Below are 288,358 nucleotides of genomic sequence, written 5' to 3'. Positions count from 1 at the left end.
ATTCCACTTCTCTCTTGTATTACAGGTAAAAGGAGCAGTGTAAAACTGTTCAGTTGTCAGCTTGGCTTAATACATCTTCTTCAACCTTTAAGCCAACTCACTGAAGCTCATATCACTATGAACTTAATTTCTGCCACACCGCTTAATACACACACCCACACTACCTCTCTCAACACTTTGTTTTAAATGACATCCTCTAAAGGGTACGTTTTAAACGGCAGATATTGTCTTCATTATGCCCTTTTCCATATTGCAGTGATATCTGTTCTCGTGAGTGACTGTTTAAAGCAGTTTTGATTAATACCTGATTCACCACTGCATGCATCTAATCATAATTGAAGAATTTTATAATTTATGGAAAAACTAAGCATAGAATAAAGGTAAAATGTCAAAGATGACAATATGCAGCTTTTGTCTAGAGTTATTGTTCCGTAGCTAGACAGGGGCTTTAGGGGAAAGTAGTGTTTATTTGCATTCTAATAGTGAGAGAATCCTTTTTTGAAACCTGTCATTATTTCATTGCAAAGTAAAGCATATCTGAATAGACCCTCTTCAGCATTTCTCAGACGTTTCAGTTTCCTGTTAAATTACCATATCCATTTAATTTTCTCAACTGAAACTCCAGTAGGACAGCAACATACAGCATGGGGTTGTTCAGCAAAGAAGATAATAGCACTATGGCGAGACAGTTCCATTGCAATGATCAGAGAAGTATTGGCAGGCAAGAGAGACTCTTATTTCCCTAAATGGTCAGACCCCAGTGAGCTATGATCAGGCTGACTACAGCACATTGCTCCTCTCAGGAAAGGGAGGGGAGGGAGAGGAAGATGGGGAGTGTTGATTACATCTGCATCCTTCTGACTTGCATATCTGAACTAAAATGAATTGATTCTGTTAAATATTTTATTTTTCAAAAAGGCTGACTAAAGAATATTCAAGTGCAAAAGTATGCAAACTGTGTAGGCAAGGTATTATGTATATAGCACCAGCACCAGAGAGTTCATAATGATATTCCTTCCTGTGTGAAAGAAACCAGAATACTGAAATTTAGTATCAGTCCTGGAAACACCACATCATTAAGAGTCAAAGGATGCTCACTCCGGATGGTTTTTAGTGTACTTTCTCTTCTGTCTAAAAAACTAATAGATAGATCCTTTGTGGCTTTTTTTCTCAGGAAACATGTTAATGATAACTGAATAATCAAATTGTGCTTCTTCATGAGAGGAGGGAGGAATTCCACTCTATTCCTGTGATTCCTCAGGTGTAATGGCAACAAATACATGTAGGGCAATAGGACCCTCTAGTTACTGATCTACTCCATGTCACATGTCAAATACAGTTTTTCCTCATGCCAATAGGTAAGGTGATCTTACAATAAGAGGCTACTTCTCAGTAGGATGGGTCCTAGGAATTATTTAACATCTATTACTTCTTTCCAGTGCAAATCTTTCAGCCTTGCTGAGTGCAATTCTGAGGAAGATTCAGAGGACAATTCAGAGATGTGATTTGATATCTGTCCCTCGCACATAGAGCAGCAAGTTCAGTACTCATCAGGTTTTCACTCACAGGGTGTTACTAACATAAATGGACAACCCAGTGATGTGTGCCAGAACAAAATATTCTGAGGATGTCAGAATTAAATATCCCACTGGAGTATAGCTATCTGAAGTCATTTGTGACCTCCAGCTAGCACAATTTTCTTATTCATGAAAACACAAGAAAAAAGACTAGAATTAGAAAAAAACTGCACGAATACCATTGATCAGAAAATATAGGGAGAAAAAGATGATGTTTTAGATTTAAAACCCCTTTCAGTCCCAAAGGTTCCAAAATCCATTATAAATCATGTGACTACCTCACCACTGCAAAGCCATTCTCTGATTCTTAATAGTTGTGATTTATTTCACAATAATTCAGGCAGCTTTGGATCTTGAACTCAGACCCTACTCTGTTACACACTGTGAAAAAGAGGTCATCAGTCCAAATATAAGAGGTAAAAATTAATGTAGATGGGCAGGCATATCACAGGAAACCAAGAGACAGTATTGGCCAAGATGTTAGGGGGTGATCTGAGTGTAACGTCCTAAATTGCCATACTTTTGAAGGTATCTTTAGGCATTTTTGACAGTATTTTAGGGTTCGGGGTCAATCTGAAAAAGGTCATGGGTGGAAACCGCAGAGATCTATATATATATATATATATAGGCTTACAGAAATTAGGAGCTGATAACTGGGAATATTAGTTTGTGCTCAGTAGAACTCAGTACTGGATTTCAGTATCCAGACTGTGCCATTCATCACCAGAATCTCATTATATTGCCTCCTTTTTAATTGGAGCTTTCTAATCAGAAGCCATGATGAACTTATTAAGACTTATCATTTTTTTCATAAGAAGTGTGAAGTAGGTAGAATAGCAGATCTAGTGAATATGATTAGACACTGTCAGCCTTTCCTTTTTTTTTTTTTTTTAAATTGGAGAGATATTTTGCTGAGGCATATGGACACCAGATCTAAAGTCAATCTATCCTTCCAGTAAAAGGAAAATAAAGAAACTATAAGCTCACTAGAAACTAGTTCTACTGACTCTGTGTAGCAGACAGTATTAGACTTTCTCTTGCTACATTCATGGAAAGTAATTGCATTTTCATATACATGCACAATCCTTTTCACCACATTTAAGTTCCATTTATTCTGCCTACATACCATACCTTTCTGAAAAATAGCACACTCACAGAGCACTTTATCAAGCGAGGATGTAGGCCCTTCTGTAGCCGAACAGACCTGCCTATACAGCATTATAGAATTCAGCCAATGTTATCTCATTCCACTGCTTCAGCTCATTCATCCATTTTATCCTCTACCTAAAATTATCATCAGAGGGGAAAAAACAGAGTTTACACATGGTAGTTTTTCAAAGAAGAGAGTGCAGGATTGAAGAGTACTGTTCATCATGACCTTCTAGGCACTTTAACTGATGTAAGCACTAATGGAATCAGGAGTCTAAATAACAGCTTTTGAATTGGCCTAGAAAGTCTTAATGGACAATCTCTCTCCTGCAATAAATAACACAGAGGAAAAAATGTTCGCAAGTATCAGAGGAAGTACACATACAGCAAAGAGAGGAAACATTCACTCATGTCAAGAAATAGAAAGATTGATTATACGTTTGGCTTTATATACATAATATCAGCTCAGAAATATAAAAAAAAAAAATTATACACTTAAATACACAAGAGCACACGCGTATTGAAAGTACATGAGTGTATACAAATACTTTCACGTCTGAAATCCTTTCTTATCCAATTCAAAAAATTATCACACAGGCCCTTGATACGAGAATCTGACTCATCACTAAACTCACCCAACTAAAGTTCACCTTTTTCTCAACTTCCTTATTTCTTCTTTCAGTTTCCGGAGACTTCTTCCCCACACTAAGCCAGCACAACCATGCAGGGTGTGGTCAGAGTGCGATATGTTATGATAAGAAGAGAGTGCAATAGGAACCATGCAGAGATAAGTGGTGTGAGTGAATGGGAATAAAGACACTCTTGCAATTCAGTTCGTGTCTAATTAAGTCTGAAGGACTGTGAGGAGAACTAGACCGTGCCAGTTTCTAGAAGCTTGTTGATACTTGTATCACGAGCACTCAGCACGTAAGTAGTTGCTAGATTTTTAACTCGAATGTATTCAAGCATATGTACTGCAGCAGCAGGGCCTTTTTCCTTAGGCTTTGTTCCTGCACTTCTGCATTACACTGAAGTTCTACATACGTCTATGCTTTGCTGATGTGCATCAAAAAACTGATATCATGACTGAACAATTTTGTTAAAGGAAAATACTGGCTTAATGATAGTTCTCCATTACACATTTTCACTATGTAGATGGACTATTATTTTAAAGGGTATAGGTTCCCATTGTTTTCTGTGTAAGAAACAAATTTTAGCGCACCTGAGATTCTATGAGATTTGACAAAATTAATTACAATATAGTTTTATATTCTCAAGTTTTAAGAGCAGGTATAGAAAGTTGTTGTCCAAGTCTCCTTGTACCTGTAATACCAGACACATTTTGAGGGTAGACCGTTTATACTAGTACTAGGTTTTGAGAAACCAAGTACATTTAGATATTTTCTTTATGAAAGTAATATAGTAAATATCAAGGAAGGATACACACAGGAAGTGGACAGTGCTAATGAATTCATTCCTTTCATATAAATGAACAATATCAGGGCTCAGGTCGTGTAACAATACATTACCATGTATTACACACTCTTCACTTGCACACTCCTAGTTTATGGCAAACGCAATGTAATTCAGCTCAGCCTTCTTTCTATTGCAGACTCCTGCACTGACTGTGTTTTAAGACATGTACAGACACACAGTCCTACTAAGTTCATTAGGCTAGTTTGTTCTTTTACTGCAAAAGTAAGAAACCCTGACACCAGGAAGTACTATCTTTGGAGTAGCCAAGGAAGAAATCCTGGCTATGAAAGACACCTATTTTCCTCTACCACCCACTGGCGATTTTACTACAAATAACGTCCTTAGAAAGAAGTATGCTCCTTTGTGGCTTCACTAATGTAGATTTTACGGAAGTATATTTATAATTACTCTACTGCATATATAAAATTACTTACAGAATGTTACACAGGTCAATGAAAGGAGGTAACATGACTCGTTAACAAGAATAGAGATCAGTCATGACAGTCCCCTGCAATACTGAAGGTTAGAGATAAACTTCAGTTTGAAAAAAGCAAATCTGTAATAAAATCACTGACTGGAATTACACAGAATCACAGAATGTTCGGGGTTGGAAGGGACCTCTGTGGGTCATCTCACTCTCGGTATTAACCATTTTCAAAAAAGTGATCAGAGAATAAAGAAACAGAAAAGAGGGGGAAGAGAAAAGAGAGAAACTGGAAGGGGATCGGTTGAATCATGTTGTACAGAGAATGAGATCCTCCTCTGAAAAAGAAAAAAAGTATCAATGGAAATTGCTGGTGATTTTATTTGGTACTAAAATAGAAAATTCAAATCATTTCAGATTCTATTGCCATGCAGCCTTAAAGAGGCTTAAGGCTCCTAAACACCAGTTCTTCAGATGGAGTTTCAAAGGATTTTGAAATGTCAGTAGAAATTTTCTAGGACTGAAAAAACAACTCTCAAAAAATCCCAGATCAGCACTTGTAGATTCAAAAATTTATTTTGTTTTTAAAATACCATAGACACTAAGACAGAGACAGAATAGCCTAACAGCATTCTTCATTTATTTTGAAGCATCCTAGAGAGGGGTCAAGCAAAGAAAGCCTTCTCAGCACTTTAAGGATGAAGTTCTAAATGTCATTCACTAGGGGAACTGGCTCAAATTTCCCCCTACCTCATCCTCCTATTCAAGATTATTTAATGTGATCAGACTGAGATTGTTCAGGGCAGAAGACAAAAGAATTTCTTGCATGACATCTAGTCCAAAAGAAAGTCTCACTCACAGTAAAATTAAAATAATTAAATATGCCCACATATGCATTGCCTTTATGATCAGTCTTTATCCCATAGTATTGCCACCCTTTCATACTAAGCAAAAAGGATGCAAGCAGGATGCAAAAAAATCCATCTCTGCAACTGTTCAGCTACTTTCTACAGCCAGTCATGGAAGAGCTGTCATGGAAGCTAAGTAAGAACCATACAAATACTCTGTTTCCCATGAACCCATCACAAGAGAGCACACCTCTTGGTGGGACCCTATAGGGCATCTCATATGGATTTCTGCTACCAACATGATTTTTGAGGTACTATCCCCAAGTGAGAGTAATTGCCTTATATAATCTCTTCAACCAAAACTCTGTTTTGACAGAAGATAAGGTCTTGTTTATATTGAGTTCTCCTTTCAAGGCCTGTTCCAGAACCTCATTAAACTTTTAGTTAGACATCTTCTTATTTTCAGCCTAAAAGTTAAACTCCTTTGAACCTGGGGCAAATCTGGTGTGTTAGTTCAGTACTGGAAGGAAGAACTGTTGAGCTCCATTGATGTTTTGACAGAAAATATCTATATCCCATTTAAGTCTCTCTTGCTACGTTAAGAAATGCAGGAGGGAAAAATGTTCTCTCATTCTCTCTTCACATGATATCTGTTGTCTGTTCTCTTGTCACCCTAGCTGTCCTTCTTTCCTGTCCCAAACCCAGGCAGAATTTCTCTTCTGTGAGAAATGATCAGAATTAAGCATGATATCCCCAAATCCCCACTACTGTACAACAGGTTTAACACTTCTGTACCTCTCAGGGCGAAATACTTTGCAATACACACTCTAGGATGACATTTGAAGGAATGCTTTTGCAGAAGACTGGAGAAGTCAGTAAAGCAAAATGTAGGCCTTTGTCTCTGAAAGTTAATAGATTCAGGATGGTTTCTTGTCTTCTATGTAGAATATCTAGTTATAGACAGTTTGATCACTGATATTTTAGGAAAGAACAACTACGAAAAATCATTATTGAGTCCAATTACAGGGTTGAAGCGCTAACATCTAGTGTCAGTATTCTTGATCTTTGTGGAATTAAGAACTAAGAACTGATTTTTGAATGAATTAATAAATAAAGAGCAGGTGCTCAAACGGATGGATATATTATGTAGATGAAAAATCACATTACAGCTGAAAAGAGTTTTCAATACAGCATATTTATTAATCCAATACTAAGTATGCTTTGATGACTGCATTGACTTATCATAGTGTAATTTCACAAGCTACCAATCACCTAGTTATAGTTTGAATTCAAACTCCCTTTCTAAATTAAGTTAAAAATTAAGCAATGTATCATCATAGTCTTGCCAAGCACAGATGAAAACAATTTGTGACAGCTGAAACAGCAGGGTCATTAAAAAATCTAAAGCTGTTGTAAAGTTAAAGAACATGGAGTAATTAACTGAATTTCTACCTCATGAGCTAATATTTCCTTCTTCATTGTCCCATACTTGCATCCATGCCATGTATTCATCACAAGCTTAGTCTGTCTTCGAGAAACATAAGCACTGATGTCACTAGAAAGAATCTCCACACCTTAGTCATATTCCATTGCTACCAAGGATGTACATTTGATATGCAAGAAAATTCCCAGCAGCATCTATTTTTACCCTGTTCCACAACTCCAGAAATATCTTTTCATTCTTTTTGGGAGTTTTTTTGACACTTCATATGCTATATTATGATGGGAAAGAACATATGTAGTCATCTTTGAGTATTAATGCAAAGTAATAGTCTAATTAACATTAATTTGTAAAGAATTTTTACTGTGGTTACATTTTGCAGTTTAGGCTACACAAACTGAAATCACGGGGAAAAAAATTGTATCTACAGTTTAGTTACTTTGGAGAATAAGAACTGATGGGCCACGTGCAGTTTATAATCTCTGTGCTTTAGCATAGACCTGTCGTTGGTTTTAAACTTTTATCCCTTGAAAGAGAAATCCTTTCATTAAAAAGAAATAATTTTTGTAGAACTAAAGATAATTGTGTTCTGTTCTTCACTTGCTATATGTTTTCTCTTTTGAGAATTTTTTCCTAGATTTCTACACCATTATCAAAATAAGATGAATTATTAGAGGCATTACCTGAATTATTAGAGAGATTAAGAAGAAGTTCAACTACTTTTTAAGTTTCGGAACATTCCTTGAATTTGAATAACAAAGATGAATTTTTGATTTTTTTTTGTACTACTATGTGTCTAAAAAGGCTAAAACTAAAATAAGATAGTAATGTGCATGTAAGATTTAAGAGTATGTCAACAGACACACTGTTTAACCTGATACGCTTTTCCAAACCCTTTTCTAAGCATAATAAATTGCAAGTTAATTTTAATATCATTCCAGAGTCCCGAGCTTTTAGCCAAATATTAAGTTTGAGGTAATATTCTACATGCCTGCAATTGTAATTTTGTATAAACAGATGTTAGCAGGTTTTTTTGAGAAAAGGAAATTAGTTACAGATGGTTGGAGAGTTAAAAGTAGCTATATAATATTAAAATGCTAATATGAGAAAAACATAGCATCAAAAATAATGAACTTCAAGAATGACTGAAGAGACTACAGGACATATTTTCTGATACTAATATCCTTTTTTTCTGTTCCACAAGTGAAATTTGCATCACCAGCCTATTCATCCCACCATCACATAAACCCAGCTCAAAAATGAGGGGAAACTGTTTTTAACCTTTCTGTTGAAAAATACATATCTAACATAATTTCCTGGAAGATTCTTTATCAAAATGTTCCAAAATGAGATGAACACACCACTCGGCATTCTTTCATAGCAGGTTCAAATAAATCTTTGTAACATGGAAGTAATACACGTTCCCTCTATTCATTGAAGTTACCTGCCTCCTCAGAAACTAGTGGTATTGTTGATAGCTTAATACTATTGCTACCAACATTAAGAAACACACTACCAGCCTGTGACCAGTTTAACAATTTATTTCAAGATTCTGTGTCAGAGAAACATGCTGTCATGGTTTAACCCAGCAACCAGCAACTAAGCACTAGACAGCTGCTTGGTCACCCTTCCCCTTTCCCCTCAGTGGGATGGGGAGGGGAAACGGACAAAAGGGGAAACTTGTGGGTTAAGATAACAAAGGAAATACTAATACTAATAATTTTAATAATAGAAATTATAATAATGAATATGCAATCTATGTACAATACAGTTTTGTCACCGCCCAATGACCAATTCACAGCCAGTCCCTGAGCAGTGACTGCAGAACTCGGAACTCACAGATTTTATGAATTTAGCAAAATTCCCAAAAAAGACCAAACTCCCAGAAAAGTTCAAACAGGAGAGGAGGGGAGGGGAGGGGAGGGGAGGATTCCTCCCAGCCAACCTCTCTTTATAAACTGAGCATGATATCTATGGTATGGCATATTTCCATTTGCCATCTTGCCCTGGCTGTTTCGCTATGCTCCCTCCCAGCTCCCTCACACCTGCTCATTAGCTGAATATGGGAGACTGGAGAACGTCCTTGGTTTTTTAGCAACAACTGAAACCATCAGTGTCATCAACATTCTTGTCGTACTAAATCCAAAACACAGCAGCTACTGGGAGGAAAATTAACTCTATCCTAGCCAAAACCAGGACACATGCCCAAAGAAAAGCGGTTTAACATGTTAGTTAAAAAATAAGAAACAAAAACTGGATGAATATTCAATGCAATTTGTAAGGCACCTCATCAAAACAATAAAATTCACACTAAAAGTAAAACTTGATATTTCGTAATCATGAAAGTCTACTTGAGAGTCATTACCGATTCCCCTGTACAGAAAGAAAAAGCCAACATTTTTGTTCGTCATCCTTGTTCTTCACAAAAAAAAAACAACAGGAGGATCAGAGCACAGGGGAAGAAATGACAGGAGTAATTAAACTTTTCACATACCCAAGTGATTAGCAAGAGGCAAAAGCCACTGTACCTACATATTACACCTCTTGCTAAGACTTGCATCTCTGTAGGTTGCTACTGGTGGCTCTAACTCCTTTGAGTCTAAGAACATCAATTTTACAGCTGGTCAACCATTCGTATGTAAAAGTTAGTTATCCTGAAAATAAGTAAAAATCCTACATTATGCTTCCATTAGGTTTCTGCTACTCAAATAACCTTTTTTATTCTTTTCTTTTCTTTTGTTTTTCCCCCCAGAAAGATGCATTAGGTCTCCCACACAAGTCCTCATCTTTCCCTAGAGAACCTCATATGAAACACTGGTGTTACAAACACTTTCTCTCAACGTTACCACCATAAAGTTCTCAGTGTCTGGGTTCCAGAGAGAGAGAAAATTAAAGTTACAGCCCCAAGTACATGATCACAATGATAATACCGATTGTTAAATAAAAGAAAGGTTGTGTTTCCAAACACAGTGCTCCGTCAGGCAAACTCACCTGTATTTTTCCAATTTCTGATTACAAGCAATGCACTCTGAAAAGAGCTTGTATGATGGCTGCACTGGCATGATAGGTTCCAGGCTCAGCTTCACTCCTGACTCTTCTACCTCATCCCTCTCCTCCAAGCAATGCAGGGGGTGGGGAATTGTGGTCATGGTCAGTTCATAATGCTTTGCCTCTGCTATACCTTCCTTATCAAGCTCTTCCCCTGCTCCAGCATGAGGTCTCTCCCACGGGATACAGTCCTTCACAAACTTCTCCAACAGGAGTCCTTTCCATGGGGTGCAGTTCTTCAGGAACAGACTGCTCCAGCATCCACCCACCACAGACCACAGTTCCTTCCAGAAAACCTGCTCTTGCATGGCATGGGTCTTCCGCGGGCTGCAGGTGTATATCTGCTCCACCATGGTCCTCCACGGGCTGCAGGGGGACAGACTTCTTCACCATAATCTGCTCCACAGGCTGCAGGGGAATCTCTGCTTTGGTGCCCGGAGCACCTCCTCCCTGTCCTTTTTCTCTGAGCTTGGGGTGTCTGCAGGGCTGATTCTCTCACTCCTCTCACAGCCGCTGTGCAGTGTTTTTTACCCTTTTCTTTCTTAAATATGTTATCTTAGAGGTGCCACCAGCATCGTTGATGGGCTCCACCTTGGCCAGCTCTGTTTTGGAGCCAACTGTAACTGGCTCTGTCCAACATGGGGGCAGCTCCTGGTGTCTTCTCACAGAAGCCACCCCTGCAGCCCCCCCCGCTACAAAAACCTTGCCACGCAAACCCAATACACTCAAATTAATAGTGATGAAATTTGAAAATTGCATAAAACTTATGGTGATTTGTCTCCCTACAACTCCAAAAGAGAGAAGCTGTATTTGGGATTAGTAGCACATCACAGATGGACTTCTGTATAATACTTACAATAAAACATAAAAATAATCATAATGCATTATCTCTTTACACTCATTATTATATATGCCTCGCTGACCAGTGAAGTGTTCTGTTAATTTCCCATCTCTATAGAGTGAGACTGCCTTAACAGTGTTTTCTTTACAAAGTTACAGAAACTTCAACTTATGCTACCCTTTCAGAATAGTGTTGGAGTCTTGCTATAGGCTGAGTCATCCTCATCTTCTTAGAAGAACCTACTAAAGTTGTGTTTCAAGTACTGCACATTAAAGTGATGAATGTACCACCAAGTACTAACCAATATTTGTTCAATACCAAGAAAGCTTCCATTGTCCTAACTAGTGCCTTCGTGGCGTATAAAGGGAAGTGTCTTTATCTCCTTATAATTTATGTAAATATCTTTCTTTCATTTGCACTGCATTCACTTCATTTAAAACTCCTAAAAGACATGATAATTTTTTCTGTGTTCTTCCAGAAATAATTCTTTCCAGATTTTAGTTTTTGAGAAAAGTAAAAATAAAAATAAAATTAGTTCATATGGAACTAGACTTTTTTGCATTTGATTATTACAGTTGTCATTCATAGAGTCATATATGTGAAAAACTTCCATATTTGGAAGACTTTGCAGCCCTGAAAAGCAATCTTTTCAGCATCCTAGCAAAAACACCCCAGAAACTACCCTATCTGCCCCCAAACAACTCATAACCTAAGATACTGCCAACATCAACACAAAAGATACAAGAGGACTGCAGAAGAAAATAGGGGACAGTAAGGTACTAACAAGGGAAATAAATGATGTAGGGTGGATTTTAACAAGGACAGGGTCTCAATTAGGGAGGCATTTGGAGAGAGAGAGAAAAAAACCTTCTTGTAATAAGATAATTAGCGGCAGTGGTTTACATCAGCACAAAACTAGGACAGGCAGTTGGCAATTAAAAATACTGCTTCCTTGGTGGTGTCAATCAGACAGCACAGAGCAGCAAACATTTCTAAGCACAACAAAGTGCCAGATATCAGCTGGAACCACAGCCCTTTCCTCTCTTGTCACTATAGTTTTGAAGCCCTGTAGTACTCCTTTTTCTCTTAAGTGCTTTGAAAGTGAAATAGATTATTCAAAAATCAAATACCTGATACTCTGTAAAAAGGAAACAAAAGCAAGAATAGGCAGGGGGGAGGTAAAGAGAAGCTGTCAGATTTTCAGTTTGGATATGCATCATATGTGGTGCACAGGAAGCTCTTTCAGATAAACAGCTATACGTATGATCACAAAGGGGTTAAGTCAGAAACTACGAAGTTGAAAACAGATTAGTTAGATTATGCATAAAAGGCTCACTCTTTCATCACAGAAAAACTTAGGCAGCTCCTGCATGTCTGTCCTATTAAGACTTACATACCAACATATTTGCCAAGGAAATGAAAAGATAATTTATGACCAGCTAAGCATACTCTGTCTGCCCTCTGGCTCCCTTCTGAAAAGGCTTTAGAGTCTTCGAAGCTACAGCAAAACATCCTCTTGTCTAACCTGTCAGCAGCAGCAGACATATTCATGATGGACTAATTTCTCTGACACTGGGACTACCTTGGGTCACAGTGCATCTATTTTGGATGAGAGCTCTGGGGACTCCGAGGTGCGTGGTGACTGAAATACAGTACTTTGTCAGGTCTTTTCAGAAGTCAGTGCCCCCGAGCCTCTTGTGGTGCATCCTACACCAGCCCTACATGGGTTATTACCAGCATTGTTCTTAGCTGTTAAAAGACAATGCAGAAGAAGCATTTAAAATTTCTTACTCTTGAGGCATACCCTTTTTCCCTTTCCTCACTGTGCTGAGCTTTCGCTACGGAAAAACTAAAGTGTCCTTTCTCACTACTACTTGTTCATTCCCCCCACCTGCAGCCACACACCCCTGCAGCCCATGAATCTTATCTGAGCAGAAAGGCCTTGAGCAGGGGCCATGTAGAACTACGTGGCTGAACCGAGTCTACCAGCAAGCAACCTCATCCAGATGTCACCGATTACAGCTCTTGGACCTAAGGAATATCTGAGATAAACACTGTCAATATTAATCTCATACTCCTAGCCAGGCATCTGCACAGACTGCGCATTAGAGGTTGGCACTACATATTTTGGGGACTTTTCAGATGCTGGGATGTGCCAGCTATTGGGGTTGAACACGAACAAAAATGAAATAGAAATCATGCCCACATGTACAGTAATGGGCTAGCATGGAAAAGAAATCATCAATGGTACAGCTTGTGTTTGTAAGTGGGTGAATGGGACTGTTCAAGGTGGAAGGGAGGACCAAGGAGTAGAAGCATGAGGGGATTTCTTGAACATCGTGTTATTTCTGTCCAGCAGAGATTTTGCATGCTCAGTTGTATGGTGGTGTTGTATAGGGATCCTGAGACAGAAAACATACTAAAAAAGGACATCTAAAACTCCTGCTCCTAGAAGCTTTAAGCTTAAAAGAAATTTCCTGTTAGTGAAAGCCAGTGTCACACATTACCTGGAAGGCAGATGCTCTCCCAGAAATTCAGCCTGTTTTGGATAGCAGCAGTTGGGCTCCCTGAAAGTAAACCATCCAGTTGCTAATAATTTCTGAAATTTAGGCCACTGCCTTTAATTTACTCTTCTGGGAGCAGTCAAAGATTATAGAAGCAGCAAAAAGGATAACAAAAAAACCTAATTTTAATCTCAAAATAGTGTGAGGGGTTTATCTTAATACAATTTCCTTTTTCAGTTGCTATTCACAAGAGGATCTGCTGTAGTGTTTAGCATATTTGATACCAACGGCACAGATAATTCCAGGAGCTGAGTCAAATGACGTAGTGAACTGCCACCACAGCACTTTGCTGGAATGAAGAAAGCGTCTGCAACTCACATATCTGATGGGCTTTACTTATGGCAACAGTAAGACTTTACTATGCATTAATGTTTCAAATACTCAGTCTATTAAGCTTTTGAAAGATAACAGCACACAGAAAAACAGTTATTCTGCTAGGGCAAGACAAGTTTCGAGACTTATAAAACCTCACACACTCTTTTCCTCCCTGTCTCCCACCTTTCTCTTGGACTAGGCCAAGGTTATGCCAGGGAAAAAAAAAGTCTAAAATTCAATTACAGTTATTATTTGTAGCAGGAAGGATGCAGCAGCACTCATCTGCAAACATGAACATCATTTTAAGCAAATGTGATGTTACATTTCTGTTAAAATTTCCTCCCACTGTAATGACCAAGTTTTCCACCGTAAGAACGAAGAGTCAGGTTCTTTCTTACAATTACAGTCAATACAGAAACAGAATGGCGAAAACTTCTGTTGCTGTGGGAATAGAGGTGCCTGGAAATTTTAAAAGGGAAAAACTTTTCTAAAAATATTGGGTTCAACAAGGCCAAAATATTTTTTTCTAAATGTCTTGGTGACAAGTAATTTTCATTGCACTGAAGACAAGGTTTCAAGGCAACGTTGTCTGCTTTTACCATAGTATGCTACAAAGCTAAGTAATGTGGAAGTGGTGGCTTTCTGACCCTGAGGTCTGCCATAAAGACAGTAACAATCTAGAAATAGCTTCAAAACTTTAGCTTAGTGAAGACATACTCTGTCCCATATGTCCCAAGCCACAAGGCTCTAATACCTCCTACCTGCTCCAGCTTTGTCAAAAAATCAAAAATTTTCAAAATATGCAGACAGCCTTGGAAGCCCCTCAGATCACAGAGCTTCCCTGGAAAAATGACTTTATGTTGGCCTTGACACCGAAAAAAAACCAGCTGTTTGCCTGCTGTGGGGGCAGAGAGCTTCAAAGGTTTGAAGGAGGTTGAAAATTTTTTTATTTGCTCTAATTCAAAGTGAATACAAAACAAACAGAACGAAAGCAAATCCCTTTGAAAAGTAAATATTACTTGCTGGCCAGATCTGTAGGGAAAGAGACATACAATGTAGTGTAGCAGGTAGTGGACATGGAGAAATTTGCAGAGAAACTTCTAGCCTCCTCCCTCTCTCACCCTCTGATTTCCATTGCCTACAGCAGAAAATGGTAATGTGCCCAACTCAATTTATTTCTCTGCACAACGTGCTACAGACCAGTCCTGGTCACATGGCAACGAATGCTACTGCAGTCCCAAATAAGTAAAACTTGAAAATGGAAAACCACTCACATTTTCCATTCTGTCGTGACACCTACCATGAATACACTGCCCTATTACCCAATCGAGGGTCACCCTCAAAACCATGCTCAGCTCTGAAATTTATTATTCATACCCCTTCTGGATTGACTTCCTCCGGTCTGAACATATTCAGTGGTGCAGAGTCTAGTTGGAGGCCTGTAGCTAGTGGGGTTTCCCAGGGGTGAGTACTCAGCCCAGTCTTGTTCAACTTCTTCATCAATGACCTGGACAAAGGGACGGAGTGTACCCTCAGCAAGCTTACTGAGAACACAAAACTGGAAGGAGTGGCTGGTACACTGGAAGGCCATTGAGTGAGACCTGGACAGGCTGGAGAGTTGGGCAGAGAGGAACCTGATGAAGTTCAACAAGCGCAAGTGCAGGGTCCTGCACCTGGGGAGAAAAAACCCCATGCACCAGTACAGGCTTGGGGTGGACCTGGTGGAGAGCAGCTCTGCGGAGAGGGACCTGGGTGTCCTGGTGGATGACAAGCTAACCATGAGCCAGCCGTGTGCCCTGGTTCCCAAGAAGGCCAATGGCATCCTGGGGGGCAATAAGAAGAGTGCAGGTTGAGGGAGGTTCTCCTCACCCGCTACTCTGCCCTAGTGAGGCCTCATCTGGAGTACTGTGTCCTGTGCTCAGCCCCCTAGTTCCAGAAAGATGAGGAGCTACTGGAAAGAGTCCAGCAGAGGGCTATGAAGATGATGAGGGGACTGGAGCGTCTCTCCTATGAGGAAAGGCTGAGAGAGCTGGGCTTGTTCAGCCTGAAGAAGAGAAGGCTGCGAGGGGACCTTATAAATGCCTACAAATATCTTCAGGGTGGGTGTCAGGAGGACGGGGCCAGACTCTTTTCAATGGTGCCCAGTGACAGGACAAGGGTCAATGGGCACAAACAGAAGCATGGGAAGTTCCGTCTGAACATGAGGAAGAACTTCTTTGCTCTGAGGGTGACAGAGCACTGGAACAGGCTGCCCAGAGGGGTTGTGGAGTTTCCTTCTCTGGAGATATTCAAGACCCGCCTGGACAAGGTCCTGTGCAGTCTGCTGTAGGAGACTCTGCTTCGGCAGGGGGGTTGGACTAGATGACCCACAGAGGTCCCTTCCAATCCCTACCATTCTGTGACATTGACTCCATGTAGTAGAAGATCACAGAGAGCTACTCTGTATTGAAAACGATGCACCCAGTTCTTTGCAGTGTAAGCTAGCACCAGGAAGACTTGCCTTTTCCACCACTTGGGTCTTTAGAGAAACACATAAAGAGTAGGATTCAGTTGCCTAAACACAGGTGTCTGGTGGCATTTCAGATGGCCTAACAGGCACTGGCAGGCCTCCAGCTGCCACTCCAGAGGGCACGAGTCTCCTGTGGATGCCTTAGTTACCATGGGGCCATGTCTAATGGCACTAAGACATCTATATTTAGGCAACTGGAACACATCTAAATGCTGAGATAACTCCAAATTAAGAGATATAAATGTTAATGTCTACATATAAAATGAATGTCTAAACTCCCATTATAATCAATACAGTCAGTGGAACAATTCAGCTCATCAGAAAATTCATATCTAGCATTTAATGGCCTAAATATCTCCCTAGGCTCCACTTGTTGCATTGACTGGGTATCTGCTTGCCATAACAGAAGTTTGGACGTCACTAACCTGTATACCCAGAAATTTAAGCATCTTAATTTCTAATTTTAATCCACAGAAGTGATTAACACCTTCCCCCTATGCAGAACCAACTCATCTCTTTCTCTAATTCTGACAGTTGGAAGCACCATTTCACATAGGCTCTCCTACTACTTTCATAGTTAGGGACCCACATCATCTGTACTAAAGATTAATCAGAACCTGGTATGTTTCTCAAACCAGTTAAGAACATGCTGATTGGACACCCTCAGTTTATTAAAATAGAGAAAGCTACAGGAAATGAAAAACAACCAGGATAAGCTATTAAAGAGTCTATATAAAACAGAAATAAGTGGGTTGAAGTTCAGGCAACATCTCAGAAACCACAGGACTGTTTGGAGAATTAACTCCGGAGCCACAGGTCAAGAAATCTGCACATTTCAAAGTGAGCTCATGCATAAGGATTTGGTGTTCACAGAAAGATATGTCTACGTCGTGGTGACAAAGAGCCATGGTGAAGGACACACTAGTTCTGTGTTACAGGGGGAGTATGTTGCCGATTAAAGGTGAGCAGTTTCAAATATTCCCCTGCTCGACTGAGTTACACAAAGCCTCATTCTGAGAAAGCAGAGAAATACTATTTTTAGCACTTTTCATGTATAGATGATCTGTTAGTCTATTTTTTTTTTTAAAAGCACAAAATCTAAAACGAATTTCTTCCAAATGCACATGTGCTTCAACACAGAGGGAAGTACTCTGAGACCACAGCTCAGAATGAAGGCCTGTGCCTTGAGCAGGCCAACAAATACCAAGTAGAGAGCCAGGCACTGTTCAAGGTGAGCAAAAAATCGAAATCTGAGCCAAAGAGGGTGGGAGAGAGCAGAAAGAGACAGAGGGAGAGACAGAAACAGAAATAATATATTTGAAAGCACTTTACCTGCTTCTGCAGCAGATTCTAAAGTACCTGGCACAGCTATTCCGAGCTCCTGGAAACACTGAAATAAATCCTCACACAAGAAGCACCTGAGAATAATAAATCCACATTTTAATGGGACATATGAGTGACTTTGCTAATGAAAACTAGTGCTAAATTTGATATAAAAAAAAGACCTTCTGGTATGCACCACTTGACATGAAAAATCCATCTTCAGAAGTCTGAATATGAATCCCCGAAAGAGTGCAAAATAAACAAGAAAAGCCCTCATACAACATGTCTAAAAATAACTCTTCAGACAGTCTTTGGACAGGGTAACATCACACTTGGGCATGCTTTATGATTAGATAGAAGAAAAGTTGCCCACAAGAATAATCTACAGCTGGTTTATCTTTTCTTCTGCAGTCCCTTTAACACGAGGCGATAACATATGCAATTGGAAAGGTAATACAGTATTTTTTTCTTGGGTAGGAGATTGTGCCATAGTGCAGAAAGAATTCCATGCCTAAAATCCCCCTCTGAAAGAAGGGTACTTTTTCCTTATCTTTGTGACTTCTAATGGACAGCATTTTTACCACTCTGGAGAGATTATCTTCAATTTTGTCCATGATATATAGAATATGATATATAGAATAAACAGATAAAGAGTAGAAATTGTACCACTCACAGCTTAAATTCTTGTATTGCAATGTTATTTCAGTGCTGTTTATGTCAACAAACGTACTACGATTTCTTCAAGCTAATAGGGATAAAACGAGTGTTTCCACTTAAGTGAGCTGACTACGCATGTTCATGCCTATCATGATGGCAAGCTGCTGTCCAGTTTGTGCTCTGTTTTCATAAGCAGCCACATGTGGAACTCATTATAGTGATCTGCCCCAGTCTAAACTTGCTGGCTTTAGGGCTTGCTGTTTACTCTTTGTGTCTTAGAGCTGTTGATTTGTTGATTAGAGATGTTGATTAGCTCTGCATCACAGAGCTAACTAATGTTAACCTACACTTAGCAGAATTTTGCCGATATTTTAAGCGCTGCTGCAGTTTATGTGGGTACAGAATCAGTATTTCCCCATCTGGGGGCCATGAAAACTGCCCAGAAACTGGTTTACAAACTACTTTAAATAGTGACATTGGAAAATATAACAGGTAAATATGCTACAAATGTAGGATTGTTAAAAGGAAATAGTAACGGTTGACTTACCCACTGGCTAGCAAATAACCTCAGTCCCTCACTAAACTCTCCTTCCAAAAGAGTAAGTGATCCTGGAAGAACAGTGCTTGCCCACGACACTGGATCTTTCTGGAGTGCTTACAGCATGTGAGACATCAGCTGCAGACTATGCCAGAAAAACTTTGAAGTGACAAGAAACCTGGAAGGTGGCTACAAACATATTACTCACTAATGCTCATTTTCAGGCTGCTCTTCAGATTGAACCAGCTCTAGGACAAGCAGGTTTCACTCGGTTTAGATCCTCAGCCTGAAAGCCCCATCGCACCTCGTGGTAGATGCAGGCAGATGGGCCAGCGCTCTCCTCCGCATCCTGCACAGCAGCTGCTGGGGCCCTGCTCATAGCAGATGTGATTGCAGCACACTGGATGCACCTAGGATTTCATTTCAGAAGACAAGCAGGAAGAGCCCATCACAGATCTTAAGACTGATGCTGTCAGCACATGATTTGCTGTTTTGCCTCAAGGCCAAATTGAGGATGCTCTAAACAGGAGTGTAAATGCAGACAATCAATCCAAAGAGACCTGACCAAGTGTGAAAGTGATTTGCTGGTAAGGTAGACCGAATACAGTCTTATGGTATACAGTTTTCCCAAGGGTTACTGTAGCAGAGAAAAGTAGCATGGCTGGAATAAAAACGGCTTTTTAAAGAAGTCACAGGAGACTCCTGGGGTTAAATAACCATATTGCTAACTAGATACATGGCTTAGCTACTGCTGCTCTGGTAGAGATTAGATTATTCCTGAAACATAGAAGGTTCTACTACGAAAGAAAGCTGAGACATTTTCTCCCCCTTTCTTACTTATTAGATCCTCCTGTTTCAGCCATTAATGGCACACCAAAGGTGACCTGTGCCTTCTCTGGAGAATTAACTGAGTTCATAAAGATTGCCTGCATGCTCTAAGAAACAAACCACATAAATTTTTTAGTTCTTACATGTCTTTGAGATTCTGGCATCTGAAGCTAGAGATCACTATATCATTGCCCTTATCCAACAACCCTCATCAGCTCTTCTCAATGCAGTCTGTTACCAGCCCCACTCCTTGTCTGTTCTTCCCCCCAAAAAAACACAATGCAGAGGCTCCAGCCTATACATCAAGATAATAGTTTCTCAGACTGTGCAAAGTAATATGCTCTTCAGTCCTGCTCCTGCCAGCATATTAGATATCCAGGCTGAAAATCAGTTACACTTGGCCAATGCAGACTAGTGGCACCAGGAGAGTAAAACCCAAATTTTCCAGTGCTGAGCCCAGTAGTGACCATTCACCCTCCTGGTTTTGTCTGCTCTCGCCCAGGGCAAAGGAACTGCATGAAAATATCTGAACTCTAGATCAGTACTCTCACACAGATTGATTTTAACAGAGCTCAGACAACTGAAAGGAATCAATTGCAGTTATTTGAACCATACCTATGCTGGGCTGAAAAGATGGTAAAAGCAAAAGCATGAGAAGGTGGAATAGTTAGAGACCTACTGATGGGGCAGGAGGGACACTAGCACATTTCTTTAGCCATTTCCCATTTTACTAGCAGACTTACAAGGGACTGGGTCAAGGAGTGATATTTTCAATATTATTGCAGCTTGTTCTTTGTGGTGGGTTGACCCCAGCCAGCAGCTAAGCACCCATACAGCTGCTCACTCACTCCCTGCCCCCAGCAGGACAGGGAGAGAATAGGAAGAGCTAGAGCAATAAAACTCATGAGTCAAGATAAAGACAATTTAATAAGTGAAAAAAAAGAGAAAATATAAAGAAGTGATGCACATCACTCAAGCAGAACAATGCCCAGCTAGTCTCAGAGCAACAGCTACCTTAGAAGACAAAACCCACACTTCCTTCTCCTGCTAGGCATTTTATTGCTAAGCATGACATCTTATGCTAGGGAATATCCTTTTACCCAGTTTGGGTGAGATATGCCAGCTGTGTCGTCCCCCCCCTGTTTCTTGCCCACTCCCAGCTACTCACTGAGGGGAGCAAAGGGGCAGAGACAAAAAAAAATAAAAAACCTTAATGCTGTGCAATTACTGTTCAGTAGTAACCAAAACACAGGTGCGTTATACAGACTGTTTTAATCACAAAGCCAAAACATTATCATACAGGCTGCTGTGAAGAAAATGGACTGCACCCCAGCCAGACCCAGTACACGATCTGTGGGGATTAGAGACAAAGGAGAGAAATGCCTGTACCACCTCCCCCGTCTGGAAGGGGGATTCCCACACTGCAATAGGACTCAATTGCTCTTCACTCTCATTTATTTCACAGTTCATCAGCTACACTGTACTTTTAGACTACCTTACACCAGGGTGGCATTAGCACCCCCTTTCCAATGTTTCAGCCCAATGGAGGACAGCTAGTCTTTATTTACTCCACTATCTTCAGTTATGAAAGCACACGTTACTTCTGCTCCCATATTCTCTTGCCATTTGTCCATCTCACTTTATAGTATCTGTGGTTGGTTGGGAGAGTTCTAGAAATATAAATTAAACTACTTTACACCTCTTAACATCATCACCCCATTCACAAATGAACATGAAGTGGCTAAAAGTCACTCTAAACAATCCTGCTGGAGTGCAAGGAACAGTAAGAGAAATATTTTTCTCCCTATTTTTTGGATAATAGTTTTAGTATTCTTAGATGATTTATATTATTTCCTTGCAATTTGAAATGACCAAACATAAAATTTGACAAGACAATTGCATCCCAGGTTTTCATTTGAACCTATGTGCAGAGAGGGGTAAATTATAGTTTTCATCTTCAGATAATTCCAAAACTTTTCAAAAATTGAGGTATTGCTCTAGTTCCCTATTGAAAGTAATAAATGTGAGGTTAGATACTGTGGTAGACAATACCGTGAGGCAAACCCTACTTAGAAATACAATACTGGGTATGTTTAACTGTCTGGACTCTCTTACTGTATCCCACCTGTAGGATTCTATGAACTACACTGGACCCCAGATGAATTTGCAGTCGGTGAATCTCCGCAGGTTTACAGCAGCTGAGGACGTGGACCATTACTTGGAGGATGTTTTCTATTGCTGAATACCAGAGTAAGAAGTGTTCAACAGCAGAAATTGATGTGAAATCACCTCACCTCATACTATTTATTGTACTGCTTTATCACCTGAAATAGGAACTGAACTACCACACTGTGCGATCCTTTATGGAAAAGCTTTGTGACAGATGCTCCTAAGCATGCTGCCAAACCTTAGGAAAGCAATTTCAATGAGTTGAGTTGTGAATATTTTAAAACTGCTGACAAACACTTTTAAGCTGAAATGCTTATTAGCATATCTGAGTCTGTTCAAAAGGCGCATCTTGTGAGCTGATTGAAAAGGAAGCTTTAACTGAACATTAAGGCATGTAGTTTCAGTGGTACTTGATGGTTCCTCAAAATGACCTAATTTCTTTTAATTGACTATCAGATTGTGTTTTCAGTCCTACTTAAGCATTTACAAAAATCTGCTATTAATTCTTAGCTACTATTCCAAACAGAAGTGTAATTGACATTTCTCTAATACACAGATAATCCCTACTTTTCATATTCTATTAAATGCTTCTAAATCTTGCAAAAGCTGTTGTTGTGGCTGCTTTTGGAAAACAGACAATGCTTCTGTTAAGCCATCTAAATAGAAACATACATTCTGAAAATTAAAGTTTCCATAACAAGACTCCCTAATCTCTGCAACATTGCAGGTGAAATAAAGGACATGACTTTAAAATGATACAACATCCTCTTACTATAGAACGGTGATTTTCAATTTATGTTCAGAAACACCTGCAGGACAGTTACCCTTACATATGTCTTAGGTGCTAATGGGCCTAGCTTCACTTTAAAAACCTAATGAGTCATCAAACTTAGACAGCAGATATTGATCTCTGAATTGCACCGTTCAACTTCCCACGGTCCACATAAAACTGCTTACCAGAGGAAATATACTAACATGAGTAGAGATGCCCACGAACAACCAGCAGCAGAGACAATGCCCTCTTAACGTCTGATTTCATTGATCTTCTATATCTTTTTTTCCTCATAGATGAAGCTCTGTAAGGCATTTTGACAACAATCTTTATTGCCAGCATCAGTGTGACATTTGATTAAACCAGTCTTTCTGGGCTTATCTACAAAGTTACTGGATTTTTCTGTGTTAATAACTTAACCCCTTTTTTTTCTGATGTGATTCCATTTGTAGATGCAACTAACATTTTCTGTTCTCGAGATTATTTTTAACTCAAGGCCTTCCCACAGCTGGTGAATGCTTACACTTCCTCATAAGCTGAAGCTACTTATGACACTGCATTTGAGAGCTAATTGTATACTGTGTTTTTAAATCCCATTATTTCACTGTGAGTCTAGGAATATTGTAAAATATGAGGTTTTCTAGAGATGTAGCAGGATATCCACACAATCTACTGTAGTTGCTAGGCTCCATGTCTATTCTAAAACAAAATAGTCTTTTTCCAAAGAGAACACCTCCTGTTTTGAATAGTACTGTGAAAGAGCTGCTTTTTTTATGTCCAAAGACTATAAAAATGCCTAAGGTAGACAAACCAGCCTAGACAGCATATGTAGTGACCTGCATCCCTCTGCAACAACAACAACAAAAGGTACCCAACTCAGGAACCTCAGCTGTTAAGTGTCTGCTAAAAATGGACATCATCACAAATCTCAGCATGGGCTGGATGAATTCAGAAAAGCATTGTTTCAAAGCATTTTTCAGTAGCTTCCGTTATCTCTGCTTCTCACAACTAGGACAGAAAACTACTTGCATCTGTCCTTTCTCCTCTGGGTTCGCTGTGTGCAGCAGCCTTCTCCGGAACAGGGTCTTCTCATTTCTCATATCCTGGCTCAACAGAGAATTTAGGCTAGCTGTTTTTAAACTTACCTGGCACATATAATTAGTGCATTGTAATTTCCTTGAGAAAGAGGTCCACAAGAGGAAAGTATCACAAAAGAGAGGATAAACCTGTGAAGGAAACATCCCAGAGCAGTGGTTTATTAGTACAAGTCTCGGTGTCATGAACTGACACCACCAAAACACTCTAGAGTGCGCTGTCAGGGTGAGGGAATCAAAGACTACACTCCACAGTACAAAGGTGAACTACTCTCTAAGTATCCTTCTTGGTAAGAGAAAACTGACAACTGCAAAATAAGCATATCTACAAATAAAGGGCAGGAACAAGAATACAAGAAAATGGGGAGGGAGCCAAATTACTAAATCCATGAGACAGTTAGTAATTGAATTCCCTATCCTACCAGCAGTGTTGGAGGAAATGCGTAGAAATGTGCATGCTGAGTAATTTGAGACCAGCCTTCAAAAATGCATACATGAACCAGACAGTTATTGCCTAGCAAACTTCACCTCAGGTCTACAAAATGAAGGAGGTAACCCAAAAAATGCTTGTATTCTAGACAATAACTGAAGGAAGAAATACCCTGGCTTTATGAAAAGTTTATTATGCTGGATGAAGTTAATATGTTGTGGGATACAAGCACGTGGAGGCAATTCTCAGTTTTATAAAAGATTTGCTAGTATTCTTGGACTATCTGCTAATGTTCAGTCAGTCTGGCCTGGAAAGAAACAGGTTCTCACAGGAAAATCGGATGAATAAAATATAAGCAGAAGAGTAATAACAGAATAATAACACCAATGGAATGAACTTGGAGGCGTTTTGTAAAGTCTGCAAGTGTTTGATTAGTACTCTTTTAACATACAATTGACCATCAGCATTGAAGACGGAAAAATTGTGAGAGATTCATCTTCATTAACAATATGGAAGAGGTTAAACAGCACAATAATTAAATTAGCATATGGTAATAAATTGGGAAGTGTAGTAAATTACCTTTCTACAACAAAGGCAAAGAAATACAGTATAGAATTTCCTTAGGTTCAGCTGAATAGGTAAAAGATGAAGCAACAAGATGAAGTTGTTTTTCAAAACATGAGAAAAGAAACTAGAACACCAATATTATTTCAGGATAGTAAATTGTGAATTACAGAACAGCATGTTGCACAGAAAGGACAATATGACTTTGAGCAACACGTACAGAAGTATCTTGACTTACAGCAAAGAAAAAATAATTTGTTTCTAAAAAGCGAGCAGAATTTAGACTAATATATTCAATTCTAAGAAGCATAACATGATAGACATTGGAAAACTGAGGGGACCAAAAGCATTAAAGCAATGTGAGCGTGTGGAGAGAATAATTTTACAGGAAAGACTTAGAGCATGAAATATCCATAGATTGATTAAGAGAAAATGTCTGAAATAAGTTGAATGGGTAGAGAAATGATACTAAGGTCAAATTAGGCAGAATAGGATGCTGGGTTGTAAATTTTTAAAAGAAATTAGATCTTTCAGGTTGTGTTTTGGTGGAAACCCTTTCTGAAGTTTAGAGAACAAATTATTGGAGACCATCTTACCTTTGCCAAGAAAAACATGTTGATTGCTTGTTACCTCATATCTAAATCTATCTGCACTGAGCAATTTCCCCATATCCTTCAATGACAAACCAAGGAAAGGCAGTCAGGCAGAAAACCTTCAGGGAAAGAAGTGGAAGAAACTGAATGTCTAGCAAAGTCATTAGATTTGCAAGTAAGTAGTAACTCCCATTGAGCTCAGTGGACTTCAGATTACATGCTCTGAAAAATACATTTAGGTAGCCTATCTGGCTCTTTAGCCCCTTATCTGTATCTCAGAAATTATTAGCATAAAGAGTTGCACTGGTCTTACCTAAAAATAAAATTTCACCTCCTCCGTCACTTTTTCCCATCACTACTTCACATCTAAGTGCAGAGATTGGTGCTACACATTGCCTTGCCAAGAAGGTCACTAACTCATTGTTACTCATCCTGCTGATCCAAGATTAGTCTGTCAGAAAAAAAAAAATTTATTTTTTACCAAATTATCCATAAGCTAGTCTATGGACAAAATTCTAGAAACTTCCTATTCTTTCCATTTTTCATAAAATCTTGCAAGTTTCAAAATTTTTTTTTTTGTTACCTCATTTCCGCTTCTCATGCATCTCAGAAATGCATTGTACATTGGATAATAAAAATATTGCATACCTCTTGTAACAAGCAAAAATTTCTGGTAAGCAGACACTGCTTCGGTACACTAAAACTATAAAATATGCATTTTATTATGAGTTCCCAGAGAATTATTAATATTGTGCAATCATTGCATAGCTATTTCAAGTGAAATAAGGAAATATTCAGAGAAAATACCTGCACAGAAATACCAAACTGAAACTATTTTTTTGAAAGTTAAACACATTTCAATCCTTCCTTTCTCCTCTACCCCTAATCACATCCACTAAAGAGATAGCTAAACTTCACAGGTTTTATTTTACAGGCACAGATGCCTGTAACAACAAGCTCACCATCAGCTGCAGAGACTCAGCTGACTCATTAAGCCCTGTTAATTCAATCACTTTCAATCATGGTTCACTACTTCAAACGTAGACAAGGGCTCCAAAGCTAGAACAACATTTTTCATATCTGTACCATAAGGCAGAAAAGAGCATACTTTGATAAGGTATATCACATAGTGTTCTTATGGTAATGTAAACTCTCTAAGTTTGACAAGTCTTTTAGTTCCCTGATTTAAGCCAAAGCATGTGAGGGGGTTTTCCTATGGAGAATCAACTGAAGTTTGTGTTCCTTTTTTTTTCCATTCTGCACTTTCTCTGCTTTTGTTTTCTTCCTCCCCCTTATTTAGAATAGCCTTTTTCATTCAGAATGAAAATCTGAAAATGTTAGTGGCTAACTTCAACGCTCCATGATACTTACTGGATTTAAAGCACAATCGAGTCTTACAGGTGAGTAAAAGACTAAACCCCCCATGTAATTCAGTAAGCTAAAGAAACATACCTTATATGCAGAACCAAGATTTTATTGTTAGTCAGTCTGATTAAAGTACTGGGAATCTAATCAAAGATCTGTCCTCTTACAATAATACAGCTCAGATTTTTACAGCTCATTCCCAGGAATGATACAGTCAAAATCATGTAAGTAAACTTTCTGGTATCTCCTCCTTCTGGTGTTATGTTCAACCTTTCTTAAGTCCTTCATGGTGTTAAGGGTGATAGTACTAGTCTGTCTTGGGAAGGTGAAAGGTTTTCCAGTGAGCTGTCAGCACCTCAGGTTCTTCACCAGGAGTATGAAACTGATGGAAGATTGGGACGGTGGGGAGGGGTTTTTGTCACTTTTGGGTTTGCTTGGTGTTATTTTTATGTTTGCTAAGACAGACCATTTGCTCTAATTCCATGTTATATCTGAGTTTCATTTTATATGGTCTGTAGAGACTTTTTTGCTCTCTTTTTTACCCTTAGAACTAGTTTTACCCAGCTCCCAAGGTTACATTCCTTCAGTGGCCTGTAATTGCGTGTGATTTGTGTTTATAGCCCAGGGACCTCTGTTAATCAGTCTATGTATGCTTGCACTTCTAAAGCTTTTGTTATCATCCTGCTCTTGTACTTCTGTAGGCCTATGCTACAATCCCATTTCTCTCCAGTAGCCTTCAGGCTGTGTCTTCCTGATAACACACAAAATTTTATTAGCATAACTTAGTCACACATACATCTATGTTCTAGGGGCATTGAACAGTTTAACTCCACAAAAATAATGATCCATTAGACCTATATACCGACACACACAGACGCAATGTTCTGGTATCCATGTCCCACCAATATCTACTAAGTATAGCAACGTCACAGATTTGTTATCAAAATAGCTTTACGGCTGACTCAACCGTGCTGAAAATCAAGTAAAATAAACATGTCTATTTCTGACACTAACAATTTACACCATGGCTTAGAGGATTAAATTACACTTGAATTAATGTAATAATTTTTAATATGATGAAGAAACAGGGATCACAGATTTTGTTTCTCGTCAAAAGATAGATGTGTTTGGTAGATGAATACAGCATTCTCTCCATTCAAGAGCAAATGAAGTTGGAGGACCCAGAAGAACTGCCCTGCCCACTTGCTGTTGGCAATAATGGTACGCCACACCATAGCTATGCCAAACAGCAGTAGATGTCTGTACTGCTTTATATTGCTTCATTGCCATATTTGAGAAGCGTAGCCCACCCTGCTAGCCTGACTAAGGCACACTGGCTTCTGTTGCCATCGAGACGCTACAGGCTGATGTGTTAGACAGACCGCTGCTGTCTGCTTTTACCTGCCAAAACCTTGTAACATACAATGGCAACTAGGTTGACTGGAATGATTTTATCTCCAGTTTGTGTCTCCATATCCTGCCCATGATTCATCAAACACCAAGGAGTTACCACTAACCCAGGGCAATATGCATTTTGGGAAGCAGCCCCATATTTACACAGGCCCTCTAACATTTCACATCTGCATTCAACTGCATATACCACTCCACGATGGAGTTAACTTGCTACGAAACCCTAGTAGACCAGAGGCACAACAGGGTTTATTGACTTCATATATAATGACTTTTGTACAGCTGACAAGCCATGATACTCTCATAAAAGTCTTCCCCTCAAAAAACAGGATGGAATTTCATACGATGTCAGATTTAACAACACCAGGGTAAGAATTCCTCCTCCTCTCTAGAACAAGGATCTCTTGCTATATAACCAAAGACTTTATATTTGAGAAGAAAAGTTTCTGACCTTCATGCTTGCTAAGAAAACAGCAAACACATGGATGAACTGCCCCATTTTTTCCAGGACTGAAATCTGAAGATGACAATTTAAAATGTCAGCATTGTTAGCTACTCCACTGCACAAAGTTCTATAGATTCAAGGATATTAAAGCCAACAGGCATTAATGGGCTAATGTAATCTGACCTGCATAATATATGTCACTGAATTCTACCCATCCTTTCCTGTATCAAATCAATAACCCCCAGGCAAGCTAGTGCCTGTACCTTTAGAAAGATGTTGAATCTTGATCTGAAAATTTTGCCTGATGAACAAGCCATCATATTCCAGAATAAGATATTCTTGCTTTAATTAGAAAGAAGCCCACTTGTATTTCCGTGAGTTTACTTGCCTTTATCATCTAATTAGTAGCTTGTTTTCTGCAACATTTAAATGACTTCCTCTGTAAAGACTTTTTCACCACCCAGAAAGCTACTGGATGTGTTTGCACCATGCAGCAGAGCGCAGTGCAAACATTCCAAAGTTATCAGATGTTCAGCAAACCCACATAGTTCAGTTTCTCAGTAGGACTTAAAAAATTCAGATCTAGAGCCATCTGAACACAGCATAAGGCCAGAAGCATTTGCCTGCCTTATGTGTATTTCAAGAGCCTTTGGATCTGCCAAGTCACCCCACAGCTACAGACTTCCAGTAAAAAAAGCCATTGCTCTCAGTTATTGCATCAGTTTCCTCTGTTCTTCATGAATTTGCTGCAATAGTGGGAGTTTAAAAAAAAAAAAAAAAAAAAAAAGAGGGCTTGTATCCATAAATCTGGCAACATTGTAATCTCAGCATTCCGCTTTGTTCCCTTCATGAAAGGCTGCAGTTAAGAACATCATCACAGTCTGCCCCTGCTCCAAATCCAAGGTTTCTTTCAGCAGAGCCAGGGGTCTCCACTCCTCGTTGTCCTTGTCCTAACCCACTCCTTGAGCAGTTCAGAGACCTTGCTATCTGGAGTCAGTTCCCCAGGTCTAGCTCTCGTCCTGTAGTTTCTTGCATTCCCCGGAATCAAGTTTCCACAGTTGAGCCTGTTTCTAATTAGGGAATTACAGAGTAGGAGGTTTCAGAGCAGCAGCTAGATATGCCAGAATGCTTAGTTCTCTAATGCATTAATTCATTATTCTACTTCCTGGCTTCAGATTAAAACAAATGAAAATCAAAGCAACCTCTCTCTCTACAGTCTCAGTCCAACACACACACATACTGTTATTAGACGTTCCCACAACAGCAGCACTATTCCTGGCAACAAGAACTTGTGCTTCCCCCCCCCCCCCCCCATCTTTATTATCAATGGTCAGTTCTGCAAACTGATGCTGCTTTTGCTTCCATTGTTTTAAAATCTTATGTGGGACTTTCTGTCCAGAAATGTGTCTTTTCCTAAGGATCGTCTCTCTAATGATACTGTCTTGTTCTATTTGCAGCTGCTCTTCTCATAACTCTCTCCTCCCTGCTGTGAGTCTCACTTGACTGACTGTCACTACATTTAATATACATGCACACTAATCAAAGAAAAGGTCTCCTAAACTAAACTGACTCCCTCGTATAAGAATGATTTGATGTAATTGCAGGCAGCATTCAACCCATGCACAAACATATTAGCTTTCTCTTCCTTTTCCAAAATCATCCTTCTAGAGATATTAGTCCTACTTTAAGTTGCTGCTAACTACAAAAGGGATATACTCCCCATCTTCTAGTCCCATTCTTGCCATAAACGAAGACTATAAAGACGACAACAATTTGATTCCAAACAGCGATGTTATGTTGGAATTTACCTACAAAGCTAAACTAAACGATATTATGCCAAGACCAAAAGCCTGCCATTCATAGTTTAGCTGTAATGAAATTTGAATGGTCAGTTACCATAAAAGGGTAGTGCTATGGATTAAGCTCAAGCCAGCGGAAAGGAAAATTACCTCAGACTACAGCAGATTTAATAAATGCCATATTCACTAAGGTCTAGGTTCGCTTCTTTCAGCAAATCTTTTTCTATGGTTTCCAAATTACAGTGGACCATGTGACAGGACACAGTGAAGCCAAAGCTTTGAGATGAGTTTCCCACATGTTATTCCTAAACTAAGCACACTTAGGTCCCCCAACAAATCTGAATTTTAAAACGTCCATTCTACTTGAACACAAACTAGAAAAATTTAACATTTTAAATAGAAAAGCTCCCATCTGCTGAGTAAGAAAATAATAACTAAATCCCTCTAGTCCTGTGTACTTCATAGATCAGCTTTGTTCTCAGCCCAGCAACTTGCAAAGGCTTTCTACAACACAGTTTCCTCTGGTCTGTGGGGAAAAAAGTCCTACTCTCCATCACAGCTTTGGCTGTGCTTTGGTCTATCTCACTTCTCAATAACCTCCCAGTCTGGCTCCCACTGGAGCATCCTCCAGAGTGTGCCTTTCTCTCTGCCAGCTCCCTCCGCTTGCCTCCATATCCAGCTGCTCAGAAAAGGGCTCTCATCTTCTGCCCTGAGAGGAGTCCACCTGACAAAGAAGAAAGGCAGCCTTCCTTTCTTCTCCTAAATTGCAGGCTTTTAAAGAAATATATTCAACAATTAGATACAGCACATGGTGAATGAACAAGTTTAAACACAGGCTGTGACAAACCAGGTAGACATTATCCTCTGGCAAAAGACATGGAGGACACATCTGTTCTCAGTACTGGAACATTATATTTGAAGATGTTATAGCGATATACAGGATGAATCAAGATTAATTCAGAACTGCCAACTTGCTCAGGCCTCAATAATATAAGGCCACAAAAATTTCCAATCTAGGTCAGTCCTGCTTCCAATTGTAGTCTGTTAATAGATGCTTCGGGAAAGATGGTAATAGGAAGAATAGGAATAGTGTGATCCAAGGATAGCCACACAGATTCCAGCAATGAGCGCTTAGGGATTTCATGAGTTGGACTGGCCATCACATTTATAGCTACCAAGTGAACTGCCTTCCAAGAGCTTGTTTAATCTGTCTTTGAATCCCTTTTTACTCCTGGCCTCCACAGCTTCCTGTGACAACAAATGCAATAATTTTGTTACGAATTATGTGAAAGAAAAGTCTGTCTTCACTGGGCCAAACAGTTTGCTCCTTATTTCTTGTATGATGAAGTTATCAGCCCCTATTCACCTTCTCTAAATCATTCATGGTTTTATAATCCTCCACAACATACCTTGTTGTCCTATATTTTCTCCTTATTTAGAAGCTTTTTTGTGGATCTCGTTAAGGGATGTTAGGAGCAGACGCTATCTCCAGCAGCTCTGGTCCGGGACTCCTCCTGCCTGACTACTGGCTCCCAGACTGGTATGACTGAACACCCAGGGTTTCTGCCTGGGTTTGCAGGTTCAAGCAGTAGTGAAGGTGAGCAGACACCCCAGACACACCCACAAGCACACACACCATGCCAACACACTTGTGAAGGCGCACATATAACACTCTCTGGAGTTACACACTCACAGAGGTTTGCAGATCCCCTGAATACCAGCATGGACCCTCTGCCTGCCTAAACATACCTGCCCGGACCCAGGCACCCATACTTGCCAGCTGCTCCAGCCTGAGGTTTGCTAGCAGATGACACATGCACAGACAGAGTACATCTGATCTGGGGAAGATGCAGACACTGGTTCCCCCAGCAGCCGGCACCAGGCTCACGGGATGTGACCATGGTCCCTCTCCAGCCATCAACGCCCGAGTCCCTCACTTGCCTCACTCATGCAGGATTTCCCCAGTAGCTGTGTCTTTGGAACATCCATCCTTCCCACCCCACTGGCGAGAGGCAGAGACCCCCGCGATCTGCTGCAGCAGCTGATGCTGAGACCCCAGTCACTCCAGTAGCTGACATGACAGACTGTGGGGCACCCCCACCCCCTGTCTGACTCCAGCTGCTGGCACCAAATCTGCTCACGCGGGTCCCCCAGTAACTGGCACCTAGTCCTTGCAGGACACAGGGGATAGAGCGTGAGATTACACAGAGTGATAGTTAAGAAAGGATTTAATAAGAAGTCAGGACAGACTACGTACCAACTAGCCATGTTTTACAGGTGATTGGCCAATTCACATCCCTTTTTGTCTATTCCCCCTTTGTTACTCCCCAATCCCCTTGCCCTGCTTGTTCCTCTATGAGTTTATACAGTCACACCGACACCACCACCTCCCTCAACACCCGGGATGTTCAGGTTGGCATCCTTAGGGGATGCAAGGTGCCAGTTTGCCCGTAGGTTCTGTACCAACTATCAACTAATGTGTCTGAGGAGGTTTGTTCTTCTCTTTTCCTCCTTTATTTCATCTGTCAGGTTTGTGTCTCTGTATCTTCTTTCTATGGCTCCCTCCATTTCTTATTATCCCCTTTTGTACTGAAAAGGTCCTTGACCAGGTACCCTCAAGGGAGTAGATACTCTCTCCTTCCACATACCTACATTTCTTATCCTATTCTTCCCCAAATTGGAATTTCTTCTAGGGCTAGTATGCCAAGTTTGAACTCCCCATAAAGTGTTATAAAGTACTAGCATGCAAGTGTTTTCTACTTGATTCTTACTCTATAATTCCTGAAACTCCATTTGATTTTTAATTGTCATGAAGCTCATTCCTCATGTCTTTGTAGAACTTTATGCCTCAATTCTCAGTTATTTCCATTTATGACTATGCTATTTTATATGGTTGTGTATCATAAAGTTGCACCATTATTGTTTAAAATATTATTTTATGTATTATACAGTATTTTTCTTTTTTAAATTATAATTGCAAAATATAGAAACAATAACTGTATTTTTATATCATAGCTAAAAGCTAAACTACTCCAAAGAGTAGTTTTAAATAAGTTTGCTTTACAAAAATGAAGAATTTTTTGGTAACATTTTCACAGAAACTATTTATTATGTGACCCAGGTCATAAAAAAGGAAAATTAAACCATTTATGTTGCATTTTAAATGGCATTGTTTGGGGGGTCCATATCTGACTGCCTAAATTAGGCAACATAATTACATTTCTAATGAAACTCTTTTTATCAATCACTGTATGTTCTAATTTGACTGCTTGTGGGTAGAAGTCTTGGCTAACCTTTTTGTGACTTGAGCACAGCCACCTGTTCTTGATGAATGAGACACTAAAGAATTTCAGTCACATGTTCTTTTAACATATCTAAAATTTTGGGAGACTGGCAGAGACTGTGCTGCAGTACTAAGATTTACTTACTTTTCCACATTTTCAACAGCATCATATCAAGGTAACTATTTAAACAGCATCATGGCAAGCAACTAGACTAAGAAAAATCAGTAACTAATGGTGATTTTTCTCATGCATGACAGAATTAGGGAACAAAGGCATCATGAGATAAATTCGGGGCAGTCAGAACCTTATGTTTGTGTGCTTATTTCTACATTACTATCAATGCTATCAGTTATTATTACTGCTATCATCCTTCCCAAAGCAGGATGACATTTGGTCAAGGACTTTACAAAGATCAAGAGAGGTCCTCCTGAAAAGATCTTCTAATTCATGCAAAACACATTCAGAGAGTGGAATGTGTGGGAAACTGTATAAGCAGGGGCGATAATGTGTTGATTTGCAAACATCACAAATGTTTTCTGCATTGGTTTCTTAAGTGTGTTAGGGGTATATCAAGTCTCACATTTTCTGTGACAAATACAGTTGTTCCCAGTTATGTTGTCCTACCACACACAAATATTCCACATTTGGTAGTAAGGCATCACAACATTTTACTCAGCATCTGTATCTTGTACAGCAGTACAGAAGCTATGATGCTGTGCTGCATTTAGGAAATCTTTCCTAGCAGGGCTACTAATCGTAGAAAACCCCTGCTAAAATACACATTGCCCATCAGCAGCTTTTTTTGCCTGAGAAATGACCAGCATAGGTTGGTGCCTGTGCAGTCTGACAAGTAGGATTTCCCACAATGGAGTTCAGAGATCTAGATGACCAAAAAAAGCAGAGAAAAGGAGAGGGAAACGTCCATGGGGGGAAAAAAAAAAAGAGAGAGGGAAACATCCCTGCTTTTTCTTAAGCTGAAGCAGGAAGAAACAAAGACCAGCAGAAAAGGCCGTCCAAGGCAATTCTAGCTTAATGCAATCTGGAAAACAAAGGCTAGGACTTCACGAGTCTCATCATCTGTAATGAGTATAAACATAGTCACATTTTTTTGGAAGCAGTATAAAATACTATCTATTTTTAAAAACTGAGATTTGCAAGCGTCAATTATTTGGCCAGTTTGCACAGAACATTTTTTTATGGGCCTGCTTTAGCTTGAAAATTGTAGTGAAAATGGTAAATTATTCTAAAGGCAAAATTACTAGAAGGCACAACAAACTTACATGCATAATAACAAAGTACTTTCTAATTAAAGTTATCATATTTTCATTAAAATTTATGTGAAGATTATAATTCAGTGTTAGGTAACATATAATTACCAAGCCATTATGAATGCAACTGAAAAATCAGCAATCTGGAAAAAACGGTATTAAGATTGACTTTAAACATTGTTTCCCTCTAGAAGAATGTCTTTTTTGTAGTCTGCTTCCTTGATATCAATAATTACACAGGTGCATGCCTATAAAATTGTAATTTCTTTTTCTTTTTAGTAAACACAAAGAAAAGAGCAAGAAGGCAAAAAAAGTCTAGTAATGTACCATAAGAGAAAATTGCTTGCTGCTAATAAGTAGTGTTTTCCATTTCAAACAGAACTCTAGTTTATCTCTATTCTGTTAACATTACTAGTTACAGAATTTTATTCTTGTAATTTAGTCAACCTACTCTATTTGTACTATTAGAACAGTGCAGAAGAATGACAATATGATATCTTTCCATTACATTTTTGAAAATAGCAATGGGTAATATGGACTGTTCACTTACATAGACTGACAAAGCTGAAGCTTCATTCAAACCAGAATGTTCTTTTGCATGTCAATGCAGCAAAAAGCATCAATGTCTCTGATGTGGATTAAAGTAGCAAAAACCTACTACTTGATTTTGTAATTAAGTTATAAAACAAAATGTTGACACGCACAGAGGAATATACTCAAACAAATAACAGACATATACCAACCAATCATTCCATTACTGTCCTTTAATAGTTTATTATGTCAGTCACTGGAAACCAACAGACTGCTACAGGCAGGCAGCAGAGGGAGTTCAGGTTTACTGCCACTTCTCGAAAGTGGATGCAGTACTTGGAGTTTCACAAGGGAGGCAACAGATGAAAACACAGTTTCTAAAATAGTTCTATTCTTTAAAAGTGTTACAGCAAACAGACTTTCAGGATATACACCTATAATCTTGCAGAATCTTAGTCCCTGTGGAGAAAGATCTCCTACATGGCTGTAATGCTGAAGCTGTAATGCCACATATGCTACTCCTCCCAGGGAGCACGTCATGGACATGTGGACAAGTTGCCATAGCAGAAGTCCTCCTGTCCTGGCCCACCCCATCTTCCCTGTGTAAGTCCCCTTCCTTTGGTGGTGACTGTTCCACTGCCCCAACTCAAGGTCTTCCAGGCTGGACCCCAGCTCTTGATAAACAGTCACTTCTTTCACTGTGCTACTTTGGAAAAAGAGGTTCTCAGTCTCTGATATGTTTCTGTCTTTGATGTTAGCTCACTACAAAATGTGTTTAGTAATTATAAAAAACATGGTACAAACAGTAAGGTCAGATCAAATTTGGCCCCACCATGTTAAACATGCTATATTTCACCAAAGGTGGATCCATTGCACACAGAGGCTTTCCCCCATCCACTCTGAGTTTCATGACTTTTCTGGCAAGACTGTTGTGTAGCAACTTCGAAAGCCCTCTACTGATTTGACACTATTGTAGCTTTTTGACTAGCTGTGTGGCTTTGTTTGCACCAGAGGATAGAAAAGTTCTTTTCAGTTCAACATCACCCCATTCATTATCTCCTTGGGTAAGCCTGCTTTCAGTTTTGACCAGCTCACAGTAGGCACTTCAGGTCACACTCCAAGTCACACTTCAGATAGGCCATTTAAGTTTGTCTGAAGCTAAGTTGGTCCTTATCTCTGTATCATTGTGGTTACATGCTCAGTGAAAGAAACTGGGAGAGCAAATTATAATTCCTCCAGCGTTTCAGAACAGTGCAAGGTTTCCTTTCTTGTCTCCATACCCACACAAGTTGTTACGCCATCCTCTTGTAGTAAGCAGCAGCATTTGACTTTTACCTGACACCTGCATAAACTAAATTCCCCTTCTCAATTTTTCTTCTTCAGTTTTATAAAATTGATGGAGAAGGGGGAGGGAAACAGAATTTCTTTCAAATTCAAAAGAAGGAATATGGGCCATCCGGTCTATTTGGGCAATTTTGCCCTGTTGCTCCTACATCCAATCTGAGGAGCCACAGAGTAAGGCTCCTCCTAAACTACAGTACTCCAAAAGCAGGAAAAAGAAACAAAATTTCTCTAGAAAAAAAGGACTACTTCTGCAAAATGAATCCCAGAGAAGAAACCAGGAGAAACTACTTTACCTGAACTGTGGTGAAAAAGACTTATCCATTTGGGTAGAAAAGCTGGTGACATTAATGAAACACAAAAGAAAGGAGTTACTACATGCAAAGTTTATCAATCAACATAATAAGGTGGCTTCTTTCCCCAGCTGTTATTCAGCAACTACCAGTTTTCAGAAACATGGGTCTCAATTCTGCAAGTGATGAAGCTCTTTCCCAGAGTTCTAAGGTAGGAAGAAAGCTTCCTTCCTACCTTGCCACTAGAATCGGGCCTCTGCACTGGGAAGTGACAAGACATGAGCGTTGCTGAATGACAAAACACAAAGTACTCAGTCATTCAGCACAGGGAGGAAGACAACAGATTGGTTCATGTGCCCTTCCAAAAGCTTAGGTACTGGCACTACTGTGCCAAGGCCGGCGGAGGTGTATTTTTCAGAAAATACACGGACAGTTACTGACTCACATTGACTTTGTCAATATCAGCTCAAGTGCTGCATTTATCATCTCCCACCAGCTTTGTTCACCATCAGGCATTTGCAAAGCACACAACTTAACACAGACTGCAACAGACAAATCTCAGCGGAAAACATCCAACGAACTTCTGTTTTATGAGCTAATAATACTCCAGCAAAACCCAATCCGAGCACAAGAGGGAACATCATCGGCTCCCAGTCTTAAAATTGTGAGGCCATGTAAAATAAGGAAAGGAAAAGGACTTTTTTTCCCCTTTTCCTTTTTTGTAAAATATGCCTCTATAGGTTTGAAATAGAAGAGGAGAGTTCTGTGAAGCAACATACCTTCCTCAACTATATTTAATCTGGTCAATTTGACCAAAACCACAAAGATTATTCTTTATTGCCTCACTCTTAACAACAAATTTTGCTAATCCCCTTTCTGTGGGGAACGTCTTGCTATTTCAAAACACAGCTTACTGCTGTTTCTTGTTCTTTCCTATAGTATCTGTCTTGATGATTTTGAAACCATGTAGCAAAGGTACTTGCATTTCTCTTTTTTTATGGGTTTGTCAGTTCTTCAAAGAATATATGGTGCTTCTTCTACAGAAAAGTCTGAGGAGGCAACTTTCAAGAAAAGTAGTTTTAAAAGACTAAATAAACTCTGTTGCGTTAAATATCTTTAAATCCAGCATCTTTACAGTTCTTTACAAAGACATATATCTCCTGGGATGGTTCCTTTGCTTCTGGAGATGGTATAATGGTCAGCATGGTTGCAGTGTAAAACATATCTCTCTTCCAAAAATTTGTCGATGTTTTTTTCTATCCACTTATCAGAAGTACCTTCTCCAGAGATATTTAATTCAAAATAATGGAAGACAGCAAGTGATTTACTTGGTTTGGATGGCTCAGAGTGGTCATTACCATCACATTTATATGTTCTGGTGTTTCATCTGCTTATAAGGGAGATAGTGTTGGACTAATTGCATACAAAGAAGCAATATCTTCCTTCCCTATTTACTGTTTTTCCACCACAAATAGAGCAGTCTGGGTTTGCTTCTTATTCTATGGGCCTCATTTCACTAAACAGTCCACATCTAGATTTTGTCATAACTTCTCCCGTATAGTCTGGATGCAGATATTAAGAGAGAATCTTCTGTACTCTATTAAAGTAGAATTCACACATAGGAAAGAGTATGAAGTGTAGGATGTAAGGATGAACCTTATGCTATGATCTAACATATGGTCTAATAGCTGGAGGTACCACTCACAGGGGAGGAAACAAAGAAAAATGAATTGTTAATAAATCACTAAATAATAAGATATCCTCTGTTTGTTTTATCATCATACACGTATATGGAGATAGAGAGATCATAATTATATGCTCTACTAATAAAACTGGGACAGCTCAGAGCTCATCTCTGCACCTATGTCTACAGATTGGACACATCCACACCCTGTCCCTGGGAAATGCCTCTTTCATTTCCTCAATTCAGACTTGAGACTTCAAAATCCACTCCTTGCACACAACTAATTCTTGTGTACCCTGGCCAGCATAACATGAGCCAGCACCTTCTCTCACCCTTGTCCAGTGAGGAGCATGCCAAGCCAACAGTCCTAGTGCAAGCACAGTCATTCCTTGTATTACCCTTAAAGAACAGGATCCAAGCACCATCTGGGGGATGCTCACGCTCAGAAAAGAGATATCGCATCCACACATACAAAGGAGCGAGACTAAGTGAGCAGGAGTGGCACACAGCAACATCTGCCCACTCTGTTAAGTGCTCTCAAGTACTGGATCAAGAGCAAGCACCTTCCTGGGCCAAAACTGTCTTCTCTACAACACAGTGGTCCAGCTCACTTTTTCCTCATTACGCAGCCCTTGTTGATCCCAGTGAAGTTTTTAAATATATCAATCTCTGCAGAACAGAAGGAGTTAAATCTCAGGCTTACCACTCAGCTATTACCCACGGTGCAATAAAACTAAGGCCAAACTGACCAAGAGACACCATCCTGTTTCAGACCAGAAAAAGCCAAATGCTTTGATTTCGCAGTGTCAGTGTGTTGTGTAAGAATGCACTGCTTTGACTGTAAGCCAGTAAATCAACTAGTTAACATGACTTTAAACTGTTTCTCTATTTGTTTTTAACTTGCCATTTCCAAGATCTAGTATGCTACCAACAAACAAAGAATTTCATTCTATATCCAGAAGAAAAAATATAAAAAAATAAACACTTTATTAGTGAAGTAGGCATGTATCAACTATATAAATACTTAAATAAATACAGCACCATAGAGCATCAGGAACTGAGACCCCATGAGTACTCAAACTGACACCATTTAGAGAGATCAGAGAGCAAATTCCTGGAGCTTTCTGAAGACAAGATCTTTAAGATTTATTTCTCAGGTTGGATTATCCAAATTTTGGAGGACTCCTAATTATTACACTGTAGAAGATTAGATCTATTGAGCCAGTTAAATTTTAATTAGAGAAACTAAATTGAGAAATCTGGATTCTTAGTATAATTGTAATCAGCCATGCTTAAGAAAGATACATTCAAACTAGAATCGTTGCAGAGCATGGTCACTAGGATAACGAGGGAAGAGGAGAATTGTTTAGCCTAACCTAAGAGACGCTATAATGATATGCATTAGCAGAACAGAGAGATAACAAACGAGTATAAAGTGACTGCGACTAAATTTAGGGTGGAAAGAAAAAAAAAATGCCTATCACAAGTAGAGTGCTATAGCAGAAAACTGTAGAGTTAATTAAACCTATCACACAGTAGACTGTAATAGCAGGAACTTTTGAACAAATTTGCCTGCATCCAGAGACAATCCCTCTTCTTATTTTTCCTAAAGGTGATATCCACCTGGCACTCAAAAGGAAATCCTAAGCTTGCAAATTCTCACCAGCTAGATTACGTGGATGAAGGGCTTTTAGGTCTTACTTCTTCAGAATTTTTCTGTGTTCACTGGACTAGGAAATATATTCAAAATAATTGTGAGGTGATGTTGTATCTTTCCTGGATTGTCTTTGGAAGGTTTTGTTTAGGTAGGTGAGTTCATACAGTCCTGAGATTGAGATAAATTCCTTGGACAAAAGAAATAGTCATGGGGAGTCATGTAAAAATCAGAGGAGGAAATAATTTATTTAAGCCTAATTTAGTTTCTGCTTCAAAACTCTTCTGTCTAAGCTTGCTTTATGGCTCCTCTGCTACTTAAATATGTGGTGTGTTACTACAAATATGACACTATTTCAAAAAACATTCATTTATGGCTGACTGCTTTAGTGGCTTAGTTAAAGTCAAGTGGATTATTTTTGCAATATGTTCCCTGCTATTAAGCCTTCTGTCCCAGTCTGACAAGAACAAAGAGTGTCCCAGAACAGTGCACTCTAAACAGTAGTTTGGGGAAGCCACTAATGCTGCTGTGCTTGGTTTTATTAGCCATCTTCACTAGCTAACAAGTTTGGCAAGCAACTTATTTTTTGTTCTTGGCTGTAATTCAGTGACAAGTGTTTCCAATCTAGAGCATTAATTTTTGACCTGTTAAACCAGAAGGATTCCCCTGGTAGTAAAGGGGAAATTGAGCCTGACATCTGTGAAGTTTTGTTTAGTTCTGTCCTAAATTTTGTCCAGACAGAAGGTAGGAAGGTCAAGAGAAATCCAGAAAGCAGAGAAGCGCATTCTTTCCTCAGTTAAAATCTGTATGGTGAGTTTAACAGGCAGCAGTAAACCTTGCTCTGTCCTCTCATTTTAATCAAGGGCTGTCAATGATCCTAGTTTCAGAGGTAGTCTGGGGTGTAACTGGCTGCTTCTGAAGAGTGAACGTACCACCAGTGGCCTTCAGCTCAAGGCTTCAGGACATTACAGATAAAGACTGTTAACACTGAGGTTTGCTAGACATTTTCTAATCACCCTGGTGGATAGAATCATAGAATGCTTTGGGTTGGAAGGGACCTTTAGAGGCCATCTAGCCCAACCTCCCTGCAGTGAGCACGGACATCTTCAACTAGACCAGGTTGCTCAGAGCCCCATCCAACCTGGCTTTGAATGTTTGCAGGGATGGGGCCTCCACTGCTCCTCTGGGCAACCTTTTCCAGTGCTTCATCACCCTCATGATAAAAAATTTCTTCCTTATATCCAGTCTAAATCCACCCTCCCTTCGTTTAAAGCCATTACCCCTTGTCCTATCACAACAGGCACTGCTAAAAAGATTTTCCCCATTTTTCCTATAGGCCCCCTTCAGGTACTGAAAGGCTTCTATAAGGTCTCCCCGTAGCTTTCTCTTCTCCAGGCTGAAAAAATCCATTTCTCTCAGCCTTTCCTCATAGCAGAGGTGTTCTAGCCCTCTGATCATCTTTGTTACCCTCCTCTGGACCCGCTCCAACACCTCCATGTCCTTCCTGTGCTGAGGGCTCCACAGCTGGGTGCAGGACTCCAGGTGAAGTCTCACCAGAGCAGAGTAAAGTAGCAGAATCATAGAATCATAGAATCATAGAATGGTAAGGGTTGGAAGGGACCTTAAAGATCATCTCATTCCAACCCCCCTGCCATGAGCAGGGACACCTTCCACTAGACCAGGTTGCTCAGAGCTCCATCCAACCTGGCCTTGAACACTGCCAGGGAGGGGGCAGCCACAGCTTCTCTGGGCAACATGTTCCCGTGTTTCACCACCCTCATGGTGAAGAATTTCTTCCTAATATCTAATCTAAATCTGCCTTCTTTTGGTTTAGACCTGTTCCCTTTGTCCTATCACTACACACCCTTATGAAAAGTCCCTCTCCATCCTTCCTGTGGGCCCCCTTCAGGTACTGCAAGGCTGCTATAAGGTCACCCCAGAGCCTTCTCTTCTCCAGGCTGAACAGCCTCAACTCTCTTAGCCTGTCCTTGTAGGAGAGGTACTCCTGCCCTCTGATCATCTTTGTGGCCCTCCTCTGGACCCGCTCCAACACCTCCATGTCCTTCTTATGTTGGGGGCCCCAGACCTGGACGTAGGACTCCAGGTGGGGTCTCAGGAGAGCAGAGTAAAGAGGCAGAATCACCTCCCTCGACCTGCTGGCCACGCTTCTTTTGATGCAGCCCAGGGTATGATTGGCCTTCTGGGCTGTGAGCACACACTGATGGCTCATGTCAAGCTTTTCACAATTACCCCCAAGTCCTTCTCATCAGGGCTTCTCTCAATCACTTCATCCTCCAGCCTGTATTGATAGTGGGGGTTGCCCCAACCCAGTTGCAGGACCTTGTATTTGGCCTTGTTGAACCTCATGAGGTTCATGCAGGCCCACTTCTCAAGCTTGTCCACGTCCCTCTGGATGGTATCCTGTCCTTCTGATGTGGCAACTGCACCACTCAGCTTGGTGTCATCAGCAAACTCACTGAGGGTGCACTCGATGTCACTAAGTCATTGATGAAAATGTTGAACATCACTGGGCCCAGTACAGATCCCTGAGGAACACCACTTGTCACTGGCATCCATTTGGACATCAAGTTGTTGACCACTACCTTCTGGATGTGACCTTCCAACCAATTCCTTACTCACCAAACAGTCCACCCATCAAATCCATATCTCTCCAATTTAGAAAGAAGGATATTGTGAGGGACTGTGTTGAAAACTTTACAGACATCCATATAGATAACATCCATAGCTCTCCCCTTGTCCACTGATGTAGTCACACCATCATAGATACCACGGAGCTTGCTCAGATATCACAGCCCCTTGTGCGGATTGCCCTGTAAGAGTTACATCAGTTTAACTTCTCCCATAACAACTTCTCTGCTTCTATCATCTTCTTTGGGAAGTTGGTAGCAGAAATTTTGAAATCACACAATAAATTGTTAGAAATGAAAGCAAAACTGACACAGTCTCCTGTTGGGCTAATAGTGCCAAAGAATTGATCCATCACCTAGACAGTGATGAAACATCAGAAACCAGCCTCCAAGAGAGACTTCTGTTAGCCAGATGCCCTTCCCAAGATTTAAGGACTGTTATCTAGTCTCTTTCCAGCTGTGTAATGTTTTCCTGTTTTAGAGTCTCCCTCTCAGTTTGCTGCCACTCACTGTTACAGTGAGTTAGTGCTTCTTATTAACTCTGTGTTGATTGATAGCAGCTTTGTATAACCCATCATAGGAGACAATTTATTTTTATAAGAATTATGGAAGAAATATATGAAGTAGTAAACAGCAGAGTAGCCATCTTACTCCTGGATGATTTTCATGGCCAAAGGCAAGATGAGAAGTGATAACAAACTCCTCAGTAAACGAGGATTCAGAGTTTCTCATCCTCTCTTTAGCAGATATTTTAGAAATGCATTTTGCTGCTGCCAAAAACTACAGCACATGCTAAAATTTCCAGCTCTATTGCTGCAGAAAGTAAAGAATATAGAAAATATCCTTAAAAATTGCCCGTGACATGACACGGTATTTTCCTCTCACCCTGAGTCAGCATGTGTAGGTCCACTGCAAGCAGTCAGACTTTTGGGGAGGGTTTCCATATCCACACATATGGCTGCTAATAACATCCTAACCTCTGACTTCTTAATTATTACCTTCTACTTATATCCTTCACCAACTCAGTGTTAAGGCCCTTCTAACACATTGTAAGACATTACTAGATCTTGTAATACCAATTGTATTTCAGGATTGCTTTTCATATAAATGCCCTGTTGTTAAGTGTATGTAATATCATTGATTCTACTCCAATGTACCAAACGCAGTAGTTAAAAATGGCTAATAACTCACTCATGTAACGTTACAGGTACTTTTGGTACCTTTCTCTCCTCTGATAATAGACATATCAGCTCATTAAGCACTAGTGTAAGAACACTAGCTGAGCCCTTCCTTTTAACAAACTACCAGTGTGAAACTAAAGGCTAAGCCCCTCTCTGTTAATGATTCAGTAGTACTGCCTTCATAATCAGGGGAGGCTGGGAAGAGATGGAAGCAGAGCACGCAGTGTTTCAACCAGCATTTATAGCTACAGAGGTGGTGCTTTTTCATGTCTGATTTCAAGCATTTTTTAAAATGTCCTGTTGTGGCCTTTTCTGGTTGCTTCTTTTATTAAAAATGTTGATGTTTGTTATCAGAAAGGTTGTTGTACTTGTGTATGTGCCACATTGAACATCGTTACTCCATACAATCATTTAGAATCTATATAGTACTACAAATATAACAGCAAACTAGTATAACTGGTAAACATGTATATACTAATTAACATAACATACATGTACAACTATATATCTTATAAGCCAGAGTCTAATTTGGAAGCATTAGAGGTCAGGGAGGCATTTGTTTCTACAGAGAATCTGACAGCATTTCTTGTGGTTGTCTTAATTAATAAAATTGGTCACTTTTTGCTCACAGTCCAACTGCATACTAACTGTAAATCATTTCACAGCTCTAATGGGTTTCCTCTCATGAAGATTTTAAGGGACAAAAAGGCTTTATATCCCCCCAGAATTGAGGCTGCAGCATCTGGAAGGTCCTCTGCATTTACCGTAGGAAACTTAGCCCTCCAGCTATTGACATAGAAGTCCTTCCTTTCTGGATTTATCAGTGATCAGATGCAGAACTAAACACAGAATGAAACACTTGTCCCTTAGGTATACCCTGGTAGAACTCTCCAACAAAAACATGGATCAGGTCACGGGGCCCCTCCTCTTTATGCAAAAGCACACAAGAAAACAGTCACCACAGAGACGGTTGTTTTACACAGTCCTCCCTAGGCACAGAGGCCTCTCCATGAGCCTGCGCCCTCCCCTGTTCCACTTGCTCATGGTTTCTCTTTTCCTTTTCCTTCCCTTAAATCTGATTTTCTTAGTGGCATGTTGGGGTAGAACTGCTTGATCCTACCACAGCTCATTAACCCTGTGTTTACCAGTAGCGCATCTGCATAACTATTCACATGGCACCATTGAAAGATATAAGAAACATTTCAGCCGAAATATATGCTGTAGGAATATAACAGTGCCCACCTGACTCCTGGCTGATTTTCATGGCCAAAGGCAAGATGAGAAGTAATAACTAATTCTACTGTAGATGAGGATTTAAGGTTTCTCATCTTTTCTTTGCTGAATATTTAGATAAAGTGCATTTTATAGCTGCCAAAAAAAATTATAGCACATACTGCAATTTGCAGTTCCATTACCCAAGATAAATTAATACAGTATGACAAAGTGATTCAACAGACTTGCTCTGTTATTATTACCTGTTTCAGAACTCCCAAATAAAATCAGTCAGCTGCAATGTATGTTGGGTCTCCCAGAGCTCCATTAGTTCTCTTGTTACCTTAAACATGAATAACTGCTGGGAAAGCGAAGGTTACATTAATGCCTCTAAATATCACACCAAATAATCCAGTTGTCTGAAACAAAGGTAACAAACTTATTTTAGGACCTTCCCCATACTACCAATTTGATAATATTAGTACTTAATAAGACGCATATCCTCAAGGGCTATTAAATTACTTTACAAATGACAGTCAAGGAAATAGCATTATTTGCATTTTAAACTGAGGAAACTGAGGAATAGAAATGCTATTAGACAAAACATAAATGGTGAATCACATATAAGACATAAAAGAACAGAAATGGTGACACATATTCGTTTAACAGCACTTAACTGGGTCAAGCTAGGAGTACAGTCACACCACATTCACTTTGTCGAGATAGAGAGTAGCCCAATAAATGCAATTTTGCGATTATTGAAAAAGGACCACAGGCTTTTTGTTGCCCTTGCAGTTCTGGGTCTGAGGACTTGCAAGGGCTTCTCTTGCATGGCTTAGCCATGATATCAGTTGTCTAGGAGTGAGTTAATTATTGTCAAAATTTGCTTTAGCTTAGCTTTAGTTCATCATAACAGGTAATTATTCTACGTGGATTGAACAATCTAGGACTCTCAAACAAAACTTGGAAGGATGATCTGAGGTCCCAGACTGTAAATACCAATGACAAGGGTCAACAACCAGTCACTGTACAAGTGCAGCCTCATAAGTAATGTGACACTAGTTGTAAAGAAAAAAGAAAACAGAAAAACTGAATAACATGGAAACAATTAAAATAAGCAACATATAAGAGGTTTGTATGAAGAAAACATCTAAAAATAAATCCAAGCAGACACAAAACTGAGGAAGCGACTCATATGAACAGCACACTCTATCTGACAAAGACTTCAGGACTCTGCTGACTTGTTATAGACTCCCATTCTCCATTCTTCTTCAGCAGTACTGAAGTGTCAACCTTGGACCCACAGGGACATCAAAAAGGTGAGCACAACACCAATGAACAAGGGGGAGATACTAGGAAGGCCTAGAATAAAAATGTTAAGAATATTGACTGAAGATTCTCTGTGTTAGTTTGGACTATTAGACTGTCAAAACATTAACTGGGATAGCAATAAATTCTTGGCTCCATATATATGATGTTAATGCTTTTTGCTCTTAACTAAATTTTTCAGCATAGTGAGACAGAGAGTCTGGTCAGATCTTAAGGCACGTGGACTGCCACACGCTACACGACCCTCTTCACCCTGCAATTCCATTCCCAGAGTGAAGCATTCTAGGTTCTCCAGAAGCTCATACACTCCCTGCCCACAATAATACCCCTATTTACAGATTCAGTTATGAATTCTTACTCAACATTTAGAGGAAATTACACTGCTTTCAACACATAATAATTATGGTACATTTGAATGCAAAACTCATTTTCTAATATGAATTATCAATAAATAATAATATCCATTTTCAGAAGGAGGATCTGAACTCCTGGTCAGTTTCAAAGATAATAATCTGCAAATTGCCAATAGCACTTTTGCAGAAAAGGGATTTCACCTTTCGTGATAATGTCTCTACTGCTTTCAGTCTTAAAATACATGGTATTGTTGCATTCTGCTCACTCTCCAATGGCTGCATTTCAATAAGAGGTGAAATAATATTCTTCCTAATACTCATGCTAGAAAACTTACCATGTAAATAGAATGTCATTTTTCTTATTACTGCCTTTCCAGACCATTCTTCATAATGCAAAGTTAGCATTTTTCAGCTGACTAACATATTGCAGAATAACCTCTTTCTCTCTTGTGTTTGGTATCACAAAATACCAACCATGGCAGATTAATCCTGTTCAGTAGTATGATGTCCCAGGAGGAACACTACAAAAAAAAACCTCCCCAGCTTTTTCAAAACCACAGTTCCTGCAACAGGAGCTTTCATTTCTTTAGAATTCATGATTTCTCAGTAAGCATGAGTAAGAGTAGGAAATTATTGAAAATGAACCTAAACCAAACCCATTATTTGGTAAATAAAGTCCTGGGCAAGGGAAAAATGGGGAAAATTATTTTGGGGACTGCAACCAGTGCAAAACCATATTATACTGAAGTTAAATTATTCCAAAAAGGAAATACAGTAAGACTACTCAGAGCTCTCTGAGTATTTTAGAATCAAAACAAGACTGTCCAAAAAGTATAAACAGGGAAAAATTGCTTAGAAACAGGAAAAATCAGGAGTGGATAAGCATAAATATGTAAAATCCAGCAATGGATAATAAGCTAGCAAAGAATGTTTTTTTTTTAAAAAAAAAAAAAAAAGATAACATATAAAAATATTAGAGGGCATTGCAAAGCAAAGTAAAATGTCTTCAGCTTTATAGAGAAGGTGACCTATTAACAGATGACACAATGAAGGCAGAAATGTCCCAAGGTTTTTCACTTCCTTTTTCACAAAAAGGTTAATAGTGATCAGATGCCTCACAAGATTGCTGTTAACAACAAAGGCATGTGAACGTAGGCCAGACTAGAATAAGAACACACCAGAGAATATTTAGGTATTCAGGAAAGTTACATATATTCAAGTCACAAGGCTTGAGAAAATTTATCATAAAGCAAAGCAGTCTTTGAATGGTTAGTGATTATCTTCTAGACTTCACAGGGAATAGATGAAATCTGAAAGGGATGGAGAAGGGTAAATATTGATCTTACCTTTAAGAAAAGGAAAAATAAACACCTTGAGAATTAAAGATCAGTAAACATAACTTTGTTATGCAGAATGATACTGAAGCTAATGATTAAATAATCAATTTACAAACTACTAAAAACAATGAAGTAACATTAAGCATCCACTGTCCATTTCTTAAGACAAAATCTTTGCAATGAGTAACCTGTTTGCCTTTTCTGGCTCACTCTTCCTCAGTAAACACACAAGAGGCACAAGCCAAGCTGTGTACGGAACTGGGGAATATCTTTGGCACAGTCACTCTCAGGAGAAAAAGCAGGAGGAAATGGTCTGACATGACATCGCCACAGCCACTGAAAGAGCTAATGAAAATGATCAGTGTCTGGCATTTTGGTTCTGCCTGAGCACAGATACATAGCAGGTAAAAGAGCCATTTTTAAGGCAATTATCACTAGCCTGCACCACAATGGAAGATCGTATTAGGTGGGGATGACATAAGGCTGCACTACATATAATTCTAGTCAGTGTTTTCATGAGTAATATGAGTAGTGAAAAAGCTCCTTACATTTGTAGATAATTGAGATGGGAGGGGCTGCAAGCACTTTGGAGAATAGATTTAGAATTCCAAATAATCTTGATAAATTTGTGAAATTGGCTGAGATCAATATGGCTAAATTCAGTAACACCACCTGTGAAGTACTACAGGAAAGTCAAATGCAGATGTATAACATGGGAAAGAAGTGACTAGGTAGCTACACTGCAAAAAAGGACCTGGGGCATATAAGGACTGAAAATGGAATACAAGTCAACAGTGTGCTGCTGTTACAAAGAAGGTAAATATTTTTAGATGTATTAATAAGAGTATGGCATATAAGAAACAGAAGGAAACCATCCTTCTGTACCAGGCACTAGTGGCATCCACTGGAGTCCAGTTTTCAGCAGCACACTTTCAGATAGATGCAAATAAGCCAAAGAAAATGCAGAAGACAGCAATAACAATGAAGTGGCTTAGAAAACACAAAGTGTAAAAAGAGGTTGAGAGCAGAGTATTTTTAGGATGGAAAATTCAAAAGGGAAGGCAAGATCCAATTCATCATTGCCACTCCATGGTCTGTCACAATCTTCATGGCTCAACTGACTCCTCCTGAGTATGTCTTTATTTCTTGTCAGTTGCAGGGAAAAAAAATAGAATGTAGACTAAATTCTTCCATATTACCAGCAAACCAATAGCTGGATGAACTAAAACTGAAACAGCCTATTTATTTTGACAAGCCTATTGTCCCTTCTTTAGATTTCCCCACCTAAATCCTGATTTCTTTCAGCTTTTCTCAACAATCCTGTGCCTGTAGTATGTAAATTAATCTGCCTTTTGAAAAGCACAACTACACATCACCGACTAGATTTATTTCAGTGTGCGATTTATTAATTGGGTCAGTTATGAGCATAAATTGATGTGTCATTTTTAGGACCAGATACGTGATAATATGCATAATCCTCAAAATATGTAAGATAAGGAGACAAATGTAGCTTGTTATGAGGGAGCCATTCTATATCAGCTCCAAAATCATATCAGTTGAAATGACACTTCTCAGCTAATTTCTGCTTCTTTGATGCTACCTTGCTCCCATAGCACTGTAAACAAATTATGCATTTTCACAGAAGAAACTTAGCTCATTTGTGACACTTGAGCACAGTAGAGTTCCTTACAAGATTTGAGGTACATGGTGATAATTCTTACTTCTTATCAACTGGCTCAATAAGTGAAGAATTTCAGCTGGAAGATCATATTCCCTTGTTTACACGGGAAGACGAAGCTGGAGGAATGATATCACATTATATCATCCTGTACGTCATGACCTAGATGTAGCATTGAATCTTTATTTGAGTAGGGAGAATGTCAAAAGGAATCTTCATTTCTTCTTCAGATAAGAATCAAATAAATGTTGGAAAGTTTGCAGACGAAACCCTATTAGACAAGGACAACCTACAAAAATGACTGTTCAGTCAGATAATGGTGTTTGTCTTCAGAGACTTCAGGGTAAGCTTATATTTCCTCTTCAGTTTTGGTTGGCCGTTGCTGGAGAGAGCATCTCCAGATTTCACAGCATATTTCCCTTGCAGATAGGACTTCTTTCTGCCTTCCTGACATCTGACTAGGATAGAGTGGTGACCCATTAAAATACATGAATAAGAATTGGAAAATTACTTAGAAATTTTAGTAGTGAATTTTGTTTTTCTAGTATTTTTTGTTTCCTCTTTGGGCTGTAATCTGACACGACAGCACAAGGTCTTAATTATTTGCTAAGGAATCACAGATAGATGGACAGATAAATAGAAAGAGAAAAGCATTAAGGTAATTGCTTGGGGCGGGGGGGGAGGAGTGGTGGTAAAGAAGGTAGAGATTATAAATGCTCCTAAATTAGATCATTTATTTTCTTATATCAGAGATTCTGAGATTCGTAGTTACCAGTGCAGAAAGCTCCACATTTTATGAGAATTGCAAAATATCATCACAATGAAGGAGTGAGAAAGCTCTTGAAACAACACAGTGTTACCCGCTCCCAACCTTAAAGACCAGAATAAAAGGAATAATGTTAGGAGAAGTCAGGCCGGATCCGGCAGCCTGAGGGAGGTAAGGTTGCTGCAGCTTCACAACCTGGGTCCAGCTACTAACTAGGCTGAGCATGGACTCCGAGTAGGCACCCACAAAGCATATGTATGTACCGTATATATACGAATATTTGCAGCTGGCCATGCAGATAACGTGCACAGCAATCCCGCAAACGCAGGTAGCACCAGCAGCCTCATCCTGTTGCCCTCTCTGGCTGAGAAGAATGGAAGACCACTAGTGAGAAGCTCTCTCTCTCTATATATATATGTATATGTGTATTATATACACTCATATACACATATACATACACATATATATATATATAGAGAGAGAGAGATAAACACAAGTGCAGTGTGGACCCCTCCAACTTGTGGTCTCAGACACCTATTCTGACCAGTAATTGGCCCCTGGATTCCCTGGTTTCCCCAGCTGCTGGCAGCTGGGTACAGATGAAACCCAGAGGCCACAGTCCAACTCCATCTGCTGGAACATACACTCTCACACAGACAGACAGACACTCACACACACACACAATCTGGCCAGGACTCCTATGGTCCCCAGCAGCCAACCCTACTGTGATCTCACCCTCTGTGCTTGTTTTTGGGTGTGCAGACCAGCTTTTGCCACATAACATAGCAAGGAGAAGGCAGTCAGTGACCAGCAATCACGTTCAGAGATGGGAAGGAGGTAGTTGATTAGGTAGGAGAGAAGCCCGCTCAGGATTATAAAAGAAGGAAGGGAAATCTGCAGAAAATTGAGACAAATTCTGAGCTGATGGGAGAGAGTTCTTCAACAAAAGCAAAAGAAAACAGATGAGGATATCTGGACTTGGTTTGGTTTCGAAAAAAGAGAAAACATGTATCCCACTGAGAACAGTTATGGACTAAGTACATGCTTGTTCACTACTGCTGTATCAAAAACTTGTCAAAACTGCAAGTACAACAATGTGCAATACCGTGGACACATTATCTTTTTAATAAAAGGTTGTCAAAACACACAGTGGGCAGAAGCTCAAAATAGTGTTTGGGAATGTTACATACTCATCCCAGTTACTTACCCAAATATTTGATTGGGCTTGGCAAAACAACATAAAGAAAAATAAAATTTTCAACCATGACTTAAAAAGAACCTGCGGGACTGATATTTACACAACACAGGAGGTGCCCTACAGTTCACAATAAAGAAAGCGGGCCAGATGTTTGCCAGTTTATGCATGCCTCATGCCATGGCCCTTCACAGCATTTTGTATGTAACAGAAGAGAAGCCTGCACAAGATGAAGGCAAACAAAAGGAAAGAGTAATAGAAATGGACATTTTGAGTAATAGATTAGGGAAAAGATGTCAAGTCCATTTTGTCAGAAGCTTTCTCTATACTAATCTTTCCTGCATAAAGATACAATAAAACCCCTTTTTTCTAAATAGACAGTGAATTTTCTAAATACCAGTGAAACATTTATTTTAAAAGTTGTGCGGTCTCTGTCCTTGGAGACTTTTAAGACTAGTCTGGATGAAGCCCTGAGTAACCTGGCCTGATCTGAGATGACCCTGCTTTGTGTCAGAGGTTACACTAAAGGTCTCCTGAAGTTTCTCCCGGTCTGAATTTTCCTGTGATTCTGTGATCTTAAAAACCTTTGTACAGCAGAAAGTTTATTTGCATACCTGAAAGCAGCCAAGGCGATGGGCAGGTTCTGAAGTTTGTAAACATGTCATACCTATGGATATCTCTTTCCGCAGACTATCAGTTAAAACTGTGGATAGATGCCTGGCAAAGAAGTTTGGAGTGGTTTTACCTCAAGAACTTTTGAGTTCAAACCAAAGAGTCCACTGAACCTTAACCTAAATGATGTTAGAATGTCATTTTGTGACATCTGTCAGTATATATGTTATCCATCTATGACACCAGAAGAGGGCGAGTTTCAGGGAGGAGCCATCCGCTCAGAGGAGCTGCCAGCCTCTTTAGCCTGCAGGGATGAGGCAACAGATCTTGGACCTGTACTAATAGCTCCTCTCTTGACAACGGTCTATGAGCAGACTCTTGAAGTACTTGCTTTTCTAGGTTGCCATAACAGTGTTGCTGCAAAGTTCATGTTTGCATTATTTTTTTCACTTCATTCTGACCTTCTGGGATGGGCTTTTCTGTCAGCTAAACCCACTTTCCACTGTTCAAGCAGCATGAAGGGTATCACTGGTAACTGGCGAGAATTATGCGTATGCCAAGGAACTTTCCATTCGCAGAAAGATGGTGAAGGCAGAATTGCCACCTCCCATGGCATCCTATTTAGTGTAATGGATAGCAAGGAAAAGCTTGTAGTAATGGTGCTGAAACAGTGTATAAAGTTAGCTGATAAATGTAAACTGGAGATGCTGCTTGGGAACTATTTAACCAGCAATAGGAAGCAAAAATGAAAAGCTGTAAACACCTTACTGCACCTGGGTAAAGCTCAGATGTAGCTAGAGCTCTGCTCCTGCTGTCCCTGTTTAATTTGTTTAGCTGATACCACACTGCTTGTGACTGTTTCATATTTTTATTCCTAGTCCCTTCACCTCTACCTTAAAATTTTCTGTAAATGTGGAAGAGAATGTAAAACACACACAATAATGCCACAACTGGGAGCAACTGGAACAATTACCAACAAAACAATGTCCCTTCCATAAACACAGCATTATGATTATTGAGAAGAACAACTAAAAACTTCTTACGTACAAGATTCTGATTTTCATTCAGACGATAAATTAATGCCCTTTAAAAGCAGCCATTCATAACACTGGGGAAAATTCTCACTATGCTGAACATGCAGCAGCTGGTGGGATGCTCAAATGTCATGCTGTTTCTGTGAGGTCATGAAACTATTGAAGAGTAAAAATGTTGAAAGTAAGATAGAGTTAAGGAGGGTTTTGTGGAGTGGGAGATTTACACTTCCTAAAGTTGTCCTGAGAACAAGGTTGTTCTTTCCATTTAAATGATGTCCATGACAACTTTAAGAGCCACGAAACTGTTGACAAAGCATTTTTTGCTGGTGGAGATGCATGAACCAAGAAAGGACAAATATACTACCTTACTTGGAAAGTCATATAAAACTTGTGTGCAGATTCTCTCTTGTCTTACTAGTTGCCATCTCAGTAAAATAGTTGTAATGGTAGAGAATTTTCTTACAATGTTATGGAATGTGTTTATGTTTGTATGTCAATGAGTGATTCTGATTTCCCTTCTTCCATGCACGTATATTAGATATTACTACATATTATCTATTACTGAAGTTTTTTTTGCAAAGACAAATACAGAATAGGGAGTTAAAAATATTAGAAGATGCACTTATGGAACTTTAAATACAGCTACATGTTGATCATGAGTTTATTTTCTGCACTGGTTTCTGGACTTTGTGTATTAACTTCCAATCAGAATCTGTTGTATGTGTTTCAAATCCTGTCAAATTAAACAATTTCACACCATTCTGGAGGCTAATCTTTATCTAGCCTAAAATTTATACTTAATACAAGTGGATTAAATAATGGCACATATCTTGTTTGTTGTTCAGATGTGATGACTGTTAATATCTTTAGCTAGTATTTTCCATTAATATATATTAGATTACATCAGTTCACTTCATCTTGTGGACTGAGGAGATTAAACATTGCGGACACAAATGAACCCTCTTTGGGCCTCATTTCTTATGCTTTCATAAAGGGTAAATTGTAGTGGTGATGTAATCATGAAAAAAAAAACACAAACATTTGTTTGCCGAGCATTTTAAGCAAAATCTGCCTTAATGTTTTTGGTTATACAGCTGATTATTAACAGTCCTGGAATCTAAAAAGCTCTGCCAATCCACTAAAGAGCCAAGTGACTTTTAGTGCTAGAAAAATAGTGTCCACAGATCACACTCTGTGCTTCTGTCCTACAATAAAGCATCTTCTTCAAAGTGAAGACTGAAGACTGCATGATCATTCTATCCTTACGCTTTGTGATGATAAAGCTGCCAATAAAAGATGTTAATGACGATGACTTATAAATAAAAACTCATCCAATATAAATGAGTGAAAGAGTGAACAGATTTGCAATATCCACTGGGGGAAAAAAAATCCCCATGAAATGGAAACCACTTTCTGATTCAGAGGCAAACTGCAAGGAATTGGTCTAATTTGTAATGGTTATTAGCTCCATAGTAGGCTTTTCTCTGGCCCAGGAAAGGCTTACTGGAACTACACCCAACACACAGTGAGCAAAATACTTCTAGCCCATCCTCATAAATTTGTCTAAAAAGCACACAGCACTGAGCACCCGCATTCAAATATCTGTACCGACTCTCACCTCTCGCACAAGAATGCCTTGAGGGCCATCCCATGTTTACTAACAATGTATGGAACTGTACAAAGAACAGCTACGTGATACACAGTGGGGAAGGACTTTTGTTGGCTAAGCACACACATCAGTTCTGTGTCTCTGCTGTGAAGTCAAAAGCTGGATCCATTGGAAGAGGTTTCTGTAAGTACACTCCAACATTAATCATACAGAATCACCTTTGAGAGGGGCTGCACCAGCTCTCAGGCACCAAAGAAGCATCTGCATCATGAAGGATAGCAATTTTTCTTTTGAGTGGGCTTCACATACTGCAGTGTACTTCATGGCACTACCACAGCACCTAGAAAGCACCCTAGAAGCAATACAGTCCCAGGGTGAATGCAGGCAAGAAAACTCTGGCACCCTTACAAACGCTGACATCTATGGTGCACATGTTGATTTAGATCAGTCATTGATTGCAAATGCACGTATTTTAAAGAAATACCTTAAAATATACTGTATTGATATGTTATGAGGTTTCTAAAGGATTGTGTGTTTAACTTATTTTCATTTCTATGGTGAGGGGACTGCTAATCTGCACTTAGTATATTGCATCTGATAAATTTTATGGGTTTGACTGTATAAGGGTGGATTTCTTTGTCAAAGAAAGTATCAGTTTAAATGCAAGCCTCTACGATTTCTACTTCAGGGACATAGAGTGCTATTTAATTGGCTTGTGTAGATTGCTTGCTGATTTTTTGATACTTTGATAAAATCCTTTGGCATTGCTGTGGTTTCCTATTTCCTCACAATTAAGCAGAAAACAAGTCCTTAATACAAATGCAGAACTTTATTAATCTTATAAATATACGCAATAAAAAAATTTCGGAGCAGTGCAGTCCAACCTGTTCACTGCTAACAAGGTATGAGTGCTGTTTTAAAGTATCAAAAAATGCTTAATCTAAATAGAAAAAAAAGGAAAAAAAGTTAATTGAAACAGAAGCACAGCTTGTAAATAACATTTTAAAACTTCCTACAGGCACACTGAATGGCAGTGATCTCTATTTTCTTCCCTACACCTACTTTTTCTGTTATGCACTGTGAGGAGCCATACCAGAACTGAACAAGTGGAGAGTGTTTGCCCTGTAACTCCTACAGCTACTCAACGTGTGTGTGCCCTAAACTATGTGAGTGTAGCTAGTAAATCCCATGTTTGGGTACTTGCTTGTTCGCTACCTGATAGATTACCAGTATCATACGGCACCTACCCTGATGCTCTCTGCTCATATTTTGAAACTTTGTGAGGAACCTGGAGCTGGGGAAAATCCAATCCATCTGCAATAGCTGACATTTCACAATACTGAACAGATAGAAAGACCATAGCAAAACCTCAGCCTGAGGTGGAAATTAACTGCAGTTTTTCGCTCCTTTCAGCTGCAGCGAGCTATAAAGGTGCATTTGGGCCATTCAGATTAGGCCATTTTGGAGCCAGATGGTTGAAGCTGAGAGGCCTGATTTTGCACTGCCATGGTGAAGGACTGCCACTCCACCCCGAGGTCAGATGGGCCAGTCGCATGCCTGTTCGATAGCTCGTGAAAACCCAGTGGACCTGCAGATGTGGGCACACCTGGGAACTGGGAGACTGGGGGGTTTGCGTGCACCCCACTGGCAAATTTCAGTCCTGATCAGCCAACAGAGGAGGACGGGATTGGGTGATCTGTGTTGCATGCAGCTACGTGTCTGCTTAAGTAAGTGCTGATAAAGGCACCAGTCTCTTGCCTGTGTTGATCTGTGTTGTATTGTGCGTATATCTGTATTTTCAAAGTACGTGCCCAGCCTTGTTACAGCCTACGCCTGGAATCAGGACCATCAGTGGCCACGTCTGGCAGACTGGGCGGAGAAACCCTCTGTATCTTAAAAGTCCTCAGGATTCAGCTTCCCCTAACATTATTAGAAGCTCAGCTTCAAAACACAAGTTCTTCTGGAGGCCAGTTTTTCATGCATACACCAATGTGCCATTGTGATAAAGAGAAACCTGGCACTGCTGGGAATACTGTCGCATGAACATGAGTCACCATAAAAGAAGTTCCCAATCCACAGGCAAGCTCTCTTGTACTGGCTAGTCTGTGTGTGGCCAGAAATGTTCCTCACTGATGGTGAGGCTGGTCATCTGTCCCTGTAGTAGCTGGCTCATAGTAAGGAACATGGATGTGAACAGAAGTCCTTCCAGTTCTGCTGGTAATAGCAGGACTCCTTCCCTTCCTCACAGAAGAAAAAGCAGTACAGTCTAGTTTTGATAAAACTGCAAAGCATACATAGTCAAGGCAAGGTTTATTGCAAAGAAAATATGCTTCCTCTACTAAAAAAAAAAAAAAAAACAACCAAAACAAAAAAACCCCAAACCCAAACAAAATCAGAGGAGAGCAGGAGAGCACAGCACAGAGACAGATCTCATGGTAGATGTCAAAAAAGCAGGGTTGCATATTACCATACTATTGACGGGATTACAGCATCACACAGCACTGCTACTCCGCCATCATGTGGTCCGGACCACAGACCCCGTTACACCTACTCCCACTCAGATCTCTGAAAAGCAAATCAGCTCATGCTGCTGGACAGATTACTGCTCCTGCTCACACTAGCTCATTGCGAGCTGGCTCCAGCATCCCTGCAGTCTGCTGTGTGGATGCCCCAAGGTGCACACAGATCAGCACACTCTGCAATATTAAACTCCTCAGCTCACACTCTTCAGCATTCACACAGCATTTTTTGTTGTAACTGTAAATGAAGCATGTTGAAATTCTAAGCCTACAAGCACCAATATTTCAGCCAAACTCATTTATGCACTTAGTGGTTGATCCACAGCCCACTAGAGACAATGGGAAGACTGCCATTAACTTCACATCAGGCTCATAAAAAATGAGGCAGATAACTCCCATTAATGTTAATGAGAGTCATGTATATAAATCACCTAGCCGCTGACAGAAAAAGAAACCTTTTTCTGTTCTGCTTTTTACCCAGCTTCCACAGTCTGTGATGTTCATCCTCCTCCAATAGCATTGTGAAGACAAAAGGTTTTTCAACAGCTACATCTTTCTAATGATTTTGCTTTCTGTCATCACAAGTCAAGTTTCATGTAGGCAGAATACATTTAATCATACAGTCATGAAACAACTACGTTTTAACATGGTAATGAACAGACTTAAAATTACAGCAAAATTATTTCTTAGAAGGCAAATTACTCTTATTTCTTAATTATCATTGAGAAAGGACCCTAACAACTTGTTTTTCTTTTCTAGTCATTAAAAAAAAAGAAAAATTATTTTCCTAAATTTGCATTTTAACTAAGCTAACTATTTCCATTTTCATACCCCTCTGCCGCCCAGAAGATGTTTTTTTTAATTCCTTCTCTGATTGCTTCATGTTGCCCTTACATCATAAAAAATCCCTTGTCCTACAAGTAAGACATACACAGACACACACATGCAGAATTTATACAGTGATGTACAACAGGTCCTATTCACTTTAGCTTACCTTTCCTCTCTACGCAGTGGGTATGTCCTGAGTAGGCAAGAATTAGTGTATCACTAATTCTGGTCTAATATAGAAACCCCTGGTGCACTTTTGTATAGCTTAAAACTTAACACTCCTTATTTCTACACATACGAAAAAGAGCTTTCAGATGTTTAGCATTTTCTAACTCTTTCTATTTGCATAAATATCTACGTAAAACTTTTAAAACAAATAGAAAAAAACTTTGTCTTTTTTTTTAAACAGAAGGTAAAAATATAATATGGCACTAATATTTAAATTGAGAGGAATTTTAATTCAATAATGGTCAAGACACAGTGCAGGAAAAATAAGCTACTGTTAACGACTTGACACCAGCAGAAGATATTAGGATTCTAGAAAGCATTATAAATGAATTTTTAGTTTCCAAGGCCAGAGTGCAGCTGCTTTGCTCCACCAGCTTTAGTCTTTCTTTGGCTGCTTATCCTTAACTCCTTAATGTGGCACATTAATTATAGCCACTCATATGTTCCATTCTTTCAGGTCCCTGTGTCTAGAAATGTTGCCACTCAAATAGCAAAGTGCAAGGTTTCCATCATTGTAATAGTTAAATAATGGCAAGGCTATGCAATTGAAACAGCATGAAAGGTCACCTTGACAATACTCTGACTGGTAAAAAGTAGCTTAAGGCATCACAGTTCTTTATTGTGAATGAGTTGACTGAGTTTATGACTATTCAGGATATTTTAATAATTTTTAAGTTTGACACAAAGTAAGAAATGCCATTTTGGAATTGTTGCAGATGATCATATACATCAAATTTAAAGACAACATTTACAAAGCGTGTTTTTGACTATACTGACCAACAACAAAGTGAGGACAGGCAGGAGTTTGAACCAATGATAAAGTCCTTGGAACCGCTGGCACAGGTGGTCAGTATGAAATGTAAACCTGAGCAGAAGTCACCAGCAAGTTCCCAGAAAGCTCTGTTTTCAGGATTTAAGGAACACAGGCATGGAGTAAAGGCCTTGCATTGGGGCTTCAAGAGGAAAAGTTTTATGCCAGATGTCTTTCATAAATTTCCTTATAAATGACAGGACTGACAATAGGACTGAATTTCACAAATTTCTCTGTTAGAAGTGGGACCAGGCCCATATAATTCCCACAATTGCACAGCAATATATCTGGTGAAACTGTAAAGGAGACCCAAACTTATTGTCATCTGTATTTTGTTCTTAGCCAAGCTCGTGAAGTTCCATATACTCTTTCATCTAGGTGTTCAAATTAACTGCAGCTTAATTTTCTAAATTATTTAGCTCGAATGCTTAAGACCAGATTTAACCGGAGAATAACTTCACTAAAGACAGTGGAGCTAACCCAGGCACAAACTGCCTTGTATTTCCTGTTGTGTTTCCTTTCAGAACTGCTAATTGCAGAAATTGATCGTTTAAGGTCCTTATGTTACATGCTTTAGCAAAATGTGAGGTAAGATCCAACATATAGGGACCTGGGCAATAAATACATCATTACAGAATCACAGAATGTTCAGGGTTGGAAGGGACCTCTGTGGGTCATCTAGACAAACCACCCTGCCGAAGCAGGGTCACCTACAGCAGGCTGCACAGGACCTCGTCCAGGCGGGTCTTGAATATCTCCAGAGAAGGAGACTCCACAACCTCCCTGGGCAGCCTGTTCCACTGCTCTGTCACCCTCAAAGTAAAGTGCTTCCTCATGTTCAAACGGAACTTCTCATGCTTCAGTTTGTGCCCGTTGCCCCTTGTCCTGACGCTGGGCACCACTGAAAAGAGTCTGTCCCCATCCTCCTGACACCCACCCTTGAGATATTTAGAAGCATTTCTTAGGTCCCCTCGCAGCCTTCTCTTCTTGAGGCTGAAGAAGTCCAGCTCCCTCAGCCTTTCCTCACAGGACAGATGCTCCATTCCCCTCATCATCCTCGTAGCCCTCTGCTGAACTCTCTCCAGTAGTTCCTCATCTTTCTTGAACTGGGGAGCCCCACACTAGCTGAAGTCTAGTCAGCACTTTAGCTCCCAGTCTTCTGGTACATCTGTATTTCCTTCCAAAGACATAAAAGTGGGGAAAATACTTGCTACTTTCTTTATCCATAAGGAGCATTAGGTAAAGCCCTGAATTTTGAGATGTCCTGGATACTTCATTGCATGTATCAATACTTAATGATCCATCTATCAAGTAGCTATTAATCTCTTATATTAACATTACTACTGCACAAATTTCTGTATAATCAAATTTGAATCAAAGCAAAGGGCTCGATATCCTGAATGAGAGAACACAATCTTACACATAGGAGCTATAACTTCCTTCACTGAGCAAGGTCTAGCTGTTTGCCTAAGAGTAATTAAATCAGTACATCTTCAAGGCTCTTTTATGACTTTGTCATCTAGTTTCTAATGCTGGTACTGAATGGAAAAACCACATATTGCTAATGAAAGACTTACAACCCAAAGAGCATTTTCCTGCAGTGACTAAAAAGTCACTAACCGATCACGTTATTTTAAAAGGTGCCACCAGTAGCTGACAGAGAGGCTAATACATTTATAGAACAAATGAATCAATTGTAATAGGATGAACAAATAAGAAGCTGCAAAATACATCTTTTAAGTGCATTGTTCAGACTGGTGCACAATAATAAATTTTAAACTTTCACCTAGTAATAAACATTTACCCTGTACCTGTCAGAAAAAAACAGAACGTCAGGGTTGTCAGTATAAGACAAAAACATGTATGGTAATGCACGTTTTGCTTCCTGCTGAGGCTTATCAGAGCAGCTATTCTGCTCCGAAAGGTGCAGGGCAAGTGATGCAGCTTGTCAGCAGCATACTGTGCAGCTCTGACTTAGAAGAACAGTACAGTAACACAGTCCAGTTTCAGCAGTAATGGAGGAGGCTCAGATCTGAATTTCTGGAGGCCCGATACGATACCAAATCTTGGCTTCACATACGGATATCTGCCAGCAAATACACACATAACTCTACCGCAAATACTACCTAAGCAGATATTTTGTGTGTCCTTTCACAAAGGCAATGACCTAGATGGAAACATCCTGTGGACATATTGGACATTTTTAAGGCCTATAGAGTCACACTGTAAGACATGTCCACACTGTTTCTCTGTGTCCTTCTAATATTTGTTTAGGTGTGACACTTGATTCAGCTCCATGCAATAAGTGATACCCTGTCAGAATTTCTTCTTTAGGAGCTGGGCAACAATGATGTCTGCAGAAGGGTTTCTCTAGGTGACAGGCCATATTTCACCAGCCACCACAGTGAAGTCAGGGTGTTCCCAGACATCAGTCTAACCACCTCCCACCTGTCCACTAGGTAACTTCTGCTAGTGCCCACCTCCACCAACTGGGATTCTTTATAGTACCCCAAATGCTGCCTGTTGAATCCAGCTTCATCAGCAGTACTGAGTAAAAAATTAGAGAAAAAATTTATCATAAAATAGGACAGTCATAAGTGTAATTAAAAAAGCATCAGAAATGTCAGCATATATTTTTAATTCATGTATGATTAGCCTATTTTTGCTTTATTTAACTATAGGAAAGGATAAAGAATTAATGTTTGATACTCAGTAGTCATTAATAGAGCTCTGCACTGGAGATGATCCCCATCCACCAGTCAGCTGAGCTGGATGAAAGAAAATTTATCGCCTTTTTTTTGTGGAACACAAACAAGGCATTCATAAAAGTCATTATGTTGACACCGAAATCACAAACACACAATCAAAGGCATGATCTTGCCAACAGATTCGTATGGGACGAACTTTGACTTCTGGTGATTCCTATTAGTGAAAAGATCTTACTCAGCCATGGTTTAAGTAAATATTTGGAAAAATAATGTAGGAAATACTGAGCTGACCTCAAATTAGTCACAAAATTCCCACTATTATCCCTGAAGCCAGGCTTTAACCCATCATCTGTAAGTGCCTTTGAATGCACTGAGATAACAGCTCCATAAATGTCAATTTCCTTATGAAGGGGAAAGAAAGAGTTTGAACTTTCTCCACTACGTTTTTCTCTGCACGGAGGTCTTTTATAATATAAATTTAAATACACAATCTGTTTTACAATGTTTTCCATCATCTCTCTTCTCCATATGTTCTCCCGCTAGGAATCTAATGAGTTCTACATATGAGGGATGACAAGGGAATATGCCTGAGAAATAATTCCAGCAATTACGGCATATGGAGGCATTGTTTCTGAGTCACTTTTGCCACGAACATTAGGCAGAGCATCTGGGACCAAATTCTGTCTACCTGCTCATGGACATTAGCAAAACCATCATCTTCCATTTGTAAATTCTGCTGAGGTAATCTGCCATACAGAGAGGACCATTTCATCAGCTTTATGACCAGAGAGCGTACTGAAACACAGACCATTTATAGTTAGGAAAAAATGCTTATATCCAGACAGAATAGTTTAAGCCGGAAACCATTTTAAGAGAAAAAGATAGAGACATATCATCTCCCTCCTTCTCTTCTCTCCAAGAACTATGAAGAGCCTGTGTTCAGTTCCAAGCCAGTATTTATTAAAAGACTTTTCTCACCACTACTGAAGTTTCATAAGGACTGACTAGATCCCAGGAAAAGAGACAAAGACCAAAGAAAAGTAAAAAGAACAGGAAAGAGACCCAAATTCGAACTGTAATAGGAAGATTATATTCTCTACACCCAAATATTGGCAAGGCATCCAGAATTAATCATAGAGAAACAGACTGAAAAACCTCCTTTATATGGAGACACAGTGACTAAAACAACTAGCGTACATTTTGCGAGTTCTGGATATCAGATCTAAATACTAAGACATAAGGCTGGAGAATTCAAGATCAGTTTTTGTCATGTTTGTTTTCACAGAATCACAGAATGTTCAGGGTTGGAAGAGACCTCTGGAGATCATCTAGTCCAACCCCCCTGCCAAAGCAGGGTCACCCAAAGCAGGCTGCACAAGACCTCTTCCAGGCAGGTTTTCAATATCTCCAGAGAACAAGACTCCACAACCTCCCTGGGCAGCCTGTTCCACTGCTCTGTCACCCTCAAAGTAAAGTTCTTCCTCATGTTCAAACGGAACTTCCCATGCTTCTGTTGGTGCCCGTTGCCTCTTGCCCTGTCACTGGGCACCACTGAAAAGAGTCTGGCCCCATCCTCTTGACACCCACCCTTACGATATTTAGAAGCATTTATAAGATCCCCTCTCAGCCTTCTCTTCTTCAGGCTGAACAAGTCCAGCTCCCTCAGCCTTTCCTCACAGGACAGATGCTCCAGTCCCCTCATCATCTTCATAGCCCTCCATTGGACTGTCTCCAGTAGTTCCTCATCTTTCTGGAACTGGGGGGCCGAGAACAGGACACAGTACTCCAGATGGGGCCTCACTAGGGCAGAGTAGAGGGGAAGGAGAACCCCCTCGACCTGCTCACGTGTTATGACAGTAAGGAGAAAAGAGATCAAGAGATTCAACCACTATGCTGATATGGGGTAAACTTGGAACTCCACCTATTTATCATATTCAGGAAAAATGACTCAGCAATGCAAGTAACATAAGTGTTTTTATATGTTGTTTTCCCGTATGTTGTTATATGTTGTTGTTTTATATGTTTTATATGTTGTTTTTATTTGTTTTATATGTTGTTTTTGTTGTTAAGTTTTTTTATATGTTGCAGTGAAAGCAAAGCTATAAATCCCAAACTACAGGGTCTTTAGGTTACCTCAGTGTTATAGGGGGAAAAGTATGGCCCTACTGTTACAGGGGATCTAAACAGAATTATACACTTACAAATATAAACATAACTTAGGTAATATAGAAGTTTTACACTTAGGGTTACATATGGGCTACAAGATCTCTATTACACAAACTGTTTCTTGAACTTTGTTGGGCAATTAACTGTTTTTCAGAACTGAAAATCAGATATATTTCAAGTCTTTCAGTCATGGCTAATATTGGTGTCATCAGTGATATTTAATCAAGAAAATCTATTATCAAGGAATAACTGGATTTCACTTCCTATTGCCACACAGAACCACCTGTGTAGCAGCAAGGAAGGACCGAACATAGAGGGAAGGTTCTTTAACCATTAACCTAAATAGGGACAGGCATGTGAACTTTAATGAACTTGCCCATCCAGAATTTTCCAAGCAAAATGCTGAACACTCTTAAGAGCAGCTGACGGCCTTATCCAAACCCCACTGAGATCATGAAGGCACCTTGCCATTTCTGCAGTCTGGCTTTGGAGCAAATTCCAGAGACAGACGAGACAGACCTTTCCACCACTCTAGCGAAAAGGCCTGAGGGCCACCTCAGGTGCTGCCACCATCACAGCCCCAGCTTCGGGATGCCGCGATGTACCCCGGTGCTCCCATGCAGGATCCACAGCCCCAGAACCTACATCTCTGGTGATGCAACTATACTACAAGGGTTTTGACTAGCCTAGCATCCCACTAACAGCAGTCTGAGAAAAAACAGTCATTCCCTTATACAATATTTTCCAGCTGTCACGTCAGCGGTCCTCCTGCCAGATGGCTTTAGTTAGTTTTGGATTATGAGATGTTGGCATCACTTGTCATCACCTGTCAAAACGAAGTTGTGGGAAATTCAGACTTCTCATATACTACCTCTTGTATTCAACACATAAGCCACACAGACGAATACAGAAGATGCAAAACAACAGCCATGGAAGACATTTTTGCTAAAATATTTTCAATGACTGACTGAAAAGTGGTATCAGTTACATAACATCTTACAGAAAAAAGATCAAAGATGTAATTTGGAAATCTTTTCTCATTCTGTAACAGAATAAACAGAGAAGTTTCTTGGGATACAAACTGTGTTAGAAACACTAACAAAGTGATCAGGTAACTCTTATTATTCAACTTAAAAGCAACGAAACCACAAATAATAAGTTAATGTCACCAGATTGTTCAGGTGTGACATGTTTAATACAGAGCTATCTAACTACTGGCAAAAAGAAACTAGAGATTAAGGCAACACTTCTCTTACAAACCAGAACTGTGCTTCCCTTCCTTGCCAATAACTTGGTTAACAACAGATGTGTAAAATTCAAGGCATGAAGGAGGAGGTAGTAAATCAACAGAAAAGGATGCCAATCACATCTTTCTCTTTTGTTGTTGTAGACATCCATGCACTACCTGGAAACTATAAAAGCCAGCTGGACAATCATAATGAGCAAAAAAACCCCTGCTCACATTTTTATGAAATCTAACAAAATAACATGCTTTATAGCAGATTTTAGTTTCAAAACAAATTTATCTGATGCTCTCTGTCTCCAGTTTTAAAGCGTATAGATTCTACAAAAAAACAGAGCTGCTTTGGCTTGGCAAAGTACTGAAACCCTACACCAGTAACATTCTTGAGCAGAGTCGGAGGAGTCAAGATTTAAAAGATACAGGATAGATAGGAAGTTTTAAAGGATATAGGGTATTAGGTGGATTTAAATGTAGTAGCAGTGGTATCTCCAGCAGTGCTGTTTCAAAGGTTAGCATTTACTTACAACCAATAAGCCAGACACAACCAAGATATAGTCTTGAATGTTTTTAAGCTCTATTTTAGATTTATTAGATCTGATTTGGAAATTTTTTTCATTAAGACTCATATCAGAATTTCCTTCTTCTTTTGTTAAGCTGATCAGAAACATTTAATTTTGAAAGTTTTGAGCAAAGCGGTGAGTTTTCTTTTCCTGGTGATGTCCTGCCATATGTAACTGCAGAATAGGAACCCATATTCTCCTGCAGCTCAGAGTTCTTGATGATTACTGAATTCAAAAGGTAACACGGGTTTTCCTCTGATCATAACGCTGATCATATTTGTAATCGGATGAAGCTAGGTACATCAAATAATCTGGGAATAAGTATGTAAGGAACAAAGGAGTAACTGAAGCAGGATTCACCTTCCCATGCCTACAGCATGAATGCCCATAGCTGATCTACTCATCTGTAATCCATTTTCAAAGGCAGCACTAGAAGAGGCACTATGGACAGCTAAACTATGGTTCCCAGCTTTCTTCAAGATGCACAAGCAGAGCTCAGTGTTGCATTTGCTTTGCATTCCTTTCAACAGTTCTACAAACTAACCTGAAACATTACCTTTTCAGGAATGTCTACAATATTCTGATGATAGTGAAAAGGTTTTAAAAAGAATTTTTCAGGATTCCCATTTTGTGAAGAAGAAACCCCCATTTTTATTCAATTTGACCTGCAAACAACAGTACACCCACCAGAATTTCCCATCCCAACGTTAGAACAGTTGTGCTAGACATCAGTTTCCTTTGCAAAAGGACATTTCAAAGTGGTAGGAGATATTCCCAGCTCTACTAGAGAAATACAAAATTAATACAACCCTTGAGAGCCTTATTCACTGAAAAAAAATATTTTTTTCCATGGGTAAACAGAATAGGTCTCCAAAGCGCACATCCATACAGGGAACTCTATTTGATATTACAGTTTTATTCACTTGCTATGAATATTCACAACATTAATTTACTGCAGATAATCTATTCAGTATATCTGAAAATCCATTTATTTTCACTTATTGATATGCATGTATTACACTTGTATATAATACATTATTTTCAGTGTTGGCTTAAGAACAAAGAAACAAAGAAAACAAACATTGAGAAGCATGATGTAGATTTTTGACCAAAGAGAGGCCATATTCAGATTTTACAAAACAGCACATTTACACTTTGCACTGTTCCAGAAAATCTCTTTAAGATGCTGCCTTCTGTCCTGCCCCTGTTAGCACAAATCCATACAGTATTAATCCATCCTAAAATACAGAGATATCTAGTTGCTGCTACAAACAGTTTATCCTAATTAAATTTAAATCAGAAAATAATATCTCTCCCTGCCAACATTTTTTATTATTTCTCAGCAGAATGATAGAATATACTTCTCCATTTTATTCCCAACAGTCATTTATTTTGTTTAAGCTCTCCTGTGCAATAATACAGTAGAGATAATGAAATGGTTTTGGAACAGCAGGGGCTACTCCAGGCACTCCAGGGTGTTCATCCATCATGGAACTTAATACATAACTACCTACCCATGTCAATGGCTTGTAATTATAAAATCATTTCCCTCTTTTTCTGCGAGTCTGGTAACCACACAGGACTTTTAAATAAGCTTGCCCCTATATATTTTTTACTATCATTAAGTGTGTGCGGTGTTTCCATTTCAATGCACCAAAGCATACAGTCAGAACTCTCCCACCCTCTCCAGTCAGCATGCTTATGCAGTGTCACTAAAAGGAATCGCCAAATTTCTGTTTAATCAATATTACAGATGATACAATATACATTAAATGGAGTATAAAATTATACATTCTGTAATAACTTAGAAAAAAGCTCATAGATGCTTAAGGCCTTTAAATATTGAGGATTTTTTCATGTAACAGCACATCACAAAGTTCGAAAATTGTTGCTGAAACAAAATATAAAAAAGTAAATGTGATTTTGGCAAGGATGAGATCTGAACTGGATGACTGTAAGCAAGCAAAATACCCACAAACTGTAAATCTGGGAGGGCACTAGGACTTTTTTCCTTTATAGCAAACAGACTGAGCAGACATCTACATAAGCATCCAACAGTACTTAGGTTCAAGCAAGAGATTTTATTTTTCAATAAAAACGCAAAAATTCTGAATGATTACCATCCAATTTCATAAATGCAAAACTCATTTATATCCCTGCCTACCTTTATAAAAAGGGATGAAATACTGTCATTGACTGCTTACCATGAATTTCAATGAATGAGAGGTTGGGAAAGTAAAGTACATATCAGGAACACCCATCTCCTTCAAACTAAATGGAAATGTATATCTTAAAGGTATAAAATGCCTTATAATGGAAGTGGTAATTGAGTTTTGACCACCTCTTTTTTAACTGCCAAAGAGCTGCAGTAGTTGATTAGCCTTAGGGAAACTTGTCAACCTGACTATACATTCTAATATGACTGATGTATTCAGATAACTATTACTTGTCAACAATAATTATTAACAATGGATATATATTTCCATTCCTATAACAAAAGCAACTTCAAGATGTTGAAATACGTACCTTTGAGAGCTCCAAGATTAGAATACAAATAAAAATATCTAAAACTGTGCCATGCCAGAGGACAATTTCTGCAACAGAAATTTAATTAAAGCAGTGTGCAGTCCCACCAGCAATCTGAGTGGCGGACCAGGGATCATTTTAGAGAGAAGGAATCAATACATTTTGGAGGTTGAATTCATCAAGATGAAAAGCCACCAGTCTGGAATGGAGAATCCAAAGGATTGCTGATTTTCTGCACCTTTCAAATATCAGCTCTTGTGATTACAGCTGCAAATTCCTCAGCAAGTGCAATTTTACAAGTGTACACAGTTCAATCAGTTGAAATCTTTGTGACACAAGTTCCACATAACTTTCCAGTAGTTTTGATCTCAAGGCTGTTGCTGATTACAAGCCAGGTTCTCATTGAAACAATTGATTCTGAAGGATACACCCCAGTAGTAAAAAAAATCACTTCAGGGATTGCCTGGAGGAATGAAATTCCTATTGTATTTAATGTTATCAGCCTTGAGACTGACTTGATTTGTCTTTGGCTATCGGGTTACCTGTAAAGAAAAAAAAAATCAGAAAATCAAAACTCTACATAGAGAATCTACTTCCAAAGTACTGGAAAAAGACTCAAATGCAAGATCTCTGTGCAGCAAAGCTCTTTCAATGGTTTTTAAGTGAATGATTCCCAATGGTATTAGATGGGATTGCTTCCCAACTTAAACTGTGTGTTTAAGTGCTTTGTTGGAATTGGACTTGACAAAGAGAAACTGAAATGCAACCATGCTTAAAAATCTAATAAAAAAATCTGAAGGTCACAAATTACCAACCCACAAAAGCACTGATTTCAAGGACAATTTCTGTATTCTGTTCATCATTTTCAATCTTAGAACTTCTGTATGGTAACAGCCATGCTTTTAAAAAGTTAGCCATTAAGTAGAACAGTGACTGATACTGGAAATGTACTCTTTCATTCTTTGCATGCTACTTTAAAACACAATCATAGAACCTTAGAATCATTTAGGTTGGAAAAGGTAATGTCCTGTTAAGGGCTAAATGCATCTTAGCAAGCAATAATCACTTAGTAGAGAAATAGGCCAGAACTCATGCATACATAAACAAGAGAGAGATATATCCTGTTATTCACAAGGTATAAAACAACTACCAAGGAGTTCACTTAGAGTGGTTTCACCCAGCCTAACATGAAACAAGAGTGGAACAGAAGGACCACAGAGATAGAGTAGGAGACAAAGCATTTCACAGTAATTGGACTTTCCCTGTGCCTGATTTGGATTTAAAACATTAAAAGAAAAAAAAATGTGTCATATCAAAGAAACATGACTTCGAGGAATATTTCTGCTGTGTCAGTGGATACAATTAATGATCATGCAACATTTTAACATCAAATTGTGTCAGGGGACAACATCCCAACTCTTGAGGAACAACCCATTGGAATGGCCACAATAACACTTTATGACATCAAGGGGCATATGCTTTTCATTCTGAGAACAAAGAGAAGGGTCATGCTCCTTAATGATAAAACATTCTTTTGCCCTCAGCAAAACTGTTTGCATACAGGTCTCACTGGCTCTGCAGAGCACAAACATAGAGCAGAATATTAAAAGGACTGTTCAAGGAGTTCATTACTTCAGTTTGCCTTCTGCACAAAGTTGTTTCTAGGAACTGCACTGCTTATTTAGGCAATAATAAAACTGTGCTTTGTGATTTTATGATACATGGATTTATTTATTACACTGCTCTTGTTTTGTTTTGGTTTTGCTGTTGGAAACAGCCTCCTGTGGCCCCTTCTGTAGTGGAAGATTGCCTGAAAAAATAACGAAGAATTAATTTAAAAGTCAGGCAACATATTTCTAGGCCCTGCACCAAAGTTCAAAAGGCTGACACAGCACCTTACTATTATTTATTTTTTGCTTTATTGTAACAAGCTGGAATTCTACTCACGGACCCAGATGCCACTGAGCTACATAATGTTAAATACACATCTTCTGATCCTATTTGCAGGTGGATTTTTATTAGCTTCAATTGATATATATATATAGAGAGAGGTATATAGATATAGATAGAAGGATAGATATAAACTGTGGTACATCAACTGATGCAAAGCACTCTTAAGACAGATCAAAGGTTGTGAGACTCCCAAAGAGTCCATGTAAATGCAGGGTCAAAGCTTCTTACTTTTCCAAACAACAGAGTAAACCAAAACCAAAGCAGAACCAGAAAACAGTTTCCTCAGAGGCACAACTGGACAGGCACAGTCATTGGAACTCAGCTGAATTCTCTGTTTTGCCTACATACCCACAAAGTAGACCTTCACTATAAGAAACAGAGGGTGCCAGATGAGTTTTGAGAGACCAAGTTGACCATGACCCAGGAAATGTGCCCTTGCCGCAAAGAAAGCTAATGATTTCCTGGGCTGCATTAGACAAAGTATTGTCAGCAGGTCGAGGGAGCTGATTCTTCACCTCTGCTCAATACTGGTGAGGCCAAACCTGCAGTAGTTTCCACTTGTGGGCTCCCCAGTACAAGACAGACATAGAGCTACAGGAGAGAGTCCAGTAAGAGGCCACTAAGGCAAATAAGGGATCGGAGCATCTTCATATGAGGAAAAGCTGAGAGAGCTGGAACTGTTCAGCCTGCAGAAGAGGAGGCTCGGCAGAGATCTCATCAATATGTACAAACACATGAAAGGAGGGTGCAAAGAAGATGCAACCAGGCTCTTTTCAAGTGGTGCCCAGTGACAGGACAAGAGGCAAACTTTTTACAAGTTTTTACAAGTTGTTCTTTACAATTACATGACTGGAGTCTTTAACTGCTTTCCCTTGCCAGAAGTTTTATTATTCTGCCTGCCCTCTTTTTTCCTTTTTTTTTTCTTTTTTTCTGTTAACTTCCAGGTCACACAACGCTACTCTGAGTAACACACGTAGTGGTCCACATTTGCCTCTACTCAAGAAGGTAATACTTGTTATGTGCAAGCACAGAGCAGACATTAACATTGATGGAAGTTACATATCCATAGACATTAGGGAGAGAACAGAACTCTCAGATGCTAAAGGTAGTTTCATAAAGAAGCAACGAAATTTTAGCTAATATGTATTAGCTGATGGTATTCCCGGAAATGCTTAATTTTTTATATAGTAAAATCTATTTGGTTTGAGTGGCTGGGAAGCAAGGTATTGTGCCAAAAGTCTTTACAGCAAAAGGGAGACTGACAGCAGTATGTGTGTGATCTTTAAAATCCTAAGAGAACAGTAGCACACTGAATGGAAGCAAACAAAGTCTAATCAATTTTTCAGTTAATAATTAATATGTATGGAAAATTACCTTTGCTGCTGTTTAACAATACAAATGAAAAAAAAGGACATAAAACCTTTAGCATCCTAGGTGTTGATTTGAATTAATTTGCTCATTCTTGGAACATAATTACTCCCTTTCTGCTAATATATTTTTTCATGGTTGTTATATCATAAATGCAATGCATTAGACTCTCTTCACTTTCTTGTACTGAATGTGCAATTAAAGTATAATTACTCTGCAGTTACAGACTTTTTAATCTAAATTCGTGAGTGGCTGCTGTAAATTTGCTGTAATTGTACGTGAACTCATTTGTTTTGTTTTAAAACAACAATATATAATTATATGCAACCAAAGTTTTCCACATTTCTTTTGCTCACTAAATGTTCAAAATAGATTCAGTCTTTGGGCAGAACATTTGCCAGGGCAACCCAGAATGGACCAGAGATGAACAGATCTCAAAGGCAGCATGTTAGAACAGCTACCAGCTCAACAGATTTTCTGGACAGCGTCCATTCCAGTGCTGCTGACAATGGGTGAAAAATATCCTCACTTATGAAATCCCCACAGCTGATGAATACAGCAGATACTACCGTCTATTCCATAAGAATAGATTCCCAATAAAAAACCCAACCTGATACTTTTACTCAAGACTTCCTTCTGCCTTAGAAGAGGAAGGGAGGAAAATCAAGCCTATAGGATGTAAAGAATGGTTGAGTGAATAATTCCTGAATAGTAAAGCACTTATCCTTACTTTCGTGCACCTAAGCATCAAAGTTACAGGACCACAATTAGGTATAGTACAACTCTTCTTTTTCTTCAGAGGAAAAAATGTATCACTAATTATTTGCTAAATACAGAATAGTTTATACGTACAAATGAAGCACACAATTGATTTTTATTTAATAATGTTAGAAGAAAATAGATAACAATATACAGTACATTGACATAAGTGTGTGCTGGAACATTTCATAACACAACTTTGTACATTACTATTTTATTGACTGGCAGCTCTTTTATTTTTTTTCTGTTTATCGCAAACCATACACAAAATCCATATTTAAAACAGACTCATGAGTTTGTAAAGTCAAGCACTTGACAGTCAGCAGGTTGTCTTTCTACGGGTGCCCTTGCAACTCCAATTCTATTTCTTTTCCATCCTGCACCGTAAACAACAGAATTTAGTGGAGGAGGAGTGTTGGAGGGAAGCCTGTTATAATGTTATCATGACTGTGTATCAATGCAAACACAGAAATCGGCAAATTTTTAAGTCAGTGTTTCTTCCCTCCACAGATCATTCAGCAGTATGATGGACCCTCTGTTCCAGGTTTTCGCCAAAGAATATAAATAAACACAAGAAACAAAAAGAACTTCACACTGGGTTTTTTTCACTTTAATTGGAACTGTTCCATCAACTGCATAAGATTGTGTGTGTTGTCATAGCCTGAGTGTTGTCTGAGCATACTCAAGAATCATCAAGCTGTCTTTTTTCTTTTTTTTTTCTGAGATATGTAAGACAGAGAAAGGAAACAAACTTTTTTTTTTTTTAAAAAAAGCAATTAATAGTTCACCCTGGGCTAAGTGGAATTTCAAGAGACAAAGAAAAGCCTTCTCGGCACCCCTAGTATTCTTCTGTAAAATATTAAAGGCCTGTGGGAAACAAAAATGGCGTAGGAATTTCTAGAAAAAATAAAAAAGGTCTCACAAATATACTTAACGACCAACATGAGATAAGTCCATTACAGGGAACGCCACAAGAATCCCTTAATAAATGCGTGAAGAAGGAGGTCTAAGAAATGACTTGAAGAAATGCATAGCTATGGATTGTCCTCCAAGACACGGAGATAAGACAGAGATCTTGTACCAAGACAGCCCTTATTTGTATGCAGTATTATTACTATCCATTTTGTGTCCTTATTTTTACATCTTTTCTTACACTGTGCATAAACAAACTACAAAAAAAATTGATAAAACATGGTCAACAAAGTGATTCTTTAGTAAACCTTTCCCAATAAGGAATGGGTTTGAAAAGCGCTATATCAGTCATATATTTCCATGACATAAGCAACTTCGTTTTGCTAGTGAAAACCTAATACAAATATTACAAAGCAGAAACAGAAGGGCCCATACAACCAGAAACAAACATCTGCCAATGCATTTTTTCCACTTACGCCCTCTGAGAATGAGGTCGAGGTTGGAAATGAATCTTTTGAACAGATGGAAACGCACTATTTCCTGGAACTTCAAAATTCATAGTGTTTTTGCCATGCACTATCATTCATATGTGGCTTATGAAAGAAAATGACAGTTTGCATTGCCACTTCTGCATGTTTATTTACTGAAACAGTTCAGCTTGCAAGCTTGAAAGGTGCTTTTGATCTAATACTACTACCTTGTACCAGCAATACTCAAAAGTGCTTTGAAAATGTTAACAAAGGACAAGCTCACAATTTCCTCACACCTTGAGAATCCTGTAATTTATTTTCTAAAGAAGTGAGGAACCTGGACAAAAAGAGCTGTTAATTATCTTTTTGTAATAGGGGTCCCATATGCATATGCACCTAACAGTAGATAGATGCAGATTTGGGTGTTTATGTTAAATAACTAAGTTTCTGTGGGCACAAGGAACCATTTCAAATGTCAAGGTGATTCAACTGTATTTCAAGGGTATGGTTGCTAAAGTAACTGCAGCTGAGAACTGTGAGTTAGGAAACAGGCCCCTGCTTCCATATCACAGACCGCTATTTGACTTGGGCTAATGAGAAAAGGCAAAATTTGAGTGATTCGTAAGCAGTTTAAAAAATAGATATTTAATGATAACTATATGGATTCATTCACCTTCAGAGAAGGTTACATATTGATAGCCATTTTTTCAAGTCTTCAAATGTTTCATTCCTGCTCATAAAACTTTGGCCCTACCTAACTTTTGATATCAAGTCTCAAGAGCTTTAAATTTTTCCCTTATTTTAGACACTGCAGTATGAAAAGCATTAGTCTAAACATGTTCCCAAGCCTGTAATGGAGCAATTTAGCATTCTAGATCCTCGGGTCAGTCCTTCGGCAAACATCCCTAGTTCATTTTATTAATTAAATAGAACATTTCCCAGCACACTTAAACGGCTCAAAAGTTTCCCATGTCTTTGATAACCACCAGACTCTAAAGCTTTTAATTCTTTTGCACTTTTATTGCGCTGCGACTAATCAGAATTGCATTTGTGATAATTCTTGTGCTTAGGATCTTCCATTAGAAAGAAACGAACATGTTGGAAACTCATCTCACACAATGCCATTTGAAATATAACTCTGTATTTCTCATTTTCCAACTGCTCTTAATGATTTCAGCAGGAGATTTTTGGTGTTCAAGTGAAGACCTACACAATCAGGTTAAAAATTGTAATTAAAACTAAAAGGCTTTGAAAACCTTTCACATGTAAATTGAGCTTTCCACTTGTTCCAAATAATCTTAAAGTTAGGACTACAAAAATAGCTAAAGGAAAAATACTTTAGAGCATGGCATATATTCCTGAAAATGGCAGTGTTCTTAATCTTAAACATGATTTGAAGATTAAACAGACAACATCTAGCATATCTTAGGAATATAGTGGAAATACCCCTTTCCCAACTTTTTCTGAATTTTTGGAATTTTAAGTAATCCACTTAAGCTTTCAACTGCAAAGCGACACCTAACCAAATGTATCAAGACATACTTCCCTTTTAAGTGCTGTTCTCTTCTCCAGAGCACCTGTTGCTTTCCTATGCTAGCGAGTAGCTTAAGTTCACCAATTGGGTCTACCTTTGAAAGGAGAGTGAGTGAAGAAAGACGTTTTAAGGCTCCCAGAAACATCTGACTGACACACTGAGGCTGCTCAGGAGCGGAACGCAGAGTGTCTCGAACCACGTCCTGAAGCTCTGCCCAAATAAGCAACGATTTCTGGGCATCAACAGCAAACTAAGCAACTACAATGAGGAGTAAGGTACAACAATTCCTGTTAAAACTGTGTAAACCTGTATTTGTACACACCTGCTGCTCTGTGAGTAATAAACCAGGGCTGGAACACATTTTCTGGAGTGGTTTGACTCTTTATTCCTCAACGAACATTCTGGCCCTTCCTTAGAATCCGACCAAGACTAGGATTCATCACAACTAGTGCTCCAACGTGGAGCCAGAATATTTTGTGTGTGTGGAAAAATCAAAAATTGTCATCAGGCACAGCAGAAACCTCCTTTCTCTACTTCTCCATTCGGACTTGAAGAGTTTTACACGTTTGCCTAAGAAACAAACACATGTCAAGTACTACACTGTTATGGAATTCGTTACAAAAAACCAAAACTAGGATAGATGGAATTTTCTTTAACTTACAAGGAAAAGTACAAAATGACAGGAAAAAACATATTTCAGAATCAGAGCAACTTCTCTTAGCAAAAGAGCATGGTCTCAAAAACACCCCCAAGCAATAACAGTAACCCTAAAGGAAAAGGTTTTAACATACTCAAATTCAAGCTCATCAACTTATCACCAAAAAGCAATAGAAACTGATAGATAACACTCATTTCTGCAAGTATATCAGCAATCTTTAACTATGATAAAACAGTAATTGAAAAATTCTTTGAAAATAAGTCCAATGACAGACCTGTGGTACAGAAAACAGCCATGAATTGACAATATGATTCCTTCTAAATGAAAGATTTTAGTGTGTTCTTCCCATTCATGTTTATAAAAAACCAAACAACACCCCTCCCCCCCGCAAAAAAAAAACACCACCAAAAAACCAAACCCCAGAAGTTTCAAGTTTGAAAAACGTGAGCATTCTGATGAGAACTCTACTTACAGTCATTGATATGGTTAGTAGGTTACAGGAAACACTATAAAATAACAGGTGACACATTTCAAAAGACAATACAGAGAGCTAGTTCCTTATCTAGATATTTAAGGTATTTTTTGGACTTGCTGATAATGATTTCTTCCAAAAAGGATTGCACAGCACGTCAAAAGATCATCTAAATCTCTACAAATAATATTAACAAAAAGATTATTATTTCCCCAGGTTTTTTTAGTCTTTTTAACTTCAATTTCATGCTGCATATCATTAGAAACATACAAGATTAAACTCATAACTCCAAAAATTTTTTGCTTGAATATAATCTCTACACATTTAAATACTATGAAACAAATTAATATGGCTCTGTATTCATATTTCCTTGATTCTGACAGTTTACAAAATAAACTTAATTGATACAACTTACTGGGACAATTATCATAGTGTGTATCTGATACAAACATATGAGTTACATCAAGGCTAAATCTAATTCCTTAGTCTTTTGAATGTAATTCATAATTCGTACCTTCCAAAAGGTTATGTCACTGCAATGCACACACCTATACTTTCTCAATGTTTCTGTAACTCAGCAGAGAAATTAAGTTTTTGGTAGAATTGTTTTAACTTCACAAAATTTTTCATTTACAGACAAAGAAGTCTTAAAAGAAGACTTAAATATAAACCTTATTTTACTTTCTGTAACAGATAATTACTGTAGCGATTCAGACAAGGATATATCCTCTTGAGGTTTTTGTGGTAATCACACCTCCATAGTGGGACTGCAGCATGCCGGCATAAAAGACTGCAAGACAATTAATTAAATAAACGTAATTTTCTTCTCTTTTACTGAAGCATAATAAAAAGTCATGCTACCCTTCCAACTGCGACAAAGTAAATGGAGAAGGAGGGATGGGAACAGAGTCCCTCTGTCTTTGGCTTTATCTGACCTCACATACCTAAAGAAGAGCCTACTGTTGTTCTTAACTGGAAAGGAAAACCTGCAACAAGCAGTTGCCTGTGTTTGATATTCTAAAAATGAAAAAAACCAAACCAAAACGAGAAAGCCCCAGCCTTGTTTTAAAGCTAGTTTGAGGTTTTAAATTGGTTATGTATAACGGATTTTCATCTTCTAATACATTTTTCCAGAAGTGGGGTAAGATTGAATTTCAAATTAGCCCCACTAAAAAATCAGGTAGTCTAAATTAATCACATTTGATATCTTTTTCTTCTTCAGATGTTTATGATGTGTTATTTTTTCTGTGATTTTGAATGTACAGTAACACACCATTTGGAGGAGATCAAAACAAACGTAAATTATTTCCTTACCTGTAATTTTATCTTCTCTATGAGGGTACCTGCTGCTCTGCTAGTGCAGTACTGATGTGTTTTCTGCCTTTGTCCCAAGCTTCAGAGATTCCTCTGGTGATTTTTCCCCACTTTCTTACCAGCTTCCACTGCTGGCATTTTGAGGTAGTGCACTCACATTTGGCTCCAGGAATACTGCCACTGCTGAGGGAATACAAGACAACTGAAAAACAAGTTAGAAAACAGCAGAGCAATATCCAGGCAGGAAAAAGAAATGTTTAAAAGCAATGAATCACTCGTCAACTTGAAACCCTTCGATCATTTTCCTCTCTTTCCATCCATTTAGAATCTCCACATGAAGACTTGTCCATGCTTTGAGAAATTTTAGCCAAAGTAGTGGGTGCTGACAGCATAGTGGGTACCCATTCAGAGAACATAAAATTATTTTAAGGGAATCTAATTTTAACTTTCTCCAATATGAGTACCCACCACGCCATCACTCTAAGACGGATAAGAAACAGAAGGCGGCAGATTTGGAGGATTTCAGACAAATCCGTGTCACCCTGTCTCAAGTCTTCGTAGAACCATGGAAAAGGAAGACTCAAGGGCTTTTCACCTAAAAGCTGTCATAGATGAACAATTAGAAGGATTTCTCATTGCCCAAGAAAAAATACATAAAGTCTCGCTCACTAAGAAGTAGTCAAGATTATGGTTGCTGATTCCCAAGTAATGGTTGTAGTCATCTTGGTCAGAGAAAAAGAAGGGTAAAGAGCAACTAGTACTGTCAATTTAATACGTCAATAAATTGAATGCAAAACAGAAAACATATCCACCATCCATCTTTGAAGTTGCATGTAGATGATAAAATGTCATTGTCATTCTCTTGCATTTTTTACATGTAATGGTCACAAGTTCCTGTGGCATTCTTGGAAGAAGATAGCACAACACACTGGTATTAATCCCTGAAAACGATGGCTTTGATGCTTTTCCCTGGTATTTGCCCTGAACTCTTGATAAAGTGATGCACGTTACTAGTATCATTCCTGAACTGATTAGAAACGTCTTCTTGCTTGAATGTCATGGAGATTTCCAGGTAAAAGTTACGACTGAGGATCTGTACTGGGGATCATCTTGATACTGTTTTTGAACTCCACGGTAGACAGAAATGATGTATGCTGTCAAAGCAAACAACGAACTCTAGAAATTTAACTAAGAACCTGCTTTGGTATTCAATTTAACTTGTCATTCTTAAAGAACCTGGCCAGTTGTCTTCATACCTGCATCGTCTCATTATCTTCTGACTAGTATGTGACCCAAGACAAGATAAGCATGAATGAATCAAAGTAGCTAATGACAATTAGACACTGGTATTCTAAATTCTCAAGTAATGAAGGAAAGACCAAAAGGCTCTGCAGAAGTTTTTGCCTTCAAACTCCAGGAATGTAAGTACCAATGATGTGCAATGGTCAAGAGAGAGAAAACGGACTCTGGTAACTTCTTGAATGAATTTAAGAATTCAAAAAGAATTTATTTTTGCAAGTAATCAGCTTCAAATTTGCCAAGCTGCATTCTACGAGAAAGTCTCCTGTTCCTTTTTTGTATTTTGAAAATGTTGAACAATAATTATTAACAACTGGAATTAGAATGATGCCTTGAGGATGATAAATCTCCTATGATCTTGTTTTCCAAGGTCACTCTGAAAAGAAGACAAGGAGGCAGGACAGAGGGATCTAAGAAGTCTAGAAGAATAACTACTCTGATTTTCAAGTGCATTTGCCTAATTGATAACAGCACAAGCGGAGATAAAATCCTTTTGTCTCCTTTTGGCAGGGACATGTTCCTGAGCCGCAAAGCTTGAATTCAAAATGTGGCAGTAAGCTGTTGTTCTTCTGGTTGGCATCAGTAAGATTTTCTGTCATTCTTGAATCTGAAGAGGCAAAGCTGTTTTGGACCTCTTAAAATATGCAGCTCCATTTAAATTCTCAAATCTTCTGTTACTACTGAGTTTGTAGATGCATGTTGGTTAGACACTATTGTTTCTTTGAGATCATATCCATCTTCATAAACTGGAGAGAGACTTGTGCTCTCTTCTGGTTTTAGAGGTCTTGCCAACGGAATTCTACAGGTCACATCATACAAATAAGTTATAGTGAACTGGATATTTATATAAATTCGCTTCACCCTGAATTTCTACTTCAGACCTCTATGACATTTCTCACTGCAGATATGGAAGGGGATGAACAATAGTCAGGACTAGAAGCTCTCAGAAGGAATCATCTGTGTATGCTAATAACGCAGTGGCAGAAAGCTCAAGGTCCATTTTATGGAACACATAAGTCCTTTGCAGTCTTTTGTTCATACACCGCAGTAGTGTCTTTCCTAAGATGAATCTGGTGTTCACCAAGGTGGAAGAAGGACTAAACTACAACCTATGAAAAAAACGAACAATTGTTAAATTCTTATTGAAATTAATTTTATGTTGGTCCTCTTAATTTAGTCCTAGACATCAATCTTCCACTTATTCTTGCCTGAAATACATTTTCTTCTTCATTTCGAACAGTTCTTTGATAGGACAGGACTATCTTCATTATTCTTATGGAGAGATAAGTAAGATATACAACCATGCTCACTTTGCTCTGTAAGGGAATAATATCTGAGTAATCTGATTTCAGTTGGTTTGAGAGTTGGTCACTCCTCCAACAGTGACTGTGCATAATGCTCTGTATGACTGACTTTCTCCGCTTGATATTGATTATTCTCCGTTTCCTTCCTTCCCTGTTAGAAGCCAAAAAAGCAGAGCGATGACAAGGCGGTATGTTTGAGGTTTTCTACAAACAGTCTTAATGAGCAAGGAGATACCTCAAGAAAACTATGGGATTTTGGAGAATAAAAAGTAATACCTTTTGGACAGTGGGGGGCCACTTTTCCACTCCCTCATATCAGTTCTGCAACTAAGCAGTGATGCACAGTTTGTGAAGTCTGTGCCAAATACCCATGGAAAGAGGTGAGAGTTCTGCCTGCAGCTATTTAGGTAGTAGGTAATGCGAGGTTTCAGAACACTCCAGTCCCTCTGAGCTGAAATGTATCATTTCTGACTTGCAGAAATGATCCAAAGAAGCCCTTACAGACTGCAAAGGAGGGTGAGACAGGGAAGAAGCACTAGCTTTAGAGCATGCCAGCATGACTCACACGATACTGGCATTTGAATATCATCTTCCTATATAGCAACTTGTGAGGCAGTAGAAACTGACAAAGATTTTCCAGAAAAACTGTAAAGGACTGCTAGATATTCAAAGAGCCCTTCCTGCAAAGCTGTGAAAGTGCAAAGAGACTGGCGGAATGGAGCTGCAAAGGAGAGTGGAAATGTCTTTGATACCGGTGTCAGGACTCTTCCAATTCGTGGAGAAGCAGAGAAAACCAGTTATTTACATACAGCCTTCAGAAATCACTTTCCATCACAGAGGCAGAAAATTATCCTTCAGACGTGAGGTCAATATCTCAAACATGCCAGCAAAGGACAAATTGGGGGGAAAAAAGAAAAGAAAGAAAAATAAATCACAAGTTGAATCTTTTGGGACAAAGGCAGAAAACCTCTTGGCTGGACTGATGTAGTGGAGGATTCCCATGTGGAAGAAAGCAATGCTTGCAAAAAATCACTGATTAGTTAATTAATGACATGCAACTGAAATCCGTTTGCATTTTTCTTAAAATATTGCAGAAATATTTTCCTTTTATTTCAGAATAATTCTGTCAATTTTCAGGTTCTGCAGAAGCTGAAACGATGCTTTACAATGGATGCTAGCTGCAGTCTTACCTTAGGAAAAACTATTCCCTCGTAAAAATGTATAAACAACAGCATATATTACTAACAGTCTGCGAGTGTGATGAAGGGATTGTAAAAGATTTCATTCCTCTTGATTTGTGCAGTGTGTCTACTCACAAAAAAAATTAGAGTAACCCTTAGACTACCCCTAGATTTGTATCACTTCACACCACAATGCTTCTTCTTTTAATCCTTTTCACCATAATTTGTGTTACGTGGGTATTTTTAAGTATATTTGCCTTTGGAGAAAGGACTCTGACTTGTCTAGATTTCTGCAACCTACAAATGGACATCATCAAGCTGTAGGTCTAAACTCATGTCAAATGTAGACTTGCAAAAGGAACACTTTCATAGGGTAGAACTAGGCACACCAACTCCATGTCCAAGAAGTCAATTTGGTATACAGCAGCTATTTTTAAGAAAATCAGTGAGTTGTATAGCCCTCGATTCCTTGTAACATGTGTTGGCTGCAATGCTAACTATTTTCATCAAGATCTCCAAGTGTCCCAAAAGATTAGTGTTTAGGTGCCCTACAAAAAATACAGAGCTTCAGGATTAAAGAATTGTGATGCTAGGTCAAAACAATAATTACTGACTAATACAAGAAGCTAACTGGACCCCAGAAAATGTCGTCCTACTTCCAGTACCAGCTCATTTGCCCCCTGAAACTTGTATGTATTTTTAGGAAAAGATGTACATACCACTTATTGCTATTTTAATGACAGATTAGATACAGTGGGTCTCTGCGTTAGCAATGAGAAACATGCTGAGATCGCTGCAAATTTCTCCTAATGACAGATTAGCCAAAGGCATGGAAAGAGATACCATAGCAACAAAGTGGCTGTCAACAGTGCAATCGCTTTCTTCCATGGGCCCTGTTTTGCTACAGTCTGTGCACTTACTTATATTGTAATCACATCCTTTTTTAAGAAACACAAGGTATTGCTAGTCACTGTATAGATGTGTATTACTCCTACAAATCTTCATCTGAAATTAAGGCAGAAGGTAAGGTGTCTATAGACAGAGGCTCTGAAGTGAGGCAGGGGAATAGACTAGTTTTACAGTGATGTTGTTTCTTAATTTATTCATACAGCCCCTTAAATAATATTAGGAAAAGCACTTCTGTCATTATTTACTACTGACACAAGGCAGATCATTGATTTATCCTGTAAGTATTTCACAATTCACAGTGGTCAAAGCAAAAGGCAAATTGTTTTATGTGACGGAAGTTAGCAGCAGTTTTACACTGAAAACATGTCAGGGAGAAATGCATTGCCGTATTAGCACTGACTGACCACAACTGCCATACATCCGGCTTGTCGGAAACATCCTAGAGTAACCTATACACAATATTTCTATGATGAATTTCTGCTTTTTCTAATTACATGTCATTACTAATGCTGTTTTTGAAACGCCTGGAGGAGGAAGAGGAATAAAGACGTGAGGGAAGAGGATACCACAATGGCAGTATTTCTGTTCAACTTCGGCAGAAGAAACAGTAATACTCGTTCCATTTTTTCCCCTCTGCTGCTGCTTAAAGAGCCTATGCATCTGTTGCTCACGTGGAAAAGCACCGATCAACAACTAACATAGCAGCATGCAGCTACAAGAACTGCATTCAGTTACAAGAAAAATGCCTTTTTCTTCTCATACCTAGTGACACATTTTAGCTCTTTTGTATTTTGTTGTCTTACTCAAGCAATGGGTATGACAGCACGGGTAGTAGTTGAGTCACCATTAATGTTGCCTCCTGATACCAGGAATCTCAGTAGCCCACTGCAAAGCATTACTATGCAAAGACAGCTAACTGAGGCCCTTTCAATCCTTGTGCTGAAAGTGTTATGAACAGCATATTTTATAAATTGAAACATAAATAAAATTACTGCCTCTCCTTTCAGCAGCTGTAATTAATTTAGAAACAATCCAGCATCTGCAAGTGAGAAAGTTTAGATAGTGTAAAAATGTAAACAGTATTTATAGATAGCAACAGAACTGTATTGATTCAGAGTAGTGGAATGCACACACTGAACACCATTTGGCTTCACGTGCAGCCAGTCGGTGTGTTTGGATGGTACATTTTCTCCTCTTCCAAGAATGTTATTCAGTTTTTAGTTTCTTTTAAACTCTGGATGCCATAATGTAAAATTAGATTAAATGGAATATTATAAATATCTGGCTTCAGGCTCTCTCCAATATTGTTTTGGAATGTAGATAAACACTCTTAGTATGGATTTCTTTCCATCCTGGCAATATTTCTGTTTTTTTCACATTAGCCGTCTATCTCTGGTATTGATTCGGAAAGCAGATTTGGATTAGGAATGTAGATAAATATACTCAATATGGATTTATTTTTGGCCCTCCAATATTTCTCTTTTATTTCTCTCTGCCCTTGTAATATTTATTTTATTTTTTTGCAGTACTCTATTTCTAATACTGGTTTGGCATATAGTTACATAGTAATATATAAGATATTGATTTCTTTCTGTTCTGCAGTGTGCTTTTCCACACCTATTAAAAATAATAGCCATTTTTCAGAGTGACAATTGCAGTTCCTTCTGCCCCTCATAAAAGTGTGGGTGCTCAGCTATTCCAGCAGTTGGATACTCATTTCGAAAAGATGGCCCTTTACGACCTGTCTGAAAATATTACTTTCACTTGTTCATAGCAAAATGTTTTTCACTTTCACCTTCCAGAGATTTTCAGAGGTTAATAATCAATACCTGCTACGCATTACATCTGATTTTTTCGGTTATTTTATATTATTAGTATTAGTAGTAGTAGTAGTAGTAGTATTATATCAACAAGTCAGTTCTAAAAGGACGTGCACTGGTTGCCAGTTTTTGCTGAATAATAGATACTGGATATGTTGCTCATCACAGTATCATTCACTGATTTAGCTCATAGCTGTGTATCTTCAGAACATGAATGTTTTTGAAACTTCGCTTATACTGCGTTTGATACTGGTCAAAGTCCAAAGCTTCCCAAACTGAGAAAGAATCAACTTTTTTTAATCATCTTCCTAGTGAAGACCATATCAAAGAGAGTAAAGTCTCCAAGCATCTTCCTATTCAATATTAAGTATCTAAATGTCAGGTGCTAAGCTAGTCGTCATAGTTTTCCTTTAGAGTTACTGGGGAGACATAAGCACCCCCAGAAGATAATTCATCTGACTTATCTCAGGACAAAATTAATTGTCCTCTGGAATTGAACAATTCTCTCCAGTACTAAAAAGACAGCCTAGAGCTTAGGCTAGTCATCTCACTCTGGAGAGTCCTAGCCCAAGCAAAGTCCAGTAAATTCCACTCCACATATTTTAACCAGAACTTAGTACTTAGCATTAAACTATGCCTCATTCCACAAGCCGTTCTACCAAATCAAACTAAAAGCTTAAGGACAAGGCACTACTTCACTACTGCGCAATGGTCCAACGCTGTGCAAGGGGAGGTTTAGACAGGACATTGGGAAGGATTTCTTTACCAAGAGGGTGGTCAAACACTGAAACAGGCTTCCTACAGAGGTGGTCGATGCCCCAAGCCGGACAGTGTTTAAGAGGTATTTGGACAATGCGCTTATTAACATGCTTTAACTTGATCAGCCCTGAATTGGTCAGGCAATTGGTCTAGATGATTTTTATAGGTCAGTTCCAATTGAAATAGCCTATTCTATTTCACATGAAAAATATTAACGCATATTTCTCTACATCTTTGTAAAATATCAGCCCAGGGACACTTCCCCACTCCCGGGTTCAAGTGGACACTTTTTCAGATTCTGCAGGAAAGACACACGGGTGTACGGGCTGCCCAGGAGCCACGACATGCTCTAAGCTAGTCCCAGGGTGGGTGCGTGGGGAATCTGGACCCCAGGAGGCATTTCAGCATGCTCTTTCACACAGGTTGCATGCAGCTTCTGGTGCTCTTATGTAAAGTCAGCCTCTATTGCAAAGGTAACAGACAATGTACTGTTCTTAAAAATGCAAGTAAAGCCTGGCATCTGGATCTGCCCTTGAAAAACCGCTATCCAGAGACTTCTGGTGTGGAATACACCCCATAACTGAGAGAAATATGAAATTCTTTCTCCTCAGCTCTTACCTGACTGCAAAATGTTGTTTTTGCATCTTTCTAATGGGCTCCTTTGTTTAACACAAACTCATAACATTTCTTAAATGTCATTGTCAATTTTATACATAGTACTGCTATATTTTGTAGTTTTCAATTGATTGGAAAATTCCTCTGTTTTAAACAGAAGTTTTCCTTATTTTGCAAAAAGCAAAGGAAACACAACCAAGAGAGCTTTTTGAATTAAAACAATCATATCAGAAAAAGGCTGTAAGAAGAAAAAGTATTTCAAAAGTAAAAATAAAATTTCAATTTTCCCTTTTTTTTGACACTTTTTTCATCATTTAAAGAGAGCAACGTGACAAAATTTTTTTTGTTTATTTATCAAAACATTGAGGCTAGCAATACAGAAACAAATTCAATTGCTTCCTCTCACCACAGTTTCTCAGCCTGGAGGAGAATGCCACAATGTGCCTGGTAAATCTCAGCTATGCTCATAATTATTTCATAATTCTCCTAATGTGTTCCTGAAACTCCTCTTTTGTTGTGTTATAATGCTCAGAAATGCAAACACGCATTTCTTTATACGAAGTAAAAAAAAATTACTGTTTTAGCTAAATTGTCATTGCTTTTTCTCCCCTTCCCCTCCTGCAGGCTACATAGACCCATAATAGTGAATTCCAAAGCAGCACAAGTTAACTCAGTACTCAGTTGATTTACACACACTTTCCCCCTTGTATTCATTCCTTTTTCATGGTTAACTCCTAATGTCAGCCCTCTCCCACTAATATGCAGACAAATTAGGAAAAATAGTTTAATCTTTCCATAATGCCTGGTTTTGCATTCTGAAGGTAAATAATCTCCACCCGACTTTTTTCAACATTTGAATTCTGAGCACCATAACATTCATGCTATTTCTGATTCATTATTCATGTATTACCTTATTAGATACCCATATCTGAACAAAATGCAAAACCTCAACTAGACCACATTTTTAAAAATCAATTTGTTTTCTCCCATTATTCACTTAGTCTTTTTGCTTAGTGACTAATATCAGTATTAAGTGGTTGGCATCATCACTTTTTACAATAGTGTGATTAAATATGCTAACAGAGGTGGATGAGCAAAATACCTCCTTCCTCCACTGGTTTTATCTGTAACATAATTCTTAACTATTAACAGCTTGAGATGTCGAAACGTAGGTGCTGCTTTTGAACTTGGTATCCTGTAGAGGAGAAGATAGTGCTTCAGCGGTTAATTGGGTTACTTTTTCTGCACATGAAGGAGGTAAACAGAAGATGTTTGGAGGTGAATATAGAATTTCTTAGGCCTTTCAGGAAAGCCTTCACAAGGCTTTTCTGCAATACACTTAAATAGCCCAAGCTGTTCAGTCCCCTTTGTTTCTTTATGCTTTTACATTATACATGATAATCACATATGGGTTATTTCATTTGACAATCAGAAACTTATTATTCATTACTTCTTTATACCGAGTCTCTCTACAGTTCTTTTTATTTTTTCTCAAAAAAATGGGTTTTGAAACCACAGATCGCTTCAAAATGTTTCCTTTTATTTATATAGAGTTTGGGGAGCAGGAAGATGAGCTAAAAAGTGTTGTAGTCACTACATATTAGGGAAAAGTACTTGCTTTTTGATAATAAGCTACTCTCTTAACACAAAGAATCACTCACATTTCCAATAGCAATTTATATTCTCCTGGGCATCAGAATGATGTCTATTAAAGTCTCAGCCCCCTGCATCTGGAAAGAGAGAGATCTTCATTCTCCTGCCACCTGTTTTCAATGACTTAGACCAACTTTCAGTCAGAAATTCGAATTCAAGCTTGCTATTGTCTCAAAACAGCTTTGCGGCTGTGTGGGAAATGAAGGAAGAAGAGGGCAACATACAGTACCTGGACAAACAAGAAGGCAGAACAAACAGAGGGGGATTTAAGGGGATTAGTATTTTCCTTTTAGTGGTGCTAGGTCTGCAAGCAGCTTATGGCAGCCATTGTACTGAATCAGCGCGTATGATGGCAAATGGAGAAAAGGACTGACTTTTTCATAGCATCTCTTCTGGAGAGGAATGAAATGAGTCCTGAGGATTGCCACCATCTATGAAGGACAAGAGAAGTCCAACTCCTGCAAAGAGCCAGACCTATAATCTGCAGTAAAGGTATAAGCCCTTAAGGACAAGAGCCTTGGGCTTCTGTAGATTCCTAACAGTAGACAGAACTTCATAACTTCGACCAATGCAGAAAATCTATCTTCTGACAAAATGTTAGGAAGAAATCTCCTCAAGGCAATTCTAATTGATATCTCCCCCTTTTGTGACCTTTTTTCCTACAGAAATGTAACCCAGAGCCACATTTTTACTTACTGCTTGTTAAACATAATAAATATAAACTGGCATGCATTCTTTAACAGTAATAGTGCCATGTACTAGTAGCTAGCACAAATTTCAAAACACACACACACACACAATTCTTTTTCTATTTCTATTACTATTACTAAATTCTACCTAGTTCTTTTTGGTTATACTATACATGCACACACATTTTACATGCATACAATCAGTTTTGCATTGGCACGTATAAAGCTAAGCGTGGGCAGGATTCAGGCCAGGTTAGCTTCAGAAGTAACACATTTGAAAGACGATTCAGGAGTGCAACTATATATCAATTAGGCAGTATCCTTCCATCAGAGAATATAAAAATGTTTTAAAGACTTATACATACAAAAACTGAGACATGTAGAGCTCTCTGTGGAACAGGAGGAATAGAATTCAGTCAGTGCACACAACAGTTCACTACAACCAAGGTGTACCAGAAAATTAGTGCCTATGCCAGGAAGATTTCAGTCAAATTACATGGACACTCGAACACCTGCATAGAGTAAACACCACACTGGCAAATTATGGCCTGACACTACAAACAAGTACTAAATACTTACGAGCAAAACCAGTCATCAGCATGTGTGGGGTGTAGGGGTGAAGTTGTTTGCACTTACACACGTGTGTGTGTCTTTAGAGTGCCCTTTAATCTGGTTTATTTTGATGAAGAACTGTGTTGACCCTATAGAGTACAGAGATGCAGTGCTGACATTTTAGGAAGTTTGAGTGCTTAACGCTTATCTGAAGAACCTGTTATTCTCCTGATTCTCTTAGCCACTAAAAAGCAGAGATGACAGCACATTTACTTTGTTTTCAGGCATTGTGTATGATGAACGTTAGATGTATTTCTGCTAATGTAATTTTGAACCAATAATATAAAAAGTGTCAAATGGAGAAAAGGAACTCACTGAAACTGTCAAAATTTAGTAGTAAATCACAGTCATACAAGCGGGAAAGAACCAGAAGATGTGTTATGTACAATAACGCATCAAATGCTTACCATACTCAGCAGTTTCCATGTAGAAACATGCTACCTTCATGTCATTGATAAAAAAGCACTTGTTTGCTATCCTGTGAACAAAGATCTTAGCAAGGTGTATAGACTTTGTGCAACTTGTTTCAGAGAGAAATATGTATCAGATTATAATACATTCGATCACTACTGGTAGTTAAAAAAGGGTCAACTCTAATATATCCACTGCTTACCTGAGAAGGTCTGACACACTGCTTACCATTTTCAAGCCATTGCAAAGTATGCCGTGAAAAGTGTGCAGGACCAGGAAGTCCAATCCCAGCATGACTCTCTTTCCACATTTCTTCAGTCTTCTCAACTCATGTCTTCTGTGTGGACCAAATTTCCTGTGCACTTTTATTTTTTTACTTGTTGGTAACACCTCAGGTTGGTATCATACCTACCCTAGTTGTTTTCACCTTATTCCCAGAGGAACAGCTCCATCCCTTACGATCTGGAAGAACTTTACATTCTTCCCCTTCAAGACATGGTTGCATGTGGCACCACCATTTCTGCTCCACTATTGAGGCTACAAGAGAGGAAAACAAACAGATTTGCATGCTGTTGAAATGAACGCTTAAAAATGTCATGATGTTGCACCATTTCTTTTATTGTCCAGGAAAATGTAAGAAATACACTGACTAACAGCTAGTCTGTGATTTTCAGCCAGCTCAGAACCTTCATAAGAAATTAGGTCTCAATTTGCACAGGGTGCTACGTGCTTCAAAGTCAATCTCTTTACTGTGGGGTTATTTTTCTAATTTACTGCAGTTCAGGAACTAATTTCACAGTGTTTCTTTCCAACCCTCATTTTTTCTTGCTCGGTCAGATTTCAAAGTTTTAAGTAGAACCTCTTCTTTTAAGTTAGTATATTTTCCCTGATCTACTTATACAGTCTAGCATGGCCTGATTAAATTTATTCCTCAGTGATGACATATTTACAGCTTCTCTGACAGCCAGCAATATCAACACTAAAGAAATCATGTAAAGGGTGAATCCATCCTGCTCCTCTATCAGAGAAAGAGATGTGAAAAATCAGCTAGTATTTTCCCCCAAAAAAATAAAACATACAAGCCTATGTCAGATTTGTTAAGTAAAACATTAATATTGCACTGTGAATAGGAAAAATAGTGTTGGTCTAAAAAGACTAAAAACCAGCCAGAACTGTGTTCTGTTTGCTTGTTCGTTCCTGTGTGATGAAAATAAATACATAAATAAAATGTAAGACTTCAGCATATCAAAATTATATGCTCATGTAGATTTTGCATAAACACTTTTAATTAAGTGAATTTCATACAACTCTGAGGGCACTCTGTTAGATCAGATTTAACTTCTCAAGTGGCCTCTTTCACTGGCATTTAATAATTTTGCTTAGCATTTCCACAGGGTAATAGCAAATAATTCATTTTTCCCATCTTCCTCCCATTCACCTTGGGCATGCCCTTCAAAACACAGCAGCTTTCCTACTCTTATTTTAAACAGTTAACTATAAAGGGGTGGTTCTCATTGATGACATTAAGCCAGCAAAACCCTCTAGGAACATGCAACGAAAGGAAGCAATAGAGGTAGTCGCACCATCAACACAAGAAGGAGCTGCCCGGGTGGTACCTGCTACCTGCCCAGGGAAGCAGGAGCACTTCACCGTCTGTGATCTTTCTTCTATCTTGTTCTTATTGCAACACCTGTGGAGTGCCACCACTTCACAGGTCCCAGTTTTAACATGGTGAGCTGTGAAAATAAGAACATGAGCAATTTGATAACATCACGAGGTAGCATCATACTGTGAGGTGTTTTTTTTTCAATTTGAAGTACATTAAACTTGGCTCTGTAAGGATATCTGCCACGCATGAAACTAGAATTACAATGGTACTAACACTAAAATGTGAAGTGGATTTTTTTTCTGAATGTAGTGTAATTACCTCAGGCAGAAAATAATGGCTAAAGAAGAACAATTGGAGAAGGTTGCATATCAGACTGTTCCAGTGAAGCGGGAAGCAGAAACATTATAAAACTAACCTAGAAACTATATTAATTTCTGGACTCCCATAAACAGCTGTGTATCTGTACCAAGATATTTTTTTTCTTTTCCCTAAGGGAGAAACATTGAAATGGAAGTGTATCAATGTTAAAATAGCCATACATCCATATGTTTTCAGAATCTATGTCTCCAGATCTTCTGCCCATGGCAGATGCAGTTCTTTATATGACATCCCAAAACCTTCCTATAGATGGGCAGCCCTCAAACAAAAACCAGAAATAAAATCTACTAAGGAATTACATTTTATATCTTTCTGCCTGACACTGCAAAGAAATTCTGGGAACACAGGGAATTAAAGCTTTTAAAAGACGAGGAGCAACAGGCAACAGAACAATCTTCATTATCCCATATCCAGTACCCATCACCCCCACCCTAGCTGCTCAAAGTGATCACCAGACTCATGCTACCGAAGTCCTATGAGAGGACCGTTTTGGTAAGAGAACTACAAAACTACACTTTCTGGTTCAGCAGTCAGCTACCAAATGATCTGGAGTTCAGAAAAAATCATTTATACAGAACTTTCAGTGGTTACTGATACAAGTCCAGATATTTCTGAGCACAATTTATTTCCATCAGAAGGAAGAGAGAAAGAACTTTCAACCTTTAGCTCGTATTAACCTACAACCTTGTACCGGGAGGAATATGAATTATGCAAAGCAGTATGTGTTTTAATGGTACCCCTAAGTCCCTCTGTTCCTTCTGCTGTTTCACTTTCTGTATGCTTTAAGCAAATCCCGTGTACTACACACTTCGGCTGACTTTTATATACCTCATGGCAAGCAATAAACAAGAGCTTCCACGAAGAGAAGGCCCTACTAACAGGCTTTCAGGAGCCCAACATTGATCACTGGGTCCACTCAGTAGTTATCGCACAGTATCAGCTCCCAAAAGGCTGAGGAAAGAAAACAAACTTGATGTAGGCTATGGACCCCAAGAATGTGCCTAGAGGCAAAAGCCACAGACAGCAATTAGACATCAACAAAACATAAACTACTAGACATTTCTTTCAGGCAGTTATGCATTTTTCAGTAGAACAAAGTCCACTGAACAGTCTGTGATCTTCGTCATCACCCAGTGCATCATACTATGTCAGGTTAGATTATACTCTATCACAACATGCTGTATTACAGCTGAAATGATATAACACAATGTGACGAATTAACCCATGATCCATTGTATTGCGATATGCTGAAGTGTTACATATAAACCAGAAATCTCGGAGGAAACAAAAAAAATAATATTTTTCTGCATAAAAATACTTTTTTGGTTTTTTTAATATTTATTATTCTTAATTCAATAGAGGATGATGAAAAAATTCATACTCTTAGCCCGAACTTTGCAGTCTCTGATATTTTCATACCTTTGATGATGAGCAAACATTTTTACAGCTACCAGCACAGCCTGCTGTAAAAAATACTTTTAATTATTTTCCAAACAATTTCACTGGTATATATGCCAATAAAGCAATTTAAATAAATACATTCATTTGTCTCAATAAAACTGTTATAAGGGATTTTCATTTTTTAATACTGTGAAAAAATTATTCTAGGATGTATTTCAAATGTCTAACATATAGTAGAACAAACAGATGCTGCTTTTGTAAGCCCACATTGATTTTTATTTTGAAAGGCAATTACACACCTTATAGGCACACACGCTAACACAAATCCACTTATTTGTGTTTTATAAAAGGCACAAAAATACCCTAGACATTGAGTCTACAAAATAAAGTAATTTTAGTGGTAGGATGTGAATTTCACCCCACTTGATTTTTCACTAAATTAGTTTTCAGTTCTTATTTGTGTTCTGATGTGTATCACTGATCCTGAAATTTTGTCTCCTCACTCTCTTATTAAATAGTTTGACTCAGCTCTATCAGGTGTAGAGAAATGCCGTAATACACCCGCTAAGAGAAAATAAAGTACTATGTGCACCAATAGCCATCTGAATGGAAGCCAGTTCAAAGAGCGGTTGTAAAATGCTGTGAGGGAAATGTTCATACTGAAACAAATCTTTTTAAAGACTTGGTTTGTAGTAATTAGGGAGAGAAAATCAGGCATTTTAAGACTTTCATGGAAAAAGAGTGTCATGAAGTGAAACGGTCACTTACATGCAGGTACAATACAGAAAAGCATTTCAAAGGCTGAAAAATGGGAGAGAACAAAAAATCATCACATACTATTGACAGTATTTGGGGAATCCCTAATAAAGCTGCTTTGAAATTTCCTAGGTATAACACCAAAACAACCTAAAAATTATACAAAGGTATTTCAAATGTTGAAAATCTAGCCCAACCATCCTCTGGTTTCTATTTACCATCTAGAGCAAGCAATGAATATTCCTTGAGAGGAAATGTAAGGATTTTAGCTCCTTTTATCAAATAATTAAGTTCTAGTGCAGTAAGTACAGTATCTGTCACATTCACGTGAAATGAAAGCCCCTATACAGTAGATCAAGGATTTCCCACAACATAATACAAATTAACCTCATTAAGCCACTGAACCATTCCACAAAAGGAGGAAAGTACTTCAGGAGATTCACGTTTTGGTTTCGTTTCTTCTTCTCCTAGCACAGACTTCAAAGTGTGCTGCTTGCTTTGCAGAAAACATTTGAGGAACTGAATGTCATTTCTGGAATCCCAGAGAAATTCATTATTCAAAACCACTGCAAGCACTCGGTCCTGCATTCTCTGCTAATGCAAGTAATCCTTCCTGAAATCAACATGAAGAAGGACTGAAGAAAGAGGCTCAGTAATATCAACGTGTACAGACTGTGAAGTTTTCCGGATGATTATGCATAACATATGTATATGTATATGTATATGTATATATTATGTTCCAGAAGATGTAACATTGTATTAGGAGAGCCTAACTTGGGAAACAGACATAACCATCTCTCACACATTAATGGTATATCCTGTAATTAACCTGCCACTTTTACAGCATTTTTCATGTAGTGAAATCATCAATAGCCATCTCATAAATCAGTATGATATTGGTACACCAAAAAACTTAAGTGTTCACAACCATGCTCCTGGAAAAAATAAAGCTAAGCAGTTATTATTCCTCACTTTACATAAAACAGAATGCTCTTAAAGATTATGTTTCAATGTACACAGCAAAGACCTTTCAATATATATAAATTCTACCTGTTCTTTTTCCTTCATGGTAACTTTACATTTCTTTCCTTCAGGTGAATGAGATTTCAGTCACATTTGCACAGTGCATCTGTGCATAAGTTATGGCCCTTAGTCCTAAGTCTTCTGAATTCCATTCTTTGTTATGATTGCCATTTCCTCACCTCACCACTGAAATATTCCTGTTCGATTCTGACACCGACCTGCTCGGCCATTTGAATCTTTTCTTTCCTGAAAGTTGCGCAGGTCATGCACTAACACATACACTGGCCATTAACAAAGAGGAAGAAATCGTGTTGCCACAGACCAGATGAAATAAAGTCACAGGTTGTTTCTGCCCTCAGGTTCCCCATCATTTCAGCAGCCATGTACAAACAGTGAAAAAAAACACCAAAAAGGCTCTATTACATGCTCTCTGCAAAGACACTGGCACAACTGGGTGACACAGCTAAACCCATCTAACGACTAACAGCTACTGGAAGAAAAAGAAGATCCCTTGTCTCTCTTCCCTCACTCCTTCATCCCTTGCTTGCATAAAAATTGTCATTTGATGGTGACGATGGTACACCAGGGATTTAGACTGGCAGAGAAACATCCTCTTTTCTTGTTTAGTTCTCTATCAGTTGAGCTCCCACAATTGGGTGCAGAGACTAGTGAGGAGCAGTTTTAGCCACAGGGAAGCAGCAGGAGCAGGCAGCCACGGATACACAACTACTCCCTTCTGTTCCTGTATCGGCTTACAAGCACTGCAGCTCCATGCTCTTACACAACATAAAGGTATCTTGTTTTATTTCATTTCAGTTAATCCCTCTGAGGTCAGAGATACCATGTAAAGTGTGCAAAGCTTTGTTTGCTTGTGTCTGTGTGGTTTTTAAAGCTTTTCACAAAAACAAAGCTTCAGCTGAAACAAGAAGCAACAGATCAGCAATAAGGAATGAAAATTACTCTTAGCCATGACTTTCAATCCATATTACATCTAATATTATACAAAGTTTGGCATTTTTATCATCTTGGGTACAATCAAGAAGATGTCCGATACGAAATACTAGAGTGACTCAGTCTTTCAAAGTAGGTACATAAGCAGTCTTTATTCACGTAAACCATATCCACGTGAGTAACTGCGTTGAGGACTATCACGAAACTACTTTTTTTTTAATAACCACCTGCAAGGAAAAACAAACAATATTTCAGCAGATTATCAACCTGTTTCATCCGTTTCCCTGAGTGATTTGTCACTATTCTATACCACAGTATTCAAATAAGTGAGGAGGGATTATTGATATCAGAAAAATAAATAAAATTAGTGGTTATAATGCGTCGTTTTCCAGATTAGGCTCTAATTCACTGTCCTGCTCTTAAGTGACCAGGAAAAAAGTGGATTTTCTCATCCACTCAGTCTATTTGCTTTGTTCATACTGACTGACATGGAAAACAAATGTGGGTTATCTTTCTGCTACACTTCAGCAATTTCAATATGTCATATCAGTCTCCGTGTGTCACTGTAGACAGGACAGATACAAATAAACTTGCAAAATCTTTCACACAAAAACGCACATGCACACACAGTATTCTTGCATTTTTTCCATAGTTTAATATATGTTAGTAGCTGCCACATGTAAGTAATCAAAATCTTATGCAACCACAGCTAAGCCAGGATTTACATCTAAGCTTTCTCTGTTTAAACATCAGACAAAGCTATATGAAAAGAAATACACTGTCCAGTTCCTTCATTCAGTGTTTTTCAATATTTTCTGTTACATCCACCTAACAGCTGGTAGGGAAAAACTTGAATTTAGTTTATTCATACTATGTCAGCAATGGTGGTGGTATCGCTGGAGTTGTGTGATCTAAGAATATAAGCAATGCAAATCTTTTTGTTAAAGTCTTTGATTTGACCTGTCATTAGTGTAATTGGGAAAAAAGCAGACAAGATTTTGGGAACACAAGCTTCAGCTTACTTGTGTGAACACAAAACAAGCACATTTTCATTTCAGCTCCATGGGCCAGCAGAAGAACTGGCAGCACAGACATCAGGAAAAGCAGAGGCTTCTCCCATACCACTCATAATCACGTTACCTCTGGCATGCAGCAAGCCACTGACTCCCAGAGAAGCACTGCTAGACACACATTGACTGGAGCCTTACTAAGTACAAACTTTAAAGAATGGATTCAAAACCCTTTGAAATCAATGGGTTTGGTCTGATCAGTGGTTTTGGATCAGAATTTCAATGATAGAGTTAAAATTCTTTGTTTTCAATAAAGGTGACATCTGGATTTGCAACTGAGGTATTTATTCTGATGATTGCATACGTAGCATCAATTACAGTGATTGAGCAAATGATAACATACAGTCTAGATATGTGACTGAAAATTATGATGAATCAAGATTATTAAATCATATTTTAAACTGTCATTAGATTTGAACAGTTCATTTACTAAAAGCACAGTACCCAAGCAGTGTAACTGGTTTTGAAATCTAGTCAAATTTGGTTACGCACTGAACCTAAAAGTAGGCATCCTCAGAATGGGGCAAAAAAGGATTCTTTCCACATTTTTTAATTTTTTTTTTTACTTCATTTTTTATTGCTCTGGCAAACTTACAGGATTTTTAAAATTGTAAAAATTCTCAAAAAGAAAGAAAATATTCAATTTTATTTAGGAAAAAACCTACTTGGCATTTTTCTTTTTTCTTTTCCTGTTTGTCCAGTGAACTGAAAAATCAATTACAGACACAGCAGTAATTCCTGTGTCCTCAGTGGTGACAATGAGGCATGCCACTGTTGTGGTGCACCTCACAAAAGGCACTCACGCTGCTTTACTTTCCAGATGACACACGGGGTTGCACTATAGAATCAGCGGGAAAAATTATAATTTTGTGCTGTGTTCTTCTACGCTACCATTGCATTTCACATGGCTACTTAAAAATTTGTTTAGCTATCTATTCCATTGATGCTACACACATTTAAAACCTTCACGTAGTTCAAACATAGTGTACAACTAAAAACAAATACCGAATTTTGCTTTTAAAGAGAGAACTTTCTGATAGTGAGAAGATGGTAAGTTTCTTGATCATTTCTTTTCCCAATAGCTAGCACTGAGGATGTGCTAAATAACTCTCACATTAGCATGGCCTTTGGCTGAATACTAAGACCCTGGGAGTCCAGAGGAGCCCCAGGATGCGAATGAGCACCAACAGAGCACCCTGACCTGGTGCTCCCAGTGCCATCCACAGGGAGCGATCAGCCCCTGGGCCTCGTGGGACACCCACCGAGAAGAGCCAATCCAAGAAAGTGCCTCCTCGAAAAGCCTTGCAGACTAAAGCGAGTTATTGCACACAGGGGTCTAGGACCTGTAAGCAGATGAAGGCGGAACAGAATTTTGGGATTGTGTAAAATTTGCCATCAGACATTTTTTGGAAACAAGAGAAACTCATCATGGGATGTTGAGTGGAAGGACCAGGGCCAGGGAATGAGAGGGGGTCAGGGTGGACCGGGGAGGAACAAGCATGAGTCAACAAAGCGGACAGGATAAGAGGGGCCAGTGAAGTATAAACAGCAACTGATCAATATGCTTGCCCGGCTGAGCCTTGTGCTCAAAATATTGCAAATGATCCTACATTCTCATTAAACCCCATTTCTATCTTTTTTTGAGTGTCAACGCTCTTCTCTGAGTGGGTATGTGTGAATGCTATGGAAATTTAAGCTAGACTAGTTTGTGATAGATTGAGAGATCTGATTACTTGCAACTGGCATGGGATCACAAACCTCATGGGCTCGTGAATCCATGTGAAAGCAACTGGCAATACAGAGTCACCTCAGGCAGCTACCAGTCAGGCTGAGTGTTTAAGATCATCTACTGGAATGATCCATTTTGTGCATTTGTATATATATGTATCTCCCTCCACTAGCAGACTTCAGTCTTAATCAGCCAGGGAAGAGGAAAGGGAAGAGGACTGGGCCACCCGCTGTGTGATTGCTGTGTGCATTAACGTGGGTGCCAGGCAAAGCATTTTGTTTCATCTGCATTGATCTGTGCAGCCGGCTCTGTGCACACTGTGTGTGTGACGTTGTGTGTGTTTATGTCCATCCATACATGTCTAAGGAGCATACACACTCAGCCTCACCATTGGCAGAACCTGAGGACAAGGAGCCGCAGCAGCTTCACATCTATTCAGCTTCTGTATTCACCAACCCCTACCAGATGCGAGCATTAGAAACCTTTTTGAAAGAAAAAATGAGCAAGGAAGACAGAGACAGCATTTGGCAAAATCACATTTAACCTTCAACCTTTGCTTCTAAGAAATGTACACAGACTGTCAAGATAATTCTCTCATATTAGGCAGGTTACCTGCTCGATCAGCAGATCAATAGCTGTCGACAGGCAAAATACTGTAGTGAGTCAAGCAGAAGAGTTGCCCTGTTTGATCAAAACAGTCCATCCCACGTCAGAGGCCATGCAGATCTCTTTATTGCTTGATTTGGGTAATGTGATGTAGACAACTCCTTCCCACGCATATATCTACTAAACTCCTACAACCACACCCTATTTACAGGGCTTTGAGACCTTATTCACTGCATTCACATTTCCATGCCTTGCACCTCAGCTATAGCTATTAAAAGTCACTTGGTCACCTTGCCTGCTGAAGAAGTCCAGACAGAGAGAGCACACACTATGCTCTGCTGACACCACTAGACAGTCAGTTTAACTTAAAAGTACAGCAGAGTTTTTCATTTCTCTTTTGTTCTGATGTCTCTTGCATCTTGGGACGTGTTCTCAGGTGAATTGTTAAAAAACTGCGCTGATTGCTCGGACTGATTATTTTTGCAGTGCCACCTGTAGGCAACACATACACAAAAGATCCTGCTAACTGCAGTCCCTCCCAGGCTTCTTGGATTCAATGTGTTTTCTCTCCTGAGAGAACCATTTTAAAATCACAAGAGCAATTCTTGATAAGTGTTTATTCTGCAGATGTTAGCCCAGCTCCTCTCATCGGGCTGCCCCTACCATACAATTAACCAGGTCAGTCCACTTGGGTGAAGGACGGTAAGCAGAGTTCATATGACAACACTACACAGACAGCATCTCTGGTAGCCTTTGAAAACTGAGCTAATGAATGGTTTGCCACAGTCACAATGCCAAGCATACTTTTCTGCACAGTGCCAAAGAAAGATCTCAACCCATCAGCTTGTCTGCCAGCCACCAGTTACAGCCATCTGTGTGGGAAGCCTTTTTCCCTTTTGGAAAAAAATCAAGGAAAACTACAACATAAGCATTCCGCAAGAAAAGCCCACTAATGACCCTGCGAGATCAAGCCTCAGATATTCCCACAGCAAAACCTACACACTGAAATGAACTAAGGATTGAGCTATCTCCATTGAGACAGGAAAAGACTTACTGGAATAACACAGGAAGCTGGCACGGTCCCAGCTGGTCACACAATCTTTACAAGCATAAAACCACTGACGAGGCACTTCATGTAGGATAACTTGGACCTGGAGAGCTCACAGCCATCTGACTTTATCCTCCTGGCCTTACTGAGGCTAATTTTATTCAATAAGTCCTTTGGCAGCAGTGAGCCAGTGTTACTCAAATAAGCTTATCCCCTCTCTCATAAAAGTCAGAGCCTTTATTACAGAATCATAAAATAACAGAATCAAAGAATCATTAAGGTTGGAAAAGACCTCCAAGATCATCAAGTCCAACCATCAACCCAACACCACCATGCCTGCTAACCCATGTCCTGAAGTGCCACATCTACATGTTTTTTGAACACCTCCAGGGATGGGGACTCCACCACTTCCCTGGGCAGCCTGTTCCAATGCTTCACAGCTCTTTCAGTAAAGAAATTTTTCCTAACGTCCAATCTAAACCTCCCCTGACGCAGCCTGAGGCCATTGCCTCTCATCTTATCGCGAGTTACCTGGGAGAAGAGACCAACACCTGCCTCACTACAACTTCCTTTCAGGTAGTTGTAGAGAGCGATAAGGTCTCCCCTCAGCATCCTCTTCTCCAGACTAAACAATTCCAGTTCCTTCAGCCACTCCTCATCAGACTTGTTCTCTAGACACTTCACCAGCCTCATTGCTCTTCTTTGGACACACTCCAGCACCTCAATGTCCTTCTTGTAGTGAAGGGCCCAAAACTAAACACAGTATTCGAGGTGCATGGCAATAGCTATAAATGACGCCTTCACACCAAACTTTTAGCCAAAGACACAAGCACTCAAAAGACAACTAATTTTCAGGTAGCCTGCAGGATAATTTCCTCTTCTTCATATGACCCCCTCTCAGCGTAGAGTGTTGTCCTCCCTAGGTCCTGCTTTCAATTTTGAAATCAGATGATCACTAGGATCACAAAACCATGGAGTGTTCACAGACAAGATCACCAGCAGCTATCATTTAGGATCTTGCAGCTGTTTATATGTTCACCCGCTGGAAGAGGTGGAGAAGAAGAGGCCCTGCCCTCACAACAAGCTCACCTCTCTGGCTGCAGCCAGCCAGGTCTCCCACTGCCTCCCACCGCAGGCGCCCAGGGTGTAACCACTGCTCCGTGTCCACCCGTTTGCTAGTCAGCTGAGCAGACGAGAGGACGCTGGCAGCAGTGAAGGCTGCGTGTTTCCCTACAAGACAAAAATGGAGCCATTTTGCTTTTTGCTGGTGAGACGCTTCCCGCGTTTCTTCTGTAGCAGCTGTGGGCTGACACCATCCACGAGACGAGCCTGTGTAGAGCTGGCAGAGAAACACCCAGGGCGAGGCGCGGTTTATAAATACTACAAGAAGTCAAAAGCCCCAGTATCTCTGAGGTTGTTATCAAACATGTTAAGCAAACGATATATTAAAGTGTGCAGACATTTTGTAAATTAACAGGCTGAGGTTTGAGATTACTAATTATATGATTTCACAGAGAAAAAAGACCAATGCAGCTCTGAGGCACTCAAAAGAACATTTGGCACAAAGACTTTTTAATCTCTCCTACTCTCTCTGTGGGCCTTCTGCCAAATATCTCGACTCAGCAAGAAGCAGTAGCACATGTCTCAGAGCAGCCTTAAGCATCTGACAGAATACAGAAAAAAAACACATTTTTTCCTCAGTCTCAAGGCTTCAGAAGCCTGTAGTTTACACAGTTTATGGGGAATATGTTTCCCCTGTTTCCTTCAGTGACTCTCATTATTAATTTTTTTTTCTTTCCAGCTGATCCAAATGGTCTCAGGGTACATTGTACCAGGTGACAAATTAACATGTTCTCAGGGACGCATCAGTGAAAAAAGAAACATAGGGTTTTTTCTACCCCCACATATTTGAATGACCCTCTGGCACACAACCCTCACCTGAAGTAATGTCTTAAGAAAAATGCTGTGTATGGGAGTCTTTACAAAATAGGATTAGTGTAACAAGGTGAAGAGGTAAATTCAATAGTCCTTTTGAACAGTCTGCTTTCAGGCTTCTCACGCTTATTAGAAAATAGTTCAAGCAGCTTAGTGGACTTTAGGTGCCTCTGTGTGCCTTCCTCTTCCCAAAGAAGCATGCAGCTAGGTCCCTGTGGTCTATTTCCATCTCAACACACATCTAGCTCCTTCTGCGTGATCCTGCTTCTGCAGTTAAGGCATTTATTCATTTATTAAGGTGCAGAAACCTATTTAGGTAACAGATCTCAGTAACAAGAAGGTCGATTCATATTTAAGCACCTGAATGTCATCATGAATTACATTATCCAAATATTTATGTTTTATTCCACTTTTGTTTTGGTTTGGCCTGGATAAATGCCAGGTGCCGACCAAAACCCCTCTATCACTCCCCCTCCTCAACTGGACAGGGGAGAGGAAATATGATGAAAGGCTTGAGCGTCGAGACAAGGACAGGGAGAGATCACTCACCAATTACTGTCATGGACAAAACAGACTGAACTTGGGGAGAAAAGGAAAGTTTAATCTATCACCAATCAAATCAGAGCAGGAATATAAGAAATAAAACCAGATCTTAAAACACCTTCCCCCCACCCCTCCTTTCTTCACGGGCTCAGCTTCACTCCCATTTCTCTACCTCCTTCCCCCCGCAAGCAGCACAGGGGGACGGGGAATGGGGGTTATGGTCAGTTCATCACATGTTGTCTCTGCCACTCCTTCGTCCTCAGGGGGAGGACTCCTCACACTCTACCCCTGCTCCAGCATGAGGTCCCTCTCACGGGAGACACAGGAGACAGTTCTCCACAGACTTCTCCAACATGAGCCCTTCCCATGGGCTACAGCTCTTCATGAACCGCCCCAGCATGGGTCCTTCCCACAGGGTGCAATCCTTTAGGAACAGGCTGCTCCAGCGTGGGTCCCCCATGGGGTCACAAGCCCTGCCAGCAAACCTGCTCTGGTGTGGGCTCCTCTCTCCACGGGTCCGCAGGTCCTGGCAGGAACCTGCTCCAACATGGGCTCCCCACAGGGTCACAGCTTCTTTCAGGCATCCACCTTCTCCAGCGTGGGGTCTCTTCCACAGGCTACAGGTGGACATCTGCTCCACCATGGACCTCCATGGGCTGCAGGGGACAGCCTGCCTCACCATGGTCTTCAGCACGAGCTGCAAGGGAAGACTCTCTGATCCGGAGTCTCAAGAACCTCCTACCCCCTCCTTCTTCACTAAATTTGGTGTCTGCAGAGTTGTTTCTTTCACATCATCTCACTCCTCTCTCTACACTGCTGTTTCACTGCAGTTTTTTTCTTCCCCTTCTTAACTAGGTCCGTCTTAGAGCTGGCTGACACTGGCTTTATCAGACATGCGGGAAGCTTCTCTCAGCTTCTCACAGAAGCCACCCTTATACCCCCCCCACTACCAAAACCTTGCCATGCAAACCCGTAAGATCTTTTTAAAAAATTATGCTTAGGGCCCTTTTGCACCCCATGCTAAGATTCTTCAAGGTCAGATAAACAACAACCCCCCAAATTTATTGGGAAATTCTTTAATAAATGCCACCAAAAAAAGAAGAGGAAAGAGAAAGCAATGACTTTCAAAGTAAGCAGCACAAAGATTTTTTCCTAAGGATGAATAAGAACATCACTTATTTAATAACTGTACTGAAGAACTATTAAGCTGATCAAATGTAGCATACACACTATAACAGAAGCACTCTGGGACTTCAGTGATGACCTGATAGAAACCACTCAGTGAGGTCAAGACGCACTTCCAAAAATTCTGCCAATGTCAAGATTCCCATTGGGTAGAATTTTTCCAAACATAATATTCATAATACTGAGTCACTCTCTATCTCTCTTCTATACAGAAAGGCAGCTACGTACACTTGTGCACCCATTCATCTAGAAAGGTTTTTTAAATAAAAATACACCATAAGATTCTGAAAATAGTTTTTTACATTCATATGTGTGTGTACATTTATCACATAAATATGTTCTGAAATTCAACATAGCTTATCTATAAAAAGCATTTAATTTTTGAAATTCCGCACTTTGAAAACTCTCCAGGATTTCTGGTTGGTTAGTTGGTTGGATGGCTAGTTGTTTTTTACAGATAAGAGTTTTAGTTGGTGTGTCAATGTTTTTCTTTTAGGGTTTGTTTTGGCTTTGTTTTGCTTTGCCTTATCTATTTTCATGACTGGATAGAATGGTATCTCTGTACTAATTTAAAGCTTCTTTAATTCTGTAACATATTTCTATAATACATAACAAGCCCTTTTGCAGCACTGTAATGCATTTTTACTTAATCCATCAGTTAAGCCAAATTATCAAATATACCTTGAAATATTCCTCCCACAAACTGCAGGCACATGCATGCATACTCGCCCTTCTGAAAACTAGTGTTTTTTCTTCCTTCTCCTTTTCCACCCCTGCCTTCTAGGTCTTCCCTACAGTGCTTCAGACTCCCCCACATGAGTTAAGAGAAACTCCATAGGATGGCCCAGCACACAGTTCACCTTCTGAACGAAAGATCTTAATTTTAAGTTTCAGCTTGCTTCTGTAGAGCCCCAGGCAAGCTCTTTGAAGTGCAGAGTCACGGGAGGAACTTAACTCAGGCCTTTAGAAAAAAACTGCTAACAAGGCACATGTCTAGTCCTGTGAAATCCCCTCTTTTAGAGTGATCTCCCCTGCTACAACCTTCCCTCTACATTATTGATTCCACACAAATAGCAAGTCTCTAAGCCATGGGCATGATGAATCAATAAGTATCTAGACAGAGTCTATGAATTGAAACTGGATGGCCTGGGAAGAGGCTGGCTATTCTTCAAGACAGAGGAAAAGAAAGAACATTTGAACAAGCAAAATAAAAGAGCAGAAATTGCCACGAGAGCCATTCAGAACTGTGCAATCAAGAATATTTTTACTAGGGATTCCCAGAAGATAGTACTTTCAGATATCTCTTCTTGCTGAGAAGTTATCTTTCAAGACGCTCCTAGCAGACTCCCTGGCACTTGTTTCTGAAGGAACTCTGGTTAATAGAAGCTATAGACAGGAAACATATACACCACTCTCATTGCTATCCAAAGTCAGAAGCTGCAAAAATGTCACAGTTCCTAGAACTCCAGAAGCCTGCTTTGTGAAAACTGTCAGGTAATGAAAGCATATGAAGTACTTCACATCTTCAACAGAAACCTATTAGAAAACAAGATACCGGGAAAAAAATCGTAATTTTTCCAGGACTTTCAGAGAATGAGGAACCGGCTTCATGCTTGGCATTTTACCCTGCATGTCTACGGAAGCTCATTAGCACATCCAGTGATGCAAGAGGCCATGCCAGGCCAGCTCACCATCTCTTTTCGTTACTGTCCATCCACGAAATAAGCCAGACACCTTGTGTATCTAGACCACTGCTGAGACGCAAGTGCAGAGCGCAGCACATCTCGCTGGGCAGATCTTGGGCATGAGCTTCACAGGACCGTAAAAGGCACACCTGGAGCAGGACGTAATTATCAGTAAACTAATTTTACATTACCCCAGACCAGTCAAGCCTCCTGCATTGAATATGAGACTCACAGACCAGCCAAGCAACCATGCCTCCTACCATGGAGCAGGAGGAAGGCTACGATGCTGTGCTGCTGCTGCTGAAAGGGGCCACTGTTCAAGGCAGGCTTTCCACCCCTCACCAGGTTCAGCTCCCACAGCTCCTCCTCAGCCATGTTACCCAATACCCAGATCCATCCTCCTCTCCCTCCTCCCACCAAGAGAACTAGCAGTGCTCCCTCAGCTCTCGGGAATTAGGCACCCGCCAAGGTGTTGTGTCCATGCCAGAGACTGCTCGTGCCAAAGGGAGACTCTGAAGTGACATCCACAGTTCTCACATCTTTGTCACCACTGTGAAAGTGTAAGGGGAGAAAAGGAGTGGGGTGTGCCCTTAGGGAGCAACAAAAATTAAAAAAAAAAATTAATGGTCAAATTTTAATTCACATGTTGCTAATAGGAACTTGCAAGGAAGCACTTAATGTATAGCAAATGACCATCTGCACATAAAATACTAGCTGTATAGATTTTTATGGCTGCGTATTCTTTGATCTTTTTGTTACTTTAACATAGGATTTTCCTCAAAGAGGTCAACATTAGAACATCAAAACTTCAGTGCTCAGATTGGTTTGAAGAGTGAATTTTAGTTAAATAACTGAAAGATCAGTTGATTGAGAAGCAGCTGTTATCTGTGGGCTAGTTTGCGTACATTCTTTCAAACTTCCCAAGCATGAAGCTGAACTCCATGGACAATTCAGAATAGTACAGTGTATTTGTCTTCCAGTGCCTAACAACTTGTCAAAAATGATGATGAGTGGCCATTTATAAATACAGAATCATAGAATCATAGAAAGTTTTGGGTTGGAAGGGACCCCTAGAGGTCATCTAGTCCAACCCCCCCGCAGCGAGCAGAGACACCACTAACTAGATCAGGTTGCTCAGAGGCCTGCCCAATCTGGTCTTGAATGTTTCCAGGGATGGGGCCTCCACTACCTCTCTGGGCAACCCGTTCCAGTGTTTCACAACCCTCTTTGTAAAGAATTTCTTCCTTATATCTAGCCTAAACCTACCCTGTTTTAGTTTAAAACCATTACCCCTCGTCCTGTCACTGTTGTCTCTACTAAAAAGACTGTCCCCATCTTTCATATAGGCTCCCTTTAAGTACTGAAAGGCTGCAATCAGGTCTCCCCTCAGCCTTCTCTTCTCCAGGCTGAACAAGCCCAACTCTCTCAGCCTGTCCTCATAGAGGAGGTGCTCCAGCCCTCGGATCATTTTTGTAGCCCTCCTTTGGACCCGCTCCAACAGTTCCATGTCCTTCTTGTGCTGAGGGCTCCAGAGCTGAATGCAGTACTCCAGGTGAGGTGGAGTACTGCACCAGAGCAGAGTAGAGGGGCAGAATCACCTCTCTCAACCTGCTGGCCATGCATCTCTTGATGCAGCCCAGGACATGGTTGGCCCTCTGGGCTGCCAGCACACATTGCCGGCTCATGTCCAGCCTTTCGTCTATCAGTACCCCCAAGTCCCTCTCAGCAGAGCTGCTCTCAATCCTTTCATCCCCCAGCCTGTATTGATACTGGGGATTACCCCGACCCAGGTGTAGGACCTTGCACTTGGCCTTGTTGAACCTCATGAGGTTCACACAGACCCACCTCTCCAGCTTGTCCAGGTCCCTCTGGATGGCATCCCGTCCTTCTGGTGTCTCAACCGTACCACTCAGCTTGGTGTCATCTGCAAACTCGCTGAGGGTACGCTCGATGTCGCTGTCCATGTCATTGATAAATATATTGAACAGCACCGGTCCCAGTACGGACCTCTGAGGGACTCCACTCGTCACTGGTCTCCATCCGGACTTTGAGCCGTTGACGACTACCCTTTGGCTGCAACCATACAACCAATTCCTTATCCACCGAATGCTCCACCCATCAAATCCATGGCTCTCCAATTCAGAGAGAAGGATGTTGTGGGGGACCGTGTCAAAGGCTTTACAAAAATCCAGATAGATGACATCCATTGGTTTTCCCTTGTCCACCCTTGTTGTTACACCATCATAGAAAGCCACTAGGTTGGTCAGGCAGGACTTGCCCTTGGTGAAGCCATGCTGGCTGTCTCGAATCACCTCCCTGGCCTCCATGTGCCTTAGCATATCTTCTAGGAGGATCTGTTCCATGATCTTCCCAGGCACAGAGGTGAGGCTGACAGGTCGGTAGTTCCCAGGGTCTTCCTTTCTACCCTTTTTGGAAAGGGGCACAATGTTTCCCTTTTTCCAGTCACTGGGAACTTCCCCTGACTGCCATGACTTTTCAAATATCATGGAGAGTGGCTTGGCAACTACGTCAGCCAGTTCCCTCAGGACTCTGGGATGCATCTCATCAGGTCCTATGGACTTCTGTACATTAAGGTTCTGCAGGAGGTCCCAAACCTGGTCTTCACTTACAGCTGGAGGGATTTTACCCTCCTGGTCTCCTTCATGCCATTCATCGACTTGGGAGGGGTGAGGAGAGAGGTTGCCAGTGAAGACTGAGGCAAAAAAGTTGTTGAGTACCTCAGCTTTCTCCTCATCTGCTGTTGCCAGTTCGCCGGTCTCGCTCATGAGCAGGGGTACGCTTTCTTTGACCATTTTTTTCCGGCTGACATACCTGTAGAAGCCCTTCTTGTTATTTTTCACATCCCTTGCCAAGTTCAGCTCCAGCTGTGCCGTGGCCTTCCCCATCCCTACACAACCGGGCAGCTTCCCTATACTCTTCCCAGGAAGCCAGTCCCTGCTTCTACTGCCTGTGCAGTTCCCTCTGCTTCCTTAGTTTGACCAGCATCTCTTGCCTCAGCCATGCCGGTCTCTTCCCTTCTCTGCCCGACTTCTTACACTTGGGGATCGAGAGCTCTTGCGCTCTCTGGAATACATCCTTAAAGACCTGCCAGCTCTATTCTGTTCCCCTGTCCCTGAGGACCGTTTCCCAGGGAGTCCTTCTGACTATCTCCTTGAAGAGCTGGACATTTGCCCTCCTAAAATTTAGGGTCCTGGCTATGCTCTTCGTTATTCCCATTTCCCTCAGCAGCATTAGTTCCACCAGCGCGTAGTCACTGCAGCCCAGGCTACCTCCGATCTTGACATCCCCAATGAGCTCACTCGCATTGGTGACCACCAGGTCTAGTATCGCATCCCCTCGGGTAGGGGTGCTTATTACCTGGCTTAAGAAGTTGTCCTCAGTGCATTCTAGGAACCTGCTGGATTGCCTACACCTTGCCGTGTTGCTTTTCCAGCAGATGTCGGGGTGGTTGAAGTCCCCCAGTAGGATGAGAGCCTGTGAGTGCGAAGCCTCCTGGAGTTGGAGGAAGAACGCTTCGTCTATCTGCTCCTCTTGATCTGGCGGCCTGTAGTAGACACCAGCCACTAGGTTCCCTTTGTTGCCTCTCTCTCTGATTCTTACCCTTAAGCTTTCGACCTGCTCGTGGTTATTCTTCAGGGACAGCTCTTCACTCTGCAGTGTTTTCTTGAGGTAAAGGGCAACGCCCCCACCCCTGCTTCCTCGCCTGTCCCTTCTGAACAGCCTGTAGCCATCAAGAGCTACATTCCAGTCATGGGATTCATCCCACCAAGTTTCCGTGATGGCAATCAGGTCGTAGCTTTCCATAGCCTCTTTTCAAGGTTATATGAAATTGTTATGGGGAAATAACCAACTACCCACTATTCCCTAGGAGTATCTACACTGACTCACAACAAATGTTTTTACTGCTTTAGCTCTAAAACGCACCCCAGAAAAAATAGATGAGCATTAAATAACAGTACAGGTCCGCAGAACTGATATGTTGTGAAGGGAGACAAGCATAATCTTCTTTAGCATGTGGGAGACTGTCACAAAACAAGAATTGCCTTCCCCTTCGATTCATCACCTTAAAAGCTGAACAGCAAGGGGATACACTGTAGGATTTGACAAAACGCCATTCATTAAATACTTTGTCTGATAGCATATACAAATCTAGGGGGAGTTTTATCTTCACAGGGCTCACAAGTCTTGAGAATAATCCTAGCACATATCCTCCAGGTGCAGCTGTATTTACCAGAGCATTGTAAAACAAAATAAAAAGATGGGGAGATCAGAAACTGAAGATGCAGCAGAGTGAGCCAGCCTTTCCTGACTTCAGTGGTACCGCCTTGCTTTAACACCTAATTCATAACGTGAAAGCATCGTATTGCCTAGGAGTTATATTACAACTGGGCACCCATAATTTCTCAGGAACAAGACCCGCAATATAAAAGTAAACACGGACAATGAGAATTTCCTTTTATTTCACACACAGCTACTCTGATATTTGTGGTTAGTGACTGCTCCTTGCTCGGATTTTTACTTTAGCAAATATGCTGCATAATACGAATGCTATCTGATTATTTCTGATCCTGTCTCACCTCTTCAAGGGAGTGGCATGTTCATCCACATTTCCTTTCCCGTACAGTCATTTCTAGAGTCTAGCGACACACATATTACATTAATATGTTGTCAGCTGAATGAACAGAAACCAAATTTCAGCAGTGCATGCATAGTTCAGAGCCCTAAAAGCAATGTACAGCAGTGTCTGAACCTGCAAACTGGAGAAACGTGCTGGAGTTTTGTCCCTGTTTATTTTTTTCAAGTATTATACATAAGCACACATACATACATATACAATCAAGGACATATAAGAAGTTGTCTCTAAGTCGAAGGACCCAAAACTTGAATCTTGAATCTTTATTCACTTTTTGAATCTTTCTACCACCATTTATTATATTATTATAACAATAAAGTGGAGTTTCCACTGTTCTCTACAAAAGCAAAGACACATGTCACCATGTGTCGGATACCTACAACACCGGCATCCAATCTAAGCTGGCCATCCCTCTATAAACAATGCAGAGCTAGAAAAAGAAGCACGCCCAGGAGGTAACAGCTGAATTTTAAGTATGCAAGATGAGATCCTTCCCTAAGGGAAAGAACTACATCAGCAGAGACATGACTTGGTCCCTGGTTAGTCATTTCTTTTGGGAGATTGCCCTCATGAGAATCTGACATTACCACAATACTGAAACAGGCCTAACAGAAGGTCAATGCTCTACGACCATGTCTGCTCGAGGATCGATAATATATCTGTATAACTAAAGCAACCTAAAATACATCCAGTGATTTATCCTCCACTGTAAAGCTGACCTCTAAGATCTCAGACATTTGCCAGGACTCAGCAGAGGAGTGACTTTCAGGTTCAAATATAACACTAAAGTCAAAGGAAGAAGGAAAAGGACGTTTGAGGAACATACTCCCCTAGCTATTATTTCAGGAGCTTTTAAAATGTTACTAGTTATGGTAGCAGCATTTCTAGACGGATTTTCAAAGCTCTCCTTAAACAGCAAACTTTCTCCTTCAAAGAAAAGAAAATGAAACTGACTCAGACTTCCTGGATTTAAAATACATCACTGATTTATTTCCTCATTGTAGACCATTCACTTTAATAAAGGGACACAAAAAATAGTCTGAAGCTTATAAACCCCACTCAACAGCTGTAAAATAACATTCCCACATTTTTCTGCAGGTTGTCTGTAAGAAAGAAATCTCATGTGTCCCATCTATCTCCTCCTTCATTATTAATTTTTGTTATGCATGAATACAGGAGATTTTTCCATAAAATAAATAAATAACAAAATAAATGCCAAACATAAAAACTTCACTAAAAACTACTGAAATTGCTACCTCCCAGTGATCACTGTTATGAAAAATTGAGTGATATTTTGTCATTTAACACTCCCTTCCTACAATGACTCTATTATGATAAGCCATAATTAGGCATTTTCTCATATTTTTAGTGCGGGTCATAATGTTGCTTAAGTGTAGACTGTTGTATTCCTAGTACCCAGCAGAAGAGCAAATTAGTTTATAATCACTCCTACAAATATGATCAGACAACAGGAGAGCTCTTCTGGCAGCAAAGATCAGTTTGATAAGTGGAGCTTTTTACATTATTTTCCTTACACCACTGTTTGGTGTGACAGCTTTGAATGTGAGTTCTTCACAGGATTTATTGTATATACAGGTTAAAATGCTTATTAGAGTAAGTTATATTTGAAAACAGAAGGAAGAACTAGACTTGGGAAAGGTATTGTCTTCCACAAATTCATTATTTTTATAAATATTTTCAGTACTTACTGTCAATAGTACCCAACAAACTAGCAATGTTTTTTTCAAAAAGATGAAAAAAGAATAAGGGTAAAATATTGCCTGCAATGAAATAAACCACATCAACTGCAAAAAATAAGCGTATGATTTCCATGTGCCGTTCAGACTGCTCTAATTTAGTTTTGCTCTGACTTTCAGCAAAGAATTCCACTTTTAAACGCTATAGCATGAACATAAAATGTTGATAATCTATTAATGGAGGTCTTAGTCCAAAATAATTAAAATATTTTTGTATTTTGCTATTTCCAAAAATAGCTGATTGATTCTGAACTTTTTTTCAGTACTTCTATAACTAAAGAACAGCTGTTCAACAATATGGCGTTTTTACAGGCCGTAATACACAGTGGTCCTTCTGGTATTTTTTTTTTTTTTTTTTAAATGACATCAGTTTAAAAATTATTTCTTTTTCTCTAACATTTAAGTTTTACTTCTGATTTGTGAAGTACAATATACCTAACACCTCTGTGGTAGCTAAGCTCTTTTCTTCCGTCATTTTCCTCTACACAAGCTGTTTTTCAGAGTAAACCCAGGAAAATGTAATGACAGTAACATTGTGACAGAGGGAGGGGAAATATGTACTGTCCTTAAATTGCTTAGCAGAAAGCACATCTAATGATACAGGGCAAAAACTGAAAAGTACAGCAAGGTATGAGGTAAGACCAGGGAGCACTGTCCTTGCACTGGCATAATCAGGATCCTCCTTACTCCCCGCTTTTTAGCTGTTTACATCCCATCCCACCATCTTCTCTAACATTAGGCAAGGGACCTGACTGCACTTCATTCCTGCAGTCGCCACAGAGCAGTTTCCAGGACTGGTGTGACAGCAAAGAGTAAAGAAGCCTTTGTGTTCCTCTAAACTATACTATGAATCGGAGTGGCATAAGTAGGATGAAAGATTAATTCTTTTCTCAGATGTTTCCAGAGCATAACCTCTGCCAGAGCCCTCTTCTTCTGCAACCCAGCCTTCTAGTATACTTTGTATTGGCATGATGAGGGACAAAATACACCAAAATATGGATTATTTACTTATCGTAAAAGAGATTTTCTGGATTCTCCCATGTTCTGAAAAGGTAAACATAGGCATGGAAACAGTATTTTTATTCTCCTAAGGTGTTTTTGAACCAAAACTAGAAGGAGAAGAGAGATTTACACAGCCTTTATATGCACAGTGTGCAGCAGTGTAACAAGATGGCACAATATTACTCCTTCTCCTTCCTTATTTAAACTTATATCTTCTCTCAGATACAGTTTTATTTGCTCTTAATATCTCTGGCAGATGTTCTGGGGTGAATGATGCAATTAAGAATCCAAAATTCCCACTTCTTCCAGATGCTTATTTTCTCAATATTCACTCACTGGAAATATATTTATTTTCCACTCTGCGGTGTCTAGCAGTTAGCACACCTTCTGGGTTCCATTTCACAAAATGTGTCAGTTAATCTGACACATGCCAATGTATCTTAGATGAATGTTTAGCACCAGTAATCTTTTTTTTTCTATCGGTAGTAAATTTACATAACGTAACAAAACTGAGCAAAAATTTAAATAAGTATTTTACTTAAAAAATCTTTTCATTTTGTTGTTCACAGGTACAATACTTTCTACTATCAGTCATCTTTAAAATTTAACTTTGGTTTTCCTTAGTTTTCCAGCTCACTGAAGGAATCTAACGATGATTTTAGTCTTTTCTATGATTCATTCTTTTCACTGAGACTGAATTACAGGCTTAACTGCTTCATCCTTGCTCCCCATTCATCAGACACATATATAGTCTTGGGTTCAAATTCTGGATCCAGAACAATTCTGACATTCCCAGCAACTCAGCCAGTTTCCTATGAGCCCTAGATCTCTTTCCACACACGGACCTAGAGCACAGACTCAGCTGAAGCAATTCTAATAACTTGCACCTAAAAATATAATGGCACAATGCACCCAAGATTTGTGTTGGTCTTAACAGAACATTCTTCTCGGGCATATCCTTTCCGCAGCTCTGCATTCACCCAGAATAACCCAGAATAACCCACGCATTCAGTTTTATACTTCAGTCATTCAAGGACACTCGATATTGAAGCCAGAAGTATTTTGCAAAAAGAGTTCTAAGTATACTGCATTTACTTGAGAACAATTTCAGTACAAGAGTTATAAAAATCTATGGGGAAAAAAAAGAACAAGACAGACTTGGCAGCTCCTGCCTCAGCCTCCTCATCACTACAGACAGAATTCTTGCTCAGCCTGGTAAAAAAGAGCTGCACAAAGCAGACTGCTCTTTTATGATTTTGTTGCTTTCTGTCATCTAAACCCCTAAGCCAGCCTCCATTCTCGAGCAAGTATGCCATGGCTTTGCTCCCTCTGTGTAGAGAAGTGCGTTTTTCTTGGTCACAGTTAAATGGTACTTCCACACTTTAATGGGAAGGTCAAAATTTCAGTATTATCCCTCTGCAAATTTCAAAAATTCTTCCTCGCTTTCTGTGTATTTTAGCTCAACAAGGAGAAATGGAGCAACTGCCAAATTCAGGTTTTACAACTAAACCTTTTTTAACACAACAGAATGACATTTGCAGAATGATATGCAGATATAAATGAATCTGTCACAGATCAAATTTCACTGGCTTCTCAACTGCAACATAAGACTCCATTTGAACAGTAGAAATAAAATAAGACCTTTACAATTTTATTTGGAAATTATGACCCTGATGCAGGGGAAGAATTATTTCGCAGATAAAAGAACAATATCCAAACTGAATTCTCATGCTAAGAGAATTTCCAAAAGTTCCAGAAGGTTTCCAATAGTCTGCAAACTCCTTATTATATGAATTCGGGGAAGTATTCACGCCGACACTGGAAGCCTGAGTTCCCACTTTATGAAAGCAATGAGCTCTGAAGAATGTTTCAGAGCACCTAAGAGAGATGCCTAAAACTGGATGTTGTGGCAAATTCCCTGAGTTTTCAGTCAGGTTTGAAAAGCACCTAGTATTATGTGAAGTTCCCATAAATAAATGATAAGCATTTTAAAAAACACTGAAATGGTCCACCTAAGCTATTGCATCAGTGATGACCTTGGATTTTTCTCTTTCATCCAAGTCTCTCATATCTCTGCGTGCACATGCATGCACATACGCATGCATACAGACACAGGCTTTCCTGCTTTGGAGCTGTTGGTTTGTGCAGCTTGGGCTCAAATCAATTCCCTTATCTTCCAAAACAATGAGACCCTTTCACAAATTTACATCAAGCCTTTACGGTTGGATTTCATGATCTGCAAGGTCTGTTCCAACTTAAATGATCCTATGATTCTAAATCTCTATCACAGTGGAAGACTGCCCCAGTGAGCCTTAAAATGGTAAATCCCCCTAAATCCCCCAAAGAACAGAATTAAAAATTTTTGTTCAGAAAGAAACTTTATAAATTGCAACCCAAAACACATAAAGGATTTTTCTCCTGCTATTTCCCAGAATAGCTGACTGTTTCTGAACATTTCCTTGGCACTTGTGTGACTAAAGAACAGCTGTTCTAAAATATGACATTGTACAAGCAATCACTTAACACTGCTATAGAGTAAATTCAGTGAAGGGTGTCAAGAGAGAAGGGCATAGTCTTTAGAAATGATCAGCAGAAAATTAATGCAGTTGAAAGTTACATTAACATATCCCCTGAATGCTATAGAAATGATCTCCGCATGCGATGTGATTTTCCAGGCACAAACATCTCAACCTGAATATGTGAAATCCCTGGAGTCAGATAAGGGGGGTGTGCAGTGGATACCAGCATACACATGGGGCAGTCACCTCATGCGGCATGTATGGTATGTATGTTGGATGTATGGAATATATACTGGAAAGCCTGAGAGGCAGTGCAGAAAACCCTAAGACCAGCACTGGAATATATGGCCTCCATACCTGAAACCAGATCTAGACTTTGAAGATAGAATTGGCCCTAATCTTGCCATTACAGTAATCTTACATATCTGGATACTGTTAAGGATCAGACTCTAATTATAATGTGATATTGATCCATTATATTTGACCTATAAAATGACACGATCTTAAAATGTTGAATTTGGAGGAAACATAATGTAAGGGAAACTGTAAACTATTCAGGTTTTATTTTCAATTCTATTCTTGTTTGATAGTCCCAGACATTAATAAAATTTTATGAGCGTTTCTCTTGAGGAAAAAGAGGTTAAAAAAACAAAGTTGTCAGACCAGTGGAGAAAAATTTGCTTGGTTTCTCCACCAAAGAAAGCTAGCTTCAGGGTCTTGGACATAAACTTTGTACTAGTCATGACCTTCCAATATACCTCAAGATAATCCTACTATCTGAGCTTCAAAGCCATCAGGAGACCCGGACACAGCTCTTCTACAATGCATGTCAAATTCCAAGGCTGGAAACTTCAACCAGAAGGCACATTCAGAGCTTTTCTGCACAAAAGGATTCACACATTTGGAGTAACTCAGTAGAGTCTTGTTATCAGTGTTAAGTATTTATATAAATAGACAGAGAATGGCATTTCCTCAAAAGGTTTTATTTGTGTAAACTCACTCTGATATTTACCATTAAAATTTTGTAATAATTTTCTCCTATACTACCTGTCTGTACTGGAAGGATTCTCTTTAAAGACAGTGTAGCCAATATAGTGAATGAGTACAAATGTTTCCAGAAGGACAGAAGGGTCTGGGGAGTGGGCACAGGCAGCTGCAGCAACTCCACTGGCTCACTGTGGCATAGCATCCTGCTTCATGGTGTATGATAGGAGTCTCCAGGTCACTAAACGGTCCTTCTTTTCCTCCCTGATGACAGCTGCATCCAACACCTGTTGCTTTCCTTTTCTACTCTAAGGAAAATTTTATTTAAGACATTATCTATGACATGATATACATTTAGGCAAACGAAAAATTCAGAATATTAAGGCAGTAAGTAATAATATAGTAAGCCCAGAAAATAATATTTTAAATTTGGAAATGCTAACAAAAATATACTACCATATGCTATATTAATTGAACACTTAACAAGTTAATGAAACAAGGAAAATTTTGATCAACAGACCCAAAAGTGCGGTACTATTTAACTGAGACTAATTGAACAGGGTCTAGGGGGGCTAACAATTTCTTTCATACTATTTTTATGGGTTTAGTCAAAACTGTGGCATGTAAATGTAAGCACTGTGTTTTCCTAGGTATAAGGATAAAGGAATCTAGCTGACTGCATTACTTAGGATACATAACAAATCAACAGGACTAATTTGAAACCAAAAATATAAAAGTGGAAAAGTAGATCTGATTAGAGTATTAGAGAAATGTCAACATTTACTCATGACAGGAAAAAGTAACAGCAGGGTAAGCATACTATCAGTGTTTTTTCAGTCCTAACATCTTACAATATTTTCCTAACAAAAAAGCAAAGGAAAGCTTAATCTTCCAAAACACAAACTAGCTAAAAAAATAGTTGATTGGTGGGCCAGCTAGCCAAGGGAAGATAACATTACTAATAAATGAAAAGGCAAAAAAATTCAAACATTTCTAACTGTAAAATCAACTATGTAACTTTTACAATAACATAAACTTTTATGCAATCATCTCCTTTCCACTACAACACAAAATCTGAATGTATTTAAGGAAAAGATCCTGAGTACTCACTCATGGAAAGGTAATAAAAAATTAACATTGGGATTACAAGATCAGGCCAAAAACAAAGAACTGCTATGCACTTCCCTTTTACTTGTCTTAGAAACTAACACCAGGAAACCATACTTGCCAAATGTAAACATAAATATTTTTAAGTGACCAGTACAAAGGAAAATGCATGATATCTCACTGTGACTCTGCAACATCTCTCTCCACGGCTGCGTCAAGGACAGCCAAGTTTCATCGTCAAGCTGGTGGTGGGAATGGGGCCAAAAATGCAGGCAGCCATTTGCTGCGATGAGGCTGGCAGCACAGAGAGGAAATAGGCATAACTCTGCTGTTGCCATGATTTCTGCACCCATGTCCCATTGAACCATCAGAACTATTGGCATCTTGGCAATCAGAGAAAATTATTTTCCTTTATACCCGGGCAGAAGGCCAAGGAATGTTATCTACTGAATTCTAACAGATACTGTATTAACATTTTAGATTGCAGTGGCAGATACTGATATGAAAGTGTTTGACTGACTGTTCTATTTTATCTTCAAGCAAATGGCAATTTTGGGATCAGGTTCTGATCCTGATATAACTGAAACTTTCAATTAATGCCCAAACTAGATAAGAATATCTAATATCTCTCTTCCCCATGTCTGCTAAAATGACTACCGTCTTCCTTTGTTTCTATATTTAAACATTAATTACACTCTGAATTAAGTTAGAGAAAGCTGCACACAAAGCATTCTCATTTAAGAGAATGTATCTCTGGGACAAACTTCCACCAGAGATAAGATTATCCACGTTTGAGACATTTCACAAATATGACAAAAGAGTTTGATGATGCAGGACTGACAAATTGATAATAGATGAGTGGATGCCTCCATCTAATATTCTGACAGACCCCACTGACCTTTTCCAGCCTCACCTGGTAGCCCCTAAGGCATCCCACACACCTCCCTCTGCCTGCCTGCAACTTCCCCCATCTAAATATTAGGGAGTTTTCTCCTACCTAATTCCAGTCAAGAACCTGGGAATATGCAGAACAGCTCTCACATGCTTTGAGAGGCCCACACATCCAGAAGGTGCATGTTGAACACATACAATTTACCCACAGGGTCAGATCCCTCACCAAATGTTATGGTACAGGCACTTCAAAAAAGTGCAAACTGAGGGAAAGATGATACTGCTGCTGCTTTTTATCCTTTATATTATAGCCTACATTATGGAACCAGGAGGAGTGCATTCGGTGCCCTCTTCAGCTCAAAGAGGTTCAAACCACCTATTTTATGTCCCCAAAGAATCCCTTCAGTCCCTCCAGCGGGACTTCTTTAGGCAGGAAGGAGAACAAGAGGGAGCATGTGGCTATCCAGTAGTTACTTAGCTGGAAGGAGGGATGACTGATCTACTTTCTGTCCTCTGCACCAAGGGTATTTATTGCTTTTAAAATTGAATACAAACACCCTCTATTTCTGCATTATGAATGCTGTCTTTGACACAGGGTAAAATCCTCAACAGAAAGAACAAAGGTACATTCATACTAAAATACCTTAGCTTCATGATGAAGGCACTTCTATGAAAAGGCAAAGGTGTGAATATTTCAGAGACGTCCCATGTATCAGTTAGGGCTATTCTTATCCAGACGCTGTGACTCTAAATGCTAGGAATGTAGATCTCAAACACCAAAATGAGAAGCAACCCCCTAATTTGCCTGAATAAAGTAAAATAGACAACATTATTCAGCTGCAAAGTGTTGCAGGTATTCACCCAAGCTTCTGAACATTGTTGTCAGTAACCCGCACAGTCTTAATGCAACAAGAAGTCACCAGAGTAAAGGACAGATACAGTCCTTCACCAGCCCTTCTGAATGATTGTAACCTCCAGGGTGATTCCCAGTAGTAAAATTGGTTACTCGTATTCTGCAATGTTCCAGTTGTTATAACGTTCAAGAACTTTTGATATGATTTTTCATACATCAATCAGAGGCCTATGGTGGACCTTTTCTTGCTGAGTACCCTGAAACTTCAGCAGGACTAATAATTCAAAGTCATTATTATAAACTAGACACAAATATATTTTAAAACAGAGAAAACTCAGTGGTGTGGGTAAAACTGAACAGAAATAAAAAAGCTTATAACAAATCTGCCCTTGGTAGGACGGATTCTTCTTTCCAAGTCTGCCCTCAGACCAGAACCCCTCAACGCAGTCACATCTAGCTCCTTAAGCCCCTTTCTTTCACCACCTCAAAAGGCTAGCTGTTTGTCTCTTCATCAGCCTTCTCAGCTGTCCCCGAGTGTTTGTTCCCGCTGTAGGCTGCCTGCAAGCTAGCCTCTCCTTTTTTACCTGACTACCCATGTCCTCTGGAGGCTTTCTCCCAGCCCACTCAGACAGTTTCGTTTGGTCTATAGAAAGCAGTCAGCACAAGAAAAACAATGTCCTCTGCTCTGTTGCTTCAAATTTAAACATACAGCAAACAGCCAATCAAGACGAGCAAACTAACTATCAGTGCTCAGAAGCATCTCCACTTAGGCATCGTCTTTAGTAAACTTCAAGGTACATTTACCCAAGTTGCAATATACAATACTTCTTACAATGAAGTTTTGTTCTGGGAGTCCAGGGAGTGCAAGCCAGTACTGGACTTTATATACTGACAGCTGAACAGGGAGTCACATGTACAGCAACAGTGTTACCCACAGGTACCTAGATGAGTATCAGCCAGTGGGTAACTGTAACGAGAAAGTTTGGCTAGGAGAAAATCTATTGCAAGATCAGAGGATCAACAGTATCTTTAAGGCACACTTCACAATGCTAAGAGTTTGGAAAGCATTGCACAAGATTCACCAGCATGTCTCAAGTCCCTCGCGCTGCCCTAGTGATACAAAAGAATGACAAATATGACATAAATCACCTATTAAGGCATCTAAACAGCTGCCCTAACCCACCAGTGAATTTCACCCCTTGCGCACGAAACAGGCACGAGGGCACTGAGGCAACGCATGTGGGCCATTACCATAGCTTTTAACAAAGTGCTGTGTTATCTCTCCCCAGAACAAATCAATTCCACAGCCCAGGGGTCAGGCAGAGCCAGGAGCCTGTCACACGCTGATTCAGTGCAGCGTTAGCATTACTGCACTTGCTAAGAGAGCCCTGATGAATGCTAGAAGACAAAAGAATGAACTTGCACCACCCCATCTGTCTGCAAGGGCTGTCACTCCTTCCACTCGCTTTCCACAACGAGGTGTACTACTGCCCATACTGGGCTACGGTATCACATTTGATTGAGTTTGTTCATTACCACAACATTTTGCCCTCTAATAAAACTTTACATTGTGGGAGACAAACACATGTGGGACTTGTGTTACACTGTATGGAGCCCTCTTGAAGGTTTGCCACATTTTGGTTCATTGTCCTGATAGAAAACATGACACATCTAGACATAAGACTTAAAAGCTCTTGCAAAAGCAAACATAAATGATGAGTTATCCAAAGAAAATAAGATACCTGGGGACAATTATTACAATTCAGCGGCATTTCTAACTCAGTTCCACAAAAACTTAAAATATTCAACCAGTTCCTTAGGCTTTCCAGGACTGTCCTGCACATTTTATTTGTACTCTTTTCACAAAACAAGAGGAAAGAGCTGGTGACCAAGGAAGAGGATGACCACTAATGAAAGCCCACCCTTGTCAAAAAATGCATCGGCTCAACCTGAAATTGTGCTACCCCTACCACTGGGTTTCTTGCTTCTCACAGTCACACCCACTCCCAAACTCCAGACCCAAACGTGGCACAGGCTCTATCCCGCACCACACCACCGGTTCCAGCAGGGCTTCTGCCCTGGCAAGGTAGCTGACAAAGGCAGACTCCTCCAGGAAGGGAGATCTAACCAGCAGTTTTAGAGCCTCCATGGCCCCTTCGTTCAGGTGGGCTTCAGAATAGCTACTCCTCTGCAAGGAGAAACCAAGATTCATTTCCCCTTGTGAATAGCAAGACATTCCCTCAGGCTTCTAATTTAGTGCAAATTCACAGACAAGTAGGACCAGCAATTCTGCATCACAAACAATAAAGAGTTTAGTTTGTTTTAGCTATATGACAGGCATCAGATGAGTAAGTTCAATTTCTGAGGGAAATTCTTAAAATTAAAATAAATTATCATTCCTTTTCATCTAGTAAGTCCAAAAATACTCCATTACTTTATTTACCTACCTGGAGCATTTTCTGGATCAATAACAAATTCCTTCTGGCTAGTAAACATTCTTCATTAATCATATATTTAAATACCTTTTTATTTTGTCCAGAGATTTCAAATTTAATATAAAGTTTATTGTTTTGAAATTTTAGGAATATTAAACTACGCTCAGATTCAAAAGCTCTCTTAATTTATTTAGATTACCTTGCTGCATTATAAATGTAAAAAAAGACTTAGTAATCACAAAAAGCTCAAAGAAATCTGAATTTTGAGAGAGTTTTTAGTTCTAGAGTAGAAACCATGTCTCGCAGTAGCTTCTTGTCTACAGACGAGTGCTTGTAAGGGGCTATTGGTGTATTTCCGTCTCAAAAGGACCCACACTTGGAACCTTAAACACAGGCTGTGGTACACGAGTCACCAAATCAATTCATGTTCCCTGTGACAGAAATAGCAAACAGGCAGTAATGCTGAACTGATGCCTGCCTGCCATATCTGCCAGTGAACACTATATGTTTGCACAGCTTTATTTGTTTTCCAAGGGCTAGCAATGAGTACGAGGATCAGGATCAGTCTTATAATAAAATACCTTATGGATTTCTTGAGGTAAAAATCTTTCAGCCACCCTCAAGATATATCAGTTTTTAGACTCATAACCTTGACAACATCCTTTTGGAGACTGATAGTCCACTCTTTACTTGTCTTCTCATAAACAGCTACTGCAGCACAAAGGGATCTGGTACTGCAGGCTGATTCATAGGTGCACGTGCTTGGGTAAAGCACACATGACCTTAGTATCAGGGTCCCCAGCGAAATGAAAAAGCAGAGTTCCTGTTTCTTTGTTGCTTTGCAGAAGACAGGGTAAACTGAATGTAAGTATGTTCACACCCAGGAACTATGCAGGAGAACTCATAATCCTCTGTGTGGTAAGAAAAGTGAACTTTGTGTTTTGTTGTAAACACTGTGAGTGCTTATCTCTTTTAGCTCTTGGACTTTCTGTCCAGACTGGTGAAATTTTAACAACCAGCCAAGATAAAGGGAGCAGAAGTCTCTTCAAACCAGTCTTCTCAAGAGAAAGATGGATGGACTTGGCACCCACACAGCTGACAACAAAAAGCTGTAATCTGAAATCCCAGGTTGTAGTCCTGGTGGCTGCTCAGCTGGACCTGAGAGCCTGGTTCTCCAAGCCCTGCCTTGACTTCTGTTCTCTTGATGCTGAATTGGGATTTCTCATTTGTGCCATATCCCTGAAATAAGTGCAATAAGCCTAGAGACGGCCTGTCGGAGTCATCTGTTTATATCCCTGCTGAAGTCTGTCGAGCAGAATGCTCATTAAACAATTTTTCAGACATTGATGATCTTTCCTTCTTTTTCTTTTTCTTTGCTTTTACAATAGCCTTCAGAAAAAGAGATGGGTTTAGAAGTTGGTGCAGCTGATGCATAATATGACTAAGTCAATAGGAAAGTAAAGATTTTTTAAAATGTAGATTATCGACCTTTGAAATTGTAGGGGCTCCTTCAAAGTTATTAGAGTTTGTCATGTCAATATGTTAGTAAGCGCTTCTATAAATGAAGATTAATGATGCTAGGGACAATTATCACTGAAGAAACTGGAACATTTCTCAGTATTTGGAAACTCTGTGCAAAGGTCAAGGTTTCCATGAATGCACCTTAGGTCTATTTCTGATATTACAGCAGGGAGAAGATTTTCTGTAGCACAATGGGAAGGTAGAGTCCCAGTTTCTATGGAAATCAATGGTAGTTGAGCTGCATAACTCTGATTTGTGCTTTTTAAAATAATCCCCCATATACAGTAAGTGCAGCAGATTTGCAAATCTACTAAATCCACAAGCCAAAATCCTTCTGAGTATTTTTTCTTTCCAAAAGAATCTGAACATGTACAATCGCTGCTCTGCTTGCATTAAACACTCAAGTCATGCTTCTTACTATTATTGTTCCCTGCAAGACTTCTTCACATATTTTGCTAAAGGCATGAAAAGTTGCAACTTCAAGACAAAGAACTAAAGCTTTTTGTTAACTTGCAGGAATGTATAGAATTCCCTACAGCTAATAACCTGGTTTTGCAGGGGAGCTCGTGCATTTTTTTTACTGTATCTCAAAACATCAAATTCAGTATTTCACAAGATATTTCTGCTCTAAGGCTGGGGCCCCAACACCAAGTAACTGTCCAGATAATTAATGGTATAGCTGTGCTGGAGATTCCCCTGCATGAATATAATCTGGAAAGCTAAAATTGGTGGGTGATCATTTGATTTTTAACTATGAAGCACTAATTCCGCAAATAGTCCTTAGGATTATAATTTGTTTCCGTGAAATACTTGGTGACAGGTTTTACTCATTAGTTTTTCAGAAAGAGTAGCAAGCATACTTTGGCAAAGTTTGAATTGGATTGAGGCAAACACAGCTTTACCAGCCATTGTGGATGGAATCAAAATGGTCTGGAGATGGCCTTTTTGATTTTTAAAGAAAGATAATTAAAGACAAAGGAATTCTGAAACTAGGCTATGATATCTTGGCTGTTTTCCAATAGACAACTAAACTGGCAAGTCACCGAAAAAATCCATATTCTGGTTTAGAGGGGAAACAAAGACTGAACAAAGGCTGTCAGGATGGTGCCTGTCTGGCATGACACCCATCTTTGGTGGCCTGCAGGATCACATCAGAACCTGTTTTGTCTGCACCCAAACTGCAACTCACAAAAGACTTTTCAGAAAGTGCCTCTGCATCCGAAAGTCCTTAATCAGTGAGGAATTTTGAAGAAAGATATCTTCACACAGCAGAAGAATATCTAGCAGCTGGATATATAAAATACCTGATCATGAAATCCTGTCATCAGAGGCAACATTATAAAATGCACATGAACATAGAGAGATGAACCGACTGGTGTTGTAGCAAACCTTCCCCAGTATTTAACCCCTTAGGTCCTGGTAATGTTCATGTCCCACCCTTACTTTACTCAAGTTGTTAGAGTTTATTCTGATCTTGAATAAGCAGATAAACAGCCAACAGACACTATACGACCATGAGAAGTGGACTTCAAAATCATATTATACTGCAGATCACATTTCAAGTTATAGTGGCCTATAAGAAGATATTAGAACATGAATCCAGAGAGCTTGTTGCTTGCATTCAGGCTTCACAGAAGCACACACACAAAAAAAGAGACCTTTTTACAAGCTTCAATAAACTATCACAGCTTCTGCTGGTGTGTATACATTTTAAGGGCTGGAATGACCAAGAGGAAACAAATCTCACATTGCCACAATCTATTAAAGTTCCTAATCTGGTGTTAGGAATGAAGCATAGAAGACAGACAACACTGCAAAGCAACGGTCTTTTTTTGGTGATGAAACAATCACATTCAGCACACATTATCCATGAAGTTAGCCTTGACAGATAACTGCACACAGTAGCAGCACATGTTACTGAAAATTGTTTCTTTCTAAGGTTCATTCCAGGAACTGATTTGTAGCACATATATCTGCTATCTGATATACCTATTTTTATGAGACAAGTAGTATTCATTATTTGTTTTTTTTTACTTTACCATCTTTACCATCTTTTCAACTGTATGATCATTACAAAATGACCTAAAATCAGAGAATGCTGAACACTGGACTGAAATACTTAGATTCTCAAGAAATTAATACAAGTCTATCCATTGAAAACTCTCCTTTGGTACTGATTAGTGGACCAATACCAGGAGACACAAATACGCATAAGGAAAAAAGGTCCCATAGACTAGATAATTCTGAATTTGTTGACAGAGGCCACAGATACAACAGTATAATAGAACAGAACAGAATTTCTTACCTTTATGATGATTTGCCCCAGATGCTAATTTCCCCCACAGCGTTACAACAAATATTATTATTAGCAGTTTTCCTTTTGTTGCTTTCCGTAAGTATCTCTTATTCATCCTGAAAACAAAAATTCACAAAAATAAGTATTTATGTTAAGACTCTTAAAAAACACTTTTTTTAATTAATTTAAGAAGAATTCAAGATGTTTTTACAAGTGTCTGGGTGACAACCCTTAAGTCTTCAATCCTGCTTAGCTGTAAATGAGGTGTATCATACAGAAAATCAGTATAACCTTCCTCCCTGGTCTGCCAGCATTTCTCCACCGTGGTCAGTTCCAGGAAAATTCAACACCTCCACTCATCATATTTCTCTCAAGGTGCAAGCAGTGGCATAACCACAGCAGACTCCAAAGCTGGCAAGAAGAATGAATCCATACAGCTATGCAGCAGGTTCTGATGTACAGAGCAGTTGCACTTGTGCGTTTGGGGCCAGCCATGGTCAGTGTGGTTCTCTCTGATCGTGCAGTGGAGTTTTTAGCTTTGGGGATCGCAACTTGTTTTGGTTTGTGCCCACGAGTCATAAGGCAGTAACAGATTTGAACAGACCTCCAGCACACGTACCAACCCTCCCACAGAGAAATCCTGTTAGGAAAAAGTGAGTGGTTTGGAAACATGGACTCGAGCAGGGCGGACTCACTAGTCTCTCTCCTGTCTATCATGGGGTAATGAAAAGATTTGATTTACTGCACCAAGGGAAATTGCACACAGCACCCTCATCTTGCTCAATGATGTTTTCTCTGTGACAGCAAGCCACCGTGGTGGCTCAAGCACAAGGTAACACATGACTTATTTCTCAGTAACCTCCTCCAAAGACAAAATACCCCTCCACCTGCCAAAAAGACAAGTTCAGGAATACAGGCTCTAGTGCTTAAGGATTACAGTTGTGCAGACAATGGCAAGAGGTATAATAAATGAAACCTTCTCTCACTTTTCATTCTATGTAGAAAAACCCTAGGGAGCTGGCTAAGAATCAGCTCTGCACTATGGTCGTGTTTCTGCTGACAGGTCAGTAGGATGATGATGCTTATTTCAAATCACTTATACTAGAAAAGCTACAAATTTGATCACTTGAACAAAATTATTGCTGTTTTCTAATGCTTGGAACTAGGGTGCCTTTCTGAGCAGAAAAAAATGCATTGCTTCAGTACGGTTGCACATTTGTCTCATTTGTCTCCTCTCATGTTCATAAGAAGGCCAAAGGAATTTAAGAGCAGCTCGTTTGCTCTGTTCATGTACAACACCATCTTGTGCAACCACAACTCTGTGAAAGGCAGACTGCTCTCATACAGAATGAACCAGTAGCCTGTTCAAAGTCCCAAATCTCTTTCCATTCCTTCGAAGTAATTCCTTTCCTCTGAGCAAATTGCTTTCTAACAGAACACCACACGCTGATAAGGCACACAACCCACAACTCCACTCATGATTTCCAGACTTGTAACCAGACCACTTCCCCCAAAACTGCCGATCTTACTCTCCTGGAGACTGATGAGATCTTGTTTAGCATTGGTAAGTTTCCACACCAGGCTGTGTGTAATAAAACACTACAACTCAAATTAAGAACCCACTAAGGAGTCTACCAAACCCTTTAAAACCTGAATTCAGAGCAAATTGAACTCAGCATCCTTTGACAGAAGTCACACATCTACATCTACAGTGTGTTTCCCAGAAGTTCAGACATCAAATTTATCAGAGAAAAAGAGAGAGGAATAAGCAGGTGCTGTATCTAGGATGGTGGATGTGCCCCTGAAAGCCTGACTGATTAATAATCACAGCGGAGGTCACGGTGTGCTATGAACCCCACCACGCTCTGCCTTCTTGCACAGATTCCAGTACCTTTGGAGTGTAAACTGCATATTCATCATCAGCTTTATGTTTATGAAACACTCAAAGCTAAAGGGAAATATATTATTTGTCACTGTAAATAAGAACAAAAAAATGAAACTGGAATGCACATTCAGCATATGCTCTTTCACAGCTATCTCTGTGAACAGAATATGAATTAACTCTTTCACTCCCAGATTCTCTTACTGCACCTGTTATGATGCTGGTGCCAAGTCATCCCTCATTAAAATCAAATCTTTCTTACTCACCTACCCAACACTGCTCAAAACCCAGTGGGACCTGCACCATTAAGCAAAGTTGAATCTAATACAGTTGTTTCGTGTACTCTGCTGATGCCAGATTCACTAGCTGTGCTACAAGGCTGGCAACAAATGCACAGCAGAAAATGCAAATACATAAGGAAAAACAGTAGCGGCAGGGGGTAAGAGAGAAAACCAACCTATCTGCCTGCAGCCCCTCAGGGTAGATGGCAAAGTGAAGACACAAACCTCTACCCACAGCCCCGCACACCAAAGAGGAGTAAGCCAGCACTGAATATAAAAGAGACTGTTCTGTAAAGTGAAGGAAAGGTTTCAGCTTTGACACAGAAAATCTGGGCTCAATGCCATTGCCAGGTTTGCAGTCATTAAAAAAACAATACACCATTTCTGTACCACAAGCCTATTACACTATTCTGCATTACTTATTTGTGGTATTCATTTTCAGAAGGACAAAAATCATAGCTTTGTCTTACAGCAGTCTTATAACTGGCACAATTAACAGAAAAGTCAGTGCAAGCAGCAGGTCTAGCTTGGGACTAATAGTTCAGAGGCCATCAGCATAAGTACCAAAAAAAATCTCAGCAGTTAGAGCATCCATAAGTTACAGCATCTCAAATAAAAAAATAGAAGATGATGTTATGTTTCAAACTAATTATGCAGTATAACACCAGACTTGCAGTTGTGTGCGTTGGCCACTCACAATGGCCATTCCAAGGACAGACGGGTGGCTGCAGCAGCACAACCAAGGTACAAAGCACTCTGCTCCCAGCAGTGCTGGTGCACACACAGAAGCCACACTGTAGCAGTACAGCCCTACAAATAAAAAATGAAGGGTTTGCAGTCCAAGAAACTCAGGAGGTTGGGATGGATGCATCTCATCAGCAAGGCAGGCAAACAGCTAGGTAAGAAGGACAGGCCATGAGATATGCTCAGTATCTGAATGCACGCATTATCACCTGGGCTCAGAAACTGTGATGCTGGGTATTTTTTATGGATTTGCAAAGCAGCTCACGATATAACACTGAGAAGACACTGGAAGTAGATAGCATTTGACCTCAGCTCTGAAACATAACTATTAGCCTCTTGCAACTCTGATGCATGTCAAGTAAGTGCATCGAGGAAATAAAATTCAGTCCATTACCGTACTGTTATTACACTAACACAACAGGTTGTGTTAAATAGAACAAATGAGCTCTGAAATGAGGTCTACTTTTACTAGAGGTGATGCAGAGCTCCACAGACAAACTATAGCTATTAACCTGGATGGTTTTCTCTGTGAGGCATTTTCCTCTTCTCTTTACCTTTCTTTCTGCAGAACCTCTCCCTTGCTGTTATCCTTACTGCCTTCAGTAATGCCACGTAAGCCAAAGGTGGTCAAAACTGAGAACAGCCATGCTACAGGAGATGCCTAAATTTGAAAATCAATTTTACATAAAAAAACAAACTTTATATGTAACAAATATTTCCTTCAGTTTCTAACCCCAACATATTGGAATAAACCCAGTGAATTCTCAGCACTTTCACTCAAAAGACGACATGAAAGGCTGCCATGTTTGAGTTCATTTTTCATTGTGCTTAGAGGCAAGGAAAAAGAAAGTCAGTTCCTTTTGTAGTTCCAGGGACACATTCAAAACAAAACAGGGGTGTTATCCACGTAATTCAAACAGGCAGTGGCTGAGTGTAAGATGACTCTGCTGTGACCAGCTCTTCGCTGATACTGTAACACAAGGAATAAATTCATAGGAATTGTTGTTACTTTTGCTCCATAAGATTCCTTTCCCCTGAAGTGTGCTCCATGAGACCATCACAGGTCTGGTAAGATGGACTCAAGAATAGACTGTTTTGCTCATTAGTGACAAACACAGGTTAAAAAATGCAGGATTTTTTTCTCAGGGTGAAACCACATCTGATGCTGCAGAAAAGCTTCACAGACTGCTGTCTCAGTACAAATCCTTCTCTCTGGCCCCCGTGGCTCATCATAGGCAAATGTGAACACACTAATAGGTTGCACAGGCTCTCCTCACCGCTGCTCCACCTCCCTGTCAGCCCCTTCCAAACAGCAGATGTGGCCCATCTATTCTGCTATGCTGAAACTGCCATCTGCAGATGTGCATTTTCAATTTCACTGCAGCAATCTAGCACCCGTAAGCTTTTGAGTTTCTGCTTTCTTCCTTCTTTGCTTCCGGGCTTGAGAGCAGCCACCTTTCCAACAGCTCAAAAACAGAGCAGAATCACATGGGAATTACCTAACATTGTATGGCCAGTGCTAAATTGCCTTGCTTTCCTATTTTAAGTAAAGTGTAACCTCATGTAATCTTTATTGTTGAGGAGAAAAATATGTAAGGAAATAATAGCTTTCACTCTTCCCTTAAGAGCTCATACACAAATAAAATTCTCATCTGTTTCCTAGGAGGAACAGCAATTTTTTCTGTTGCTCCTTTTCTTTATGAACTTCAGCTTCTGTGAAGCTGTTCAAAATTCATTCGTTCCTGCTTTACATATGGAGAAACTTTCAGCGTCAGTGAGACCCATTTGTCTTCTGCAAATGCATACACCCTGTGAATGCAATGGTTCATAAAGCGAAGGGCAAGCCTATTTCTCTACTGAATCCTGACAATACGTTTGAGACAAAAACCTGATCAAAAATTAGTCCCCCATTCTCTTACTTTTCTTTTTACAACAAATATTTGCTACTTCAGAGAAACCCTGACTGAGTAGTAGAAATCACTTCTGACCCAAAGTATCTTGTACAGAAATAATGCACCCATTTAAATTATGTTCTGTACTGCATTGAATCTTACATTATTTATCAGTTGTGTTAGTTTCTACATCCCACACAATGCAGTTATTTGCAGCTTTATTTAGCCTTTCCTGTGTAAGCTAACGCAGATTTAAAAATGCCCCTCTGGTGGATAAGGTCACTTTGTAAAAGTAACACTTATGTGACCCCTGTGTGTTTGCACATATATAAATTCCCTCTATGACATTCCTGTCATGTTTGCTCAGTGAACAAGTAATTTGCCACTCTCATTATTTCAGGTACCAGGTAGCTTGTGAAAATCAATCTTCTTTCTGCTTCATACATCACAGCCTGTAAGAGACACAAACCACATTCCGATTCTGAAACGAAGCTGGGGGAAAAACACAGACCTGCTCTCATAAGCTTCTTTCTTTGATCTGGGTGGGTAAGGAAAGAAAGAGAATAGGCATTTAGCCTAGCAAAGCATGCAGCTCTTACACAGGAGTCACAGGGGAAATCTCTGTATGCAAAGCAAAAGGGGCGGGTTTTTTTCAAAAAGTTGTTGTTTACCTGTATGGATCTTTTAAGAGCAGAACAGATAGCCCTAGAGAGCTTAGCCTTGCTATTGAGAAATATTTAGAAATTGTTAAAGCACTGTTGGCAGATGAATACATAAGGTTGTCACTGTTACTTTCAGCTGAAGCGTACCAGTGGAAGCAGACTGAAGAATTTTAGGCTTAATAAGGAGGGCTTTTGAAAGGCTACTGTGCCATGACTTAAGACACTGACGCAGACACTCTTCCCAAAAGTACTTATGCATATAATTGATGCCCATGCCCATACTTGTCTTTTATTTAAGTTAGTGTGACTTAGGCACATACTTAAATTTAAGCATATACTTTCCCAAAGAGACATGTATGTACACAACATGAGTTCTTGCAAAACGATAAGTGAGTGAGCTTTTAGAAGAAGAGACAGCTTTAAAAAAATATCTCAAATATCTGAAAAATAAAAAGTTATGGAAGATATGAAAATATGCAAGAAACCAAAAAACATCTTTCTTTACATACTGCAATTAGTTTCCCAGTAGTGGGAAGTTGGCGACAGATGCACATGCAGGTAATTACATTTGCCTGCAGTATCTCACAGCACTTGGATGTGAAATTTACATATATACTATTGTTTTCAAAATCTGATAAGCATGGGTGCTTCAATTGCCAGAGGTATGAATGCTTTCGCCACCTAGCTGCATGCCACCTCACAGGCAGAACCCCTGAGAGATTATGGGGAAAACATTTTTCTTGCTAAAGGGTATGCATGGTTGTGACGATATTGCCCTGAAAACTCAGATGATACTGATGAATGGCTTCCCTCTAAACTGCTATCAATGTTAATCTCCCCTGCTTCCAGATTAGCACCAGTTCTTTTCAGACACAATTGATTGTAATTTTCACTTTCATTAATTTTCAGATGCAACACCTAACTGAAAGCAATAAAGAAAGCAAAGAAAGAGTAAACAAGAAATGCACTGTTCTCCTAGCCAACTTCAACTCAAACAACCCAGATGTATTTAACTGCGTATATACTAAATTTCTTTCTTGGTCATTTCATCAGGACCAGCAAAAGAGTGTTCACCTGATGAACATTGATGCTGACACATTACTAAGTACACAGAAAGAAAATGTAACAAACTCTTGTGGGGTTAGATTCTGTACTTCTATATACTCATGAAAATATACAACTAATAGTAATAATCAAACATCAGACCTGCACATCCCATTCATTGTTTTTAAGTGCTAACATAAAACGTTACAGAATATTTAAAAGTCCAAGATATCCTAACATCTTTAATCTGCCCAGTGTTGTCCTACAGCCTTGTGAAATAAGCTCTCACAGTTAAGCGTTCAGTATTAGGAGGTATTTAGGCTCCAATTCACATAATTTTTTCTGATATTATTATGCCACTTTAAACTATTTCTCTCCAAGTTTCTGTGCTTAAGGGAGCTTTAAATTGTAGGGGGTACTATCTATTCACTTAATCATCATGGCATTAGTATTTGCTTATATCTTACATGTGATCCTCTTGCAGACGGTTATTTAAATTTTCTTTATTCATACCTCACTAACCAATCAAAAGTTTAACTGGAAAAAAAAAGGATAACGGTTCAATGGGCTTTGAACAAAATGTCTCACTGAGACCTGAATCACTAGGTATACTGTGATTTCATAAAGGCCACTGCAGTGGCAGAGATAAGCCTCCAAATCTATCAAGGCAGAGAAAGCATCAAATATTAGAGGAGAATGGCAACAGAAGTGCTCATATTTAAAAGCAAGGACGAAAATGATCTGGGCAAGCATAAGCCTATTAGTCTGACCTCTTCAGTCTGCAAGAGTTTACAACAGGCTTTGAAGAAAAAGATAAATTAAAGACAGAGAAGCAAATAGAACATCGGATAAAATGCAGAAGTATTACCAAGGGTAGATTGTGCCAGACTAACTTGGCAGCTTTTTTGATAACTGATTTTCCAGACAAAGAAATGAAGTTGATATAATTTGTCTGGATTTAGATAAAGCATTTACTATAGTGTCACTCCGGAACTTACACATTAAGCCAGAGACTCTGTGGGTTACTACAAGAATCGAAAGGTGGATCCAGGTGCGATAACAGCAAGCAGTACTGAAAGGGAGTATCAGGGATTAACAGTATTTCTGCTACAAGTTGGGAATTCACCATTTGAAACAACACATGTAAAAAACAACTACTTTATTTTAGTTGATCAGAGTTCATCAGTATCAATGTGACATGAGGTGGCTGTGAAAAAGGCGAATCCTATAAATTGCTAAATGAGATATTTCTAATAAAGACACAGAAGGATGAGCATGCATTGTCTTAACCTGTCACCCAGAATAATCTACACAATTCTGGCCAAACATCTTACGGAAGAAAAACTGAACCCACAAAACATATGGGCACAGTCTTCTATGATGGTCACAGGAACAAAGACCCTACCACAGTAGGAGTTTGAAAGAGCTTGGCCTGTGGAGCAAAGCAAAAGCTGAAGGGAAACAGAGATTGAGGAAAGGAAATAAAGGCAGTGAGGGCAAGAAACAAATCCATAAGAAATCAGTTAGATGATATCTTGCCAGCAGGTAGGATCAAGACACTCAGCTTCGTGATTCAGGAAGTCTCTTCCAGTCTTGTCTCTACATCAGTATCAGGATCCCTTTTTGTACTTTAGCACAGGAAGTCAAATGCTAGTTTATTCCATGAAGAAAACTATGAGCAAGTTCTTTCCAAGTCCATTAGGGTAGTGGTTTTTTCCAAGTCATTTTACTCTCCTCAAAAAAAACCCCACAAAAGTCACAGCATTTCTCTCTGTGATATCCTATGTGAAAAAAACTGTGAGGGTCCTCACTAATGACCTGAAGCCATGTTGGGTTCCATACAAAAATTGCCCATGCTGATGAATATCTGATTAATATTCCTCCTTATTTTTCAACACCTTCAAGGCATAATTGCCATCTCTGTGTCAAAGATTCTATGATTGTATAAGATTTAAGATGATTATTGGTGGACCATTCAGTACTAAAATTGCTTTTTGACTAACTTCAGTGTTGAAGTCATATTGTTGAACATGGGTGACCATTCCATGATTAACACTCTCACTTTCTTCAGAACTCCCTCTTTTTTCTATCACTCTAGCTTCAAATCAAAAATCTTCCTATTGCCATCATGTTTTTAATATTGATATCATGGAAACATAAAACTAGCAAGCATCACAATTGTCAAGATACGAAGGAGTCTATTTTTCCTCAAGAGTCCAAATGCAGGAAACAAAAACTATGTACCTTCAAAAATTCATCGAGCATTTTAAGATAGAAACCGAAGAAACAATAGCATTAGAAGCATTTTAAGAGTGTGACTAGATGAATTTAAAACTTTCTTTTATTATTAAATCTATTTAAAGTGACTACCATCTTAAACACAATGTCTTTCAAGCAATACTGGAGGACTAACTCTGGGATTCTTACATGGATGTAAGAATATAGATGAAGTGCTACGGTTATATTATATGATCTTGCCAGACTTGAAATTAGTATGTTCACAGGAACCATTCAGATTTTACTGCATGACTTCCCTACTGAAGGTTAAATTTTGTTTTTCTAAAGAAGTCTTCCGGAAAATAACACTGTGACAGACCTCTGCAGATGAACAGGGAAGCAAGACTCAGACCATGTTCCTGCCTGCTACTTTCATGACAATTATATGTGTCAATAGACTTAGTAGTACTTCTGACAAATAACAGGTAGGTCTGAGCCCGATCTATGTTTTATACCTGACTCCTACACATTTTGGGCCACCCTTGAAGGCAAGGGTTCAAGTGTAAATAAAAAATGACAGGTTGCTCAAATCACAGCAAAATATGAAGCTTGCTTGTGCAATGACCAAAATAGCTCTAAGAGCTCACGTAACACACTAGAAAGACAGGAGAGTTGCCAGCTGGGAGTAAACCTAGTTGAAACACAGTTGGAACACATTCCCGCGCTCTTTTGATGTCAAATCCTAACACATGCTCATTCAGCATGACCACCATAGGCACCACTTCCAGGGAAAAGAGGTAGACAAAAGTTAAACCAGGCTCTTCCAAAATACGGATCTGGTACACAACCCAAATCTCTGTTCCTGAGCTAGTGCATAAGAAAAGACCTCTTTCACTCTGAGAGATGATAAAGAAAGGAAGCCAGGCTGCATAACCAACCTTCAGCTACCAGCTGGAAATAGAATACGAAGTCCAGTGGCTAAACCAGATACAGTGACTTGTACTCAGCGAAGGTATACCCACATAAGCACACAAGGAAAATCTGAATTCTTAATCACTCACAGAAAAGTAAAGCAGCTTTTCTGTCTGTGCACAGGGTTTTATCAAATACTGGAGTTTTTTGGCCCTTGCATGCTATCTGATCGGTCACACAGACTATAACCACTAATGCTATCATGAGAATCATGCTATATGCCACACAATTTTGAAGTCTCCTCTCAGTCTCTATTTCCTCATCAGTGTTCTGAAACAGTAAGAATTTATTAATAACCAGCTTATACTGAAAAAAAGGTCAGAGTATTCCTTTGACGGCTTGCTAGGAGTGGATTCAAGTCAGGTCAGGGTTTGCTTAATGATGGCTGAAGTATTTAAATGGCACCCAGTCTTCCTTGAAAAATCCAATCAATTTCCAAGCCCCTTTTCAAACACCCTCTTTTGAAAGGTACCAGCAGCTACACAAGAGCCATAACGACCATACAGTCACAAGTTTCATCCAGTTGAGAGTACTTCCAGAAACAATACACTCACTTTGGCATGTATTATGCCAGCCTTGCAATCGCATTTTCATACAGCCAGGCGCTCATTAAAAAGGCAGTCATAATCTGGACTTCCTAAAAGTCTATACCCAGCTTCCTGCTGCATGATATGTGGCTTGGGATTTGCAGGTGGAGTACAACAGGAGGGTGGATGACACAACAAATCAATAGTGTTCTGTTCCTCCGGTGCCCTGGATCAGAGACTCTCACAAGGTGCATTTATGTTAGCATTTCAGTTTGGAGCTGGACTTTACTTTCCAAACAAATTTTTCAGTTGTTTCCATTTACTATGATCTGGATCACGTATGGAATGATTCTGGAGGACATGAAATTAATCTCTTTTAGATGAAAATTAAGCAGAAGATGAGCCTGAGAGTGCACCTAATGCACTCCAACAGTTTAGGGGTGTTCAGTTCAGGGGACAAAAGCTAGTGGCAAACAATCTCCTTCTCCACTAAATGAATATAATATGGACATCGTGCCCTCAGCAACAACAGTTGGGGTCTACAAAATCACTTGTGTATGGATAAACTATTTGCTAATGTAGATGCAGCCCTATAATCTCATGAGGAAGGAGATAATTATCATCATTATTTTATACTTGGGTAAGATGCCCTTTTGGTTGTGATTAATCTGAAAAGCATTTTCTGATCCTCAGCAAACCTCAATAGCATGTTGAAAGGGACCTGTCACTCAGGAGGCCCTCAAACAACTTCTGATCTGCATTTTAGGGCCATTATTCCTACCGTGACACCACAGCAAAGGGAAGGACAGCTTGCGTGCCAAAATCAGGGAACAGCTACCTGCAGTGCATCCCCCTAATTTAGAGCATGGAGTACAGAATAAATTACCTCAAATTACTCAGTGAATTGTTCCTTTTTGTGAAACAGAAAATCCCTTGTCTTTTAATGCAGAAAATTAAAGACAAGAGCTTTGCTGTCTTTTTTCACACTGAGTACTACCTAACGTACAAGCAATTCTACTGTTAAAGGAAAGTACAACTCATTGTAAAATTGTCAGACTGGATACTTTACTGGCTCCACACCTGCCATTCTCAGCCACTGCATTACTGACAGTTTTTCCCCCGAGTCTGGTAGCCAAGCTAACAATAACCACACTTTCAACATGCATAGGTTGACCCTTTTTTGTGAACAACAGAAAATGACAGGCCAAAAGGGAAAGCCTAAGAAATTACTGACTGGAGGTGGGACAGGCCCTGGCCAGCAAGGACCTGCCTTGCCCACCCTATGAGGACCCCCCCATCCCCTGGCCCACAGGGAAGCCACTGGCTTCATGTTGCCCTGGCAGACAGACCTTCAAATAAGGACCGAAGCCAAGTATATTTCAGTTGACTTTATCCAAAAAAATAAAGCTCATATTCATAATTCGATTAAAATTCTTTTATTCTAGCCTAGCAATGTAAAGTGTCCTTAAATCAGAAGTTTATGAGCGTAAATTAAATCTGACTCAAGAGGTTTTTTGTTCCCTAATACAGATTTGGCTGAGAAAATCCTCAGATGTTACCATACTTACAACAAGATTAACTGTTTCTAACAAACATTGCATTTGCATTCTTATGCATGCTCAATGAAACAAAAAAAATATTTACTTTCTTTTGTCTTTCATTATTAAAGGGGATTATGTCATTATACCGTCATAACAACTGCATTAGCAGCATCAGTATTAGAGACAAGGATGTTCAGGATTCCATGTATTTTGTTGCAAAAGAAGGGGTTGCAGCCAGTGTTTGTAGTATGTATGATTAAAGAGAGCTTTTTTTTCTTTTCTTCCTTTTATAATAATTAGTTGGAACTGTCTAGGAACTAAGCCAAGTAATGCCTATTCTGCTGTCAGTAACAGTCTAAGTTTGGTAATATACAAAAGCCCTACAGTCCTCTACAATTCTTTTACTGCTCTCTCAGAAAGGCTTTCCATGAGCCTCCTATACTAAGAGAGCATTATTCTCTAAATGTGCAAGACTTGAAAAGAGTCTTTAGATAAGAATAAGAATTAGTGAGTACAACATAGGAAGAGCAATGAAAGACAGCAGAAAATTACCCAAACTTCTGAAGATAGATGGTGAGAGAGAAAAGTTTAGAACATTGGTTTTGTGAAATCATGATTTAATTTTAATAAGGGAGCATTATAATTTACTAGAGCACAAGTATAATATTGTATATACATTTCTTAGAAAAAACTAATATAATAACATTTCCATACCATTTCAGCCACAATTATAGACATTGCACTGCCACCACCACCAAAGGAAATTATTGTGTGTTTGCCAGACTTGCAGGAAAGTATGCGTATGATACTGAGATCAGCAGTTCATTATACTTTGTTGTAATTTTGGATAATCACTGCAGCTTTCATAACTTGAAGAGAAACAAAGTGCAGTCTAAGCCATCATGTGTATTTCCTTCTGCCTCAGTTAATTCTATTTTACTTTAACAGCTCTCTGCTTTGCATTTTCCACAATCCTTGCCAGTAAAAGGCAAAAACTCTTCCGATGCCATTGATGCAATACAGGATGATTGCTCGTTTTACATTTCTCCTTGCATAATTTGCAACTGTCATTGCTAATAGCGAGCCTCCATTTCAGTACCCTACTGCACAGTGAAGCAAGCACAGCTGCCCCAGTGTTTTCTTGAGTCCTTTGATATTTGATATTTCTCTGAAAGCTCCCAGAGCCCAATAATTAAATAAAAACTGCAATTTTAATTATCCTTTGTAGTTGCAAAGAAAATGTGGTTTCTAAAGGCAGTAAAACAAAAGGATTCATTTTCATGTATTAAAGCCTGGAGAACTTGAGAAAGATGAATCTAAATTTCTGGACAATCAGATCTGGCAAGTATTGCCAAATTTTGGGTTGGAAGTAACCAGTGGAGATTACGTATTTATCTCATGCTTCTTTTTTTAAATTATCTACAGATGCTATATGGAAATTTATTCTGAATAGCTATATTAATTTTGATTAATTCACTTACATCATTGTTGTTCATGTCTAATTAATACAAATGCCAAATGGAAATATAAAGGATTTGCATAAAACAAGTCACAGATTTTGCAAAGCAGAATTTTCTCCTCTTTTCCCTATGTAAGTTTTGAAATTTCACAGAGAAAAATGAAACTGAGATTTCAAGATCAAGATGCCTTAGCCCACAAGTGAATTAAAAAATGCTGCCTAAACTATGTAAATCACTTACCGCAGAAATATGTATCTTTAACAAAAAGCCATTAAGATAAATGCAATAATAAAGATAAAAGAAAATAAAAATGTATTAAGTAAGACTGCTTCTCTTATTTTCTTCTGGTTTTTAATAGATGACAGAAGGTCCCCCTTCCTTTTTTGCTGGTATCACAGCAGTGCATACTTTGTTTTCACCATCAAACCCAAATGCTGCTAACACTCAGTCTCCTGTGAATGGCAGGAACAGGGATGAATTCTCATTGACCTATTTGTGGGAAAAAAGAAGAGCCATGAATTTGTACAGTTATTGTCTTTAGGTATTTTCAGTTGTAGCTGGGTTGCTCTTGTATATCCGGTCTAATATATTGTGCTCGATGATGGCAATTCAACCTTCTTCAGCAGAACAAGGAGGACCAAAATCTAGTTGGAAAAAAGTAAGTGTCTAAAGGACACTTCTTCACACATTGAGACCAGTGCCATTTTCCAATCCTATGTTTTCATTGTACATCACCTAAGATAAAATAGAGCTGATAAGTTGTATGCCATGACCTGAAAGTTTATCGGTCATATCAAACTCTTCATCATCTCATTAACTGCAAGATGAGCAAAGCATATACATGACAAACAATGGAATATAGTGGGAAAGCAACTCACCCAAAATGTATTGCTCCAATAAATATAAACCACTATATATTTGCAGTGTACTGGCAGACAGATTAAGCCTGTCAAATATCAGTTCTTTGTTCGGCTATAATGAAAACCTTTTACATGAGGCAAAAAGATAAATGGGACATTTCTCGTGACTGCTGTAATTCAGAAATACTCTTCTGCAGGCATCATGGGAAGGAGCCTCCACATCAAAAAAAAGTTGTTCTCTGAGTCTCAGTATATTTATTTTTTTCTGTTTTGACCCATTCTTCTAAATATGATCATTGCCAAATACTATTTAAAAATGAAAGTGCTATGTAAATGCTATGTTTTACTATTGTTGTCTTCTAGCTCGTGTGATGCCAATAGGTAGACACACATTAATGATTTGAAAAGCAGGGGATGAAAATAAAGATGAGTCCACATTAAGACTTGAGATCAGAGAACCACAGTGCTTTAGCAAAGTTTAAATCCCCAAGAGAATTTTACTCCAAATTAACTTAAAAAAATCCTAATTCTTATTTTCAGCTTGTGAAATGCATTAAAAGAGGGATGGAATTTATTTCTTTACAGCAGGAGGAAAATTCCATAGCTTACTTGCTGATAAAATACAGTTTCATTGCTTAAAAGTTATGCAGAAATTTGCCTTGAGCTCACCTAGACATCTGTGAGGAGTAAAAAAATAAATCAAACTACATAGACAAAATGAAGGACAGGGCAACAGAGCTTTTAATTAAATAATACTGCATAAGTCATTCATCCAGAATATGGAAAATCCACTCTCAGGTCCTTGCAGGTAGCTGATAGAATATGAACCTTCATCCTCCAGAAAAATATCCCAATGACTATGCAGGAGTGTATGGTATTCTCAGGTTCTTTAGCTAATGCTGTCCCTAAATACCTTTATTATTCATTGCAACATCAAAAATATGTATTTCACCTCCTACGTGAATGCCCTACCCACCAGACTGCAGTCACTCTGAATAATTATCTTTGATACAAAACAGAAAAAGCATCAAGGGATAATCTTTGGAGCCAGCCGTTCACACCTTCACTGCATGGTCCAATTTCTGAAGGCAAAAAGAGAGATCTAAACACAGGTTACCTATGACTTCAAGGAATTTTGTACAAAAGCAGCTGTTTCTTCTCATTTTTGACGACTAAGACTAAGCGAACATTATGCTATCTTATACTGTCTGTAAAAGAAGATGTTTTCTTTTGGTCAAATATTTTGTTCAATGCACACACAAAATGCATCAAAACCCCAAAAAAAGTGTTTCAGCAACAGCAAAACAGAAAAATGCTGGCATTTAGGATTTATCAACTGAAAATTTGATGAAAATTAAATGATATCTTGAGACCTTCAGCTTCCATAGAACCTCGCCTTTTCTGCCCTTTCCCCTGTACACATCTACATCGCCCTGGGTGCGTAGCAGTCACTGCCTCCACCAGCACATTATCCTTTGGACTCTGGCACTTGGAGAGAGAATGTTCCCACAAGGCATAAGGATTGTTCAGTCCGATGGATGCAGTGTCATGCAGACAGGGAGAAAAAGTGCAAATCAAAGGGCAGAACGCAAGCAGAGAGAACAGTCTCAATGGGGCACTACAGCTGGTGAGGCAAGTAGATAGACCACCAACAACCTGTGACTGTTTCAGTATTTCCACATTTTATTTTATTCCTATTGCAGCTAAATTCCTGATTCTGAAAATTATCTAAATACAAAAAAAATTAAGCTCTTATAACCCCAAAAGTAGTATTTTTCAATGTAGGTGAAATTAATCTTTACGGCCATTTATGAAAACCACATTGTTCGACATCTACACAGACGAAGTGATTATAAAACACTGTCATAGGAGCTGAGCCTTAGTTTCAGTTAGCTTGGAGTCATATGTGAGTGTCCTGACATACTGCAGAATATGGCTTCTACATATTGGAAGAAGTGAGTTTTAGAAATAAAACATGGTTTTATTTCATGTTCACCTTTTGGTCATGACCTGTTCTTGAATTACAGCAGTTTTGTAAGTTCTCTGGTTGAAGGTGTTCCCATTTGAGAACATGCTTAAATATTCATCAGGACAGAAAAGACCTGCATTCCACTGAAAGCTGAATGATTTGAGTGAGGCAGTCATCACACTAAAGACTCATTTGTTGATTCAAAGTCTATTTAATATATATGTAGTGTGCTACCTCCATGAGGACATACTGTAGGAGACTTATCTGAGAAGACCCTCTGCTGCGCTGGTTACCACACTAGCCTCAGGTAAAAGACTCGGCTCAAATCTGCCTTGTGCGAGATACAAGTGAAGATTATATGCTGCAGTCATTAGCATAATGACATAATAGTGCAAAAGTGAACTCAAGTCCCTTCAAGTAGAAGAGAAAAGTGGTCCTGCATAACTGGAGAAAAGCCCTACTCCACATGGTCCAACCAGGGAGCTTTATGATGAACCTGTCTTGCAGGATTCATCTGTCCTACTTTCATCCATACTACTTCCTTTCCTCTGTGTACAGATAACCATAGCTATGGCCATTGTATCTGAGCACACGTGAAGGAAGAAGGTGCGACATACCCATGCCATGCAAACCCTAGAGTGTGCTGAAAGAAGCCACTGCATGAATGTAATCTCTTGGAAGGATACCCAAAGACTAGGGTGTAGCTGCTAACTTTTGACCAATCTACCCCAAACAGTGGACAATGTACATGTGAATCTAGTTCCTGTAAAATGCCATAGGCAGTTTCCCCTGTTTTTGCGGAATTCTAGAGTACCTGTAGAATTACGAATTAGCTGGCCACAGCTAAAGTAAATTTTGGAGACACAGTTTCAAAATCAGTGCACAGTATACTTCAAGTACTAAGAAAAGGTGTTACAGCTACACAGTAAAAAAATAAAAGTGTGAAAAATATCCCTTATCTATATGTTCAATAATGCATGCCAAGAAATCAAAGTATCAGAATGATTAGACATTATTCAAATTGACATTTCCAGAAGTACTATTTTTCTATCAATAGAAGAATCAGTATAAAGCAACTGCCTACCTCACAGTTCATCAGAAAAAGAATCACTTAGCTATATTTCATCAAAAAAGACACCCTGCCAAAATGCCATTATAATCCAAGAATCAAGGAAACAATTCATCTCTCTATTTATGAGCCTATGACGTAGCCGGTATGCTGCACAATGCTGATTTAAAATATGCTCAATGTCTCTTCAAACTCTGATTCCTGAAAAATATTCAGTGTGATTACAAAAAGTATTTAAGTTTATAACAGCCATTATATTAAAAAAGTGAGAGATATAACTTTAAAACTCACCATACTTCTTATCCTTCTACCATGTTTTTTTCAGTAGCATGAGAAGAAAGATCTGTGCTTATTTTCTTTCTAAATAAAGGCTTTCCAGAACTGATCAAAAGTGAGCCAATTGTTTATACTTACTGAAAAGAAATCAGTCATGCATATCAACCTACCAGGTTAAATGTACCCACTACTTCAGTACAATGCAGAATGGCTCAGAATTTATGAACATCATAACCAGGAAAGAGTAGCACTCTGATGCTGCTTCCACCATAATAACTACCAGGGTGAACAGGGTGTGGAGCAAATGAGACTCTTCTTCATGAACTTAAAGAGTCCTCATTATCCAGATACTCTGTTCATACCAGTTGACATCTTCTAATGTAAACCAGTGCTGACCATGTCATGCAGGATTCTGGTATCCCTCATGTAAAAGTTTTAACTACATACATAGCATTCATCTGGCAGGTAAAATTTGAGACAAAACACTGGATTTTCATAGTCTGAAGAAAAGAATATACAATCCTATGATCCCTTATTTCTCCAGGATAATACATAAGTACTGTCAAAATGCTTTAAATAAATCTGAACTTTTCAACTTTTCTGCAAATACCTTGACCTGATTTTACTTTTAAACTTTGTTCTGTACATCCATTGAGCAAGGAGACAGTATTTACAACAAATCTTTGAATGTGTCGTAATAGTTGATGAATATGTTTATCATTTCTCAGAAAGTCCATCTAGATATTTTGTAGATAGTAGTTTGGGTTTGGAAAACTGAATCACTGGTTTTGATTGTGCCATTGAGTGTCAGAGTAGTATTAACATAAACTGAAAACACACCCAGTGACTGCACGCCTGTCACCTTCCTATGAAAATTGCAGAAATTTTCAACACTTCACGAGATGACAGAAAAACTACTGTCCAGAAGGCTGCATAGACTCTACACGGCAGACACACACTGAAGGTTTGAAATAAGCACCCAGACATTACTTGCAAGTTCATTCCCCTGGAAGCAGCTATTTTATTAAAGACTATTGAAGATCTAGTTGAGTTTCATGGCTGTGACCTCCTTTGCATGGTATATCAAACAACACGGAAGCAGTCACTTTTAAAATATCTAAATTTCAGTATGCCTTCACTAAAGTAGACTGATGTCATGCTTGTAAATATGCAATTAGATGTATTTATAAGACATTTGGCTCAGCTAAACTGAAGAGCTAACCACAGAGTGATCCCCAAAACACTAAAGAAATCATCTCTTAAGTAAAGAAATAAGATCGGTTGCTGATTGTGGACAACAAAATCATTTCTGAATCCAATAAGAAAATCTAAATTCTAAATTCTAATTCTCTAAAACACAAGAGATATTATCAGGGGACTTTTTCAGTTCAGTAGCTGACACATTTGACTATGATGTGGAACAACATTTTGACTGTAAAGATTGCTACTCTCTCCCAGCCAAGTCAAGGTCAGGGATTTGATCTCAGTGTCACATCAGAATTTGTTAAGTCAGAGGGAAGGTGGAACTGTAACAGCAACCCATCCGGCACTCCAGAGACTGTAGTAGTGTATTTCAAGGGCTGATATCCAGAAGAGAAGCTGAGTTTAACAACAGATTTCTCCACCTCCTTCCACATGGGACATAAGACTATGAGGGTCACACCACTAAAAAACTTTAGCAGCTGAGAATTGGCAAGAACACCTTCAGGAAAACTGGTTCAGGACACGTAAGGACATGTCACCAAGTTGAGGTATGTACCAGTAACCTTTGACATATTAATCACAGCAATTAAACATTATCCAGGAAAGAAAAGTTTGAAAAGGGCATTTGGAAAGTCTGCAAGCACACTGCCAGAAGGGTAGCTGGAGCCTCAGCCATTCCACGCCCTAGTCTGCTCTTAGTAGAATGCCAACATAGTTGTGGCCACGTAAGCTGGGATTCACCTGTTCTAGCCACAGAACTTTAAAGATTAGGTATCTATATGCCTACATTTCTCTTATAGATGATGGAGGGGAAAAGATAGATTCAGGAGCTAGTTCTCAGCAGCTTAACACGGGTATCTAAGCCCTACTGAATCATCCCTGCAATTGCGAGTTTCTCTCTACTCATTACAAAGGGAGTTAGAGAAACTAGCATGGACAGACACATCTGTCTTTTACAAGTCTAAGGCTAGATGGGATAAAGCCCACTCACAGAGCCCTTTACTTAACCAACAAGAATATAGTAAACATCTGCAATCTCCTCCTTCCAGATGGTTATGATAACTACCTCCTCCAGGTAAGACCAGCAGCAATGAACTGCGCACCTATGCCAGCTACTGAGTTGTATTTGTTTGAGAGCATTATGTTCACTGTGTTCTTCCTCAGCCACACACAGAGCTCTCCACTGAAACTATTCTTGATGCAATACCCCAATGCACTGACTCTGGAAACTGAACACCCCACTGAGATTCAGAGGCAAGTCTATTCCTCAACACCTTTTTCCAGAATATCTGAAGTCCTGATATATCCTTAAAAGGTATTCTATGTCTGTTAGCTTTCTTTAATTACTGTAAGGAGAAGAAATGACATTTCGCTCAGTGAAAGCTGTGATTTCATTACTCCAAGAGCACTAAGTCTACTGTGCCTACTGTGTAGATCAGAGAGCTGCAGAAATTTCTGCAGTGCTGTCCTCTCTTTAGAGCCAGAAAAACAGAGTCTAAAAAAAAGAGCTCATAATATAATACAGCCTTACACATTTTACAGCCTTTCAAGGGCTTCAAATCAGAAATTTGCTTTTCCAATCAGACCTTAACTCCTGTTGCTTTAAAATTTCTCACTAAAAATCTATTTGAATAAGGGTGTTTTATGAGTATCAAGAGTTTTGTTTCTACCTGGTAACCAGATGGCAGCTCGTTGTCTGAGGTTTTGGTGTTATTTAACTGGATCTTAGTTTTTGTTCTTAATAGGTATGGCAAACATTTTATTCTGCTGCTACTGTATTTTAGCATGTTTAATTGCCAAGTTCATAAGAAACCGACCCACTGCTTTTCCCAAGCAGATGGTGGTAGCTGTTTTTAAAACTGTACCGAGACTTCTTTTCCAAAATGCTTGCACAGCTTTATGAAGTCTAATTGCTGTTCAGTATTCACACAGAAGATCAACTTACAAGCATGCATGCAGTTAGGGGCCAAACACACAAAGCATTGAGCACTCTAGCCTAGAACTCTGCACTGGAACAACTTTTGCATCTGAAACTCAGCACATGTTCCAGTACCTACAGAACTGGGACTACAGCTTCAGTTCCTGAAAGACATGAGGTCTTAATATTAACTGTGGTGTCTATTTTGAACTTTATTATACACGCTTTCATTATGCATATCTTCTCTTATTAGTTTTAAATACAGGCAGTTTACAGCAATACAAGTTGGAAAGGTATACAATAAAAACTCTTTTTTAAATGAATTCTGCTTTAGCTGCCAAACTAAATCTATGGGTGCTGCAAAATGAAGAGTGACCTAAAACAACAGTGTAAAAAATAAAGAATTTACATGAACTTATATTTTGTAGCTTGGCAAACGAGAAATACGAAAAAGCACAGTAGGTGACATAAGCCAGAAATATATGTCCAAATATCTCCTAAGCACTCTCTGAACTCAAACACTGTGCCTTGCAATGATTAATAACTGTAAAGTAGTATTCCAGAATAACTTGTGTGCAAATATAAAAATTTTAAAAAAGCAGTAAAACCACCTCATGCCAACCCATATACAGCACAATAATACAGCTAGGGACATGAACTGGAGCAGCCTGTCTGCCCTGACCTGATCTCAGAGCTCTTTCCCCCAGCAAAGCAAGCTCCTGCCACCTGCCGAGGCATGGGCAGCCCTCAGCCAGGCCACATCAGCAGCTACGGCCCACGAGGTGCTCTCTGCTGGAAAAGAATTGCTAGAAGTGAAATGCACTGCCAGCAGCCTCCTAAACCTCCCCTTTCCTCAAAGGACCTGGCCCATTTATTTTATAAGAGACAGTACTAAATACAATTGTTTCACATAAATATAACCCTATCCACACAGAAGCCTTATATAAATGTCCAGTGGTTGTTAACAAATCACTCTTACTTTCAGTGAGTTTGCAATACTTTTGAGACTGTCAATCCACAGCTTTTGCACTGCGCTTAGCGCAGTACTAACTCCAACAGCTGCTGCCCAGAGAAAAAAACAAGAGCTACAATAAATGGTGTCCCAGTAACATGAAATCCTACCAACAACTGAACGATCAAATTAACAGGTCACTGATATTAATTGGGATGTTTGAATATTGCAAAATGCTATTCATTTGTACAGTAAAAGTCTGTTTCCTTACATAGTTACACAAAGACTAAGACAGAATAAATATAATGGATTAATGAATAATATGAGAGAATGAATAGTATGTATTATGCTATGGGAAGATAATGATGTGCCATTAAATAGATCGGCTATTATGCTTCCTAAATTTCAATAATGTAGTTAAGAAAGAGCAAATAGGACAAAAAGAAGGAGTGAAAGAAATGTAACATTGTTATTTAAAATCTGTGCCTAAGGACCTTGTGTGTGTGACTCCTTCACAATTTAATCTGATTAACAGAAAGCAATAATTTTCTGCTCAGTGTTACTTGTGAAAAAAACAAGTTTTCATGTTATATAAGATTTTGTATAAAATGCTTTTCAGCCTCAAGATAGCTAACAAGTTAGTTATTAGAGAGCCGACACAAAGTAGGTCTTATCACACAGTTCACATCTAGACTGTATTGCAAAAAAATTGTATCCAGTCATCGCTAGTTTTGACTGACTGGAACTAAACATGGTGGGAATAAAATGCACATTGTTTTCCAAACGCAAGAAGAAAGAATGTTCTCATTAAAATGATTTGCTGATACGACCTAAAACAATTTATTTAATCTTCACCTTTTTTATGTAAATATCCTTCAACTGAGAATTTTAAAAGTAGAATTTAAAATAGATTTTGTAAAGTATAATGAGATGCTCTGTCAGATGGGAAGACAAATTAAAAGTGCAATTCACACTGTTATAGCAGCACAGCCACCATGGAGCTACTAATCTTTTGCACAATGCTCACAGTAGAATGTACTTCAGTCTCAGTAGGGCACGTGATTACAGACTTGCAGGGAGACTGGGATTTAAATTATTCATCAATGCGGATTTCCTTTTGCAGAAAAATTAGTGTGCCACATAAATAGCAAAACTGTTAATTCTTGGCCTTTTGCAAATTAACTGTCTGGTAATAGCATCAGTTATTACCGGTTAGTTTCCCCAGCAGTTACAATAGCAATATTCTGTCAAACAGAAAGCTGTATACAAAAATAATGCTAAAGACAGAACATCCGCACAGCCAATTAAATGTTCAGAATGCATTAGGCCCTGTAAATGTAAACAGCCGTGCATAAGCCTGTCAGGAGATCTGAAAAATGCCAGATTATGGCCACAGCCTATATGTCAAGAGAACAATGCCATCTTAGCTACGGCATGTCTTTACATACGAAGATCCAGAGGGAATAGGATATCAAAATAATTTGCCTGAAAAAGATTTGCAGTCTTCAAAACTGTCAGGTATGGATTTCAAGTGAAGTGATATGTGCTTTCATCTGCTACAAGCCCATTATTTACAAAGTCAAACTCCATTGTCATCTAAACGGTATCATTAAACTTTCACACAAATGGCACCTGCCCCAGCTGGGCAGTAGAGGATGGCAGTGTTTGTGACATGCTTGGCTCTGTCAGCCTTTCAGCACAGCAATACCAGAGGTTAGTTTCTTCTACATTTGGGGGAACTGTCACAGAATTTCTGACCTATAGGATGGATTTTAATAGCCAGTTCCTAGCAGCTTCACTGAAGCTATTAATTGGGCACAAAGTTAAGCAGATGCCTAAAATTTGGCCATTACTAAAAAACAGGCAGAGCAAATCAGTGAAAAGACTGCACTGGTTGTTTCCTAAGTGTCCAGAATTGTTCTTTTGACTTGTGACTGGCTCAAAAAATTGTAACCTATAAAAAAATACAAAAAATAAAAGGCTTCATAAAAAAATAATTTTGACAGTTAAATCAAAAAAGCAAATATCCTTGATTTTTAATACGTAATTGAATTCACTGCTTGTGCTTTAGGAACGAAGCATTCAAAAGTAACAACTAGTATCAAAGAGGAAATAATCAACCTCAGCGAAATCTAGGTGAAATACCCACATTAAAATTAGAGGGAAAAAGAATCAAAGACACTACCTTAATAATTAAGTGCAAAGAAATACATGCAGGTCGATACTGGGACAAAATACACCATCATCAGTTCAAAACATGAAATCTTTAGCATTTCCTGAATGGAGAACAAAAACATGTCTTCTGCCTAGACTCAGCTGTCCTCTAGTTACACGGAAATCGAAGCTGTCCATGGTGTGACACACATGGAAATTAGTCTGTTACGTCAGACTTCAGTTCAAACCTCAGTTGACAGTTTTGAGAATTGATGTGACAATACTTTGGGCAAACAGAGCAAACTGCATTCTCATTCTCAGTATTGTTCTTTCAATACCACCATAACACTGCAATGGAGCTGTAATACTCCTATGTCTGATCGATAAATCTGAACATTTCAGTTAGTCTCGATCATTCTCTCCTGGAAGGCCAAAAACACTACATCCAAAAAGTTTAGGGAACATAACCCATTCTCTCCAGAAATGCGGTTAGGTCTAGTCACCCTCCTCTCCTGCCCTCTGAAGGACGCACAGAGCACAGATAGACCAGTCAGGACCCTTCTCCATTTCTCACAGCTATCAATGGAGGCAGTCTGGCACAAAGCACTTTATTTTTATCTGCCACAACAATGATGATAATGCAAACGCTTACAGCTCAAGGAGATCTGTCTACATGAGCTGAAAATATAATTTGGGACACAAACTGGACACTTCTAGAGAGAGGACTCTGTCTCTCACACATTGCTTTTCTTAAATGTTGACGGGTTTTGTATTTTGCAAAGATATTCAGCAAGTCACTAGACATGCTAAAGAAAGATGTGTTTTACACCATAAGAATAAGGTTGATCTTATTCACTAAACTAGTAAACATCACTGATTCTACCTTGACAAAATCCATGAGGAGTGAGTTTCTATCACCAGCAAGTTCTACAGACTGAGACACTCCTTCCAGGAATACAGACCTGAACCTAATCCAAGAAGAAAAATGCACTGCAATATTCTTCCCAGTTTTTAGGCCAGACAACATTACAATTTAAAAATACAAAAGGTTTCATTATGTAGAAGGGCTTCACTTGCTACTACAAATAATTTTGTTTTTTTCAAGAATGGTATTCAATTAATTCACTTTCCCTCTTACTTGGAGACAGAAGCAATGCAAAACAGTACCCACGTGGAAATCAGTCCTGCTTCCTAGATATTTTATCATAATTCATGACACTGACAGATGCAGATGCAGTTTTTACTTCACTTAGGTTTCAGGTGTGAAGTTAAGCATCTTCTTTCACCATTGTTTATGAATTGGAAATTTTGATCCTGAAATTATTATTAGGAAAAACCAATTGTAAATAAGATCCATGGAAAATCTCTTTCACACAATCTACCTTATAAAAGTCCTATTCAGATTAACCTAACTACCTGCACATGGATACAGCAGGCATATTTGACTTCTAATGGACAAAAGCCCACATCGTGGTGGTGATCTGAAGCATCCTGAAGCATTCCTCCGGCACGTTCCCCTCTTTCCAGCCTCTTACCCCTTCTTTGCTTGAAACGTGTAATTTAGATACCCTTCCACGAGAGCTCCAGAATGCCAAAACTTTGGACACAGGTAAAAATAAAAGAATTAAATACTTCTATTTAAATACAGTTGGTTCTAAATGTAATGTTCCCCTTTTAAACGTCACGTATTTCCAAATACATATCTTGGTGATGATTCCTGTAATTTAAAAGTAACATAGCGAAAATCTTGCTCTGTTGAAGCAGCACTCAAAAAAAGATAATTACCTTGCCTACAGTCTCACTTGTCTCTCTGGAACTCGCAATCCCTCTGCTCAGGATAGACCTGCACATTGCATGTAACAGAGCAGCCAGCCTAAATATAGCTCCATGCCACCTCAGCTGGACTGCTTCTATTACTCAAGTTAGTTCATTTAGGAGGAGATTAAGTATCTCTACATTGCACAAAGGAGACCGAAGGCCAAGTCCCTTGCTAACTTTAAAGAGAGTCCAAGCACAGAGGAAATTCCTCGCAGATAAAATACAGCTGTCAGAGTATAAACTTCCAGTTTTTCTATTCCCTTCCTTTCCTCAAAGGGAGGAGAGGGCTGAGCCTGGATAATTACATTGTCCTTTCAGCATAATTACCCAGCTTTGTCACTGCTTCACACATAATTAAGCATTAATATTGCCCTATAAGTAAACAATACGTGCATGATATCTCTGCAATGTGCAAGAAAGCACTGCCTTCTATACACTGTTAGCTGGAGTAAAATTGTAAAATGCATGCTGAATCTGAACCTGTACTACGTTGTCAGATATTTTTGGTTAAAATTAATTTGTTTGCTCCTCAGTACAATGAGCCATTAAAAAAAATAATTTGTACAATGTTAAAAGGATTCATTATTGAAGGGATTCATACGCAATGAACAATGTGTTTAACAACCTGAATCATCACAGAAAACAAGACACTGGACTCCAGACTGCTGTTTGGAAACATCATTACATGTGTGTTAGTACTGTAAAACTGCCTGTGGTGGCTTAACCCTGGCCAGCAGCTCAGCTCCACGCAGCCACTCACTCACTCACCCCATGGTGGGATGGCGCAGACAACTGGAAGACCAAAAGTGAGAAAAGTCGTGGGTTGACATAAAGACAGTTTAATAGGTAAAGCAAAAGCCGTGCATGCAAGCAAAGCAAAATAAGGAATTGATTCACTATTTTCCATTGGCAGGCAGATGTTTAGCCATCTCCTGGAAAGCAGGGGTCTATCACGTGTAAAGGCTACTTGGGAAGACAAATGCCGTAACTCCGAATGTCCCCCCTTGCTCCTTCTTTCCCCTAGCTTTTATTGCTGAGCACAACGTCATATGGTATGACGGTAATGTCCCTTCGGTCAGCTGCAGTCAGCTGTTCCAGCTGTGTCACCTCCCAGCTTCTTGTGCACCCCCAGCCTGCTCGCTAGTGGGGCAGCATGAGAAGCCCAAAAGCCTTGACACTGTGTAAGCAAGTTGTTATTATTATTATCGTCATTATCATTATTCAGCAATAACTAAAACATCCCTGTGTTACCAACACTGTTTTCATCACAAACCCAAAACACAGCAACTTACAAGCTAATATAAAGAAAATTAACACTACCCCACCTAAAAACAATGCACTTCCAAAGAAGAGATGCACTGTATTAGATGTTCTTTGCATAAGTGCTGATGACTGCGTGGGGAAGGGTGCACAAAGCTATTGAGAATGAGGTCCTCCACATTCATTTGTGAACTTTGAGACAAGTCAGCTTTAGAACTGCTCAGTCTGGCCACTGTCCTGTATTGAAAAATCACCAACAGAGGACAGAGTTCACACAGAATGTTTCCCTCATACAGCAGCCAGCAGTGTGGGCACTCACTGAGTCTGATGTTGTACCAAGACCATTAAAAAAAATAACTACAAATGCCCTATTTTTCATAATTTAGTTTCATCACTTTCAGAAACCATGTCTGTGTTTGTCTTTCAAAAGTGAGTTTTAGAATTTACTTATCAGCTGTAGGAAAAAGCACTTCCACTTCTTTGCCTTAAACTACTAAATTAAGTTGGTGCCTCTTAGTCATAGCATAACAAGAAAGAATGATCATTTATGATTTCGTACATATTTTCACTTTTCATCACAGCTGTCTGTTTTCAAAGGAACGAGCCCTAATTTACATTGTCTTTTCTAATAGGGCAGCTGCTCCATGCCTCTGGTCGATATTCGGTTTATTCCCTGTACCCTTTCTAGTTCTACTACACTTTTCTGTGATAGAATGAACGAATCTTGTATGTATTCAAATGAGCTTGTGCAACATGTAATTGTAGTAGTTTAATGACGTTCCGGTGTTTGTTCTCAAAACCTTACCTCTAAATTTTCAACATCTACTTCTCCACTTCAGTGTTCAGCTTTGAGGTGACACTCTGTATGAAATATCTGCTGTGATTCTAATATTGCTAAATGGCAATAATAATGGTAATTTTGAGGTCATTATTCTGTATGTGTAGTTAAGACCATTTCCTCCACATGCATCACTTGGTATTTATTGACACTGAATTACATTTGTCATTTTTTTACCCAGTAACTCAGTTTTGTACCATCAGAATCTCATCACAGACTGTTTTAAATACTAGGCATTACTTTGTTTTGTCTGCACACTTTGTCACTAAAATACTCATCTCATTTTCTGAATACTTTATGAGTTTGTGAAATTCAAATTTATGAATATGCTGACAGCACAGGCTCAGCACAGACTTCTCCAGGACTTTATTTGTAACTGCGCTCCACTATAAGAAAAAAAAACTGATTTCTAACTAGCAGTCTTTTAATGAGGTGAAAATACCGGTCTTAGTTGAAAGAAGTTGTCATAATTTCTTTCACAGTTCTAACTACATTACATCATCTAAATCATCTTTATCCCATGTTCACTGACACATTCAAAGAACTCTTAGATTTTTGACTCATGACATCCCTCTAAGTTTCCAAGCCACTTTGGTGCTTATTGCATACATTTATCTATGGGTCCACTAATTCTACTCTTTATATAAAGTCTATCAAATTCCTTAATGCAAATGTAAGATTTCCTGGTATGTAATTCACAGGATCATTCTGAGACCCCATTTTAAACACTGTCATCACATTTTCTACCTTCTACTCATTCAAAATTGTAGGTTGCATGTTACTATTAGAAGCTCTGCGACTTTATATTAAGGTTCCTTCAAACATTTGGATGAAAGTCACTAGATCATTGTGATTTGTTACTATTCGTTTTACTGACTTGCTCCAAAATGTCTTCTATTGACACTTTAATTTGAGGCAGTTCCTCAGATTAATCATCCATAAACAATGACTCTGGAGTAGGTATCTTCCTGACCTTCTCTGCAGTGAACATAAATGCATACAATTAATTCAGATTTTCTGCACAATAGCCTTATTACACTCAGTGACTTTGATTATCTACCTACCTAGCTATCTCCAAGATTCTCTGGCAGACTTCCCAGTTATGGGGAGGGGCAGGGGTTATTTGTAGGTTTCCATTAGCAAGTTGTGCCTCAAAATATTTTTGGCTTGTTTCATTGCAATTTTACATTTAAACTGCCAAATTTATATTTATTTCTTCTTCCCTCTTTTTGACATGACATGCATGTCTATGAGTTCTAACAGTTTCTCTCTGGCTGCTATTTAACACGTGTTCAGTATTTTGAAAGTATTTTCCTATTAGTACTTAAGTTTATAGTTTATTTAAATGTGATTACCTGCAAGCCTTTTTGTCGCTGTTATTGCTCCCTTCAATTAGCTTCTTCACACCATCTTTAGCACAATCCATCTTTTTAATATTAAAAGGTGCAACAGAACTTTTTAGATCTTTTTATACAACATAATTGAAGGCAACTGAAATCTCTAAACTTTATTGTGTTTTCTGCTTTCACCAATTCTCTAGTCCCTGATTATTCATCTGGGAATGCTCATTTACTATCTCTTTCAGTACAAGAACCACAGGCGTTCAAGTAGAAACTTGACAACAGGCAATGGGAAGGACCCTTTTCATCCAGTATTTCTTCAGACTATGGAATTCACCATCAGCATTTAGGCTGGGTGTTCAGTAACGCAGTATAACATACCTTTCTGTATTTAGCATGCCATGTCAGCCTCTAGCAAACCTGTGATTTATTTTAACAAAGATAACTTATATGACTTAATGCTCCCCCCCATCGACATCCTGACTTAGTGTGTCATTTCTGTTTACTTTGTACTCCAGCAACTCATGTCTCTCCGATTATCGACTCTCCATTTTTCTTCAGAGATGCGTTTTATAGCAATCTGCTCCTTCAAAAAAAAGCCATTTTCCTGTCTCCATTTGGGGTTGAGGCTTGAAATGTAGAGATGGAACTGAACCTTGAAGACATACACAGGGAGGTATATGGAATATCACTGTATTTCTGATTACTGAAGATAAGTGCAAGATTATTAAATAGTTATTCCAAAAGCTAGGAACAAGCATTAACTGGGAAAAGGTGTTTATTTGCAAGATATTGACTATATCAGATTAATTCCATGTGTGGATCTGCTTATTCTAAAAGAAGAAGTTACTACAAAATAGCTTATTTCCAAAAGAGTGTGTGTGTATATATGTATAGGATATTAATCAGAAAGACTGCACGGCAAACAACTTTTCAGAAATACCTCTCATTAGCCAAATTCTTAATTTTCTTAGGTCATAAATATTCAGTGACAGCTGGGTTTAGTTTTTTCTAAGAATTTACACAAATTAAACAGTGTTACTCATTTCATGTAACTAAACACTAAATTTACTGACACTAAAATAGCCTTTGTATAGATAGCTGTGCGCTTGCAAAAAATCAAGGCTGTGTATCTCCTTTGTCCTCTTCCTAATTCAAGTCATGCAATAGTAATTTACGCTGAATCTCCTAACTGAATGGAAAACTCAAATGCAAATCTCAGTTACAACAAGCTGGTCAAAGTACAACTCATCATAAACAATAGTGAAGTGGTACGCAAATAAAATGGAGGTGTAGGTTTATACTATGAACACCACATTTCAAACTGCCTTCCAGAGGTTGAGTAAAATATAAAATTACAAATGCATTTCATTGGCTTTGACTCCCTAGTACGTGTTATTATCATGTCATAGTTGGAAAAGTCTCCCTTTCAAGAGTACAACAGATAATACTGATTATACAGATTATACTGTCAAGGTCAAGATAACTACCGTGCACTTATATAGACAGATATACAGAAAGAAAGACAAGTAACTTTTTTTGCAGTTCAGAAATACTGATGCACTCCTAGGTGACAACTGAACATGGAATCACAAGAAAACTTGTTCCTCTTCATAGTAACAAAACACAACAAAAGGAGAAGAGGCATATATGTCAGATCAAACATTCATATAACTCAATACCCTGTCTCTGGCAATGGTGAATACTGGTACCTAAGGAACAGTATAAAATAAAGCACATAATGGTAATTGCATGATAAACTCTTCCTACCTATAGAAATCTTCAGCATAGGGCTGGTCAAATATCCGTTTTTCAGGTTGAAGTACACCAGCATAGAAAGTCACTCTTCATGTATTTAAAGAAGCCATAACACACCTTTCATCAGTCACATCTTCTTTCTCTTTATATTTTCAAATTCTTCTATATGTTTTTCAGGACTAGAACCCTAGAAGTGTACAAATTATTTAGCATGAAGACAGATCAGAGATCTGTACAATGCCATAATGATGTTGCCTGCTTTGTTCTCCATTCCTTTCCTAGCAATTCTTTTCATTTTATGTGCTACCTTTGTGCACTGTTGAATCACTGGCTATTTCTAAGCTCCGAGTTGACTTTTTCATAGAACAATCTATTATAATTCGAAGATTTCTTCCTTGAGTGGAAATAACTCATTCAGAGCCCATCATTATGTACCTAAAGTTAGCTTTTTCTCCCAATGTGCATCACTATACATCTATCAACACTGAATTTCATCTGGCACTTTATCTCACAGTCCCTCTGTATTGTGGAATCTTTTGCAACTCTTCTCAGTTAATTTCCATTTTCACTTCACTGAACAGATTAGTAACAGCATAATTTGTCACCTCTCTATTCACCTCTTTTTCCAGATCATTTATGAACATCTTGAACAGACAGGCTTAGCACAGATTCTTCTGGACTCCACCAATGATACTTCCCTACTGAAAAAAATTATAAAGTCATTTACTAGTGAGATGACAGATCATAGCTGAGGAGACTTTTTAAACTTTGTCAAAGACAAAAGCATGGAATGGTCAAATCCCAGGACATCTAGAACTACTAGATCAAGACCAAAGAATGCAGAACAGCTTACAAGCTTTAGCTTTAGCTAAATTCTAAAAACAGCAATGCTCATCTATGTAGCAGGAAGCATATCAGGGTTTTTTTCCCAGGATATCACTGTGAGCTACAGTTTACTGGAGAAAATGCAAAGTCAGCAGGGATGGCAAGGATTCCAATATCAACAGGAATTCAAATAGCCAAAGGGTATCACTAAAAAAGCAAGGCACCTTCATTACATGAGAATCCAAGAAGATGCTGGAAATGTAGAAGGATGGTATCTGCATACAGCACAGCAGCTCAAGGAAAGAGTCACAGCCAGCAATTATTCCCCTCTGGACTCATACCATTATAACCCTGGCTCTTCATGCATGGTGGATGCTTCTGCATTGTGAGTTAGTAGTCTCTCCAACTTCTAACATTCCTGTTATCTGCTAAAAATGGCAGTCATGCTGTAGAGGCAACCTGTCATGAACTATTGGTTCAGTAGTTACTTAGCTATTTGCTAATCTTGGAAAACATATCACTGGTAAGTCTCACTTTTCCCTGTCCCACAATGTCATTCCTACTTCTTGTGATGTGGGGAATTGACAATTAGTTCAATTTTGCTATAGCTTCAGTTTAATTTTGTTATATAATTTTGCATCTATGTTAAAGTAAGAGTTAAACACTGTTATTCAGTTTAGTTATGTTCTTTGTAATCTTGCTAACAAGGACTGTTGTGGCTCAAATGTAGCTAACAAGGACTGCCTGTGAGACAGATGAAGAGAAACAAGGACTGATAACCAGAACTTTGTTGTCTGTAAGAAGCAGCTCTCTAGCTGAAACTGGTTCTGTGGTTTGGGACTCAGCCAGCACAGACAACTCAGGAATTTTTGAGCCAAAGGTGAAAGCACACAGCGAGGAAGACTACGAGCCTTCATCCAGAAGACCCCCACAGATGACCACCAGATGACACTGCGCAAGTGCTAAGGGGGAGTGGAGTATGATAATGAATTCCTAGAAATAATTACAATAGTCCAGCCTACTTAGATAAGCTTTGTAATAAATAGGTGCATGCTTCGTGACTCGGTGTGCAAGTTAGGAGGAGCGATCCCCCTTGCACCCGGCGCTGCAATAAACATACCTGCTTTATAACTCTCTGAGTTGTGAAGTTTGATTCTGCACATCACTTGCATTACATATTCATAATTCCGCCTTATCAAGCTGCCACTAGTCAGTTTCCAAACTAACTCTCCATAATGAGAACATCACTCCGTCTTCAACACCCATCCAAAAGACCTTTTACTACCTATCTTAACATCTCATTTCTCAAAACGTCTTTCTCATTCAAAATGAGGTGGAGTAAACCTTAGTAACAACTAAATTGTTTCTGAAATGCAGGAAATGTACCCTTAGTAATTTGCTAAAAAGATCAGAAGCACAGTTCAATGTTGGCTCTTATAACTTAAATGTTTGCTAGTCCTATACCTTCAGGCTGTTTTATGCTAATATTTTAATTCAGTACAATTCATATATTTCTAAGACTATGCTGGCACATCATGAACATGAACCCCATGACACTAAAGGATTTCTATCAAGAGGTTTAGCTGAACTTTCTATGACCATTATTTTTCCAGAGTTTTTAAGACTTAGTATTTCCATTTTTTACTAGCCAGATGATTTGTACATCTTGTGCTTTCATATTTACCCTTTCAAGATTGCCAAACAGATACCAAGCATGGATGATCTGTGAATGTAATACTTCTTTGTGCTCTTGCTTTTGAGATAAGCAGCTGAAGAAGGCTGGAAACTGTAGTGCTACATTTTATAAACAAGATATAAATACAATTTGTAAAACTGGATGCAGAGATTTCTCTATTTCAGTCACTGAAGCATCACAAAGGAAAGATGAATTGGCAATACAACTTTATGTCTCTGCTTGGTCACGGCCTTTAAAGACCTAATCAATACACAAATTGAGCTCAGTCAGCTTGCTCTCTTGCACTCTTCATAACAAGGCAAACATCTAACTTCAGCAGTTGCTGCAACACAGTTCCTTCACAGCAAATTCAGGACTTTCAGGGACAGAAATTATTCCATAGTGCTTGAATCACTAAAAGGCAAACTAACCTTGTCACTCAGTCCAGAACAGACAGTCACTCCAGTTAAGCAGGGAAGTCGAAAGAACTGTTCTGGTTAACGACATCAGTGTCTGAGCTTCCCTTTGCTTCCCTAGAGATGTGCCTTCTTGGCTTTCAGACCACAGGGATTAGCTACACGTTATCCAAAGTATAAAACACCAGCAGATGTTCAAATGCAATTATCCACCTCTTCCCCTCAAACCACCAGTGATCTTAACTGCTCAGTTTTCTCAATATAAAAATGAACCATGCACCTCAGGGTTCTTTAGTTCAAGGGGGGGGGGGAACAACAGTAACTAACACAAACAAGGTTCAGAAGGGCATAGACAGTGGAAACTGAGGGTGTATACTAAAAAATAGGGAGGGTGGGGGAATATGTTTAGTGACATGGAAGTAAACAGGGAGCAAACTTGTTTCCTTTCTTTTCCTCTTGTTTTCCCCAGAAACTACAGCAAAGTAAGCTAGAAATCCAAAGCCATGGCACCTGAACTCATGGGATCAGTCTAGTTTTAGAAGAAAGAGAAAAACAGAAAAGGAATGAAAAGAGCTGAACTCCTCAAATTCCAGAGAAACAAGGCTAGACTATGCTGAAGCACGGAGAGGTGAGGGTGAGGGGGACAGGGTCTCAAGGATGTGGAAGCAAAAGGAGGTAATGCAACAACGGAAATACAAACAGTGTTGTCATGAATTGAAGGAAACTGTACGATTACAGTTGAATCTACTTTGTGCCAGCACGGCTTTCAGGTCCTGCAGTGCTGAATGCAGGCAACTTTCCAAAATATAATCAGTAACCTCTGCAGACCCCTCCACGCAACACTCCTCAGCATCAGCAGCCATCCAACCTCAGTGCACTTTGGACCTTCAGTTTCTCCAGGGGCAGTCAAGCCCAGAGCGTATTGCAGCTCCCTGCTGTGAGCTGAAAGCCTTCAGCCCTGGAAGCCCTATTCTGTCTCTGAGTGTCTGATTGCTAATTTAGAACTTTTTTAGTAGTCATTTGTTGTTTAAGTCATAGACCTGTTGTCATAGTTTTTTCTTCCTATTCTAATTCAGTACACTTGCATAGGTTCCTACTGGAATAAAAGTATTTTCATTTGTACTTTTGGTTTAAATTTTATTTTAAAGAGTAATAATCTAACACAACTTCTGTAAAATCTGTTAAAAGTGCCATAAAAAAATCCACAAGAAGGAAAATACAATCCCATATTAAAGACTTTTCATTTTAAAATCATTTAAAGGTACATGAAATGTCCCTGGATTTTTTTCATCAAATATTCATGAGTAAAGCAAGAGAAATTATACAAAACATTCTAAAAATAGACAAAGTTTTAAGTAGGGAGATGAGCTCCTATCCCAAACTGTGCAACATCTCATTATCATATTTGGTCCTTTTTCAAGTCCTGTCAAGGGTAAAGAGAATAGTATGAATACAGCCATTAAGTGTCAGCTGTGCCAACTCTCATTCTATCATTGTGCTCTTACTTAAATATTTCAGTAACAACTGAACAATTTATGATATAGTCCATGAAGCACTCATGAACTCATCCCTGAAATTTTCAGTAAGCTGAACTATAAAGGAAAGAAATTTTACTTAATTTTTTTAAACCATCTTATTTCTTCAAAACAGGAAAACAAAATATCTCTGATGAGATATCCCTAGAGATTGTAATCTTGCATCAATATCTCACGGGTCACTTGTAAATCTTGGAAAGTCCCCAGATATTATTTCTCAAATTGCAGTAAGGCATTCTCTGCATTGCCACATATTTTGCAGCACACATCAGACAGCCATAATTCCAGGAATTATTTTTCAGCAAACCCTATCTTTGTGAAGAGATAGCACCATTTCCCTTACAGTCTCTCAAATGCACCATTGCTCAGGACCCTGGTAACAGTTAAACAACTCTCTTTCTCAGTCACCACCATGTAACAAAAGAGGCCAACTGAGTCTGCAGGACAGCAGCCATAATAACTTTAATGCCCACCAAGCAAAGAACTGAATTCCTTAAAAAAAAAAAAGAAGAAAAAAAAATCAGACCATTCAGTCTCCTACTGTGATCAGCTGGACCTTGCAGCTCAATGGAAAATTATTTCTTTCTGTTAACAAACTCAGATGTCTGGGGCAGAAGCAAAGAGAAATATGGATTTTCATCAGCAGCTACTGTAATTCTGGAATCCCATATTCCCAAATCTACAAATGCCTGAGTCAGTGCCTGAGTACTGGGTTCTCTATCAGTATATATACAGCCATTCCAGGAGCTTAAACAGTCTATCTGCCCATACTTTAACTGCTACCTACAGGCTAATGCGAATGGTAGCAATTCTGGACAGTGTTACCACATGCTAGTAAACAGTCTAAGAGCTCTCGTAGTGGTATATGGCTTCCACAAATATCAAATAAATAGCCTTTGTTACTCCCAAGTTTGGAAGCCACTGCTAGTCATTCCAGATCTGCACCATTATTGTCACCCACCAGTCCACGCTTGCCTCCAGGCCTGTATTTTGCCTTGAATAAAACTCATCTAAGACACAGATTTTCAGATACAGTTGTTCTGTGTGCTCCTCTTCCACATGCTGTCCCTGCTCTCCATCACTCTATTGCTGCTTCAGCTGCTACAAGCAGCTGCCAAAACTACCGGAAAAGCTGTTTGATAGTGGTAGTAAACATTGTGCTTAAGCCCTCTGCAGATAAACAACAAATATATCACACAGACAGCTCCATAGATGCAATAAACATTTGTCCATGCTGACCAGATACAAGGTGAAAGTAATATTTGCCAGCAAAAATGTACACTTGGAATAGCAGGAAGTCAATGAAAACTGTGTCATTTGGCCCCACATTGCTGAGTTCCTATTGATTCTTGCAGATTTCCAGTTTTGCCAAACCTCTACCACAGCAGCACATCCACCAGGAGGGTAAAGAAACTGAGATAACTTGATCTGTTATCTTGCTTTCAGTATACAAATTTATGTAATTATGGAAATTTTATAACCAATTACGAATAATCTATAGAATGAAAATTGCTCACCTAAAAGCCTTGTACAACACACAATGAATGCATTTAGGGAAATAAATTATTCTAAGTCATAAGTTATTTGCCAAATAAATTATTCACTGTGAATTGTTCACCCCCTAGTAATCAAGGGCTAATCTGCTGTTCCTCCAAAGACTGAGCCAGTGGAAGAATGCAAATTAATCTGGAAATTGTAATAACCATTGATTCATCTCTCTGGCATATATAACAATGCAAATTGATACTGTTTCCTATTTCTTTATAAAGGCTATATTAATTCATTTGTTGAAGATCAAATCTAAAAAGTGGAAATACTCAAAATAAAAACCAGAAAAAAGAAAAAGTTCTTCTCTTGCAACAAACAGTAATATTCTGCCTAAGCAGAATTCATTCTAAACATTATGTGCCCTTAAACTTCTGCTGTGATATTATAATCTTCTTTGCTCTCTCAGTTATTCACTCAGATCACCTACATAGCTTAAATTCTCTAGGTATTATATTCAACAAGTATTCTTTCTCAAGGTTTTTACTGAAGGAATTTGGTATCCATTTGTCTTAATTTTGCTTTCACTTGGAGAGATAATTTTGGAGGCTGCTGCAAGACAAGCAAAAAACAGTGTCTTAAGGTAGTTATCTTGTGCCTCTCCAAGGAGAAAGACCCCTGAGGCAATACAGTACTTGTTAAAATAATGCTGAATGCTTCTCATTAAATCATACCAGAAATACAGTCCCATAAATGATTTAAGTATGCATGATTAGGTAGTAACCTTGCACTGAAGCAGGAGTTTGGATTAGTAGACTTCTTTTGGTTCTTGTTTTCTATTATTCTGTACTTAACTGTGTAGGCCTAGAGAGTTCTACCTTAGCTGTAGTGCCTGCATTTCTCATCTCTCTTCCCTGCTAGTGTCCCCACCTTCTTTATGTTCCTTACTTTTTCTATATTGCAATATGTTTGTCTCCTGGCATGTCCTCTAGTGTCCCCCACTGCGAGATTTCTAACTTTCTACATTTCTCTTTGTCCCTTTCTGTCTCCCAAACTTCACTGATTCATCGTAAGTTCCTACACTGCTTTCCCCTCTACTGGGAGAGTACTTGTAATTCCCTAGGAGGGCCAGCCTCTGCTCAGACCTCTTCCCATGGCATGCCAGGACATCACCTGGCAAATCCCCTGGAGGCGGTGGGCACAGACATGCTGTTTGTGGAGCATTTCACAGACTCCTGATTTGTGTACCTTCACTGGCAAAAGGGAGACCCTGGCACACATGTACCACAAGAGCTCCAGGTCATTGTCCCTCTTCCAGCTCCTACAGATCCACTTGCTGATACTCTGGATGCATGGATATCCTCAGTTCTTCCTCTTCTGTTCTCTTTGAGACCCCACAAATTCATTCCACCTCACTGCCCACCTTCTCCTCCATCAACAGCAACAGGAGGAAGAAAATAATGGCACGGATCCTTCACCGGCTCACCTCTGAGCAAATCACCACCAGATGTCTTCTGGAAGCAGTGGGCTCTCTCAAACATGTTCTGTTCCATGCCATCTTACTGAGCCCACTCAATCCATTTTGGAGCCCTTGACCCTCAAACCATTTTTTTTTCCATTACAGAATCACAGAATGGTAGGAGTTGGAAGGGACCTCTGTGGATCATCCAGTCCAAACACCCTGCCGAAGCAGGGTCACCTAGAGCAGGTTGCACAGGACCTCATCCAGAGGTTTTGAATATCTCCAGAGAAAGAGACTCCACAACCCCTCTGGGCAGCCTGTTGCAGTGCTCCGTCACCATCAGAGTGAAGAAGTTCTTCCTCATGTTCAGCTGGAACTTCCTGTGGTTGAGTTTGTGCCCATTGCTCCTTGTCCTGTCACTGGGCACCACTGAAAAGAGCTTGGTCCCATTCTCTTGACACTCATCCTTAAGATATTTATAGGCATTTATAAGGTTATTAGTTGTTTCCCATGATCAGTTGCCTATTCTCCTTACATTTGCTCAAGAGATATCTAGACACACTGTACAGGGAAGCATCAAGCAGTTTGTGAAGGCCATCACCTCTCCTGACCACATATGGCTCAAGCTTCACTCATATTAATGCACCCAGTGGATTCCCCAGTGTAGCTCCGTACTATCTCTTTTCATGTACTGTAACAGATCTCAGTGGGAAGCTACTTTCCTACCACACAAAAATACTCATGATTCCAACAGCTTTCTTTTCCCATACAAAGGAAAATAAAGCAAAAATTTCAAACCTTTTGCAACTTGAAAAAGCCAACAGAAGACATACTTTGGCAAGCCAAAATATTTCATTTTTAAAATTCTCATTCCATTGCTGATATTACTATATAACAACTACACATTTCAAAATAATTATTTCTATTAAAAAAGACTGAAGTCTTCATTTCAAAAATGGCAAAATGGATGTTTCCACAATTTTGAAACTTTTTCAAAACAATTTTAAACAAGGAAACTAATCAAAAAAGATATTTCCTACTAGCAGTTTAAGTTCTGTCCCATCTATGTTTTCCAACTAAGAATATTTTCACAGAATCACAGAATCATAGAATGATTTCAGTTGGAAGAGACCTTAAAGATCATCTAGTTCCAACCCACCTGCCACGGGCAGGGACACCGTCCACTAGACTTGGTTGCTCAAAGCTCCATCCAATCTGGCCTTGAACACTTCCAGGAAGGGGGCAGCCACAGCTTCTCTGGGCAACCTGTTCCTGTGCCTCACCACCCTCACACTGAAGAATTTCTTTCTTATATCTAATCTAAATCTACCCTCTTTCAGTTTAAAACCTTTACCCCTTGCCCTATCACTACGTGCCCATGTAAAAAGTACCTCTCCAGCTTTCTTGTAGGCCCCCTTCAGGTACTGGAAGGCTGCTACAAGGTCTCCCTGGAGCCTTCTCTTCTCCAGGCTGAATAGCCCCAACTCTCTCAGCCTTTCCTCACAGCAGAGGTGTCCAGCCCTTGGATCATTTTTGTGGCCCTCCTCTGGACCCAGTCCAACAGGTCCATGTCCTTCCTGTGCTGAGGGCTCCAGAGCTGGACACAGGACTCCAGGTGGGGTCTCACCAGAGCAGAGCAGAGGAGCAGAATCACCTCCTGCTGGCCACACTTCTCTTCATGCAGCCCACGATACTCTGCCCAGCCTGTATTTGTGCTTGGGATTTCCCTGACCCATGTGCAGGACCTTCTACTTTGCCTTGCTGAACTTCATGAGGTTTGCGCTGGCCCTCTTCTCAAGCCTCTCAAGGTCCTTCTGGATGGCATCCCTTCCCTCCAGCATTGTCAACCGCATCACAGAGCTTGGTGTCGTCGGCAAACTTGCTAAGGGTGCACTCAATCCCACTGTCCATGTCGCCAACACAGATGATAAACAGCGACCCCTGAGGAACGCCACTCAACACTGGTCTCCACTTTGGCATCGAGCCATTGACCGCAACTCTTTCAGTGCAACCATCCAGTCAACTCCTTATCCACAGAGTGGTCCATTTGTCAAATCCATGTCTCCCCAATTCAGAAACAAAATTTTCATCAAAAATTATTCTGATCTACTCTATCTTGTACATTATTGCTGATGTTTTGATATGTAAGTCTTCTTATGTGAATTTTTCCCATTTGCTTGTTCTAAAAATTTTATATTAATTCAAGTGAAGTATTTATTTTACTGATTAAAAGGTGAATACTTCTTTTTTCATCACATGCACAATCCATAGGCTAGAGTACAGTCATAACTGAGTTTCATATGCAGGATCATTGCCTTTCAGATAATTAATTCTTATTTTGATGTGTATAACAAGCAACTATTGGTATTTCTTGCTATGCATTAGAACAAAATTTGAATCTTATATTAGTCTTCTAATTGCATAATTTCTCCAACACAAGGTGACATTCAAAGAGTTCAACATTTTCAAACCTTACCTCTAACACTAAAGGCAGTGACCTCTATACTTCACAGAATACTGAGAAACAGTAAAAGATTCATTCTTTGTTACACTTCACATCCTATGTTTGCTGAAAGCTTAGCAGGTAGCACTAGTGCTTTGGAGAACTGAGCCACAAATCAATGCTTGGAACTATAACAAATGTTTTCCTGAAAATCAGATCCTACAAAGGGCTCAACTCTAAATACAGACAATTCAGGAAGTTAGCACCATCCAATATCAGCTGTTTAGACTGTAAACTCTTGCTAATAAAGTCTGGAAAAAATATATGAAGTGTGTGCATGAGTGTGTGTATGTGAATACATGGCAACAGAAGAATAATAAGTAACAGCAGAAAATCATTCTGATTAAGCAGGTGGCAATTCCAACAGTCTCTTTCATTGTTGAAATTTAATTTTTATAAAACCAGAATTTTTGTTGAGATAAGAGTCTCTCATTTCTGGTTTATATAATGAATCGTAGTTTTTATCAAAATCAAGAAACAGACTGGTTTGTCTTTAATTGACAGGAGAGATTAAAAATTCACCTACATACCTATCTACAGCATTTTGCTCCCTTTCATATGCATAAAATTAATTTCATTTAAAGAAAAAATGTTGTGTGCAGTGCCACTTGCATTTAACATGATGTGTATTGATAAAACCTATTTCAAATGAAGTTGATTTCAAAAACAGTATGAAAGCAAGCTGAAGGAAACACTACTATGGTTCATAGCTGGGTATCTCTGACTGTTCATTAGTTAATATGGTCAACTGATCACTGAAAAATTGCATCAGTGTCTACACTAGGTTCAATGAAGCCTGAGATGCAAGCGTACAATTGTAACTTTTCTTGTTTTTTCCCTCTGCTCTGTATGTAGATTGTCAAAGTTAGAGAAAGTTATTTACAAGCTAGGCTTTTGGAACATGAGGAAATAAACTCTGTATCCTCTAGTGCAAATCCATGGGATGGCATAACCTTTTTCCTAGAATTGCTGAAAAACATTCCTAGATTAAAATCCCCCAAAATAAATCTAACCTATTACTTTGTTTTCTGAATTTCAGGACAGCATTCTACAATCGATGAGCTCTTCTTTTACCAAAACCAAAATGCTCTGAGCAGAGAGATTTTATGTAACAAAAAATAAGGCCATCTCCGTTCCTAGACTCTTGTTTTTTCATCCTGGCCTTTAGCGATAGCAGCTGAGGTTTCACAAGGATACAGGTGCCAAAGCCTTGTGCTCACATTTCCCTGCAAAAAGAGCTGCAGTTCTTCACATAGTCCGTAACACCTGTGACACAGCTGCAAGGCGCTCTCCCACTCCCAACGCTTGCTCCACGTGCCTTGCTGATTTCTTTCAGCAGCAAAAACCAGTGCCCACTGCGCTATATTGTTTTGCTTCTTTTATGACAGTGATAAGTGAGGCCTTGCAGCGGGAGGACCATTCATTCTGCACTATTAGAGACAGCTCTTATTTGGTGCCTCATGTTCCATGATCCATGAGCATTAAAGGAACGGCTAAGAAGTATTTGATCAGGTAAAAGGTGTATTTTTGAGCCACAGGCATGCAAAAGAACATACTGGAGAACAAAAATGTTTCATATAATGAATAGAACACAGCACAGTCAGGTAATAAAACAACAGAACAAAAGCATAGCCTGACTTAGAAGCAAATTCTTGCACAGAAAAACCACCACCCTTTGTGGTTTTTCATAAGCACAGTGAATCCCAGGCATGAGAACAGCCGGCCTCTCCTGGAAACGCCACCTGACCTGAAGGTTGCAACGCTAATGCAGGATACAAGTAAGAAAAATCATGTCATGTTTTGTATTAGTCCATTAGTGCCTGATTTCCTCTGGATTGTCAATTATCCTCTGAGAAACAGACTTTCACAGAACCAGCTGCAGGGTTAATCCCTTGTGAATCCATCGATCTGACAGACCAGCAGAACAGACCAAGTCACAGGCAATGGCAATACTGTGTCAAACCATATCAGGTGGCCTAGGGAAAAAAAAAGGGATGCACAGGCACAGTTTCTCTCTTCATCTTCCTTCATCCACTTCCTTTCCAGACAGCAAAGGAAAGGTTATTTTAATTAGGCAAGGCTGTAAGGGACATCAGGAGGCAGGAGGTCTCTAGTGCAGGCCCCTGCTCAAAGCAGCTTCATCTTGGAGCTCAGACCAGGTTGCCCAGGAGACTTTATCCAGTCAGCCCTCGAAAAAACCCAAGGACAGAGAGCACAGCTGCCCTGGGCAGCCTCGTGGTGAAAAAAAACATTTTCCTTATATCCAGTCTGTACCTCTCCTCTTTCAGCTTATGCCCATTATCTCTCAGACTCCCAAAAAGCCTGGCTCCATCTTCTCATTAACCTCCAGGTACCAGTAAGCTGTTTCAAGTTCCCTCCAAAGCCACCTTTACACCAGGCAGTGAATAAGCTCTGGTCCCTCAGGCTCTCCTAGCATGGTAAATGCTCAAGCCTTGACCATTGTGGGGACCCTCTGCTGAGGGTCCACTTTGTGTCTTTCTTTGAAGGGCCCAAAACCGGACACAGTGAGACAAGGTCTAACGAGTGCTGAGTAAGGGAGGATGGTCCATTCCCTCAATCTACTGCTTGTGACTTTGTGCAGCCCAGGAGGTTGCTGGCCATCCTTGCTGCCAGGGCACATGGCTGACCCATGCTCAGCTGCCCACCAGGGCCCCAGAGAGCTGCTCCCCATCCAGCTCTCCCCAGCCAGGGCTGCTGCAGGGGTGCTTCCTTCCCTGGGGCAGCACTGGGCATTTCTCCTCACTGAAGTAACATGGATCTAAACATTTGCTGAAATGGATAACTGAGACCACCACCACCAGCTCCAACTGCCATCCCTGCACCTGCTGGCCCAGGCAAACCAAAGATGGGCACAGACAGCAACTCAAAGGCTTGCTTAAGCCTATCAAACAAAGTGGCAATGACGGTCTCAATAAGCGGAGTCCAATGAGTAGCTCAGGGAGAAAGCAATCATCTTGTTAGCCCTTAATCTGACAAAAGCAGCACAGAGCCCGTCCTGAGAGCAGAACGTGATTAACAGTTACTCTAAGGTACCTCTGTGTAATCAGGAAATGCTCTGACAACAACCCCAGGAGGAGATTAAGGTCTTTTCTCTGCCTGCAAACTAGGTAAGTCCTCCTTCAGTTAGCTTGGTAAGGGAAATACCTATTTTGCAAGCAGGCAAGGGCTGGTCCTGTTCATGCTCTACGCAGGGTCTCCAGCCAGAAGCTGTGAACTGAGTTTTCCTAGTGAGAAATCTTCCTTAACCAGCCCTATGGAGAAATTGGACTTGTTGGTTCAGACATAGTGTTATACCCTTGTCCTGGGTTTGGCCAGGACAGGGTTAATTTTCACCAGACTCCAGGAAGGGGCACAGCCGGGGGGTGGGGGCTGACCTCACCTGGCCAAACAGAGCCCGGTATTCCATACCATGTGACGTCACGCTGGGTTCCGGTGGGGGGGAGCGGCGCGGCGGGAAGGCACTCGCGGCTTGGGCGGGCGCAGCGCCGGTCCGGTTTCGGGAGAGCGGCTGTTGTACGGTTCGTGGTTGTGTTTTCTCCTTATTTGTATCGTTGTTGTTCCTGTTTTCCCTCTGTTTGCTGTTCTGTTAAACTGCCCTTATCCCGACCCACCAGTTTCTGCCTCTTTCTTTCCATTTCTCCTCCGCACGCCGGCGGGGGGAGGGGCGGCCGCGTGGCGCTTTTGTTGCCGGCGGCAGCCGAAACCAAAACATTAAATTGGCGCCCAGACGTGGAGCGGGGATAACGGCAGGGCTGAGCAGCGGGTGTTAAAACTGCTTTCATAGATTTTGTTAAAATTTATCATACGCATTTACTGTGTTAGTTAAAGTCGCCGGTAAAAATGTTTCTGTCTGTGATCAGATGGCTGTGGTTTTTGAATCCGTACTTGCACTATGTTTTCCCTGTGGTGCTGTTCATTACCTCGGGGAAAAGGATCAGGGTAATGATTTTGCTATACTGTATGATGTCGACTTATGACGTGATAACGTCAATGTTCATGAAATTAGTCTTGTATTTGCATGCGGCACTGCGGTCATTTCCGTACCTCGGGTCCTATGTCTTAGAATTTGTGAATAATCAAACCCAGTCTGTGGGGAAAACCGAAGGGGATACCTTCCCCCACTCTTTCGCCCCCCCTCTTTCCCTCAGGCTGGTCCTAACTGCTTTTGAGAATTTCGAGTACCCGTGGGATGCTCAGGCCAGCACTCTCCTTTTGTTTTGCCTCCTGAATGGGTTTCAGCTTTTGTTTGGGTTAAGCAAGTCGTTAAGAACATCGTGCAGAGACCTGCCCCGGGGCCGGATAGCTGTGAGTGGCTGGGTGTGTGGGACAGCATGGGCAAGTACCTAGGGCAGTGGGCACCTGCGGCGTTTTTTAAACTCACCCCTGAACAAATACAGAATCCAGACAGTCTAGTAAAATATCTGCAAAGAGTGTGCTGCCACCCGGGGAACTCCAGAGAGACACAAATCACTGCAACGTGCTGGGGTCTGGCCCACGCCTACCGAGCCCTGTTCAACACTGTTCAGTGCCTTAAAGGGGAAAGGGGGGGAAATGAAGCGGCAGGCGCTGCAACTGGCGCTGCCTCCCCAGCCGGCCCTGCAGCCCCTCCAGCCCAGCAGGCAGTCCCAGCCCCCGAGACTGGCACCACGGCTGCTGCAGCCACAGCTGCAGGGTCTGCCTCGGTTTCCCCAGCGGGCACAGCAGCTGCTCCAGCCCCAGCTCCAGCCACAGGCACAGTGACTGAGCCCAATGACCAACCTATGCCAGTAGCAGTCGCCCCCGTAAAACTAAAGAAAGACGCAAAGAGAGCAGATCGCTCCGGGAGGGATGATGATGAGCCAGGGTCATCACAGGAGATAGAGACAGAGATCATCACCCGGTCCCTGTCCCTGGGCGAGCTGCGAGACATGCGGAAAGATTTCAGCCGCCACCCAGGAGAGCACATTGCCACCTGGCTGCTGCGGTGCTGGGATAATGGGGCCAGCAGCTTGGAATTAGAGGGCAAGGAAGCCAAGCAGCTGGGATCCCTGGCCAGGGATGGGGGCATTGACAAGGCCATTGGGAAAAAGGAACAAGTCCTCAGCCTCTGGAGGAGACTTCTGTCAGGCGTGAGGGAGAGGTACCCCTTCAGTGACGATTTTGTATGCTATCCTGGCAAGTGGACCAATATGGAAAGGGGTATTCAGTACTTGAGGGAATTAGCTGTGCGGGAGCTGGTTTACTGTGACACAGACGATGAGCAGGTACCCACAGACCCAGATGAACTCCAGTGCTCACAATCCATGTGGAGGAAGTTTGTGCGGAGCACACCCTCCTCGCATGCCAACTCACTGGCAGTTGTAAACTGGAAAGGTAAAGACGCACCAACAGTGGATGAGGTGGCTGTCAGACTCCGCCAATATGAGGAAAGTCTCTCTTCCTCCCTTGTCTCAGCTGTGGAGAAACTGGCCCGGGAGGTCCGACAAATGAAAGAGAGTAGGTCCTACTCCCCACCTGTACGGGCCAGTGTCTCAGCTATTAGGGGCAAGCGTTTCCCTGCTCAGGAGAGGGAATACAGAGGCTACACACCACGGGGCACCCTGTGGTTTTACCTGCGTGACCACGGAGAGGACATGAGGAAGTGGGATGGAAAACCCACCTCAAGTCTAGAGGCACGAGTCCGTGAGTTGCGAGGTAAAACAATCACCAAAGGGGACTCTGTTAGGAAAAATGCCGCTCCAGTTTCCAAAAGCCAGCTCTCCAGACCAGGTAGACAGTTTGACCTTGATTCCGATCCTCTGGAGGGGACCTCCAAGTCATTCTTACAGCAGGTGAGCAGCAAATTCTCTGATGAGGATTAGAGGGCCCTGCCTCCAGCCAGGTGGAGGAAAGGGACAACCGTGTCTATTGGACGGTGTGGATTCGGTGGCCTGGCACGTCAGATCCACAAGAGTATAAAGCTCTAGTGGACACTGGTGCACAGTGTACTTTAATGCCATCAGAGTTCAAAGGGTCAGAGTCCATTTGCATTTCGGGAGTGACAGGGGGGTCCCAAGAGCTGAGTCTACTGGAGGCTGAAGTGAGCCTCACTGGGCAGGACTGGCAGAAGCACCCCATTGTAACTGGCCCCGAGGCTCCGTGCATCCTTGGGATAGACTATCTTAGGAGAGGCTATTTCAAGGACCCAAAGGGGTATCGGTGAGCTTTTGGCATAGCTGCTGTGGAGACGGAAGAAATTAAACAGCTGTCCATTTTGCCTGGTCTCTCGGAGGATCCTTCCGTTGTGGGGTTGCTGAGGGTTGAAGAACAACAGGTGCCAATCGCGACCACAACGGTGCACCGGCGACAGTATCGTACCAACCGAGACTCCCTTCTCCCCATTCATCAGCTGATCCGCCAGCTGGAGAGTCAAGGAGTGATCAGCAAAACTCGCTCACCCTTTAACAGTCCCATATGGCCAGTAAGAAAATCTACTGGAGAGTGGAGACTGACAATAGACTACCGTGGCCTGAATGAAGTCACACCACCGCTAAGTGCTGCCGTGCCAGACATGCTAGAACTTCAGTATCAGCTGGAGTCAAAGGCAGCCAAGTGGTACGCTACAATTGACATCGCTAATGCATTCTTCTCCATCCCTTTGGCAGCAGAGTGCAGGCCACAGTTTGCTTTCACGGAGAGGGGCATCCAGTACACCTGGAATTGACTGCCCCAGGGGTGGAAACACAGTCCCACCATTTGCCATGGACTAATCCAGACTGCACTGGAAAAGGGTGAAGCCCCAGAACATCTGCAGTACATCGATGACATCATTATATGGGGCGACACAGCGGAGGAAGTTTTTGAAAAAGGGGAGAAAATAGTTCAGATCCTTCTGAAAGCCGGTTTCGCCATTAAGCGAAGTAAAGTCAAGGGACCTGCGCAAGAGATCCAGTTTTTGGGAATAAAATGGCAGGATGGGCGCCGCCAAATCCCAATGGATGTCATCAACAAAATAGCAGCTATGTCTCCACCAACCAGCAAAAAGGAAGCACAGACCTTCCTGGGTGTTGTGGGTTTTTGGAGGATGCACATCCCAAATTACAGCCAGATTGTAAGTCCTCTGTACCACGTGACCCGGAAGAAGAATGATTTTGAATGGGGCCCTGAGCAACGACAGGCATTTGAACAGATTAAACGGGAGATAGTTCATGCCGTAGCCCTTGGTCCAGTCCGGTCAGGGCAAGATGTTAAAAACGTGCTCTACACCGCAGCCGGGGAGAATGGCCCAACCTGGAGTCTCTGGCAGAAAGCACCAGGGGAGACTCGAGGTCGACCCCTGGGGTTCTGGAGCCGGGGATACAAAGGATCCGAGGCCCGCTATACTCCCACTGAAAAAGAGATTCTGGCAGCATATGAAGGCGTTCGAGCTGCTTCAGAAGTGGTCGGCACTGAAGCACAGCTCCTCCTAGCTCCACGATTGCCGGTCCTGGGTTGGATGTTCAAAGAGAGGGTCCCCTCTACGCATCATGCCACCGATGCTACGTGGAGTAAGTGGGTCGCTCTGATCACCCAGCGTGCCCGAATGGGAAACCCCAGTCGCCCAGGAATTCTGGAGGTAATCATGGACTGGCCAGAAGGCAAAGATTCTGGAGCATCACCAGAGGAGGAGGTGACACGTGCTGAAGAGGCCCCACTGTATAACCAGCTGCCAGAAGATAAGAAACAGTATGCCCTGTTCACGGATGGGTCCTGTCGCATTGTGGGGAAGCAGCGGAGGTGGAAGGCTGCTGTATGGAGCCCTACACGACAAGTCGCAGAAACTGCCGAGGGAGAAGGTGAGTCCAGCCAGTTTGCAGAGGTGAAAGCCATCCAGCTGGCTTTAGACATTGCCAGTCGAGAGAAGTGGCCAGTGCTCTATCTTTACACTGACTCTTGGATGGTGGCCAATGCCTTGTGGGGGTGGCTGCAGCAATGGAAGAAGAACAACTGGCAGCGCAGAGGCAAACCTATCTGGGCTGCCCCATTGTGGCAAGATATTGCTGCCCGGCTAGAGCAGTTGGCTGTAAAAGTCCGTCACGTGGACGCCCACGTCCCTAAGAGTCGGGCCACTGAAGAACATCAAAACAACCACCAGGTAGATCAGGCTGCTAAGATTGAAGTGGCTCAGGTGGATCTGGACTGGCAACATAAGGGTGAACTCTTTATAGCTCGGTGGGCCCATGACACCTCGGGCCACCAAGGAAGAGACGCGACATACAGATGGGCTCGTGACCGAGGGGTGGACTTGACCATGGACACTATCGCACAGGTTATCCATGAATGTGAGACATGCGCTGCAATCAAGCAAGCCAAGCGGGTAAAGCCTCAGTGGTATGGAGGACGATGGCTAAAATATAAATACGGGGAGGCTTGGCAGATTGACTACATCACACTGCCACAGACCCGCCAAGGCAAGCGCTATGTGCTCACAATGGTGGAGGCCACCACCGGATGGCTGGAAACCTACCCTGTGCCCCATGCCACTGCCCGGAATACCATCCTGGGCCTGGAAAAACAAGTCCTGTGGCGACATGGCACTCCCGAAAGAATCGAGTCAGACAACGGGACTCACTTTCGCAACAGCCTCATAGACACCTGGGCCAAAGAACACGGTATTGAGTGGGTGTATCACATCCCCTACCATGCACCAGCCTCTGGAAAGATCGAACGTTACAATGGGCTGCTAAAAACCACTTTGAGGGCAATGGGGGGTGGGACTTTCAAAAATTGGGATACCCATTTAGCAAAGGCCACCTGGTTGGTCAACACCAGAGGGTCCACCAACAGGGCTGGTCCTGCCCAGTCAAAACCTCAGCGCCCAGTAGAAGGGGATAAAGTCCCTGTAGTGCACATGCGGAACATGTTAGGGAAGACAGTTTGGGTTAGTCCTGCCTCGGGCAAAGGCAAGCCCGTCCGGGGGATTGTTTTTGCTCAAGGACCTGGGTGTACCTGGTGGGTAATGCGGAAGGATGGGGAAGTCCGATGTGTACCTCATGGGGATTTAATTTTGGGCGAGAATAGTCCATAAATAAATTGTATAAAGTTAGTTGTTAAATAACCCTGTCACTGTCTGTTATCACTGTTATAATTGTTATATGTTGTACCAGTAGTAGCATAGCAAGAATCGTCCAGATTAAAGAAGGATGGACTTTTTCAATGAAAACCTAGCAGAGCACGGTGATGATGGAACTGGACCTGGTTTTCAACAACTGGCATCCAGCGACTTCATCAAGATCAACATCTCCTGCAGACTGTGGGCACGGGCTGCACCAGATACATCAGCCGTGAGCTCCGGATGCAGCAAGTGACCGCCCATCACCACACATCACCTCTCCCGCCATGGAAGACCATTACGACAGATGGAGCCTGAAGTCATGGATTAAATGAACTCAACGGACACTTTAGAGTGATGATCCATAGATTAAAGGAATGATATCTGGAGACAGGAGAAGTGGTGGTGATCAGCTGGACAATGGGGGACCTGGGCATGACGTAGATGGTATGGAATAAGGGGTGGATAATGTCCTGGGTTTGGCCAGGACAGGGTTAATTTTCACCAGACTCCAGGAAGGGGCACAGCCGGGGGGTGGGGGCTGACCCCACCTGGCCATACAGAGCCCGGTATTCCATACCATGTGACGTCACGCTGGGTTCCGGTGGGGGGGGAGCGGCGCGGCGGGAACGCACTCGCGGCTTGGGCGGGCGCAGCGCCGGTCCGGTTTCGGGAGAGCGGCTGTTGTACGGTTCGTGGTTGTGTTTTCTCCTTATTTGTATCGTTGTTGTTCCTGTTTTCCCTCTGTTTGCTGTTCTGTTAAACTGCCCTTATCCCGACCCACCAGTTTCTGCCTCTTTCTTTCCATTTCTCCTCCGCACGCCGGCGGGGGGAGGGGCGGCCGCGTGGCGCTTTTGTTGCCGGCGGCAGCCGAAACCAAAACAACCCTTCACCCGCAAACACAGAGTAGCTCACGTCTGCTTAGCAAGTTGCAGGTAGGCAGTGGATCCCTCCTGTTTCAGTCAATCCATAGGACCATGGCCCTGCTCCTTCCCTTACCCCACTGCTCCCTCCTAGCACACCCCAGCAGCAGCCCAGACCGTGGGCAGCAGCTCAGACACAACCTCGTAAGAAGGCAAATGCATGTCGGCGGCAGCCACGTAAGGAGGTGGCAGCAGCACTAAGCCAGACGAGCTGCCCCTCACCTCTGCAAACCAGTGCCCTGGGGAACTCACCCAACCCAGCTGCCCCTGAAACACAACTTACAGCAGCCCCAGCTGCCTGGCCAAGTTTATTTTGTTGCTGCAGCAACCATTTTCTCCAGCCCCACTTGGCCATGCCACCTTCTGCACTGCCTCTAAGAAGAGGTTTCTCGGTGGGGGGAGTGGGAGGGAGAAAGTTCCTATGGAAGAGGAAATCTGCAGGGGAAAATCCATTTAGATCTACACAAACAGTACAGCCAGAAAGATCCTCAAAGCATTTTTAAATAAACAACCACTTGAGCATTCAGCACGGAACCTGGAAGAAACCAGAAAGGAAAAGAGAACCAAGGGTAACACAAGCCACAGCGTATTACCCTTTGAGCTTTGTTTTCACCAAAAGACAACGCCATGTACTTTGTCACTGTGCTACTCCAACAGCATTAGTTTCTTTTTTTTCTAGTATGTTGCTGTGCCAGCTGATGAAGCTAGTAACAGATTTCAGTAGCAAAGTTTTGCAAATGTCGTAAGTTTTACTCACTAAAGGTTGAAACTACACTGTATAACTCCCTACAACTGCAGTAATCCCAGTTCAAGAAGGATGAAGAGCTACTGGAGAGAGTCCAGCGGAGGGCTACAAGGATGGTGAGGGGACTGGAGCATCTCCACTACGAGGAGAGGTTGAGGGAACTGGGCTTGTTCAGCCTGAAGAAGAGAAGGCTGCGAGGGGACCTTATAAATGCCTACAAATATCTGAAGGGTGGGTGTCAGGAGGATGGGGCCAAGCTCTTTTCAGTGGTGCCCAGTGACAGGACAAGGGGTAATGGGCACAAACTGAGGCACAGGAAGTTCCGTCTGAACATGAGGAGGAACTTCTTCTCTCTGAGGGTGACGGAGCACTGGAACAGGCTGCCCAGGGAGGTTGTGGAGTCTCCTTCTCTGGAGATATTCAAGACCCGCCTGGACAAGGTCCTGTGCAGCCTGCTGTAGGTGACCCTGCTTATGCGGGGGGGTTGGACTAGATGACCCACAGAGGTCCCTTCCAACCCCTACTATTCTGTGATTCTGTGATTCTGTGATTCTGTGATTCTGTAATCATTTCATCTGTTTTATTTAATGATACCAAAAAAAACATCCTGTGTTAAAAGGTGGCTTTCATAAAAATGAGGCAATTTGTTGAATTGGCAAATAAGTAAGATGAAGAAAAAATACCCAAATAAGGTAATAAACAATTAATTTCAAAAAAACAATCATCAATTTAGTGGATTACACAATAAAAAGAGATGGTGATGTAAATACAGTGTAGCTGCATCTACAAGATGTGATTTAATTGGTAAAACGAATCAAATAGAGAAATGACTGTAAAAAATCCAGTATTTTTCAAGCTAGGGTGAGAAGCTCTCTTTTCTGGCTTGTAACATGAAACATTACTGCTATTCTGCTCCCATTCTACTGAAAAAATGTCACTGATGTCCACTGGAAGTCTGTCAAGTCCCCCAATTCACCTTGCAGAGCACTAATGAGTTTTTTGCCCCAAACCTGTACTCAGTAAATGCTCACTGTTCTTGTTCACAGTGTAAAAATACCTTTCACTGTGTCAAAGGCACATATAAAAATTTCGGTAGACCTCTCAAAACTCTGCTTTTTGCTATTGTTTCCTCTACTTTTCCTTCCTGCCCAACAAAATTGATGTGTCCTGAACTGAAATATTATATCGAATGCAAATATTAAGTGGAATGCAACTATACATGAGAAAGCACCAGAGGAAACAGCAGAATAGGGTTAAAAGAACAATGTACTGTACTGACAACCAAGGACACAGGCAACAGCAATGAAACACTCAGGGATGTGGTGTATCCATCGAGACTGGGGCCTGTGCTGTGTTAAGACCACAGCACAGATGACTCAAGAGTGGAAGGCCCCACGCTTTGATAAAAGGAGGACAGCGAGGTTATAGCACATCAGGTGAGCTGTTCCTCTTCTTGCAAGCCCAACAGGAAGATAGGTTACAACTCTGAGATACCTGAAATCAGGAAACATAAACAATGTCCAGCAAACTTGCCTAAAATTTATAAGAGTTGTAGTAAGCAAAATGCTGAGGCAAAAGAATCATGCCATAGTAGCAGCTGAATCCTGAAGCATATGAAAGGCCTGCTCAAAATCCTGTTTATCATCACCAATCAAGAAAGCCCAAATGCTGTGATGAGGATTCAGCAGCCAGCATCCCATGCCCTTTGTGTCACACCGAGTCATCTTGGCCAAATCACTTTGACAGACCTGTCTTAGTGCTGTTGAGTATGTGGGGCTGAGAGTAGGAATGAGTGAAATCTGTTGCAGAATGAATGTGTGCCCTGGCTGCCAAGAAGGCCAATGGCATTCTGGGGTGCATTAGGAGGAGTGTGGCCAGCAGGTCGAGGGAGGTTCTCCTTCCCCTCTACACTGCCCTAGTGAGGCCCCATCTGGAGTACTGTGTCCAGTTCTGGGCTCCCCACTTCAAGAAACATGAAGAGCTACTGGAGAGAGTCCAGCGGAGGGCTACAAGGATGGTGAGGGGACTGGAACATCTCTCCTACAAGGAGAGGCTGAGGGAGCTGGGCTTATTCAGCCTGAAGAAGAGAAGGCTGTGAGGGGACCTAATATATACTTACAAATATCTGAAGGGTGGGTGTCAGGAGGATGGGGCCAAGCTCTTTTCAGTGGTGCCCAGCGACAGGACAAGGGGCAATGGGCACAAACTGAAGCACAGGAAGTTCCGTCTGAACATGAGGAAGAAATTCTTCCCTCTGAGGGTGATGGAGCACTGGAACAGGCTGCCCAGGGAGGTTGTGGAATCTCCTTCTCTGGAGATATTCAAGACCCGCCTGGACAAGGTCCTCTACAGCCTACTGTAGGTGACCGTGCTTCGGCAGGAGGGTTGGACTAGATGACCCACAGAGGTCCCTTCCAACCCCTACCATTCTGTGATTCTGTGAATTAGAACAATGTTGTTTAAAATAAACCCACCTTCCTCTTCCACAAGATCTCATACTGAGTCTTACCAATTTCCTACAAACAATGAAGGGGACTGTGCAGCTACATGGTACAAGTACATAGGTTGGCATGTACCTTATCAGCAGGTATTAAGGAGGGCCTAGAGCTGCCGTGACCTTCAAAAAAATGGATTAGCATTTAATTGTCTAGAGTCTTCTGGTTTTGTTAGATGACGCTTTAAGAACCCAAAGTCAAGGAGTCTCCTCCCTTACTTGATGTATTTCAGAGAATCTTCCTGATTAATGCTTGTCCCTGGAAGACACTTTTGTCATTCCTGAGCCCTCAGATACAAGATCTGACCTATGTAGCTCTCATGGAGACATAGCTCATTCCCTTTTGGACTTCCTCAAGCTGCACATCCTGTGGATCTGGGTGCTTCCGACTCTTGCAGCAACTGGGCTTAAGGGATTGCTATCCTTTGGTTTTGGAACATCCTGACGTTTGAAACCACCCATTGTTCAGGTACCTGTTGCACTGTTTGACCATCGTTCTGGGGAAAAAACATAGTAAAATAAAATTCCTCCTACCTAAGCTCAATTTTCCATGTCGTAAGTTGCATCCATTGCCTCTCATCCTACCACTGTGTATCTCCAGGAAGAGCCTGGTTCTGTTTTTTCTGTAGCTATGCAGTAATTGCCCTTTCTCACACAGTGGTCCAGTCAGATTCAATTTCTCTCTCCCCAAGTTGATTCATCTTTAGCAAATCCAGAACAAAGTTTTAGTATTTCTCTCACTAAGTTATGAACTAGCTGATACAAGATGCAAAGCCTTCTTCAGTGGGCCAGGTACTATTCTTGTATGTAATATTCTGCTTGGCCAATCTGGAATAGAACTTTCCCCATATTTCAGCATGAATTGCTTCTATCCAGTGAACTTTCTATTTTGCATCAGTCTGTAGTGCAGCAGATACAAAAATACAAATGTGATTCATGCATGCAACTTTTTACTGTTTCTTCACTGAAATCAGACGTGATAATCAACTATTTGAGGTGACTGGGAGTTTGAGACTGGTGCCCCCCCAAGTCTTTGAGGAATAATAGTTTTCTACACAGTGGAAAAATCTCATCCTGAACCTTTTCTATGGCTTTTTCAGATTAGAGTTGTGGTTGTTCGAGTCTTGAAGGTGTTTTCATTAGTGATTAAACAGGTATTTGGCATGGTGACAGCAGCATCTAACTGTCAAGGATATCCTGACAAAGTGCCTTAACAAAGAAGATTGCTCACCAGGGATATGAAGGAAGTTTTAATGTCTACTTGAGAGACCATGATTAGTGCAAAACAAGATGGTATTTTTGCAGTTTGGACAGCTGTCCACTACAAATTTAAGACTCATTTCACACAGGCCAAACAAAAGCTCTCCGGTGATAACTCCATTCAGACAGTGCCAACCTAGACTGGCACGTAAATCAATGTCCTGTAGGTGAAAGTCTTCAAATCCTGTTAGTATTTCACTAAACAATCCATTCTCCCATCCTAAGGATCCTTGGGAGTTGTAAATACTAAGGCGATAACACAACCTAGATTGAAGAACACATTTTCACACATCCTTTAGTATCCTGCACTGGTCAGCTTATTAAGATTGTCTGCACGTATCAATACAGAAAGAAATATTTGGCCATCCAACTGCAAAAAGAGTTCACAAAAATTAATGGCAGCTATAAAAATCTCATCACTTTATTTAGACTGAGACTATTCTTACCATGAGCTTTGGAATGTGACAGCTATATGTGCTGTACACAGGATGAAAAATGCGGTGTAGCGTAACTACAGCTCAATGAAACTTTCCAGGAAAACTTTTTTTTGTAGAGCATTCCCTAAGCAGAAAACCAACCAGTTCATGAATTCATGTTGAATCAATCAAAATGGCTTAAACAAATGTCTGCTTTAATTTGTGGCTTTTTAAAGACTATTTCACTTCAAAATGCATCTACAAAAATATCTTTAAAGCATTCAAAAACCAAAGTATTTCCTTTTGATTACAAGCACAATAGTTTTTAATTTTTAGTTCAAAACCACAGTATTTTGGTTTCTGATTCTTCCAACACATTTTATATTTTCAGTAGCCCTGAAAAGCAACCAAAAGCACACCTCTTACCAAGCATTCCCATTCCTCTGCATAGTCCACATTATCCACCACCACATTTCTTCTTTGTTAAAGACTTCCTGCTTTGATAAGCTCAAAGAACAACAGTCATCCAACCAAATAAAATAAAGGTAAGGAACATCCACTAATTTGTGAGCCCTTGTAAAAAAAAATAATAGAGTGACTGTTTATATTATTTGTATAACATTTTGAAATATTATTATTAGTGAATAAGAAAAAATAAAAGAAAAATTGAAATATTTCAAAATATTTCTAGAACTAGAATATCAAATCAAATTGACTGTGTGACAGAAATTAGCCTTATTCTAGTATACAGTAAGACATTATTATTTATCAATATATTTAATGATTACAGTTTGCATTTAAAAGAATTCGCATTGTCAGACCTCATGCGTAGCAGCAGCCACTTGTGTGCTGCTGGCAGAGGTGGATATGTAAGAGACCAGAACTAGCTGACAGCCTTTCCAGATTTCAGCTTGTTCCTCTCTGGTTCTTCGGGTCATGCCAAGAGCGAAACGCTCTGCAGGAGCACGGAAAGAGGAGCCAGGGCACCTCGTGCACTGCCTTGCAGCAGGGGAGCTTTTCTCCCTCTCACAATGCGACCCCTCAGCAAGCATAGCTGTTTTGCACACACAATGGTGCAACTGTGCATGCAGAAATGGCACATTTCAATTTTGTTTGACAATTTTTAATACTTCTTCGAGACACACCAGCATTCCCAAACTAGTTAATCAAAAGTCATATACCAGTAATAGCCTTCTATATATAAATAATTGTCTTTTATATATAAATAACTTCCTTGAATATTCAGGAGATATCTATTAGGATAATGTCCTAGAAGACATTAAGATAGATAGGATAAGTATTAGGATAAATTATTAAAAGGATAATACTTTTTTAAAGGAAGGGAGGATGCAGAAGCCCTTGAGAAAATAAATGGATTTCAGTAGTATCAATATGTGCTAGTGAATGTGAGACTACTGTTACTAGACTACCTATAAGCTATGAATACAGAAATAAATTTTTAACAATCACTAGCATCTCCTTGATTGAGTTCAAAAGTGCTATAAACTTTCTTAAAGACAGAGTGTAGGCACAACAAAAGAAAACAAGAAAAACATCTAAGATTTCAGATACGAAACTCAGATCTCTGATTTTCATCTGCTCTTCTGAAAATCTCTTACTTCACTTAGAATTTTATCACAAACCAGGCAATTTTCCTGTTTTTTTGGAGTATCTTTGGTTTTTTTCCAAAATATGTCATTTTGACAGCCATGCATTCAAGCCCCATATTAAGCAGTGCAGAAGACATGTACTTGGGAAAATTTACAGGAAAATAGTATGATTAGGTAACTATGCTTCTCAAATAATCTCATCACTGATGTTATCATTTCTACCTCATACATACTCATTTCATTAACTTTTTCCACCACAATGCTGTATCAGAAATTTAACTAAGTATATTAGTCAAATTCTAATAATGATATGTATCAGAGTCCTGATCATTTTTTACCATGGCTTGCTATACTGCTGTCAGTTGACTTATCCAAGCTGGGGAGCTGACTTCATGCTGTCACCATCTGGGTCAAACAAAAATATTCAAGGATTGAAAGAACAGGAGACTTTTGGAGGGTATCTTTTAAATGAGTTTGCTGCACTAAGTTCCTCTTCTTCAGAGCATTTGCATGTTCTATTAGCGTGAATCATAACATAGGCAGATGGATCAAGCAGCAATCACCACTCTATCACATTCTTATGCACAGCATGATGAAGCTGACTAATAGAAGTTGCCTTTTATTTGCTAAACATGGAAATGCTCAGTCAGCATTAACACTACTTCTTCTTTAGCATGGAGGAAAAGAGAGAAAGCAACAAAAGGGCAACTAAACTGAGCCCTCATTATTTTGGGATCACATTTTGGGGCCAGTCTCCTCTGGCACTGAGTAGGTGAACTCTGCTGAATGAATGAATTTAAAAGTACTTTTGTTAGACATTGATATGAAAAACTTTTAGGCCACAGCAAAATATCTGCATAGAAAAAGGTGTGGCTTACATGCCTAAATATTAGGAACTGAGATGCTAACACTACTCCATATTCACAAATTCTCAAATATCTTCTTCAAAATAGCCTGTTATCTGAAGATTTTTATATATATATGTATATATGCCTATATATGTCTATATGTCTGTATTCTCTCTATTCCATACATGCAGGCACTTAAAAATCACTTAAAATTCGGTCAGTTCACATATTGTTTCCAGCTTACAGATATGAAGAAAAACTAAATGTAAAGGAATTTCCTTCAATTTATGCTTTACCCTTTAAACTGCTATTCTATGTAGATTCATCTGGGTGCCTCTCGAACTAATGAGGACAGCTTTCACTATACGAAAACCAACAACAGCCTTGCCTGTATTTTTCCTTTCCAAAACACTACTGCAATAATCTTGTCTAAATACTGGAGTAGCCAAAACCTCAAATCATTACAAATGTGAATCTTGACCCAGATCCCACTGGGAAATGTTCCATTTTTCATAGAAAAGACAAGACTAGAAAGTCACTAGATGTTCTCCCTGCCCAAAGAGGGAACCAGCTGCATTTATGTCATTCTTCGGTGGCTCTACATCAGTCCCTTCCTCTTCAGCCTCCCTCAGATAAAATGCTTTACTGAAGACTATGGGAGGTTCCCCAACTAGCGAAAAATAAACAAAGACCCCGAGTTCTGTTTTAGAAAGATATTTTTAAAATTCCTCTTCATCACATCCTTGAGTCTCAAAAGTAACCTTCAAATCTGTACTCTGAAAAGAGGATTGTATCTTCACTGCAGAACAGATTTGCAAGCATACTGCTGCAGACAGACACTGCAGTAAAATTTTCCCAGTTAACAAAAGAGCTGCATACCCTTGACACACAGACACTGCTTTTTTATTACAATGTTGAAAATTAATTCTTTGCCCACAAGGCTTTCATGGCCCTACCGTTAAAGTTATGCATGTTCTGAAAGGGAATGTTTAGATTATCTAAAGATGCTGTCAAGCAAATTAAGCCTATTGTTGAATGTTTGCATTTCACTGTCAGACATCTACCAGCTTCACTGGGACTATCTCCTACAAATAGCAATGAAAACACAGGACAGTAAATTAACCAAGATTACAATTTACAAGAAAACACTGAATTAATTCAAAATTTTGAAATGTTGAAGGAGATACACTGATCTCTGAATGCACTAAGGAAATCAAGATTCATACTCCCAAATATCATTTATTATATCCTCACAGTTCAACTTCATAGCAGAACAAGAATTTTTCATGGTAAAACATTTCTTAAGATATAAATTAGTTCAATAAATGTAAAGAATACAAAAAAGAGGTGTTCCCATTGTTAAAAACATATCACTCCACTCTAATGTACATGAAGAGTAAAGTTAATGGAGAAGAAGTCAGGTCTCTTAATTTCCCAGGCAAGGAACCACAGTTGGACATTTATTTGACAGAGGTCTCGTCCCAAGAAGATAACACAGTCTGTTACACCTTACAATTTTATACAACGTTATGAGCTCCACTTTTATCTCAGCCCCAATAAGACCATCTCCTTGCACACCATCAATTTTTAAATAGAACAGTGCAAAGAAATCAATGGGGAGCTCTACTTAATAATTAACATGGCCAACCAAATTTCAAGCACTACACACTGTACAGCTGCCCTAAGATGTGCAATAAACGGCTGCTATTATCAATCACAGCAATTAGACTTCCATAGTATATCCGTATATCGAGCTGTGGAAAAGACCTAGTTTGGTGTATTTATTGTTATTTGTTTTAGATAATTTTCATGATGTATCCATTCCAAGCACACAAGGAGATATAGTTTCTGCTATTTGTTTTCATCAGTACTACAACATAATGTGCAATTTATTTCAGTCCTTAGTGCAAAATAACTACATGCATTATTAAAAGTATGAAGGTGACATAGCTACTTGACATTTCTTGAGCAGCTAAAAGTTGAGAACTCTGCTAGTTCAACATGGAATAGGTTTTGAAGAACGAAATTGAGAGTTTTATTCCTATGTTCATTACGGAAAAGTTGTTCATGAGAAGATAGGTGGCACTTAAGTGCAAAAGCTCTTCGGTACTAAGTCAGGACTGAAAATGAGCTTTATTGTTCTCATGCAGCTAATCCAAAGGTAGTCTGTGAGCTTCAGAAGAAAACATCAATTTGTCACGACTGATAGCCTGCTCTATAGATATATATCACTGAAATAAAAGAAGGTGATTCCAGGGTAAAACTGTCAGTTACAAGGGAAACTCCTACATGAAAGAAACACCTCATGTTTGTCAATAGGCTCTGTCTAATGGTTACAACAGGAAGCAAAAAATGTTATAACGCATCTAAGATCAAGTGAATAGGTCTAATATTTTTTCGACATATTTGTTTAAATTTAACAAATATTAAAATGTTTCTACCCCTTCTCTATTTAGATTCTGACATTATAAAATAGCAAAGCTTATTAACAGGAGTATTGAAAATTTTGAATTCAAGGCATAAGTCTTAATTATTCTACAAAAGCAAATTATTTGATAAAGAAGAGCAAGAATTTCAAAAAGCATTTTTTTTTACATTTGACTACATTTTGAAATTAGCACTACTGGTTCCTAATCAAATTAAAAGAATAATTTGATCAAGCAATAGAAAAAAAGGTAGTTTAACAATGCCAGTGCATACTGTAGGTACAGAGGGAGTAGCACATATACTTTTCTGCAACTTACTATCCTACCATTGGACTGTGATATTAAACACAAAACTATCAGAAAGTTTCAAACATTCTGAACACTTACTGAAGCTAGTTTACCCTCAGGTATGTATTTGGGCCTTTTTAAATCTGCCATCAGCTTCACCAAGAACACCACAACGCTTATTCTCTGCCAGTGCCAACACGGGACACTACCCACAAACCTGAGGATCGCTATACTTTTCTTCCTCTTCTAACACCGTTTTTGAGATCTCAGTTTGCATTTTTTTTGGCTCGTTTACATTTCATTTCATAAGCTAAAACATAGAGTTTAATATTTTACAGAAACTGAGGACTGATACGCTGCACAAGTGTCTTTTTTCTCACTAACTGTGTTGAGCTGGTTGACGTTCTACACATACCTCCATGCATAAACACAAACACCCGGCTGAAATAAAATCCCAAGACAGTAAACATTTATCAAAGCTATAAGAAACTGAAAATGGGGTCCTATGACAGGACTTATTAGGGAATCTGACAATAAGCAGGGCTAGCAATCCCATTAATAATATATACATATACACAGTGTATGACGCGTTCATTGTTTATGATGACTAAAACTAGTTCATGGCAGCAGAGAACCAAGCCTTGTAACTTTGAAAGTCCTTTTCTGTAGTCTTTCCTTAGCCTCCATAGAAACACTTAACTCTGCATGAGATGTGACATGTGAAATTTCACAGGGAATGGCTTGGTCTGGGGACAAGTGGTTGATGGGAGTTGTAGACCAGGCTTGTAATGGAAGCTAACTTCAACCTTAACTGTGCAATAGCTATAACTGTTTCATAATAAGAAAAAAAGATTAAGTCTTGGTATATTGTTTTGTCACTCTGGCACCCTGCAGCCAGCAAGAACCATTTGCACAATCCAGTCAGGATGAGGCATGCTAAGAAAATTGAAAGAATATAGGTTTCTAACCTTTCTAGGGCAAGGATTTGTTAGATGTTTCTTTCTTCTAGTTCTGTTTTGGGAAATGTATTTTAAACAATTGGGGTACAAAAGCAATATACAGCGCTGCAAAGGTGGCTTGTACAAAGAAAATCTCCAAAGACACAGGAGAGCCATTTACAGGTTTAGGTAGAGGTCACAGTTAAACAGAAGAAATACTAAAGATTGAATTACACTGTATATTCAGCAAATGGATTATGACATATTTGTCTCTTAGTTGTAGTTCAGCAATGATTAAAGACTATTTTGTTAGATATCTGACATTTTGAAAACACCAATGGCAGAATTCTGACACAAGTTTGCTTCTGTGTAAAAGAAAACAAAAAGTCAACAGAAATAAATGACTCGGGCAAGACCAGAGACATGCACTGTATATACCTCTGCATGATTGTGGCTTCTAAGCAACTATTTTACAGCAGACCAAAACATTAATTCCACTGTACTACAAAGTATACTTTTTAAAAGTTTGCTTTAATGGAATGTGAAGTTACTGAGCTGCCAATCATCGCTACTACATCTCCACAAGAATGAGAAAAATAAAGGCTTGGAGTATAGCTCTCAAACATGTAGGAAGGCTTCATTAATATGCAAGAATTACCACTTCACTGATAAAAAAATATTACTAAAGGTCTTGTAAGTATTTCAGTCATACAGATTTTACATTTGCACAGCACAGGCTATTATTATACTTTAGACCTCCTCCTGTTACGTCATAAGTGATGTCCTGTCCAAATAAACTTCAAGATGGTCAAGCAAATGAGTGGTATAGAGTCTTACAACAATAATAAAAATATTTTTAGGAATAGTTTCTTCCGTGATTATTTTTAGGTGGCATGAACAAATAAATCACAAATGTAAAAGCCTATTTATATTTGTTAGTAAAAACTAAGCTGCTATCAGTTCAAAGAGTTTATAAAACAATTTGGATTTTGTACTATTTCAAACAACATTTAAGAAACATGGCCATTTTCTTTTGGTTGCAGAGAGAAATGTGAATACAAATTATTGTGTTCCTCATCTCTCCAACTCAGAATCACAGAATGGTAGGGGTTGGAAGGGACCTCTGGGGATCATCTAGTCCAAACACCCTGCCGAAGCTGGGTCACCCAAAGCAGGCTGCACAAGACCTCTTCCAGGTGGGTCTTGAATATCTCCAGAGAAGGAGACTCCACAACCCCTCTAGGCAACCTGTTCCAGTGCTCCGTCACCCTCAAAGTAAACAAGTTCAGCTGGAACTTCTCATGTTTCAGTTTGTGCCCATTGCCCCTTGTCCTGTCACTGGGCACCACTGAAAAGAGTCTGGCCCCATCCTCTTGACACCCACCCCTTCACATATTTATAAGCATTTATAAGGTCCCCTCGCAGCCTTCTCTTCTTCACGCTGAACAAGCCCAGCTCCCTCAGCCTTTCCTCACAGGACAGATGCTCCAGTCCCCTCATCATCCTCGTAGCCCTCCGCTGGACTCTCTCCAGTAGCTCTTCATCTTTCTTGAACTGGGAAGCCCAGAACTGGACACAATACTCCAGATGAGGCCTCACCAGGGCAGTGTAGAGGGGGAGGAGAACCTCCCTCGACCTGCTGGCCACACTCTTCTTAATGCACCCCAGCATGCCATTGGCCTTCTTGGCAGCGAGGGCACACTGCTGGCTCATGGTCAACTTGTCATCCACCAGGACACCTTGGTCCCTCTCCGCAGAGCTGCTCTCCAGCAGGTCCGTCCCAAGCCTATACTGATGCATGGGGTTGTTCCTCCCCAGGTGCAGGACCCTGCACTTGCCCCTGTTGAACCTCATCAGGTTCCTCTCTGCCCAACTCTCCAGCCTGTCCAGGTCACGCTGAATGGCAGCACAGCCTTCCGGTGTATCTACCTCCCAGTTTGGTGTCATCAGCAAACTTGCTGAGGGTACATTCTAACTCTTCATCCAGGTCATTGATGAAGAAGTTAAACAAGACTGGGCCCAGTACTGACCCCTGGGGGACACCACTAGTTATCGGCCTCCAACTAGACTCTGTGCTGCTGATGACAACCCTCTGAGTTCTGCCATTCAGCCAGTTCTCAATCCACCTCACTGTCCATTCATCAAGCCCACACTTCATGAACTTGCCTATGAGGATGTTATGGGAGACTGTGTCAAAAGCCTTGCTGAAGTCAAGGTGGATGACATCCACTGCTCTCCCCTCATCTACCCAGCCAGTCATGCCATCATAGACCGCTATCAGATTGGTCAAGCATGATTTCCCCTTGGTGGATGCACACTGACTACTCCTGATAACTGCTAAATTACAGAGGTTTTTTTTCTAAGGAGATTTCTGTTGCCATAAGATTAAGACACATATAGTTTATTATCTCCTAGAACATATTTTGTCTGTCAAAAACACACTTAGAAACTGCAGTAAGAAGTAAAACTGCACTTTGGTTAGGGAAAACTGTTTCTCACTATAAATAAATTAGTCCACATAAAAGATCTGATTTTCTTCTTTCTTGTAAAATAATAATGTTCACAGAAATCATTTCAAAATGTTTTTCCTAGGGGTTGTGATTTAAAAAGTGAAACTCATTTATAGTACTTTATAAAGAATCACCCCAGAAAAGTTCATGAGGATCTTATTTGTGTAAGTAAAATGGGGTCAATAAAAATGAACAATCTAAAGGTGGAGTAGCAGAATTAGATTGATCATGAAGATAAATACATTTTGCTTTACTGGCAGGAGTTGCTATGCTGAAATCAACACGCATACAGGTGCACTGAAATGCGGACTGCCTGATCTTGAGATGTCAGGTCTCGACACACAACACTTTTGTTGTAAGAGCAGTTGTAACTTTTATTGCATCAGCCAGAAGGTATTGCAGGAAACTAGGCATTTGTAGCTAAATATTTTTCTGGAAGATTTCTTTAGAATATACATTGACAACTAGATCAGAAAAAGCTGTGTCATTTATTAATTTGTTTACAAGTTTTAATGTAGGCACATAAGATTTTAAGAAAATAGATTACCTAAAAATGCAGACACCCTACAGGGAAATGCCTGCTTGAATCTTCCAAAAGGGCCGGTGATCATGTCAGCAATAGGACTTAGGCACCATTTAATCAAATTAGTCAAAATGGGCCATCTGTAAAATCCCTGCTTCCAAATTCCTGGCATCCCTTCCTGAGCACATATAATCTGCAAGTTCAAATCCTGGATTCCAGTCTCAGCTTCCAGTGCATATTATTCAGCTATAGTTTTGTGTAAACTTTACGAGAAGCAGGAACTGGATCCTAGAGTAACCTCCCCTCTGCACGAATGGGCTGCATTGCTGGGCTACTGACTCGGTCCTTGTCCTATGATCCTTACATCTGTTTCCACAGAGTAGCACAGATTCACTGGAAAACTACATTAAGAACACGTAAAATACCCAAAAGACCTGAGAAAGAAAAGGGTCAGTAACAGACATCAGATGTAATCAAGATATAACCAACAAATCCAGCCAGTGGAGAAAAATAGGCAAATCAAGGGGAAATGTACTTTCAAAATAGGCCAGATTAATCATTCTCTGGAATGGCCTGTTTTTCACCATTGACTAAAGGTATGCTAGGATTACTATCTTAGACTACTTCAAAACCACCCGCTGGACTATCCCAAGTCCACACCTGCAAAGCAGCAGGATCCTCACTCCGTAAGGCAGCAGCCACCCCCACTACGGCGGAGGATGGGGCAGAATTATCGCATATTCTTTGGCGGAGAATTCATTTTATCTTTTGGAGGTTTCTAAAAGAGTATGACTTTATGCTTCCTTTTTCTCTCTAGCCAATAAAATATTGGTTGTATAAGTATGTTTAATTTGGTAAGTGCAGAAGTATGTCTCACCAAACACTTGCATAGTGCTACTCAGTTTCCCAGGTCTCAGAATCGCACAGTTTTGTAAAGCACAAGGCAGTGCAGTGTTTTAACAGGCCCTTGAATCTGGTCCTTGCTATGGCAAATCAGCAACTAGCAGAAGAGTCATATAAATAACTGTAATAATGGTGTTAAATTTATTAATTACGTTGTAAATTTCACTTTGAATACTTTCATACAACTTAGGGGATTATCAGCAAACAGTAAACCACACGAGAATGGTGGCATAAATTGGTCAAACACTATTTGACCCATACTTTTTTCAATACATGCAGCTATGACATCTACCATAACAGCAGTGAGATTGGTTTCAAAGCGACATAAATCTTCTGCCATAAACAGTGAAAAGCTGAGCACTCTCACACTGATCTCCCAGTAATCTCTAATATTATAGAAAGTTGGAATTTATGAAGGATTTGCCATTAATGAAAACTACTCTGTTTAATCAAACTCCCAACAGACAAGGGAACATAAATGATATGATATCAATAACCACTATAATGATTTGAAATTTCAGAAACGTCATAAAGATCAACAAAATAACAAAGAGTATTTTAAAAGTTTTGTAGCTTTGGTGGCAGAAACATTTACGTGGTAAAATTTTTTAAAAGCAGGAAAGCAGAATGCACTAAAGCCATCTATCTATTGCTCCTTCCCAAAATCAGGCAGAAATAAAATTATTTTGTAAAAGTTCTTTATGAAATCTGTTGAATAGAATATGACAAAAACTCCAAGTATTTCAGTTACAAAACAGCAGAAGCCTAAGAACACTGTAAATACAGACAGAAAAATGAATTTCCATTGCTAAAGATAAGTGTTGATTTGAGTTTAGTCTTAAAAGAACGAGTTAACTGCTTTTTAACAGATTTTACTTTATTTTACATACAATTACTTACGGATTGTTGATCTTATTAAAATACTTCATTCTTTGCTATGATTTTCACCTTTCATTATTTTATCTCCAATATATTTTTAAAATCTTATTTTCAGGGACATCGAGCATATAAAGTTATCTTTGTACAAGCCCTTTCAACTGCATTATTTGCTGTTTGCACTCCAGTAAAACTACCTTTGCTAAAATCCCTAATGACCTCCTTGAAGCCTATACTCAAAACCCATTGAATCCCCACCCTCCTTGATTTATCAAATTACTTCAAAGCATTTATACCCTTTTCTTCTTCTTCAAACACTTAATTACAAAAACTGAACTGATGAAAAGGTTGGCATTTGTGTCAGAGAAGATGAGGACCGAGATTCACCTCTTTTAGTTTTAATCTTTTTCTCTATGCCTTGGCAGAAGCTTGATACCACATAGCTCAAGTTGGATGCACTTATTTCTTCTGCAGAAAGGGAAATCAGAGAATGATTTAAAAAGCATAAGTTTTGAGCTACTCAGACTAAATAATAAAAATACATTTGACAGAAGAAGATACACAGTATTTCCCTGACAGCCCTTTGAAAAACACAGGAGGAAAGGACAAAAATCTACAGGCCTACAGAGACGTCCTCTCTCAAAGGACTCAGTGCTCAAGGGGGACATTAGTAAAGACACCACCATTGAAGTGACAGCATTTCGGCACTGCTTGCGAAAGCCCTCAGAAACGGAAGCCCTGCCACGCCCTCCATTGGAAGCCGCTCCTCTCCACAGCCCTCAAGTCTGAACCGAATGTGACAGAAACTGCTCGTTAGGTTGAAAGGATAAGGACAAGCCAACATCCAGGCCTCTCACGTGCCCTCTTAACTGTTATTTTTACTCAGCCTGGGGAGTCTTCATATGCTTAAAGAAAATTAGTAAGAATTATGACTTTTAAATTGCATTGCTCTGCACCAGTAGGCCTTAAGGGCACATCAAATCTATACTGAAAGCAGAGACTTTTGTTTTCTGTTTGTGGACTGAGACAGCAAGGATAAAACAGGCCTTCAGAAATTAAACTAGGCGACACTGTACCACCAAGGGGAAAGGGTCAAAGAATGTACCTCTATATCTCATGCATATCCATTTTTCTTTTGTCAGTCTTCCACGTTTACTAAAGATTGCAAAAAAATAAGAGGATATTTAAAATCTGAAGTGAAAGGCCAGTAATAGGAGAGAAACAGATCACGTTATTCTCCTCTTCATAAAAAAGAAATAAAATTCATAAATAACCACAGAAGTCAGGAAGGTTGCGTGCTTTACAGAGAGAGACGCTAATCATCACTGGTGACCCATATTCCTGTAGAGCAAGGGAGCTGCAGCAGCCACAAGCGCTGTGTTCATAGCAGGCAGGACAAGAACAACTCTGCCCATCCATGCCATCTAATATTGGGCTCCTGCACTCCTTAACAGAGCTACATGACCGAAAGCGAAGGTTGGCTCTTTGCAGTCCCTGGCACCAAGGGTGGAAGCCTGATGGCTAACTAGTGTCAGTGCTTTCCACTGTCCACATGAGCTGCTTAACTCTGCCCACCAGCTATACAGGGAACCTGACATGCCAGAAGCCCAGCAACATAAAAGCACTGCTAGAGTTCTTAGTCTCAATCAACTCAATCTCCTTCTTACAGTCAGGTACATACAGCAGACATCTGTGGAGACCAGTTTCTCTATCTATAAAGCTGCTCCTTCAGTCATTATCAAAGCGTGAACAGTCAGTTTCAGTCGCCCTCTCATAGGTAGAAATTCCTTGGTATTTCCTTATGAACCAATGAGCAGAATTGATAAACGATGGTGCTATCTAATAATACTAATGATATGAGGTCAGTCACCTTCTGCTAAAGAATGTTATTTGCAAGTGTCTGTTCACTAAACATCAGGCTGATGTAGATTCACACTGTGGGACCTCCACACATTACTCTGCAAGGCACAACAAAGTTCAACGTGCACTTCTGCTTTGAGTCATCAGAACCACCATCCTACAACTCAGCGTCCGGTCTTCTTTCAAAGTGCAACCAAAACCACTGAAATTCCGGTAAGCCCAGCTTGGACCAGTACAGGCAGGATATTTTCCAACACTTAGAGGGAGTAGGAGGCAGTGGGGTCTAATGCTGTCCATGTTTACCTCCAGACAGTTCTGGTGTCTCTAAGTACTTATTCAAGGAAGCTGTCTTTACCAACCAAAGGTATGTGTGCACAGCTCTGAGCAGCCCCACACAGAGGTGCTCAGGTTAGCATGGACAAAACTAGCCTAGGTACTAGAAGGCACGTAACTCCCTTAGCATGGCACTCCATGACTTCTTATACCCAATCTCTCAGTAAAGCTGACTAGCTGCGCAGCAGAACACACTTACCGTAACGCTGCTGGCACCTCTTGGGCACATCTGCGTGGCGATTCACTGCTTTATAGACACTTCTTTACAAGACGCAACTTGCTAACCTCTGAGAATTAGTATTCCTTACCTGAATGGCACTAGCACTTCTTTTTCATTTTCAGGCTCCTGCTAGAGGCTCAGAGGACTCTTTGTAGGTGAGGTTTGAAAACTCCACTACTAACTTATGTCCAGAAAATGAATCAACAAATCCTTGATATAAATACTTGGCTCTTTCCCTACTAAACCCTTTAAGATGACCTTGTAAGGTCCTCTCCAGTTGTTTCCACTCATAAACTCTTAGCTGGAAGGTACAATCACATGCTGTGATTCCTTCAAAAAGAAGCTCTTCTCTGATCCTGTCAGCATCGAGATTTCCTTCAAAAAGAAGACAAACATCCTTCACCTTCTTTATTGTCTGATAGGAAGTATAAACTCCACAAAAAAAAATCCTCAACCGACTGGAAAAAGAAAGAAAGGCTCCTTCTCAAGTGTTAAAAATTGATATTTAAAAATATTTCTTTTTGTTTCCACCAAAGGTCAGTCAGGGCACTGATGCTACCAATAGACCAAACCCACAAAAATAGTCATACTTCAAAACTGACAAAAACAACCAACACTGTTTATAAAATTAGAGAAATAAAAGAATGATAAGCTAGCATAGTAACTCTCTATGTGTTTCTGGAAGAAATAGCCCAGCTCATGGAAAGGCAGAAACCAGAAATGTTTTTGCTTCCCAAGTATTGGATCCAATAAACACACACAAAAATCATTAACAAGTTACTACTTATTTCCTCTTATTTATGAATAAAGACTCTCACCTCCTACAGCAGGGCTCCACAGAAACACTGTCACGAAGAAAGTTTATTATAAATAGAACATTACCACACTACACTGCAGAATTATTGGGGGGGCGGGTCTTTTACAATTATTATATATCTTTTTTATGAAAATTGCATACAAAATTACTTGTACTCAGCAAATAACCTTGAAAGTTCTGAATTATTGTTTTTTTAATAAACTAGAATTTAAATATATGGAAACATACAACTTTGAAGGAAAAAACATTCAGACCTAAAAAAATATGAATTTAAATGCTCAACGATAGTGGCTTCACTTATGAGACAATCTCCAGCAGCAGGAGATAAATCAGAGCACAGCAATAAATTATAGTCTTAATTCATCTGATTATATAATTTTACTCTTCTCTTTCTCTCCCTTTTTAAATCAGTGCTTGAAGGAATGAATTTATTGCTGAGGCTCTCTTCCTGTTCTGAATGACAGATCTCACATTATTCATGGAATTTCATATATACAGAATTTAGTACTTCAGAAATAATTTTCTTTGTTTGATAACTTAGCTGAAAACATCTGCCACATACTTATTACAGATATATTAGAAAATCAGTGAACTGAAATAGTAATATAAAATACGTAAATGTTCTGCCAAAGTGTGTTTTCATCGAATTTTACATTTTTTTCTTATCAGGTATTATTTATTGAGAGAAACTTTTCTAAAAAATTGTGATTTGAAAATCAGAAAATAAAGAGCAGCTCAGTTATTTGATTATGATGAAAGACTGCACTGTTCCACTAAGACTGGAAGGTTTAAACAGATCCCCAGGTGACAAAATGAGTCAGGAGCTAAAGTCTACAATGCACTGACATGGCATTAAATCGCTGCAGACACAACTTAATTTTGGCATTAGTGGGAAGCAGGTAAATGCAAGACTGACAAGTGGACACAGCTTCCGGAAAGAAGCAGGTGGCTGAAACCTAGCTGGGCGTATCCTTCCTTTTGCTCTTTTTGGGAAAGAGTAGCAAGAATTTTTTCTGTGTCTTGCCTTTCCCAGGAGGATGCACAAGGACTTGGACAGAAAAAAGCAATGCCAAGAGGCAAGCACCCAACACAAGCAGGACATGCAGGCTGGTGAGCTTGGCAGGTTGCCTTTCCCACTGGACCTTCTTTTCTCACCAGGCTCTCATCTTAATCCTTCTCTTGGGATTTACTGCGTTCAGCTCTGGAGACCTCAGCACAAGAAGGACATGGAACTGTTGGAGCGGGTCCAAAGGAGGGCTACAAAAATTATCCAAGGGCTGGAGCACCTCTCCTATGAGGACAGGCTGAGAGAGTTGGGCTTGTTCAGCCTGGAGAAGAGAAGGCTGCGGGGAGACCTGATTGCAGCATATCAGTACTTAAAGGGAGCCTATAGGAAAGATGGGGACAGTCTTTTTAGCAGAGACAACAGTGACAGGACGAGGGGTAATGGTTTTAAACTAAAACAGGGTAGGTTTAGGCTAGATATAAGGAAGAAATTCTTTACAATGAGGGTGGTGAAACACTGGAACGGGTTGCCCAGAGAGGTAGTGGAGGCCCCATCCCTGGAAACATTCAAGACCAGGTTGGACAGGGCTCTGAGCAACCTGATCTAGTTAGCGGTGTCCCTGCTCGCTGCAGGGGGGTTGGACTAGATGACCTCTAGGGGTCCCTTCCGACCCAAAACTTTCTATGATTCTATGATTCTATGATTAAAAAATTCCTGGGGTTAAAATCTCCAGCCACTTGATTTTGCTCTACTCATGACAGATCTTCTAGATAGATCCTTGTCTCTCTCTCTTCCACTAAAGCCCAATAAAACATCACTCAAAAAAAAGTATTTTAAAAAAATATTAAAATATGTATTTTTAGAACGCATTTTTAAAAAATTAAAAATATTTAAATATATTTTAATTTAATATTAAAATATGTATTTTAATTAGGTTTGAGAGGCACTTCTTGAATAAGAGAATAGTGAGGAAGCAGCCAATTCCTGTAAAACATTTGCTGTTTGTCCTCACAATTTATATGCTAGGCGAAGCTGAAATAATTTGTGTAATAACCAGCTGGATCTCAGTATTTTTATCTCAAGCTGTTGGTTCATTCAGTTTTCTCCCTCTCTTCAATACAGTAGCTTTCCCACTGAACTCACTGTTCCTTAAATTCCATCTGTGCTTTCAAACTATTACCCATCTGTGCAGCATGAACTTCAAATAAACCTTCAACCAAGTGCTGAGAGAGTGTATAATCTGTAGCCTCTTTGATGAGCTGGTGAATAATCATCAAACAAGACCGACATTAGTTCAAATCATACAATGTGCCTATTTATATCTCTGTCATGAGAAAAGAGGAAATTAAATCTTATTTTCCAGCTAATAAATACTGATAACTATTAACATTAAAATTTCTTCCTAAATACACTAAAGCATTTAAACTGGTACCTATGTCCTCTGTGTAACTAGGCTGTCACATAGTTATCACCTTTTACTGCCCTGTATCAGTGCCCAAGAGGACCGGCCGAAGGGACTCTCGGAGCCCGCTTCGCTTTGCACTGAGTGCAGGGCTCAGCTCTGCCTGCCTGCAGAGCAGTACCACCAGCCCCACCAACCCAGCACAGTTGTATACCACGAAGCCACAATGAACACTTGCCCACAAGATGTATGACCTGGTGCGTGCCAACCTCTAGCTTCTCTTTACTGTGCAAAATCAACATGTGCGTTTCTCAGTAATGCAATGCAAGGCATTTTAAGAAAACTTTCAAGCAGTAAGAAATGCAGCGACCTCTCCACTCTACAGGTGTTTTCTTTCTGATAACACGTTGTTTTCCTTTTTTAGTAGAAATGAAAAAACAGCAGAGATTACATTTTTGTCCTGCACGTAGCAAGAACTTTTGCATTCAGTATGTTCTAGCTAAAGTCACAATGAATGATAGCACGACCTTTAAAGATATAGTCTAGTAGTCAGGTCATATGTCACTCCAGGTTTCTCAGAGCGATAGACAAGAAAACAACATTAAAGAATAGTCACTTGGATCACAGAACATGACATACACATTTTGCAAGATTATACAGGATTCTATTGGTTCCTTAGAAGGCCTATTCTTGACTACCTGAGTGATGATTCCTCAGCAAAATGAGATACAATACGTGCAAATACAAAGCTATTAACAAAGCAAATGGGTTATAACACTAATTAAGAAACCACTAAGCAACCATGCATGACCTATTCCTGATTTGTGCCATGAGACTCTGTAAACTGAAAGCAAACGAGAAATTCAGCAAAGAGGATGACCACGTGGAGTTAAATGAATCCATCATTCTTTATTAAATTAGCATTTATATTCTAAAGTGTTGTTAATAATGTTTGGTTCAGTTAATACTGGATATGAACTACAGTTAATTATTTCAGAAAAGTAGAGCTCTGCAAATCCATAGTGTGAATTTCATGAAATTTTACATTAAAAAAATGTAATTTTATATTACTTTAATCTCTAATATTACAGTATTAAGAATTGTATTAAAAAGCTATTTATCATTGTTTGAACGTAAAATCCATCTTGACACAGTTATAGACCCATTCCTTTTGAATTTGTAAAGATTAAAAAAAAGGCATGTTTATGTTCCAAAATCCCACAATCTGTAATTTTTTTTTTCTTACATTTATCCTTTTTTTTTATTTGTAAAGCAAAGAAGATCCTGCAGTATATATAATGTTTCAAAGTAAGACAAAAAATTGCTAAGGCTTAAGAGCAAACCCTGTGGGAGCAGACTGGAGACTTTCGCTCAGTCTTGCTATAAGACACAGAATTTTTTTTTTAGTACTAAGAAAAACTATTTTACTGTACTTTGAATGCACAAGTTTGGCATCCACTGGGTGCATCAGATCTTGGAGTTTGGGTTCTGAAGTTAAAATGACTATTTGCACACCTATTTTCTTCTTTGCTAGTCTTATCTCTAGATGTCCTACAAAGAAACAGACTTACTCTAACTTTCCCTGGCAAAACTGTAAGCATATAAACAAAACATCCAATATGTTGGTATATGGCTTTTTCCTTCTTTTTCCTTTTTAGTATGATTGCTGAAAGTCCAATTGAAAATTCAAATTCAAATTCAAAATAGCACCATCAATATAGCATGACAGTCTACCCTCTGTGCAGCAGGAAGGCCTACCTGTGGAGCATCATGTATCCTCATTTCACTACCACGATGTTACAAGCCTGCTTGATTTAAGGCAAAACATGACACATACCCAGTTTGTTTTGTACCCAGGCATGCGACAAGACTACTTGATTTAGGTTAGAAGGTGGATTATTTTGTAACATCTGCCTGCTTGGCAGAGTTGTATAAAAATAGTAAAACTAAGAAAACAGCACACAGTCTACAACTACTTGAAGGTATCAGATCACCTGCAGTCCTACAGTCTGCAAACATGCATACCCATCAGAAAAGACCAGGATGGACAAGCACTGGAGGGGATAATACCTGCCTGGACAAGCTGGAACAGGTTAGTTCCCACCTGCAGAAAGATGAAGTAATCCTTTGGACCAGAGTTGTCCTGATCCATGGAAAATGTTTATCCGATGCCAGCGATGCAAGTGGAGCTTAGGAAAAAAAGAAGACACTTCTTTCAGCTTCAGTTTCCCTCACTGAAGAGCTTTCGAGTCAGGACATATTGACCTCAGCCACCTGAGCACCACCAAACACTTTGGCCATCAAGGCCAAACACAACATTAGACTTGCAATACTACGTACCCAAGACTTGGCTAATCTGTCTGACTACTGCTTCATTTCCAGTTGTTGAGCATAAGGAAAGGCTTGTTTGAAGTTTTGAGATTTGCCTGGTGCCTCAGTTTCTCAGGGTAGCCCCATCACAGCAGCCCCCAGTTCCCTAACAGTGACAGCTGCAACACCTGGAAATAGATGTTGGTATCTGGAAGGGCCACACGGTGTCTTTGGTGAGGAGTATTTTTTATTCACCCCTTATGCATATATCAGGAATATATATATATATATATATATGTATATATATATATATATACATATTGATTCGGGAATAGCATGCAGAGTACTTCCTTACAGACTTTTTTAAAGAGATGAAATAGACTTGCTTTGAACTAATTTTCATACTTGGGGTACATGTATAGGGGGAAGTATATGAAAAAGTTTCCAAGTTATGTTTTCCATTAAAAATCCCAGAATTTTAGAATTAAGACTGAAGTTCAATCTTTAATTTCTACAACTTACATATATTTGTCCCTAATTATACTAAAGCTTCTGAGATGAGCCTTCATTCGAAGACAGGCAGTTTTATACTGATATGTAACATAACTTTATTGGGGACTTATAATCTAGATTAAACCGATCTAGGAAACATTTTACCATCCAATATTCTTGCAAGTTATATTTAGCCAGTGGCCATTTGAATTCATATAATTCATATACAGTTAATATATTTCAGTTCAAACACATACATTGGGATTGGATCTACTTGTTTTCTCCCCAGAATTTTTCTTAGGTCAATAGTAGTTATGGAAAGTGTGAAACCAACAGGTGAGAGGTTGGTGAGCTCCCCATTAACTGGAAGCAGTTAAGAATAAGGGCAGCAGAAGTATGTGTATGGCCTACTAGAAGTGCCTTCATTACAAGGCACCGAAAATAGCTGGCCACACTGTAAAATGTCTATTATCAACTACTGCAAAGCAAGCTTTACATAACAATTCTCTTTCAAGAACTCAAAGAAGCATGCAGAGTTATTGCTTAAGGAGACATCTTTTGGGATATATGAAAAATTATTTCTTTAAAGAAAGATGAAAAATTTGGTTAAAAAAGTAAATGTTTGAAAAATAATTGTACATCTTCCATTGAAAGCAAAAAGGCTCTTTGGCAACTTGCATGATGTCAAAGCCTCGCCATGAGGAAAGTTTATGAACAACAAAACAGCTTCAGTGTCACTGGAACTCTAGGAGACAGCTCTACTGAGAATTGTAATAGCTCTTTTGGAATCTATAAATAAATAGAGAAAAAAAGTCTACTGACATTATAACAGCACTTACATTAACTTAAACCCTGCCATGTCAATGCAAATATATGTAGCCTTTCCACTAAAAAGAAACAAACACTTCACAGGTGATATCTTCAGCATATACGTTTGTCGAAGTTGATGCAGTGACCTAGCACAACCAGGAATTTTACTACAGGCCAACGTAATTCAAATTTGTTGTATATTATACTCATTTGAAGTCAGGAAGAAAGACACCCTGACAGTGACAACTTTCCCTCATACTGATGTTGAAGGAAATTTGTGGCTGTTCTGGGTTTCTACACAGTACCTACCCATAACGTATCTCTGCAAAAAATCTAGATGCATGGGGTCAAAGCAAAGTACTACACACTGAGCTTTCACCTTCCCACTATTTAACTCAGTGTAAAAGCTGTTCTTGAGTTTGATGTTTCAGGATTAAGCTTTTACGGATATGGTGACGTTTTCCGTTATATTTAGGTTTGAACCCATTCTCAAGAACAGCTACTCCTACTGTCCAGCTCAGATCAATAGAGAGAAAGAACTTAAATACAACTAGAACAGGTTCAGACTCCTATTTATGAGATCTTGGCAGATGAGGCAGGGTCCTGACCAAGTGCACCGAGGATCAACCCATGAGCAGCAAGCCGAGGCTCAAGTCTCCCAAAGAGCAGCGTCAGCGTCCAGAGACCTGCAGTGTGCCCACAACTTGGGAGGCCAGAGAAGGTTAAAGACTCTCAAGTTCAGTCTTTGTTTCTGAGCATAGATCTATCCCAAGAAGTTACTTCACAGAAAGGCAAAGCTAAATAATAAAAATGAACTTCAGGAATAATCAGCTTGCGGTTAAATAGCGCACTGGAACTGCAACAGAGCTGTCTGGGAAATGCATACAACCAACAAGTTTTCCTCCTGGTCAGAAATAACCCATCTTATTAGACAACTTCTGTGGCTGTCCTTTGCCTCTGATTTAAGTCCTCACACACTTTGAATCACTGCAGATGCACACTGGACACACTTTTTATCCTGGAAACGGACCCTGCTAGCTGTGCCAGCTACCAATCAAGTCAGAAGCTTTCATAACATGATTTAATACATTTATACTGCAATATATTTCAAATACTTTTAACTATTGGTATCAAATCAGAGGCTTGTATGTCTAGTTTTGGGTTTTCAGCTATTGAATTTAAGCTCTCTATTGTCAATGCTAAATATGCCAAACGTTTCAATAGTCAAAGTACACAGCTTTGAGCACAAAGCAAACCTATCATTAATTTTAAATAAAGTGGATTAAATAAGAATGAGAGACTAACAGAGTACTGTTAGTTAGTACTGACATGGTCCATCTGGGATTTGCTAATAATTCTGGTAAAAATAGTATTAAAATTCTAAAAAACATAATGATAAAATATTTTGGAAAATAGTAGAAAAAAGAGCAACTTATAAGGCGATTCCTTTCTCTGGAGCAACGCTACTATGAACGTTCTGTTAGTCTGTCACTCTAGCAGTACAAAATCTAGTGAGTAATATGTGATTGATATGCAAAGCATTATGCAAATGATATGCAAATCACAATGATTGATAGCAGGTCAAAGCAGCACGCAATTAATATTCTACTAGTTGTACTAGAATTACTGTAAAGTACTGTCTGCACACCACCAAGACAATTAATGACATTCTCCACACATACACTAACCCACATTACATTTTTTCTTAATCTTCTTTATTTCAGACTCGGTGAAAAGAATCCTAGTCACTACTTCAGCATTTTAGCTTTCATCAGGACATACAGAACATTTCCAGCTGATAAGCACTAACCCTTCCAGCATAGAAGTTTCCAAATGCCACCCTCATACATTACCCAGGGGATGTACATTTTAATCTCACTCTTGATGTGTCTGTCTCCCAGTGAGCCAGACTTTTACAGCAGGCTGATTAAGCAGAAGTATAACTTTTTGTTTCATTTTCCCTTTCAAAACACATTACCTGTACTAAAATTAAGATATCATTACACATAGCAATGCACAGTCAGCCGTGAAGAATAATACAAGAGCCAGGTATTTAGCAAGGGAATGTGGCGAAGTCCACGTTCTCCAAGCAGAGCCACCGCACTGCTCTCTAACAACCACCTCGCACTGCCTTGGGAGCACATTTATACAGAACAAAAGTGACATTCTGAATAGAAAACTTAAGCCAGCAAATTAGCATCACATGAGAAAAACAGCACCAGGAAAAATAAAAAATGATGAGTAATAATAGAAGGCTACCCACAAGTCTGGGGGAATCTCAAGTATTTTCCTTGGATTACACAAAGTGACTGTGCACTGACACTGAGGTAGCACTGCTGCTCACTGAGCAGAGATCTCCAGGTCCCAACGCTATAAACTAGAGCGCTGTCAGCAAGCTGCTTTTCTTTTCTTATCCCGTGTCAGTTCTTGTGAGGATCATCCATGTTCACTCCTCAGACAGGAGGGTAAAAGGAGAAATTATCCCTTGCTTCTTTCAGTCACAACCTAGGTCATCACATGAATCAGCAGGCACAATCTCTTCTTCAGATGATTCCTTTTCATGAAGAACTTAATAGTTATTTTTAAAAGTCTGCGTAGGTTAAATATCACAGCATTTGGTGTCAGATTCCTCTATCTTGAATAGATCCTGTTTTGGGAGGATTTAACATTTTGGGAAGTATTCAGGGGTTCACCTTTTCTGAGAAGAAAATTCTTGGTACAGAACAAAAGCTATCTTTGAAATCCCGCTATATGGTAGCACAAACAACTCTTTATACAATGACTACTTTTTCTATTTAAGAGAAATCCATGTTCTAGTCGAAAGTTCTGTATGTTGTTTCCTGGTAATGCAAAAATCCAGGAAAACTGATATTTTTTCTTCGTTTTAATATTTTTTTTTAATCTTGGGGTTACTACAGCAAGTTATCTCCTCAAGCATATGCCAAGAGAACTGATGTGATATCAGTCACTACTCGAAGATCACACCAGCTACAAACAAGCTAATCATTCCCCAAGTGCAGGTTATCTCTATTTTACGACGATTCCTCTAGTGTTGTAACTAATCAGTTCTCTGAGTGTGGGTTATCTCTACTCTACCACAACTCCAGTAGTGTTGTAGCCTGATTCACAATTTAACAAAGTTGTATAGCTGCTACTGGGTCTTCTGCACATACCCGTACTACACATTATATTCTGTGGCCATTGTCTAAGATCAATATTGTCTTCAGGATGCCAATAAGATTGAGTAGAACGATGAGTTAATATTTGCACAACCCTTAAGTTTATATGTTTAATGTCTGCACAACAGTTAAGCATATATGTAAGTTCTAAGTGTTGTTACCCACATGTGGTTTCTCCAGCTGAACTGAAGCAGCCAGGCAAGAGAACTTACTGGCCTGTTGGCACAAGGAGCTGCCTGTCGCTATGTCCTCACTGCTTCTGTCTTCTCTCTGTCCAGATGTGCATACTAACTCCACAATAGCTGTGTTTTCTGATTAAAGTTTCATAAACAATGAAGATGAAAATGACTGCATATATACACTGGGAGAGTAGCGGATGTCATCTACCTTAACTTCAGGCAGACTTCCAACACTGTTTCCCACAATACTTCTTTTTAAAAGGACTTTACACTCTGGAGAGGTGGACAACCAGATGGGTGAAAAAACGCTGAGATGATAGGCTCCAAGCATACTGGTTAATTGCTCATACCCTGCCTGGAGGCCAGTAAGAAGCGGAGTTGCAGGGGTCTATCCTTTGACCTGTCCTGCTTAACACCTTTATTAGTGACTTGGAGGAGGTAATGGCATGCACTCTCTTCAAGTTTTCAGATAAGACCAAGCTGCAGGGGCCAGCTGATATGCTGGAGGGTAGGCCTGCCATTCAGAGAGACCCAGGCGGGCTGGAGAAGTGGGCTGACAGGAGTTTCAAGGACCTTCATGAAATTCGGTGAGGAGAAATGCAAAGCACTGCCCCTGGGAAGGAGGAACCCTTGCTGCAGCCCCAGCTGGGGAGGGACTGGCTGACCTCCTAAGGTCCCTTCCAACCTGAATTATCAGTGACCCTATGATCCTAAGAGCCATAAGCTTCCTTTAAATAGGTATTAGATAATACAGTCATATCTGAAGGTGAAATAACGATGGAACAGCTGCAATGTTTTAATTAAGTGCACTGCTGCACCTAACAATCTGCCTCTCTCTGTCACACATACTTGCATACACACTTTTCCCAGCCTCTCCATCTTTGCAGTGAAAGTATTATGTCAAGGACATTACCCCCTTATAACCACTGATTTTCACAGAAATCCTAATCTTTCAAAGAATTCCCATTTCTCTTATCCTAAGATTGCTCAGTATTTCTTCAGCAAGAGATTTTGCCAGCACCAGCCACTTGGGTTCTCACCTTGTGAAATGTCCTTTGCCTTCAGATAATAAAGTGTTCACTATTCAAGTATCTTCAGAGGTACTGAATGCCTGATATTTGTTTGTATGCTTGAAAGGAAACAGTTCTGTATTCACATCTCCGTAGTCTTTTATCAAAAGCAAGAATATTTGTGTCCTTGTAAACAAGAGATACAGAAATTATTTAAGTCATGTTATGAATCCTTCCCTGTAAGTTAATTTCATTACAGCACAGTGGTCTGTAACAGCTACGCCCGTTCAGTTTCCTTTGTCTTGAGCAGCAAATGTTTCAGACAGAAAGAAAAGAGGGTCCAGTGGTTGGGCCAACAGCTTCAAATTTAGAAGAATCTGCCTCAGTTCTCTAAACTAAGTTTCCTACAGGACCTTAGGGAACCCAGTCAGTCTTCTTACATGGAGACCACATTTATAAAACTGGAAGGCATAGTAAGATAAATAATCGTCTTACAGTATAAAGTAAAATTCTGAAACACTCAGATACCATGTTAACAAAGATGGGTCATGTAAGAACCATTAATATATAATCTTCCAACTAAGACATAAATGTGATGCATTGTGAAGTAGACATGTAAATATTGAGAAATCAGGAAGAGAAAATCAATTTCATTTACAGTGGCAAATGGAGACTCCTGCAAAGCAAATCTCCAAGAGGTAAAAATGTCTTATGTGCTTGTTTTTAACATTAGAAATACCAGGAGTTGAGCTCCCTGTAGTATTTGTGCTTGTTCTGAGATGTTTGCTGAAGGGCTAGCATTGTTTAAAGAACTCACGTGAACAAGGACGCCATATTGAGCAAGATACCTGGTTTGGAGCTTGTCTATGCCTGACACTACAGAAATTTCTCACCGTTTTCATCAGCCATAATAACGCTGAGCAACACTTAGGGGTGGAAAAAAGGCAGGTGCTAACAAAATCATGAATATATGTAATGGAAATGGCATCTTCATGCATTAAATTCTGGAGATTTGCAGTGAATTTTGAGGGACCGAGCGCTGCTACTACTTCAAAGAGACTATAATTCAAATATCACACTTATGCCTGCAGTACCATTCCTATAGGTGCCTACCTGTAAGCACAACAAAGCCAGTGTTAGTCCTCCAAGAGCACTTTTTTAATTCACATTATGATTTCCAAGGCAGTTCTTTCCTGTTTGGAGTCGGAGGTGCTGGGAGGATGATTGTGTTGGCTGCTACACTGCGAGGTCTTGTGTGTGACCACATTTCTGGGAGGCTTCTCACAAGTTCCATACAGAAGATGAGATTCTCTAAGGAGATTTGTCCATCGCCAGATCTTACCTTTATTTTTCCAGAGGTGTTCCCAGAAGATTAGACAGTCATTCAGCTTAGTTCTCGATCTAGGGAACTCAGCTGTAAATACAAGCTCAAGTCAAAGACTGCAACCATCTCCCAGATATTTTAATAACAAGTATTTGTTATTCATAAAAGCACTTTCAAGTATCTGGCCTATTTATTTTAGTAAAGAAGAGCTCATTATTTGAGCACTTCACTGTCTATGAAAAAAAGCACAAACATCCGTCAACTGTTAAGTGCCAGAAGTAATCTGACTGGGATGAGGATTTACTTAATTCCCTCTTTACCATGACCCCCAGCCAAGTGATGGGAGGACTTTTGAGGGGGTTACTTACAGAAAACAATTGCTCATTATGATGAAGCACATTGTTGCTGCCTTTCTGAGTAGCTGAGAAGGTGGGAAGCAACATAACTGTTCCTCCAAAACCTCCCAGGACAGTTTCTCACAGGCCGTGGTCTCTGCAGTGCTAGAAGACTTTATCCAGGGCCTCAGCAAGCAGCAGACAGATTTCAGCACCTCTGTTCCTATCTCACAAATTGTAGAAGACTTAGCCTCAACTTTTCCAAGGCAGAGTGCTTTCTCGTGTTCCTACAGCACACAGTACAACACAACCTGTGCAGAACAGTGTCTGTAAGGTGGAATAAAACTGAACACTTTCATTCCTTATTTGTCCCTCCGTTGTGCATAACAAATAAGAAGTCCATTGCTTCCACTGGGGCTCTCACTCTACGGATAACAATTCCTTCTTTAGCGGGACACAGAAACAGTTCGTAATACTCTATTCTTCTTTAGCAAATATTATATGACCATACAAATGCCAATTTTGTCAGTCCTGTTTCCTGAATCCTACTCCTTTCTCCTAATAAACCCCCCCCTTCTATTAATCTATTCTAATTTCTTACAAAGAGTGGATAAACAATCAGAAAAAAACAGTACAGATTACCAGCATCGATAGCCTCTGTTATGGTCTTTTGCACTACAAGATGTTTATCAAAAATCATCCATCACTCTTTCAGCTAGGGAGCAATGCTAAAACCAAAAGGATGATTCTTTTCTCTCGAGGGCTTATAACTGGAGGTTTTAACAGCCACCTTTGCATCCCTGAAAAATCATTTTATTTTATAAAGCAATCCACACCAGAGATTTCATGCACTGTCAACACATTCTCCTCATTGTTTGCCTACACTCTTTGAACTATCTCCTTTCAGCTACTGAAATATTAAAACTGTATCTTCCTCTGTTGTGTCAGAAAGCAATGCAGCTTAACAGGACAGTCTTCTATAGTTCCTGAACACACCATTCTCTCCAGTGAAAATGAAAGTGGGAATTAAATGCATGGTTTTATGAAAAATAAAAGTTAAAATACAAGAATGATGGGCTTGCAGTGGCATGGAAAAGTGAACAGGGATTTATCCTCCATTGTTTTTCATGCTAAGCAATGAATACTAAATGCTAAATAAGAAATATCAGATGAAATAAGACAAAGTTAAAAACAAATACAAATAACAATGTTTGGACAGAGCACACAGTTATGGAAATCACTGTCCCAGGATATGTAGATACCTAAAGTTTATATGGGTTCAGTTACATGAGTTTATGCAAGAGAACAATCACCGTCTATGGAACACAAAGACGCAACCTCTGATTCAAAATATCCCTATAAGCACACTGCTGCAAGGCCATACCAGCAGGCAGGACCTCTGAAAATCTGTCCTGTTCTATGCTGTTCCACAGGTCTCCATCCACCGAGGAAGCCCAGGCTGGACTGACCCAGTACAGCTGTTCTCATATTCTCAATACACAGCAAGACTGGTGGATGAATTCAAAACTACCTCCCAAATCCAGTAGTTCGGCAAAAGGCAAAGAGAATAGAACTGTGGCAGTTAGACATGACATTATATGTGCTTAAATTATTTGAAGTTAGCTTTTATTAACAGGACTTCCTAATTTGTTTGTTGGTCTGACTTTCATCATTCTGTTGAGCACAATGCTGCAATTAATAACAGTATCCTCCCACATCCCTTCCTCTCATAAGGAAGGAAAACGTTAATCCTATTTTACAGCTGAGGAGTCAAAGAACAGGGAAATTAGGCATTCCCCTTGAGATGAGGCAATTTACGGGAAGGATGCTGTGCTATGGAGCTTGCCTGATGATCCATTCACCCCCCTCACGTCCTGTTTTCCTACATTAAGGACTGTACAATAAATTCGTTGATTTGAGGGATTTGGGCTCAATTCCTGAGCCTCAGTCAAGTGCTTTAGCCAAAGAATATCTTATGCTCTCAACTCCAGAAGAGACTACTTCATCACAATAATCAACTTACTGTCATTTCATTCAGCATTTCTTCCCCTCATCCTTATGACACTCTGCAGCTACCTCATGGTATAATTTTAGCTTATTTTGCCAAAGCAAGGACCCTGTTGTATAAAATGTCTATCATCACACTTTTGACTGCTGTGAAGTAAATAACAACAGCTTAAAAATCGTAACAAGAACTTATTGCAATCTCTTGAACATTCATGGAGATGTGCTATGGCAGATGATTACCTGGGCTACAGAAATGGATTATTTCTCTTTCTGTCTCTCACACAGATTCAGACACATTATCTTAATATAAGATATATTTGGCCAAAGATTTGAGTGTGCTGAAAGAAGTGTTAAGAAACTGTAAATTATTAAAGATCAGTCAGAACTCTATTTGGAACATGATTATTCTTCTACACAAGGCAGCTAAGTATAAGCTAACCACTGGGTATGAGAAATTGCACCTTTAAAAAATGTAACTGTTCTTGTATCCCCTGTTCAGATGTCAACTCTGCTAACAACCAGAAGTTCTTCCAATGCGAGCCCCATACTCACATAGAGAGATGATGCAAATAAAGGATTTCATGCGATACAAGCAAAGTTAGACTCCAATCATAAGGTTCAATTTTGCAAATGAGTGGTACGTAAATTGCCTAGAAAATATAGTCACAAATAAATGCAGCAATCCTGAAATTTCCTCATACTATGCATGTTCCTTATTTGTTTATATTTTCAGCACACCCTTTTAAATCATATTTTATCAATTGGATTATAGTTATTTGCTTCACAAACTGTAGTAAGCATTTAGAAGATAATAATTTTAATGGACTCCTCCCATCAAATCTTTTCAACAGGTTTTATTTGTGATAGCAGAGCTTTTCTAATCATTAGATCTATAGACTTTCATGAGGCAGTCGATATTTAATGATGTAAGATTTAATAATTATACACCATTTGAAAAATACTTCAAAACAAAATAAAGTCTATGAATGCTGCTGATCCCAGGAAAGACAAAGCTTCAGAGTGATTTCTGCAGGAAGAACGTTGGAGCCCCCATTGGGTTTGATCCAAAGTCATATTAAGCTAGTGGTAAGACTTATCTGTCTTCTTTGTCTGGGATTTGTCCTGCATTCAAAAAGCAGTATGTTACATTCACCTGTTTAAAACCTGTTCCTCTTGATTGTCTTCACTCATTTTTAAGGTATTTATAGAAGCATCATCATGCATTACTATACAACTGCCAATAATGCGCCAACTAACTCAGCAGCTTGATGTCTCTTTGACCTCCCAATGTTTTCCATGTTACAGATTTGAAAGCTGTCATATGATTAATCAATGGATTACTGAACAGCCAGAGTCTTGATATACAAGTCACTTTTTATTAGTGTTTATTTTACGAAAGAGAGTGCTAGTGAATTGAAGATAACTGGTCAAGGAATTATGCCCCATGTTTTCCAGAACGGTTTTATTCTAGATAAACAAACTGAGACACAAATATTCAATAATGTCTTTTCAAGAAAGAAAACTGAACAAGATGTTCTGATGTTATGTTTGATCTACAACCCAAAATATTCGATGATTTTTTTCTCCAAGAACACTCCCAGAGATACCCATGCCTGTAACTTCTAAAATAAACTTTAAAAACAGATAAAGACAGGCCGACAGTACTGGGATCATCTTAGAAAAGGAGCATGAGAAATTCCTGAAGTGCTGGTCCTACGAAAGAGCCATGTTACCCAGGGCTTACCCTGTAGCACTGGGACTTTAACAGTAGGAACATTTTATATTAATTTTCATTTAATAGCTCATAATCACAACCCTAGTCATATATGTCAATGCCTTTTTTTTTTCACTATGAAAAAAATTAAAATTCCATTAAAAATTTCAAGATTCTTAACCCCATTTCCTCAACCATAGTGCTCGATGACATTCATAGCCCTCAGGCTGCCATGGTTCAACCATAGATCCTGGTGTATAACAAATGGCAAAAATGATGGACTCAAAAAAGTATTACTTCAAGGACACCAAGATCCAAATGATTGATTGGCATATTAGAAAACACTACAAAGTTTTTAAACACTTTAGTAGCTGCTGTTTCATACTTCTGTAGCAATGAAGTGACTATTTCGTTATGTATAAGTAACTTCAAAGATATCTCAAAGCTGTGTTTACTTCATACAGGAATATTTGGAGAGCATTAGAGAAACAAAGTAACTTCAACTATATTTGCTATAAAATAAGGTGCCTTTATATCAATTAAAATATAAAAGTACAAAAAAACAGAATAGTATGAGAAGAGCACTTTTAGGCCAAATATAAGACTAAGTAAATAATAAAACCACCCAGCCACAGAAACAGGGACTGCTCCTGTCCCATTGTACCCTTAATTTACCTGCAAAAGCAGCTAGACTACCCTGCATACCCTGAAATTCAACAGCTTGAAGTGAACTGGAAAACATGAGATCCCTTTGCTGCAGAGTGCTGTTCCAACACCACTGTACTGCAACAAGGAGGGATCCAGTTTGTCTGCTTTTGCCAGTCCCTAAGAGGTGGCTTACTTTTGCACAAGGATTAAAAAGTATGATTTTAGAATGAAACGTGGTCTCATGTATTAGAACTAATAGCTGAATATTGTCAAACAGTCTCATATAACATACGCTGAAAGAGACCCTGTTTAAGAACCCCACTGCTGCATGCTATACCGTTCTAAATGTCTGAATATATTCTAAATTAATCTCAACACTGAGTGAAACACAACAAACTCCTATCAGATTTACAAAGGCACCAATGACTACACAAAAATTATGCTACATTCAGAGGATGGAAGAACGACCTCTTCATGAGACAGAGAACTGTGGAAAAGTAAAACTGAGGCCACACTTGCTCCCTCAGCTTAGGGAGCCAGCCCTCCGAAACTGGGATCTCCACAAAAAGGGGCAGCTGTGCATTATCTAGTACACTAGCTCTTTTCCCCGAAGGAAAATATCCCCTTTATCAGTACAAAACCGATTTCTCAGCACCACTGATACTGTGGAAGCTGAAGAGGAATTTTATTTCAGCTATGCAGCTGCAAGCATACCTCTTTTGTCATTATAATTCCCTACCGATTTTTTCCAATATTCAGAGTGGTAAGATTCAGCGTATCAGAGCAAAGTCCTGTCTTCTTAATTCAGTGCTATAAACTGCAACACAGAAAAATTTCTACCAAGACTAAACAGTAAAAAGTTGGACATGCTAAAGAAAAGTTAATGGCCACAACCCTCTGCTCTTGCTTCAGCTGCCTCATTCTCTTACGCAAGGAGCGACAATGGCGTGTGCCGGCACACTGCTACTGTCAGCGGGAGTCAAACCTACCGCTTTTGTCACTGGAAACACCCATTGCTGTCTAATGAACTGAAGCAGAGATTAAGGAGCTTAGCAAGTCAGCCAGCAGCAAGAAATGTGATCTCAAAGAAAAGTTTATATGAACACACCTTCAAATTGTCTGTTTAAGGAGACAAGTTTCAACTGGCTATACAATGATCTTCCCGTAAAATTTCCATTCCAAGCAAAAGAAATGACAAATAACAGCAACACAACCAACCTTCTTCACCTGCTGTTCTACAAAGTGTAAAAGCAACTTAAACCACTGTATCAGAACAAGACCTGTCTGCTGAAAGACAGTTTGGTGTATATCTACACAGCAATTTATTATAACTTTGAATGGATCATACTCTTTTAGTATCTAAACTCTTCATGTGGGAAAAAACCCCAAAACTTTCTCACATAACATTACCACAGTACTTGAGTTAACAAGTTACCTTTCTTAGATTACATTTATGGAATAGAGGAAGAACTTCAAGAAATACTTTGTAATAAATAGAAAGATGACAGATATTGGGTATAAGACAAACTTTTTCCAGAATTTTGATAAAAAATTAACAGATTTCAGCAACATAAATGTTTTGAAATACGATAGGTTTACTAAGGACTTGAGGATGTTGTTTTCCAAATTTATAATGTAAAGCAAAATAAATTTATAATGCAGAAACTCTTTCCATTTTTAATCCTGCCTTTCTAAACAGTTGCTAAAACGAAAAAAGACAGCTTTTTCAAGACATTGGGACATGGAAACTTGTTTATTTTAACTCTGATGGTTTCAGGAATGCTGTTAAATTAGAAAGCAACAAAACAAACACATCAAGAGGCACTAACTTCCCAAAACAGGTAATGACCAAGGTGGATCTAAGATCAATAATTCATATTATAAATCTACAATAATAAATCTTGACATTCACCAACACATGATGCCCTCAGCTCAAATCCCAGAGCTCTTACATAGGCTGAGCTCCACATTAACTTGGCTGAAAAACAGACGGTTTCCCTAGTGAAGAGATGAGTTCTTGCAAATATCGTAATTAAACTCCAGGAAAAGCACACAGCACTCAACTACATGTAAATTAATATGATCTCTGCCCTACAGAATTTACAGCACAAAAATATAAACACAGGCAAGCATCGAAGCACCAATCACCCAGCCAAAGGGCTCCCCAAGGAGCCTTTTTATTGTCTGCAGTGAATTTTAAATGTCTGATAAAACAGAAGAAAATCCTTCTGTTGTGTTTGGAGGATTATCTGGTTTGAAGTAAGTTATTTTGCCTTCCTCGCTGCGGTGGTTCAGGGTTCCTCTCTCTGCTGTCAGCTTCTCACAGAACGAGCAGCAGCAAAGGCTGGCTCTGCCCCTCAGCCAGGCTCAGCTAACCCAGCCTCACCCCCCATGCTGCTCGGCAAGGGGACACATCCAGGCTCCAAGCTCCCTGCGGCTCACAAGGTGCTTATATACATCTACGCAGATGAAAAATCCTATATATTCTGCTTTACTTATTTTAGTTACCCCTGGAGAGAGAATATATCCCATCTATCAGCCTAACTGAAACTCTTACAGTGCTTTACAAAATAGAAAATGTTTATTTTAACAAGACATGTCAACCTCTTACTTACAAGGCTGGAAATAAGGTTACAAACAGGGAAGATTCTAGAGTCCTTCTTAGCTACTTTAGTATCCTTTAACTTGTCTCAGAGATTAAAGTTGAAGGAGAAATCCATACAGCAACACCTCATCTTCTGAGTGTGGCTCTGAGCCTGTGCTCTTTCTCCTTCTCAAAGACATACCCAGCTCCTAAACTTCACTTTTTTCTCCATTTCAGTGCAAATAACATATTTCTCTTCAACAGGCAAGAGACTTGATAAACATCCAGAATCTTCTGTTGGTTCCTCACCTCGGGTTATCTCAGACAGGTAAAAAAGAGGCTAGATAAAAGTTATTCAGCACAAAACAGGTCTCAGCTCCCAAGTTTTGATGCCTGTCTCCCTGTATATTCTCTTTGCTCAAGAATACGATGTAATACATTTCACATAACAAGAGAGTACATTGGAAGATGCTTTCTTAGGGCATGCAAGTTGAAGTGAAACGCTATACAACCCAGGCAAAATTCTAAATTGCCAGAATTTTGTTTGATCCAGTGGATCCACTGGAGTGGATTTTTTGGGCTTTTCTAAAGCCTGTGTGTTGCTGTAGACCTTTTTTTTTCTAGGTGACCAAAAAATAGGTATGCAAGAATCTGCTAGAATGGAAAGCTTTCATGTAGTCATTATAATATAAAGCATACGCTGTTTTTCCTTTGAAACTGACCTTTTAAAATTACTTTTTAGAGGTTCAGGGTTCCTCTTAGAGGGAAAAAGACTTCACTAACATAAGGTTGCTAATTAGACGGTGCTGACTGGCATACATAAACAGGTTAGCGCTATTACTCATGTTACTAAAACCACTCTGACTATTCTGCTTAGGACAGCTGAAAAATCAAGATTTTTCTCACCTATAGAACAGTGAAAAAGAGATACGCTCAGAAGAAGAAAAAAAAAGCATTACTTCTTCTGTCAAAATCTAAAATAGCTGGAGAAAAAAATGTAAAAATACCACTTTTTATGTCTTCTATAAAATTTTAATATTCAAAACTATCATCAAATCTGGACTGTCATTTGGTGAAGTTCAATATCTGTGATTAATTAGCTTTCAGGAAGACTCATCCCAGTCCACAATTATACACTCACAAATTAAAAACAGGAATAGGAAAAACTGCAATTCACATGTTCCAGTAAATAAAAAGCATTTCCACATTGATTGAAAAACAACACAAATTCGGCTTAGAGAATATCAATAGATAATTTACTCTCTTGACAAGGCACAAATCCTAATAGACTTCATCAGGATAGCTCCGTAAATTGGATGATGTACAGGGAAGATCAGAACAGCAATATGATTACTCATATGATTCACTCATAATGGTAATACTCTAAGATCCCCCAATACATGTAATCATTAATATGAAATTTTTCTACTTAACAAATCATGATTTTTGTTTTATTTAATAATCAGTCTAATACAGTCAAATAATCTCATTTTGAAGAGAATCATCATGGCAGCATAATGTGTCAGTTGCAATTTCCTAACAGCATGGGCTGAAAGTCCCTAAAAGAGTGAATTACAGTAATCAGCCCTTGAGATGACAAAAGCATTAATCAGCATCTCTGTATCTTTCCTGCTGATCAAGGTCTCAGCTTGGCAATGATACAAAGACCATAAAAAGAAGCCTTTGTAACAGATGCAAATAGTTACCAAATGGTAAATCTAAGAGCAACATGACACATTGTGACCAGACGTATGAAACGATGCTAAAAGCATTGCAGAAGGTAATAACAAGAGGGAGAGACTAGAAAATAAAGAATTATTTTAAATATTCTGCAACATAATTCATGCTCCGCGAGGCGTACCATTAGGACTGGTATTTTTCCAAATAGATTAAACTTCAATAAATGAGAATATAATTACGAATAAATGTAATAACTTCCAAATGACTTAAACACTTGGTCACCAAAAATGGATTATTGTTGTTGGCAGACTTCACCATTCTTCTAATTAAAGCCAATCATTTAAAACACTTTCTTCCTATTAATCTGACAAATTTGATGAAGGAACTATAAAATTTAACACCCTCTAATGAAACTATATCCACCTCGTACTACTTCTCAGTAAATGGGGACATTCTGTTCCGCATGCAAAACAAACAGCCCCACGCATTTCTCAGAGGCTGAAGCCAGGAGCAGTGTTTGACAATGGAAAATGCAGATAAACCGCTAGCTGCCTTTCACTTCACTGAGAGTGGAGATTATCTTCGCTGAAGACACTAAGAACATTGCATATTTTCTCATAGAGGGTCCTTCCCAATCAAAATCAGCAACACTTACGAAAATTGGTCACTATCGATCGTTGTAAATAGTTCAGGATATTAAAGTCATAACTGGACTGAAAGTTGCAAGGCAGGAGCAGGGCTTCCATAAAGACAGCATTCGTGCTCCTATCAGAGGTGTGATCTGGGAAGCGTCTATAGCAAGTCTAACACACAGTAACAGGAGAAAACTGGCCAAAGCAAAAGAGCTGTAACCATTTTTATCCAAAAACTGCAGTTTGGGTAGAAAGAGACTCGTATTGCCTCATAGTTGGAGGTACCAGCGAGAAGTGGATGGGTTCAGAGGCTTCTGCAGCCTGAGAAAATACAAATGTATTCCGATGTTTCAGGGACAAGGCTCTTGCACTCAGAGTACAGACTTTTTGTGGAATTGGAGGGAATTATGCAATTGATCACAGTGGCCAAGGCTTTATTAAGTCAGGTCTTAAAGACCTCCAAGGATGGAGACTGCCCAACTTCTCCAGGCAACCTGCTCCACTGCCTAACTGTTCTCACAGGAACAATCTTTCCTTATATCCAGTCTGAAGCCCTTCTGTTGCAACTTAGGTCAATTATTCCCTGTCCTCCCATCATGCACCTTTGTGAAGTGCCTGCATCTGTCTTCTGGTTAACAACCCACTACGTATGGGACAACTGCTGCGAGGTCACCCTGAAGCCATCTCTTATCCAGGCTGAACATACCCAGCTCCCCTATCTTCTCCTCACAGGACAGGCGCTCCAGCCTCTGACCAGCTTCATGGACCTCTGCTGAACTCACTCCAGTTTGTCCATGTCTTTCTTGCACTGGGGGGCCCAAAACTGGCTGCAGTATCTAGATGCAGTTTCAGAAGTGCTGACTAGAAGCGGATAATGCCTTCCTTCAATCTGCTGCTGGCTGTGCCCGTGCTCAGACAGCCCAGGAGGCTCCTGGCTGTCCCTGCTGCCAGGACATGTGACTGGTCCATGCTCGGCTGCCCACCAGACCCCAGCTCATATCAGGTTGTGTGACTTGTCACAGAGACAAGAAACCAGGAGCATTTCCCTCTCATGTCAATAGATACAACAGTGGCACCTGTGGCCCTCTTTCCTCCAAAAGCACTGACAACTTGACTAATTGGTCAGCTGTATAATCATGCTTCAAGAGGGGAAGATGGAAAATCCCAGGTCCTTCCTAAAAATCTGGGACAGAACATTATTCAAAAGATTTTTTTAATATATTAGGCAGCATGGTATCTCTGGAGACCTTAAAATCACTGAGGTCTCTGACTTACCCACCTGGAACTGGGCAATGGTAAGTCCCTTGTGAACTTGGTATTAACTGTCTGCTTGTTTAAAGCTTCTGTGCACTGCCTTACGTATCTTAGGCCAGACTTTTAAGGACACCAAAATAGTTACTTACTGACATTTTTAACATAGTGTCAACTGAGAGGAGAGTAAAAACCTACCACATAAAGAAGTGCTGCCGGGAAATCCCACAAACTGCTCTAGATAAAATCCGCTGGTAAAATTTATTAACTACCAAGCCTCTGCTTTTCCTACTGTAAATTATGCACTAATTAATGTTTGCTTCCTGCTACAGAGCAGCATTAATATGACAAGAAACAAGACCACAAACACTACAAAAAACACACGTGGAACACCTGATTAGCACCCATTACCGAAAAAGGAACCCAACACATAATTCATGAGTTTTACTAACTTTAGCTATTTCTAGATCTTACAAGAGGCCTTATATCAAGGCAACTCCAGTTCCTATACCAGAATAACATCTGAGGACCTGAACAAACCCTTGCTTTGTATTTTTAAGCACAGCTGTCATTTCTAAATCCAGTACAGGAAGAAGTTGCCACTTCACTAAAACATGTTCTCATTTGCTGTACCATCAACACAAGAACATTCTTTTGGTGACTTGACAAACAGAAATAAATCCTAGATACGGAAAAAATATTTAGGATTTATTAATTTTTACTAAGAGAACAGAATTTAACCAAGAGGCCTGCATCTGGCCATAGAACTGCTAATTTTATTTATTTTTATTATTTATTTTATTTTAAATATCTTCCTCAGTGTATGCTTTACAAGAAATCTTCCTCAATGTATTTAAACTATCAGAATCTTAATGAACAAAATAGGACAGACTTCTTTTAATATACTATTTTATTTCCATCCAAAAGAAAAATCGAATACTGCATGAAGTATTATATTAAATGACATGCAGCATCCGTAATTATATGTATGCAGTAGTGTCCCAGATCATTGGGCAAAGAAATGGTGTTAGACAGGACTGTTTCCTTCAAAATATTCTTCTACATCATTTTCTGAAAATACATTTCTACGAGCAGAATTTAGTGCATACAGCTTCACAAATTTCAGGAAAAAATGCAAACAAGTAATAAACAAACTAAAGTGCTGATATTACCGACAAGTTTTTCTCATTTCATCAACAAGGATCCAGACATGGAACAACAGCATAAAAGAGCTGAAATAAGTAATTTCTCAAATGAAATTGTAGCACAATTCAAGGTAATTCTGACAGCTTTCAACCACAGATAGCTCGCACTAGTGAAGATGGATGGTATATTAGCAGAGAGATGGTGGGAAGTTAAAACACTGCACATCAAGCAAGCTGGGTCCTACTCTTGTAGACTTTTGACTCATTTTGAGGGACAGCTTAATTTTATTCTTCCTGAAGCATTGGAGTTTACCCCCAGGTAAAAGCAAGACAGAGAGGATCCAGGAGCATAGATGCTACTGCCTCACTGCAAGTACAAATGACTTGCAGATTTCACACCAGAAGGAATCTGAACTCATCCTCCAGAAGAATCAGCTGAGGTCGCTGGACTTTTGAGAATCTGATTGCCTCTTGGGATCATCCAGGAGTTGTAGCTGGTTAAATCCTTCTCATCCCAGAGACGCAGGACATGGGCAACTCCCTCAATCTCTCTTATTGTCTTTACTATGACACTGTATTGTCTCTTTTTGGCCTTCCACTGCATTGGTCTTGACTTAGCATTTGTCACAGAGCAGTAGCATTCACTTTGTGGTCAATGATATGTGACTATCTGTGAGGCAGACATTCTGCAAACATCAGATCCTGTGCGGCAGCTGCTCTATGAACCTCTGAACAAGACATCTGTTGTAATAACTGTAATAATCCTCAGTAACTGCAGGGGATTAGGCTCAATGACAGAGTTGGTCTATACCTGCCCTACCTCACCTTTGTACAACAAATTCCTTCTCTGAAATAGATAAATATTTTTCCCACTCTGAAGAATGATTTCCAGCCAATCAATTAGTTGGAAAGTATTCTGAAGTCCTCAGGTGCCAGAAGGCAACAATCAGAGCAGTGAGTTATTTGAAACTCTAGCAAGGGCATACAAAGCCTTTGAAAAACAAGCCATTGTGCTACAAACCTTCTCCTTGCTCCACACATGCAGAACACAGCCCCCATCAGCTGGTGAAGGGGGATCAGATGACTTCTTAAAGCAAAGAGCAACATCCAGAGGCTTTAAGCCTCCTCCTATTTCCCCCAGGCCCCACCACATCTGTTCAGGACAGTGGATCTGCAGCTTTCCTTACCACACAACAGCAGCAGACCCAGAAAGACCTTAGAACAGGCAAACACAGGAACTTCAATGCCTGAGAGTTGCTCCCCCAACGCAGCCAGCACTAGCTATAGCTAAGTACATAGGAAGTACATTGGTGTTTTCTGTCAGGAGGCAGTTTTGTTGAGTTGGCCATCTGACATTCTTTTGGTGTTTTGTTTTTTTTTTCCTTTACAAGAGATTCTTGACTGTTACAGAGGAGCTGGATAAGCAACACTTTGGAAACAACCATCCCACAGTGCTAATCTAATCTCTTTGCCATAATATTTGGTTCAAATTTCTTTCCCGGGGGTTCAGTACCAGGAAATGGGTCCCAAACAAACTGGAATTCTCTTCCCTAGGTTTTGAGAGGAATGGTGGAGAGGCTAAACCACCTTTACCAACACTAGGGGGAAAAAAGAAACAATGTTATTTGATTGTCAGAAAAATAACAGTATCTACAAATTCTGCAATGACCTAATTCTAGCTGTTACTACAGGATGACTTCAACTCAGAGCACTCAGCTAGTGTTACCAATCAAGAAAGAAAAGACATCAAAGAGAAAGCTGAAATCTCAGAATATTGATGTTGATGTTTTAGTACTTAAAAGGCAAAATGATTGATGTATGGCTCGGGACTGTCAAAATCTAAATTCTGCAAAGACAAGAAGACAAAGGGGAAATTAGTTTTGTTTAAAAATGAACTAGCTTGGGAGCATCAGCCACAGTAAGCAACAAATAAAAACACACTATTGCCTTGCCCACTACTAAGTTATCTATCTTCACCTGTTTGTTGTGAAAACTATTTTTAGACTGAATTCGCAGAGTAGTTTCTTCTCTACTCCCAGCGCTTGGCCAGGACAGGGACAGGACACCCCATGACAACGGGATAGCTGCATGCAGTGGGACTCCAGTTGACAGCAATACTTTAGAGAGAAAAATAATTCTACAAGGCAACAGTTGCTCTCACCATTGCACAAGAAACTTTCCTTCACTAATTACTTTGCTGCATTCTGAAGTCTGAAAAATACATGCTGATTTCAGATAACTCTTCAACCTTCTGGGACTCAGCCTGTCAAAACCCTTTCAAACTGATCAGTTCTCTAAAAACAATATAACTTCATTGGACTACTACACTTACTATTTGACCACAAGTCAATGTCATTACTTCTGCTTAGACATTTACAGGCAGCATATTCTCCTCCTCTGCTCTTAGTGCTTTAATTTAAAACCGTTCCTGACGAAGCATACTGACACTTTCAGTCTCACATACTCAGCACCTGACTGACGATGTGGTATTCCACGTCACATACTTCCACCATGAAAGAAACTCACACGTTTCCATAGTACAGGAGGATGATCTCCCCTTCAGCCATCTGCAGATGCACATACAGTTTCTTGGCAGATAATACTGACCAGTTACATTTCACAAGTCATGCCAAAAAGCCACAGGTCGTAATACCGAGCTGCTATTCCCAGTAGTTCTGTTTCTTAGTAGAACATCTCGCTCAAAGAAATTTAGCACCATTACCTCTGTCCTTTTCAGGACACAACAGAGTATTGTCTCATGCAGCAAAGAAGGAGCTTTGGAGGTCAGAGAACGCAAAAACCAGTAAGACCAGGCCTTATTCTTCAAGGTGTTACACAAACCTGTAGCAAATGATAGATACTGTCCCATGTAAGAAATAAGCCATAAGATCATGAGATGCACAGATAAACAAAGAAAACCATCTTCTTTCTCTTACTAGTTTAATTAATCTGCAACTTCAGAACTATAGGCCAGTCATGACAAGATCCACATCAATAGAGTGATTCAGGTTTATTTCATCTATAGAGGTTATGGGGAAACGAATTCTTTGGATGTGGAACATTTTTATATGAATGTAATTAGCAAAACTGTCTAACCAGTATTCAAAAAGTTAAAAAGGAGCAAGGCAATAAATACAAATAAGCCACAGTACTTTAGTAAATATGATATTGTCATCAACACATTCACAAACATCAGCTGACCACAAATTCAGTTTGTCTTAGTTTGATATGCAACTGCTATTAATCGTGTTTGTTACTGTGTGTTCCCCAGGGCATAAAAGCTTAGAAGTTCCTTTTCTTGGGACCATGAGATGTGTCACAGACAATTTGGTTTTCTTCATTTCTTTATTCTTAAACAGGCTAACACTTTGAGCTTGAGATGTGATAATCCTGCTCTGTAAGGCTCCATTCCTTCACTGGAAGACTGCAGAAGTCCAGGTTTCCCATGAAGCCCACCGAAATTAACAGGCATATTGCCTTCACAGAATGATTTGCAAAAGGAATGCTTAATGTATACCATAATTCCCTTCTGGCTATCTTTATATTTTCCTAAGGTATCATCCTTCTCCTGTGTACTGACAAGCAATAAGAAAAAGTATGCATTTGAAAAAACAGGCTGAGTGGAATTAGGAGGAGTAAATAGTGTGCTCACTGGGAAGTAATTAAAAGCCGTGAAGCAGGAAGAAGGCTGGAGGTGCCTAAAAGGCATTATAATTAAAACCTAATGCATGTTAACTGTGAGTGAAGCATTGAAGTCATTGACATGAATGACAAAACTCCCACTGAATTCAGTCGGGACAGGATTTTTCTCTGTAAGTGCTCAACAAGAAGGCCAGTTCGGCTTCAGAGAGATTGATTGGAGGTTTGAGGATAAAAAGAAACCCTGCTGAAAATGGGAACTGGTGATTTATATAGACAATGATATGCACAGTCGTGAAATACCCACAAGAGAAATGAAATGAGAGAATGAAAACCAAATGAGTTAATCCTCAAGAAAGGGGAAGAAGAAATTATTTTTTAAAACGTGGTTAGGGAAAAAAACAAAGGCCATTATAAAGGAGACAAAATCAAGACAAATCCTGAACATGGAACAATTTTATCCCTACTAATAACCAGAAAGAAAGTGATGAAGCAGTTAAAAAGCAGTGATGACTTTGTAGAGCTTAGCTATTGATAAAAAGCATATTGGGAATACTTGGAGAATCTGAATTGGTTCAGATGGCACATAGTCTGTTTAACCATGAAACAGAAATGAATTAAGAAAGAAAACGAATTTGCCATTCAGTATATCTAATCTCCAGAGCTCAGTTAAGTAATGGAACTATTCTTCAGAAACAGACACCCCAGTTACAGTGGTTTTAACACCATGCTGTCAAAAGTTGACAACATAATGTAAGTTTGCCTAGACGTATTTAATGAATTTACAAAAAATCCCAGAAATTTAAAATCATATTGCATGTCACCGCTGTCCTATAACACATATACCACCAAAAGTCCTACTTGTACAGGGAGTTTAGCAGGCTAACAAATTTTGAATGGGAAACTTGGTGTTTAATTTGACAAAATAAATGGAATTTCATACTAGATACACTGCATGTGAACAGCAGAAAAACGTGCAGAAGAGTGGGTGCAGAGAATTACATAAGTACTTGGAGTTCAACTGTTGCAAGAAGGGAATTCAGTTAATTTGGCTGGTATATCCAAAAATATGACATCAACTGTCAGCAAGCAATGGACAGCAAGGAAATATTAGCAGCACATCAGCCCACTGAGTAATGATACTCTCCATGTCTGAAGAACACTTACAAAGTCACTCCTCACCAGAGCAACAAATCTTCCCAGCAGAATATTCTTGAGTACTAACTCATGAAAAATTATGAGGTGGAATTGTGAGCATGTAACTTGCAGAAGGGATGTAAGAAGCCCTAAAAAATTGTGCAAATGAAGTATTTTTAACAATACCAGCAAGCAATCTCCTAAAACACCATGCAACTTTTCACTATCTGATTCTGCAAGTCAGCAACTAAAAATATGTACTTAATTACTTCTTTAATTTGTCTGTGTGAGATAAAAAAAAGGACACAGAGGCAACTGAGAGTGTTTGGGGCCCCTGAGTTCTTAAACAGTGACTCCAGTTGGAGCTTTCAGCTCTGATGAGAATTCAGCGTAACCAGCAAAAGGGTGGAAGACGGAGCTTCTGAAGCATCGTGAGCTCTGTCTCTGCATCTTTTACTCAGTCAAGCTACCTAAAATGGGTCTTATGTAGACTATCCCAGACACTGTTCTACTTCAGATACAACTATACGTTCCCTTAAAGGGCTGGTTACCCTAGTGCTGTGAGCAAAGGCGCTTCCAGCTGCTCTCATCTGTAGATTTTGTCATGAGCTATCCTCATGAGACACTCCTGGTACTTCTGCACTGCAATGCAAAGGCTGAGCAAGAAAGTATTTCCCTGAAACACGAGTCCTAGTCCCTCCCCCAGACTATGCAGTTTGCTCCTACAGCCGCACAAACACTCCCTGGAGACCTGACGCATATTCTCACGCACATTCTGCAGGGAGTTCTATTTTTCTCTCTTCTACACATCCAATCACAGTATACAAAAAGCAAATAGGGCAGCCTTAAACTTCCAAAAAGCACACATTACTTATTTATTCTTGACTGCCGTTCTGCAAGGATGTAAGGAAAAGACAACCCAGCCAGCAATTGCCCTATTTACTTTGTCCCACATCTTGCACCCAGTAATTCATATTTGAATTTCCAGTCATTTTTAGCACAGTACAGTTATTTTTATGCACCAGGTCAGGTCATTCTAGACATACAACTGACATGTTTTTCTGCAAATTTTGGAAGGAAAACGTCCCTTCAATCACTATGAAGAGCTGAGAAAATGTTGACAAAACTTAAATTATTAACAGGAAAATCACCTTAATAATTTTGCACTTCCACTGTTAGCGGAGAAATAATGAGTTTCTTCTTAAAGAAGAAGTCACTCGTTCCTCTACACAAGTGATATTCAAAGTTAAGACTAGAATCCTGCTTATTTCCCTCTAGTTTTGCTCGTGAGTTGCATCACATACAGTGTGAAACACTGTGCACTATTTTTAGAGCTGTGAAAATCAGACATAAATCATTCCTGTTTCACAAGTCACCTTTAAGGAAGTATTTAAGGTTTTTTTACTCTACTGTGACTACATAATTGAAAAGTAAGTACTAAAAATGTTTAAACATGAGATTCAATGGCTTAAAATGAATACTGCCACAGTAAAAATAGATTCCTTGAGAGAATTAACTAATCATTAATAACTTGAATTGACAAAGGCAGCACTAATCAAGTTCTAGCTTCATAATAATTCCTATAAAACTGGATGGAAGAGGAGAGCAAGCTAATGAAGCGAGAATAATTTCTGTAAAAATACTAATGAATCTACAGCACATTAACTCATTACAGAATTATACTTTTATTTAAGTATTTTCTTTCCAGGTCAAGAAAAACGCAGGCCACATAGGACAGGCTGAGCAGGGAAAAGATTAAGCTTTTTACTAATGGCACCACCTACGTCTTGTAAGAAGATACCAGAAAAAGGCATCAGTTTTATGTTAGAAAAGGGGATCAAGCATCTGAAAGGTGCCGACCAGAAAGAATGACCCAGTTATAGAAACAAATACACAAGATATTTTTCTTTGAAAAACTATATTGTTAACTTGAGTGCCCCGCTAGCAGGACTGTCACGCAACACTAAATTAAAGACTAACCTTAAAAACCACATTACTATCCAGGAAAAGGATGGCACTTGGGACTGACTCTCAAAGTTGACAGCAATGTCTGAGGACTCCAATGGGGACAGAATCAAACTCCATATACAGAATTTCCCAGGCTGAAACGTGTGTGCACGGTAAAGCATGTGCACATCAAGCCTTTGGCTTCGGAGAGGGATCAGAGCCACCGTAAATGCATAAAACGACTGGATGGTGCAGGCCCAGAAGACCTTCCAGAAGTGTCAAACTTACAACGCGTGGCTCTACAACACAGCACACGTGTTCAGAGGCTCCAGGTAAGATCGCTTCTATGTCCAGAGTCCCAGATGAGACAACTATGAAACGCTGATGTGCAGCAGCTGGATTTGGGCTTCCGGGCTAGGGTTATCAGGTGTCCCTGAATTGCTGACACATTTATAACGTATTCAGAATGTGCCAAGATATCTAGAGAATAAAGCCGAGAAATCCAGACATATGTATGCCCTAAGCCTCCGTGAGAACTTGTCTGAACAACTTCCCAAACAGCCACAACTCCCGGTGTTTTTTTCTGAGGTGATAATGGGTAAAATACTGTTACCTATGTACTACACATGCACACACTGAGAGTTCAAATTACTTCATGAACCTCCTAGCCAGCTTCAATTTAAAGTGTTCACCTAAAAACTTCATTTAGCCTCTGCAGCTGCTTCAATCAGTGGGAGTCTCTGGCTGGCTCTGAGCTCTGGTCAGATGAGAAAGCAAGCAAAAGGAGTTCGTAAAAGCTTCTTTTCTTTTCTTTTTTTTTTCTTTTTTTAAGTCTTTATTTTTGTGTGAGTAAAAGCAGCTGCATTTATATTCCTTGAAATAAATCTTATTTGACACAGTTATTCTGTCTGACTCTGCAAGGCAGACTTTTTTTTGCCAGGAATGAAAGCTGTGATCATTATAAAACTGTAAAAAAAAAAAATCCATGTCATCTAAAAGGAGTGGTGATTTTATATACGCACACAAACACTGCACACACACATAGGATAAGACCTGATCCTCTGATCATGCAAATGAGTAAACAAATTAGTTACACTTGCTGAGGATGCCTTCTAACACTACTCCTAGATATTTTCTGGAGGCGGGGCTGAGAGAAAGCACCAGCACAATTTAATCAGAACATGCTATTTTTTCTTCTCAACATCATGTCTGATAATTCAGTTTATGTGAGCCTACAGCTAATTTAAAAGATCACAGTAATGGCAGTTTTGCTAATGATTTTCCTTTTAGACTTCAACAGATCAGGACATTTCTTCTCAATTTTCTATTTGTAATTCTACCTTGCACAATGCTGATTTTAATTTGAAGTTATTTTCTCCTTTGTATTTTTAAAAAAGTTATATATTTTCCTCTTCTAAGCAAATCATACCTTCCTCTGATGGTACAATTTATTTAGATTTTCTTACTAAAACACCAGGCCCTTCTACTTTCAATGTTTGTTATTTCTCTCACTAAATTCCTCTTTAATTTGACCACATATTACCTTCCATTACACCATTTGTCTGCAGAGAATCTGAAATAAACATCAAAAAAAGTCATCATTTCCAAGGATCTTGAGAAACAAAGTATGTCTACACTATGCAGTCCTACTTCAGACTGCAAATATTTCAAAATCTCAGATTTCTGCTTAGTACGTATCAAAATCTCTGGTTGCATTTGACATTGCAGATTTGACTTAATTATGTACAAATATCACTCCTTGTTTGAAGATCCTCCAGTCAGACAGTTCTGGCTGCTTTATGCATTTCTTTTGTATTATTTCAAGTACTATGTAAGCCTTCACAAGCACAGCTCTCTGTTCCAGTGCAGTTTGCCTTAATTCTTAACCATCTTCCTTCTACCCAGCCTGTGTTAGTACACCGGCAGAAGGGCTGCGCTCGGCAAGAAATCATTTCCGCAATTGCCAGCTCATGGAAACTCCCCAGTGCCGCGGCTGCACAGCCCCATGTGATCGGTGAGCGCTGCTTGATGGCCATGGGATGCCACATTAGACATTTTTCTCTGCCTCCGTCCCCAGCGGTCCCTGACGCTGCCTCCAGGCCAGGCTGTCGGTGGGGGGGTTACGCCACAGCGCGCGCCCAAGCAGCGCGCCAAGCAGCCGAATGGCTGTGTGGGCTTTTCTCTATGGAAAGAAACATCAATCATATAGCAAAGACCGTACCTAAAAAAATAAAATGAGCAAGGGACTGGTAGTTGCAAGGTTTTCCTCTCTTAATTGACACATCAGCTCTGTACATTGCCAAACAAAGGGAGTTCTGACTAAATATTTGTCTCCAACTATCTCCCTCTATGAAAAATCAACATGCACAGGATCGCTCAGACGAAGAACAGCATGAAAGGGGCTAACAATGAAAGAGTAGTATGAAGAGACAAAATATTCATTAAGGATTAAATACAGAAAGGTGGCTTTACATACTGCCAAACAGCTTTTATTTAAACAGGCTATTGCATCCTGCCCCCACTATATACAGCCACACGAGGTTGACACTAGAATAAATCTCAACTCTATAAAAATTTACTGACAACACAGACTGACAGAGAAGAGCTTGTTTACCTTCATCCTCCAGCTCTTCCCTTCCTGCAAAATTCAACAGTTTAGTGCTGCATAAATCTGTTTAACATTTCCTGGGGCTTCTCCATCCAGCTAACTTCTTCGGAGACCCAGAGAACATGGGCACTTCACAGCAAGTTGGGCAATCCCTTCCTTGCTGGGGTTGAGGACCCCCAAAACATCTACAAAATTAGAGGAGATAGAGGGGCAGGAGGAAAGCGATACAGCGCTTCTATACCATTTCGATATTCCAAAAGGGAGGCTGGTGGGAAAGGGGGGCAGGTCCATGTGGAAAGGGGCTGGACCAGCTGCGGTGCCGTGCTGCGTGGCAGGGATGGCAGTAGCGGAACAGCACCTCAACCTGCTTGACTCAGCATGCCATGCACGGCCCTGGCACACAGGCACCAGGGGAATCCCACCGGTTTTCCAACGCCCGCAACCCAGCAGCTCTCATCCAATTCAGCTACGGCCACAACCAGTGCTCCTCTGGACTTCTGTTCACACTATGGGAATAATTTTTCAGTCAAGCAAGTAACTCAGTACTCATCTCATGCCTGAAAGCTTCAGATTCCAGCCTAAACCACCCAAAGCCACCCTGCTGTTTGGCTTCCTCTTTTTGTTGGCATGAGGAACATTTTCTGTGATAAAGGCTACTGAAGCCCTAGGAAAGAAGCCCAACCCAAATACTGCAAGTTTTTTATGAATGAACAGGCTGCACAAACGTGGCCCAGAATGCTTCAGGTTCAATTAATCCTCTCTTGGTCCAGGATGGATTACATGACTCTTAGAGTCCTTGAGAAAACCCTCCTCTCCAATTCTGTTGTTTGTTAAAAAGCTGTCAACCACCTCCTCCCTTTTGCTTTCCACTATGTAACACAGTATCTTCAAATTTAGTTTAAAAATAAAGGTTAAGTCCTGCGAGTGCAAGAAAGAGTTGGAGCAGGTGTCTTTTTACGACAAAGGAAAGTCACAAATGAGATAGGTTAACCAAGCTGAACCGATCCAGTGGAAAACATGCCACATGCTGAACTAATGTTGACACGAGCGAAAACAACTAATTCATCACAGACTTGGTGGCACATCCACCTCCACAATCCCTGTAGTCCTGTCCATGTGGACCTGTGATACCAGTGAGTGGCAAACAATAGATTAAACTGGGCAGTGGAGCAATGAGCAGGATGGACGTCTAACCAATGCCCAGCACAAACTGGCAATATCAAAAAAAAAATAACACGGCCTTGGGCAGTGTCCGCACTCTGCTCAACCCTCCCACTGAGGACTGATGAAAACAGCCCTCCCTAAGAGGTGAACTGACAGATGATCTAAAGTGAACAGTGAGGTGCATGGTGGGGGAAGATAAACATGGAGAAGGAGCCCAAACCATGACAGGCCTTCCACGTGATGGTCGTGCTGGAGACATGAGACCCCTTTTGCAGGCAGGACCCCTCAGTGCCCTTGCCATCTCACCAGGAACGGATGGGAAGAAATCTCTAGCCCCAGATGTCCCTTCCACATGTCTCCCTAGAAAAGGATGTTCTAGGCCACGCCAAAAATACCAGCATGGTGTGTTTCCACGCCACTGGCTGGATGGTTTGATCGCTGCTCTGACTGTTCTGACAGGGTGAAAAAGAGGCCGTGAAAAAAAAATGTCAGTTACATTTTATCTGGAGAATTGTTTGACAAAAGTTTGACGGAACAGTGTGAAGCTCTCCCTGGTGTGGGACTAGGACATCCACCGAACTGGAAGGAGGCCAAAGGGCAGAAATCAGAAGGGCTGTAAAAGATTCGAGTGGAAATATCTTTGAGCGAGAGACCTTTCACAGTTTATATCCATTCTTGTGCTCAGGTGTTTAAAAAACCTTCCCAGAAACTAAGGATAATTACTGTCTCACCCTCAATGTTGGACATTTCATTCAGCAAATTTTTTTAACACCTTGTGTTAAGAAAGATAACATTTGCAAGCAGTGAGAAATTAGTCTGTTCTTTTTTAGCATAGCTCTGGCAATAAGAGCTGCAACCACAAAAAAAACATTACACAACCCAGGCAAGCATTGATATCTCCCCAGAAAATCAGAGGCATTTAGCTCCCTACCCTATTAGCTTCTGCCTCCCACCCTGCTACATCACCCCCAATATCCCGCTGTTCGGCAGAAGACCCGATGAGGAACAGTGCCACGGCTGATGGAGCCGAAGGCCTCTGCCCCGGCACGGGCCAGGTGACCCCGTGAGTGGGAGGGCTGCAGGGCACCATGCAGGAACCTCGCAAGCATTTGGCAAGAACCAGAGCGGTTCAATGCCCCATGCCTGGAGCAGCCACAGCGTGTCTCTGCCAGGAAACTAACAGGCTTCAAATAAGGCACCAGAAGGACCTTGAGGCAAATGTTCAGCTTTTTAACCAAGCCCATTCGCTCCCACAATACAAGAAATGTTAAACACATTTCAGCATTTTAGTCTGTCAGGAAGGGACTTGCATGCTATGTTGAATTAGGACCCAAAATAATATACCAGGTGGAGATGTGCTTTTTACAACAAAGGACATGGATGATCTAGTGAACAAAGTGCATGTTTTAGTCTGGAAGGCTATATAAATCTTAAGATTTCAGTCAAATTTTGGACATAAACAGGTTAACAAGAGTATAGCAAAAACATGCTACAAAAGTCAGGGATGTGTCCCCGAATGCCTTATTTTCTCCTCTCTTTTTTCATTTTGTCTCTTTTTCCTCTTAAAAGACCCAAACAACAGTGGTAAAGGGGAAAATTTCAAAGTCTGTAAGTGTTATTAGATGAGGAGCCACAGCATATCATATGGAAACCAGAACTGAAGAGGAAAAGATTTCTATCATTTAAGACTCTGGTCTTGCCAAAAGCAAATGTAGATGAATGCAGACTGACGAGCCCTGGAACAAAGAACCAAACTGACAGACTATCAGCTAAAAGAAAGATTCTGCAGCATAAAAAGAGATTGGAAGTTATTATAGAAAAATCCTTTAAAGCCTTTAGCCAAGTATCCAGTTGTAGTAAAGAAAGCAAACAAGAAGTTAGGTAGTATTGCTAAAGGAATATAAATCAAAGCTGTTGATACTATCATTATAATAACACAGTAGCTAAACTTGCAGAGGGAATACACAGTACACTTTCAGTGCACACACACTAGAGGAAAATACAACTTCCTTTTTGCCAGGTTGAGCAAAAGAGCTATGAAATACTAACAGCAAATGCAAGGTTTGAATCAAACTAGAAGTCAGAGGCAACATCTGAGGTCCTTCCACCAGTCAGTCTGATTATTTAGATGAAGGATTATTTGAGTCATTACTAATAGTTTTAATTTACATTTTGGACATCCATAGCTTAACATCGTCATCAGAGTGTGGTAAAACAGAAATCTGATACTGAGCATCCCCAAGGACTCTGTGCGAGAGGGTCATAACTGCTTCTGTAGGACAGACTGGCTGCAAGTCTGTGGACCACCTGGAGCATTCCTTCCCACAAAATAGTAGCTTTTGTAACAATTGCTGTCTTTCTGGACTATCTCCTCCAGCATTTGCCAGCAAATCTTGGAAAATAAGGAAAATATGCTTTCCTTTTCTTCAGCTACAATGTGCTCTCCAACCTTAATTAATAAGGTCAGCAGTCACTAAAATTTCTGGATTTTCCCTTACTTACACCTTTTGCTAAACTCTACAGGTCACTGAAGATCTAATTCATAACTACCAGGACCACATATGCCCGGGATGGATCTGTTAAAAATAATACTGATGACATATAAGTTACCTTGCTGTCTACTGTTTAACAGGAAAGTTCTGTACTTCCCTGCAGATTAAGGAATCCTGTGCTGAATGTTCTTATATCATGTTTTTATAGCTTTCATGCTTACGATGTACAACTATGTTTGTCTAACTTTGTTCAGAAGGGGAAAAGAATGAAAGAAAATCTTTCTGGGTGGGTTTTGTGTTGTTTGGGCTTTTTTGGAATACACTTAAAATAATTGTATTCCTAAAAGTCTTTTGGTAGAACTGAACTGTACCATTATATTAATCACATGTGCAACCGCTCACTATATTAGTTGTTGTTTTCGTTAAAATTTACCTAGTACTGTTTCTTGTCAGAGACACAAAGTTAAAAGATAAAAAAAATGTCATTTCAAAAATCACTCATCTAAAGGACAAATACATATTTATAAATAGCTATTGACTTTGTTCAGGCATTCCACCCCAACTGCGATCTACCTCTGATACAACAGTAGAAGAAAATCTCTAATAGTAGGTTCCCTCACTGAAAATGAAAGTCCTTCACCAGTTTTCAAGGGTTCATGCCAGAAAACCGTTAAAGAAAACACAGACCAGCTAATCTCAGAAGTTTATAAAACACAGAAAAAAAAAGGTAGATTTCATTTTTGTTCTCAAATGTTTATAAACAGCATCATGAAGTTAACCGAAACAACAAGCAAAATGAAATCCAGGGAAAAAGAAGTAGCACTACCCAATCAATGGAAAATTATACAAGGAAGAAAATGCAAGAAGAAACTGATGTAGGAAATGAGTATGATGACATTTTACAATCCCAGTATCTTCCACGTTATTTTAAAATACTCTTGATGACTTTTTACATGAAATATATTTCTCTGTTACATGACGGTTGGCAACATTGTGTGATGCAGCATTTCTGTTCAGGATTTCACTATCTGTGAGTCTTCTTAGCCTAGTAATTATTGTAAGCTTGATATCAAATTTCCTCCACCAGTTCTTCCACTGGGATAAGAACTAGAGAGATTTATACCTGCTGGGAACCCAGCTTTCAGTCATGTTTTCCCTTGCATGTGATACATGAGGTGATTATGTCTACACTGTCTCTCAGAGCATGCTGGAGGCCCTTCTCAAGATGAGACCTGGCTGCCACGCAGAGGAAGCCTGCAGTGTCCCATCAGCATAGCCAGCACAACATAGACCAGTGCCAGCTACTTGCCTGCCCAACCCACCACCAGACGCTCGATGCAGACAGGACACAGCCTTCAAGGCAGCACCACATGCCAGAAGGGGAAGATGACCAACCGTATGCTGCTAACGGCTGCTCCCGAGCCCGCTGCCATCCACCCAGGCAGGCACTCTGAAAAGCCAGGCATTAGTTTTGCATAGATCGTAAACACACGACACATTCGAGTCTAACAAGAACAAAGAGCATCACTGAGAAACAACCACGAAGAGCTCCACCTTCTCCTTACAAAGCTGCGACTTCTGTATGTGTCTCCTCTAAGATTAGTGAGAACTGCTGGTGGACTCTGGGGGGGCTCAGCATGACTGAAAATTATTCAGTTGACTGCCACTCTTCTGTACTGAAAGCTGTTTCTAAATACACAAACTAATATGAATGCTGGGGAAGGTAGCTTATTTTGCTGGGGATTCATACAATTCCCAGAAAAATAGGGGTTGGTCTATGACTGCGGCAGCATAGCACTGTCACAGCAACAACATGGGAACAACGCAAATGTCAGTCACAGCACTCTGATCCCGCAATACATCTGCCTGTGACTCAAGCAGTAAACCAGCAGATTTTCAAACAAAGCCTGGCATGAAAAAGCAATTTAAACTCCAAATCAGCTGAAGTATAAAATGATTTCTCTCAATATTTTTAAGAAAACAAAGCTGTAAGGCAGTGTCAAAGTCATTATAAAAAAATACATGTTTCTCCATTTTTTATGTAGTTTTTCAAATTAGGGCAACAGTCTGTTTTGCTGTGTTCAGAACTGCATCCTTATCCCAAGCTAAGTGAATAATGCCTTTCACACAACAGTGAGATAAAACACACAGACTTTCTGGGTACTTTGCAGAACAAAGCATCCTAACCACCCAAACAATTAACAGCTGGAAGTTCTTGTTATTTTTTTCTTTAAGAAATGGGATGCATAATAACTTGGCCAAATGGTGGAATACATCACACATCCATCCCCTCCTGGATTTTTAAGAAGTTATAATTCACTGTCAGGTGAGTATCACAGGAGTATCACTGCCTCGCACAGGTTAAACATCATATCTTCTCGTGGTCCTGCTCATACAGGTATCTTCCTTTCCCATACCTTTCCTGAAAAACTACTGTTTGTCATGTAGATGTGTTTAACAAAAATCAAACCCTTAGTGGATGACAATATGTAAAATATCATGGAAAACAATTATAGCAATTGAAGACATTCCCCACTTTCCAGTGTTTTGTCAACATACACACAGGTCACTCACTTGCAAATACTTCCATTATTCAAACAAGCCTACAAGCTACAGGAAAAAAAAAATCATAAATTATTGTTTAACTGACTGCTAAGCTTTATTCCTGGGGCTGTCTGCACTTCACTCAGAAGCAGCCATTGGCACCTTCCCACATGACTAACAGCCATGAAAGGTCCTCTTCCCTTCAGCGTCCCCTCGCACAAAGCAAATACTTAATCTCATATAACAATACCATCTAGTGGCAAAATTTATTCACTACACTAAAAATCTCCGTCATGTATTTTCCTGCAGGACCATCGGATACACACAGCGAGAGCAGCGCTGGCAGAAAACGTCTCCTCAAGCCTGAACCCACACATCTCAGCCCAGCATCTGAACAAATCCATAATTCTTTATTTCATCTAAACATATTCTGGGCTTTAAGCGTATGAATCCTTCCACATAGATCAGATGAGTTTGTACCCCTCCAAAGGACATTAATGTATTGATGCCATAAACCATCACCTAAGGAGCAAAGACACAGAACCAGACTGGAAGTCATCACAAAGCGCAGCACTACCCATCATGTGTGTGCTGGCCACACATCTGGAAGAACAGTGCCTCCGCAGCTCCTGTATGCCATGTAATAACATAAGAAACACAAATCTCTGCTGTCCTGAATAGACAAATAGGAAAAAAAGTGCTTACTCCTCTCTCCTTAAAGACAGCAGTTGTATTCAGGTGGTATCCTGAACCAAACTCCTTTGCATGACTCCACTTATCCATGATACCCAAAAAGACTGAAAACTGAACAAAACAGCAAATTGTTACATTTAGCTGCAATCCGTTTAGGAGAGCGTGCACGGTTTGAGATCACGAAATAAAGGCTGGAGTGAGTCAGCAAGGCAGAAAGATGACAAATGGGAAACAGCAACAACTTGTTCTACAAAACAATAAATACTGTTTACACTGATGATGCAGAGCTAAAAAGCTATTTGACATGAAATAAAATTATTCAAAGTTAGAATCCTCTACTAATGAAATGGGACAATTTGCTCTACTTCAGTGGGCTTTGTGGGAACATTAGAACATTGTAAACAACCTATTAACAGCGAGTGCGTGTTTCTGAAGGGCAAATTAAGTCAATACTCAAGCTGTAGGAACAATTTAGCACATGAAGCAGTGCCATGTACAAGTCTGGCTTGCCATCAGCTTGGCCTCTTGAATTTTTGTCTCAAAAAGAACCAGTTTTGCACGAAAGCTGAAACACCCCTAATACTCAGGAAAAAGAAAACATCGAACATGTACCCTACCAACTTACACAGAGATCAGTTCGTGGTAAGTTACAAAGTTCTGCTTATAGTATAACAGGAGATTCTGCAAAAACTCTATTGTTTTAAATATGTTCTTATAAAATCAAATAAACTGCTTTCACAAAACACGATGGTCTAGAAGCCTTCTTCAAATTCTCATTGGAGCTGTTGCTTTTCTGCAATATACCTCTCCATCCAAGAATCCTGAAAACTATTTAAAAGCTTGCCTTTCTCACACTCAAAACCGCTTAATTATCTAACTTATCATGACTAATAATGTAACTATCACCCTATGAAAAACTGATGTTCTTCAGAAACTCCTTTAAGCAGCCACTTCACTTAATGAAAAGAGAGCAAAAGAAGCAAATTTCCAAACATGAAACATTTATTAGCCCGCAATAACAACTTCCTATTAAAAAATGGCAAATTAGCAACAGCAATGAATCCAACAATTGTTTAGAATGCTATTAAGTGTTAAGATGTTAACAAGGGAATATGGTGACAACCTCTTATGAATAAAAAATTATGGATAATATGTTTTAAGAGATTCTGAACAGAAATGCCACTGGCATTGGAAACATACGTTTCTCTCCAATGTACATTTCAGCCACCCTAAAAAACACAAATACATTATCATGAGCTTCAATTTATTATTTTAGATGTTAGTTCTCAGCTCTAATACATTTTGGTTTTAAAATCTATTCATAAAGCTCTTCACATGGACAACTAAAATTAATTTGAAACTCAGCCTTAACAGATCCAATATTTGATTGGTATCTGTAATTTATTCAAGTCTGTTTACACAGGGAAAACATTAGTTTCACTGCTGAATTTGAGGCAGAATTGGCATATTCTATTCCTCAAGATTACAAAAATTGAGAGAATTAGGATCTGAAGACATAATACTTGCTGGCACAAGATTTCTGAAGCAGCATACCTACTCTGCTCAGCCCACCTGAACTCTGCTCCTCATACCAACAATCCAAGTCTCTACAAAGTTTTAACCTGTCATTAATGATTACTGGCTAACATAATTTCATTCAATGAAATCAAAATCTGAGGCCAGGCCTCAGAGCTAATCTATACTGTTGAATGAAATTCCTTCTGCTTTTTCATTTTCGGAGAAAAGTTACATTTACGGACAGATGATTTGTCATTGATTCTTTGCTGTTACTTGCACTTAAGTGAATACCTTATGACATAAACTTCAGCGCACACAACATCAGACTGTCATAATTGTTATAATCATATCATAAAACACTTCTTGCATATTGTACAAGCACTCAAAGTAGTATTCAATCATGGGAAGTAGCTTTCCATCATTCCCACCTTTATAATTCTTATGGCAAAAAATGCAAGGGACCAATCATCGCCTAGCATACAAAAGCAAATATTGAACAGGAAAACTTTGATTTCTCTATATCTGCAGAGATTTATTATAGAATTATAGAGATAATTTCCTTGAAGGCACGTGCCTCAATATTCTCCTGTCTTAAAAACCGACAAATTCTGAAAAATCTTCTAGTAGATGAAGTGAAGTGGTTGAAAATATTCATTACACTGTTTTCAAGATTCCCTGACATTTGCTGAAAGGGCATCACGGCAGGACACAAACGGTCAAGATTTCTGAAGGTGTCAGGGAGAACTTCTTAACACAGGCACTGAGTGGTCAAAGCTCTCCAGTACCTGCTGTTCACTGACAAGGGAGAGCTGGCTGGGGGTGGCAGCTGTGGCTGTACCGACCACACAACACTGGGGTCCAAGATCCTGGTAAGTAAGAAATGGAGTACAGCAGGGGTCTAGCCTGGGACCTATCCTGCTTCATATTTTTATCAGTGCCCTGGAGGAGGCAGTGGAGTGCACATTCATCCAGTCTGCAGATGACACCAGTGAGTGACCAGGCGACATGCTGGAGGGCAGAGCTGCCTTTCAGAGACACCCAAGTGGGCTGGAGAAACAAGCTGAAAAGAACTTTGGGAACTTCAGCAAGGAGAAAAGCTAAGTGCTGCCCCAGGGAAGGAAGCAACCCTGCAGCAGCTCAGCATGGAGAGAGACAGGCAAAGGAGCAGCTCTGCAGGAAGGGCCCTGGTGGGCAGCTGAGCACGGGCCAGCCCTGCACCCTGGCAGGAAGGACAGCCAGCAGCCTCCTGGGTTGTATTAGCAAGGGCACAGCCAGCAGATCAAGGGAAGAGATCATCCTCCCTTAATCCTTCACTCGGCACTCACTAGACCTCATCTAACCATGTCCAATATAAGAAAGACACATGCAAACTGGGTGGAGCTCAGCAGAGGGCCCCCACGATGGTTGGGGCTGGAGCACTTGCCCTATAAGGAGAGGCCGAGGGACCAGGGCTTGTTTAGCCTGGAAAAGAGACAGCTTTGGGGGTACTTAGCAGCAGCCTACCATGCCTAGAGGGAGTTTAACAAGAAGATGGAGCCAAGCTCTTCATGGCGTGAGGACAAGAGACAACGGGCATAACCTGAAATGAGAAGTTCAGAATGAAGAAGTTCTAAATCATTCTACGATTCAATGGATTTAAGGAGAAAAATTTCACCGTGAAGGCAGTCAGGCAGTGGAGGGGATTGCCCAGAGAGATTGTGCAGTCCCCCTTCTTTGAGGTTTTCAAGACAAGACTAGGTAAAGCTCTGCACAACTCCATCTGACCAAACCTAACCTTGCTTTGAGCACGAGTGGACTTCTGAGGCCCTTTCTAGCCTGAATTACCCTGTGAGCCTGTGGTCCTAAGACTAAATGACTACCTCTCTCATATCTTCCTGTAGGATGCAGCATATAAGCTGGTTAAATAACTAGAAGCAAATAACTTCCATCAGTTTGGAAGCAGTGATGTCTATCCATGTTAAAATTAGTATTAATAAACGCAAATAAGAATACACTGCCAGTGTTCAAATACTTTCATTTTGACATTTTATGTATTGCCAAATATTCCTAATGAAGGTTTGTTGCTATATTGAAAACAGTCATGCAGATAATGGATTACTCCCTTTTCAGCTGCACAGTAATAATAACCCTCAGAAACATCTGGATGTCCCACAGTTTGAGGATTCACTGACCACAAAGAAACTGATGCCCTTTTCAACCAGCTCTAGATATATTCTCAGCTAAAAGAACAGGAAGAATGCACGGGAACACTGGCACTACCAAAGTGCACATCTGTTCTGTTCCAAGATTACACCAAAACTACTCTTTAATTTTTTTTGTTGTATTTACAAAGATTAGTCGCTACAGATTTTACTTCATTAATCACCTTGTTTTTTTCCTTATTTTGACACTTATAAGCGACCAAAAATTGTAAAGAATTCTTGGAACACATGTTAGAATTATATGCCCTATTACACATCTTACATATGAGCAATTAAGAAACTACTTCCACATAAACTACAGTACAATTTACAGCAATCTTCATACCTGGAAAACAATTTTTCATTAATTCTGGAAACTGCAACTCTTCTTCCCACTATCTGGAGCATTATGACTTTTTAATAGATATTAGGCCACAATCATCATCATAATCACAACCTACAAATAAATTCAATCAGGTAAAAATCATGATGTTCAACTCAACATTACAGCATATTTGATGTCTTACCTTCACATCCTTGTGTCTAAGCCAATACACCTCAGGCCTTTTCTTTGTGTAATAGTTATCCCCATGACAAATACACAGAATATAATGATCTTTGGACACAAAATATTTAAGTACATATATAATCCAATTTGCAGTAATTTTACGTGGACCATATGTATTCTGGAAATACAGTTCAAAACTCATCTTCTTGCATTTCCCTTGTGACTGTACACTGTTTAAATGTGAGATTATCTCACTTCCCTGGACAGGTGATTCAAAGATGTGAGCTGTTCATGCTTCAGATCAATTACACAGGACTGTTCTGATGCTCCCATTGAGAGGTCCCCTATGATCAAGTTATATTACTCATAATATTTCACTAAGTCCTTTTCAATTTGCCAGTGAGGTCCACTAACCTCATCACAGGATCTGAGGGATCTTCTCTCTCAGTTCTCCCTTCTCTGAAACTCTCTTCTAATCCTTGTCCTCAGTGAAAAAGAATCTGATTTCTCTCCCCATTTCTACCATGTGCCCTTGAAGCATCCCTGTAACAGTCATTTCAGTAATTCAGAGCACAAGAAACACACTGCCGTGAAGATGAACGGGGGATGAGGTCAGCTTCTTTTTATGGGCTGCAAAAATCAAAAGGAAGTACCAACAGCTCTGTTAAGGCCAATAAATATGAATTTCCATGTCCCATCAGAAGAAGATGGCCTACTACTGTATTCCATCCTGCACAAAACATTCACTGAGTATTTGAAATAAAACTTACATATGCCTATATCTGGTAAACTTCTGTTTTTTACACAATTTAAAAAAAAAGTCCAGAATTTTTATCCTTGCATTTCCTTATCTAGGTAGGTAGTGCAAAGAATAACAGAGACCTGGTGTCATGACAAGTTCTAACAAGAAAGACCTGAAATGCGAAGCTGCCACCATAACTTCTGTTTTCTGTGTACAGCTTGGTGCATCTTACAATGATACAATATCACATAAAAACTGATCACAGTATTATTAGAAGCCATAAAATCTGGAACGGGATAGCTCAACACAGCCATGCATCCTCCTCTGCCTGTTTTTGGTGCAGCAGGGTACATTGAGGGGCATTTGTCACCCAGGTTCCTGTTCCTCTGACTATATAATAAGCAGCCAAACGCCAGCAGAACCACTTACACCACGTCATCTTGGGCTTCTGAGTCTGCACACAGCCTGAAACCACAACTGGGTGGCACGGACTACCTCACTGCTTACTGCTCCCTCTGAAGTATCGCACAGACACAGCCTGCAATACTTTCACATGAGCTGATCCAGCAAAAGGGTGCAGGAACAACACCAGAGGTGTGTAATGTGGGAGTCTCAGCACAGAAGAAAGGAGAGACAGGTGGAGAAAAGAAAACAAAAGGCAGGAAGAAGACTGGCCTGGTAAGAAACAGAGAGTCCAAGTGACAATACATACAAATAAATTTGGGGACAAATAATTTATTCTCCCCATGATCTCTCCACGAGTCCCTCTGACTCTGTGGAGTCAACTGTGGAGGTTGGCTTCCGTCTATACTCCAGCTGACAGACTATAAAATAAATGCAGAATCTCACCTTTTCTTCTTCATGAATTTGCCATGCCAGATCAAAGAAGGGGGAATTTGGGACCAGTGCAGTACTGATGCAGCTGGCAGAGTTGTTTATTTGAGAGGCTAAATTCAACCTTCGCTTGGTCTAATAACTGAATTGTGCTTACTGGGAGCCTGCTTTTTAAAAGGTTCAATTCTTTCTGCTGCCAAGAATCAAAGTTTGCTTTCAGAATGTTGAAATTATCTCAGGGGAAGGCTTTTGTGAGCCAAACCATTCCAAAAGTATTCTTAATTGCTTTCCACACTGTTGTGAAACAGGAGATTATGCAGCAAATCCACTTTCTAAATCAGAAAAATTAAGGAGAGAGAAAAGTTAAAAAAACACCTGACAGAGAAAAATAATAATATTAACCATATACCTCGAATAACAAAATGCAACTTAAACTGTTAAGAATTTTTAACTATCATTGTGCCCCCCCTGGGAAACTATAATTAGGTTACATTAGCGACAGAACATACACTATGCAGATCTATTTAAACAAATTGTACAGGCCACTATTTGAAAACTGTTTGACTGTTCTATACATATGCATATTATCTATATTTGAAAATTGTCCCATAAATTAAACACAACGAATAAGATAGAGGGCCTTCTGAAAAGTAAATAATTTTTCCCTTCTCTTTTTTTGCTTTTATTAATATGTCAGAAGTTTCAGGAAGGATGAGATTATCTTTCATGCTAGAATAGCAATGCTGACACAACAATATCGAAGCTATCATTGAAAAACATTAGTCTGCAGATAGTTTTCATCTATTGTACTGAACTACAAACATATTTCTTCAGGCTTTGGTGGCAATGCCTCAGTATGAAAGTAGACAAAAGGAGCAGTTGAACACAGCCCCTGTAATCAACAGCTTTATACTCTTCAAAATGTCTAGGATTATGTCAGGAAAATGTGGAGAATTTCTCAAGTTTTGAGAACAAGGAACCAGAAAGCTTTGAAGACAGCTTAGTTAACAACAGAATGTCTGTAACTATTATGAATCATTTAATACAGATATGGGTGCAGATGGGTCAGATAGGTACCAGTCTAAATTCATATAAGATGTGACAGGTTTTGTCTCTTCAGTGATTCTTCTGTCAGCTCGAATAATTTGCAGAGGAATATATCTGCTTTTTTTCCCCCTTTCCAGAGGTATCTCATTCTGCCATTCAGTAAATATAAGTATCCGAGCAGAAGCCTTTTCTAAATCTGTTCACAAACACACTCACGCACATGTTTAAAAATAATTGTACAGGAAGCCCTAAGCGTTTAGGTGACTTGTATGCTTATAAAATAAGCACAATTTCTAAGTGTTCCCTAACTGTATTCTGTTCAGACAAAACAGAAGAGCAATCCATAATTAGTGGCAGCTCAGCTTAAAGCCAGGGAATGTTGATATACTAGGAAATTTAGGAGCTTGACATACAGTCTTCCAGGCTAAAAGCAATCTTAGGTGAGATGCTTGCGAAAACAGGCAGATGACAGGAACATGCAATATACAGGTTAGCCAATGCACACCATATGAAATACTCCGCCTGCAACCATGCTTAAAATTAGCATGCCACACACCAAAAATAATTACAGTTTTTCAGTACACGATGACATTTCACATTAAGGTAGAGTGAGTTAAGCTGAAGCAATGTACATAGAAAAGTAAAAGTTCTGCAGTCTCTCTACTACTTCTGTATAAAAGACAAGATATCCACAGGACTCCTAAGCTGCCGTAGTAAGGTGTGTCTGCCTGGAAGTGATTTAGAAATATTTGATCGAGTCTTCAATCATAAAGTAGATTTTATTAGATTCAATCTCATTAAATACCTCCAAATTAAATTTCTTAGAAATATATCTGCAGAAGCTGGCTATTTTCAAATTTGGTTGATACAACATAGTTAGACATCTATGAGGCCTTTGACTCAGAACTGTCTGACATACTGATGAAAATGCATTACACAAAATCAATTTAGCATATCTTAAATGGATTAAAAATTGTATACATGAAAGATCTCAAAAAATAATTCATCTCCAGTGGAACTGTTTCCAGTGGAATCCCATAGGATCTATTCTTGATCACAGATAAAAATATTACTAAGCAAAATTATTGTTCATAAGATTTGTGGAACTCCTCTTAATCCAAAATAATGTTAAAAAAAAACCAGATTCTACAAAGTGACTTGATGGTTTGGTAACTTGGTTTTCTTTGAATTACTGGTACTTTTAACAGAACTGTATATCAGGGTTGAATTATTCACATCATACTTACTGAATGAGAAACTCCGAAGAAATTTGGAGGTAAGACTATTAACAAACTAATCATCAGAGGTGTGCAACATGGTACAGTGCCATGACTTATATATTTATTTTTAATAACTGTTGAAAGGGACATTGATGGAAATGCTGTACTGTACACTGCAAGGTATTACATATTACAAGCCCATCTGCAGAGTCACTGAGGAGGAACAGGGAGAGAAACTACCCAAAACCTCTCTGTTTCACCCTACAGCACAGTTCTTTAGGAAGGAAGAGACGCTTCTGACCCCTCCTCCTTCAGAAATAAAGTAATAGATGTCAAAAGAGATTGTTGGTAATCAGAACTAGAGAATACATCTAGAAAGCAACACCAGGGTATATAAGCTAGTTCCCAAGCAACTGCATCACTACACAAGTACAAAAAAAGAATGACGTGATTTTCAGATACATGGAAAAAGAATCCCATTATATTTGCATGAAATAAGATAAAATGGCCAGCCCCCACATACTGTATCAAACACCATCCTTCAGCAGACCTGTACAAATGTTGGAGTTTGCAGCTGAGGTAGTAAAGAGGCCAAAATAATTAAAACACAACAAAGTTGTCTGTTTAGGTAACTGAGAAGAACTAAAAAAAATCTGTTTAAACTTGTAGGTTTCATTTGACTCGAAAGGCCTTTTTTATAGTTTTGGTGTCGGGTTATTCAATCATTTTAGAATTCAGGTCACTTCAAAAGAAAAATGTAATTTCAAAGTAACAATCAAATAATTGCATTTCTATAACACAAGAACGTTCTATGTTTTCCTGAAAACAAATACATGGATGTTTGTCTTAAAAACTAAGAACATTTTTATGTTTTCAAAAATCCCTTTTTATCCCAAACCAAATCTGTTTCTCAGATTGCACTCTATTTCACATTTCAGCCTCTCCTTACAACATCACTGAACCTCTAAATCAGGTGAAAATGTATTTCAGGATACATAAAATAAAAAGGTTACACTGTGTAAATTACAATCTCCAAATGTCGGTGCTACATTGTTTCATATTGTTGCTCACTGATCATTTCTATCATTCTCTTTTTGAAGGACCACGTGTAAAGGCTGAAGGAGAGGTAAGGCAAACATTATGCTAACGGTACTTTTCTGCAATGATTATACGGAGAGAAAGCCAAAACAAGAATAATGACTCACAAAAGATTAGCAAAATGTCACATGTAAGTAGCACTCTTCTGATGACATCCATAGAGGAACCTCACTGGTGATCGTATGTTTGACAAAGCAAAACCATCACAGAAAACAGAAAAAGACTGAAGAAAAATCGCAGCCTAATGTAGCTCTGAAGGGAACTCACAGTCGGCAGGCTGAGATGGGAAAAAGCCATTCCACTTCAGTAATACTGTCATGGTATGCATAAATAAGAAATGCAGGTATGTACACCTGCATGCTCTGGTCATTGTTGTGATATTGATTTTCAAAGTCCACTGGAAGACTTCCATAAGAGCAGCATGGTTAAAGCCCAGAGATAGCACTAAAAATCTCAAGCATAGATTTGAGGTATTTAAAGTCTGCTTATTTTTGAGTCTTATTAGAAATGATGAAATCTTAGCTCTATACTTAGATAAATTATATGCAACACATAAAAAGTAAAAGCTTCTAAAAAAAAAAAACAGGAAAACTTAAACCAAAATTTAAATCCTACTCACTAAAAGCAAACATTTTGAAAAGTTTGTGCCATCCGCTTTTGATTGAGCATAACAGAAATTTAAGCGTAATCTTATGAGACCTTTTTTGAGACTGATAACCTTTTATTAACCTAAACTTTCTGCGAAAAAAATCAGTTTCTGCCTTGTATTTCTCAAGTGGGATGTCCATCTAGAGTGGGAGGATTTTTCCACCATTGTCACTGATACTTTCTGAATTGGGTTTTGTTTAGATCTCAGTTACGGAACCTTGAAAAATAGATCAATGCAAAATCTTGAAGAAATTATACACAATGTGAATCACATTTACAGTGAAGAAACAGTAAGGGATTGTCAAGTTAACGGACACCTTAAATTGTGTTTAAAATCCACCATTAAATAGAAAAGCCTGGCATGATTCTTCTAAAATAATTCAAAATTAGCTTCTAGTACTAGAGAAAACCAACAACTGAAACATCAAAAAAGAAGTATAACACTTTTTATCATAATTGGTGGCGAGGTCATGTGTGGCCTCCATATTATTCCTCACATTCACACTTAATTAGAGAAACAAAAGAAATCTTAAAAAAAAAAAAAATCTCTCAAATAGCAAGCTCTCAGGTCCTCCAATGAAACAGTTCCTATAGAGTCAAATCTTGGACTGAGACGTCATGGGAAGTGAATCTAGTCCAAGCAACCTATAATTTATACCTGGAGTCATCCTCACCAGGTAAAAAGCTAAAGGCATTTTGCCACCCTCTCTTGTCCAGAAAATGCATCATTCACAATTCACAATTCTTCTGAGGACTTTTACTTTACTTCATAATCCACAGCAAGCTGACACGAGAGAGTCCTTCCCCGTACCAGAGGTCAATGTACTCTTCCCAGGTTTCTCTCTCTTGAAACCCAGTCTGCCTGCGCATGAGAGCAACTGTATAGGGTCAGACAGAAAGCCCATCTCCTCCAGTAAACAGTTTCTAACAGACAGCAACAGCAGGAGCTTTGTCAGAGGTTCATACAGAGCTTTTAACAGGATAAACGTGCAGTTATCATTTCCCCAGAACATGCTGCCAACCTCTAGCAATTTGCATCGCAGTTAAATCCTCAGGCAGAGAGGGCATTATTGTTTTCAATAAGAACTTGGTGGAGTTTTCTTCATGGAAGTGCCCATTTTTGAAGCCATGTGAACTTTCAGAGCCCACAACATCCTTTAGTGAGAAGTTCTGCATCTCAGTGATAAATTGTGCTGACCCTCCACCTCCCTGCAAGACCCAGTCTGATTCTTCTCTCCTTTCTCCTCCTTCCCACATGGACTCCAGGGCTTCTTCCATTCTCCTTCAGCACTCTGTCCAACCTTGGGCACTTCGGGATCTCCTGATCCTTAGCTGATCAGTCCTGCATGGAAGACAGCTGATCTACTACAAAGCTTGACCCTTCCAAACATCATGAATTACATATGCCACTTGCCTGCCATATTCATCTTGAGATCAAGAACATTTCAGGGCTCTTCCTGACAGAACACCTAGGCTCCCATCTTTGTAATTAACATTCTTGTTCTCTTTGTTATGTGAAGAAACAGGTCACAGTATCATTTTATTTGGGTTAAATGTTTGCAATCTGTTGAACCTGTTGTCCTGCTGGTTTCTCAGGTAGTTAAGATGCGAGCTCAGGTAAACGGAGATCAATAGCATCACCTTGAATCATAACACAAAAGCCGTTATGACAAACACACAAAAAAAAGCCTAACCAATCTTTGAAGCGTGTTGTAATACATTCCCTAAAACCCACATTGCTAAGCATACAAGGCAAATACCTAGGAGTCATGACATAATTTTCAATTACTGGAGTTTGAGTGAGATCCCCAGCTAAGAGAGCATGCTATGCCGAGGGCCTGAAGGAAACTATAACCTCCACAGGGCATCACCTTGGAAGGTACAAGATCTGTTGTGAGCCTGAAGGAATAATTAACTAGAGATGGTCACAATAATGCAGACAGATGGCAAGGAACTAACCAGGGAATGAAGGAGTCCATTCACAATCTCTTTTTGACAATTTTACGCAAATGGTCTCCCATTCCAGAATGATCACATAAAGTGAAACTGAGCCTAAGTACCTTCAACAACCAAAAAGGAACCTTAGTCCCCACACCTGTTCTCTCAAAATGCTCGTGCTGAAGTCCAAAACAGATTCCTGACTTTGGAGGAAAACTTCAAGGCAAAGGTTTTTATTCAGTTCCCTGCCAGGATAATGACAAATCCCAAAAGCGTGAAAATGAAGTAGAGTTGATACTCTCCGGTAGTAATTAAAGATTGTTCCACTTTTAACTTCCATTAGGAATCTCAGCCAATTTATACCAGAAGAGGAATCTGGCTTCTACCTAGGAAGGGCAGCTTTCACCCACTGTCTGTTTGAAAAATAATCTCAAGAATGTGTCCCTACACAGGGAAAACAAGATCTCATAAGAAGCCCTGAATATAGATTATTCCTCCACCCATACACCTTCTAGTGAATGCTGGGTAAGACACTCAAAATGTACATCAGAATCATATGCTCATCAAAAAACTATAGCATGCTTTTGGGTTCATTGTCCATTTACAAAGATATTATTTTCTCAGCAGAGCACAAGTACTCAGAGAAAGACCGCCACGTGAAGCTTTGTCAAGATTCTTGCTAACTTTAACAAATCTTAAACAAAATTTTGATTTGAGATGAAACTCAGGTCTAAACAAGATTGGCCCAGCTTTGTATTTGTACAGAGATCTCAAAGTCTTGTCACTTCTGCAAGCAGAACATGTAGAAAGCTCTTGATGGAGGTTTTGAAACCTGAGGAATCAAACATAGGTCTGAGGTTTTTTAGAATGGCACAAGTTGCCAGAAAGCATAGTTTTAAAATCTCAGCTGTAAAAGGTAGAAAGCTTTGCCGACACCACTGTTTTCCCCTAGACATTAGAGGGAAAGTTTCCCAGCCTTTCTTGGAGGCTGAACAGCCATGCAAAATTCTGCTCACTCCCTGGCACAGGCAAGGTGTTCTAAAAGAGGTCTTGGCACCTGGCTTGGTGCAAATTGAGCCTGCCTTTTGCTAAAGCAGCAAAATTCTCTTGCAATAAGGAACTGTAGCAAGTACATACTGTCAAATGTTTTTACCAAAGCAGGCAGAGATAGAGACATCATTTGCTGCACCCCCTTCACAATGCTATCATTTGACTTCTCAGTATGTCTTCCAGGTGATGCCATCTCCCAAGCCCAACTTCAGTCTCCCTTGCACATTGAACAAACAGTGCCCTTCTCACAGTCATAGTCTTATTATATACTGCTTGAAAACTTCTGCGAACTTACGCTGCTGGAAAGCAGCCTAACTTATCTGCAGATTTTCCAGGAGAAAACCTTCTTGTATAATCGCAATATGCACCAGGACAGATTCTGGTTCAAAAATAAAAGGCTACAATGCCTTACGTAAATCTGGCGGTTGAGTGAAGAAAGGGCAGTGATCTAGAGGTCATAAATATTCTGGCTATGCCCACTCCATATGCTCTTAAGTCCAACTATAAATAGCCTTCAAATCGCTACACACTTCAAGAAAGTTGAGTAACCCAGCTTTCACTTTGTAATGTGAGGGTAAAAGTCTAATGATGCCACAGAAGGGGCATAGGAAAAGAGCTGCTGAACCCATGTAGACATCTGCTGAAAGGGTCCTAGCTGTGAATTTCCATAGAGTGAACCAGCTGGTTTTAACACAGACAAAGAAATGAGAAAGTACAAGGCCAGCCAGAACAAGGTCAACTCTGTGCGGGGAGTGAGAAAAGCAGCTAAACACTGACGTGAGTGGTCTACGGGAGGGAGAAGGGAACGCCACATGCACCTCTGCTTCTGCACATCCAATTCCCAGCAAATTCTAGAGAGCTATGACTTTAGACTAGTTTTCTTTCACACGTCAATACAAGTTCAGGACTAAAGCACTGCAAACAGAAATTGAGTCATCTGCAACCCCTTTCCAATCTATTTACTAATAAATTTCATTGACTTTGAAAAACATTTCCAAGCAAAAACTACTGATGTGCTGAACCCTGTAGCCTTCTTGCTCCCTCCATTCCCCCATGACTCTTTTTAACCTTTCTGCGTTCCTTACAGTTTGACTTGATGATATTAGAGGTCTTTTCCAACCTCAATGATTCTACAATTCCAGCTGCTGGCACTGCCTATTCAAACCATCACCCTAGTCCTGGGTGTCCCACATCCCAGGGAGCAGCTAGCTGAATTTGGACACAATTGCCAGCACTTACGGTGCCAGAGCTGCTCCTGTCATACTGCCCTTGCAACAGCTCTCAGGGAGTTCTCAATGTGACAATGAAAAGGACTATGTCATCTGTTTGGCTTCACACACAAATGTCATCCGTCACTTCAGAAATCACTTCTCCCACACCCCAAGTTACAATTTTGCATAGATGCTGAATTGTAAATAAATATCCTAAGAGCACTGAAAAGAGAAGCTGACTCTTTTCCCCTTCTGTAACAATCAAAGCAGGTGAACCACAGCATTTCAACAGGCAAGAAAAAAAGATAATCAACACTAGCTTGATATTCGTCATTCATATTAGCATCCTACTTTTCTTTTAACAGTTAAGTCTAAAAGTCCTCAAAATATCCAAACCAAGAAAATAAACTATAAATTACTTCTTCTTCAAGGACATTACAAAAAAAAATCTCAATTTAAATAATCTTCCTAGAATCACAGTCAATTTATTTTGAAAACAGAAATTAAGCATTTTTTTAATGAACAGTCTTCTATTCCGGGCAATCAAAGAAAGCAGATCACGAAATCTAGTATTTGACCCACTTTTCACAGGCACTGTTCAGAAAACATCTATGCCTAGGCCACAGATCCGTAAATACACCACTTTCTTTGAAAAGTCTCTAGATGAGCTAAGCTCATTGATCTACTATCTTGTGGATTTTAAATTTTTGAAGGGCAGCCAAAAGTTTCACTTCATTTTTCAGCTCCTTCCAGAACCTGAGATCTTGCTTCTTGTTCCTAAAATACTTAAACATATTTACATCGTAAACAACATTATGCTGAGCTGTATGAAGTGGGAAAGGTCAAAAAAAGAAAAGCATCCTCAATGTTTTATTTGCTATTTCAAGTTAACCATCGAGGACAGATTTTGTTCTAAAAACAGATCTTGAGCTCTGATTGAAAAATGATGTGGGTTTTGTTTATTTATTTTTCAAATGTTGTCACACTCCTCTATCTAGCACTCCCTTCAAGACACACAGGCTCAATTGCTTGGCTCCTATGTCTACTATGAAACACTTTGTGATAATATGAGGATGGCCTTTCTCCACAGAACTCCCATCTCATGAAGGCCTCTCTGTAAGGCCTTTGAAGGACACATCATAACTGAAGTGGGTAATTTTAATTGACTACGTAAATATTCTCAGAGCACTTACTCAGCTTCAGACAGAGCACGAGTACTCATCGGTGTTCGGTGTTTATGCAGAATGACAAGTCCTTTTTCCAAGAGTCTGCTACCCTCAAGCAGCCCCCAAATGGAGGACGCTGCCTCCCATGGAGTATGTTTTGCTTCGACGTCAACTGGTCCCATGTCAAAAAACAAGTTTCATACCCAACTTCTCTGTACTGTTTCTGGAGCAATGTCAGTTCTTCAAACTGAAGGGCTGAAAACCGGTACCTCAACCCAGCCTTAAAAAACGGAAGCCTAATTCACCAATCTTCCTACAAGATGAGGTGCTCCAATTTGAGTAAGTGATCACTAGAGCTCAGTAAAGCTCTACTGCACCTGGTATGAGACGCACAGTACATATCCCTGAGAGAAGATGGTAAATTTTCTGTATACAGAAGCATCAACAATACAGTGATATCATGAAATCAAACAGAATGTGTAAGCAAGGTAAGATTTGTAAAAGCAGATACTTTTTCCTTTAAAATTAAACAGGTCAATACAAATTGCCCAGGTCATCATGGATAACTCCACAGCTATTCAAGCTCTCATTTTCCACAATTTTGAAAATTGCTCTCCAAACTATGATGTGGAAATACAGCATTTTCAATAATTACAGGTAAGGTTATAAAAGCATTCCTCTGTAGAACTTCAAAAGATCCAACACATATCAAGTGCCAAAATCTGTTAGTCCTGAACTACAGGAGAATACATGAGTTTGAGAGCTGAAATTTTTCTGCCTGCAGCCCAAGCTTAGGCATATTTATGGACCAATCTAAAGCACCTGCAGAAAACTCAGATCTGGCCCTCAGAATAGCATGCAGATGTCTTGAAAGCTTTATCTACATCAGAGAAAGTGATTCAAATGCTGTTTTGAATCACTAATGTGATTATTACTTCAAGGTTGTTTCACTAGGGATTGAAACAGTGAATGCCCCAACAAAAAGTATCAATTCTTGCACTAAAGAACCACATCTTCTTATCTTAAGGCTGTAACAGCTCTCCCAAGCATCCACAGTCCACAGTGATTCTAACCTTGTAGCTGAGATGACAGCATCTCCTGGCTAACTAAGCTTTCTAACTAAAACACAGAGGCGAAGGTCCTTCTTGTCACCTGTACTGCATAATAGCTACAATCACTGAACTAAATAATCTGAACTAGAAATGCCAACTCCTCCCCTGTGCAAGGAGGATGCAGTTCTTACAAGAGCTTGTTCAGTGATCGAGACCTAAAAATGTTCTAAATCACATTTGGCTGGAAGCCAAAAATTTCAATTAAATGTTAAGCGAAAGAAAGAGGAAAAAAGAAATTCAACACACGACACACTACTTGCAATCATCAAACTACTTTCTCTTGGGAATGTTTTGCAGAAGTCCTTGGAAATAAAACCCACTACAGATACCATTATAGTAAAGGTATGCAAAAACATTATTTAGGTGAAGATTGTTTGGAGATGGGAATTAGTTTCTTTGAGTAGACTGCTTGAACACAAACCTTATTAAGGTTCATCTCCTTTTTCCAGGACTTCCTGACTGCCTTTGAGTAAGCTGTATCTCCAGTTGTTTTTCAAAATTTTGATCTAGCAATGGCTGCTTCTTTAGTGTAGAGAAGTGTTTCATACAGATCTGCGTCAGGACTCTTCAGGGCAGACAGAGTTACAAGTAGTTTAAATTTGATTTAATTAGGGAATTTGATTAAAACACAGTGTTGTTTCTTCGGCATATGGGCTGAATTGTATGCACATAATCTTTTTACATGCACAAATGACAGTAAGTTATGCAGGCTGTCTCACAATTTACACGTGCGATCTTAATTTGTGCTTCTAGAAAGTTTCCACTCAGAGCTGCAGAACTGCAAATTATAGCTGAAGTCAATAGAAGCTACAAGGACTTCATACCCCTAACATAAAGTATCATGCATATCCACCAGCTGAAAATGCAGACCTCATGTCCAAAAGATGCTGCCACTGGAGGGGATGGGAAGATTGGGTTTATTGGCTCTGAGAAAGACATCCACATCACCCAAGATAAAATCTGCTGTCTCCTCACATTGAAGTTTCATCCCCATTAGCACTAAGCAGTACTGCTGATGCAGCCCAACAGGTCAGCTGGACACCACAAAAAATCAAGTGAGCTCCCCAGAAAGCAGACTTCCTGGTTTACGTTTAGAGTGGAATTAGGATGAAAGTCAAGATTCTAGTGAGAATTTTTCTCATGCTCTCTTCTACGCTTCTGTGGGAAAGGAATGAAACTGTATGAAGAACTAAGTAAGAGTAGCAATATTTCTTCCAGGAAATGATGCTAATATACTCATTTGGTAAGGCTTGTGAGGAAACAAAAGGTGAAACAATTCTGAAGAGTTTCCAAAGTTCTGTTATCTCCCTCCTTTTTTATTACAAAAATGTGAGCTGATGATAAATACATCTATATAGCAATCAAAATAAAACCTGCCAAAAGCTACAAAGGTAATGCTTCAAATTTAATGCAAATAGTGAACCCAAGTTAATAACACAATCTGCTTAATATGGAGAAAGAACTTCATGACTCGACAGACATTCACTACAAACACAACATATAAGTATACTGATTACTGTTAGTCCTACAAAAGCCACCATGTACATAAACAAGTAGATAAGATAGATCAGTTTTATTTTCTGCTCTTATTCTAAGTCTGCATTTGTTTACAGCAGGTACATACAGTATGTGTACAGCATGTGAGCTGCTTCCTAGAGACCATGCCATGTTACAACCTCCAAGGACCTCTATGCCATCTAAGAGATACAGATAACGGAAAGAAATGGGTTCAGCAGAAATGTTTCACTTTGCACAAGTATTGCTGGGCAGCTGTTTGTACTTGGTTTTGTGAAATGCATTTGTACGAACTCAGCAAAAAAAAAAAATAAAAGGCCTAAAACAGATGTAGCATTGCCTTGTTGCTAACCATGAGATGTCTTGCTTTAGAGATGTTATCGTGCTGCTCATGGGCATTCTATCCATATGCAGGCACATGGCTTGGTCAAAACCTGGTCCAATATGTAACGGTTACTTCGAACAAGGGCTGAACAAAGTTCATCCTTCATTCATTTTTATCTAAACTGCATTCACCATCAGTTCAGCTGTACAAATTGCTGATGCTAATTCTTTCTATTATAGACAGGCCCTAGGGTTTTAAACTGTATCCATCAGTCTAAGTACATCTATCCACTCTAGCATTTAAAGACAAATTAGGTCATTAGTTATTAAACCTGGGATAACAGTTATCACAAGTTACCACAAATAATGTACCAGGAATTTTTAAATGTTTTTTTTTTCATTGTATAAGCATTTTAAAAGCAAATTTTAAAACTTTTTTTTTTTGTTATAGAAGGAGGCAGCTAAGCACATAAGGATAATGTTTATTCACTGAAAGAAGCTGAATCCTCACATTTCTGTAGAAGCCTACAATTCCACCTGCCAGAAAATATTTTATGTCTGTGTTCTAAGTGGCATGAGAAACCTTATTTTCAAATACTATCTCTTTGGTTATTTGCATCGTTTCTTGCAATTGAAATTTTAAGAACTCTTCACAAAATGGTACTTAGGATATTTCCAACTGTGATTAACATTTTCATGTGTTTTGCAATTAATTAGAAAGTTAGAAAACTGCATTACTCAATACTTACTTGGCATTTCATCTCTAATTAGTCAGATATTGATGTTCTGCTAATACAAGCATCCTGCAACAAGAGCTGCTCAAATACAGGTATTGGAGGAAGCAAGGTAGGTTCTTCACAGTCTAGAAATAGCAAGGAGCCTTGAAGACCCTTAGCAAATTAAAATACAGTCAAAAATTGTTTTGCTCATAGTGAGGAATAAAGAGGAATTCTGGGGAACAAAAAATCAGGAGGATATGGTGTGAGGAAAGAAGGTACATTGCCTAATCATGTCAGGGTTGGGGCCCAAGCATGTTGTTTACCTAGTGACTCCAGCTGCTAAGTTAGTGCCGAAACTAAGAATCAGTTCACAATACAAATGATAAGCAAAACTACTTCTTATGCTTAAGATTCTCTGTAATTATGTGGGCAAAGAGTTTAACAACCTAAGAAGTACTAAAGATGTACTTCTTACATTACTTACTCTCATCAGACAAAGGACAGTTGCTTTATTTTGTTTTCTGTTGGTGTTTTTTTTCTGTAGATTTGATTCTATCCAGTTCCAGTGAGCACAATAGGAATCTGGGGACTGATGCCAGTGACCTGCATTCTACAAAGAGCCAAAAGTAAAAAAACATAATGAATCACAGTCGAGTCGCTCATAGGAAAATCAAAACCACAAAGGAAATCTTTATAACATTCTCACTGTTTGTTTTGATAAAACACTAGTAGACATTAGAAATCATATACTTCCCACTCCTCATAGGTTGAGTGTATTGTGTTTGCATGTGGTAGCAGGGGGGCTACAGGGGTGGCTTCTGTGAGAAGCTGCCAGCAGCTTTCCCCCTGTCTGACAGAGCCACTGCCAGCCGGCTCTAAGACGGACCCGCTGCTGGCCAAGGACAAGCCCATCAGTGACAGTGGTAGCGCCTCTGGGATAACATAATTAAGAAGGGGAAAAAAAACACCTGCAGCAGGAAAGAGGAGTGAGACAACGTGAGCAAAACAACGCTGCAGACACCAAGGTCAGTGAAGAAGGAGAGGGAGGAGGTGCTCCAGGCGCCGGAGCAGAGATTCCTCTGCAGCCCACGGAGAAGACCATGGTAAGGCAGGCTGTGTCCCTGCAGCCCATGGAGGCACACGGTGGAGCAGATATCCACCTGCAGCCCAAGGATGACCCAGAGGAGGCTGTGACCCTCTAGGAAGTCCACACTGGAGCAGGTTCCTGGCAGGACCTGTAGACCCGTGGAGAAAGGAGCCCACGCTGGACCAGGTTTTCTGGAAGGACTTCTGACCCTGTGGGGGACCCACACTGGAGCAGCCTGTTCCTGAAGGATGACTGCACTCCATGGAAAGGATCCATGCTGGAGCAGTTCGTGAAGAACTGCAGCCTGTGGGAAGTACTCACACTGGAGAAGTTCATGGAGAACTGTTTCCCATGGGTGGGACCACACGCTGGAGCAGGGGAAGAGAATGAGGAGGAAGGAGCAGCACAGACGTGTGATGAACAGACCACAACCCCGTTCCCCGTCCCACTGCACCACTCAAGAGGGAGGTAGAGAAAAATCAGGAGTAAAGTTATGGAAGCCTGGGAAGAAAGGAGGGGTGGGGGAAGGTGATTTTAAGATTTGGTTTTATTACTCATTATCCCACTCTGATTCGATTGGTGATAAATTACACTAACTTCCCCAAGCTGAGTCTGTTTTGCCCATGACAGTAACTGGTGAGTAATCTCTCCCTGTCCTTATCTCAACCCTCAAGCCTTTCATTGTATCTTTTCTCCCCTGGCCAGTCGAGCAGCGGGATTGACAGAGCAGCTTTGGTGGGCACCTGGTGTCCAGCCCAGCTAAACCACGACACTGAGGCGCATGGCCCACTGCCACACTAAGGACAGCATTCTGACTTACAGTTGTAGGCTTAATGGCAGGCAGCTGCAGAAAGGACTAAGGACTGAAAGATTCTCTTGCAGGGGTCAGTCTTGCAAGTGAATCAAAGTAAACAACGGAAAAATCTTTTGCTTTATCTTTGTTCAGCACCTCAGTCCTGACTGATTATGCTAAATGCCACTGTCACAAAAATAATTAATACAGAATATGCCTCTTCCAGGACAGCACATTTGGCTTATTGCTGAAACTCCCGAAGTAGATTGTTGGACACATTCAGTATATGCTTATTCCTTTCACACAGAAACTCTTCCTCTCATTTACCCCTACTACACCGTAGTCCTATGAATGCTTCTTCTGAAGTTAACTATCCTTCCAGATGATGCTCTCAGCAACAACAGTTGACCTAAGACATAAAATTTAGTTAATGTCATGCTCTTTATGATTTTGAAGGAAAGCTGAAATCACCCTTTCCAGAACTACTTTTAAAAAGCTATTCTCTGATTACTTATTTCTCTTAGAATTGTCAGAAACATTAGATCTAGCTTACCCAGTCTGGCTAACAGGCTCATAACTTGGGAGATTTTACAGTCCTCAGACGAAGATCCAGCCTTTGAACTGGGAGCAGAAGTATTTTTTCACAAGTTAAGAATTTGCATTAGACTACATCGCTAAATGACAGATAGAGATGAAAATAAAGTTTTAGCAGAAATTTCCTCCAAGGTTAATTAATTTCATAATTGTTGTGTATTATGCTATTATTCTTCCTGTTACCTATCAGCAACATAGGTACCAATGTGTTCAAGATTAGGACACCTAAATTTAGGCACTGAAATGTAAGTACTCAGTTCAGTTGACTAAATCTGGTATCTGACATGCCCGTCAGTCACATCATAGATCTCATATAGTGCTATAAATCTCATCCAAGTATTTTAGATACTTTGACACATTTAAAATGCTTACTACTGATAGTTAAAATATACATTTAGGGCAAGTTATTCAACATGACCAACTTGCCATGACTTGAAGTACAATTCAGCTGATCCAAAGTAGGTATCTGTTTCAGAGCAAGCAGCACCAGTCTGCAGGTCTGTTGATAAGGAACAGGATTCAGGTGCCTCAACATAATCACCTACAGCCATCTCAGACACCCAAGGGAAGGGTGTGGCAGATATTTAGTAGAGACAGCAGTAATGGTTTTAAACTAAACAGCGTAGGTTTAGCTGGATATAAGGAAGAAATTCTTTACAATGAGGGTGGTGAAACACTGGAACGGGTTGCCCAGAGAGGTAGTGGAGGCCCCATCCCTGGAAACATTCAAGACCAGGTTGGACAGGGCTCTGAGCAACCTGATCTAGTTAGCGGTGTCCCTGCTCGCTGCGGGGGTGTCGGACTAGATGACCTCTAGGGGTCCCTTCCAACCCAAAACTTTCTATGATTCTATATGATGCAAGGCATCTTGCGTCTGATTCAGATTGGATTCTGCACCCATCTGAAGTAGCACGTGGAGGCCAGACAAGATACTTTAAAGTGTTCTAAATTATGTTATGCACCTGAACCCTACCCTGGACCTCCCCTGACTATGAAGCTAAAACAGCTACCTCACATGTAGATAGTTACAATTTGACACCTATTTTAGGTGTCATTCTCAAGCTGAATCCTGCTTCTACTGTCCCTTTTGTTAGGTTACGACCAAATTTCCAACTCCAAAAACCAAGCAGCACTGGACTCCTTTAAACTTCACATAGCATCAACAAGGTGACACACAAAGTGTTTTATTCTTTGCACATCACTGAAGTCTCTGAAGAAGGAGTTTCTATTATCATTAAAACAGGAGATTATAACTTTGAACGTAGCTTGGCAAAGGTTCATTATCTAACAACAAAATTAATCACAACTAAAGGTGTATTTACATCTAATCTTGTGTAGCCTGTGTTTTGTGGTGGGTTTGTTGAGGTTTTTTTGGAGAAAGAGAGATGTCTAAAAAGGTGTTCTTTTCAGATTCTTTATGCTAGCTCAGGAATGTTATTTGACGATGCACCATTATTACTCTTCTCCAAATACCAGGGTATTTAACACATTTTTGAGGAGAGGCTTCAAAATTAAAAATAGTAACTTCAAAAAATAAAATTACTACCATACTTCTGAACATGCAAAGAATAATAATACTATGAGACCTGTGAGACTACTGCTACACCTAGCTATATCATTCCAAATCATAAACTTTAATCACTGGGAGGAAGATATTCAGGCCAATCAAGTAACAGAAGATGGTGAGAAAACACAGTTGTAGCTGTTCTCCAGCTTCTGGACTTGCCAATGTCAGTAAAAACGTAAATTCCAACTACAAGTTTCAACGAGTGTTGAAAATGCTGAAAGGTGGCTCCACCTTCACCTTTTCAATCAAAATCAGCCACCCAAAGTGCATTTATTATATGAGATTCATAGAGTGAATTTCAGAGTAACTACAATGGTTACATGAAGGGCTCAGCTCCCTTTTCTCTGACAGATCTAGGCCATCTGAGCTGGTTTTAAACTTCTTTCCTCACCTTTGAGACAGAAATTAAAGAGGAGGTATGCAGTATTCAGTCTGAAAGCTCTATAGTATTGAAGGCTACCAGGGAAACTGAACGCATAGAGTTAACCATGAAGGGATATGATGCTATTTTAATAACCAGCATTAATGGCAGGACTGCTAGCAGCTGCAAAATAAGCTGCATCTCTGTCCTGTCTGTGGTATCTATTGCTCAAGTTGTTTAACTTTTTCTCAAAACAGCTACTGTGTTACACAGATCTTTCAGCAACTGCAGAAGCCAAACCAACCTAGGCTACTAACTGGAAGAGATAAACTAAAGGGCAAGATAGCAAGGACAGACCTTGCTTTAATATCCATTTCATATTTTCATATATTTGATTCTTAGCATTAAAAATAACTTTGGATGTAAAATTTTTCTAGCTGTTTTATTCAACACTGGTGGCAAATCAGTTAGACCTGCTAAGGAAGCCTGGTGTTGAAGGTCTGTGTGTACTATGGGATGGCAAAATGACAGCTATGCTCAAAGAGAGATAATGGGATAGGGGCTTGAAAGCATTCAGAGGTAGGAGGAAGTGCCCTCAAATGACAAATAAAGGGAAAAAAGTAGACGTAATTCAGGAATCATGACAAGCTCATTGGAAATTTAACTGGTAAATTAAAACTCTCATAGAAAATTACCACTATAAATTATTATGCTGGTAAAAAGAACAGCAAGGAGTTGTGTTCTTTTCACTAGTACTAAATTAATTGTCATTACTATTCGCTGGGGTGAGGGACATTTAACTTAGAAACCAAATTTTTGTAGAAGAATGTATATATAAGTATATAGAAGTTCTTAATTGTTAGTATGTAGTTACTAATCAAAGATATTCTTTCATTCAATCACAATTTTAAAAAGAAAAACATTAAAAATGTAATGGAACAATAGATTTTGTTTCATTTTTCAAAGAAAGTGTTTCTTGGACAGATGCCTAAGCTAAATATTGTTCCTATTAAAAAAGGAAGGACATGCACAATCTCTTCATCATTCTCCTCTTCACCATTTATGGTCTTGTCTATTTCAATGCTAGAAAGTATTTACAATAGTTAAGAATGAAAAGGCCATACAAAGCAGGGTTCCATAGCAAGTCATGAGCAGACGCGCCTTTCTCCGACGTATGGTTAGACATTTCTGGGAAACACTAATGAAATGTCTTCCACAAATGTGAACAGAGCACAAAATAAAAATAGAACAAAAAGTAGAGGCCAGGTATAGCTTGTTTCCTCTGAAACAGGAATGACTGTTCAATACGTGCATGAATTACCATTTTATAAATCCTCTTCTAAGAGTGTTCTGTGAAATGCTGGCTACCACTGAACAACAGAAACAATATGACAAAGCATTCGTCAAAGTATGAAGCAGTATTTTCCTCACATTCTCATTTACTTCTTTTGCTACAGTCCAGCCCCACTTGTTGCCTGGCTCCAGCCATTACTGAAGCTGCTTAACAGAGTAACTTTAGTTCTCCTTCACAAAAGAGAACTACTGGATAAAAACTAAATGTCTTTATCAAAGACATAGTCACTGGACAACCTCAGCAACAGCTGACAAAAACAAAACAGACAAATTATTTGTTCATTGTGCTATTTCCTCTTCCACTGGGCTCTAATCACAGACTTCTTATTTCATGGAGAATGACTTCAGTTCAAAAATTCTCCTGATGTGAGGGGAAAGGAAAGACTAAAGACAACCAGGATTTTCAAATAATCATTTCTACTAGAAACAATCACATTGTGGCAGCCAACATATCATCACGTACAGAGCTCCAACATCCTCTCTACCTCCAGAACTACCCGCCATCTAAGACCTGAAACCATTAGGGTAGGCCTGACCCATCCTTTTGCAAAGACCAACCGAGAAAATGCTCATTAGCCAACAAACAACATCCTCAAAAGTGGTAAACCAGAGAAAGATGTACCTTTAATCTTTACAGTCTGTCATTACTACAATCTGAACTCCACAGCCCACTGCTGAATCACAAATGTATTGTATATACAGCAAAATTATGCCCATTAATCCACAGTTTCTGTTGATAATATAGACTGATATACACTAATTTTCTGACTGTCACGTAGCTATTCATATACAATCAGTTCATAGCTTTTTTAGGATTGCTACACTTACTGGGACCTAAATGTATTTTACATGCAAATGGAAGTACCAGCTGTAAATAAAAAGAAGAATAAATGTATCTGTGGAGAGACAATAACTTTGAAGTCCCTATACCTTGGACAGTAACTGGAAAGATGTTCCTTCCAGGTGCTGCATAAAAGTCATACAGATCTTCTGGTCAAGAGCATAATACATACAGAAATTAAAAGAACCAGACAGCTACAAATTGCCTCTCCAGGAAGGAAGCCATGAATTACCAATAACTGCTTGATTTAAGATACTGAAAGACAGACACAGAGAGACTGAAATATGCAACTCAGAATAGCCACGGACACAAGCATTAAATCATAGTTTCTTACTTTTTCCAATAAAATAGTAAACTTCAGGTATGATTTGGTATACACAGACTTTTATCTCTTTGTTTAATGGGTAGGAAGTTTGGGAGAATAAAAATATTTTGCTTTAAAAATCTGGCTTTGAATGACCTTAATCATTCACTAGAAAGAAATATTTTATTTCTGCTGACAGAATTGGGCCTGTCATGTTACTATGCCAAGAAACCAAAAAAGATTGCAACTGAACTGAAGCAGTGCTGAACCAAAAAGTTACAGCTTCAAGAGAAATGAGAGGAGAAGTGAAGCTATCTTCTGAACTACTTACCCATGTGTATACTTAGCTATTTACTCAAAAGGGGGTTCAAAGGTGCGTAAGGCACAAGTAAGTTGTGAACCTACAGTATCCCACAGAGCAGAGGATGCACATCACAGCCCCCAGCTATGGAGGTGATGAGAATTTTAGGTAGCTTGAAAACCTCTCAGCACATTTTTTCAATCGTATGTGTACTGCACTCATTTTAAATCAGCATTTAACATCTACTGGTTCAGAGAAAGGAAATTTTCCCCCAGGAACACCTGCAATATTGTTCCCACAAAGTAAGTGTGAGAACAAGGCGGGAGCTCCGATACACAACGAATGAAGGAAGTCTATTAGAGACTTACTTTTACTACAGCTTGAACCTAAGGTTCAAACCTGAAAGATGAAGACTGTTTGAAATGCACATTTCTACCTTCTGCCACGGCAGGGTCATGGACAAAGTTTCCTTCTGTCAATCACTTCCATCTGTTGATAAAGTGGTACTCTGAGTAGCGGAAAAAAATAAATTAGTATTCATGGAAAGGTTATTGGGATTTACCACAAGCTAAGCTACTCGCAGAATGCTTACACATTTACGGCATATAGTTTGTATCTATTAACTAGATATAATTAACCACTATGGCAGAACCAGGATTATATAGTATGAACTAGTAGATATTACTGGATTTAATAAATATACAGATGTAATGGAACCTGTGAGCAACAAAGATTGAACTCACTCATTGTTACTGAGTCATCTGCAATTTTCACAAACTTTTTATGAGATAATCACTTAATTTGAAGAATTATTCTAATAAATTGAATATTACCTTTACAAAAAGAATACATGAGAATAACATGTCAATTCCAAAATGTCCACATCTATGCAATACATCTGGAACGTCATTTGTGTTTGTGCTTAAGTTAACTTAGAACGTTCTCCTGGGGTGGAGAAAGAGCATAAACTGTTTTTTCTTCTATTTAGTCAAAGGAAAAATTAACTATTCATCCATCCATGTATCTATTTTCATTTTGTGTTTTATTAAAATAGCACATGCAGTAGTCTTGTCTATAATATTGGTGACAACATGGTGACTATTGGACCGATATAATGGTCTCAAAGAGTTTCCAAATATAAATACATTCTAATGAGATAATCCCTAGAGCATGGATATGGAGGAATGCTATTTAAATAATGTCACTTATGTTGCAGAACTGGTTTCAAATTAATTGTTTTTTTCTAAAGCTATAATTATCAGGAGGAATGCAGTTAGAAAAGATGAAGTTAAAAAGTGCATAATGTTTAATAGCTCATTAAATAGAAAATACAGTGTAAATTTGGGAATCAGAATGACTCGCAGCTAACTGTGAGATGATAGGTCATGGCATATGAAAAGAGACTTTTTTGGCAGGAAAGCAATTTGGTAATGCTGACTGCAGTCTGCATTTACTTGACATTCGGAAAGATCATATGACACCAATGCAGATGAGGTGAACAGTGAAGAGAAAAGGAAGGGCAAGGAGAGCTAGAGGAGAAAAAGTTAGGTTAAGAGCAGCTAGGAGGATGATAAGGAAGAGGAGAATATGAGTGTCATTACTTGGAGTTCAGTTTTTAAAGCCAGAACGGGAACAAGGTGGTATACTGAAGCGACTTAGTGTATTCATGCAGCTACAGCTATAGCACTTGTCTCACAAAAGGGGTTTATGTAGAATTCATATAGGTGAATAATTAGCAATTTTGTAATTTTTCTTCTGATAAGAAAACATAGTAACTGTTATGTACCCACTGCTCTGAGTATGATTTTAAAAGCCTACTTCATTTTTTTAAAAGCATGAAGTGTGTATTTACCAGATGTCAAATACACACTAGTAATACTGCAACAAATAAAGCAATTCCAAAGAAATTATGAAACATTTAAGGATAATTATACTGCTAAAAAAAAAAAACCACACCACTAAAGCACTACACCACAGCCTCAAAGTGAGAGAAGCTCAAAACAGCTGAGCTAAGCTTAAACTTTCTCCTAGTAGGTTTTCACATAAGCAGTGACCCCAACAATTACATGAGAGGATGCAAACATGATCAGAATGGGAGAAGGCAGCTGTGGATTTGCGTGGTCACAACTAAACGCCTGTCACACCAGCCTGCACAAACATGAGGGCTAAAGCCCCTTAAAATCTCCTACAGCCATCTAAAAGCACAAAGTACTGCAGCATGTGGGCTCAGATTCCCAGATGAAGCACAGGCAGCTTAAAAGGAGGAGCAAATTACCGAGAGTCACATTCTTTTATTTTGTTAGGTTTTGACCCAAGCTGATCTACGTGGTAAAACAAAATCTGGGACACAATCACCAAAAATACTTCTATCAACGTACCGGTTTTAGCTGGGATACAGTTAACTTTCTTAATAGCAGCTTGTAAGGTGCTGTGTTTTGGATTTGTGACCTTGAAGTGTCTGTGGCCATGGATAAGCCCACAACACAGCAGATACACCCCTCAAGGGACTGTGGCCCACAGATAAGCCCATGCTGGAACAAGTATACCTCAGAGTGACTGTGGCTGTGGGTAAGTCCACGCCGCAGCAGGTATATCCCTGAAGAGACTGTGGTCTCTGAGGATAAGTCCATGCTGGAGCAGGGGTAAGGGGAGAAGTTCATTGCAACGCTAAACCCTATGGCCTGGTCCAAAGGCACCAGGGGTGGAGATTGTAATGGATAAATATTTAAAATGTTATAGCACATGATTTCAGTTGTGCATTGTAAGAAGTACTAGGGCAGGAACCATCCAAACCAACGGAGGACGAGCCTCAAAAACAGCAGTGCAACTGGGGCAGTGACCTAAACCGAACTGGCTTTTGTGCCCAATAATGCCTCACAACACACCACCTCTCCTGTCCTGAGTGACCACCATAACAGAGAATCCAAGCCATGGACTAAATGAACTCAAGAGACTTTTTATGGACATTACACAGGGATGGTCCTAGACTAAGGGAATGACATCTGTGACATCTGTCCCCCCCACTAAGGGTGGGAAGGGGAAGGGGTTGTTAATGAGGCTGTGGGACCTGAGCATGAAGTAAATGGTAAAGAATAAGGGGTGAAGATTGTACTGGTTTTGGCTGAGATGATAGAGTTAATTTTCTTCATAGTAGCTTGTAAGTTGCTGTGGTTTGGATTTGTGACCAAAACTGTGTTGATAACGGAGGGATGATTTAAGTTATTGCTGAACAGCGCTTACACAGCATCAAGACCCAGTGAGAAGACTGGAGGTGAAGGAGAGCTGACCCCAGCTGACCAAAGGGATACTCCACACCATCCAATGCCATGTTCAGCAGTAAAGGCTGCAGGGAAGGAGGAGGAAGGGAGGGACATTTGGAGTTAAGGCGTTTGTCTTCCCAAGTAGCCGTCACATGTGATGGAGCCCTGCTTTCCCGAAAACGGCTGAACACCTGCCTGACAATGGGAAGTAGTGAATATATTCTTTATTTTGCTTTGATCGCACACATAGCTTTTGCTTTACCTGTTAAACTGTCTTTAACTCCACCCACAAGTTTTCTCACTTCTGCCCTTCTCTTCCCCACCCCACTGGAGGGGAGTGATCGAGCGGCTGGGTGAGACTGAGCTGCCTACCAGGGTTAAACCAGAACAATCCAATTGCATGGTTTATAAACAGAAAATAATGAAATCATGTTGCCATAAAGGAAAATGAATTTGCATGGGGGGGAAAAAAACTTCCCCCAAGTCAGAAGCTCAACCAGCATGTGGATTCATGGCAACTTCTTTCTTTGAACATCCACTGCACAAAAAAACAATGTAATGCCTTGATTATGAAGGTTTGGACACTTTGGCAGCAATGTGTTTTAAGTATTATCTTCATTTCAATGCAAGGGATATCCTTCATGATTCCAGATTGAACAGAAAAAAGCAAGATTATATAATGAGAAGTGTCAGGCAACATTAAGTGATTATATCATATCTGAATCTATAGCATGTTATGTTATCATATAAATACAATATTTATTCTGTCTTGATTCTAGTAAGCTTATAAACCAGAACTTCACTCATTTTATTTGCTGCTGTTACCAGACCTCAAGACAGAACGTGCCATCTTACTGAAGTATAGCTTCTTTGTTACAACACATGGACAAAATATTTTCAAAACTAAATAAACACAGGTAACACGGTCCAGAGAGGTTATTCTCCTGTCATGGTGCTGAAACAGATATTTTTTCTGTAATTAAGCTTTAATCATGACATCATTTCTTGCAGGAATACTGATAATAGATAAAAGTGGTATTTTGCTTCACTGCCACACCAGTAACATCACATTTGAAAATTTACATGAATGTAATTGTAGTTTCTAATACTATAATACAGGATAGCAACTTGTAGCCTCTTTCTGAAAATTACCTGCTGTTCTATGGTCTCTGCTCTGAATTTAAGGGGATTGGATGTTATAAAAGGTGTAGGACTGACAAGCCATGAAAACAAAGCTCGAGTCTTCAATTTATACCCAGAATACAGACTCAAACATCATTGTCCCAACAGCACTCCACCTACACACCTTCAACACGGATGACTCCAAGCAGTTAGCAACGTTTATTCAGGCTTGCTTCAGAAAAGTCTTCAAGCACATAATTAATTTGACTAGTCCCACTGAAGCCACACGCTGACAGCTGAAATGTCTTGCATGATCAGACCTCTGGTCTTGCCTCTCTGTGCACACAGCAGGAGCACATCCTAATTTTCGCTACTGGTGATTTTTGTGACTTAAACGCTTCTACAGTAAGACGTGAACTAAGCGTTAGTAAACATGTTTTAGACAAACCAAGAGACAAGCTTCAGTTGGTACGGACGCTCATCCCTTACTGGAAAAGCTCCCAATTTCAGTTTCCTACATACAAACTGCACAGAAAGTCATTATCTTTTCTCAGAGCTATCAAGCCATTCTGCTGTACTTTGCAGTGCCATTAAGTGCAATGATACAACAGTCAGCGATGAATTATGTTGAGCCTAGAGCTCCAAGGGCCAAACAGATCTCTCACATGGGAACAAACACCAAAAAAGTCTCAGCTGAAAGGGGATCTCGAGTGCATAGTTTTAATGCAGTGCTCACAGATCTCCAGTTGGCACGGTCACGAGGCAGAAGGGCACCTCGCCTGAGACTGCCCATCAGAGGCTTTGGGAGAGGTTCCCTCGTATATGTAGTTTCACACGGCAAGAGAGAAGCCACAGGGAGAGACCGTAACCAGAAGAGTACTCAGATGAGCACGAAAAGCCATTTGGTGATCCAGGGGCTGCACGGTACCCTCTCCCCTGTTCCACCACACATGTCAGACAGAGACGAGCAGAGGGCCACACGCAGCATAGCTAACCGGTTTGTGGCAAGATGGACCGGAGGCCACAGCTCTGCCTCATCAATATGTGATGCAGAAACTGCAGTGGGGGAGTGGAAAAAAATCCAATACGAGACTGTCACTGCGAATGTGAGAGACTTGTCAGGTCTGTGCTCCTGTCTCTAGAAGAGCTGGTGTGAGACTGCATGTTACTAAAAGATTTATTTCAGAAATGTATTATATCCTGCTTTTAAAAAGGAAAAATAAAGCAAAACCAGTACACTAAGCAACTGCAGTTTGGTTCTAGTAAGTCAGTTAAAATGTACAGTACTGCAACACCGCCTCCTTGCATTTCAAGAAGGAAATTGCTTTACTGGGTCAAGCCAGTGGTCCATCTAGTCCAGCACCTCATCTTCAAATACTGGATCTTAACACTGAAACAGAGGCAAGAAATCTTCCACACAGAGAGAGGCTGGCATACAACAGCGACTAAAAACTTGGTTATCTATTTCAAAAATGTTTCATACTTGCCAACACATTTCTTAATATTTGGCTATTTATACAGTCAAATAAGTTTGTTGAACCGTGCTTGTGCATTTTCTCGTGAACTTTGTCAGCCTAAAGCACCTTACACAGCCTTAGCTCCAATCTGCTATTTAAGCACAGACTACCAAACACCCATAAGTCCAAAAAAAGCTCTGTGTGCTCTCACCTGTGAGCTACCCTGTACTGTGGCTCTCCCCCCGGAGCTGTTAAAGGGATGCTCACAGTAGAGGCGGCTGTACTCGACGTTGTCCTGGTGCCGAGAGACCCGTGTTCAAGTTTCATATTACAAGATCAGCAAGATGTGAAGTGAGGCTACTGGAAAATGTAAGCTATTAACACAGTACAGATTATGAGGTTGGGTAAGCTTTAAACAAGTGAAAAAGCACAATTTCCCACTTTCTACACAGGCAACTATATAAGTGATTCTTCCATATCGCAGAAGATACAGGAGCTACTCCTATCAGTGCTCACTCACGCAAGGACTGAGGATCAAATCCATACAAAGCATTTTCTAGTGCTACTTCCAGCAATAGCTACAGCTACAATGCATTCTATAAATCAGTGTCCTGACGTATGCGAACAGGAGAAAAAGCTAAGAAAGATCTTTTTAGTGACTTTGTCCCATTTTATATATGTAGTGTCCTGCCATAACTAGTACTGTAAAGCATAATGTCTTTATTTTCTCTCTTCTACCTCCAACGCATTTTTCAAAACATGCTGCTTGAAAGAACCTCTATAAAAATGCCTTGAATTGTTTATCTTAAAAATGTGACTGTTTTGCACTAACAGTATGAAAAAGTACACTGGGTGGCCACTATTATTTTGTCTTCTCTTTTGATAAATAACTGACTACATATGGTAGTGGCAAGAGTGGCTGGCAAGGGGGTATAAAGAATCAAAGCACCAAAATTAGTATCTTCCCAAGTTCTACCAAGAGCAAAAGGAGATAGCTCTGTAGCTGTCACCAGGAAACATGAATGATATTACTGTTGATGTTTCCACATTCATACCTATGTCTGATGAGTTTTATAAATGCGAACAGAATTATGAGGAGGAATGTTTTGAAGTATACATTAATGGTTTACAAAGCCAAATCACTGTGCCAAATTTCCTGTTAAAATAGCTCCAAGAGTGCGCATCTGTTTTTAAAAAGTATTTCGTATGTGAAGGTGTGCATTTACAACGCATTCTGTGAAGCTCAGTATACCATGTAAATGTTTTCTCACCCCCCAAGAAAACAGCAAGCAAAATCCTTTCAAAGTGCACACTTAAATTCAGTGATCTAAAGGTAATGGAGCAAATCTCCAGCTGGTTTAACATGTCAGAGCTTCATCTACTTCAAGGGAGCAATGAAAGTCTACATCAGCTGGGGATGCCCCTCTTAACATATAAAAACGGTCGTGAATGCAGACAGGTCCGTATTCAGCTCTGCTGGTATAGGACCCTTCCGTTAGATTCATCCAAACACAACTTTTGCCTCAATGCTTTTAAAAATCTGCATTTCAAAAGGTAAATGGAAAACGTATTTTCAAATGAAAAGCTGTTGCTACATGAATTATCTGAAACTGTAGCAGAATATCGATGAAAGACATTTAAATGACATATTTAAATACAGGCTGCAAATATGAGACTGAACATTCATTAATGAGATTTATAGTGTCTTCCCTTGCTTTAGCCTCCATATCAACATGCAGTCCTTATGTACTTTCATTTATTTTCTTTGTTTGATGATGTTTGACTAATAAATACATTGATGAATTGCAACAGTAAATGCCATCCATACATCACAAAAATAGGACGTACTCATTGTTTCTGGCACACTGATGCTAAAGGATTCTTTTGTCTACTTGAACTTTCAGTACTTAACAAAGGGAATAATACTGCTTTGCTGGATAAACTTCCTGGGTTTTATTTTAATTTTCAGTGAACAAACAGCTGCAGAATAATGTGACTTAATGAAGCATTTCTAACAAAATCCTGTAGAAGTTAAAACATCGGCATAGAACTGCTTGCTCACTGATAGTTGTATCATTTAGAATAATTTTTCAAGATAGTGATCATAGTTTTGTGTAGATGAGTATTAGGTGATGTGATTTTCTGTCTTCCAAAGTCAGTGATTTTCTTCAGTGTGGTAACTAGTTAGCATTGTTCTATTACTTATGTATAGTAAGTAAAACATACAACATAACTAACAGAACTTATTTCTAATACACCCTTTAGGCTTTACACAGGTTGGTAAGTAGCAATACAGCCAGCAATAAATTTAGACGTGAAGATGCTCAGATCTGAAAAATTCCATGGTATGTTTTGCTCACCAAAAACATCTAGCCTGCATTTGTAAAAGTGTCCTTTCTCAAGTCTGTCATCACCTGTGATGAAATTACGAAACTTCTTGCCTGCTACATGTTTCTCTGCCAGGACGATTCAGTGTGAAGCATTTTTTGCTTTATGTAAATCTAGATAGGGTTCAATGAATCATCACTTTGCAACTTGCCAGTAAAGAAATCTCCAATATCCGTCTGTACACACATCTATTTACTTCCATTCAGAACGTGTTTTTCATGTATTCCCCATCTGAATTATCAAGTGCATTACAGGCACCTACACGTAAAGCTGATATCCCTCAGATCATAAGAAGAGACAGGTAAAAAGGTTACCCAGTATGTCCAGTATGATAAAAGATACTGCCAGATTAGTTGTCATTCTCTCATTAACACAGCATGACAGGAATCAAGATTTTATCTCAGTCACCCACTACCAGCAGCATATCTAAAATTGATACCACATTTTTGAAAGCCCCTTACGTTCAAACAACATGTGAAACCAGTGAATACTAATCCTGATTTACTATCAACTAACTGAGCAAAGCTTTCCATTGAAATTACTGCACTTAAGTAGTTTACATTTGTAACAGTACTGTAGTTTTGGAAACTGGGACTTCACCAAACCAAAAAATACATAGCTTTCAGTATTGCCTCAGCAGTATCAGCTCTCTGAAATAAAATGCTAATAATGCAATTTGTATTAATTACTTTACCACTGTTAATCATACACTCATAAAACAACTTTGGAATCAGTATGAAATGACTGCAGAATTGCTGTATGAAAGTATAATGAAAGATGTAACCCTTGCCACCCCTGATAAGAATGCCTTAGGATGTTCTTTCCCAACTTCGGCTAAGCTGTAGTACCATTGAACTACTATTTTCCTAGTGCTTACCCTATGCCACAGAAAAGAATCTTAATTTATCAATTTGACTTCACGAGGATCAGCCCATAAAGTAGCTAAAGCTACTTAAAAAAGTGTTACACGTACAGCAGGCTGAATGCTAATGTCTGAAACTAGTCGGTGAGACAGGGAAACCAGATAACAATTATCATTTAGTCAATAGTAATTTAAATGTATCCACCGCTGTGCGAAGACCCTAAGACCCTGAATGCTTTACGGGGCTTTCGGGGATAGGGGTTGAGTTATGTTTATTATTTAAATTGACAGTTCTGCAGGAGTCAAAGCACGGCTCTTTAAACACTCAGCCGGCGTCTGCTGGGGGTGGGTGGTAGAAGCGAGGTACTTAGTGCTCAAAAAAAAATACTGATACTCTCCAAACTAAAGCTGGAAAGAGACAACTGTAACTACACATACAATTCAAAATGCTTTAAGGAATGATTTAAACTCCCGGTAAGAATGAGCCATACGGCAGGGCCACGCACGGCAACTCCTCACCGGGCACTGCCAGCTGCTGCTCTGCCTTCCCCGCACGGCCAGCCTGCTGCCCGACCCGGCAGCTCCGCGGAGCAAGGCAGGTTACTCTAAAACTTTCTCTCCCGAAGCGATGAACGGGGTGGGACGAGGGAAAAGCCCTCTCACTGTGGCATACAGAACCCGCGGCATATTTAGCCGGTAACTGATTTCACTGAAATGGAAAGCAGGCAACGCGGACGGACAAGACACTCTTCACGCCACGCACCCCACAACTTGGGGAGCGTTACACGCGGGAAGAAAAGAAGCCAGGAACCCTCTCCACAGCTTTTTTGTTTGTTTCAAAGGATTCGCAGAGGGACTCCTCGCTCTTTCAGCCGCTCTCCGCAGGCGGCCGGCAAAGCGGCCGGGCTCCCAGGCAGCGCGAACCCCCGAGCGCCGGGGGTGCTGCCAGCCCGCGGCCACCCTTCCCGTACCACCCGCGGGGCTCACCCGCCCCCCCCCCCGGCTCTGCGGAAACGCTGAAGGGTCCCTTCGAACAAAATCAAATAAAATTAAAAGGGGGGGGGGGGAAGCCTTGCGGACCCCTCGCTGGAGCCGCGGCCGGACGGCGAAGGCAGCTCCCCCCCACGCCCGGCTTTCGGCAACTTTTGGGCAGCGGGAGGGCGGCAGCCCGCAGGAGCCGCCCCGCACGCCCTGCGACCGCCCCCCCCCCCCGGCCACCAGCGCCCAGACAGACCGACCGACCGACCCTGGGAGCGCTCCGCTCACCTACCTGCAGCCCCGCTTCCCGCTGGCAACGCGTCGCGATCGGCCGCCTCCCGTCGGGGGGGGAGCTCCGGCCTCACCGCCCGGGCATCGCCGGCCCACGCCCCGCTCCCCGCCAGCGCCCGGGGGCGCGGAGCGGCGCCGCGCCCGGATCGGCTCCTCGCCGCTCCGCTCGGCTCCCCGCGGGTCGGCCGGGCTGGGGCGGGCAGGCGTCCGCCGGGGCCCGCGTCTCCCCGCACCTCTCTGGGAACACACCAGGAATCCGGCTGAGGAGACGCTGGAGGAAGGGTGAGGTGAATAGGAGGGGAGGGAAGACTTGAAGTGTTTCTCGTGCACGATTTCAGAGTATTCAGAAAAAAGCAGTAATTAGAAGAGGCGGCAGCACGGCTGAGCTGCGGAGCAGCGGCGGGTGAGGACGCCCCGCAACCCGGCGCGGTCCCGCTCCAGCCCCGCCGGCGGAGGCAGGGAGGGAGGGGAAGCCGCGCGTCCTGCCGCGCGCCCGCCGTCAGAGCGCCGCTGATTGGTTTCCCTCCCGCGCACGGCGCGGCTCCCCCCGCCCGCCGCCTCCTTTCGCCTCTTGGGAAAAGTAATGGCAGAGCGAGGGCTTCACCCCCGGCGGCTCCGCGCCCGGCCTGCCCGCACCGCGGAGGGGCGCCGGGCCGCCGGACACGCCGAGGGCCCGGGGGGGACGCCCTTCTCCTCCCCGCTGTTGATCCCGCTGCTCGCCGCTCCCGTCCGCAGCCCCTTTACGGGGCGGCGGGTCCCCTCCGCCGCCGCTCTGTCTGCCGGGGGGGGGGGGGGGGGCGCTCGCCCCCCCCCGCCGCCTCCCGCCCGCCCCCGCGGCGCGGCGCTGCCCTCCCTTCCCGACAGCGGGGCGGGGGATGCGAAGTTTCCGCACAGGCGCACGGTGGCCGCGGAGAGGAGGGAGATCCCTGCGGATCCCCGGGACCCCGCTACCCCTCCGGCGGGCGGGTGGGCGCCGGGCCGGGAGCGAGCCGCCGGGCTGGGCCGGGCCGGGGTGGGGAGGGCCGGGCGGCTCTCGCGGGGGAGCGGGGGCAGGGGCGGGGGGGAGGTGGCGGAGCCGGCAGCCAAAAGCTGGGCTGTGTCTCCCTCCAGAGGGAGAAGGGAGCGGCGCACGGCAGCTCTGGCGGCCGCGGCCGGGACCCGCTACCGCGCGTGGTGCCCGGCTGGCGGGGGGCCGGGCTCCGGCGGCTGGGAGCGGGTTGGGGAGCGGGTCCGGAGGGGCTGTTCTCCCGCCGCTTGTCGCCGGGCGGTGGGTCGCGGTCGTCTGCCGCGGCTGTCGGTTCGTAGGGGGAAACGTTGGTGGGGGAGGATGGGCAAAAGCGTGGCTCGCTGGTTCGTTACGGTGCGCTTTGTGCCGTTGGAAAGGGGATGGGGAGAAGCGGAGGGGAGGGAGCCGAAGCAGGTGAGGAAGGGCCCTCAGCAATATCAAACAGAGTCAAATTCTCAGCTTTCTCCCAGAATTCTGCTCCACTCCTTGGTTAAATGGGTGTGGATGCATGCAGCATGAAGAAGTGCTGATATCCTTAATCACCTGTTGTCTACTTTTAATTTGTACCAGCTGGTGTAATAGCAAGCTCCTGACAAAGAAGGTTTTGTTGAGTCCTTAACTGTCATCACATCTTAGGTGATGTCGGTGGCCAACCCCGGGAGAAAGGGAAGAGGGGAGTGAAACACTTCCCCAGTTGTCACTGTTCGTGCTAGAGCTTTTCCACAAAAGTAAGAATCTGTGTACAATGTTTGATTATTTTTTTTTCCAAATCAAAAACAGACCTAAAAGCCCATGTGGTCAAAAAAGAAAAGGCAAAATAAAGGCTTAGCGTTGACTACCTTGCACACAGTGATGCAGCTGTAGGATGAAATACAAAGAGGCTGGTGTGGAAAGGCAAGGTGAAAGCAGCCTGGTACATGGTTTTCACAACCGCTGTTGCAGCAGGCTCTGCAGTACACATAGACGCCTGGATGCGGACTCCAGCCAAATTAAATGGCTGCTGGTTGTAAAGGCAAATGTGGTCTTATCTCATTCATCGGAAGCTGATACAATAACATTGTGATTTTTCGTAGTGTTTCTACGTTTGCAGACAGCTAAAAATAATGCAGAGGGAACAGGAACAAGCAAAACCATGCTGCTACCAGCAGCGTAATTTCAGTACATGGAGGTAGACCCAAGCTAATGTGGATCCACAGGGTCCTGGTCCCTCCTGCCCCACCAATGCAAAATGACCAAGGAACCTGAATACATACTGGAATGGGTAACCTTTACTGTTGCACAGGTTAGTGTAGGACCACAAATGTTGTTACTGGATTAAAAGCAGTCAGAGCACACCAAAAATATGACTACAGCAGCTGTTGCACTTTAGATGCAGCAAACACCTTGTAATTATAGGAGCACATATTAGCTGCATCTATCACTACACGCAAGTTGACTGTGTGAGACCAGAGGATACTTAGTAGTTTCACATTGGTGTCCTGCTGTTACAGAAATGAGGCAAACACGTTTGAAGACACAGAACTGTTATCACCCAGTTAAAACAACACAAACAAGTCACATGCAAATGACAGAAGAAAAAGCAGTAGACAAACCAATAGCTAAGCTGACCTGTTTTGAAAGCCAGCGATTTTGTCTGAGCGAATCTTGGAAAACGTGACCATTATATTCGGCGTGATGCTGCTGCGCGTGGGCGGTTCCAGATCACTTTGCACATCTGAAAATCTGAACAAATCTGCAGCACTGGCACGGAGGTTGTGTGACACCATGCAGAAAGACATGCTTTCAGGAAGCTTCTCTACGCGCTTTCACAGTATGGCCAACACTCCTGGGAAGAACTGAAATGATCCGTTGCACCTATACTGTGCAGCTGGTTTTACAGATGCTTACTTAGTAAGCCTGACTCATCTCCACAGGTGCATTTGTACATGCTGCACATGCACAATATGACAAATTTACCATTTTCTGGAAATACCAGGTTGGCAGTCTTCATCCTACGCAGCCTGCATTTATAGCTTTCTGACTGGGAAATCCCCAGCTGAATACTGCAGCCTTAGAACACAATACAGTTACAAAACACAATTATTACATGAATGTTCTTTCTTTCTTCCTTCAGCTTGTTTCGTTTTTGAGTTAGTGTCACTACTTCTTACTTTTCATCAATTTGTAGGGCTCTTCCGTACACTAAAAGAAAAGCATAAAAGATTAAAATAGGCATTGGCACTCGCAACAGGTACAGTGTTTGGAACAGCTTCAGCATTTCCATTTCAAGGTGATCAGCACAGCATAAAAATCAGGAAAATAAAAACTTGTTTCTGAATAGTTGCATATATATGGGTCTGGTACGTATCCTTTTTAAACACTGATTTTACTCAGAGGCATGCATGTTCTGAGCTGCTAAATAGAGAAAAAGTACATTTATATTTTGGTAGCCACATGTAGATTTTGTCTCTAAGAAGAGGCACTAATGTTCACTAATGTCTACCAACAGTTTTGCTCCTTTGTCTCTCCCAAGACACCCCTTCCCTCCCGTCACCCACCATGCTCCTGACCTAAACTAACAAAAAGTGCCAGTTGCAGCACTGTTCTTCAGTTTAGCAGTTCGGTTCTTGGTTTCTCATTTTGTTCATAAAGATTAGGTTTTCACTTGGGTCTTCCATCTCTCTTAATATTGAACTTCAGGTACAAAAATAAGCAGGGACACAGACTACAGCTTTCATCAGGAACACCTCAATGTGAGGAGACCGATAGTGGCTTAGAGCCTGATGTGCAGCAGCATCCTACAACATTCCTCTGTTGCCATCCCCTGAAGCTGAGGAAGAAGAAGCATGGATTCCAAGAGCCAACTGCTGTAAATTATTTGTGGTTATCGTCCTGATGCTCTGTGAGCTGGGACAGTCCAACAGTGCCTAGAAGTCCCTTTTGCCATGTGTATACCGATACGCAGTTACACATTCGTGTTTTTGTCACAGGTGAGAATCTGGTCCACCAGATTTAAAGTTCTTTAAAAGCTCTGGTACATTCCAAATTTTCACATACAAAAATAAAGGTAATTGACTCCTGAAAACCTGATGGAAAATGAAGAGGCAATGGAGCAAAGTTATTCTGGAGTTCTTTAATAAGTCTCCCACAGGCATTTATTAAAAGCATGCTGGTTATTGGATTTTGAAGGAAATAGGGTTTTTAACCAGTGTACTGGAATGGTCACTAATCTTTCAAAGCTTCCACACAAAATGGAAAAAGCTGGCTGCAAAAAGTAACAGAAGTAACCATTCTTCCTTTTCTACAGCACATAAGCAATACAGAGAAACACTATGATGTTTTTTTTTTACCATTTCAAACCATTCTTTTAAGATGATGTGGACTGCTTATGCATGCTAACATAAACACTGCTCATAGAGTAATGCCATCTACCAGGACGAAAAAAAGAATCATCTATATATTCAATGTCAGTTTGCGGGCAAGACTTTGTTGCTTTCAATTAAGAACACAGAAAGCTGGGAATAAGAGAAAAAAACTGCGCTGGAAGGGATCTCTGGAGATCTGGTTGGGCTGAGGATCCAAATGCCAGTCATGGGTGGTCTGACTTCTAAGTTAGATCAGGTTGCTCAGGGCTGTGTCCAGCGGTTTCAAATATCTCCAAGGTCAAAGATTCTACCTACCAGCCTCTCTGGCCCTTTTCCAGCATTTGGCCACCCTCACTGTGAAGAATTTTCTTCCTTATATCCAAGCAAAGTTCTCAGAATTTCTCTTTCTGCCTCTCACGTCCATTGCCTCTGATCCCTTTGCTGTGCACTTCCAAGAAGCCACTGGCTCCATCTTCCCAGTAACCATCCATAAGTAGTTGAATACAGCAGTTAGACCCCCCCTTTCCCTTCTTTAAAAGTGCTGAACAAACACAGCTTTCAGTTTTCTTCTATGTCGTGCCCTCACCACTGCTAGGACTCACTGCTCACTCACATTCAATTTGTCCACCAGCATCTACAGGCATTTTTCTGCAAAGATGTTTTCTAGACAGTCAGTGCCAAGCTTGTACTGTTGTGTGGGGTTATTCTGTCCCAGGTGCTGGACTTGCGTTTGTCATTGTTGAACTTCATGAAATTTCTGTCAGCTCACTTTTCCAGCTTGTTCTGACCCTTCCGAGCACCAGCCCTGCCCTCCAGTGTTTTGACTGCTCCCCACATTTTGGTGTCACCTGCTGGGAGTGTTTGCTACTGTCATCCAGATGGTTAGTGAGGACTGTAAGCAGTATGGGCTCCAGTACTGAACACTGAGGAATGCCGCTAGTGACCAGCCGCTACTCTTCGAGCCTCACGGTTCAATCAGTTTGCACCCATTCTAGAAACTATAAACCCATCCAGCCCACATTTGCCCAATTTGGCTCCAAGGATGTTATGGCAGACCATGCCAAAAGCCGAACTAGAGTCAAGATAAAAAACACCCACTGCTCTCCCCTTCCCCACACAGACAGTCATTTTGCTGTAGAAGGCAATCAAGTTGGTCAGGTAGAGTTTGCCTTTGGTAAATCCCTATTGACTATTCCAAATCACTTTCTTGTCCTTCATGTGTGTGGAAATGGCTTCCAGGAGAACTTTCTCCACAACCTTCCTGCAGACTGACCTGTAGTTCCCCACATCCTCCTTCTCGCCTTCTTGAAAATGGCCATATTTACAATTTTCCAATTAGTCGGGACCTTCCCCATCACCATAAACATCTGCAGATGACAGAGAGCGGTCTACAGTGACTTCATCCCACTCCCTCAGGGCACTTGGGTGCAAAGTGCACCTGGTCCCATGGACTACTATGTCCATTTTGCTTAAGTGGTCCCTATTGATCTTCCCCTGTCAGAAGTGGTACTTCACTCCCCCAAACTCGTCCACAAAGCAGAGTTAAACAAAGAGGAAGAAATCCTGTGATGAATGTTGTTTGTCTGACCTACCCCATAGAATATCATACCAACAGATCTTTCTTCTTATGCTATTTCATCAAAAAGAGCAAAATCCCCCAGGCTGTGAGAACTGTAGCTATTTTGAAATATAAAGATGCTTCTTTCTAATACTTCATAAAGCACCTAAACTCCCTAAAGGGAAAAGATTTTAAAACCTGCACTGCTCATTTCTCATTTGCCACCTCTTGACAAGTCACTGCTGAGCGTTTTAGATCTTTTACGTATCATCATAAGGCACCTTACTTTCTCTGTGCATTAGAGACCCTGTGCTGCCAGGAATAGCTTCGGAGTCTTGCTCTGGCTGAAGCACATACCGAAAAGTTAGGTGTTGCAATATTTTGTGCTGTGGCTCCTAAATTCTTTTTCAATCTAGGCTGTAGTCTGTGTGAGAAGCAGAAAAAAAACACCAGAAGAATTCAGATCAAAAGTAGAACAATACCCTTGCCAACTTCTGGAAATAGTCTTAAATTTTCTTTTTAACAAGTAATTTGCTTGGTTATATTATATATTTAATAAGCAACAGGTCTGTGCTTCATTACACCAAAAGGAAGAGGCCATGGATCAAATATTTTGGGGTGACTACAGGGTTCTATTGCACAACAAAGGCTTAAATTACAAGAGTATGAAGTGTAGTGCTGGTTTCTTATTGGAGGTACAGTAAGTGTTATTCATGAGCTTGGGAAAAGCCCCAAACTACATCCAGGAAAAAATATTAGCCATTTTTCCTTTAAAAAAAAAAAGCCAACTACTCCTCCACCTACATCTGTGGGACTCAGAGCAGGAAATAGAAACAATCACTAAATCAGGCACCCAGAGAAAGAAATCAGGAGGAAAAAAAAAAAACAAAAAACGGGAGAGAAAGTGTTCACACACATCTGGCCTAAATTTGGGTTACTGTATTATAGAACTCATTTGTGCATGTATTTGTCATAATCTAATACAATATGATAGTTCTTTTTTTCCTGTGTATCAAACAGCATCAGCTCTTGCAATCATGCTACCAAGAACTTCAGAATGAATAAATGTTTCATCCTTGGTTAAATGTCTGTTAATTTTGTTTCAGTTTTACATTAAAGGTTGCATAAGACAAAGCAGGAAAAAAAGCAGACCTTCTTACCTAATGAGATTTTCATCTAATTTTAAAATAAATATAATAATTTCCAAAATTATGTCTTGAATTATTTTAATTAATTATGTTTATATAATTAAATTATTTTAAAGAAAAGGAGACCCTGTGAAAACAGGAGGTTAGGCAGACCAAGCGTAGTAAAGGTAAGTAATGATCAAGCTGATTTCACAAAACGAATCATACGTATTTCCTTCTGAAACCTCTTTACCAAAGGCAGCATGTGTTGGCAGACTTGAGAACTCATCTACAAGAAGGATTAGACTTCACTGTAGAGATTCATGGTGTCATTTATTATCTCATGATATAGCATTTTCTAATCTGTGTAGTGTCATTTTAAAAACAGGCATCACAAATTCCGGTAAAAAAGGTGTCAAAGCTTATTAGTCCAGTAACTCCGTTCCCTCTCGGGGCGAGATAAATTAGAGGGTTGTCAGATGTGTTGTTTGCTGAAAAAAACAAAGTCACTGGGAACTTACTGGAGTTATTTTTTCTAGAGAAATAATACTATACCTGTTTTATAGTTGCAACATGCTTTTTCAAATAATATCCTCCAAAGTTCATTAAGTAAGTTTAGTGAAGGATACAGTACATTAAATAGGAATAAGTTGTTCTGTCCCTCAGTATTTCTTTCTGGTTTTAAGTCTATCTTCCTCTGAATTTTAATCACCTATGTTTTAAAAAAGGAAGGAAAAATAAAAGAGAATTGCACTCAGGAATGTACTGGGGTTGTGTATGTGCTTTAAAAAACATTAAAAGATGCCTCAAAGGTTGTTACAGGCTTTGCATTTTATGCTGTTTAAATAGTAAGGTTAAAAGGTGTATTTTGATATCATGTTTCTGCATATTGAGTACAGGTAAAAGTAGAGCTTTGCAGGGGTCAAGAGCAGAAGAAGTACTATTATCTAGAAAATTATCTACCGTATTTATTCCAAAACATTCTGAAACTGGAGGGGGAGGAGGGAAACCAAAACAAGAATAGAATATGATCATGTTTAAATGTTCTGAATTGCAGATTACAAGATAAAACCAGACCTAACGGAAACACTTCTCTCTTTTTTCTGTTGGGGTTTGGTTTTTTTTTTGAGAAAAGAGGACCAACAAGCATTTTGGCATGGCTAAGGGCAAGCAGCCTCTGATTAATGCACAATCAAAACAATCCACTCCATGTATGTCAAAAGTTATGTTTCCATTTACAGTAGCTATAGCCTTCAATGAGATTACAAGTGTGGAGCCAATGAATTACATAGTTAATAGTCTTAATATAAGCAATTTCTCCTTGTGTAAATAGAAAGAAAACTGTATGTACCTAGGGAGGATGACTGCCACTTAGATGTCAGGATCTGCAGGGCTAGGAAATCAGACTGAGTGAACTCTGCCTTCCTTCTCAGCCTTTCCTCCTTCATCGAATACACGGTAGGAAATGCTAAAGGATGTGTGCCTTTGAGCTTCTCTGCTTTTGTGGCTGTTGTCGTCTGATTCCTTTGAAGGGAGTAAATTTGTAGTCAGCAGCCCTTTAGATTAACCTTGTCTTATTCAGAGCTTGGACTGCAGGATGGCAGAGTACTGGGTTGCCCTGATCCTGCTCGGAAGATTTCATGTGCACCTTTCTCCGGTGTTACAAGTCCACCCTCACCTGACTGAGGGGAAATTAGTATCTGGTTACCCATGCTAAACAGCCTCTCATGGATGGACAGAAATGTCACCACCTGACTCCCTGCACCCCACATGCCCTGCCTGGCATCCAGCATCCCACCAAAACTTTCGCCCCGAGGGACCGACTTCCTCAACTCTGGCCAGCCTGAAGGGCTTCACCACCTGCCAGACTGCCTCACCTAGCAAGTCAGTTCAAATTTCCATTTTTTTCTCACCCTTGGAGCACGGTAGACATAACATAAACATCTTGGCTTGATCTTGAATGGAAGTACCACTTAGTTTCTGAAATCCAGATCAAATATAATGTGAGGACAGTGAGCAATAACTGGGGAGCCCTAGGTCCTTGGGGATGTATCTTGTACGGTCATGAGAAGAATTTTGACATTTTCATTCTGACCGAAGCTTAATCGCTTATTGTTTTCTTCTAAAAATGTATTTCAGGATCAACCATTTCTGTACGCACTTGCAGTCCCAAAACTCAGTATTGACAATGAGCAAAACCAGCATTTTCGTTTGTGGCCAGGTAACACACATCCATAGCAGCTGCCGCCTCAGGCAGGTGTGCTGGGATTTGCCAACTGGAAGCCAGCTCAGTGCTCAACGCTCGGCGTGGAAAAATTTGCTTTTCCAAGCAGTTCAGAGGTAGCTCAGATGTCTCCGCTCTGCACAGGAGGCACAGCCTGGGATGTAGCGGGATGCTGCTGCTGCTAGAGCCATAAACCTGCTACATAAATCTTTGTTTTCCTCCCACTTTAAGCTTCATGGCATATCTGCTGCTCCCTGCCTGACTCCAGAATTACCTCCTTATCCACAAGTGCCCTGGTTTTCACTGGCATTAAGCACCCACGGATGTCGGAGAAGCCCGTAGAGTTAAGGGGGGGGAGGATTTCTACAAAATTCAGAGCAAGCACTGTAATGGGGAGGTTTTGCCAGCAGATGTCAGCAGGCAGAAGGCAGGCTGGGTAGCACACCGCCTCACCAGATCTTGGAAAAGGACATTTCTGTTCTTTTATGCTTCCCCTCCCTTCTCCCCTCCTCCTCTCCCGTCACATATATGCATAGACACACAGAAAGAAAATCACCTAGGGAATACTGGGTTGGGGTTTTTTTTGCTTTCGTTGTAGCCTTATGCAGATAAAAAGCAGGAGGTCTATTACCCTGTTAAGCTTCAGGTGACGTATCGAAGAAAAAGAGTTGTCTAAAATTTGAAGTTGCTAAACAAGCTGAATAATAACAAGTTCTGTGAGCTCTGGAACTAATGAAGTCTCATTTCCTGTGGATTTTATCTCTTGGTTGATTGAAGCTTTTCTTATCCTGGGGATCTTCAAATTTTCTCTTTTTTGTGTAAGGGTGATCCCAAGGGACAGCTTTTTAGAGATGCACTTGTAGCTTTTCTCTCTTCTTCCCAGGCATCTTTTCCGATTGTAATTAAATAGCTTTAAGACTACTACCCATCTCTCAAATTTTGTTGAAATCAGATGAGGCTCCAAAATGCACAAGGCTTTCTTCTGTAGCAAATCTAGCAAAAGAAAACACAGGGACAGCTTAATCTTTTACAGACTTAGATTAATGAGGCCATTTATTTCATGGCATAACTCTGCTAGAATTACTTAAACACTTAAACTTGCGCTGGCAATTTAAATGTTCCATTAAATATTCTGATGACTCCTCGTTTTTGTACCAGATTATGAATTTATCGAATATGCAGAAATATGCCTGATTGACCATCAGTCTTCGCTGACGAAACCCTGGTTCCTATGACTGCATGTTAGTGGGTTACCTCTCCCCTCTTTTTTCTCCCTGTTCTTCAAAACAGAGTAGGTGATAGCATGAAATGCCATCCTTTACGTCAAATTTCTACATCCCTCCAGCACAGCCAAACAGGCATCATTAACAACAGTGAGAGGAGAGCAGATTGGCCTTCTACCAGTGTGCTGTGACTCCAGCTGAAGTTGCTCTGAATTTCTACAGTGATTTCAGCAAGAATAAGATTAAACGCTCAGCACTTTTCTCTTATTGTAAGCTTGTGCTTATTCCAGCGCTTTTTGATTTTATGTATTTTTACTATGTCAAATTAATGAGCTTTGCTTTATTAACCTATCACATTTTAAACTTTGATTAGTCTAGCTCTTAAAATCTACATAAAATGAATTTGATTTTATTAGCTATAATTTAAATGATCACTCTTAAATTAATCCATTTGTATTGTGAAGCTGTTTTTGTTGCGTTACAACGGTTACTTATCCTTCCTGACCCAAGATTATACTGCATCATAAAAATTTAGCAACAGATTTTAAAAATTAAATGAAACTTTTATGAAGCATGAATGATAGCCATGCAGAGTCATCTATACTAATCTATAACAACAATCCCTTTTTGAGCTGTTTTACAGAAATGGGCCAATTCTGCGAAAACGTAGAATGTATCTAAACAGACTTTGACATGTCAAATGAACTTCAGCAGCTTCACATTTAAAATATCATCCTCAGCAGTTAGATTCAGAGCCATTTCAGTGTTTGGTAACACAACTATACAATTAGTAAATCAGTTGTGGGACTAATAGCCAGCAAAACTTCCTAATGGTATACCTGGAAATTGCACACATGGATAAGCATAAGCTAATTTACTCCTTATGTAAACAAGTTTGAGAAATGCTGACGACACTTGTTCAAAAACAATGTTCATAGATGTTATTAATTTCCTGGAATTAGATTTGGGTATGTTGGTGTTGTTTGGGTTTTTTTTAAATTACGTAGTATCAATATAATACAACCCAACACAAGCTTTCCCTTCACCCTCTCCACACTGGTCCAGCATATGCTTACTCAGCTCACCTCCACCCTGACATGCCTGTCCCAGTGCAAGTTCTCTCTGTCATGGTAAGCTTGTCCTTCATTTTTATTCCTCTCCTTTATTGTCAATATTGTAGGTAACTGTGGGGCAAGGACAGCCTTCCTCCTAGTGTCCAGTAACATCCACCTTTCTTCCAGGGTAACACATACTCTTATTGCATGGTACACATCTTTTGGTGGGTCAATGGGTCCACTTACTAAATGGAGACATCTGAATGCAATCATAAACACTGACAATACATGAAATTTTAATGTCATAGTTTAACATGAAACAATATTTTTTAAGTACTTCCACTAGTCTCCAAATGCACATCCTGCTTATTCTAAAGAAAAGTCACACCAGCTCATCTGAATTGTCTCAAGACATTAAAAGCAGCTTCCCTGCTTGCCGGTACCACCCCTCAAGCAAACACGTGGACAAGAAATGGTGGAAATAGGTTTTCCAAAATCAACTGAAACCAAAGACTCTCAGGCTGTCACAGATCGGGAGGGAAGAATAAATGGTCACGGAAAATGTTTTTGCTCCTGTGAGTTTAATAAGCTAGATTATCTCATCCAGTCCAAACTGATGGAAAGTACACAAGTACAGTGGTTTACTAATGTATGGAAACCAGACCTTAAGACGTTTTCTTGAACAAAGGCAACACTGAATTATACCAAGCAAATGACCACAGTTCAGCAGGCTGTTGGATCCTGCTAAATCTGACTGAAGTTTGTGTGTTTGTCCTGGGCAGGCCAGGGTGGATCATATTCCAGTACTCCTGTTTGAAACAATAAAAGGTGCAGGTATCTGGGGAGATGGAAACTTCTCAGAAAAAGTAATGCCCCACAGGATCCTTCCAAAAGGGCCAGGCGGCAGAAGTCTGGATGACAAAAGGTTGAACACACTCTTAATTCAAATAAATCACTGCCTCATCCTCAGTTTAGTTGCTTCCAGCTTCAAGCACCTGTTCACACTGTATATTCTCCTATATATTCACACAGATCACCCCAGAGAGAAGAGCGGGGAGAGCTGCTGTGAGGCCTGCAAACTAGTTACACTCAAAATGTCCCCTCAAGAGGGAAAAAAAATATCCAGAGTAACTTTGTCCTGGTGGTCTTTCTCTCATATCACACTTGTGGGTGCTGCGCCCTGCAAGAAGGGGCCCAACTTCCTGTCATAAGGAACACGCACAGCCACTCCCTTCAGCGAAAGCACTAGTTTCTCTTTCAGGGGGTCATAACCAAGGGAAATTTTCTAACCTGTGGGAAACTGTGTCCTTTTGTACCTAAATACCTCCTGTAAAACAAAAAAACCCTAAGCCTGAGCACAGAAGCTTCAGACCGGTAACAGTCTGTCCTGCGCCTCGATTCTGCCCACTTCAGAAGCCCGGTCCCACAGCTGGAGCAGGGGCCAGAATTCTCCAGCAGCTGCCCTGTGTTCCGCCGCACGTGTATTTAGGTGCAGGGAAGTGGGGCGGTGAGGATGGGGAGGTGTGGGGTGGACAGGAGGCTCTCAGCCAGCTCTGACCCTAAGCTCTTTCAAAGCACCTCTCCCGCTTCACCACCACCTCATAAAAAAAATACAGTAAGGTGCTTTATGTATTTGTTTGAAGAGCCTTGTAAATTCAAAAGGAAAGTATTTAATTTTACAGGGTTGGATGTCAGTCAGTGATCCTTTTTATTACATTACAGGTTGAAGGTCATTCCAAATGTCAACAGTAAAATTATTTTGTCAGTATTTGACCAAAGCATATGAGTCTGACCTACATGGACTGACCATCTCTTGAAGTACTCCATATTTCTTCTTTCAAGGGAAGTCTTGGATAATCTACAGCATTTACATTAAACTCCCAAATAAATAACAGCATACCTATATTTCAATTGCTAGTGTGTTGCATTTTAAAATAATTTTTACTTACTTCAGCATCAGCTAGCAAAAAAGAACAAATACAGAACACAGATATTCGTAGCCAGAAGCAGAGAGCAGCACCAGAATATGTTTTGCCTCAAGCACAAGGTTAAGACGTAGACTGAGGTTAAAGCACCCAAGTCAATGAGGTACCTAAAGAGATAAAACGGGTGCCTAACCACTTCTGTTGATACACACCAAGGAGTCTAGCTACATGGCAAACACAGCACATTCTCAAAGCCAGGCTTTCCCATTCCCACCCCCTCTTCCTGCTTTCAGTCTCGATCAGCCATGTGCATTGGATAAACTACCAGAGATCTAGTTCTTCGTAAGCACATTGTAGCAATTTGAGCCCAAGCCCCTGTTAGGCCACCACAAGAAATAAGTCAGGGGCTTTGCTTGGTACATGTAGGTCTGCTCCTCAGCGTAGGCATACCTGCAGAACATGACGACTAAAATGATCATTCTCGTTTTCAGCTGGATTTCGTCTACTAAATCTATCATTTAGGCAGAGCTAGCACTCGTGGGTATCTAAACCCCTAGACTTTATCATTTTGCCACTCAGCGACTGGCAAGTGACATGGCTAATGATATCACCACAGCTAACAAGTTGGTGAGAGGCTTAATTCAGGCCAAAATGGGGGACACCCAAAGCTGAAAGAGCATGCCAAGTCCCCAGTGCTGAGCCTAACTCAGTGTTTTGACTCCCCCCTTACTCTCCTTTCATGTTTCCATGTAAGCCACTTCTTTCCTCCAATTCTTTACACCCAAATGCCAAATCTGCCAAGTGCAGGAGGCATGTTCCCCAGCAGCGAGCTAGTACCCTGGGCCCTCTTTCATTACCTGCCCATGAGAACCTCTCATATACCCCAGTCTGCCCTAACAGGATTCCCTGCATAGGCCTGGCTCATCACACAGTGGAAGTCCTAATTCTATCGTGTGGCAGATCGCGGGGATACCAGGATGTTGTCAGGCAGTGAGGTCTGTACACCTCCGTACACATCTCCTTAGCCCAGCAAGCATCGAACACTCATCACCTGCAGTGCCCCACGGCTGGAAGGCTGGGGTTAAACCACCGGCAGACGTACAGAGAGCACTGTGCACGGCGTCAGCACACCTCCCTGGGACCAAGGAGGCGTCAGTTCAAGACCCTGCCATATCTGGGCAGGACAAGAACCTAAAAAACCCTCTAATATTCAAGATAAGTGTGCTGGCTATTGTATAGTTTGGCTGTCTTATTCTCCCTCATGTTTTGGGGGGTTTTTGGTGTTTGGTTTCTTTTTACCAAAAAAAATATATATATGCTTAAGAAGATGATCTGGTTTAAGCGTATCACTCCCAGAGAATGTTCATGCTCAGGATTCTCAGGAAAGGACATCTGAAATGGTTATGTGTCAAAGCATCTCATACTTTCCACATTTCATTCCTACTTAGACCACTTTTCATGCTTAATTCCAGGGTATTTTGGATGCTTCCAATACCATACAGTTCTGAGGCCCCTTTTCTTGGGTGCCAATTCTCCACAGATATTTTGAAGAGGCTCAGGACCTAACCTTGCTGCTAAACCCATGCAATGTACCTTGGGATTCCCGTACTTCCCAAAAATCTAACATTTAATACCTTTCCATTTTAAAACTTTCAATAACTGAACATTTGTAATTGCATGTTATGAACAAGACCTAGGAAATGAAAAGGCACCTGGAACGATTTCAATTTATTGGTTAAAGTGATTAGTACTTTACATACTTGGCAAGCTATAATGCTGGAAAAAAAACCCTATGAAATGGAGTAGAATTATTTTTTTAAATATTTCATTAATTCACCATTTAACTGGATTTTTCTGCATGGGCCCTGGATACACATCCTTTTCCAGACACAGACGACCCTGCAGAAAAGGCTACACCCTCTCTGTTGGAGGTAGCTTCTGTCTTTGGTTTGCCACTAGATGTGTTCTTGTGACCGCTCTCCAGCACTTTTCACAATTTTGAGGATTGAAAATATTACATGAGAGAGAAAAAGAGCTAAAAAAAAATATTATGATGAAAGTTATTAGTTAATAATTCTCTTTCGCAGTAGATAATTATACAAACAAAAGTTGCCTATATCATATCTGAAGTTCAGCTGGTAGCTACTAAAAGTAACTAAATTATGAAAGTGTGTGTGTTCATTTGTTTTCCAGACTGCACAGGTTAGTCGGTAACTTAAGCTTAACTTTTCAGGTTTTCCAAATGTTTATGTAAGATAACTTTAGCTGTTGTTCTCTAAAATTTTTATTTCTAGACAAAGAGATACTTAATGCTTATTTAGTTAGGAGTTTTGACACAAATTTATCAGGCAGCTGCTTAATGTCACTGTTTCCTTTATCCTTCGGAAATAACTTTGTAAATTTAAATCACCTTAACCCAGAAACAGCTTCCAAGCTGTTGTAAACTATGATCAGTTTCTAGTTTCTCCAAAGTTGATTACAAATGGACACTAACATAGCTTTCACCCCTTATAAAAGCAAACAGACTGCAATCTGAAGTTCTTTAGCTGTTTGTAACAGTTTACATCCTTTTTGCGTCAGTCTAGTACTTTCTTTCCTTAGCACAACATAGCTTCTGGTAATATTAGACACAGACTTTTTTTTTAAGCGTAATCCAGATTATTTCATCTGTCCAAGATCCTATTTATTTTATTTGCAATGTATACCAGTCAATTGAAGTATACCTGCTGCTCAAGAAAATACTTAAAAAGGAATTGACAACTGAGTTTTAAAAATCTTGATAATATTTTTTATCTAGAATGGCTAACACTAAATATTTTCATTGTGCTTTTTGCCTCAACTCAAATACTATAAAGATACTGTGCTTGTTCTCACAAACACAAAGAATAAGACCTGCTCCACATACCGATGTGTTCCCTTAGGTGTTATTTGTATCACCCATTAAAAACACTGCTCGTAACTCAGGCAGTCTTCTCCAGGTGAGGTGACAGGAACTTCCTTTCCCTCTTCACTGTGCAGGACAACTCTTCTCCTCCCTCTTGGCAGAGGAAGGCCCTTGGCTGAGGATACAAATCAGCTGGTGAGGAATCCCACCGGGGCTTCTAGAAACAGATTTATGCCCATGTCTAGGTGTAGACATCACACAATTCATCAAGAAAAGGCTTTCTTTATTTCTATTTTTCCTTCTTTTTTATATATTGCCTGTTACTTAAATCTATTAAAAATGTAGCATAATACTTACTGAGACTTAAACTATTACATGTTTCCAATTTTACATACTTTTAAATCACGTTGAAGTATCTAGTATACCCTTATGAGGGCCAGATGTTATCATTTTTAAGGGAAATGCTTTTTAAATGTTGAATAACTGACACTAAGTAAAGTAACCCTATTGCTGTAGGGGAGAACGGATCTGTAAACAGGTGTCTTGCTCTCACAGGAATGAGAGACAGTTTTAAACATTTTCCCTAAAGCACTGGTGAGGCTGAACTCCAATCCATACATGAACTGACCAAACCCCTGTTGACCACCATTACTGACTGTTCTGCTTCACAGCAGGCTGGAAGCAGA

General features: G+C 40.0%; 1 protein-coding gene across 9 annotated transcripts; it reads right to left on the bottom strand.

Moving 5' to 3' along the window:
• Positions 1-67,217: 67,217 nt before the first annotated feature.
• TAFA2 (TAFA chemokine like family member 2) lies at positions 67,218-272,101 on the bottom strand. Of its 9 annotated transcripts, XR_012764817.1 has the most exons (8): positions 271,328-272,101; positions 261,405-261,476; positions 125,417-125,523; positions 91,053-91,205; positions 89,882-90,006; positions 78,218-78,400; positions 76,096-76,343; positions 67,218-69,319 (listed from the first exon to the last, which is right to left on the bottom strand). XR_012764817.1 is itself a non-coding variant. In XM_075428674.1 (5 exons), exons 2-5 carry the CDS (start codon positions 125,520-125,522, stop codon positions 69,308-69,310), a joined length of 396 nt encoding a protein of 131 aa, XP_075284789.1. In that variant the 5' UTR covers position 125,523; positions 271,328-272,101; the 3' UTR covers positions 67,218-69,307. The 9 variants fall into 9 exon arrangements, 1 of the variants encoding a protein (XP_075284789.1); XR_012764816.1 differs by lacking the exon at positions 261,405-261,476; XR_012764818.1 differs by lacking the exons at positions 261,405-261,476; positions 271,328-272,101 and adding an exon at positions 261,337-261,399.
• Between the last annotated feature and the right edge of the window lie 16,257 nt (positions 272,102-288,358).

The sequence above is a fragment of the Opisthocomus hoazin genome, chromosome 8 (assembly GCF_030867145.1).
Source record: "Opisthocomus hoazin isolate bOpiHoa1 chromosome 8, bOpiHoa1.hap1, whole genome shotgun sequence".
Taxonomy (NCBI): domain Eukaryota; kingdom Metazoa; phylum Chordata; class Aves; order Opisthocomiformes; family Opisthocomidae; genus Opisthocomus; species Opisthocomus hoazin.
This window is presented reverse-complemented; position numbering and strand designations above follow the sequence as displayed.

Excerpts from the sequence above, each read along its gene's own strand:
- TAFA2 (XM_075428674.1), bottom strand. The coding sequence starts at position 125,522 with ATGAATAAGAGATACTTACGGAAAGCAACAAAAGGAAAACTGCTAATA. Across the intron at positions 91,206-125,416 it reads TGGGGCAAATCATCATAAAG|CTCACCATGTTAAAACTGGG; the intron begins GTAAGAAATTCT and ends TTATTTTCACAG. Across the intron at positions 90,007-91,052 it reads AGCTCCTTCTTGTGTTGATG|CCTCAATAGTGGAGCAGAAA; the intron begins GTGCGACTACCT and ends CCTCTCTTGTAG.